The following is a 288,358-nucleotide window of genomic DNA, read 5'->3' on the forward strand; positions in this document are numbered from 1 at the left end:
AACCAAGACACTGTAGTGAAATATATTTTCTGCGGTCACAAATTTACTCACCCACTGTTATATCTACTATAATTTATATCTTCCACCATTTTAACTCTTTTAATCACTACAGTTTATGACATCAACAATTTTAAATCCTACAGTTTATGGCAACCAACTCTTTTAACTGCCACAATTTATGGCAGACAACTATTTTAATTATAACATAGCTTACTCTGGTTTGGTGGGGGAGTTGGGGGGGAGGGCGCGGCTCAGTTCACGTTTTTGTGCAAGCTTTTCCTCCTCCTTATAGTGTGGAAATGTTCAAACCCCACGTACCTTCATTTCTGTGGGGTACTGGAGAGTCCCTCCGTTCTTCCAAAGGTGATTTTTATGCTCTTTTGAGGTAGTCTATTTCCTTCGGTGTAGGGGAGGGGAAGCTAGTTGCGTCTAGATTGCAGCCATGTTTACCCGGAAGTCCATTCATTCTCATCTTCTGTCAAAAGACAAGGTTGGACTAGGAGACACCTAAATTGTATCCTTTGTCCTAAGGTGACTTTCTCCTCTAAGAGTCTATATCTGAACATCTTCTCTATCCCTTCCAAATAATGTGGATCTTTCTAAAGGCTGATCAGATCTATCAGTGACATGTTTTAAGAGACTCGGTGTTTATTTGTCAATTTGTTAACAAATCTATCAACTTGTTCAAGGATGGATTAGTTTGAGCATTCCTTCTGATCCCTTTCAATTGAGAAATTCAAGGATTCAAACCAAGAACCCTATAGAGATAAGCAAACTTCACTATAATGTAAATATGCTTTTCTCTGAGAATTTTTAATACTTGAATTTCTTTCAGGGAAAGTATTCACAGTTTGGTTTCTTTAGTTTCTAAGTGACATTAAAAACCCAGCTCTGCCAAGATTAGAAGGAAAGCAGAAAATTTAGGGGAAATTTTCATAGACAGACTCTTGGATAGAGGTCTTTTATCTAAAACATATAGAGAATTTTGTCATATTTATAGGAATAAGAGTCATCCCTCAATTAACGATTGGGCAAAAGATATGAATAGACCATTTTTAGATGAAGAAATCTAAACTACATAACAGTGTATGAAAAATGCTCTGAAACACTAATGATTACAGAAATGCGAACCAAGCTAATTCTGAGGTATCATTTCCAAACCCATCAGATTGGCTAAAATGACAAATAGTGGAGAGGAGGTGGAAAAGTTGGGACACTAAAACACTATTGGTAGAACTGTGAACTGTTCCAATCATTTTGAAGAGCAATTTGGAATTACAGAGAACTATCAAACTGGGTATATCCTTAGACTGAGCAATAAAATTGCTGATTCTATTTCCCAAGGTCATCAGGGAGAACTGAAAAGAAAGTAGGTTCCAAAATATTTATAGCAGTTCTTTTTGTGATGGCAAAAAACTGGAAATTAATGTCCATCCATTGAGGAACAGCTAAACAAATTGTAGTATATGTTTATGATGGAATACTATTGTGCTGTGAGAAACAATGAGCAGATTAATTTGTCTTTAATTTGGAAAGAACTACACGAGATCATGAAGAGTAATCCCAGTAGTAACAAGAGAATATTACATACAGCTACAGATTTAATATTTGAGGAATAACTTGTGAATGTTGATCTTCAGAGAATGAACTGAAAAGTGAAAATATTAAAGACATAATCTCTATATACATAACTGTCACATGATGCTTTCTATGGTGTAGAGAGAAGAGTGGCTGGGATACCTGTAAATAAATTCTATTAATAAAAAAATTAAAAGGTTTTGTTTAAGATTTATGTTAGTTTCAAAGCCTTAGAGATAGAAGAGACATTAGTTAAAATCTACACCACCACCCCCTCCCATTTTACAGCTGAGAAGACTGAAACCCAGAAAAGGAGAGTGATTACCTGAGGCAATATGGAAAGTAAGGAGCTGAGCCAGCACTCACAGTCAGGCCTTCATACTCCAGATGCAATGCTCTTTCCACTCCAGCACACTGAAGGCCTTGTCTATTCCCTGTCTGGAGAGTATACAGTCTGAAACATGTAAATTCAGGAGAACTGTGAATTTTCTTTAGCAATTTGGATCCCAAAGTCAATTTCTATCTACAATGTTTCCCCCTTATTCATCTCCTTCTGTCCTCTCTCACTGTCTTGACTGCACTGTCTTATACATGGGCCATTTTAGAGAGAAATCCCATTCAAAATTTAATGTACTTAAGAAAAATCTTGATGGCTTTCTAACATAAAATGGCCTGGCGCCATAGTGGGCACTGCTAGTTTTCATTAGCTCACTTGGCAGTTTCCTGTTAATTAGTAAGAGCATGACCAAAGTATTGGCGTAGTCAGCAAAGTGTCCTAAGTTATGGATAAGAAAGGCCAAGGGAACTATCTGAATTATTAATCCATAGGATCTTGGATCTGGAAGGGACTTTAGAACAATGACTATAGAATGTGAGAGATGAATGGGATCCTAAACCCTCATAGGCTCTTAGACGTGGAAGGGACCACAGAACTCATCGAGTCCAAATGAATTATTTTACAGATAAGACTTAAAGAAGGGAAGGGAATTATACAAAAGCACCCAACTGGTACTGATTTTTTTGTTGGTTGGTTGGTTGGTTTTAAATAAGATGGCACAAGACCATTTCATCTTTGAAGGGTCACCCAGCTTCAGCCACAACCATCTCTGATCAAATGATGAACAAAATCTTTTTTGCTAGGGAGTTTCTAGCATCCCACTGGTGGAGACTGGAGGAAATGAGATTGATTTTAAAAATAAGCACATAGGATCATTAGAATATTAAGGGAGGAATCCTCAAAGGATTCCTTGTCCACTGCCTACCTTGTACATCAACCAGTCTCTTCTCAAAAACTTCTGCTTTCATACAGATTGGAAAAGGAAAATAAAAACCAGGCTATTTGAAATCACTTTATTTCTGTTCTTTCCCAACATCATACCTCTATACCCAGTCTATGGCCTCTGTCTACTCATAAGATTTAGAGATGGAAGGAAGCCTAGAGCTCATTTGATTATGTCCTCTCATTTTACAGACAAGGAAATGATGTGAATGGCGTCACAAAAAGAGTCACATAAATAGAAAATAAAAGGTCTGGGTTCCAGTCCTCTGAAGGGGTCCAGTGTTCTCTCCACTGCACCATTTTACCTTGTAACCTCTTTCCCCAAATCCCCAGTTTGGCAGTAAGGACCCCCATGGTTTTTCAAGTATCTATCACTATTTTCGCTTTTCAATAATAATATTAGCCCTCTAATGCCAAATAATAACAGTTATCATTCCCCTTAATGTTTGCAAAGTGCTTTACATATGTTAACTCATTGGATTTCCTCATCACTTTTCCCAAGGAATTCAATAACTTCACATTTTTCCCAATATCCTTCTTCTTGCCAACTCTCTTCCACCCCAAATGGCTAGGAAGGTCTGATATTCCATGAAGATAACATGAGCCAAAGTGTCTGAGTGGGCCTCTATAGATGCATCTCAAGCTTGGTCTTTTGCCATATTCCCAATTCCCCTCAAAGCCTGGAGAATGGTTGAGCAAATCAATTCAGTAAATATATATTAAGTGGAAACTAGGTAATGCACTGTGCTAAACTCTAGAAGAATAGAGAATTTAAATAAGATAAAACCTTTACTGTAATGGATTATTATTATTATTAAATTATTAAGAACAATGATTTTAGGACAGCTAAGATGGAGAGCCAGGCCTAGAAATAGGAGATCCTGGGTTCAAAACTAGCCTCAGACACTTCCTAGCTGTGTGACCCTGGACAAGTCATGTAACTCCCATGCCTAACCCTAACACCTCTTCTGCTTTGGGACAATTATACAGCATTCATTCTAAGATGGAAGGTAAGGGATTTTTTTTAAAGAATAATGGTATTCATAATGATTCCTGCCTATATAGTGATTTCCAATTATATGTCATTTGATAATTATGAAGAAGGCAAATCAAAGATGGTCTTAGAATTTCAAAAAATTCTCAGAATCTTGTAACCATGGAAAAATATTCTAAATAAATTGAAAATAAAATAAAATATCCCTTATAACAGAGAAAAGTTTTCCCTAGAGGAAGGCTTCTCTTATCTATGAGATAACAAAGAAAAAAAATCTCAGAATTAGAAGGGACTTATGAAGGCTCTAGTCCAATCCACACCTGAATAGGCATCCTCCTCTCCAGTTAAAGGCTCCTAGCCAGAAAAAGTTCACTGCCTCCTAAGACATCCCACTGCACCTTGAAAGAGCTCTGTTAGACTTTTTCCATCTCTGAAATAAAATCTCTCTCTCTGCAGCTTATGATCATCATTTCTCATAGCATCATAAAATCATAGGACCAAAGGATTTAAAATTCAAAGGACACTTAAAAATTATTATTTTTTTATTTAGAATATTTTTCCATGGTTACATGATTCATTATTCTCCCACCTCCCCCTCTCCAAGAGCTGACAAGCAGTTCTACTGGGTTATACAGGTATCATTGTTCAAAATATATTTCTATGTAATTCATATTTGCAGTAAAGTAATCTTTTAACAATAAAACCCTAATCATTTTCCTACCAAACTATGTGATCAATCATATGTTTTTTCTTCTGTGTTTCTGTTCCCACAGTTCTTCCTCTGAATGTGGATAGCATTCTTTCTCCTAAATCCCTCAGAATTGTCCTGGGTCATTGCATTACTGCTAGTAAAGAAGTCCATTACATTTGATTGTGCCACAGTGTATCAGTCTCTGTGTACAATGTTCTCTTGGTTCTGCTCCTCTCGCTCTGCATCAATTCCTAGAGGTCGTTCCAGTTCACATGGAATTCCTCCACTTTATTATTCCTTTGAACACAATAGTATTCCACCACCAACATATACCACAATTTGTTCAGCCATTCCCCAACTGAAAGGCATCCCCTCATTTTCCAATTTCTTGCCACCACAAAGAGCGCAGCTATAATATTTTTTGTACAATATTTTTCCCTATTATCTCTTTAGTGAACAAACCCAGTAGTGGTATGCCTGGATCAAAGGATAGGCATTGTTTGAAAGCCCTTTGGGCATAGTTCCAAATTGTCCTCCAGAATGATTGGACCAATTCACAACTCCATCAGCGGACATGTAAAAATTATTAATATACAGATGAGTCCCACTATGGCTTGCCCAAAGATGCTCAGTGAGTAGATGAAAAAGGAAGGGTTAAAACCCAGATTTTTTTTCACTCCAAATTCAGTGCTCTTTGTTTTATTTGCTCATTTTTCAGTCCTGTTCTAATCTTCATGACCTCATTTGGGGTTGTCTTGGGTAAGATAGTAGAATGATTTGCCATTCACTTCTCTATTTTTACAGATGAGGCAAACAGGGCAAAATGACTTATCCAGGGGCACACAGCTCATAAGTGTCTGAAGCCAGATTTGAACTCAAAAAGATGAGTCTTCCTGACTTCAGGACAGGTGCTCACCTAGCTGTCCTGATGTTCTTTGCACAACATTTCAATTTTGCCTAGGTCCCAGCTGTGATGAGAAGTGAGTTAAGGGCATATTGAGCTAAATGGGCTGTTTTTGTTTTTGTTTTTTTTTAAGGAAGGATGAAATTAACCAAAGGCACTGGAGAGCATGAGGGTGCCCTAACCAAAGAGATTTTTAAGGATTTTGACATGGCATATCCCCAAGTACCCCAATATTGTCTTAAAGAAGACAATTAGTCAGGAACTTTTGGAAAACAACTGCCTAGGCCCTATCCCTCTTCATCTCCCCAGTGCCTGGGTTCTCCCTGGTGCCTAGGATGAACTCACTGGTGCCTCTTCTATGCCCTGGCTATAAGCCTGTCCTCAGAGAGAAGGAAGGGATGGAGAGAGTTACCATTGCTGCTGGACAGCATCTAACTGTGGAAAGAATACTGTACAGTCAGGAGACTTGCATACAAATCCTGAATTCATTACACACAAACTGTGACTCTGAGGCAAGTCACTTCCCCTCATTTGGCCTCAATTTTTCTACATGTAAAATAGGGATAATAATTCTCTTAATCCCTCTGGCATAGGCACTGTTGTTGTGAGGAAAGCATTTTTAAAAACAATTAAATACTGAATGTTACTCACCTTCTGACAGAGAAATGATGAATGAAATATGTAGGCTGAGACACATTTTGGGTGTATGGCCAATGTGGAAATGTATTTTGCATGACTATACATATTTGTCAAAAGGATTTTATTTCCATTTCCCCACCCCAAACCCCACTATGTCGGGGAGGGAGCAAAAAGAAAATGAATGCTTATTTATTAACTGAAAAAAATCAAAATGTTAAAAGCTACTAAATGCTTACAGGATTATATGATATTTTTCCATTTAGATCTGTACCTGGCACACAGTAGGTACTTAACTGATTTTTGCTGAATTGAAAAATGCAAGAGAAATGGGAGCTATTGTTTATCTGTAAATAGCCTCTAATAACACTTGCATTGCCCACATGCAAGGTAATTTTTAGGAAAGCATTTTAAAAAGGATTAAGTGCTTATATAAATATAAGGTTGTTTACTACCCAGAATGAGCTGGTACCAGGAGGAGGGGCAGGAGTTCCAGGGACTTTCCATTTGGCTGGGCCAAGCCCATCCCATCTCTCTGGGTTCCTGGGCATCATCAACATCCCAATGTGAAAATTCACCAGTTCTCATTTGGCAGAATCTTCTAGGCAGATCTTTGCTTCTTTAAACTAGAAGAAATACCAATAGCAAGTCTCTTTTCTATAGCTCCTTAAAGTTTACAAAGATTTCTCTGCTTTTACTTGCCCATCAATGAAGGTAAGTGGTTAAAATACCCACACTCTTTGACCCAGAGGTCCAATGGCAAGGCATATATATGTCAAGAATGTCAAAGACAGAAATAAGATTCCTATGTACACCCAAATATTTAGAGCAACATACACTTTTTATGCCAACATATAGAAGAAAAGTGGACACCTATTATCTGAGTCCTAGTTCAAATCCCAGACCTGACACTTGATCTTTGTGCGACCTTGGACAAAATCAAAACCTCTCTTGGCCTCAGTTTTGTCATTTATAAAATGGGAGATAGCCTCTGAAGTCTATTCTAATGCCAAATTGATAATTCTATGACCCTATGTTTGTTCAGTAATGTTGGACTCTTTGTGACCCCATTTGGGGCTTTCTTTGTAAAGATACTGAAATGGTTTGCCAATTTCTTCTCTAGCTTATTTCCAAGGTGAGGACCTGAAAGTCAAACAGGGTTAGGTGACTTGCCCAGGATCACATAACTAGTAAATATCTGAGGCCAGATTTGAACTTCTGAAGATGAAGTCTCCCTGATTCCAAGCTCAGTGATCTATCCACTGTACCACCTAGCTTTGGGACCCTACCATTAGGAAAAAGTTAAATGTGAATCTAACAGAATATTACTGATCCATTAGACATATTAAATATAAAGAATTCATTAAAGTATGAGAAGATTTAAATGAATTGATAAAATGTGAATTTGGCAGAATCAGGAAAACAACACACATAGCTTCAATAATGCAAATAGAAAGAAATTGTTTAAAAAAGAAAATGAATTCCATGCAACAGTGGTGAGCTGTTAATAATAATGATAAAATATATCATTTTAAGGTTTACAAAGCACTTTATAAACATTATTTCACTTTGCCTTCAGAATCCTGTGAAGTTAGAGCTATTATTTCTCCATTTTACTGACTGTACTAAGAAAACTGAGGCTGAGAGGTTAAATGACTTGGCCATAGTCATACAACTAGTAAGTATCCAAAGCAATACTCAAACTCTTGACCGCAAGTCCAGTGTCCTGTGATTGTATAGAGCACCATCTGGTTTGGGAGGTTTTTTTGTGGAAGAGGTGAGAAAAATTCCATCACTACTATCTTTTCAGAGGTAGACAGAGGGTGTGTGTGCGTGGGGGATTATGAATGGGGGGAAATGCATTTTCTGTCAAATTGGTTTGGTGTGTTGGCTAGTTTTGATGAACTAAAATTTCCTCTTTTTTTTTTTATTCTTTATTACAGGGGCTGCTTGTTGGGTAGTAAAGAAATGGGATATATTTTTAAAAGGTGCTATAAAATTGAAAGCTAAATAAAATTAACAAAAATGTAGAGAACACCAGGAATATTATTATTATAGATAAAGAACCTGAAGATCAGAGTAGGGAAGGAGATGCATTCATAATGTTTGGAGTGGAAATTGAGGGGCACTTGAAAATTTCAAAGTTCACCCTCGTTTACCACTTATTAGCAAAAATATGACAGTAGAAATCAATCACTTAAAATATAAGGCTTTATTGAGAGAGAGAGAGATGTGGGAGAGGGCACTGTCTCAGGTTGAGGACCCAAGAGAGAAGCCCCTGAGGGATTATAGAGGAAATGTGGGGCACTGTCTCAAGTTGTGACCCAAGACAAATGCCCAAAAATCCGCAGAAAAATCTCTTACTTATAGGAGAATCCCAATGTAATTAAGTCTCCCAGAAAAGAAAATAATATTTTACAATAGTTGGAGACAGAGTGTTGAATAGTTTTTACATTGACTTTACAATGGACACATTCAAGGTAATTAATATTTTCAATAAATTGGAGAATAGCTTCACAATGGATACATCCAAGCAAATCAATATTTTTAAAAAATGACTAGGAAGTAGGAGTCAGATACAAAGAGGGGAGTAGCTCACAACTGGATTATCTAGAAGGGGCTACAAAGAAAATAGGAGAGTCCTCTAGGACTAAAGGATACTCAAGATTGGTACATAAGATTTGGTCTGGAGTCCCTCAGGATCTAAGACTATCATATCAGCCTGGGACAATTCCCAGATGAGGTGGGAAGAATGCACCAACTTCCAGATATGAATAACTATTAATAACTTGAGAAAAACACACTAATTTCTCACTCCACACAGTAAGATCACACAAGTGACAAGTAGCAGGACTTGAACCCAGAAACAGGAAGGATGATAAGAAAAAGAAGCAGAAGAGAGATAAACTCAGTAAATTCTGAAATGATGGCTTTTACTATATCCACTGTTCCTGGGACAACTCACTGTTCATTTGGGCTGTGCCATCAAAGTAAGTTGCTACCTGTTATCTCTACCCTTTGAATACTCATTAACTCTTTAGACATAACCATTATTTACAGTTCTTCAAACTGTTCTTATCAAACCTTCATTCAGCCACAGCAATCTTGTAATAAAGAAAATTATTTTTCTTAGACTGCATTGCTGTATCCAGTGCAATATCACTTCATAGAATCATAGATTGTTTGAGTTTGAAGGGACTTTAGAGATCAACTAGTCTAATTTCATTTTTATACAGGAGGAAATGAGGTACAGAAGGCAAGGTGACTTGCTCAAGGTCACATGAGTATTTAGTGGAAGAAACAAGATTAAAACTACAAGATGCCAAAGAGAAGGGACTTTCAAGATTTAATGCAATGAGGGGTAGCTAGATTGCTTGGTGGATAGAGAGTTAGGCCCAGATATGGACCTAGAGGTCCTGGGTTCAGATTTGACCTCAGATATTTTCTAGCTATGTGATCTTGGACAAGTCACGTAATCCCATTTGCCTAGCCTTTACCACTCTTCTGTCTTGGAACTGATACTTGGTATTGATTTTAAGATGGAGGATAAGGGTTTAAAAAAAATTAGTGCAATGACTTCATTTTTACAAAGGAAGTCATTGTCAAAGCCAACCCTATGCCCAAGTTTCCTCTTTTAGTTCAGAGTTTTCTCCACTACCAAAAAGCTGCCTCCTTTCCTCCTAGAGTACCCACTTGCAAATTTAGCCCCACTAGCAGAAGGGGAAGAAAGAAGGAAGGAGAGAAGCCCATTACCCCTGGTTCAAAAAACTTGCTTGATTTAGAACAGGCTATTCTGAAAACTTTTTTTTTTCCTGAGTGGGAAGAAGAAGATATTTTTCCAGTTCTTCTATTCTGGGACTAGTAGACCGATGGTTGGAGGGGGGGAGGTGCAGTGGAGAGCAGATGTGGCTAGGGACAGTAGGCAAAGCTCAAGGGAAAACTTTTATAAGCAGATGTAAATAAAATCTGTGCCTAAGGGTAGGGAGCATTTGTGACCCCCAATTCCTAAGATTTCCCTGTTGTTCCACACTCCCTCCAGAATCTATGAAATAGCAGGAAAGGAGGAAAATTTGCAGGCTGCCACAGCTGCATCTTGGATTAAGGAGAGAGCTATAAGGGCACTCTCTTGATAAGAGAATTCTGCTTGGACTACAGCCATCAGAGCTCTTCATTCCTTGCCTTCAAGGCATTCCTGCCTTTCTGAGTCCCTAGAGACTGAGGATTTCAGAAATGTTCTTTAGGATCCCTATTGATTACTTTGCTAAATCCCTTAATTTACAGATAAGGAAATTGATGTCCAAAGAAATCAAAGGACTTGTCCAGGCTCACACAAGCATCAGGACCAAGACTAGCACCCATTTTTGATCTCTACAGTCTATTCCAGCTCTAAATTCTAAGGTCCAATAATAAGCATGGCGTGGGAGAATGCACAGTGAACCAAAAGTCACAAGACCTTGGTTTAAATCCCAGCTTTGCCTTTTACAACCTGTATGCCCTTGGACAAATCACTTGTCCTTTCCAGGCTTCTGAAAAACCAGGGGGATTGGACTAGAAGCCTAAAGTCCAATGCTACTAAGATTTCCAGCATAGACTACTTCCAACTACATTCTGTCCTGATTAACCCACATTTTATCGCTCCAATCGAAGGTTCTTTCCCTTACAGCTGGGAAAACCCAAGGACTACTACCTCTAGAGACTGGGGAGGGGGATCCCAGCTCTGGAGAAGGACCATGCTCAGTGGGGATCCGAGGTGAGCAGAGAATGAATGAACCATAGAGGAAGGGAGGGCTGCAGGGGGGCGGTGGGGGACGGTGAAGCAGTAGCTCACTGGGAACTGTGGGAAGGCACCTAACCAGACGGACCCGCTGTGAGCATTGGGTCCAGGGACTGGGCTGGGGAGAGGGGGATAAGGAAAAGAAGAGGGGGAGGATTTGAGGGGGGGGGGAGAGGTAAGGTGAAGGAAAGAAGGGGATGGGAGTGGGAGAGGAAGAGAGTAATGAGGGTTAAGGAGAAAGATACCCCGGGAAGGATGGAACCCTCAGAGAGTGGTCTGACCTGGACCAGAGGGAAAGGGGGAGGGAGAAGGGTGGGTTGAGGTTAAAGGTATTGTGGTATAGTGGAAAGAAGCCAGGATTTGGAATTAGGACACTTGGGCTCGATTATAGGCTCAGTCACTTACCAGCTGTGTGACCTTGGGCAAGTCCCTTTCCCTCTCGGGATCTCAGTTTCCCCGGGTGTGAAATAAGGAGATTGAATTAACGGATGTCTGAGGCCTCTTCCAGTTCTGATCTGTAAATTCTGCGCCTGGCACCCGAGGGGGCGGCGGGGGGCGGGGTGGGGGGGGGGCGCAGGCAGCTGCTGGCAGCACGGCGGCGGTAGCTGTAGCGGCAGCATCGGCTGCAGTCGCTCGGGCTCCGCTCTGGGGGGTGGGGGGGCGGTTGACACAGCTTGCCTTGGGCCCTGGCAGCCCCTGGGGGAGAGGAGGCTGTAGGGGGCGGACCCGCCGACAGCCGGTAGGTGCTCTGTCCCCGTGGGGCCGGGGCCCGGGCTGGACCTGGGACTGGACTCGGGCTGGGGTGGCTCCTGAGCGCGGGAGGGGGTGGGGGGACACGTGGGCGTCGAGGGGGAGGACACATCCTTTCCCCTCTCTGTTCTGGGCCGGGGCTGGGAATTGGGGGCGGTGGCCAGTGCGGGAACTGCTGCAGTGGCAGGGCGCAGGGGTGAAGGGGAACTGGGAGGTGGAGGACACAGAACTCACTGCCGGGAGAGAAGTCGGTGTGTGTGTGTGTGTGTGTGTGTGTGTGTGTGTGTGTGTGTGTGTGTGTGTGTGTGTGTGTGTGTGTGTGTGTGTTTTGGGAGGTCGATCTCCCTCTGAATTAGGTAATGGCTAAGCTCGGACCTCAGTTTCCCCACCTATCAAAGAAGTCCTTGGATGGTTGAGGTGGATTGGGTAGATAAGGAAGGTCCTTCTATATCTTACATGTTGTATGGTCCAAGATCTCTTCAGACTCTGATATTTTGTGTTCTGGGGTCCCTCCAGCTCTAAAATTGTGTTCTAAAGTCCGTTCTAGCTCTGTCTGATATTCTGGGTTCTTTGTATGTGGAGTGGAGGATTGAGGTGGGGGGGGGGGGGTTGGGAGGGAGGCTTGGGATCATTTCCTTCTTAGCCAGGTAATGTATTTGGTGTAGGGTGGAGCGGGGAAGGGGCAGAAACATGCCGGAATAGAGTTTGGGGAGACTGTCCCTCTGGTGTCGAGCAAGCATAGCCCTGAAAGAGACTTGAGGGATCTCCTAGCCCAATATCTCATTGGACATGTCGAGAAAATGAGGCATGGAGAAGCCAGTAGAAAGATGCAAGTGTTGGATGAGATCTGAGCCCAAGTCCAAAGCTCTTTTCACTTCACAATTATACTACATTCCTCTGCTACCTGCTTCGAGTTGTATATTTGTGCTAGGGGTTGGGAGTGGGATGGAGTTAGTCCCAATAGTACTGAAAATTGGTTGTGTGTGGTTATTTTTTGGGGGGGAGGGAGGAGTGCTTAGTTTTCTCTCCCTACATTCTCATTCTACTCCAGGGTAACAGGTTACACGTATTAGAGCCTCAGTCCCCTTGTTATTTAAATGGACTAAATAATCTCTAAAGTCCTTTCTTCCTCTAACAAACTATATATCTATGTGAATGGTGTGGGGGCTGGAGTTAGAGGGTGCATGATAGTAGACCGATAACAAACAGTCTGTATGGTGAGAACAGGGGCACATTCGTCATTGCAGAGCCTCTTCCCAGATCTCTGCACCCCGCTGCTAATGGAGTTTCCCTTAGCTTGATATACTGTGTGGGATACTGTGTTGTCATCTCCTGAGGTAGTCAGTCTCTTGTTCCATGCAGGATTAACAGCCAGGGACCTGCTAAGGGTAAGGAGAAGAGGCCATGCACAAGACTTGTCTTCCTGGATAACATGAAATGGCAGGAAAATCTGAACAATTTCTAATTCTTTGCCCCTTAAAATAAGATAGAAAGCCAGAGAATGAGCTTCAGGTGGCATGACTCCTTTGCATTCATAATGAACTTTAGCGGCTTTGGCTATTGGAATCTCCTAATATCAGGGATGGAAGAGACCATAGGGATCCTCTAATGCACTCCTTTTATTTCACTGATGGAGAAACTGGGGACCAAAGAGGGGAAATGACTTTCAGGAGATCAAATAGCACCAAAGTGGTGGAGCCCAGACTAGCCCCTCTGTCCCTAACTCCCAGCTCTTTGCCGTTTTGATATAATGGCAATTGTTTTTAAAGTTTCTCTTCACAGAATCAGTATTCCTACAGCGCCAGCACATCATACTGGAAAGCTGGCCTATCTGTGCTCCAGCTTCTCTCCTCGGTGTCCACAGTAGGAAGCCGGGCAGCCTCTGAAAGCTTTTCACTCATACAGTAGGGAATCAAGCAGAGGAAACTCCTGCCTATGGGAAAGCCCCAGGCAGAGCTAGGAAGGAGAAAACACCTGGCAAAGCAGGATCTATGAGCAGCCTTAGAAAGCAGCCTGAGAAGAGAGGAAATGAAGGAAAGCCAGTTTTGCCATAGAGCAGTGCTGTGAATAGGGAACTGAGAAGACTAGTGGAAGAAAAGCAATGGGGGCTTTTAGGAGATTCCCCCCCAAACCCCAAAGCTAATTTGTATGGTTTCAGTTCTTCTCATGAAGACTACTTGAATGTCTGGTTTAAGTCTCTCAGTATCCATATTGGTTTGTATTTCTGCTCTAATAAAGCACCTTTATTTATTCTTCATTGTCTTTTCTTTTGAGTCCTGGTTCTACCACTTAAGTGTAACCATGGGCACATCATTTCCCCTTCCTAAGTCTCAGTTTCTTCCTCTGAAAAATGGGGAGAATAATACTTGCACTGTCTGCACAGTGTTGTTTGAGGAAAGGGCTTTCAAATGAAGTAATATGACATTATTTTTATTATTTACCTGCTCAGCTCATGGTGAGAAAATTACTTATCCATTCCCCTGACATTATTGGGCCTTCTTTGCTTAATTCTTTAAAGTATAATGTTTTGCTTGTTGTTGTTGTTGTTGTTTTTCTTTCTTACCCTTACTGGCTATCCTAGTAACAATTCTAAGACAGAAGAACAGGGGCTAGACAAATGAGATTAAATGACTTGTCCAGGGTCACATAGCTAGGAAGTATCTGAAGCTAGATTTTAAGCCAAAAGTATAATGTAAGAAGGTAATTAAGATAATAGCTTATATTGGTATAATATTTCATAAGGAATTTTTTGTTGCACTAGTGACTGCATCCTTTGTGGAAATCTCCCTCCACAATTCACACTTGCATTTCATAGATGATTCTAGGACTGGTACTTTATGCATCATGCCTATTGCTTCAGAGGTTTCCAGGCTGACTATATATGGCTTAGTTAGTATATATGTACTATTGAACTGGAAAAGGGGGTCAGTCCCTTCTTGTGCCTGCTGGGCCTGTGAGGAGAGAACCAAGTATCCTTCCCCCTCCCTAGTAACTGGGCTCCCTTGCTTTTATTTTTTTCCTCCTTTAAATGCTCATTTCTGTCCTAGAATAGATACTAAATATTAGTTCCAAGGCAGAAGAGTAGTAAGGACGAGGTAAATGGGGTTAAGTGACTTGCCCAGGGTCACATATGGAGGAAGTATCTAAGGGCAGATTTGAACCTAGGACTTCTTATCTCTAGGCCTGGATATTTTATCTACTGAGCCACCTAGGTGCTCTGCCCTTGCTTAAAAGAGAGAGAGAGAGACAGACAGACAGACAGACAGGCAGACAGACAGACAGACAGACAGACAGACTTGGACTCTTTCAAAGGTTCTTTCCACCTTTAGCAAAGTAGGAATCTATCTAAATAGTATAAAGCCTGGGGGGGTGGGGTGGTCTGTGGTGATTCCTTCAAATCCTATCTCCCCAGTTGAAAATGAAAGGGAAAAAAAAGAGACCTTGAAATAAATATTTATAGCATAGCCAAAGAAAATAAATTCTCCATTGACTATATCCAAGAAATGTACTCCCTTTGTCACACTGACAATGACATTTGATACTTCAGTATTTTTATGGATCCATAGTGTTATGAATATCAGCAAGCATTTATTGAGTGCTTACTTTCTCTCCTTGTATGCTTAGCATTTCTTGGCACCATGCCTGACATATTGTAAATGCTTGCTGACCCATCTATATGGGTACTCCCTCTACCATACCTATCCATGCTTTCTCTTCTCTTGTTCATGCCCATAAGTTCTCCTTCAAAGGTCCATCCAGTCTGTAGGAGGATTTCTACTGCTCTCATCCTTTATGCTATTTTGTGTAGACTTGAATAGTGCTTGGGATTTTTGTGTTTGCTAGTCCTTACTCTCACTATGTATTGATTTTTCAGTCTTACGTATCTTTGATGTCCTCTAGGTCGCTTCTTATGATAAAGCCATTCTTGGTACAGCCTTTTTCCATCCTCCATCCTCTGTTCCTCTGCTTTTTTAGGGTTACATGCAGCTGTGATTCTTAAGGAGCTCATTGTGGTGAATGATTCACTCAGCTTTATAGCATCACTCTGAGAATACTGACATTAAAAAGATGGGCTTTTGTGTCCAGAACCATTTTGGAATCACCTTCAGTGCTGCCCCACTTCCCCAAAATGTGGTAGAGCCTCCCCTCTTTCTACTTTTCAAATCTAAATTCAACTCCCTACACACCTGCAATATCTAACAAGATGTATGTCCCATTAGTCCAATATATTTGGAAAGGAGTCTAATAAAAAGACAAAGTTACCTCTAATATTTCTTACTATTTTTAGAACTTCACATAGAGAGCAGCATGGGGTAATGGACAGAGTTTTGGATTTGGATAGAGTTAGAAGGCTTGGGTTCAAATGCTGACTCTGCCACATAATAGTATGTGGTGCCAACATAGCACTTGGATGTATTCTGACTCAATTTCCTCATCTGTAAAATTGAGGGAGCTGGATTAAATGACTACTCAGGTCCCAAATCTGCATTGTGAATTTTCTAAGTCTAAGAGAAATGAAAGAGATTTCCAAAATGAAGCCTGAATAGGAATGAATAATTTTCATGAAAGCCTTCCTTTGTGGTTGTTTTATGTGACATGACAGTAATCCTGGGTTTTTGAAGGTTATGCCAGTGAAGCCCAAGTGCCTACCAAACCAAAAAGATTTTGAATACAGAAGCAGAGATCTAGAGGCAGAAGGAAAAGACAGATGCCATCTAGTCCAAAGCCTGTATTTTACCAATGAGGAAATCAAGCTGTGAGAAGTAACCTGGCCAAGGTCATATAAGTGTTGTTCTGTCAATAACCATTTATTAGATACCATTTAGATGCCAGGCACTATGCTAGGCTCTGGGGCTACAAAGACAAAAATTGTTTCAATTCTTGTCCACGAGTCTGCTGTCCAGCTAGGGGAGACAACATGTGTCTGTTTCCTTTCATAATTTCTCCTTGTATATACCCAAATGAAAAATATATAAAGGATTTGAATCCAAGTTTTCTGAATTCAGAGTCAATGTTTTTTGTTTTTTTCCATTAAAGACCAGATGGACTAAATGGAAAGAGGTTTATCACCAGAGTACTGGACAATAGCAGTTGAAGGTTTTGGCCACAGAACTCATGAAAATATTTAATGAGGTGTGGAGGGGCTGAAATGGTGTCACTCCAAAGAGCAGTAAAACACAATATTTTTTGCAGTACTGAAACTTTGAAGTAGGAAATAGCTCAAGTGGTTCTGAAAAACCCAGAGATGCTGGGAAAAATACTTGTATAAGTTAAAAAGAGATGAAAATATAACAAGCCAGATTGCATGTGGATTTCTGAGCGAAACAGGCAGTGGCTCTCGTGTAGTAACTTGGCACTCAGGAAATTTGTAAGTTTCAACTCATGTTTTCTTCCACTAACTATCTAACTTCTGGTAAGTCCAAGCTGCAGCGTGGTCTAGTGGACAGACAGGTCACTGGACTTGGAGTCAGGAATGCCTGGGTTTAATTAAGATGCACCTCAAACCATCATTAGCTTTGTATCTGGGGGATTAACTAAACCTCTCTGGGCGATGCAGTTTTCTTTTCTGTAAAATAGGGGCAAGGTTATTGGATTTAATGTTTTCTTTTTTCCTTTATTTTCTTCTTTATTTTTTTAAATTTAGTCAATTTAGAACTTTATTCCTTGGTTACAAGAATCATATTCTTTCCCTCCCTCCCCTACATCACACTTCCCGTAGTCAACCTGCAATTTCACTGGGTATTACATGTGTCCTTGATCAGAATCTATTTCCATGTTGATGATATATGTACTAGGATGATCATCTAGGGTCTATATCCCCAATCATATCCCCCTCAACCCATGTAATCAAGCAGTTGTTTTTCTTCTGTGTTTCTACTCCCACAGTTCTTCCTCTGAATGTGGATAGTGTTCTTTCTTACCACAGATCCTTCTAAGTTCTTCAGGATGACTGCATTGCCACTAATGGAGAAGTCCATTACATTCGATTGTACCACAGTGTATCAGTCTCTGTGTACAATGTTCTCTTGCTTTTGCTCCTTTAACTCTGCATCAATTCCTGGAGGTCATTCCAGTTCCCATGGAATTCCTCCACTTTATTATTCCTTTAAGCACAATAGTATTCCATCACCACATATACCACAATTTGTTCAGCCATTCCCTAATTGAAGGGCATCTCCTCATTTTCCAATTTTTTGCCACCACAAAGAACACAGCTATGAATATTCTTGTACAAGTCTTTCCCCTTATTATCTCTTTGGGGTACAAACCCAGCAGTGCTATAGCTGGATCAAAGGGCAGACAGTCTTTTATCACCTTTTGGGCATAGTTCCAAATTGCCTTTCAGAATGGTTGGATCCATTCACAACTCCACCAGCAATGCATTAATGTCCTGACTTTGCCACATCCCCTCCAGCATTCATTACTTCCTTTTGCTGTCATGTTAGCCAATCTGGTAGGTGTGAGGTGATACCTCAGAGTTGTTTTGATTTGCATCTCTCTGATTATAAGAGATTTAGACCATTTTTTCATGTGCTTATTAATAGTTTTGATTTCTTTGATTGAAAATTGCCTATTTATGTCTCTTGCCCGTTTATCAATTGGAGAATGGCTTGATTTTTTTGTATAATTGTGAACTTTAAAAGTTACTCCACCCTACTTAAGATAAAGTTGTAATCTCCTGATTGAACAATGAAGGTACTTAGTTCACACCTTAGAGTGAAGCTAGAACTTTAAGCTAAGTCTATTTTTAGTATCTTAATACAAAAAGCTGTTAAGTACCTAAATTAATCACAAAAAGGTCAAGTAACTAACAAAAGATGAACTTAACAAAGAAGCGTGAAGTAACTCCAAAGATATAATCTAATCAAAGAAGGTGAGAACTAAAAGTATGGGCATACTAAAAGTATGTGATTGGTAGATGTGAAAATTTAGAGGAGGAGACAAAAGGGTGAAAAGATCTATGTAAGCAGCCTGGGCAACAGTTCAATCCTGGAACTTAGCCTGGAGGAACTCCCTCAGACAGCTTCCTTGAAACAGTCTCATGGTGACTTGGGTAAGACTGACTTCCTTTCCCTTGGGCTCAGGGAGGCCAATTTGGCCAAGGCCTTTAACTCCTGCCTGGCTGAGCTGGAGCAGTTTAAATTAACTCTTTCCTCTCTCTCTCTCTCTCTCTCTCTCTCTCTCTCTCTCTCTCTCTCTCTCTCTCTCTCTCTCTCTCTCTCTCTCTCTCTCTCTCTCTCTCTCTCTCTCTCTCTCTCTCTCTCTCTCTCTCTCTCTCCTCCTTAATTCCTTCTCTCTATATTAATTAAAATCACCATAGTTTCCAGCTGACTTGGGTATTTTATTATTTGGGATTTTCCCTGGCGATCAATTAATTTAGATTTTAAGTCAAAACGCTAAAATTATCCTTTATAGTTGTGGCTAACCACATTGGTTGTGATGAAATATCCTCAATCTTCTTAAACTTTCCTAAACTTTTTCCTTTACTGTGACTATCCCTAAGTTCAACTTTTAATAACTTATTTTGATCAGCTGTAAAGGCAAGTAAATTTGGATTTTTCCTCCTCTCTCCTTAAATTAGATAGAATACAGCTGTTTTTCTTTTTTTTTTTAAACCAAAAGCAGTAGGACTGGGGAAGCTGTTTAGCTACGAAACCTGGAGAAAGTTTTGGCCTTGTCCTTCTCCCCAGGTGTTTACTTTAGAAATATGTGGTTATAGCCAGTTCACAACTTACTTAACAACTGGCTTATCAGCTCCATGACCAAACTTGTAAATATATTATTCTTTGTCTCTCTGAAATGGCTCATCCCATGGAACTTATGGCAAAGTCTAATCGACACACTACTCCCCTTTGGGATTTTAATTGTTGTAGTTGTAATATTGTATATCCTTGAAAAACCCATTTTCCAGTCAAACCAACAGATTGCTCCTTCTAATATTCCACAAAATGCAGAACTAAATACTTGGCTTGAGTTTATAGAGGAAAGTTTGGGGGAGTTCATATCTTTTATGAAAATCATTAAAAGGGACTCAATAACATCCCAGAATAGGAGTGATTTATCTCTCCATACTTCCTCATTATCAGACTCTCTGTCCCACCCTGCTCTGAACAATATGGCTCCTAGTTCACAAATGTGCTCCTCCCACTTACTACTTACTTACTCCCAACTTACTATTACCCAATCCATTCCTCCCCCCACCCATACTGACCACCCTAACCCCTCCACCCTAAGTTCACACTTAAGTTCACACCCTACTCATACCTCCAACCCTAACCCCTCTGCATCCTTTCCCCCAGCCACTGACCCTTCTTCCCTTGTCCCTCCTTCCCACCCTGCCCAATTCAATTCCCATATCCTTCCTACCTCTGATCTTTCTGGCACTATGGTACAACAACAAACCCTCCCCCTCATTGTGCCCAACCCTTACCTTCCTCACACCTACCCCATTGAGAATGGAGCAAGAAGTCTAGAGACAGGAGTAACAAATAATTCAGATAGTTTATTTACTTTAAGGGAAGTACCCACTTTTAATAAAGATGGGAACTTGATATCTATAAGACACCATACACCTTTTAACCCTGAAGATTTAAATAAATTCAAGGAAGATCTTCAATCATTTGAGGAAGAATCAATGTTAATTATAAAAAGATTGGAGAACATATTCAGAACTTTTGACCCCACTTGGATGGATGTTCAAAATTTATTAGAAAAATTTCTAACAAAGAGAGAGAAAAATAATGTCATCTCTCTGGCTAATCTGAAGTGAGGTAGAGGAGCAAATTATTGGCCAAATGAAGATCCACATTGGAGCCCCAATGCTGAACTAGATCACACAAACTAAACCAGGCCAGAGAAGCATTATTGACAGCCTTCCTGGGAAGGGCCATTTCAAATGTGGTTAACTACTCCAATATCTATAAAGATTAGTGAAAAGAACTCTTGGATTCATTGCTCACATGTGAAGAGAGCATCTTCTTTTGAGACTGATTGACTGTACCCTATCACATGCATTGGAGATAATAATACATTGACAAATAAAATGGATGCTGTTTTTCGAGAAAACATTGAATTCATGATTTCCCCCCTTGTTTTTATTATTGCTTTTCTTTTATTTTGATTAAAATATTTGATTTTTCCCCTTTATTTTTCTCATTTCTTATACTAAAGGTACATACAATCAATATTTTTTCTCCAGTAATATAAGTTTAATATATATATGTATACATATTGTGACATGGAAATCACTTGGAAAAATCACATGGAAATCCAACATTCATAAGTCTAAGAAATTTTAAGGTTTACAATATATATTATACTTGCTATAATATCTATGCATACCCAAAAGCTTTAAACTATGGGAATCTGCCATTTATTGATAAAATGTTATGAGACTGTGATTAATGTTTGTGTCTGATTCCAGGAAATGGGATAAAAAACCTGAATATTGCATAAAAGAGCACACAGAAAAAACTAGTGTGTAAGGTTGTAAAGCTTGACAAATGTTAAGCTGTAGGACTTCCTTGTATCTACACTGTTTGTGAAATACTCATACAAGTACCAAAATTTGACTATCATCCTGGCTTCCCACATCCCTGAGAATGACAAAAATCAGACCAGGTAATGACACTTCCTTATCAAAATGAAATTCTAGTTCCTTTCCTTCTTATAGTATGCCAACTTCCTGTAGTCTTGGCTGCAAATGGGTAATTGAAATATTACTGCATTCTGTCCTACAGACTTGTGGGATAGAAATTACTTTAAATTAGACCTATACAAGGGCCTGTTAGAAATTTGTTAAACCCAAATAAGGGCCTATTTTGGATTTTTTTCTTTTTCCTTTCCATTTTTTCTTTTCCTTATGTTTTTGGTTGTTTTTCTCTTCTTTTGATAATTGACTCATACACCCCCATAACTCAACATTGCATCCTGAGCTGAACTGGATGTTTTTAACACCCAGTTGAGGAGGGGATTGCATTTTAATAAAAATCCAAGATTTTGAAATTTTTTGTTTGAGAAAATATCTTCAAGGAAGAAGCTTGCTAATTCCTAAATCCAGAGAATTAACTGTTGCAGAAAGATACCAGAAAACCTACACTACATCAAGAAGATCCAGAATGAACTTTGGGTGTGGTTGATTGAACTGAAGTTTGACTGAACATTTATTGTAAATGTAAACTTTTGTGTCAAAGGGGACTGCCCCTAATTTGGCTTTTTGTCAATGTGCCTAGCAAAACATTGGTTTTGCTTTCTCTCTTTTCTATTTCTCCCCAACTATTGTAATTTCCTCTTAGAAACTGAATATTGTATACATCTGTAGTTAGAAGTGTTTAGGACTACAAGATGATTATGTTAAAAGATCAATGGGGAGACTAGTCTCCAAATGATCATCAGGGGGGATTGTGAACTTAAAAAATTACTCCACCCTACTTAGATGTACTTTAGGGGAAGATAAAGTTGTAATCTCTTGATTGAACAATGAAGGTACCTAGTTTACACCTTATAGTGAAGCTGTAACTTTAAGCTAAGTCTATTTTTAGTATCAATACAAAAAACTGTTAAGTACCTATAAAGGTTAAATTAATCACGAAAAGGTCAAGTAACTAACAAAAGGGATTTTCCCTGGTGACCAATTAATTTAGATTTTAAGTCAAAACCCTAAAATTATCCTTTACATAACTGATTTAGCTCTTTAAAAATTTGAGTAATTAGACCTTTGTTAGACATTTTTGTTATGAAGATTGTTTCCCAATTTGTTACTTCCCTTCTAATTTTGGTTACATTGATTTTGTTTGTACAAAATCTTTTTAATTTGATGTAATCAAAATTACTTATTTTATATTTTGTGACTTTTTCTAACTCTTGCTTGGTCGTAAAATCTTTCCTTTCCCAAAGGTCTGACATGTATACTATTCTGTGTTCACATAATTTACTTAAAGTTTCCTTCTTTATGTTCAAGTCATTCACACATTCTGAGTTTATCTTGGTGTAGGGTGTGAGATGTTGATTCAAACATAATCTCTCCCACACTGTCTTCCAATTTTCCCAGCAGTTCTCATCAAATTTTGGTCCCCAAAGCTGGCATCTTTGGGCTTGTCATAGACTGTCTTGCTGAGGTCACTTACCCCAAGTCTATTCCACTGATCCTCCTTTCTGTCTCTTAGCCAGTACCATATTGTTTTGGAGACCACTGCTTTGTAATATAGTTTGAGATCTGGGACTGCAAGGCCACCTTCCTTCACATTTTTTCATTTTTTTCCATGGATATCCTTGATCTTTTGTTCTTCCAAATGAACGTTGTTATGTTTTTTTTTTAAATTAAATAAAAAAGTTTTTTGGAAGTTCAATGGGTATGCACTAAATAAATTAATTAATTTGGGTAGGATTGTCATTTTTATTATGTTAGCTTGTCCTACCCATGAGCAGTCAATGTTTTTCCAATTGTTTAGATATAGTTTTAATTGTGTGGAGAGTGTTTTGTAGTTGTATTCATATAGTTCCTGTGTTTGTCTCAGCAGATAGATTCCTAAGTATTTTATATTGTCTAGGGTGATTTTAAATGGAATTTCTCTTTCTACTTCTTGCTGCTGAGATGTGTTGGAGATATATAGAAATGCTGATGACTTATGTGGGTTTATTTTGTATCCTGCAACTTTGCTAAAATTGTTGGTTATTTCGAGGATTCTTTAAGTAGACCATCATACCATCTGCAAAGGGTCATAGCTTGGTCTCCTCAATGCCTATTTTGATACCTTCAATTTCTGTTTCTTCTCTAATTGCTACTGCTATAGAGGTGATAATAGGCATCCTTGTTTCACTCCTGATATTATTGGGAAGGCATCTAGTTTATCCCTATTGCAAATGATGTTTGCTGATGGTTTTAGATATATACTGTTTATTATTTTTAGGAAATGTCCTTCTATTCCTATGCTTTCTTGTGTTTTCATTAGGAATGAGTGTTGTATTTTGATAAATGCTTTTTCTGCATCTATTGAGATAATCATGCGATTTTTGTCAGTTTGATTGTTAATATGGTCAATTATGTGGATGGTTTTCCTAATATTGAACCATTCTTGCATTCCTGGTATAAATTCTACCTGGTCATAATGAATAACCCTCATGATCATTTGCTGGAGTCCTTTTGCTAGTATCCTATTTAAGATTTTTGCATCTATGTTCATTAAGTAGATTGGTCTGTAGTTTTCTTTCTCTGTTTTTGACCTGCCTGGCTTTGAAATCAGTACCATATTTGTGTTGTAAAAGGAATTTGGTAGCATTCCTTCTTTGCTTATTCTGTCAAATAGTTTGTATAATATTAGGATTAGTTGTTCTTTGAATGTTTGATAGAATTTATCTGTGAATCCATCTGGTCCTGGGGATTTTTTCTGAGGGAGTTCTTTGATGGCTTGTTCAATTTCTTTTTCTGATTTGGGATTGTTAGGTATTCTATTTCTTCCTCTGTTAGTCTAGGCAAAGTCGCATTATTTATTGCCTTATAAGTGGGCATAATAATTTTAAATGATTGCCTTAATTTCCTCTTCCTTAGAGGTGAGATCTCTCATTTCATCTTGGATACTATCAATTTGGTTTTATTCTTTCCTTTTGTTAATTAGATTGATCAGCACTTTGTCTATTTTATTTGTTTTTTCAAAGTACCAACTTCTGGTCTTATTTATTAAATCAATAGTTATTTGACTTTCAATTTTATTAATTTCTCTTTTGATTTTTAGGATCTCTAATTTAGTCTCACCTGAGGATTTTTAATTTGTTCACTTTCTAGTTTTTTAATTTGAATGCCCAATTCATTGACCTCTGATTTCCCTAATTTGTTAATATATGAACTCAAGGATATAAATTTCCCCCTGAGTACTGCTTTGTCTGCATCCCATAGGCTTTGAAAAGATGTCTCATCATTGTCATTTTCTTCAATGAAATTATTCATTGTTTCTATGATTTGTTCTTTGACTAACCAGTTTTGGAGATTTTTATTGTTTAATTTCCAATTAATTTTTGATTTACCTCTCCATGTACCCTTAATAATTATTATTTTCATTGCATTGTGGTCCAAGAAGGTTGCATTTATTATTTCTGCTCTTTCACACTCGTTTGCAATTTTTTATGCCCTAATACCTGGTCAGTTTTTGTGAATGTACCATATGCTGTTGAAAAGAAGGTGTATTCGTTTTTGTCCCTATTTATTTTTCTCCACATATCTACTAACTTTAATTTTTATAAGATTGCATTCACTTGTCTTACCGCTTTCTTACTTATTTTTTGGTTTGATTTATCTAGTTCTTATAGAGGAAGGTTCAGGTCTACCACTAGTATATTTTTCTATCTATTTCATCCTTGAGTTCCACTAGCTTCTCATTTAGAAATTTGGATGCTATGCCATTTAGTGCATACGTATTGAGTACTCATATTTCCTCGTTGTCTATACTGCCTTTTATCAGGATGTAATTACCTTCCCTATCTCTTTTGACTAGAACTATTTTTATTATAGCTTTGTTATATATCATGATTGTGACTTCTGCCTTCTTTTTATCTGTTGATGCCCAATAGATTTGGCTCCATCCTCTGAATTTTACCCTATGTGTGTCTATGTTCCTCATGTGTGTTTCTTGTAAGCAGCATATGGTAGGATTTTGGTGTCTAAACCACTCTGCTATTTGTTTGCATTTTATGGATGAGTTAATTCCATTCATATTCAGAGTTATGATTATAAGCTTTGTATTTCCCAGCATTTTTATTTCCACTCCTAGTCCACTCCTGTTTTCTTTCACTATTTCCTTCTACACCAGTGCTTTGTTTTTAATCAGTCCCTCTAATTCACGCCCTTATTTTACTTCCCTTTCTACCCCCTCCCTTCTCATTTCTCTCTTATTTTCTTTACAGTCTTTTTAAACTATCCCCCCATCCTCTCTCTCCCTTGTATTGCTTCCCTCCCCACCAGTCCATTTGTTACCATTCTACTTCCCTATATAGCACAAATCAATTCTCTGCCCCAATGTATTTGATTGTTCTTCCCTCTTTGAGTCAATTTAAATGCATGTAAGAATTGAGTATTTCCTAACGCCAACCTCTTTACCCTTCCAGTATGTTGATGTTCTCCCCCCCCACCGCCACATTTGCTTCTTTGTGACAAATAAATACATCCCATTTTGTTTCTTTTCCCATTCTCTTGGTATTAACCTCTTTTTTCAAAACTCTAGTTGTGTGTGTGTATATATTTGAAAAAATATATATATACCTATGTATTTATGCATACATATATCTATATACATATATACATATTTATGTCTTGGCATTTCATCCTATGTAGTTTGTCACTATTCCCACTAAACATAATTCTTCTAGCTACCCAGGTGATAATAATAATTTTTAAGAGTTAGCGATATCCTCTTTTCTTGTAGGGATACATACCATTTTAACTCATTGGTTCCCTTAAGAAAAGTTTGTTTGTTTATTTTTTTCCCCCTTTCTTAATTACCTTTTGATGATTCTCTTGAGTTCTGTGTTTGGGCATCAAATTTTCTGTTCAGGTCTGGCATTTTCTTGACAAATTCTTGGAATTTTTCTTCTTTATTAAATGACCATACTTTCCTCTGTAAGAATATAGTCAGTTTTCTGGGTAGTTGATTCTTGGTTGTAGACCTAGTTCCCTTGCTTTCTGGAAGATCATATTCCATGCCGTTTGGTCCTTCAGTATAGATGCAGTCAGATCCTCTATTATCATCAATGTAGTTCCATGGGATCTGAATGACTTTTTCTTAGCAGCTTGTAATATTTTTTTCCTTGGTCTGGTAGTTCTTGAATTTGGCTATAGCATTCCTGGGTGTTGTCAGTTGGGATTTAAGTACAGGAGGTGATCTCTGGATTCTTTCAATCTCTACTTTTCCCTCTTGTTCTAGAATATCAGGGCTGTTTTCTTGGATAATTTCCTGTAGGATGATGTTCAGTCTTTTTCTTTTGTCCAGGTCTTCCAGGAGACCAATAATTCTTAAGTTGTCTCTCCTGGAATGATTTTCTAGATCTTCTGTTTTGTGAATGAGATGGTTCATATTTTCCTCAATTTTTCATTCTTTTGGTTTTGTTTTATAGTTTCCTGCTGCCTTGTGAGGTAGCTTGCTTCTAATTGTTGTATTCTGCTTTTTAAAGACTGAATTTCATCCCTGGATTTTTGTTCATCCTTCTCCTTCTGTTCTCATTTTCTTTGGAGGTCATCTTTCATCTTCTTTGCCTCATTTTCAAGCTGATTAATTTTCACTTTCAAGACACTATTTTCTCATTTTAGTTCAAGTGCCTCTGTCTGCAGATGACTTATCTTGCTTTTTCAGTTCTTTTCCCAGTTGTCTTCAGCTTCTCTTAATTGTGTTTTGAATTGTATTTTGAGTTCTTCCAAAGCCTGTGTCCAATTCATTGGAGTTTCTGTGTTGCTTTTTTGTTTGTTTGTTTGTTTGTTTGTGTTCTTTGATCTTTCTCTGTTACATTTGCTCTTTGTTCATTGCCTGGATAGAAGCTGTCGATTATAATTTCTTTTTTTTTTCTGTTGTCTGCTCATATTTGGCCCCTTCTTTCCCCCCTGTAGTTGCCTGTACTCTTGTTCTTCTCATCATGTACTGGATCTGTGGATTTGGACTTTTCTGTCAGCCTTCAGCCTTGGAGCTTAGCAAAGCTCTCAGAGCATTCTGTAGGGAAGGGGTGTTGGAGATTGAGCTTCTGGACCCTCAGAAAGCTTGATGAGATTAAGCCCAGCTGAACTGAACTTGCAGAGCTGGATGTGTCCTGAGACCAAAACCTCAGGAAGGGTGGGGGGCAATATGGAGTGTCTCTGCTGCTGTGACTAGGTTGTGTCCTCTGTGCTTCTCCTTGAGCTGCCTCCCAGCTGCCTGTATTCAGAGCCGAGAGCCTGGCATAGCTTTGGCCACAAGGTACTCCCTCTAGACTAGCACCCCTGTCTTCCCAGAGATTATAGCCACTGCTGGAGGCTCAGTACTGTGGGTGGGTTGGGGTTCCTGGGACCTTCCTTCTTCCTTCTCCTTAAACCCAAGTGTTCTCAAATTCAGACTTTTTGGGGTGCATACCTTTTAAGTTGAGTCCACCAGGAGGGTTTTTTAGCTCTGTCCTGTTGTTAGATTTGGTTTTCAGTCTCCTAGGAGCATTTGTTTTTTAATCAGTGAGGAAGGGTTTTCAGAGGTCTGAACTTTTGCTGCCTCTATGCCACCATCTTGACTCTGCCTCCTGGATTTAATGTTTTCTAAGATTCTTTCCAGTTCTAAATTGATGATCTCATGCTATGGTTACCTTTGTTCCCACATCTGGGAAATAAGAAGTTGCGACTGGATGATCTCTGAAGTCCTAGAATCCAAAGATTCTATAAATTGCGTTTCCCCTCCTCAGTCCAAACTGCAGCTTCTAAAAGGTGGAAGGCAGAGGGAAAACCTTTTTGAAGTGTTTGAAAATTATTGATAAAAGACTAGGTAGTTTTTCTTTCTGCTTTGGGAGTGGGGCAATAGGGTTTAGGGACTGAGAGGAAATTAATTTGCCTGATTTTGTTGTAAACTAATTTGCTTTAAAAAAGGACAATAATAATAACCAATACCCATGGGCCAGTAAGTAAGGGCTGTGCTCTGAGAAATTTATTCCTCTGGGTTCCTTTTGTCACCACTTCTGATTTCCTTTTTAACCATTTTTTCATGTGAAACACTTTCTTCAAGCAACAAGCAATAAGGAACAAGGGATTATTACAAAGGCATAGATTTGAAGTTGGAAAGGACCTCAGAGATTACTTAATCCACTCTGTTAGTTTTTCAGATGAAGAAATTACAAATAGGAGAGGTAAAGTGATTTATCCAAGGTCACACAGGTAATATGATACAGAACTGGGATTCTAATCTAGGGAAAAAATGAATGTGAAATGGTAAAAGAAAAGTATGGGTGGATTGGGGTCAGAATGGAGGACTTTGAATGGCAGGATCAGAAGTCAGAATTTTATCTATAAACAGATATTATACAACCTTTTATTGAATCGGAGAGCACAGGACTATAGGCCAGTGGGGAATATATTCCACTGTCCCCTTTACATTTTGTCTTAGTTCTTTCCAAGCAGCCTGGAAAAGGCAGCAGCTTGATTCAATGGAAAGAGAAGTGGAGATGAGGTTGAGTCCCTGCTCTACTTATCAGAGCTGTGTGTTATGGGCAAATACTTTAGAGCTTCAGTTTTTGCATCTGTGAAAGGGGGGAACATAAAGGTTGTCCTGCCCTTCTCATAGAGCTGCTGTCAGGATTAAAAAAGACACTGAATATGAAAATACTTCACAATCATAAAGACCATGAAGTGAGGTATTATTTTTCTTCCTTCAACCAATCCTGATATAAAGTGGTATCTAGTCCATCATGCTCACCTTCCTACTCTGGTCAGGCTCCAGAGTGTCAATATCTGTCCTCAAATGTGGTGCTCAGAATTGTTTGCAATGCTTCAGCTGTCATCTACCCAAGGTCAAAGATGTCAGAACTATCCCTTCCCCGGCTCTGGACACTATGCTTCTAGAATATGATCAAAAGAGTCAGTTTGCTGTGATGAATAGGTTTGGAATTGGAGCCAAGAAAACCTGATTTTAAATCCCTTCCCCCACTCCCCCAAGATCCTTATTAAAACTATATGACTCTGGATAAATTGCTTTATCTCTGTGAGCCTCAGTTTCTCAATCTGTAAAATGGAGTTGATTTACAATACATCTCACAAGGTAGTTGTAAGCTCCTATGAAATAATGAAGTATGGTACCATGAAATGAGTTCTGGATTTGAAGATAGGAGACATGCATAAAAAATAAAATCATATATAATAATAATAGCAACAATAGCAACAACTGTCATCTATATATAGTGCATCAAGGTTTGCAAAGCACTTTTCATGTAATCTCATTTGATCCTTCTGAATTGTGCTCCTTTCTATTTGTGTGACCTTGGCCAGCTCATTTAAACTCTAGGATTTGGTTTTCTTGTCTGTAAAAGGAAGGGGTTGAACTAGGATGGCCTCTGAGATGTCTTTCACTTTGAATACTATGACCCTGTGATGCCATTAATATGTGTAGGGATCTTTGCACCCTGAAGGCACTCTCTAAGTAAAATCTATTATTAATCTAAAGCAGCATCAGATAGGGTAGTTTTGCAGGGTAACCATTTCACACTCTGGCCTAGAAGAAGTTGATCTTGGGGTCAACTTCTAGTCATTTTGCAGATGATGCCTCACCTCTTCCAGAATGAGTAAGTTTTTAATTAATTAAACTAATGCCTCAGTTTTAATAAAGTGTTGTTATAGTACCAGTTTGGAAACTTAAATCACCTATTGAGAATTGGCCTATTTTCCAAGGAATTGCTTTTATAAAAGGGACATTTGCTAAGAAGCTATAGTAAGTACAGATTTTTTCTTTTTTTAAATTATTTTTATTTATTTTAAAAAATGTTTTTCCATGTTTACATGATTCATTTTCTTTCCCTCCCTTTTCCCCTCCCCCCTCCAAGAGCCAACAAACAATTCCACTGGATTGTACAGATGTTATCACTTGATGACTATTTCCATATTATTCATTTTTGCTGTAGAGCCATCTTTTAAAGTCCAAATCCCAAATCATATACCCATATATACAAGTGGTAAGTGATAAGTCATATGTTTTTCTCTTGTGTTTCTACTCCCATGGTTCTTTCTCTCAATGTGAAGAACATTCTTTCTCATAAGTCCTTCAGGAGTGTCCGGGATTATTGTATTGCTACTGTAGTTAAGTCCATTACATTGGGTGGTTCCACAGTGTTTCACTTTCTGTGTACATTGTTCTTCTGGTTCTGCTTATTTCACTCTGCATCAGTTCATTGAGGGTCTCCCAGTTCATATAAACAGCTTCCAGATCATCATTCCTTCCAGCACAATAGTATTCCATCACTATCATAGACCACAACTTGTTCAGCCATTCTCCAATTGAGGGACATCCCATCATTTTCCAATTTTTTTGCCACTACAAAGAGAGCATGAGTGTGAATATATTTGTATAAATATTTCTCATTATTATCTCTTTGGGGTACAAAGTAAGGACAGATTTTTGAAAACATCTCCCATACCAACGGTACCCTGTCCTCTTTAAACATACCTATTCCCTGAGGAGAATGGCTTCACATTTATAGTACAAAGTTTATAAGGCACATACGGGACCTCGAGATACCTGGTTCTAGGAGTCCTTTTCTCTCTTTACAGAGTCTCTATCAAGCTGGCTTCAGAGTGGGGAATTGTTTAATACACAAGTCTTTCCTATGCTCAGCTGAATTGGCTCTTTGCAGGGTGTAATCTCAGTTCATGGGTCAGTCCTCTGCTAAGCTGAGTCCAGCAGGTTGCTTGACTGACCTAAGATCTAGAAGGAATAAACACAAGGGGAACAGCGACCACCTTGGATCTGGTTAGGGAAGGAACAGGAAGCAAGCAATTCTTCCTATCTTCCCCTCCACATCTCCTCAAGCCCAAAGCAATCCCTACTCAAAAGTTTTCAGAGAAAAGAGGGAGAAAAAGTCAGCTGAATTCTTTTCTATGCACATTTAATTCTAGCTCAGCCTCTCCTAGGGCTTCTCAGAAGGCCGTCCAGAAGATGCCACATAGTGAGAATTCTCCAGTCACTCATAGCCAGAAGTAGACTTGCCAAGCTCTTACACATGGTTGGATTGGAAGTAGGCCAGGAAATATTGTCACATGCTCTGTATAACCTACCAGCCAGGGAAAATATGAACTTGTTCTACAGCAAGCATTCTTAATCTGGGGTCTGTGGACTTTTTTTGCCCTTAAAGATTTTATATTTTAATAATGTTCTAATAGCTGTATTTCCCTATAATTAATTACTTTGCAGTCTTATCAATTTTGTTCTATGAATCTTAAAATGTGATTCTGAGGAGTCTGTAGGTTTCACTAGCCAGGACACAGAAAAAGGATAAGAACCTCTTCTCTAAGGACTTGACCTCCTTGGCCATCCCTATATCATACCTCCTTGCCCACTCCATTATATTTCTAGTTAGAGAGAAGGAATTGAGGAAAAATCCTTGACTCAAAAATGCATTTTTTCCTGAGTTTGGAAACTGCAGCCTTAAAGCTACAAGGCCATTTGAAAAGCTAATATTGAAAAGCTAATATCAATCAATCAATATTTATCAAGCCTCCACTATTTTCCAGGCATTGTGCCAAGTGCTAGGGATACAAAAATAGGCAAAAGACAGTTTGTTTCCGCAAGGGGAGACAATATGCAAAAAGAAACATACACAAATAAGTTATATACCAGATAAATAGGATATAATTAAAAGAGGGAAAGCACTAGTATTAAGAAGGGTTGATGGGATTCTAGTTGGGATTTAAAGAAAGATAGGAAAGTCAGTAAGTGGAATTGAGGAGGGGGATCTTTGGGGGGGAGGTGTCAGCCAGAGAAAATGCTGATAAACAGCATATAATAAAGTGCTTTTCACTTGTTATCTCATTTAAGTTCTATAAATAGCTCCAGGACTCAGGGTGTGAAAGCAAGGTTAGTCCCAATATGCAGATGAGAAGACTGAGACTTAGAGGAAGTGATGAATACACCATCAGTAATTGTCTAAGGCTTTCCCCCAGATCTGCTGCTCCCAAGTCTAGGATTCTTTGTAATCTTCATGCTACTGGTAAGATCTAGCTCTTCAGACACACTATTAAGCATCTCTGGTAGGATTTGAAGAGCTTTTCTTTCTCCAATCCATCTGCCTAAATCAATAGATACAGAGCCTTTTCTTGGGTCTTGATGTGTGTCTCCTAGATCAGGAGAATTTGAATGACAAAATATCAGCGCTAGAAGGAAGCTTTGAAACCACTGAGGCTATTCTCTATTTTGCAGATGTCAAACACTAAATGAGTGGAAGAACAAGGGCCCTCTGATTCCCTTGGACTGTGTCTGTCACTTACTAGCTATGGAGTCTTGGGCAGTTCACTTATCACGTCTCTGGGTCTCACTTTTCTCACCTGTAAAATGGGAGGAGACAAACCTGAAGATCATTCTAGCTTTAAATTTAGGATCCTGTTAAATAACTTTCTTAGAATAATACATGGGCGGTAAGGTGTTGCAATGGACAGAGCACCAGGCCTGGAGTCAGGAAGACTCATCTTCCTGAATTTAAATCAGGCCACAGACACGCACTAGTTGTGTGACCCTGGACAAGTCATTTAACCTTGTTTGCTTCAGTTTCCTCATCTAGAAAATGAGCTGGAGAGGGAAGTGGCAAACCATTCCAGTATCTTTGTCAAGAAAATCCCAAATGGGGTCATGAAGAATTGGGTTATGATTAAAATGACAGAACAACAACAAAGGGTAATACAAATAGTGAGTATCCAAGATGGGATTTGTCTATAGTGAAGTCAATGGATCTTTCCACTACATTTACAGAAATTCCTCCCAACTTGTTTATTTTGTTCTGTTTCAATATTTATTTATTTTGTCTATGTCTAATTTCACCATCCCATCCCCTGCCCACTCAAAACTTAATGGTTTCCCACCATCCCACCTAAAGAAGTCCTGAGGCATCAACCTGGCATAGTAGATGCAGTATTATCCAGGGAGTCAGGAAAACAAAGATTCCAATCCTCTTGCTGTGTGACTATGAGCAAGTCACTTAACCTCTCTGAGGTTCAAATTCCTAATCTATAAAATGGGGATAATAACACCAATGGTACTTATCACACAGGGTTATTGAAAAGATTTGAATGAAATAATATGGGATGTTCCAAAAGACTTAGTGGAGTTTTAAGATATTAAAATTTTTAAAAACTTACAACTTCTCTAAGACTTTTGGAGCACCTTGTATTTAGTAAGTGCTTCGGAAACTTTAAAGTATCATACATCTATTATTATTGTTGTCAGTATTATTGTTTTATTATTGTTCATCATAGCCACAGAGAGCAGAGAAACTTTGCTCATGGCCCAAGGAAGAGAAACAGCAGGGGAAGAGACTGACCTAGACTATAGACAGCTAACCAGATTCCTAAATTTAAAGGTTTGTTCCTTTACATTGTGATTAGAAAAGTAAAATATCTTTGAATTTTTAAAAGTGTACATAAAGTCAAAGGCAGGTTTTGTTTTTATTGTTCAATTATTTCAGTCTTGCCTGACTCTTCATGATCCCATTTGGGGTTTTCTCAGCAAAGATACTAGTTTGCCATTTCTTTCTCCAGCTCATTTTACAGATGAGAAAACTGAGCAAACAGGGTTAAGTGACTTACCCAGGGTCACACAGCTAGTAAATGTCTGAGAACAGATTTGAAATCAGTTCTTCCTTACTCCAGGCCTTGCATTCTATCCAAAGTCAGATTATATTACTATTACCATTGTAGTCTTCTTTGTGTTCTCCCACATCTGAGCATAGCTCTTTGTCAGTAGTAGGTGCTTAATAAATGAAAATTAATAAATATTAAATGCTTAAGAAAGCTTATAGACTTGAACATCTAACTCTTAAGCTAATTGGGGTTAAACAAGTAAACACCATAATGAAGTTTTCAGTTCAGGACTCTTTTACATTAACCTGGAATCAAAAGATGTGGGTCCAGATTCTGACTCTGCCACTTACTATTTACATGACTTTGGGCAAGTCACTTAAACACTTTGGGTTCCAGGATCCTCTGTTATAAAATGAGGGAGTTGTATTATATCAGTAATAGTGAACTTTTTAGAGACCATGTGCCATGCCCCACACAGGGGAGGGAAGAAGCACTCCCATTGGGCTGCTGGGCAGAGGGGTGGGTGATGAGAGAAATTTCCTCAAGCATTGTAGAGAGGGAGAGGGGAGCAGCTCTGCCTGAGTCCCTCTGCCTTTCTAGTAAGGAACTCTGGTGGGGAGAGGGAGTAGTGTGGCATGCATGCCCACAGAGAGCTCTGTGTGCCACCTTTGGTACCTGTGCCATAGGTTCACCATCACTGTATGAGATAGTCAGTAAGGATCCATAGGCTAAACCTATGACCTAATCTTCTGCCCCTTCTCTTGAATCCAGGGACTATTTTGGCTTTGTCTTAGAAATCTAGTGCTCAGCCTAGTACTTACCATAAAGTGAATATTGGAGCACTGACTGGAAAATGCCTAATGATAGGATTTTTTTTTTAATATCAAGGACTAAGTTTACCTTCCTCTTGCCATTTCTTTAAATGAAATTGTTATATTTTTATTTTTTTTTCTTGCCTTTTCTAATAAAAGTTACAAATAACACTTTGTACTTTACAGATTGTCTTAGTTGAGCCCTTTAACCCTCTGGTGGAGCTAGAGAAGGGATTACTGGCCTCATTTTAGATGATGGATTTGAAGTTAGGATAATAATGGTGGTAGTCATAGTAGTAATAACAACAATACACATTTCTATAGTGCCTTAATATTTACAAAATGCTTTCCATTTAACAGCCTGGAAAGGTATGGAGTGCAAAGGTTATTATGCCCATTTACAGAGGAAACTGAAGCTCAGAGGGAATTCCCAAGTTAACAAAGCTAATAAATCCTAGAAGGCCCTAGGAATATGGTACAATAAAATCTACATTAGAATAAAGTCCAATCCATCAGAGTCTCCCTCCATTTTAAAGATGAGAAAACTGAGACACAAGAAGTTTTAGTAAGTTGGCCAGGGTCATAATAAATACTGGATCAGGGACTTGACCTCAAATCTTCTAACTCCCAAATCAGTGTTCTTTCTAATTAGCGCTTTACAAATAATATCTCATTTTATCCTCGTAAAACCATGTTAGGAAGGGGCTATTATGATTCCCATTTTACAGATGAAGAAACTGAGGTTCTGGGAGGTTAATTGGCTTAAAGTAACAGTTAGTGCCTGAATATGGTTGGATTTGAACTCAGGTCTTCCTGACTCCAAGTCTGGCACTCTGTTTACTCCACCCACTATGGGCAGCAAGCACAAATGAAATATTATTACCTCTTCTACAGGACTTTTCAAACTCCAAATACTAATGTCTTCTCCCTCTAATTCTACTTTCTGTCTATTCTGTATTATTATATGTTAAATTATATGTATGTCTCTCCCATTAGGATATAGATTCTTTTAACACAGGAAGTGTTTTGTTCTTTCCTTGTATTCATAGCATTTAGCATATAATGCCTAATAACTTTTTAATATTTGTTGACAAATTGATTTTTTAAAAACTTTTCTGAGCTATTTAAAAATTATTAATAAACATTTATTGATTTTTGATTGATTGATTATATGGGAGCTTGTAGTGAAGTTAAGCTTAATTTGAATCCCTCCATTGATGTCTACTGGCTATGTGACTGTGATTCAGTCAATTAACTTCCTTGAGCCTCAACTTTGTCCTCTATAAAATGGGAATAACAGACCTTTAGCACCAATTTCACAGAGTTGTTCTGAGGATCAAATGAAATAAAATATGTAAAGTGTCTTGCAAACATTAAATTGCTGTTCAAATGTCAAGAAGAAGAAAGTAGACTAGATTGCCTTGGAGGAAACTGGAAAGTTCTTATAATATCCCCAAGCTTCTCCCTAAAACAAAGGCCCACATTGTTGTAGGGCTTCAAATCATGAAACATGTTGGCCTCTGAAGAACTGCATTTGAGAGTCCCCCCAAAATCTGTGTACTGTCAATGGGTGTGAATGCGCTGGAGCATATTATAGACCTGGGGCCGAGCAGGAGATGTATAAAATAGGTCATAAAAGAAATGCAAACTGGAAATGGACTTTAGAAATCATCCAGATAGTCTCAAACCCTGTTTTTATGATTATACACTCAAGACTTCTTCTTCTCCTGGGAGGCAGTGGTGTATAGGGGAAAGTGGATTGATCATGGAATCTAGGAATCTCCTTCCTTGGCACCAAAATCAACACTTGAACCCAAGCCCAGGAGAGCTCTTTCCAATACAGTCCACTGCCTTTCTGTCTATAGAGATTTTTAGTCTTCAAACATCATGCTTGTTTCCAATGCAGGCCCAGATATCTTCCGTGGGTACTGAAATCCAGCTTACTCATGCCTATTTCCTGTGATGGATGAATCTGACATTAATGTGAGGTAAGATGAATTGCTTTATTTGCTGTACCCTAAGTCTACATTTCCCAACCCAGACTGGACTGCGTTGCGGTGTTGTAAAATAGCTACATTTGCTACAGGGCATTATACTGCTCTAGGCAGCCTTAGTGTGGCAGCTCTCAACAACTCAAGAGTTAAGTGGTGGAGAGGAGGAGGAGTGAGTTAAGGACTGTAGGGTGGAGGGAGAAGTAGGGATAAAGGAGAAAGAGAAAAAGGAGGAAGCAGCTTCAGCTATTCCTATTTTAGACATTTAAGATGATAATACTTTGGATGGTAAAAGTTTTGCTGCAGATTACTTTTTAACTGCCTTACCAGATACAGAGGGGAATAAGACTAGGAAAACAATACACACAATGATAATGGCAATGGAAACAGAAATGGAAAGAACAAAACAGGAAACTGAGTACTCTGTAATAATGATTAAGCTTGGCTTCAAGAAGAGTTCAGAAAGTACACCTCTCTCATATCTTTTCAGCAGTTAGGGACTCTACATGTGGAATTTAAAGGTGGTGATGGACATCTGTTGATGTCTTGGTTGTCTCTGCTAAACTCGTCACTGACATGAGAAAGCCCAAAGAAATCAATTGGTGTGGTTATAAAATTTTCTCTTGATTTTTGATGTGCCTATCTAGAGTTGGTTGATTGTCCAATGTTTCTTTAAATGTTTGTTGCTTCCCCAGAGTCAACGCAGTCTTAAAAATCTTGAGCATCAGTATCCTAAAGGTTTTGTAGACTGCCTCCAAACTTTTGGTAGGAATTAAGGTATAATTATAACAAATTCCAGAAGCACTTGTTTCTTAAATAGAGTTATATTGTTTCATGGAAAAAGCATTATCAGTAAATGAGTTACAAATCTTCCTGGATGAAATTATTGAGATTACACATTTCCAGCTATAGACACAAAGTTTGGATGACTCCACATTCTCCTAAGACAACGTGGATTGAAGTTGTTCAGTTTTGTTTTCCCTTTGTTAGAGGAGGCTAAGAGCACAGTGGATAGAGTGCTGAACCTAGAGTCAGGAAGACCTGAGTTCAAATCTAGCCTCAGTCATGTACTAGCTATATGACCCTGGATAAGTCACTTAACCTTTGTATACCTCAGTTTTCTCAATCATAAAATGGAAATGACAACAGCATCTACTTTGCAGGGCTGTTGTGAGGATCGAATGATATAACCTTTGTAAAAAGTACTTAGCATAGTGTCTGGAACAGAGTAGACACTATATAAATGCTTATTTTCTTATTCTTTCCCTTCCTAAAATGTGAAATTGTGAAAAGAAATGGGTTGGGGAGATATGGTTTTCTATAGTTTGCTTTTATACTTTTCTATTATAGCAGCAATTCTCTTCATTGATACTGAAATACCTTGCATAGGTGGGATATTCTAGTCAGGCAATTCTGCATAGCTGACTTTAGCTGTGATTTATAGTTTCAAAACCTTAAGATGGTTTCTAAGCTGTTATCTTCCAAAACTCCCTGACCATCTTCTTTCTTGGTCTTCTAACCTGATTCCACCCACAATATATTCATGCCTATATGATAGCATTACTCATCCTCACAATGATATATTGTCATGCATCAGCATTGTCTTAAAACTCTCTAGATTATATCTAAGTCTTCTCTCAGACATTTCCCACAATCTACAGGATGACATTCTTAAAAAAGAAAGAAAGAAAGAAAGAAAGAAAAACCTCTAATAATTAAAAAAAATTTCATCCTGAACTCTAATATCAAAAAGAGGTCATTTTTTACATACAACAGAGTACAAAAAAAGATTTCTAATTAAATCCAAATTCTGCATTTCATACTGCTTGATTTTTTAAAAGTATAATAAATTCTGCACTTTACTTTTACAACTGTCCTGCTTGTGTGTGCTTCCTTCTGAATTTCTTTCTCTGGGCATTTCACTTTTTAAAAATAGTTTTCTTTTATTTGGTATCACTATTGCTAACTTGCCCAACCTCTCTCCACCAAATTAAAAATAAATAGGAAGAAAATACTCCCATAACAAATAGTTAATTAAAACAAATCCACATATTTTTTTTGTCATCCCTTGTGTCCATCACCTTCTTGTTCTGTGACATGCTTCATCATACAACCTCTGGAGACTCAATTGCTCATAATATGTTAATCAGTCTTTTAAGTCTTTCAGAGTTGTTTTTCTTTATAACGCTGCTGTCCTTATAGAAAATGTCTTTCTGATTCCTCTCATTTTACTCTGTTTCAGTTAATACTAACTAGGTTCTCTAAAGTTGTCTGTCATCATTTCTTTCCAATGAACAATATTTCTTACAGACTAAGAATTCTTATTCTTACAGAGTAATAATATTCTGATTACAGAATAATAATATCCCTATAACACATTTTGTTCATCCATTCCCCAGTTGTCTAAAAGGTAACCTAAGGCACCCCCTTATATAATAGCTCTTTTCTTCCCCCTCCTTTAATTTCCCCATCAGAATCAGGATCTTTATTTTACTTGTGACTATTCTTGGGAATGATCCTTCCTCTAATGTACCCTCCCATCCATCTTTGTTTCCCTTTTGAGTTTATTCTATTACTACACCAAACTGCATGTTTGTTTTTAGCCTTCCTTTGTCAATTTAATATGAGTGATGTTAATCTAATAGCCATTTCTCTCACCCTTTCCTCTGTGTTTCTATATGTTTCCAGACCCCAACTATGAGAAATAGCAAGTTCCATTTTTCTTCCATCTTTCTACATTATGATATTCCTTATCTCTTCCCTCCTTTTTCCACTTTTCAGATCCTCAAAATAGAATTCAATCTACTCCCAGGATCTCTCCACTGCACCACTCTGCCTTCCACTGTGGTTATAGTATGTGCTTATAATCATCACACACACACACACATACACACACATATGTAATACTCTAAGGTTTACAAAATACTTTCTTCACAACTACCTGTGATGAAGAAAAGGAATAAATTTGAATCTTCATTTTGCATATGAGGAAACAGACATAAAGATTTAATAACTGGCTTATGGTTACACAGCAGGTTTCAGAGAGGAAGCTCAAATTCAGATTTCTGGACTCCATAATCTGCTGTATGATGCCACCTCTTAGAACCCAGGGGCCAGGCCCAGACAGGAACCAGAGTTTCTTGAGACTAAGAGATCCAAAGCTTTGAGTCAGGAGTGAGAAGCCAAGAGTTGGAGCAGATACTTCAAATGAGCAGCAATTAGGAGGTATATTACAAGGGATGCCTTATCTCTCTGTGTACAACTATCTGAAGCAATTTGCTTTCTTGAAGCTTTGCCCTTTTAAGCTGGTGATGTATGTTCTATGTTGCATTGACATTTTCATGTTATCACAGAATAAACTGTACCCCTTTGTGACTCCATTACACTTCCAAGGCTATGGGCTCATATATATTTAAAAAAAAAAGACTTTACCTACCTCAGAAATTTGTTTACAGTTTGACTTGTTCAATAGGATAAGTGTCAGTGGAAGAAGGGGACATTCTGTTATTCCCCTCTTTTCTGTTTGCATTCAAATTTCTTGGGGACCAGCAGTTTTGGAATGTAGGCAGTAGATATATGCATGAGAGGAAAAGCTGAACCCCACAAAATTAAGGCTCAATTTTGCTCAAGGGAAAGGGAAGTTTAATGGGAATCATAAGCACGTGACAGCCAGAGGAAATGATTAATACTCTAATGAAGATATTATGAAGGTCATGGTCTTTAAGGGGAAACTATTAGCTCAGTAATAAACTCATACATCTATGAACAGCAACTCCTATGAAATGAAAGTAAATCCTTAGCAATCATACTAAAAATATGACACAATTTTTACTGGAAAGAGCATTGTGGGGTATCAATATATGCCATAGAATCAGTATAATCTGCTGGGACATAAGGCCACATGAACTTCCTAACTCCTAAAAGAGAAAGGAAAAGAGAAAGAGAAAGAGAATGAAACCAAAAGATTTGAGGTCACTCCTCCCCTTCCAAAACATTTGCCTTCCAGCATCTTCTGCCATAGCAATAGGGAAAGGCCTTCTCAGCTTCCCAATGGTCCATCTTTCAGAAAGGAGAGAGCTGGGTCAGAGAAGTACCAAAAGCCCACCAAAGGTCTTTTTTTCATGTCTGAATAGAAAGGAATAGAGAGAGAGATAAAAATCAAGTTTAAAGGTACATATATTCCACCCAATAAAAGCAAGTCCCTTAGCCTTTGTCATATGTCTCCTTGTTAGGAACAGAGGATGTTTCTCAGCTCTTTACCCTGAGGATAGGCAAAGTGACTTTATGTAATCCTAAGACCTGACTAAAAGGAATCAGTTAATAAATCAAATAGGACTTGTCATATTAATAAAAAAGAAAGCTATCCCTTTTTGATTCAGCTAATATGACTTGTTGAAGACCATAGTTTCACATCAAAAGAGAACTAGTTTATTTTGGAATGGTATAATATAGTAGAGTATAGAACAATATTGTGTACCACACTATAGTGAATCATGTTATTTTATGCCAAATTATGCTATATTATATATGTTATGTTACATTATGTGATATCATTTCATATATATCATATTATTCTATATAATATATTTTTAAAAGTTTGTTACATTTAAAATTCCCATGTATTTTTTTAAAAAGAGACCTATATAATATTTTCTATTTTCAAAATAAAAAAAATGTGACCTCAGTATTGTGGCCTGTTTGGGGACTATTATGGTAATGGACAAAGCTAGGTAGTACAGAGCCTTGAATGCCAGGTGCAGGAGATTGCAGGTTACTTGGTTGGCATCAGAAAACCACTGAAGATTTGTGAGCAGAGGAATGCCTTCATCATTGCTGAGTTCCATCTCTATACATAAGATTCTTCTGACAGTAGTGGGAAGGATGGATTGTAAGGGGGAAAGAGTGGAGGCGGAAAGAGTTGTTAGGAGACTTAATTGCAATAGTCCAGGTGGGCGGTAATGAGAGCCATATTAGGGTGGTAACAGGAGAAATAGCAAAAAGAAGTTCATAGAATCATAGATTTAGAGCAATAAGGGATCTTTGAAATCATCTGGTCTCACTCCTTTCTGCAGCTGAGGAAATGGGGGTCCAGGGTTTCCAATGTCACCGATGATGTAGCAGAACAGAGATTCAAACCCAGGTGCTCTGATTTCAAATCTAATTCTCTTTTCCACTACACCTTTTAAAATGTATACTGAAGTGTCAAGCTTTGTCAATTTATCCTCCATGACATCTGTTCATTTCCCCCTTTTCTCTGCACTCCCACAACCTCTATCTTTATTCAGACTTTCATTTCTTCTTGCCTGGACTATTGCAACAGTATCCAAATGGTCTCCTTTCCTCTAGTTAAAAGCATAGATCTGATCAAACAGTACTCCCTACTCAAAAGTCATCAATGGTTCTCTATTGCCTCCAGGATAAAATACAACCTGGCATTTAAAGCTCTCCATAATCTAGTTCTCATTTAATTTTTCTAGTCTTATTTAAACATCATCATCATTTATATTGTGCTTTAAGTTTTGCAAAGTACTTTCAAAATATTTGAAGTACTTTACAAACATTTTATGTTATTTATGGCAAGATTAGGAGGTAAAGACTATTATTTTCCCCATTTTATAAATGAGGTCACCAAGGCAGAAGAATGTAAGTGGCTCTTCCGATGTCACATAACTAGGAGGTGTCTAAGGGTGGATTTGAATTCAGTTCTTCCTCACTCCAGATCTAGGATTCTAGCCACTGTATTACCTAGCTACTTCTATTTTCTATTGCATTCTAATCTAACTGACCTGTTTAACTTTTCCTGTATGTGGTATTTCATCTCTTTATCTGATTCCATTTTTGATCATGATCTTCTCTATTTGAAATATATTCCCTCCTCAACTCCATATTGTAGAATTTCTAGCACCCCTTAGCTCAGATGCCCTCTCTTGCATGAACTTTTCCATCATCGCCCTATAGTTAGTGTTCTATCCTTCTTACTATTTTTTTTTTTTGTATATGGTACTTATTGTATACATGATGTATCTCCTAGAAAATTGTAAACTTCTGGAGACAGGAGCTGTTTTATTTTGGTTTTGTATTTTCATTAACTAGCATAAAGATGTCTAACTTAATAAATGTTTGTTAAATTGAAATGAAAGCCAGCCTGGGGAATATTTGCATTCTTTTAAAAGGATGCTAACTAACCAAACTGAATTCCTAATTAATAGAGTTTCAGAAAATGTGTCAAATGAAGAATATGTGAGCAATTTTTTGAGGATTTAGAAGAACTTTCAAATGCCTTGTAATTCATTTGTAATAGGAACTGTATTCTCTTTTTTATATTTAAAGCCATCTATCTCTGGCCCTTTTTCAGCTCCTTCTTTCCCAAGAAATCTAAGGGGGTCTTCCAGAAGAACTAATGCCTCTGCCTTGAGGGCTTGCTGAACCCTTTTCAGGGCTGTTCATCCTCCTTTGATGTCTACCTGCCACAAAACTCTCACCTGTGCCTCTAAGAAGCTTAGCATGGGCAGTGGCTACACTCTGGCAAACCATCTCAGCAGTCAGGTTAAATCAGGCTGAGAGTAATCAACAGGCCTCAAACTCATCAGTGAATTGTGGAGAGGGAAGGGGATTGTCTCTTCCAGACATGTGAAGACTTTCCCCAGCAGAATGGACAGATAAGAACAATTTGCTCCAATAGCCATGAAGGTGTCTAAAGCAGGCACTGTGGAACATTTAGAGCTTGGCAAGACATTGGAGATGACAATGAAATCCACTGAACTTTAGGCCATCGCCAGTCATCTTGACTTTTGTTTTGCCATGATACTTCATTAACTCTGGAACAGAGAGAGGGAGGCTGATAACTGACTTTGTACAACTGTGCCTCACTTAAATCCAATTCATGCACAAGGCAAGGCATCACTTTCATAATGTTGTTGGTCCTCTTTGAAAAAGGATGAACAACAACAAGGAGATATTCACTTACTGATAGTCTGCCAATACCCTTATGTAAAAAAAAAAGGGGGGGGGCTCAGAACCTTTAGTGCAACACTTTGGGAAAGGTGCCAACACCTCCTATAGATGTTGACTGCAGGTATCCATCTCTAATGTCTAAAATAATAATGAGTAAAACTTTAAAACTGAGATTATATATTTGTTGATAATCCAAGACTGATATGAAAAGATTTTCTTAGAATCAACAATATTAAATGGGATGATGCCATGGAATCAAGTGAATTTGTTAGGTAATTAGATATGAGAGGTGAGGGATAGGGAAGTAAAAAATGATAGGATCATAGACATTGAATTGGAAGGAATGTTAGAACCCCTCTATTTTATGGTCTCTAAAATCTTCACATTCATAAATCCTATAGGATCATAGATTTAGAGCTGGAAAATAGCTCAAAGTCATATGATGCTAGGATCATAGACTTGGAAGTGGAGAAAACCTTCCTTCAAGGTTCCCTTGCTTAACTCTCATTTTACATTTGAGGAAGCTGAAGTTCAGTGAGGTAACTGACTCACCAAAAATGAACAAGTGGGAGGCATCAGAGCTAAGATCTGAACCTGGGTCTTGTGACTAAGTCTGGTAGTCATTTCACTGCAATGAATTGCTGAATGATGACAATGAAGACAAATATTATGAAGCCAGAAGGAGAATCAAGAAAGTTTAGAAGGAAAATAATAAGCTCAATTCAAAACATACTAAATTTGAGGTACTAATGGGATGGATGAGCAGGTGGAGGTACTTTAAAAACCATTAAAATACAAATATGGAACACAGAGGAGAAATTGGAACTGCATTTTTAGATTTGCCAGCCAGCTTGTTGTGGTAGAGCCATGGATATGGCCAAGGAATATTTTCAAATATATATTAAGCACTTGCTATATATACCAGACACTGTATTAAGCACTGGAAATATAAAGACAAGCAAAGGACAGTCCCTGCTTTCAAGGATCTTACAGTCTAAGGGGAGGAGACAATTTGTCAGCAATTATGTGCAATTATGTACAAACAAGATATAGGCAGGATAAATGGGACAATCAACAGATGAAAGGCAGTAGTATTAAAGAGGATTAGGAAAGTCTTCTTTCAGGTGAGGTTTTAGTTGGAAATTGAAGGAAGCCAAGGAAACCAAGAGGTAAAAATGAGAGAGTATTCTTATTGTTCAGTTGTTTCAATCTTGTCTGACTCTTTGTGGCCTCATTTGGGTTTTTCTTGTTAAAGATAGTAGAGTGGTTTCGCTATTTCCTTCTCCAACTCATTTTACTTGTAAGGAAACTGAGGCAGACAAGGTTAAGTGACTTGACCAGGGTCACATGGCTAGTAAATGTCTTTGGCCAGTTTTGAATCCAGCAAGAGGAGTCTTTGTGACTCCAGGCCCAGCGCTCTACACACTGTATCGCCTGACTGCCCTATTCTTAGCATGGAGGAATGGAGGAACAGCCAGTGAAAACAGCTCTAGTTGGAAAATGGAGCATGTTGTTCCAGGAACAATAGGCTGGTTTCCCTAGATTCCAGAGTATAGGGAGAGGGGAAGGAGGTAAGTTATAAAACTGAAAAGGTAGGAGGGGGCCAAGTTACGAAGGGATTTAATGTCAAAGGATTGTATATTGACTTCTAGAAAGCTGCTGAAGTTTACTGAACAGAGAGGTGACATGGCCAGACTCATGCTTTAGGAAAGGGAAACTGATAGTGGAGTGGAAGATAAACTGGAATGAGTAGAGACTGGAGACAAAGAAAACAGCCAGAAGAAAAGGAAGATAGAAGGGAACAAATGTATATTAAAAGAAGAATCAGATTAGAGATAGATCCCCAAGGAAGATTGAAAGGCTGAGAAGAAAATGAAGAATGAGAAAAAGAAAAGAGTAATTAGAGTAGTAAAATGAGACATTAGTTTTGAAGCTCAGGAAGAAGAGAATATCCAGTTAGAAAGAGGTATCAATATTTCAAAATATGCAGTCTATTAAGGCTAATTGATTTGATGTTTGAATGCAAGTTTCTTGAAGGCAGGGACTTTCATTTATTTATGTCTCCAGTGCCTGGAACTATATCTAACACATAGTAGACACTTAACAAATGCTTGTTGATTGATTAAGTCATTATGGATCTTAGAGAAGGAAGTTACAGTGAAATGGTAGAGACAGAAAAAACCAAAGGTGGAATTTGAACTTCATGGATGATTGCTGGAAGGTACTACAGGAGGCAAGAGGAGAGAAGATCAGTGATGTAAGGAAGGAAAAACATAAGGAAGAAGAAAATAACTTTGCTGTTCTGTGCCAGGACTAGCTGTTTATTAATCATCTCGATGCTCATGGAATTTTGTAGGGAAGTGGTATATGATATTAGCATTTGTCCAGATCCAGCTTCCACTCAATCTATTTCTTTTTTCAACCTTCTATTTCTCTGTGTATATCTTCTCTTCCCCCTTCTCTTGGCTTTGATCTTCTCATCCTGACCCTCAGTCAGCACTCATCCCACATCAGATGCTTCCTTTCTCCAGCCCTTCTCCCAGGAACCCACAGATGATATTATTTCTTGCTTAGACCAGAACATAACTGAAAGTGATTGCCAAGTGCCTTCAATTCTATCTCCACAATTGCCTTTATACTCATATCCTTTCCTTTACCCTTCCACCCACTGCTCTGATCCAGGTCTTCCTCACCTTTTATCTTAATTATTATATTATTCTTTTATCCACTGTCCTAGATATTTGTTCTCCCCATTCCCTCACATCCAATCCACCTTATACCCAGTGCCAGTTTTATTTTCTTTCATTGTTTCCCCATTGCCTATAAGATAAAGTCCATACTCTCTAGACTGGTCTTTTAGGCTCTCAGTTGGGCTCCAAACCACCTTTCTAACCTTAACACTTCATGATTCCCCTCCAGTACTCTATTCCCTAGCCAAATTGGGTCCCTTACCATCCACAGCGAGAGGAAGTCCTGTCTTTGGAGTCAGAAGAACTCAGCTCAAATACTGATTCAGTCACATGCTCCCTGTGTGACATTGGATAAGTCACTTGAATTGTTAGGCCTCAGTTTGCTCATATTTATGATGAAGGTATTGGATTAGATGATCTCTAAATTCTCTTGCAGATTTAAGTCTATAAGCCTATGATCTCTCTCTCTCTCTCTCTCTCTCTCTCTCTCTCTCTCTCTCTCTCTCTCTCTCTCTCACACACACACACACACACACACACACACACACACACACACACACACATTCCCCACACACATTTGTCTCATTTCCTCATCAATCAAATGATCTGGAGAAGAAAATGGCAAACCATCCCAGCATCTACTAAGAACACCCCAATGGGGTCACAAGGAGCTAGACATGACTAAATGACAAAAAAATGATGAGAAAACACTGGTTTCAAAATCAAATCTAGTTTACTACTTTCTAGTTTTCTAACCCTGAGCTAACACTGATCTTCACTGGGTTTTCCTGAAAAACAAAAAAATGGTCATCTGTAAGCCTCCTTCCTGCCTAAGTCCTATGTTCTGCTTACCATGTTCAATTCTGTGCTGTACTTCCCCACCCCGACCCCACGTCCCATGCCAAAACATGAACTCCATAAAGGCAAATACCACAACCCTGTGGATAGAGCACTGAGCCTAGAGTTTGGAAGACCTTAGCCTAGTTCAGGATCAGACACTTACTAGATGCATGATCCTGGGCAAGTCACTTGATCTCTGAATGCCTCAATTTCCTCAACTGTAAAATGGGGATAATAATAGCTACTCTTAGGTACATTGTTATGAGGATCAAATGAGTTATTATTATTTTTTAGTGCTTAGCACAGCACCTGGCACATAGTAGAAGCTTAATAAATGCTTCTTTCTTTCTTTCTTTCTTTCTTTCTTTCTTTCTTTCTTTCTTTCTTTCTTTCTTTCTTTCTTTCTTTCTTTCTTTCTTTCTTTCTTTCTTTCTTTCTTTCTTTCTTTCTTTCTTTCTTTCTTTCTTTCTTTCTTTCTTTCTTTCTTTCTTTCTTTCTTTCTTTCTTTCTTTCTTTCTTTCTTTCTTTCTTTCTTTCTTTCTTTCTTTCTTTCTTTCTTTCTTTCTTTCTTTCTTTCTTTCTTTCTTTCTTTCTTTCTTTCTTTCTTTCTTTCTTTCTTTCTTTCTTTCTTTCTTTCTTTCTTTCTTTCTTTCTTTCTTATTTCTTTTCTAGTCCCCCATGTCACAGAACTAAGGACAATGTCCTGCACATAATGCACTCATATTTATCAACAAGTTGGTGTTCCAGTCACTGTACTAAGTCCACTTAGTGAGTGTTTATGGAAGAGAACTAAACTGGAATATAAGTACTTAATTGACTAGATATAGATAGTGAAGTAGCTTTGGGATATCCTGTCTAGCGTTAGCCTTCGCATTAGTGGCCCCTGTCACCATCAAAACCTTTCTCAATCTCTCTATTGGGGAGCTCCCTGAGCTGGTGAAGAAATTTCTCTGGCCCATTGCCAGGTATGGATGACATTTTGAGTTATTCCATATTCTTTCTATCACTATCAGAGGTCAGGATGTGTCTGCCACCCCTCCCCGCCCCCCATACGCAGATGTTCCCACCATATAAGCAGTAAGTGTAGGAAGCACTGGGGTTCCTGCTTTTATCATACCACAGAATCATAAGGTCTCAGAGCTGGAAGGAACAGCAAAAGGCATTTAGTGCCACTAGTACATGATCAAGAACTTTCCTTAATATAACCTGATATGGTGTGGTAAAATGCAAAGAGCCTTGGATTTGAGGTCAGAGGATCTGAATTCAAATCCTGATTCTATTGGTTACTTCCTATGTGACCTTGGACAAACTCCTTTACCTGTATGTACCTCAGTTTCCTCATTTATTAAAAAATGTTGACTAGAAGACTTCTGAGGCCCTTTTGAGCTCTAAAGCTATGATCTAAAGAGACCATCCAGCCTCTATTCAAACACCTTCAATGAGAAGGCACACACTACTTTCTGCAGCTGCCTATTCTAGATTGGGATAGATATAATTATCAAGACATTTTTCCTTAATATTGAACTAAAAATTGCCTATAATGGTTTCTGTCTCTTTTTCTCTATTCCATCCACTGGGGTCAAGCAGGGAAAATCTAATCCTTGTTCCAAAAAATTATCTGATAATTGAGTTATTAAAATTTCTTCTGTATTGTTAGGCAGTGCCCAAAAGGCAGCACAGTGGATATAACTGTACTAGACCTGGAATCAGAATCAGGAAGACCTGAGTACAAATCTAGCTTCAGATCTTACTAACTGTTTGACCCTGGGCAAGTCACATATCCTCTTTCTGACTCACTTTCTTCATCTTTAAACTGGGGATATGAATAACACCCACCACCAGTGTTGTCATAAGAATCAAGTGAAATAATATTTTCAAGGCAACCTACAATACTAAAAGCCCCATGTAGTTACTAATTTTTGTTGTTATCATTATTATTTTGGAAATTTCTTCCACGTGACAGCCTTGCAAATATTTGAAGAGAAAACTTATGGACCCATTAAGTCTTCTCTTCTTTAGATCTAACATCTCCAATTCCACTTGGGTGCTACCAAATCCCTGGTTACCTAATCAAAACCACCCCCTTCCCTGTCACCACTTGCCATCATTCTCTCATCCCCACTCATCTCAGCCCTCTTCTCCCATGTCCCAACCCACCTCTACCCAACTCTTCCATTGTGTCCTATTCTATTCCTAACAAATTTTCTTCATGTTAGAACTCTTCTTTCTCAGCACGTCCCATTTACTGGCACTCTAAGACCTGGCTCCACCCAGAAGACATTGGGCCTTCTTTCTAGTATGGGTTGTACCTTTTCTCATATCCTTCTGACTTGCTGGTTTTGGAGAAAGAATTCATACATACCTGACTCTACATTGCCATTTCCAGACCTTTTGACTGCCTTCCATCGCTTAGCAACCTCTTTTACTTGGAGGTTAATTTTACCTAGACATAGCACCCTGTCTAGGCCAGCAGTATCCAGGTCATTATCTCTCGTTTCTCAAGTTCAGAACTTGACTTAATGCCTCCCTCTCCACTTCAACTCCTGTCCTAATAATAGGGAATCTTGACGTTTATGTTGATGCTCCTTCATGTCAGTCACTAATCTCCAAATTCCTTCATCTCTTCATCTCCTCTGATTTGTTTATTTACTATGATACAGCCTCATGTAGGGACCATTTAACATTTAATCTTACCATCTTCCACAAATAATCCATTTCCATGTTTAATCATTCTGAGTTCATTTATCAGATTACCCTTCTATCAATCTCTATCTCCCTATCCCTCTATCCTCCTAAACCTATGTTCTTCATCCTCATTTTACCATCTAGATCCTCCACCCCCTCTGTACTCCCCCCAGATCATCATTGCTATTCTTTCCTTCCTTCACAATCCTGACCCAGTCATTGAGCTGGGCCAATGTTATATTCTCTCCTTATCTCAAGTCCTTTGTTTCTTTGTCTTTCTTTGCACATGCTTGTCAAACCCCAACTCTATAGTACTCCCACCATCTGCCTCCTTTCCTCCTCCTCACAAGATGTTGAGTGTAGTTGGAGGAAATCATGCAACTATCTGATTGAGACTTTACAAATATATGGTATCTAATTTTAATTGTGCTATATGGTCTTCCCTTCCTGATTACTTATTATCTGCCCAGATCTTATTGTAAACCTTCTCTCTCTTTTTTTTACCATTCTCCTCTACCTTTTTAGGGCTTTATAATTAACTAAGAAGGTGGAAACCATCGGCTCTCCCATCCACTACATCTTAAAACCCCTTGACATCATCCCTTGTTCTAGTCTCCGATAAAAAGTGTCCCTTCTTTTTACCAAGGCCAACCCCTTTATATGTAATATTGATACTATTCTTTCCCTCTCTCCTGAAAGAATACCCCCATGATCTAACCCTCTCTGGCCCACATTATTAATTGCTTAATTTCTCACTTTGTGTGGTTTCATTTCCTGCTGCCTACACACCTATCTACATCTTACCCATCCTCAAAAAACCTCCACTTGAGCCTACCATTCTCTCAAACTATGTATTTCTGTGATTTCTTTTCTCTTTCATAGTTACACTCCTAGAAAAGGCTGCCTACAGTCTTTGCAGGGGAGTCAGGTGATACAGTGGATAGAGTGCTGGACTTGGAGTCAGGTAGACTTATATTCTTGGGTTAAAATTCCGCCTCAGATATTTACTAACTGTGTGAACCTGGGCAGGTCACTTAACGCAGTTTGCCTCAATTTCTTCACCTGTAAAATAAGCTGAAGAAGGAAATGGCAAACTAGTATCTTTGCAAAAAAAAAAAAACATCCTAGATGGGGTCACAAGAGTCAAATATGACTAAGATGACTAAACAACACTCTTTGCTTGCACTTTCTCCCTTCTTACTCCCTTTTCAGCTCATCTTAGCCTAGCTTTTGACTTCATTTTATTTTTAGCTTTTGATTTCAATGCTCAATTGAAACTGTTCTATACAAAGGGACAAATCATCTATATACTGTCAAACTGGTGGCTCTTTTCAATACTAATTCTTCTTAATCTCTCTGCAATATCTAACATCACTAAACAGTTCTCCAGAATGCTCTTTCTACTCTGAGAATTTAACTATTAAATGACCAGGGTCAACTTGCTAGTAAATGTCTGAAGCTGGATTTGAACTCAAGTCTTAATGACTCCAAGTTCAACAATCTACCCACTGTACCATCTAGCTGCTCCATATGAAACAATGAGAAATTGCAGTAAGGGCACAGATATGGTACACAACAGTGGAGTGGAGGTGCAAGTGGAACCTTCCAGAACCATTTGTTCTGACAGAGCCTGTAGAAGGCCAAGAAAAGAGGAGTTGCCAGGTGGAAAGCCTTGCCAATATGTGTTGGTGAGTGAGCTTGGTACAGTCAAATTGAGGGAATGAATGGCTTTCATGTCAAGTGAAAAGGAAGAAGGAAGGGTATACCATTGAACCCACTAGGTGGAAGCCAATGGTAGGTTTGGGTCTTTCTTGTAAAAGGTAGGATTACTGAGAGAGGACCAGCCTAGGGAAGAGTCAAAGGAGGGATTAAGGGAAGAAAGGTCCACAGAGTATGGAAAACTTCTGAGGGGGGGAGGTCATGACAATGGGGTAAGAATGGAGTGCCCTAATGTTGTAGGGTTCTAAGATACTGGTGCAGTGGAAAGGATGTTGAATCCCATCAGAAGACATTGTCACTTCCTGCCCATGTGATCTTGAAAAAAATCACATAATATCTCTGGGCTTCAGTTTCCTCATATATATGCAGAAGAGGATTAGACCAGAACTTACTCATGGAACATACACATGTATGTATGTACACACTATCTACTTTTGGTTCTCTTTCTATCAACCCAACCAGTCATTTTCAATCTCTTTTCCTGGATCAATATATTCATGTCCTGAAACACAAGGTTCTGGACAGAGTCCTCTTCCCTTCTCTCTCTCTCTACACTCTGATCTGTAGTGAATTCATCAGTCCTGTGGGTTCCATTATCTCTATGCAGATGAATACATGATCTGTATATCTAATCAGAGTGTCTTGAGACCCAGTCCCATGTCACCAACTGCTTAGTAAATATTTCAAATATCACAATCTTCCCTCTAATACCCACACCTCTCCTAGAGTTCTCTATTTCTTTTGAGAGTACCATCATTTTCCCTATACTCATAATTGTCTTCCATTCTTCACTGTCTCATCGCACAAATCAGACAACAAATCTTGTTGACCCAATCTTCACAACATTTCTAGTATCCACTCTCTTCTCTCCATTCAACCATTCACACAATGAGTAAGGCTCTTATTCCCTCAAACTAGACTATAGTAGCAGTTGTGTTCCAGTGGATAGAGAGTCAGATCTGGGAAGGCCAGGGCTCAGATCTGACCTCAGACACTTCCTAGCAGTGTGACTCTGGGAAAGTCACTTAACTCTGTTTGCCTCAGTTTCCTCATCTATAAAATGATCCAAAGAATAAAATGGTAAACCACTCTAGTATCTTTGCCAAGGAAATCCCAAATTGAGTCAGGAAGAGTCAGATTTATACCCATTTAAACCCAATTGCCTAGCCCCTACTGCTCTTCTCCTTTGGAACTGATATTCTGCATCAAGTCTCTCTCCTCTCTATCCACTCTTCCACACAGCTGTCAAACCTTTCTGCAGCATAGGCATGACAATTTAACTTCCTTGTCCAGCTAGCTCCAATAGTTGCCTATAACCTCTCAGATCAGATATAAATGCCTTTGTTTGATATTTAAATCATTACACCACCCGGCTGCAACATATTTTTCCAGCCTCATTTATTCCTTACTCTCCTTCATACACTGTACAGTCCATCCTATCCAACCTAGCCTTCTGCTGTTCTTCATGCATGCCATTCCACCTCCTGCTCCCATTCTATCTTTGTACAACTGGTTCCACATTTTGAATGCATTTCTTCCCATCTACCCTTTGAAATGCCTAGTTCTCTTGAAAACTTAGCACAAATGCCACCACCTTTTCTAATTGTCTCAGCTCTTAGTGTCTCCCTCACAAGACTGTTTTATTTATTTTGATTATAGTTTGTGTACATTCTCATATATATATTTTCTCTCCCAACATAATGAAAAAATGCCTTGAGGACAGGGATTGTTTAAGTTTTGTCTTTGTCTCTACAGTGCCTAGCATAATATCTGGTATATAGTTGATGTTGAAGTGCTTATTTGATTAATTGATTGATCAATTAATTAACTAAAGCTTCTTCCCTCCACTCCATTAACATGCGTTGCTCCATGGGATAAGTGACATATTTAAAATACTTGGACTAGACTAGATTGGTTCTAAGGTCCCTTCTAGGGTAAGAAGTACAAATGAGTCAATACTTAAAGTAATTTATTCTACTAGTCCCTGGAAAGTCAAATGCTGAAACTGAAGCTTAAATGCTTTGGCCATATAATGAGAAAATATGACTCATTGGAAAAGACCCTGATGTTGGGAAAGATTGAAAGCAAAAAGGAGAGGGGACAGCTTAGAATGAGATGAATAGATAATGGCTTTTCAACAACAAGCATTAACTTATTAACTTGAACAGACTTTGAGAGAGATAGTGGAGGATAAAAGGACCTGGCATGATATGGACCATAGGTTCATGAAGAGTCCAACAGGACAGAATGACTGAACAAGTTCCCTTCCAGCTCTAAGAATCAAGGCATCTCTAGATTTTGTCAGTGTTCTGGTCATCTGATCAGCTCATCGACTTAGTTGGGCCCACTTGAATATAACATTTTATGCCTCTTTCCTACTTGCATCACATTATAATGTGTAGTATTAAGTTGTGTATAAGATTTGCTACCCTACAAGGCAAACCACTTCAGTATCTTTGCCAAGAAAACCCCAAATGGACTCATGAAGAGTCAGAAATGACTGAAACAACTGGCCCTCAATGAATTAGATGGTGAGCCATTTGAGGGTAATAGGTGTCTCTATCATCTTTATATTACCCTCAGCAATTAGCATAGTGAATTTCCCAAGTAAGTGCTTCATCATAAACATTCTCCATTCTAGAGCCCTTCCCAACACCAACATCATTTTATGTTCTAAGTTCTAAGGTACCCTCCAACTCTGTGTTCTAAGATCCTTTCCAGTTTAAGTCTATGTTCTGTTCTAAATCTTTGTCATTTCTTCTTTTTATTTCTCACCTAAGCCTTCCTTCTCTTCTTCCTTCTTAATTTAAAATTTTCTTTCCTGTCTTCCTTCTCCCACCTTCCCCCAAACCCCATCCCCACCCACTCTTCTCCACAGGAAGACTGGGAAGGGGTTGAGGTACATCCAAGCTTAATTGACCCCTCTCAGCCTGCTGCAAAAGGCTCTAGAACGCTCTGTAACACTGGGATAGAGAAGTATTTTACAGGATATCTTTCTGAAGAGCCTGTTTTAAGTTTAGGGGAAAGTCAGTGGGCACAGATACAAAAGGTTATTTTTATATTTCTTTAGAAATGTAAATGAGAATAATGCTTAGATCCCACTGCCTGGCTGATAAAATGATGATTATTCAGTTAGTGAAGATTAAACTCAATCAAGAGCTAATGAGGCCCTTATTTTATGGATGAGGAAATTGAAGTCCAATGTGGGGGAAGTGACTTCTTCATGGCCACCCAGCTGAGAAGAACCGGACCAAAATGTGGGGGACCCACATCTCATATCAGTTCTTTTATCTGCTGTGATATCCCTGTGTCACAAAATCAATACTTAACAAACAAGAATTTACATTCACAACGGCACTTTTAAAAAATATCTAACGTCCATTTATCTCACCTAATCATTACAAGAATATAGCAGAGATTTTGTGCAAGTATTTTCCTACTCGTTTTAGAGATGGAAAAACTGAGGCCCAGATAACCCAATTGCCTAAGGTCACATGACTACAGATGGCAAAATTGGGATTCAAACTCTGGTCTCTGGCATGATTTCCTCTAGGCCACATCTGCACAACAGAAAGAGCATAAAACTTAGGGTGAGAAGATCTTGGTTCAAGTCCTACCTTTAATGTTTACTAGCTGTGTGACACTGGGACAGGTTGCTTATGTGTCCTAGGTCTCAGTTTATTATCTATAAAATGAAGGAACTAGATTTCATAGCATCTCTCTCCTCTAATTTTAGATCTATGATCCTTTCAAGCACAAATTACCTTTATAGAAAGTAATAATAGCTAAATGTTTATATTGTATTTTAAGGTTTATAAAGTATTAAACTTACTTCATTATCATACTGACAAAGTAGATATTATTATCCTCATTTTACAGATGAGAGCCTGAGACTCAGAGAATTTAAGTACCTTGCCTGCAGTCAGCCAACTAATAAGTGTCTAAGGAAGGATACAAATCATCGTGTTTCCTGTTTCCACATCCAGGATTCTTCAGTGTACCACATATACCCCTAGCAGAAGTAAACCGAATCAAACTGGAAAATGGATTTGGACATTGGGGAAATGTTGATGAACTATGAGATGAAAATCATTTGCCATTTACTAATTAGATCACTGGGTTATTTCTGAGAGGGAAATAATTATTGCTGTTGGAGAGGGCATATAATTAGTAAACTTAGAATCAAAGAATATTAGGGTAGGAGGAGACTTCCAAGCTAAGAATGTCAAACTGGACCTTAGAACATAAAATAGAATGGCTCTTGGGATCATAGGCCTTTGAATTGAAAGAAAACTTATAGATAAAATAATTGAATACCCAAATTTTACATGTAGCACACACTCTGGGATATTCCCTATCAATTTGACACTCAAGGATTTGCAGATTGGGTCCACTGCCAGCAACAGAGTACTCCCAAGGTTATTTTCTTTGAAATCCAAAACTATAGCTCAAGATCCTTCACTACTGGGCTTCTTGTTAACAGTTAGTTAATATACACAAATAACTCAAAATAATTTACTAAAAAGGCATAGTAAAGACCAGTAGCTATAAAACATTTCTTCAGCTCTCCTTCCTCCATGAGTCTGAGTCATATTCTCCCAGAAATACACATAGGAATACACATGGGAAGAATGGGCACAAACTTAGAGCACGATGGTAGTAAAGTGTAGGAACACATGTGACCAAGGCAACACAAGCCTATAGGAATGCAAAGCATCCTCATGAAATTCTCAAGAAGCTCTTCCCAGACTTCTGGGTAAACATGGTGGCAGTCTATATGAAAGACTCATCCTCTCCTCAGCACCCACTGATATAGACTACCTCAAGAGACCAAAAAAAAACAAATACATAAGAACTAAGGGACTCTACAGTAGGGTGCAGCATTGAAGGTACATGGGATTTGGGCATTTCCACACTATAAGGGGGTAAAAAAGTTCCCACCAAAATGCAAGCTGATCTACCCTCCCCCACCCAACCTATGGAGCTAGAGTCAGAGTCAGTGTGTGCCAGAATCAGCAAGTGAATGAGGGGCACTTCTAGAGTGAGGAAGGGGCACCTCTAGGTCCTTGGGAGCTGACTAAGACCACCAAAGACCTACCCCTGAGAGCAGCTACACCTGAAACCCTAAAAGGCTGAAGAGTGCAGACCATGGGCTCTTGTGAGAAGATAGCATAGAGAAGGGGCAGCAAATAGCAGAAGCTGCGGGGATTCGAGAGCTTGCCTCAGGCAAAATTCTTGCTCTTTAACTTCATACACAGAAAGCCTGCCTATATCACTCAGATTTCTGACTAAGAAGGGAAGGAGAAACCTCCACAATGATGGCAAATTGTGCCCAGGAACAACAACCTCCCTCCAAGAAAAACAAGAAGAAGGATTGACCCTGGAAATTTTTTATGGAGGAAAAACCCAGACTACAGAGGAAATAAAGGAGGAAATTCAAATAAATGCACTAAAACCTTCCAAAAAAATGGAAATTGTCCACAAGCTCTTGAAGAATTTAAATTGGAGCTTATTAAAAAGATGGAAGCCTTCTGGCAAGAAAAGTGGGAAATAGTTTAAAGAGAAAAATAACAGTTTAAAAGACAAGAACTCCCAATTGGAGAAACAGCTGGAAGCCACAAAAAGCAGGATAGACCCAACTGAAAAGGAAAACCAGTCTTTAAAGACCAGAATTAGGCAACTGGAAGCCAATGATCTTGCAAAACAACAAGAATTAATAAAGCAAAGTCAAAAGGCTGACAAAATAGAAGAAAACATAAAATATCTCACTGAGAAAATGACATATCAGGAAAACAGAGCAAGGAGAGACAATTTGAGAATCATTTGGTCTACCCAAAAAGCCAGAAGTAAATAGAAATTTTGACATCATACTACAAGAAATCATCCAAGAAAACTGCCCTGATGTTCTTGAACAAGGGGACAAAATAGACATTGAAAGAGTTCATAGAACATCCTCTGCACTAAATCCTCAAAAGACAACTCCCAGGAATGTAATTTCCAAATTCAAGAGCTTTCAAGCTAAGGAGAAAATTCTACAAAAAGCCAAAAAGAGACAAGTCAAATACCAAGGAGCACCAATCAGGATTACATAAGACCTGGAAGCTTCCACACTAAAGGACCACAAAGCTTGGAACATGATATTCAAAAAGGCAAGAGAATTTGGTCTTCAACCAAGGATCACCTGTCCATCAAAACTGACCATATACTTCTAGGGGAAAGTATGGGCATTCAACAAAATAGAAGATTTCCAAGTATTTGTAAAGACAGGACCAGAACTAAGTGGAAAGTTTGATATCCAAACACAAAGATCAAGAGAAACATGAAAAGGTAAATAAGAAAGAGAGGGAAAAGGGAAAAATGTTTTTTATTCAAACTTTCTTCTTTAAGGGCTATAATTAGATAAAATTACATATATTAATATATGGGGAAAATGTTATTTGTAACTCTCAAAAATTATATTCACTATTATAGAACTTAAAAGAATCATTCATAGGAAGAGATTAGGATAACAAGTGCTATAAGATGGTATGCAAAAAAAGAAAAAGGGAGGGGGGAATCAAATATGGCACCAAGGGATACTTGAAGAAATAAAGTAAATAGGATAATCTTATCACACAAAGATACACATGGGAAGGGGTGGGGAAGAATACTCTTATGAGAAGGAGAGGAAGAGAGTGCTACTAGGTTATACATAAACCTTACTCTCAGTGAAATCAATTCTGAGAGGAAAGAGCATCTAGATCCATTGGTGTCTTGAATTCTATTTTATCCTACAGGAAAAGTAAGAAGGAAAAACTAAGGGGGAGTAGAGGGGAGGGAGTACAAAAAGGGAAGGAAAGAGAAGAGGGAGGGAACTTAAAAATACAAGAAGGGAACAAAAAGGGAGGGGCCAGAAAGGGAAGCATATTAAGGGAGGGGATTACAGGGATTGATTAAAAGTAAACCACTTGTTTAAAAGGATATAGCAAAATATAGCAAAAGAAGAAAGGACAGAACTAGGAGAGGATATAAAAATTCTGGGGAAAACTCAAGTGAAAATCATAACTTTTAATGTGAATGGGATGAACTCACCGATAAAATGAAAACAAACAGGAGAGTGGATTATAATACAAAATCCTACCATATGTTATCTACAAGAAACACACCTGAGGCAGGTAGACACTCACAAGATTAGACTTAAAGGTTGGAGCAAAACCTATTGGACCTCAACTGATAGAAAGAAGGCAGGAGTTGCAATCATGATATCTGACAAAACCAAAGTAAAAATAGATCTGATTAAAAGAGATACGGAAGGGAAAAACATCTTGATAAAAGTGAGTATAGACAATGAGGAAATATCAGTAATCAACATGTGTGCACCAAATGGTATAGCATGCAAATTTCTAAAGGAGAAACTAGTGGAATTGAAGGAGGAAATAGATAGTAAAACTATACCAGTGGGAGACCTGAACCTACCACTCTCAAATTTAGATAAATCAAATAAAAAAAATAAACAAGAAAGAGAGAAGAGATAGGAATTGAATCTTGGAAAAATTAGAGTTAAAAGATATATGGAGAAAAAGAAATTTGGACAAAAAAGATTACACCTTCTTTTCAGTAGCACATGGTACATTCACAAAGATTGACCATGTACTAGGTCATAAAAACATGGCAAACAACTGCAGAAAAGCAAAAATAATAAATGCAACTTTTCCAGATCATAATGCATTAAAATAATGATCAGCAAGGGTACATGGAGAGCCAAATAAAAATTTAATTGGAAATTAAATAATATGATTCTCTAGAATTGGTTAGAGAACAAATCATAGAAACAATTAATAATTTCATTGAAGAAAATGACAATGAGGAGACATCCTTGCAAAATCTATGGGATGCATCCAAAGCAGTACTCAGGAGAAAATTTATATCTTGAGTTGATATATTAACAAATTAGGGAGGGCAGAGATCAATGAATTGAACATGCAAATCAAACAACTTGAAAGGGAACAAATTAAATATCCCCAAAAGAAAACTAATTTAAAGATCTTAAAAATTAAGGGAGAAATTAATAAAAATAGATAGTGAAAGGACTATTGAACTAATAAATAAGACTAAAAGCTGGTATTTTGGGGGAAAAAAACAAACAAAATAGACAAAGTACTGGTCAATCTAAAAAAAAGAGGAAAGAAGAAAACCAAATTAACAGTATCAGAGATGAAAAGGGAGACCTCACCTCCAATGAAGAGGTAATTAAGGAAATCATTAAAAACTATTTTTCCCAATTATATGGCAATAAATATGGCAATCTAGGTGATATGGATGAATATTTACAAAAATATAAATTGCTTAGATTATCAGAAGAAGAAATAGAATTCTTAAATAATCCCATAACAGAAAAAGAAATTGAACAAGCCATCAAAGAACTCCCCAAGAAAAAATCCCCAGGGCCTGATGGATTCACAAGTGAATTCTATCAAACATTCAAAGAAGAGCTAATCCCAATACTATGCAAATTATTTGACAGAATAAGCAAAGAGGGAGTTATACCAAATTCTTTTATTAAACAAATAAGGTACTGATTCCATAGCCAGGTAGGTCAAAAACAGAGAAAGAAAACTATAGACCAATCTCCTTAATGAACATAGATGCAAAAATCTTAAATAGGATACTAGCAAAAAATTTCCAGCAAGTCATCACAAGGATTATTCACTATGATTAGGTGTGATTTATACAAGGAATGCAAAGATGGTTCAATATTAGGAAAGCCATCCACATAATTGACCATATCGACAAGCAAACCAACAAACACCACATGATTATCTCAATAGATGCAGAAAATGTCTTTGACAAAATACAACACTCATTCCTATTGAAAACACTAGCAAGTATAGGAATAGAAGGCATTTTCCTAAAAATAATCAACAGTATTTATCTAAAACAATCAGCCAACATCATCTGCAATGGGAATAAACTAGATGAATTCCTAATAAGATCAGGAGTGAAATAAGGATGCCCATTTTCACCTCTGTCATTTAACATTGTACTAGAAACACTAGCAGTAGCAATTAGAGAAGAAAAAGAAATTGAGGGCATTAAAATTGGCAATGAGGAGACCAAGCTATCACCTTTTGTGGAAGATATGATGGTTTACTTAAAGAATCCTAGAGAATCAACCAAAAAGTTACTCAAAATATTCAACAACTTTAGCAAAGTTGTAGGATACAAAATAAACCTACATAAGTCATCAGCATTTCCATATATCTCCAACGCATCTCAGCAGCAGGAATTAGAAAGAGAAATTCCGTTTTAAATCACCCTAGACAATATAAAATACTTAGGAATCTATCGGCTGAGACAAACATAGGAACTATATGAACACAACTACAAAACACTCTCCACACAATTAAAATTAGATCTAAACAATTGGAAAAACATCAATTGCTCATGAGTAGGATGAGCTAATATAATAAAAATGACCATCCTACCCAAACTTATTTATTTATTCAGTGCCATACCCATAGAACTACAAAAAAACTTTTCTACTGAATTAGGAAAAAACATAACAAAGTTCATCTGGAAAAACAAAAGATCAAGGATATCCAGGGAAATAATGAAAAAAAAATGCGAAGGAAGGTGTCCTTGCAGTCCCAGATCTCAAACTATATTACAAAGCAGTGGTCATCAAAACAATATGGTACTGGCTAAGAGACAGAAAGGAGGATCAGTAGAATAGACTTGGGGTAAGTGACCTCAGCAAGACAGTCTATGACAAGCCCAAAGATACCAGCTTTTGGAACCAAAATCCACTGTTTGATGAAAACTGCTGGGAAAATTAGAAGACAGTGTGGGAGAGATTAGGTTTGGATCAACATATTACACCCTACACCAAGATAAACTCAGAATGGGTGAATGACTTGAACATAAAGAAGGAAACTATAAGTAAATTATGTGAACACAGAATAGCATACATGTCAGACCTTTGGGAAAGGAAAGATTTTAAAACCAAGCAAGAGTTAGAAAAAGTCACAAAATGTAAAATAAATGATTTTGATTACATCAAATTAAAAAGGGTTTGTACAAACAAAACCAATGTAACCAAAATTAGAAGGGAAGTAACAAATTGGGAAACAATCTTCATTACAAAAACTTCTGACAATGGTCTAATTACTCAAATTTTCAAAGAGCTAAATCAATTGTAGAAATAAAATCAAGCCATTCTTCAATTGATAAATGGGCAAGGGATATAAATAGGCAATTTTCGGTCAAAGAAATCAAAACCATTAATAAGCACATGAAAAAAGTGTTCTAAATCTCATAATCAGAGAGGTGCAAATCAAAACAACTCTGAGGTATCACCTCATACCTAGCAGATTGGCTAACATGACAGCAAAGGCAAGTAATGAATGCTGGAGGGGATGTGGCAAAGTCGGGACATTAATGCATTGCTGGTGGAGTTGTGAATTGATCCAACCATTCTGGAGGGCAATTTGGAACTATGCCCAAATGGCACTAAAAGACTGTCTGCCCTTTGATCCAGCCATAGCACTGCTGGGTTTGAACCCCCAAAGAGATAATAAGGAAAGATCCATGTCTAAGAATATTCATAGCTATGTTCTTTGTGATGGCAAAAAATTGGAAAATGAGGGGATGCTGTTCAATTGGGGAATGGCTGAACAAATTGTGGTATATGTTGGTGATGGAATACTATTGTCCTCAAAGGAATAATAAAGTGGATGAATTCCATGTGAACTGGAACAACCTCCAGGAATTGATGCACATTGAGTGGAGCATAACCAGGAGAACACTGTACACAGAGACTGATACACTGGTTCAATCGAACATAATGCAATTCTCCGTTAGTGGCAATGCAGTGATCCCTATCAACCTGGAGGGATCTATGAGAAAGAACACTATCCACATTCAGAGGAAAAACTGTGGGAGTAAAAACACAGAAGAAAAAGAACTGCTTAATTACATGGGTCGAGGGGGATATAATTGGGGATATAGACCCTAAATGAACATCCTAGTGCAAACATCAACAGCATGGAAATAGGTTCTGATCATGGACGTATATAATTCCCAGTGGAAGTGCGCATCAGTTACAGGAAGGGTGGGGGAGGGGAGGAGAATATGATTTTTGTAACCAAGGAATAATGTTTGAAATTGACCAAAAAAAATCAAAAGAGGCTCTTCCCCAAGGCACATCTCTGCTATGTGGCTTCCTCATTTAGGCTCTCTGGTTCTATTCTACTCTGCAGCTCAACTCTCTTGTCTTATAGCCAATTCTGGCTTCAAGTGGGTTCCTCTATTTATCCATACCTACCTGAAAAGGTATTGCCTCCTCATTGCCTCCTCAACTGTGCCTCAAATTTTCTTGAATATATTGATTCTCAAACTGCTGGCGAAGTATTTCCATTTCAAAGTGTCATGGCTGATGGAGAAGTGGAAGAAGGAAATTCTTTTCTGCCCCTTGTTTTTGTTCTACAAAGCAGAAGATTTAAGGTTTAAGCAAAGGACTACATACCATGGAACCGCTCCTGTTTGTACTCCTCTGGAACCCTTGATCTACATGGACTGACTCTAGAGCTGATAATGTTTAGCTATTTAAATGCCTCCAATGGAACTTAGATGTATGTCATGAGCTTCCTTCATAGTTGTTTTCCTGGTGCCACATCTATTGCATCTCAACTTTCTAGGAATTTCTTATTAGTTATTGAACCGAGGAATGATCTAACTTGCCTTTGGCAAATGCCTATTCCATTTACCTTCTGACCAGTACACTATCCAGTAGATTCCCACCTCCATTGTGTGGAAATTGTCATTCTATGCAACAATCAAGTGCTTGTTCTGTAGATTTGATGTGTTGGATACTGGAATGTGTGTAGCACCATTCAAATCAGTTCTCTTACACAACTAGTTAGTGACTGCAAAGTTCTAGATACTAGGGACACAAAAATGAAAATGAAGCCATTCCACAAGAATCTTACATTTTGTGGTAGACATACATATCTGCAAGTAATCACAAAGTATATAAAACATAAGATTAAGTAATTTCCAAAGAAAGAGACAAAGAGGCACACAGAGAAAGAGCCCTAACAATTATGAGTATCAGGCAAGGAAAGGGCTCCAGAAATGTGCTTTGAGGGAAGGTAGGTTTGCTCCAGAGGTAGCTAGGAAAAGGCCAACCACTCCAGTTTCTTTGCTGAGAAAATTCCCTAGACAGTACAGCTATGGTCCATATGGTCACAAAGAGTTGGACATGACTGAATGACTCAATAGTACCAAGGTTTTCTATGAACAAGGATGAAGATGAAGTACATTACAGGCATGAAAATCCACCTCTATAAATGGAATATAAAATATGGAGAATAGCTAGCAGACCATGTTGACTGGAATGGATAGAGTAATATAAAATAAGAGTGGAAAAGTGAAGAGGAGTACTCTTCCATCAGTACCCATGGGTGGTCATGCCTGATCTTTACTTCCCTCAAAGTCCAGGGTATGATCTTATTCAGACACAGAATTCATCCTTCATCCTGAGGTAGCAGGTCCACAATAATAGAAATTTTATCTTTTCCCATTCATCACTCCCCTACTAATCCCAATTTAGCTTTGGCCCCTCCTGAAGACCATTCTGCAGTATCCACAGCTCAGTTCACCAAGTGGATTGAAGCTACCATAATCATCTTGGATTTTAACCCAAGTGGTCTTAATGACTGTTAAAATACACTGAAAGAAAGTAAACCTCAATTTCCTTACCTCCTCCCAAGAATCACTTGAAACACTAGTTGGTCTGCAACAAAATCATAGACTCTTAGAATTGAAATGGACCTGAAAGGTCAATTTAGTCTAATTCTTTTCCTAGTGAAGGAATATTCTCTGTAAGATTTCTCTGACAAGTAGCTATCCAGTATCTATTTGAATAAGTCTAGGAACTGGGGAGTCACGACCTCATCAGGTAGCTCTTTTCCACTGTCAGACATTTCTCTCTTTGTCAATTACTACTTCAATTAAACTAAAAACATGCTTCCCGGTGATCTTCAGTCCTTGTTCCTTGTTCTAGATTCTGGGATGATGCAGAATGATTCTCATGGCTCTTCTAAACGATGGCATTTCAAATGCTTGAGGATATTTTCTTCCCTCAACTCTCTTCCTCCTTTTCTTTAGCTGATCTTTCTATGGCAAGGTTTCTGGTCTTCTTACCAACCTAATCACACTCCTGGATGGGTTTACTGGGTTCATTTCCTTTTAGAACTAAATACAATAGACTGATCTGACCAGAGCAGAAAAAGGAAGAAAACAAGCATTTATTAAATACAGTGCCTAAAGTAAACTGGCTGAGGTAAGCTTTGAACTGTAAATTCAAAGTCAGAGGCTAACAATTTCTTTTTTTTTTTGTGCCAGGAACTGTACTAAGAATCTTTCATGAGTATCATTTGATTTTCAGAACAGTCCTGAGTGATAGTATCCCCATTTTATAGTTGAGGAAACAGGCAAATGGCAGTGATTTTCCTAGCGTCTACTAGCTAGTAAGTACCTCGGGTAGCATTTTGAACAGATCTTCCTGATTTTAGGCTCAGTACTTTATCCATCATACCTCCTAACTTTCTCATTTTTGTCACCCATCCTAAAGATGAATGCCTAAGAGAGAAATGAGATGCTCTGTGGCTAAACTTTTCCAGAAGAAGATTCTTCAGTTCCCTTTTGTTACCTTTTATAATTTTCACCATATTCAAATCCAGCAAACATTTATTAAGCAGATTCTTTGTGAGTACTCTTGTGCTCTGTGTTGTGGATGCAAAAGTCAAATAAACCGGCCCCTGCTTTTGGGGAACTGGTAGCCTAAAATAATGATGATAATAATAACAACTTGCATTTATGAAGTGCTTTAAGGTTTTCAAGGTGCATTGTATTCATTGCATTCTTGGAGCTTCAACTAAGCTTGTGAAGTGATCTTATTATTCTCATTTTACAGATGACCAATATGAGAGTCAGAAAAATAAAGAGATTTGCTCATGGGAGCTCAGCTAGTGTTAGGGGAGGAATTTGAACTTGATCCAGTTTTCCCAACTTTCAAGACCTGTACTTTATCCAGTCCTTGACACTGCCATACACACAAATAACTTGTAATACAATGTAATGCATGAAAAATCAGAAAAGTGCAAGTTGTAAATTATATACTATATGAACTCTGAGGAAAAGGTAATTATCTACTAGAGCAGCCAGGCAGAGCTTCATGGAGGAAGTGTCATTTGAGTTGGCTTTAAAGGATAGAGAGGAGAGAGGTGGGAGAGAGAATAAGAGGCAGAGGAGTACATAAGGGTTAGGGGAGCAAAAGGAGAGAGCATTTATGGATGACCCCGAGTAATACAGTTTGGCTGTCTAAGGGAATAATATGAGATAAGGGTGGATATGGAGGGTGGGGCCACACTGGAGGGGAGTAGGACCTAGAATGTAAGGCAAATATCAATAGGCATTAAACATGATAGGCAATAGGAAGCCACTGAAGTGTTTTGAGGCAGATGAATGTTAAGACTGAGTGTATACATAAGGAAATCTGGTAATATGTTCAAGAGAGATTGGAAGAGGGAAGACCAGATGATTTAAGCCTTTTCTTCTTGATTCCAGAAGCAGAACTAGGAGGAATAAGCAAGAGCTATAGGGTACCTGATTATGGTAAAATTTAAGGATGGACTTCTTAAATACTTAAAACTACCCCAAAGTAGAATGAGCAGTCTTGAAAGATAGTGAGTTTCCTTTTACTTGGGGATATACAAACAGATACCGGATGGTGTTTGAATTACTGTTCAGGTATGGGCTGCATTTCGCAACTCTGAGATTGATTCACCTTTTATCTGAAAGGGCTTCCTTTGTCACTAATTTCTCTCTGCCTCCTTTTCCTCCTCCTGATATAATATAATATCTTATTTCCTTTATTCTTTTTTAAATTGATTTTAGTCTTTATATCTTTCTCTTGCTTCTTTCCTTTCTTCTTTCCTTCTTCCTTCCCTTTCTTTATTCTTCCCTATTTCTTCCCTCTTCTCTTTCTTCTACACCCACTTTTTAAAAATCTTGCAGTCTCTCTCCAATGAACCTTCTTCCTCTGAAACAAAGAAAACTATTCAAGCAAAACCAACAGACACTGTGTCTGACAATTAAAATGCTTCACTTAAATCTGGTTTGGGTCCTTTTTCCATCAGCAATGATCACTACCCTCTCTAAGCTGTTTTAAATGGTGTCAGAGCTGCTGTGGCCAAAAGCATCCTTCCTTTGGAGGACAACTCTCTGGTAATGAGCCTCTCCATTCTTAATTAGGCTGGATCTCAGATGATAGGCACATAGTCTGTTTCTAGATCTATACTCATAGCCTTTCCAACTTAATGGGACTTGTCAGAGCTTTTTCTCTACTGATACATCCTTTGAGAACTCCATGCCAAAAGGAGGCACCAGAGGCAGCTATCAGTGGAGAAATAAAAATTATAGCAATACCAACTCAACTAGATGTTCCAGTTTGCAAAGAAGCCCTTCACAGCCTGCCTCCAACCTATATTCTCAGGCTTTTCACAAACACTACCTTCCAATAAAACTGACTTACTTGGTGTCCCTCAAAGTCCACATTATATCTCCTACTTCTGAGGCTTTGTACAAGCTGTCCCCCAGTCTAGATTATGCCCCCTCCTCATCATTGCCTCTTTGAATCCCTTCAGGTCTTATCTCATGTGACTATGAAAAGCCTTTCCTGACTCCAGTAATAATTAATGCTCTCTTTCTTTCTCTCTGTGTGTTTGCAACTCATCTCTTCTCTTTGTCTCTTTCTCCCTCCCTTCTCTCTCTCTTTCCCTATTTCTGTCTGTCTTTTCCCTGTTTAATTGTCTCTCTGTTTCTCCTTCCCTTCCTCTCTTTCCTTGCCTCTGTCTGTCTTTACCCTTGGCCTCAGTCTCCTAGTTTCACTCTCTCTGTCTCTGTCTCTTCCACTCTTCCTCTCTCTTTCCCTATTTCTGTCTTCTCTGTCTCTGCCTCGGTCTCATTGTCTCTCTGTCTTTCTCTGTGTCTGTCTCTCCTTCCCTCCCCTTCCCTCTCTTTCCCTATCTCTGTCAGTCTTTTTCCTTTGTCTCAATCTCATTGCTCCTCTGCCTCTCTCTCTCTGTGTCTCCTCAAATAATTGTGTATATAATTAACTGTTTATGTATTGTAAGATCCCAATAGAATGGGAACTTCTTGAGGACAGAGATTCACTCCCCCTTTGCCTTTGTTTCCCCAGTACCTAGCACAGTCCCTGACAGAGAGCGATATTTAATAAATTCTCCTTAGGATAGAGTGGAAGGCAAGTTCTGAGAATTCCATTGACTCCTGCTGAGCTCCACTAGGAGTTAGTGGGGGCCTTTATTAGGATTTACAACAGTTTTGTCCATATGACTTTCACTGTGGTGAGTTCCAAACAAAGGCGATTTCCTTTTTCATGATGGCCAATTACTCAGCCTTCTGCCCCGTTGTGAATGCAGATGAAGGCCTTGCTCAGCCCAAATGAGCTTGCTGGGTCAGGAGAGACATTTTCCTCCAAATTGCTATAGCACAATTTTCATCCTGGGAACATTTATGCCTGTAGTTTTTCTAAGCCTCATTAATTTGGCTGCATTTGCACATTATTATTATTTATAAGGTTACCGTTAAAATATAAACAAAATAGCCTCATAATTACCATCTAAAATATAACTACACTATAGTAATAAATAATGAAATATTTAATATTAATAGTGATAGTAGTTTATTTTTTTCTGAAGTGATTTATGGCTTCCAAATAACCTTATTGCTGTCCAAAAGTACAATAGATTACCTCAGGAAATAGAGAACTTCCTGTTATTGGAGGCCTTCCAATGGAGCCTGGATGGCCACATGTCAGGGACAATGTAGAGTAGACTTTTATCCAGGTACATTTTTAATAGATGTCATGAAGCCAGGAAAACTAAAGTTCAAATCCTGCCTTATTTATTTATTAGCTGTGTAACCCTGGGCAAGTCTTTTAACCTCTGTGTGTTTCAGTTTCATCAATGAAACAAAGTGGTTGAACTTGATGGCCTTTAAAAAGACCCTTTCAAGCTCTAAATCTATGATCATGTGATTCTTTGAGTTCCTTTCCACCTCTTAGAAGATGTGACTCTTTTATTCTTTCCTTCCTATAACCTTACTTGAGCTTCTTAACTGTAATATAGAGTACCTGAGGGGGAGTAGTGGAAGATATGAGCAGAAGGGGAGGATGACGCCAGATTGTGGAAGAGCTCAATTGCCAGGCTAAGGATGATGACTCAAAATATGGCTGTCTGTATTCTAGGCACAGTGGCAGGAACACAATGAGTCATCCAGATTGGCAGGAGCATTGAGTGCATGTGGGGGAGAAAAAGCTGGAAAGGTAAATTTGGTATACTTTATGAAGGGATTTGAATGAGAAGCTAAAAAGATTGCATTTTGCTCTACAGATAATAGGGAGCCACTGGCAGTCTTTGAGCAGGGGAGTAAAGAGGTTGTGTCAGAGCATTAGAGAGATTACTCCCACATCAGTGTGGAAGATGGATTGGATTGAGAAGAGAGAGGAGCAGGGAGACTATTTAGGGGGTTATTATAATACTCCAGGCAATGATTGATTAGATGTAAATAGGGTGATGCCTTGTGAGTGGAGGGAAGGGGACATATGTGAGAGACAGTCATGTCCCACTTTAGAAATGGTGGTCATTTTGGTCCAGTTGCTACTTTTATGTTGACAGACATCAGAGCATCCAGAGTTCCCAAGGAAGATAATTTTAAGTGTATTTTAGAGAAAAGCCACCAGTTAGATGAGATGACTGTATCTTCTAGATGTAGTACAATCAGGGACTGGTGACTCAAAACCCCTACCCCCTATGGAAGGCATCCTCTATAGTTCCTGCAGCACCATCACTCACCTGCTGCCTGGATTTCTTCATGCAATTCATTCATTCATTCAGCCACCGGTTGCCCAGCAACCGCAACAGAATTGCTATGTTTGCTTCAAGATCACAGGAAAATCTTGTTCTTTGATTATATATCAGTAAAAATAGCAAGAGAAGTAGTGGTGATTGAGACTGTTGTAAGACCTGAAGCTCTTGGTCCAAGTTTGGGGCTTTCACTTCCTAAGTGTGAAACCCTGGGTAAGGTCTTGACCACTTCCAGGTTCAGTTTTTTCACCTGTAACATGAGGGAGTTGGGCTTTGTGATTTCTAAGGTCTCTTCTGGCTATTAATGTTCTAGGTCATAAGATTCCTTCCAGCACTAATTGTTCTGTAATGCCTAAAGGGGAGGGAAAAAAAAGAGCCTGGAAAAAGGAATTGACAAGACCATTCCTTGAGGCAAGACAAAGATGTTTGCTCTGCCTTAGGGGTTGAGGAAAGATTTAGCATTTTATCTGCTTATTGGGAAGGAAGCCCCAAAAGGAAATTTACCAGTTCTTCAAGAATTGTCACACCTTATTTCCTACTAGTTCACATTTTCTATCAGTTTCCAATTTATGAAAAGGTGATAGAAGGATTATTATTATATATTACAATTAATTTATATGTTTTATATTATATTATAGAAACATTCCTTCCTATAGAATACATGTTATTTTCATAGAAGCATTATTTTCCTGATGGGGAAACTGAGGCCCAGGGCTATATAGCTAATAGGTGGCCAGGCTTAGACTTGAACACTCTCCTCTTGTCAAAAGAAAATGTAATGTGTAAGAAAATGCAAAGGTGATTGGGCAAAGTTACAAAGCAACATTTCTCCGAGATGTTTCCGTTTTGCAGGAACTATTGTAACAACTGGGGCAAAGTGAAAGATTGTTGCATTTCCCTCAGGGTTACAGCTAGCCAGATATGTGCAGAAGAGCCAGATGATTCCTGTGTACAAATGTTAGATTGACTGATCTTTGGCGCTATTACAACACTTGGGAGAGAATGGGAATGAACCTGGAGCACTGGCACTGCTCCTTCTGGGGCTTTTTGCATTTGATTGGTCCATGATGTCAAACATTATGGAAGAACCCAGGAGCAATGTCTGGTGTATTCTTCCAGCCCCCTCACTACAAGGGGAAGCTAACTACATATGAATCTTCAATTGGGGGTCTTAACACTGTTTCAACTCCTGAATGCAGACTTCTGTAAAGGAGAGCTGAACAAGGCTGAGTTCACTATGCTGGAGGCTGGGGTACTCAGAGACAGGAGAAAGCCAAGGCAATAAAGAGCCTTTGACCTGGAATCCAATGTCCTAAGCCTGAGTCCTGGATCTGGTATTTTCTGTATGACCCAAGACAAGTCATTGCAAATCCTTGAGTATTTCATTAGTAAAATGGGAATAATAGTATTTGTCCTACTGACTTTACAGTGTGACTTGAGGGAAAACTTTGTAAACTATGAAACAATATGTAAATTAGAACTACTGTTACTCTCTAGTGGAGAAAAGCTTTTGAAAGAGGTTATATAATATATGCTAGTGCTTTCACTACAGTATTTGTGGGGTGGGATCTCAGGTCAAATAAAACTAAGATGATGAAAACTGAAGACCTAAGTTCAAGTCGTATCTGATATTAGCTGTTACCTTGCCCAAGTGGATTCACACCTCTTTTCCTGAAAGTGTGTGGTGATTCTGAGTACTAATCAATGGAAGGAAGAAAGGAAGGAAGGAAGGGATGGAGGAAGGGAGAGAAAAGAAGAAACAAAGGAAATGGAAGAAAGAAGGAAGGAATAGAAGGAGAAAGGGGGAGAAGCATTTATTAAGTACTTACTATGTACCAAACACTGCTCAGTGCTTTACTAATGTCACCTCATTTAATCCTCACCACAACCCTGTGAAGAAGATAGTATTATCCTCATTTTATCACATTTAACAGTTGAGGAAAGTGAGATAGATAGAGATTAAATGGCTTACCTAGGGTCATACCACTATTATGTATCTGAGGCTATATTTGAACTCAGATCTTCCTGATCCAGGAACAGGCTTCTATCCTCTATTCCATCTTGCTGCCCTATGAAGAGGAGGAGGAGGAAGAGGAGGGAGAGAGACAGAGGCAGACACACACACACACACACACACACACACAGAAAGAGAGAGAGACAGAGAGAGACAGAGAGACAGAGAGAGACAGAGAGACAGAGAAAGTGTTTTGTTTTTTCCATGTTTGGAGCCAAAAATCTTCTCCCTGTAAGTTCTACCTATTTCTCCTCTGAAACCAAGAAAAGCACATTTGCTCCCTCTTCCATATGATAGCACTTAAAGACACTAATCATATCTTGTCTTCTTCAAGCTAACCATCCCCAATTATCTCCACTCATCTATCTATAGTACAGCATTATTTCCAATTCCCACCTCCAATGTCTTTGTGCTTTTCTGGATACTCTCCAGACTATCAATGTCTTCACTAAAATATGACACCCAGAACAGGATACAGGACTATAGATGTGGTATGTCCAGGGCAGTAGACAGCCATACTATCCTGGTGGAATCACCTCAACTCTCTGAGCCTCAATTTTACCATCAACAAAATGGGATAATAATATTTACCTTATGGGGTCAAAGGCTGATAAGAAAAACCATGAAGGGACAAGAAAATGGGACTCCAACATGAGTCATGCCAACTGTCTTTCCCCTAGCAAACTGTGCAGTTGGGCCATACAGTGGGAGATAGGTCAGAGAGGAGAACGTGGATTGCAAGAGTACCTTGATAATCCCCCAGGTGAAAAAGGCTTCAGGCTTTCAGAGAATGTTTTGCATTCCCATTTTGGGAGGCTGGAATTGTGGGTTAGTGTTCTTCTCAGATCCTTGGAGCAGAAGAGCCTCTGCACTCTGAGAGGCAGGAAGGGGAGCCTTAAGATCTCTTCTGCCCTCAATTCTACTTGTCTGTGTTGTTTCAAAGGCTTCCTTAAGAGACCATTATCCCTCTCTCACCACTAGTTCCCTATACAGGGAGCTCATGGAGCGTAAACAGTAATTAGTTACATAAAGTAGTAACAAAGAAGTTATAGACACAAATTAGCAAAGGAGGCTGAAAGCACAAGAGGACCATTACTTAGGAAGAATGAGCCACTCACCTGCCAAACCCGAACTTGGAGAGAGAAGCCAAAAGGCCCATGACTGTGAGACAGTTTCTGCTGCAGGCTGGCACAGCACTAGCCTCGGGACACAATCATGGAGTAGGCATGAAACCATCCTGCATTTTCCAGCTTGGAAAGAATATTCTGATAGTTACAAGATTCCTTGCTGAAATCTAGACATTCCATGTTCTTGGTATTTCCCTGATCCCTACTCCCCTTTCCAGTCCAATAATCATGACTGAAAATAAATAAGGTTAGTTTGACATCATTTATTTTGAGGGAGCCCATCTTGGCTCCTGGTGATCACCGCTTCCCTTTCTGTTCTGACTGTAGGGTTGCAGAAATCACCAAATTAAAGCCTTGGAAAGTACCTTGGACTATATGCAATCCCCTCATTTTCCATTGACAAAATTCAGACCCAGGAAGGCAAGTGGTTTGGCCAGGGTCACACTATGACTTAATAGCAGAGCTGATATCCTGACTACAAGGCCAGTGCTTTCCCCTTAACACCAGGACAACCCTTGGAACAAGGGAGACTCTAATGAATACAGAGTGGAGGAATAAGTTCCACCATCACAAAGGCGTTTTAACAGAGACCATATGATCACATGCGAAAGATACTGGAAGGGAGAATCCTGCCAGGCTAGATGCTGGACTACTTAGACTTGAAGGTCATTTGTCTTCGAGGTCCATGTCTCTAAGAAGGAAGGTGATAGCCTCAAAATTCTAGTCTAAATTGTGGTGCTGATAACCATAGCTGGAGGAGAATCAGGCACCTTCTTCACCCATCAGCTGCCTCCTTGGATTAATTGAGAGCTGGAAACCTTCCTGTTTTCTAGACTGTTCCTCACTCACAGAGGCAAGAGGATGATAAAGATGGTATCTGCTGAGTGGCCATTACACAGGCTCTGATTTTTTTTTTTAATAATTATATACTCAGGCCCAGGCTCTACATAAATGGAGGTTGGACAGGATCTGTATTTGACCCTAAGCATTGAGTAGGCTCAGCTGTGCAGGCAAAGGAAAAGAACTATGCCATGTTTTCACCATGGAATACAAATGATGATAATGATAACAATAATATGATATGTTATATATAACTCCTTTGTCTTTTATCAACCACACTCTATTATCTGCTGCCACTCTTCCCCTTCTCCAATCCATCCTTCAAGTCAGAATCAGCTGCTTCATGCACGAATCTGGTCATATCACTCCTTTGCTTAAAACCCTTATGTGGCTCCCTATTGCCTAAGAAATAAAATTCAAACTTTTATGCCTACTAGTCTAAGCACTTGGTATCAATCTGACTCTTCAGTCTTCTGTTCCACATCTTCCCACCTTCTATATTCCAGAAAAAGAAGATAAAGTTCCATCTTTGTCTCCCTGATCAGTTTCTTGGATTTTCTGCTTCTGTGTCTTAGGTCACATTGTTCTTTGTACCTGGAATAGCCTCCTTTACCCACATCTCCTCTGGAGTTCCCATTCATCCTTTAATATTCCATTCAAATTCCACACTTCAGGTCTTTTCCTGTCAACCTGTCTCATGGAATTTCACATGGTTTTTTACACCTGTCTAATACACCAATCATGGAATGTTGAATCTTGTGTTTGTCACATATTAGACCTAAAAAGCATGAGCACTCTGTCATCTCCACACCTACACCTCTCTCGGTCCCTATCATAGGGTTCTATTTATGGCAGGTGATTAATGAAAGTGGGCCGAATGGTTGAATAAAGGCATTTTCTATTACACAGTAGAAATACAGATTTTGAGCTTAAAGGACCTTAGAGATCATCTAGTACAGCTCCCTTCACTGTGCAGTTAAGGGTGTAAAGCCCTGAGGAACTGAGTGACTTGCCCAAGGTCACACAGGTAGTAACACTAGGAAAGAGTCACCTTCTTCCCCAATGATGAAATCGCAGGTCTCACACATATTATGCTCAGGACAGAATGATTCCCTATGTCACTGCTATAAGGACCCAGGATTCTAACCTGATCCCCTCTCTAGCTTGATTTGAGTATTTTTATTTCATTCCTCAAGTTTCTGAGTCTTTGATCAGCACATCTCTGCTCTCTTCAGCTGCTTTTAAGGCTATTATGTGGCAAGCAGGCAGAACCATTGTTTGCCTTTGAAGTCTTATTTTGAGTTTCCTTTCTCTAGTTTATGGCTTTATTTATTTCTTTGCCTTCTGTTGCTCTGTCATGTTTCTAGCAAGCAAACTCGGTGTATATTAGAGTCACCAAGCCTTTTCTTGTCTTCCAAACACTCCTGTTCATTTAGCCACACTTCTGTGGGACAGTGGAATCAAACATTTATCGAGGGTATTAGATTGGGGAGGGGAGGGAATTCCTTTCTCCCTTTGGTCCTTATCTTCCTTGTATCAGGATGAGGGGTTTGGATTCTGTAGTTCCTTTCATACCACACATTCCATATTTTGTTCATTACAGATCCTTCCAACTATGGCAGTCTCTCCCTATGAGCAGGTCATTCCCCTCTTCAGAAACTTTTCATGGCTCTCAATTCCTTAATATATCTCCTTATTCTCACCACCCTCTGGCCTCACCCAACCTTTCCAACTTGATTGTACCCCACTTCAGTATACTATAGTAGCTTCTCATTTTCTGCCAGGTACATCTCCCATTTGTATTCCTCCATAGTTTAATTTTTCATTCCTGTGATTTCTTTCTCCACATATTGAATTTCTACCTATCTTCAAAATCCAGTTCAACTGCTGCCTTCTACTGGAAGCTTATCTCGAAAAAATCTGTGATGATGAGAGCCCAAGGCATAAAGATGTGAGTTTAATCTATTTATTGGCAAAGCTAGCAGTTACCAATAAGAGAGGTCAATGGTCTCTCAGGTCCAAAAGTGGTTACATAAGGTTCAAAAATGCCTCCCAAACTAAAATTCTGATTGGTTCTTAATTACTAACCATGCATCACCCATCATGGTGACTTGGAAGCCCAAATTAGGCCAACATCCTCTTATAAGAACCAACCACACACTTCCCTCCCAGAAAAGGGATTTTCCAGATTTTATGGTGTTATAAAATGGGACATAATCCAACTTCAGTAACATTCTCCAGAAAGTTCTTTATTAACCCATTCCTTCTACCAATGGATCCCAATACTGGGAAAATGTCCTGTGATGAAATTAAATCATCCTTCATCTATCTTTCTTATCTCTTTCAACTGGCATATTTGTTTTGCTCACTAATTAAGAGATGGGCATTAGATTTACAGAGTAATATTCTAAGCCTTGAAGTCTTAAAGCCTGATTACATATAATAAATATAATGAAAAAGTTTGATATAATGGTTGATGTTATGATTAACAAAATTTAACTATAAATCAATTAACTATATATAGATATATAAAAATTAACTATAAATCAAGACAGTAATCAATAATCAATTTCACAGGCTTTCCCTAATCCCTAAGCCAGAGATGAACTCTGTTCTATAAACTCTTTAAGTATCCTGTGCATTAACCAGATAGTATTTAGTATTACAGTATTTATGTCAATGTCTTATCTTTTTTAATAGATTGTTAATTCAAAATTCCCTGAAGAGACTATGTCATTTAAAAAAAAAATTCCTATAATACTCCCCACCTCAGTGTAATACATTGGGCTTGACATAAACATCAAGACTTCTGTGTCTCTTGAATATGGGTATCTAATCCACCAATGTTGCTTTTAATATACTTCTGACTCCTCTACCTGTGAGATTGTGGTGCATGGAATTCCATGACTCCTCAAGAGCACATCAATCTAATATACCAGAAGTCTTCTTTTAGATCTTTTAAATATTTCACAGATGCCAGAGCAGCATTTGATCTGTTATCCTTTGCTCTCAATACAAGACCAGCCCACATCCTTCCCCAATCATCTGTGCTCTTAAATAATGGTTTTTGTGCCACTTCTATTATGCAAGACACTGTTCATAATTGTTGGTGATTACTTATACCCACCATGAGACTTTCCATTGTTCTCTAAGGTCATTTGCAATTTTGATTCTTCAGAAACCACACACCATGATTTTTAGCCATATAGATAGCATCACCACTAGAATATAAATGTTAAAAAGATAGATAGCTTTTTTCAGGAAGAAGAAGCTTTGGGATTGTGGGGGGAAAAATCAGGTATTGCTCAGTGTAATTTAGTTTATTCTCCTTTTTCAGTATATTTCTGGACTTTGCTCATTGTGTATTTGAAATGTTCAAACAAGTCATAGTTACTGGTAGACTAACCCATCTAAATGCTTGTCATGATGTAGACAATACTCATTCTTCATCAACTTGGATTTTCCATTGCAGATTTCTAGGCCATTCTTCTTTCAGTAGCTGTGGAACATATCAAGCACACTGATAAAAACTTTGGGATGGACATAGTTGGCAAAATTACATGCTACATGTTAACAGCAATCACCATTGGCAAGCATATGCCCCCTTCAATTGATAATGACAACCAGAAGATTACTGAACAAAGTTCTGGTTGAACTATCAAGAAACATGCATGGGAATACTTTGTTAGAGATCTTTTAAGGCTATGTTTTACTCTACCAAGTGAAATACTTTTTTGAAGTAGAGAGAGTAATCAATAGATAATAAATAAAATGAAATTTTCCATTCCCTACTCTTATCAGTCAGTTTTATGCTGTAAATAAAGATTGACAAAATCCTGATTATTCTCTTTTCATATTTTTATTGAGAATGCCCTTGGACATGTGTGAAGACCATTCTTACTAAAATTTTATAGAGATGGGAATGAGATATATGGATTGGTAGTTGTTAACATATTCATAGTTTCCCTTTTAATTTTTATTTTTAGTAATAATACCAAAAATCTGTGACCCTTTATATTCTTTTGATATCTCCCCTTTTTGATGAGAACCCATATGTACAAAAAAAATTATCAGCTCTCTTTATTTTATAGCTAAGTTCTAAAAACAAACAAGATACCCATCATTTGGTGAATGCTGAACAAATTATGGTATATTAATGTAAAATTAATTGTGTAATGCTATTATGCCATAAGAAATAATGAAATGGATGATTCCAGGAAAATCTGGGAAGATTTGCATGAGCTCATGTAGAGTGAAGGTTGAAGAACCTTCAGAGTAGAACCTTTCAAAACTAGGTGAATAATTCATATAATGGTAATATTGAAAAGAAAAACAACTTTGGAAGACTTAAGAACTCTGGTCAATGCAATTATCTAACATGACTCCAGGGGATCCATGACAGAATGTAGTACCTACCTACTGACAGAGAGATATCAAAGTGAAAAATAGATAGATATTATGTATGTAAGAAATTATATAAAATGTATAAGAATATATGATTTGTAATTTTTTCTTGACTATGCATAATATTTACAAGAATTTTATTTTTCTTTGTTACATGGGGAGGGGAGAGCTTGGGGTGGGGGAGGGGAGAGCCAATGATAGTGTTGAATCTCCAAATAGAAAAGATAGAAAAAGAGTATCACTGAAGCATTTTTGAAAAAATGAACAGAAGGAAATTCAGAAGGGAATACAGACAAACAGGGCAGTTTTGAAAGCAGCATATTGAATTCATTTTTTCTTTTTAAAAAATCAAGCCATACATAATAGTCACAGTTTTACATAAATCCTATTTTTCCATTCTACATTGTGTTTGGAAATGCTTGTGTTTGGGGCATTTGCAAAATTTCAAATAATAAATAAATAAATCTCCCATCTTTTAGATATCTTGAAAATCAATCCCTTATTGTCCTTAAAATTGGGTTGTCTCCACTATGGATTTCTTCCATGTGTATTTGATCAGATAGAACCAGCTGCTGTTCTTAACTTCATCTTCTTAAATGCCAATTCCATTTACTCACATGGCACATGGGTTACTGAGCTATTTAGAATCCAAATGTGGTAGATCCACTAGCCCAATTTATCATAAGAATACATCACTATCTAAACACTGGCCAATCTGTTTAATTTCATATATATACACTGTCCTCATCCTAGATTCATCCATAAATGATATGATTGATGTTGCTTAGCTGTCTTATATAAACTTTTACACTAATAACTCCCTTTCTGAATTTCACTGTTTTTTTTTTTTGGGGGGGGGACAGTGCATAATTGGTTGCCCTCCATTGTAATGTTTTGCAAACAAGCTTCTCATGTTCTTGTCATTAACTATCATGTCTTCCTACTTAGCAAGGAGATTAAGTGCTTGCTGGGCTCTTTTGGCCTCCTTGTTGTGACAATTGCTGATTCCATTTTCTTCTTTGTATTTCCAGCACCTAGCCCAGTGCCTTATATATAATAAGTGCTTAGTAATTTTTAGAAATTGAATTAAAATAGGTCAAGTTGTAGCTTTTGGAATTGCATGTAATGTCTCACTTTTATAATCTTTGTTTTTTCACATAAGTGTTGATTTTTATCATACTCTAAAAAAGTGGTAATCAGACTTCATATTCACAACAGATTCAGAACTGAATCTCATCTTGATAAACATTCATTTCTTATCTGTTGAAATATAATCATTTTCTCTTTCTTCGTGTGTGATGTTTTGTATTCATCACATTTATTGTCTTCCACCTCTCCTATTGAAGAAACTATTCATGACTGAGTCGTCTCCATCTAATGTACCTGTTTTTACTTCACTCTGAACCATATTTTCCAGACTAATCTCATATCTACTTTTATATTGAGGTCATTGAGGATCAAAATATATGTTGCCATGATCTGAAGTATCTCATTAGAACTTAATCTTCTGTAACAGATGTTAGTACATAAGCTGCAATTTTTTCTTCACAACAGTCTTTTTGCTTATGCTTCTCATGAGTCCTGCAAGGAAAGATGGCCAAGTGACGCATCAAATGATGTTTCTAGTTGCCATTGGACACGTGATAAAGCTGTCTCCACATACTTTATTTGCCTCTTTAAGGAAATCTAATGAGCTAGTCTTTCATTTAGATACAAGTCTTTATTTCAGCTAGTTTTATTTATGTTCAGAATGTCCATATGGATGTGTTTCAGTTCCTCCAATAATATATCAACTCATTGTTTGTTGTGCAAATATAACATATCTATAGTACTAGAATTTTAAATTATGTTTGCATATGGTTTAAAAAGCTTATTCTTACTTATCACCTTAAGTTTCCTCTTTTTCTATTCCACCACCATTGCAATGGAAATTAAAATGACTGCATAGTACCATGGGCCATTTTATATTTTAACCTATTTGAACACTAGTGATAGTGTTGAATTCCCCAAAAGAAAAGATAGAAAAGAGTATCATTGAAGCATTTTTAAAAATGAATAGAAGGAAATTCAGAAGGGAATATAAACAAGCAGGGCTGTTTTGAAAGTAGTATGTTGAATTCATTTTATCCTGTTTTTAAAAGGTCATCATCTAAAGTCATTAAAATGACTAAAGATGAATCTCTGTGAACTTAGCTAGGCTGATTCTTTGACAATAGACAGACACAGCCTTTCCCTGGGACCATAATTGAGGCATTTTCAGTGCTCTATTGGCAGGTGGTGTTGTGGATAGAGCTTTGGATTTGGAGTCAAGAAGACCCAAGTTCAAATCCAACGTCAGACAATTACTAGCTCTGTGACCCTGGGCAAGTCACTTAACCTCTGTTTGCCTCAGTTTCTTTACCTATAAAATGAAGATAATAAATATCTTTCCCTCTAGAATTGTGGTGAGGATCAAATGTGATAATATTTGTAAAATGCTCAGCTTATATAATAAATACTTATTTTCCTTCTTCTCCATCCACCCTAATTACTCCATATCTGATATCCAGAGTGTCATATTCTATTCTTAGTATTGCATTGTAAGAAGGATATTGACAAATTGTAGCATATGGAAAAGAAAGAGACCTGGATGACAAGAAGGCTAGAAACCATGACCTATAAGATTCACTTGAAGGAACTGGTCTAGATTGCTTAAAGAAAACAATATCCAAATTAGCCTTGGTTTCTGTCTTCAAGTCCCTGAAAGACTTTTGTGCTTTTACAATTTATCTCCCAGAAGGCAGAATGTGGAACAATGGCAGCAATCACCAAAAGATGGATTTTAACTTGTCATTTAAAAACACCACCACCTACCACACAGTTGTCTCAAAGTGGAATTAACCACCTTAATATATGGGGATCTCTCTCTTACTGGAAGGGTTTCAAGTCCAGCCTGGAAAGGTATTTTAGAGAAGATTTCTGCTCAGGAATAGGCTGGACTCTCAGCAGCTCATTCTAATTCTGATGTCCTCCAAGTCTACCTTTGTCTGGGATACTCTGGAAAGGGCTCTGTTTGGGGGTCAGACATCTGGGCTCCAGACCAGGCGTTTTTACTATCTGTGGAAAATTTACCTCTCCTTTTGGAATCTCATTTTCTTCTCAGTAAAAGAGTCCCTTCTACCTTTAAAATATTAGAATTCTGGCCTGGAAGTCAGAAAGACTTGGATTCAAATCCTGACTTTAACATTTACTAGCCATGCAACCTTGAACAAACTATTGAAATTCTCTGAACCTCAGTTTCCTCATCTGTAAAATGGGGGGAGGGCGAATATGATGGTCTCTAAGGTTCCCTCCAGCTTGAAGTCTATTATCCTATGACTTCTATATGATTTTAATCTGCAATTTAAGAAAAAGAAATTGCTTAAAACTAAACTAAGGAAGAAATTCCAAAGAGAGTAGAGTTCTTTAACTAAAGGAGAAGCATTCTATAGCATCTGACAATGTTTCCCAAGGGGCCAGGGGGGTTGCCAAAGGGCTTTGCTCTGTTTCTGCATGTGCACTTGCTCTTCTGCCTTAATTATCTCCGTTGCACTTGTGTTCAGTTCGATAGACAGATCTGCTTAATTAACGAGTTCTTCCTATGGGGAAATTTTACCAGTCGCTCAGGATTCCAAGTTTTGCTATTTCTAGCTCCTAATTGGCATTTCCCAAGTGAACCTTGAAATTGAACTCTGACCCCTTGTATTTGAAATTCACAAACTGTGGCACTGAAGACATTAATCCCTAACAAGGTCCAAGGCAGTTCTTTGCTTTTTATGAAGACAGAAAGGTAATGATGGGTCTGCTCATGCCTAAGGGGCTGCCAAAGATGACTGAAATTGCCACTTAGAAGTATAGGAGCTGCCTCCTCCTGGTCTGCTGGAGCATGTCAATGTGCATCTTGAAACCTTTACTGAAATCGGGGAAGAATAGTGGCAGAAATGGGGGTGTGGAGAGGGAGCAGCTGCTGCTAGTAACCCTGGTAGAGGGACTAGCCTCTCTGTGCCTGAGACCAACACATAAAACAGACAAACAGGATTTCTTAGTTGGTGTTCTAGACATTTTGTGCTCAGTGGCGATTGTAGACTTGATTGCCTTGAAAGAAGGAAGCATTAGAAGGATAGGTGAGACCTATTTCCCATGTGCCCCAGAGGTCTGTTGTTCCTGGGTTGCTTTCCCTGTGTGTATCTTTGTACAATATGAATGCTACTAGAGATAATGACACATTCATATAGTGACTTATAGTCATAAACCCCTCTCATCTCAGTTATCTTGTTTGATTCTTACCACAAATCTATCAGGATGAAAGAAATTATTGGGTCCATTTTACAGAAGATGGAATTGTAACTCAGAGGCAGTGATTTAACAATAATCACACTGCTAATGAGTAGCTCAGTTGGCACTTCCAAATAGGCCTTTTGAATTTAAATCCATTATTCTTTTTTATTACATACATCAACATAGGAACTTAGGTCAGCTTGCTTTCTGGTGACCAAATCAGGACTGAAGAATGCTGTAACCCCATCTATACCTTCATTTACCTTCCTGTTCAAGTTTAAAATCATGAAACAGAATATCAGAGCCAGATGGACCATAGAACATAGAATGTCAGAACTAGAGAGTAGACTGGAATAAAAATACACATTAGATTTAGAAGAGAATTATAGAACACAAGATATAAAATGTTAGCACTATATAAAAGGAATTCAAGAAGATAAGAAGTCTGTTAGGATTGAGAAGAACCTTAGAACATACAACATCAGAGCTGAAAGGGACCTGAGAATATGCAACATAGAATGTCACAGCTAGAAAAGTCATTAAAACCTAGAATGTAGATTCTTAGTGTTGTGTTATTGTTGTTCAGTCACATCTGACTCTTCACGACCCCATTTGGGGTTTTGGGGGCAAAGATACTAGAGTCTTCGCCATTTTCTTCTCCATATCATTTTATGGAAGAAGGAACTGAGGCAAAAAGGATTAAGTGAATTAAAACTCAAGTATTTCTGGCTCTTGGCCCAATACTTTCTTCATTGTACCACCAAGATGCTTCACTAGCTCCAGAATCCAGGTTTTCTAGTTCTAATCTAGGGTTCTTGATACAGCTGCATAACTATCCCTTGAGTCAAATCCTCCATTATCTCTTATCTAGACTACTGAAACAACTTTCTTACCTGTATCCTTGTTTCTCATTTCTTCCTTTCCATTTCTTCTTGCTTTTCCTGTTATAGTTGTATTCTTTTTATTTTAATTTATTTTAATTTTTTCCATGGTTATATAATTCTTATTGTCTCCCTCTCCTTTTTTTCCCCTCTCCCAGAACTGACAAGCAATTCCATTGGATTATACATATATTATCACTCAATACCTATTTCTATATTATTATACTTTATTTTTATAATAAAGTAATCTTTTAAAACCAACCCCCCAAATCCTATGCCCATATAAACAAGTGATAAATCATGTATTTCTTCTGAACTTTTACTCCCACAGTTCTTTCTCTGGATGTGGATAGCATTCTTTTTCATAAGTCCTTCAGAATTGTCCCGGATCATTATATTACTATTAGTAGTAAAGCCTATTACATTTGATTGTCTCACAATGTTTCGGTTACTGTGTATAATGTTCTCCTGATTCTGCTCATTTCACTCTGCATCAGTTCATGTAGGTATTTCCAGTTCTTATAGAAATCAAGCAGTTCATCATTCCTTATAGCACAATAATATTCCATCACCATCATTTACCACAATTTATTTAGCCATTTTCCAGTTAAAGGACATTCCCTTATTTTCCAATTTTTTGCCACCACTAACATTTCAGCTATGAGTATTTTTTTGTACAAACAGATCCTTTCCCATTTTTAATATTGCATTCTCGATGAGCAGCTCTGATCACACCATTTCCCTGCTCAAAAATCCTTGCCAGTTCCTATATTCTACCAGAGTATAAATTCCTTGTTTTGTTGTTCAAGGCCTTTTCACTGTGTAGTGCCAAACCTGTACCACCTTTTCTCCCATCCCACCTCTACACAAATGGCACTCTTTCAATAAAATGAGTTTGTGAATCCTCACATGCCAGAAACCTTCACACTTCCAATCCTTTATTCACATATTTCTCTTTGCCTAGAGCACCCTTACTCTTCCTCTTCCCTTAAATAACTTTATACACTAAAACAAGACTTGCCTCCCTTGGGAAGTTTTCTTGGGAACATCATTTCTGTCCAGCCCACCAAGATTGCTTTCTTCTAGGAGCTCCTACCATGATTACCAATTCACTTCTCATTTGGACCTTTGCAAGAACTTCTTCCTATGCCAAGTAACATCTTTCTCAGTGTAGCTTATGTTAAGAGAAAGGATTAAATCTCTTTTATTATCCCCAAACCATAATCTGAAGCCTGACATACTGTGGGCTTATAATAAATATATTTTGGGGATGATGATGATGAAATAATAGATCTCTAGGTATGAAGAAAACTTGATGGAGTCCATCTAATCCAGAATCTTCTCCAAATCCCTCTTATTGGGGATAGTGAGGAACTCATTACTTCCTTAGACAGCCTATTCCAATTTTGGATAGATCTAATTATTAGGATTTTTCCCTCGTGCTGAGTTGTCTTGCCTTTACTTTCCATCCATTACTCCTAGTTCTTCCTCTTACAACAGATCAGAACAAATTCAATCATTCTTCCTCCTGATAGTTCTTCAATTACTTGACCTCATTGGCCTTCTCTTCCCCAGACAAAATAGCTACAGTTCTTTTAACCATTCCTAGAGTGAAATTTTCCATGTCTAATAGGACAAAGTGGTTCTGAATTTCCTACAAGACATTATTCTTTAAAAATCTGAATGATAATATGGACTGCTCTCTATAAATAATGTCTATTGAATGTTTTTTGGTAACTAGCATGATATGACTCAGAGCATGAGTAATCAGGAAGGCTAGCTTTGACCTTTAAAATGGTGCATAACTTGAATTTTACAAAATTTATACTTTACAAATGACCATGCCTTAAACTGAAAATTAAAACTTTTGTATAGTTTGGGGGCAGCTAGGAGCCTCAGTGGATAGAGAGCCAGGCCTGGATATGGGAGGTATTGAGTTCAAATTTAGAATTAGACATTTCCTAGCTATGTGACCCTGGGCAAACCACTTAACACCATTGCCTAGCCCTTATTATTCTTCTATCTTAGAGCTAACACATAGCATTGATTCTAAAATGGAAGATAAAGTTTAAAAATTTTTAAATACAATTTAACTTTTTTTTAAAGCAGTGGAATGCACGAAACTTTGATTCGTGAGTTTTCAAGCCAATGACTTATAAACACTAGTATAAACAAGAAAAAAAGAGAAATATGCTGTAGAATATGCATGAAGGGTTTTATATAGATAAAACTGATATTTTACATTCATTAGAAATTCAAAGTGATTTTGAAATACTGTCATTGTTTTGTTTTGTTTTTTTAAATTTTGTTGTTCAGTTGTATCTGTCATGTTTGGCTCTTCAGGATGCCTTTTGGGTTTTTCTTGGCAAAGATCCTGGAATAGTTTGCCATTTTATTTTCCATCTCATTTTACACCTGAGGAAACTGAGACAAACTTGGTTAAGTGATGTGTACAGGATTACACAGCTAGTGAATGTCTGATTTCAGATTTGAATTCAGGATTTCTTGATTCTAGACCCAGTGCTCTATCCACTATCCAACCTCACTGCCCCTTTAAAAAAATAAACCAACACTTATATAAACTTTTATTTGTAAACATCTTGTAAAGAGTTTTACTAGAACAATTTTAAAGATATGATTATGATAAAGAAAATGATGATGATAGTAGTAATGATAATGATGGTGGTGACAATGATGTCAGTGATTATAGAATGCTGATAAAATTGGTGTTAATGGTCCTGATGATCAATGATGGTTTTCATGGAGGTTGTGGTGGCAATTATGATGATAATGATACAATGATCCTAGATGATTGATGATAATGATGTGATGCTGGCAGTGATGTTAGTGTAGTGTTGAGAGCAATGATGATGGCAATGGTTATGGTGGCAATGGTCCTGATGATGACAAAACTGATTTCACACAAATTGAAAATTAACGGTGTGTCTTCTTCCTTTGGATTATCTGTGTGCTCATTATTCTCTCTCTCTTTTCAGTTCCGGGGAGGGTTTCAGGTATGCAGAGAAGATTGGACTGCTCATCTTCCTCTCTGCAGTCATCCTAATGGCCATACTGGGGAACCTACTGGTGATGGTGGCTGTGTGCAGGGACAGACAACTCAGGTGAGCCTTCTTAGGCGTTCTATTTAACATAATTTCCTTTGGAAGAGATAATGATTTGGAGGTTTCGAGACCATTTTAAAAATAGATTCACCAATTCATAAGATTATTGGGATAGAATATACATTGAAATATAGGCTCTCAAAGCAAAATGCATGAAATATCAGAGCTAGAAGGAACCTTAGAACATAGAATATGGAATTTAAGAAAGAGAAGGGAATTTAGTATGCAGACTGTCAGAATATATCTTACAGAAGACTTGGTCCTTCCCCTTCATTTGAAATCAAAACTAGAGGTTGTAAAGAAAGGCTGAAATCATAAAGACAGAAAGTTTTCAAAAGTTTTAGGGAAATGCCTAGTTTAATGAGTGAAAAATTCTACAATTAATTCCACAAAATAGAATATTCTTCCTTTTGTTCATATCACAGGAAAATAAAAACAAATTATTTCATTGTCTCCTTGGCCTTTGCGGATTTGCTTGTTTCGGTGCTGGTCATGCCATTTGGTGCTATTGAACTGGTCCAAGATGTTTGGATTTATGGAGAGATGTTTTGCCTGGTCCGAACATCTCTAGATGTTCTGCTCACCACAGCCTCAATTTTCCACCTGTGCTGCATTTCTCTAGACAGGTAAGAATAGGCTCATGTACAAAGCTACCCTCTGAACCTGCCCCTGCTCTATGGAGACTTTGGATTGGAGTTCTTTATTTCCTCCAGTTTAGCTAAGTTTTAATTTTTAAGATATCAGTGTGAATACTTTTTCTCATGGTGTGGAGAGGTCCTGCAATCACAGAAGTTATATCACTGTTGTTGTTTAGTCATTCAGTTGCATCTAACTCTTTTGCAACCTTGTGGACCAAAGCATACCAATACTGTCCATTAGATTTTCTTGACAGATACTAGAGTAGTTTACCATTTCCTTCTCCAGTTATGTCACTGTACCTACCCCAATCTTGGCAAGATTTCCTGGGCTCAGAAAGCTTGGAGTTGGCACCCAGTGATCCACTATGAATCTATCCACCAAAGGCCAAACTAACTAAATTCAGAAGCTCATCACTAGTGAACTGACAGATTGATGGTGATTTTTTTTTTGGCCATAAAGAGCCCTCTACTAATATTTAGTAGGTCTATTATTTGTATGGCAAAAAATACATAATTTTACTATCTTATTAATAAAAATGAAATTTTAATATCTTGCTTCTTTGACCTACCTCAAGCATTACCTCCCTGCATAAGAAGGAGGCATCCATATATATTTTTTTATTTTATTATTTTTTTAAACCCCTACCTTCCGTCTTGGAGTCAATACTGCGTATTGGCTCCAAGGCAGAAGAGTGATAAGGGCTAGGCAATGGGGGTTAAGTGACTTGCCCAGGGTCACACAGCTGGGAAGTGTCTGAGGTCAGATTTGAACCCAGGACTGCCCATCTCTAGGCCTGGCTCTCAATCCACTGAGCTACCCAGCTGCCCCTGAGGCATCCATATGTAATGGAAATAACACTGACTGGAGTGAAGTCAAAGGAACTGTTCAAATCTTACACCTGCCATTTACTTACTGAGTAAACTAAGAAAGTAATTTCTTCCTCTCGAACCTCAATTTCCTTATCTAGAAATGTAATGGGCTAGGCTAGAACTTTAAAGTCTACTTATACAAATAAGGAATGTTTAGGATCCTAGTATGAAACATCTCTAAAGTTTATTATATTGAAAAATATTTATCATGAGCTTTTCATTGTTCAGTTGTTTTCAGGCTTGTCCAAGTCAGGGGGTTTTCTTGGCAAAGATACTGGAGTAGTTTGCCATTTCCCTCTAGTTCCTTTGGCATATGAGGAAACTGAAGCAAACAGGATTAAGTGACTTGCCCAGAATCACATATGTAGCAAGTGAGGCTGGATTTGAACTCAAAAAACATGTCAGCTTATTCACTTTAATAATGGAAGAGGAATGGCATTGTGAATCTGGATAATTCCTGTTAGGAGAAATATTGAGTAGCTTCACTGATTACTAGGATGGGAAAAAACCAAGATAGTGAAGAAACTCAAAGCCATAAAGGGAATAGACATTTTTAACTTGGAAAAAGGTAAGCATAGTGAGGACATTGTTGATGTAAGAAAACACCAATGGATCATAAATCATATTAAAGAAAGCAAAGTGTCCAGGGTTAAGGAAAGTGAAAGGTGACAAGATTATTCAAGTGGATAGAGTGCTTGACTTAGAATCAGGAAGACATGGGTTCAAAACCTTTTTCAGACACTCAGTAACGAGGTGACCTGGGATTAGTTTTTTAATCATTCTGTGCCTCCATTTCCTCATTTATAAAATGAGATTGGACAAAAATGATTTTTAATGTCACTTCTAGCCCCAAATCTATGATCCTATGAGACCTGACTTCAAACTCTGCTTCAGATACTTACAAACAGATACTGTTGACTCTAGGTAAATCTCTGAACATCTCTGAACCTCAGCTTCATGAAGAAGCTATAAGATGGAGGTAATAATAGCACCTGACTCAAAGTGTTATTGCAAAGATGAATAAAATTATAGTTCTCCATAAATACAAATTATTATTATATTCCTGTTATACTCTGCCCCTTCACAGGAAGGAAATTGAGGCACAGAAGGGGAAGAGCGTTGCCTCTAGACATGCAGTGAGAAAAGAGTTGTTTGGTTTTTTTTTGGGGGGGGTATGCTTTTTCAAGAGAAAAGGCCCAGAGGCAACTGGTATCAAAACAGATAGAGCATGAGATCTGGATACAGAAATCCTGTGTTCAAATTCAGCCTAAGCCACTTACAAGTTATGTGACTGGACAATCACTTAATTTCTGAGTGCCTCAATTTCCTCAATTATAAAATGAGTATAATAACAGCACCTACCTCACCAGGGTTATTATGAGGATCAAATGAGATACTATTTATTTTAAAAGCACTTAGCACAGTGTCTGGCACATAGAACGTGCTATATAAGTGCTTCTTCCCTTCCTTTTAAGCTTAACACCCCCCCCCCCCCGGGTGGGTTTTCTATGCAGTTCTATACCCACATTTTAAGAAGGATGTTGACAAGTTGATCAGTTTCCAGAGAGGGTGACCATAATGGAAGAGGATTCAAATCCATGCCATATAAGAATAAGTTGATGGAACAAGGGAACTCTCAGAACAAGGACATTACGACAGCCATGTATCATACTGTTTTTGTTATTTTGTTGTTTTCTTTTTACCTGTAACATCACACCGTTGACACATGTTAACTCTGTGATTGACTAAGACCCATAGGTCCTTTTCACTTGTGCTATGGTCTAGCCATGTCTCTCTTTTTGTATTTGAAAGGTTGATTTTTAAGATCTATCCTTTATTACTTCCCATACTGGAAGGGAGTCTATGGGAAATATATACTAATAATAGTTTGTGCCCATAAAATGTTTTGAAGTTATCTACTTTTTCTCCCCACAAAACCCATGTGAGAGAGAAGAAGAAGAAGCAGTATCACCCTGGGATTGTGTATAAGGAGCCTGAAACTGAGAGCCTGAAGAACTGCCCCAAGTTGGCACATTTAGTAAGCCGCAGGACCTAGGAGATTTAGGGACTGATGAGAACTGTAAGATGAGCTTCTCTAGCCCAGTCCAGTCAGGTTTTGAACCCAGGATGTCTTATTAAAACTAGTGCTTTGTCCATGATGCCATGTTGACTTTTTAGATTTAATTAAATCCAGAGCACCTTGGCTATACTAATCACTTCCTGGTCAGGACAAAGTGCACTGCAACTGCCTTATCCCAAGCAACTATTTTTCTCTGCAGCTCTGAGCATAGTGCCTGGCACAGAGTAGGCACTGATTAAAAGCTTGTTGACTGACTATCTTGGTGATTCACTTCTCTTTGGAAATGTAATGGCTAAGAAGTGAAATTGAATGGAGTTGGGACCAGATGTCCTAGACAAGCTGAGTAGTAGCTGACATTTCTCTAGCACTACTATTACAGCATCTCTGAATTCTTGTGCCTAAAAAGAACATTTAATTTAGATTCAGAATGCTATGACTGACAAAGTGCTTTCTTCTCAATGTCCTTGTGAGAAAACAAGTGCAGGCTTTATCATCCACATTTTATAGATGGGGAAGCTCAATGAGGCAGAGGGCAGGAAGTGGTCAAGTCAGTAGTTGTAGAATCACAGCATCTCTGAGCTGGAAGGGACCTCAGGGACTACCTAGTTGAAAGCGTGGTTAAGCATGAATTCTTTCTAAAGTATGCTGGACAAGTGATCAGTAAGCACCCACTGGAAGATCTTGAATGATGGAAAACTAAAAACAAAAGTTTAGATAGAAGCAGTCTTCTAACTGAATGCTAAATGGGACCAACATATATTCACCATCTCTTACTGCCTACGCCCATGACCTGATCTTCCCTTTGGAAACACATATTCAGGCCCAAAATCATTCCTTCAGGTTTGAGGCTATTCTGATCAAACTCTTATATATATATATATATATATATACATATATAAACCTTTTCCAACTCTTATTTCAAGGAGCATGAGTCCTTTCCAATTTTGGGGACTTAATTGCCTTCTCTATAAGACAAAAGGATTTAATTAATGATCTCTAAAGCTTTTTTCAACTCATTTTATTCTCTATGTGCTAAAGTTTCTTCCAGCAATATTCTGTGCATCATAATAAGAGAACAAATCTTCTGCCCTCATCATCTGTTGTTAGAAATGGACTCCTCATGGAGGCTGGATGACCACCTCTGTTGTTACCATTCAGTCATTTTAGTCACATTTGATTCTTTGTGAGACCATTAAGGTTTTCTTGGCAAAGAGACTAGAGTGGTTTGCCATTTCCTTCTCCATCTTATTTTATAAATACTGAGGCAAACACAGTTAAGTGACTTGCCCAGGGTCACATAGCTAATAAGTGTCTAGAGTCAAATTTGAACTCAGATTCCTGACCTCAAGTCCAATGTTCTATCTACTGTGCCACATAGCTGCCTACCACTTTTAGAGAACCATGTGGAAAGGATTCCTGGCCAGGCAAAGGTTGGGCTATATATTGGAGATCAATTTATATAATACATGTAAAACACTTTACAAAGAGTCATTCTTGTTATTATCTTGTTTTTTTCATCTTTGATGATAATATCCTGTAAGGTCCTTCTAAATTCTGAACATTTTATGTTTCTGTGTACACTGAAATATTATACAACACTAATTGGAAATATATAGTTGAAGGGAGGTAATAGAGCTTAGTAGAAAGAATACTGAATTTAGAGACACTGTGCTAGAGGTCTCACTTCAGATCTGCTATTTTTCCAATCCAATAATCCATTAAACATTTACTAAGCATCTACTATGTATCAGACACTGTTCTAAGTGCTAGAGATACAATTAATAAAAAGAAAGATAACCCTCTGTTCTCAAGGAACTCACAATCTAAAAGGATTAGTTAGTAGCAGTAAGACTGTGGGTGCTTTTCATGAAAATCTGCTCCCCAGGCAGCTAGCTGGCTCAGTGGATAGAGATCCAGAATGGAGACAGAAGGTCCTGGGTTCGAATGTGACCTCAGAAACTTCCTAGCTGTATAATCCTGGGAAAGTCACTTAACCCCAGTTGCTTAGCATTTACCAGTCTTCTGCCTTGGAACCAGTACTTTGTATTGATTCTAAGACTGAAGGTAAGGATTAAAAAAAAATAATAATCTGTCTCCCTTGTTCTCTTGCCAATTGCTTTTAGTTATGCTCTCTGCAGTAAGCAAAACTAGTTCAATATTTCTGCCCTATGTCATCCCTTCAAGTGCTTAAAAGGAATGATTACCAGTTTCTGTCCTTTCCTTTTTCTGACCAGACTCAAAATCTAAAGTTCATTGAACTAGTCCTTGCAGGACATGATTACAAATCCCCTTTTTGTCTTAGATGCCTTCCTTTGGACCCATGCCAGCTTGTCAAGGTTTTCCCTAAAAGATCATATAGATTCTAGATGTGACCTGACGCTGTAGGGTCAAGTTCATTGGCTATTCCAGATGTAGAAAGATGTATTGTCCTTAGTGTCCTTGTCCCTGGTTCAACTGGAGAACTGACTTCAGCTTTGGGTACCACCTTTTAGGAAGGACCAGTTGAGTGCAAAGGATTATGAATTTGGTTTTGGGTGGTCTGATTTGGAATTCTGGCTTTGCTATTACTACTTGACCTTGGATGTTATTTATCTGGGCCTTGATTTTTTCAAAATGTAAAATGAGAAGGTTGGATTTGATAAAGAATTCTTAACATTCTTTTTTGTGTGTGTGCCATGGATCCCTTTCATCAATCTGATGAAATCTATGATCTCCTCAGAATAATGTTTTAAAATGCACAAATGAAAACACATAGGATTATAAATAAACCCAATTAGATTGATATACAGTTTTCATCATATTTTTGAAGTAAATTCACAGATTCCAGATTAGGAACCTTGAACAAGATGATCTCTAAAGACTAGATCTTCTCTGATCCCAGGCTAGACTTCATTCCAGAGAATATGATCAGAAGACTTGAAATCCCAGCCTTTGAAGATCAGTTAAAGGAAATAGGAATGTTTTGCTTGGAGAATAGAAGCCACAGAGGGACACAATGACTGTCCTTTAGTATTTGAAGGGATTTTGTGTAGAAGAGGGATTGAACTTGTTTCTGCTTTACCTCAAAAACTGAACTAAGGGCAGGGGAAATGGGGAGATATCGAGAGAACATCTCAACTCAAGATAAAGAGGAATTTCCTAACAACCAGAGCTGTCCAACCATAGATTGGGTTATCCCATTAAGAGTTTTTCTTATCATTGGAGATCTTCAAGCACAAGGTGGATACCCAGTTCCTCAGGAAGTAAGTAATACAAAGAATTCCTGCTTAGGTGCTGATTGAACCAGATGCCTTTCAGTTCCTTTCCAGCTTAAATAGTTAATGAACCTTTGTGCCATGTTCCTCAGGCCCTACTTTTAATAAAATAATGGAATTAGACTCAATTATCTCTATTGCCCTTCCTTGTTTTCATGTTCTGTGTTCCAAAGTACTTTCCTGCTCTGAAATCCTGTGGTTATCCTGTGATAATCTCTGTTTCTCTTTTTTCCCTTCCTTAATCTTTTCCTCTCCCTCATTTATATTTCCCTATCCTTTCTTTCCCTTCCATTTTGCAATCTCCTTTCCTCTACCTCCATTCCCTCCATCCAGGTACTATGCCATCTGCTGCCAGCCTTTGGTCTATAGGAACAAGATGACCCCACTACGCATCACCCTGATGCTCGGAGGCTGTTGGGTAATCCCCATGTTTATTTCTTTCCTCCCCATAATGCAACGCTGGAATAACATTGGCATAATAGACTTGGTGAGTACATGTGGTCTCTAGTAACTTGATGTGCAACAAACTTTGTGCCAGACTATGATTATAAGCCAGTTAATTGAAATGATTTGTGAGACTTTCTCAGGTTTATGCTAATGTCAACTCTGAGAGTCTGCTGTGTGTTTGTGAGTAGCATTCCTAAGTGGGGTCTGATCATTACCCACAAACATTCTGTTCACTTGGAGTATTATGAAGTTAGTGCATATAGAGTTCTGTGTTATTTACCCCAAGCAGTCTTTGTCTTATCTGTCCACATTTCCTGCCATGAAGAAATCATAAGATCATGGGTTCAGAACTGGCAGGAAAGATAGAGGCTATCTGTTCAAGCCACTTCATTTGACAAATGAGGGAATAGAGACCCAGGAGGCTTAGATGATTTTTCCCAAATGACCATGAATAGCTGGTAGACATGGCAGAAGACATGAAAATCAGGAATCTTGGGTTCTAGTCCTGTTGTTACAACTAACTTTGTGTGGTTCTGAGAAAGTTATTTCCCCAATACCCATCTTTGGATGTAAAATAAGATCCGACTCTATCATCACTAAAATGCCTTTCATTTCTTGTCTACTGTGATAAATATTTTAAAACTCTTTCCAGCTCTGACATTCTCTATTTGAAAGTCTCTTCCAGTTCTGACATTCTGGGATTCTATATTCTAGGACTCTGCAGCTCTTAGGTTTTATGTATTTTAAGTTATACTTATTGTGAGGTTCAGCATCTATGGACAAAATCTCTCTGTTAATGAGAGTACTTGGTCACATATTAGTTGTGGCTTAGTAGCTTTGGGGGCCAGCTAGGTGGTACAGGGAGACAGAGTACTGAGCCTTGAATCAAGAAGACTCAATTTCCTGAGTTCAAATCTGGCCTCAGCTACTTACTAGCTGGGTGATCTCAAGCAAATCACTCAACCCTGTTTGCCTCAGTTTCCTCATCTATAAAATGACCTGGAGGAGGAAGTGATAAACCACTCTAGTATCTTCACCGAGAGAACCCAAGTGAGCTCAAAAAGAGTCTGACATGATTAAAAACAATTTGACAACAATGAGAAGTAACTTTCAAGTCAAACATTAAATCCCTTGAGTCCTTTCCAAGAATGATTTTTCAAGTCAAGTGAAAAAAGTGTTTATTTAGTGCCTACTATGTTCCAGGCACTAAGCTAAGAACTGGAGATATAAAGAAAAGAAAACAAATGAAGAAAACCCAGAAAAACAAACCCATTACCCACAAAATGGTGCTTAGATCCTTGTCCTTATATCTTCAAACACTTACCCCTTGAGGTATAGAAGAGGGAATGATCTTCAAAGAACCTGAAAATAGATCCTAGGGATTCAGAATTAGAAAGGATCTCAGAGAACATGAGCCCAACTCATCATCTTACAAAAATTCTTTGTGACATCTTTGACAAAAGGTCATCTAACCTCCACTTGAAAACTTCCAGTGAGATAGAGTTTACCACATCTGGAAGCAGTCCATTCTGACATTGGAAGGCAGCTCTAATGATAGGATTTAGTTTATATAAAATTAAAATCTATTTCTGGGCAATTTCTAATCTTTACTACTAGTTCTTCCCTCTGGGATTGACAGGGACAAGTTTAATCCCTCTTCTACATGATGATGATGATACAAATATCACCAAAACATTCCCTTCTCCAACCTAAATATCCCTGGTTCTGTCAATTGGTACACATATGAGTCAGTTGTCCAGTGTTTCTTTTCTCTCCATGAGCTCCAATTTGTTTATTCCTTCATAAAATGTGGTATCCAGAAGTGAGACCCAGTGCTCCAGCTATGTGGTCTGACTGACCTATCATTTCTCATTCTAGACACCAACTCTTTTTTATTTTAACCCTTTCCTTCCACCTTAGAATCAATATTAAGTATGAGTTCCAAGGCAGAAGAGCAATAAGAGCTAGGTAATGGAGGTTAAGTGCTTGCCCGAGACCACCCAGCTACAACATATATGAGGTCAGATTTGAAGCCAGGATCTCTCTTCTCTAGGCCTGGCTCTCAATCCATTGAGACACCTGGCTGCCCCTTGAACACCAACTCTTAATGCATATATTAGAAGCCAAAGGCTACCATGACTTGCTAGTGCCTTTTTTTTTTTAGCTTGTAGTCTAAAAAGACCTTCAGGTTCTTTCCACAGGAACTGGTACCTACCAATATTCTCCCCAATCCTGTTCTGGTAGTGATTGATGTTTTTTAAAAACCCCATAGGTATTGTTTCTCATTCATCTATATTAAATTTTATTTCATTATAATTGACTCATTATAGCTTGTCACAATCTATTTGCATTCCAATTCTTTCCTGTCTGGAGGTTCAAATGAAGAAAGAGAAAATGACTTCCCAAGGCCTGCATTTAACCCATAGTATAGGTGCATAATAGTTATTGAGAACCAATCTCCCATGAAATTACTTAATTTCACAATTTTGAAGAAAATATCACAGCTTTCAAAGAGCTATGATTTCACTAGTGTGGGCACTCCATCTACAAGCCCACATTCCAATTTCTTCCACCTTAGACATTTTTCATGAATTATTCTTGTCAAAATTATTTGTCACCAGCAGCCAACCTTTTAATCAAGGTGTCTTTAAGTACTCTGGTTGGTCTTCAAATGACCATCATCCAACCCTTAGCCAAGGAAATGCTCAAAGTCTGACTAGCTTGGCAGGACATTCTAAGGATTGTACTCTACTGACTCGGTCTTTGAGAACCTAGGATCACCTTTATAACAAATTAAGTCCTCAGAGGAAAATTGGTGGACAAGTGACAATAAAAATTTCAATAATAACAGCTCACAATTATAAAGCAGTCTATGGTTAGCTAACAGTTTACATAGATTCTCTCATTTGATCTCTACAATTCTTGAAGAGAGGGAAAAGGGAAGGGAATATGCATTTATATAATGGCTTTTATTTTCCAGGCACAATTCTAAGTGCTTTTGGCAAATATTATCTCCCTTGATCCTCACAACAACTCTATGACGTAGTATTATTTCCTCTTTTATAGTTGAGGAAACTGAGGCAAACAGCAGTTAAGTGACTTGCCCAGGATCACACAGCTAATAAGTATATGTGCTTATTTTTAACTCGGGACTTCCTAAGGCCAGGGCCAGCTGCTTTGGAAATAAAAGAATGCTAATATGTCATTATTACTATTTTATGCACTGGAAACTGAGACTTACAGAGAGGAAATCACTTGTTTGAGGTCACCAGGTGATAATGGCTATGCTGAAAGAGAACTTGGGTCTTTGGGCTCTTTTGGGGACACTTTGATGCTTTTCTTCAGTGTTGTGATCTGGATGATATATGTAGCTCTCTCAGAGGGGAGAGAAGCCACAAGGTAGGAAGATAGAGACAGGATAGAAGTTTTGGATCCCACGAGGGGGATGACGGAGTCCAATTAGAGATATGAGGTGGTCAGAATGAGTCTTTATTAATTATCAATGAGCCACAGCTAAGCTCTGATCAAAGGACCATTCCGTAGGCTTTTACCAGTCCTGAGATCCATACCACACAGGTCAGAGAGGTGAATAGAGAAAGATTAGAGATGGAGCTTGGCCAGAGGCCAAGCTCCTGCAAGGACAGCCATCAGCTAGCTTGAAAGAGAAGGAGAGAGAGGCGGAGCTTGCTGGGCTACTTATAGTTTTTGATATGCAAATATACACAATACATAGGGATGATTCTAATTGGTTAATGACAAGGCATAGGTGTGGTTTCTCTTAACCAGGGGAGAACAAAGAAACCTGTTTTCCCGCCTAACCTGGGAGAAGCTGGGGTCAAGGGTCAGAGGCCTTCCCAGCCATGAGCAATACTGAGCATGCTCAAGACCGAGCATGCTCTCTTCTAAGGCAATCTGCACATACCAACTGTTCCCCTTGCCCATAGCTAGGGGGTGGGCTGCTACAATATAGAACATGAATCTGATCCTCCAGAAAGTCTACTGGGACCTTGATTGCCTCTCCCAACATTGGAGACCAAGGAACAGAGGCATAAAGGACTTGAAAAGCATCTAGTCCAATCTGCTCACTGTATAGATGAGGAAACTGAAGCTCCTGGAAAAGAACTTCTTTCCTCTGGTCAAATAAGTGTTAAGTATTAGAGCTGGGATTTGGACCCAAACTCTTCTGACTCTAAATCCAATGTTATTCTTCTCCACAATGAATCTAATATCCAAGTACTGTGTGTTACTTTCTTCCCAAAGTTACAATGATGAATGCTTCTTTTTCTATTTTCTTCTTCCAGATAGAGAAGAGGCAATTTGATCAAGACTCAAACTCCACCTACTGTATCTTCATGGTCAACAAACCCTATGCTATCACATGCTCAGTGGTAGCCTTCTACATCCCATTTATTCTGATGGTCTTAGCCTACTACCGTATCTACATCACTGCCAAGGAGCATGCACGCCAGATTCGGATCCTGCAGAGGGCTGGCACTCCTGCGGAGGGTCGCCGAGAACCCCCCGATCAACATAGCACTCATCGCATGAAGACAGAAACCAAGGCCGCCAAGACCCTATGCATCATCATGGGCTGCTTCTGCCTCTGCTGGGCCCCATTCTTTGTCACCAACATCATTGACCCATTTGTGGGCTATAGTGTCCCTGCCCAGCTGTGGACCACTTTCCTCTGGCTTGGCTACATTAACTCAGGCCTCAACCCTTTTCTCTATGCTTTCCTGAATAAGGCATTTCGTCGAGCTTTCCTTATCATTCTGTGCTGTGATGAGGAACGTTATCGGAGGCCTTCTATCCTGGGTCAGACAGTCCCCTGTTCCACCACCACCATCAATGGGTCTACGCATGTGTTAAGGTGAGTGACGGGGCACAACTTACTCAGAAAAGCAGCATGGTGCAGTAGAGATGTCATAGATTTGGATTCAAAATATCTAGGTTTGAATCTTGGCTCTCCACTTATTACTTTTTGTGACCTTGGGTATGTCACTTCCTTTCAGTGGCTTTCAGTTTTCTCATGTATGAAGTGAGGGAATTGAATTATATGACCTCTAATGTCTCTTTCAGCTTGCAAATTTTCATAGGATCCTATATTTAGATTTGGAATTTACCTAAGAAGCCATTAAATCCAACTCGCTTTATTTTACAGTTGTGGAAACTGAGGTTTAATGAGGTTAAATGACTTGCACATGGCTATACAACTATTGACGGTAGCAAAAGGATATTGAACCCAAGTCTTCCTTACTCCAAGTCCATCACTGAATCCACTATACCACAGAATCTTATGAAAGGGGAGAATATCCCACAACTTTTTTTCACAAAGGGTATTTCTGATAACAGATATAGAATGCTAGATGAAATTGTAGTAGGAAATGGAATGTATCATCTCTTCTTTCCCAGAGATAGAGGGGACACAATTTCTTTCCAAACAAATCCATCAAATAGCCACAAAATAATGGCCATGAACCTGTAAGGTATTGCAATGAACATCTTCCTTGGCACCCTTTAGATTCTAACTAACCTCCTCCCAACTGGCATAGCCAGGTCATGTTCCTCTGACACATGTTTCTCATTCCCTTCATTAGCAACCCAGTCTCAAAGGATGGTCTCAAGGGTGAGAAGGGCAAAAAAAGAAGAGGGAGGAGAGGATAGATACTGCTCTTTAGAAGGAGTCAGGGGAACTGAGATTTAGTCTCAGCTCTATCATTAACTTGGCTTATGACCTTGGATAAGTTACTTTCCACCTGAACCCCGGTTTTTCCCATGTGTATAATGAAGGGGATTGAACTTGCTGGGTCTTAAGTGTCTCTTCAGGTCCAATAATCTGTGGTTCCATGAAACACTAGTGTTTTCTAAGAATGAGTTTAGTGGCATTTCCCAGTGTTTTGTATGACGTATCTTTTTCTAGGTCCTGATTATCTCCCAAGTTTCAGGAATGGTTTCATGAACTGAGCTTTTCTTCCTTCATTGGACTGGAGGTCAAAAGAGTTGAATTCTTGTACTAGTTCTGTGACAAATTGCAGATATGAGTAGCTTTCTTAGACACTTGACTTCCCCATCTATAAAATACAGGGACTAGACTCCATGATCTCTAAATTCATTTCTAGTTTGGCCATTCTATGATCTTTGTTATAAGAAAAACTTTTCTTATGCTAATGGTCTATCCCTCTCTGATTCTAATCAAGATTGGTTCTAGGAAAACTCATTCTATCCAGACTCAAACAAGACAAAAGAACGAAGGCAGCATAATATGGTGTAAAGTACTTTAAATCTCAGACATTGGATTTGGTGTTTAATCCTGGCTCTGCCTATGTCATTTCAGACAAGTCTTGTGGCTCTCTAAAGGGTCACAGGAAGAAGAGGGCTTCTTCCTCTGGAAAATGCTGATCATTGGACTAGATGGCTTCTTAGGTTCCTTCTTGATCTAACATGGAAGGTTTTATGAAATACTTACCTACCTCCTACTATATGCCTAAATCTAAGTTAGCCACAAAAGTTGGAGGGGCGGGGAGGAAGGAAGGAAGGAGAAAGGACACAAGAGAAGCATAAGGCTCCGGAGGGGCAGAGAGTGTAGTTAGGAAACAATGTAAGTGAAACAAATCTGTGATTCTAGAGCATACATTTGATAGGTGCCAAAGGAATTCAGAAGGGGAAGGGCTCACGGCACATTGGAGACTTCTTAGAGAAAGTAGGATTGAGTTAGTTCAGGAATTACAGAGCTGGCAGGACCTCAGAGGGCATCTTATCCAGCTTATACCTGAATAAGAATCCTCTTGACAACATTCTGGACAAGAAGTCATTCAGCCTTAAGATGGGTAGTACTTGAATGGGCAGAGAGGAGGAGGGTCTGCATCTCAGCCTGCCAGGAGTAACATGGATTGAGGCTATGAGAAAGCAATAGCAGCAAGGAAAAGCAGGAGTGAAGGGTATTAAATAGACTTTTTTCTTGGCAAAAACATTGGAATGGTTTGTCATTTCATTCTCTAGTTTATGTTACAGATGAGAAAACTGAGGTAAACAGGGTTAAGTGACTTGCTTAAGGTCTGAAACTGGATTTTAATTTAGGTCTTCCTGACTCCAGACCTGGCATACTATCCCCTGTGCCACCTACTTGCCCCTTTAGCCGGATACCAGGACAGTTTGACATATTGGCCAGATTCAGAAAGACCTGAGTTCAAATCATGCCTCCAACATTTATTCCCTAAATGACCCTAGACAAGTGACTTAAATTCTCTTAGTTCCAGGTTTCTCATCTATAAAATGAAGATAGTAATACCATCTAGCTCACAAAGGTGTTGTAAGGATCAAAAGAGATATGAGATACATATATAGGTGTTTATATATGTTTATGTATATACTTTACAAATCTTAATAATATAAATGTGAACTATTATCATTATTATGGAGGTATAGAACAGTAAGTTAGAAGTGACTGAAGTGGGGACAGCTGGGTGGCTCAGTGGGTGGATTGACAGCCAGGCCTAGGGATGGGAGGTCTGGGGTCTTAGACATTTCTTAGCTGTACAACCCTGAGCAAGTCACTTAACCTCCTTTACCTAGCTCATACAGCTCTCCTGCTTTGGAACCAATATACAGTATTAATTCTAAGATGGAAGGTGAGGGTTTAAAAAAAAAAGCAATGGAAGCCATAAGAGTGGTTCTTATTCCGTTTTAGTTGTGTCTATCTCTCTGTGACCCCATTTGGAGCTTTTTTTTAGAAATTCTGACATTCTTCAGCTTATTTCAACACCAGGAAACTGAGGCAGTCTGGGTTATGACTAGGCCAAGGTCACACAGCTAGTGCTTGAGGCTAGATTTGAACTCATGGAGATGAATCTTACTGACTTTAGGTCTGGCACTCTCTCCACCTAGCTGCCCGAGAGAGAGAGAGAGAGAGAGAGAGAGAGAGAGAGAGAGAGAGAGAGAGAGAGAGAGAGAGAGAGAGAGAGGGAGAGAGAGAGAGAGGGAGAGAGAGAGAGAGAGAGAGAGAGAGAGAGAGAGAGAGAGAGAGAGAGAGAGAGAGAGAGAGAGAGAGAGAGGGAGAGAGGATGAAATGCTAAAGGAAAGAGTGGAGGAGACAAGATGTCAGGACATAATCTTCCTCCTGTGTATTATAGAGAATTATGCTGAGTTCTGGGCACTGCATACTGGTAGAACTGTGGCAAGCTGGAATTGTCAAGACAACTAGAATGGTAGAATAAGGAATAGGCTCTTTAGCCTAGAGAAGAAAAGGCTTGAAGGGAGGGTAGCATGAGAGCAATCTCAATTCTCCCTGGGGCTTCCATGGGTCAGAGGGATTACCTTGGTTCTTTGTGATCAGAGGGCAGACCCAGGAGCAAAGGGAGGGGTTAGCAGGAAATAGATTTCTGCCTGTCTCAGGAAACTCTTCCAAATAATCCATCTGAGCTGTCCAGAAGTGGAATGGGCAGATTCAGCAGGCAGTCATGGACAAATTACTTTGCTTCTCTGATCTCAATTTACTCATCTATAAAATGGGAACAGTAGCATTTGCATTCCATACTTTGTGAGATTGTTCTAAAGGAATGCTTTGTAAAACTTAAAATACCATGGAAATGTGAATTCTTATGATATAGAAGGGATTTCTGCTTATGTACCTATTGGAATAGATGACCTCTGAGGTCCCATCTTGCTCAAAGAGTCTAGAATTCTAGGAGTACCATGAAGCTAAGACAGCTTGATGTCCTCATCTGCCTATAGAGATGACTCTGCCAAATGGAGACAATATATGCTTTGGGTGGTCTGAGGACTTTCTGCCTGGGGCAGGATTGATTCAGTACTGAATAATCAATCATTTGTCCTGAGCTCTCCTTCTTCATTATTCCTGATCTGCCATGCTCCCTTATGATGGACATGCTATAGTGTTTGAGCTTGAAACTAATTTCACCTTAATTATCCGACCTAATCCAACAAACATTTATTGGCTCTTTCTTTCAATGAGTATTTATTATAGCATTTGTTATGTGCGGGACACTGCTGGAGGGATGGGGAAGCAATGGCAAAGATAACCTATTATTCTTTATTCCTTGCCATTGTTCTTTGACATTCCTTAATATTCTTTGTTCACACCTCATTCTTCCTTTTTAAGGGGGACATAAGAAAGGGCAGACCCCGGAGCAAAGAGCAAAGTTAGGTTTAGAAGGCCCCCACATTTTACTAGGATCTGATATCCCTTGCTCTCCCAAGTAGAGAACTAGTCTCCATTATTACACGGTGGTTCTTGCTTATTTATATTTTTAGATATAACATCTGTCTGAATCCACTCCCAAATGGGCCATGGAATAAGGAAAACCTGGATTCAAATCCTAGCTGACACATACTGGCCTAGTGGTTGTCAAGTCATTTAGTTTCTCAGTGCTCTAGGCCAAACTCCAGTCAAAATAAATCATTGCTGGCCACATGTGAACTTAGAAAACAAGTTAATATTATCTCTGTTCCATTGTAGTTTATTTATTTTATCAAATTTTTACCAATTACATTTTAATCTGGTTCAGACTGCATGTAGCCCTCCACAGATTTTGACACCTCTGCCTCTTGGCAACTCTCTAAGAATATAAAATGCAGAAAAAGGCAGCAACCTCTATTGGTAGAGAGAGTTCCCTCATCTGGGAAGTTCCTGTTTCAATACAATCACAGCTCACAAAAAACCAAATCACTCTCCTACTTTGTGGCTCAATTTCCTCAGTTGAAACATTGGAAGCATAATACCTACACTACCTGTCTCATAAGGGGTAATGTCAAAATCTCATGAAGGGTTTTGTAAGAATATAGTGTCACATCCGGGCAAGGTCTCCATCATCAGAGATCTTTATGTAGAAGCTGGATGACTACTTGTTGAGAACATTTTAAAGAAATTTCCCATTTAGATATAGATGGTCAAAGGGCCACTCCCTAGTGTCACCTACCAGATTAATATATAATTGGGGGGAGAGGGGGCAGCTAGGTAGCAGCGAATACTATGCCAAACTTGGAGTCAGGAGGATCTGGATTCAAATATGACCTCAGACACTCACCAGCTGTGTGACCTCAGGCAAGTCACGTAACTCCAATTGCCTACCCCAATCTCTCTTCTACCTCAGAATATATACTTAGTATTCATTTAAAACAAGGCAAAACATGTCATTGGGAAATACTTAACAAAATAAATAAAAATATTAAAACATAGATGATGTTTGCCTCAGTTTCCTCATCTCTAAAATGAGCTGGAGAAAGATATAGCAAACCAATCTTATATTTTGGCCAAGAAATACCTAAATAAGGCTATGGAAGTCAGATATGACTAAAATATGACTAAAAAAAAATATGCTGCCTATGTGTGGACAGTTTGTCTGAGTTCTGTCTGAGTTTGACAACTCTGGTCTAAATATCCTTTGATGAATAAAATTTTATGATTATAAGATGCTTTGAAGTAAGCTGTTATATATATATATATATCAATTCAACCTTAAAAAAACAAACAAACATTAATAGTCTTTATAGGCATGTCCTAGCATGTGAGCTAAAAACCTTTCTGATCAAATTAGAGACCTAAGGTCATAAGATCTGAGTAATGAAAGACTAGAGAAAACAGCTTTGATAAGAATCATTAATTTATTCCACCACTAACCTCCCTCTCTCCCAGTCTCTTCATTAATTGTGAGCAGGTGGCCCCAGGGAAGGGCATAGGAATGGTGGATGATGTATTTAGACCTCTGCCTTTTTTCTTTCCTAGTTCAGGCCTGAGGATCTGGGACTCATGGGAAGAGAAGAAAGACATCACCAAATGGGTGGGGGTAGAGTTGGGCCCAGTGCCAAGAATGAGCTAGTAAGAGTAAACAGTTAGTGGGAAAGATCTATGAATAGTCCACTTTAGAAAGATGGACTAGGTGGCCTCTGAGGTCCCTTCCAGCTCTAATATTTATGTTCTATGTTCTAAGGTCTTTTCCAACTCTAAGATTCTATGATTCTAGGAAGTGGATACCATTCTTTGTCCTGTATGGAAAAGTCACACAACTTTTCAAAAAGCCCCAAAGGTGGGTATTCATTCCTAATTAGATTCAGTGTGGGTACATCCAAAGAATGCTGGATCTGCTATCAGAAGATTTTATTTGAGACATGACCCCACTGCTTTGAAAATGGTGCCGTGTGACCTTCAACTTGTTACTTCTCCTCCTAGAGTGTTCTCATTTGGCAAAATAGAAATAATAATCCCTGTACTACCCTCTGTACAACACTGCCAGGTTTAAAATGGATATAGAAACCATTGGTTAACTAACTATAAAGTGCTATGTGACCTAGGTCAAAACTCTCTGAGCCTTATTTTATTCTTGAAAAATGGAGATAATGCTTGTACTATCTACCTTAAAGGGCTATGAAAATGGGAGTTATTAGGGCTGGGAATGCTTGCATAATCATCATGAGGCTTTTATTATTATACAAATGGGATGGGATTGTTATTATGCTTGTAATAGCTTTTCTCTTTCTACTAAAGAGAGAGTCCTTTACTTTCCTTAAAAATTGTTTTTGACATTTTTCAAGGGAAGAGAGAGAAAGAGAACACCACTGCTCTAATGAAACTCTACATCTGGCGGCCAGTCATCCCCCAGAGTCAATCAAGGTTCCCCACTGTTCTGAGAGTCACAGCCGATGACCATGAATGAAGCAGGACTCCCTAGAACTTGTCGGGGGAATCCTGGGTACTGGACACTTACCTACTGAAGAGGCGATATGGCATGAAAGCACAGGCATCCCAGGACATCAGAATGGAGTCTAAACTCCCCGTGGTCTGGTAGACACCAGGACAGGGCTCTGCTCCTTCTTTGCTTCCAGTGGCAAGAAGCACCTGCTGACCAAACACCCCTTGGGGCCTCAGTCATTTTGGTTGTGAGCTCAGCAAAACCAAAGGACAATTGAGGTTGCTGGTTCCTTCTTCAGAGGAAGATACAATCAGATTCCATTTTGTGAGAATGGCACGCACTGGTTCAATGATTTGGGCTAGGTCCATCTTCAGAGGCCAGTGACATCTCCTGAGAAAGACAGAGGCTGGGTCCATCTTCCTGGAAAGCATTGTGATAAATAGCTCTAGCTAGAACTGTGAATAGACAAAGTGGACCCAATTTTCAGAGGCAGCCCCAGCCTTGAGAGAAGCTTCAATCCACAGCAATGCCCAGGAGAAAATAAGAGACTATCCAAATGTTATGCATGATTTTTGGCTCTGTGATGCTCTATGATGTCCATATAAACAGACCTGCTGTCTCTGTTCTCTCAGGTCTTCTGCATTAGTGTTTTCTGGTTTTTTTAAGTTGTAGATTTTGGGATTTTGTTGTTGTTGTTGTTTGCTTCTCTAGTCATTGTGGTTGTTTTCAAATGTCTCTCCTGTAGCCCCCAAAAGGCAAAATAAAGCAGCCAGCTCCCCTTTATTCTTGTTGTGGGTAGAGAACTGATCTGCCTAGGTTCTCTTTAGCCTGAGCCTTTGGGTTGTGAGGCCCAATAACTCTTCTTCTCTTTGATCTTACATTGTTCAGCATTATGGAAATAATTTCTCTTTTTGACTGAAGATATATAGTGGAAGCTGTCTACAGAATCATAGACCTAGAGCTAGAAGGATCTTCAGAGGCCAACTAATCCAGCCTCCTCAATTTAAAGAGGAGAAAAATCAAGGTCCAGTACTTCACCTAAGGTCACACAGGTAGGAAGTGTCAAAGATGGTTTCCAAACCCAGGTTCTCTGGCTCTAGTGTTAGGGGTCTTTCCACTATAGCATGATGCTTCCTTCTACTATTGCTTTCATTGCATTTGCCTGTGGAGGTGGAGGGAGAAGAGGGAGAGTGCAGGAGAGGAAGGAAATTGATTGCCAAGTCAAAGCATGGCTAGTATAAGACAACCAGCATGGCGAGATGATTGAAGAAGAGACCAAATAAAGATCAGCTGAAAAAACTGGGAACTTTTCACCTGAAAAAGAGCCAATATGAGGAAGAAACGCCTTCAAATAATTGCCGAAACTCCCTCTCTCCCTCCTTTCTCTGTCTATCTGTCTCTTCCCCTCCCCCTCTCTCCAGCTAAGTAAAAGAAAGCTTGGAAGGTTTTAAGGAACTTACCAAAAGGTCACACAGCTAGTAAATTTCATAATAATGTTTTGAATCCAGGTCATTGGACTCCAAAATCCAGATCTCTTCTCTCTACACCACACTGCCTCCATTTGAAGGATAGTCAGGTGAAAGATGTATTAGACTTAGAACTAATTAGCCCTAGAGAGCAGAAGTAGGAGTCAATTGTTTTAAGTCACTGAAAAGGCAGATTTTTGGCTTAATTCAAGGAAAAACTTCCAGAGAATAGGAGTTGTTCAGAAAATGAATGTGCTTTTTTCAGAGATGGTAAATTTCCCATCAAACAACTTAATTACATTCAAAAAGTGTTTATTATGTTCCTGTTATATAGATGATGGACCCTGAGAGAAATGAAACAGTCCTTGACTTTAAGGAGCTCACATTTAAATGAGAAGGGAAAATACTTTTGCAGAAAACTAGATAAATGCATACATATATAGATATAGTTCTCTATATATAAACGTGAGTATATACATATACACATTTATTCATTTAGATATACACAGCTATGCATATGTATATATAATACATGCTATATATGCATACACACATTTTACATATCCATATCTTTATAAGATAGATAGATATCTCAAAGGTAGAAGAGCCACATAATGGTAGATTGTGAGCTGTCCTCAGAAAAAAGGAAGACTTGCCTGGCTTCAAGCCCTTTCTTTGCTGAGTACTGGCTGTGACTCCAGGTAAATCCCTTTTCATGTTCATCCAGTAGACAAATCTATAAGTTTCGAAGATGCATAGAACATCCTAATATTCATTAGTAGGATCTCCTCACTTTCAATAAATATTAAAATCACAGGTCTGATTAATAAGCAAACACAGAGAAACACAAAGTAATTTCTTGGTGAAAAAATAATAGCTAACATTTCTATAGTACATCTATATAGGCTTACAAAGCATCTTCCAAATATCATCTCATTTGATCATCAAAACAGCCCAGAGAAGTAGGTGCCATCATTAGTCTCATTTTACAGATAACAAAACTGAGACCCAGAGAGGTTAAGAGACTTGCATAGTCACACAACTAGTAAGTATATTAACTTAGGTCTCCCCAACTCCAAAGCTAGCTCTCTATCTCTTAAGCCACCTGACTGACTCCTTGTGATAAAGTGAAGGACACTTGGAGGAAATGGTACTTGAGCTGAACTTGGAAGGAAGTTTGGAATTCTCTGAGGTGGAGGTAAAGAAGAGGATCCCTTCCAAGCATGGTGAAAAGACATGGATACAGGAGATGAAACATCATGTATGGGCAATTGCAAACAGCCTGGTGCCACTGGAACATAGAGTCCATGAAAGAGAATATATAGTAGCATTAGGAAGGTAGCCTGTTGCCATGTGGTGAAGAACTTCAAAAGCTAGAAGAGAAGTGGTTTTGTTTCCTAGAACAAAAGAGCAACTTAGTCAAATCAATGCATTAAGACTGTCAAAATGGCAGCCTAGTGATGATAGATTGGAAAAAGAAAATATAAGTTAGGAAAGGCAAATATAAGCTATCAAAATAGTCTGAGGGAGAGATAATAGAGGCTTAAACAAGGGTGTTGACCATGTGAGAAGAGAGGAAATAGATGATAGATACATAGTGAATGTAGAATTGACAAATTTTGGCAACTGACTAGATGTAGTCAGGAGCAGGGGATGGGGTGAGGGATGGAGGAGAAGAAAGCATTGAGAAAGACTCTGAGATATCCAGGTGCATATGTTCAGTAGACAATTGGTTATATAGGACTAGAGTTTATGGGAAAGATTGGTTTTGGATAGCTCTATCTGTCAGTCTTGTGTACGGGAGGGATAATTAAACCTGTATAGGCTGATGAAACTACCAATAAAGAGTATACATAGAGGGAAGCAGAGAATCCTAGAGTATACACACATAAAGGAAGTGGGACAAAGATGATGATACCAGAAAGGAGACTGAGAAGAAACATCCAGACAATTACTAAGAGAATCAAGGGTCATGAAAATCAAGGGTATCTAGGAGGAGGGGATGGGCAACAATATAAAATCCTGCAGAGGTCAAAAAGGATAAGAACTGAGAAAATGCCAGAGGACTTGACTACTAAGAGATTATTGATAACTTCTTACTTTCATTTGAATGATGAAGTCATAAGCTAGGTTTCAAAGGTTTTAGGAAGAAGCTAAGATGAGAACAGAGAGGTAACTAAAATTGAAAAATTCCAAAGGAAGAAAAGATACAGGGTGATAACTTTGGGAAGTGGTAAGATCAAGTGAAGGCATTTTTAAGGAGGGAGAACCTCTGGGCATGCCCATAAGCAGAAGGTAAGGAGCTAGTAGACAAGGAGAGGTTGAATATTAGGGAGAAAAAAGGGATGATCTCAAGGGTAGACTACCAAAGGAGGTGATAGGGAAGGTGATCAAGGACTCAGACAGAGGGATTAGTAGTTATGAAGTGGAAGACCATCTCTTCATTAGAGACAAATAGAAAAGGAGAGGTGACAAGATGATCTGGAATATGGAGTTTGGGAGAAGAGGACATTTGTAACAAATGGTCTTTTCCAGTGAAGTATTTGGTAAGGTCCCCTTCTGAGAGGGACAGGGGAGGCATCTTAAAAGAGAAAAGTAATGGAAGAGACATTAAAAGGATGGCCCAGCTTGATGCACCCCAAAAGTGATCTCTGTCCCAAACCTGGGTCTCTTGGCATGGCAGCAAGGGAGTGGAGGGAACAACAAATGTTATAATACTCAAATGCTCCTCTTTTTGAAGGTAGTTGTCAAGAACCCATGCTGGAAAGGTAATTGGCACCTCTCTAGAGGGTACATTAAGAATTGTAATAGACTCTTAAATAGTTTGGGCCCCATAGGAGTACTTACCTGACAAATGACTCAAGTAGGATGAATGAAGGAAAAAGCATTAAGCTTTTCCTATGGGCCAAGCACTGTGCAAAGCACTGGAGATATACACGGAAAATCAAAATAATTTTTTCCTCTCAAGGAGATCACACACTAATTGGGGAAGACAACACAAAGTATAAGAGAATAGCAACATGAGCTTTAGGTTTCCCTGTCCTGTGATTCCTGCATCAAGCAGTGATATTTCAGGAAACTGGCATTAATGAAGACCCTGGGCGCCACTGTGAAGGTGATCAAAAGGAAATAGAGTCATAGTCATCTTCTCCTCCAGTGGAGCACCCTGAAAAAGGGCTAATTTGGACTTTGGGGAGGAGGAGAGAGTTAATGTGTGTGCTTGCTTTCTATTTGCTTTTGATTGGAGAAGGAGGGGTGGTGTGTGTGCTAATATCTAGGCCTCTGCTTTCATCACAGTGGAGGAATCTTCCACACTGATGCACACAGAGGATAACTCTTATTTAAATTCTAGTCTCTGAGAGTTGTCTAAGAGAATTGAAAGTTTAAGTTCTCATTCTCAGTCACATAGCTAGTATATTCCAGAGGCAGGACTTGAGCCCATGTCTGTCTGATTCTAAGACTGAACATTTCTGGAGGGATAGGTCACTCAGTTAAATAGATGCCCAAGAGGTCTGAGTATGGGCTAGGTATGGCAATCATCAGAAGACCCTTGTCGTCTCAGAAAATAATAGTCACAGGTGAATAATGAAATATTGAAATCACAAAGAATCTTAGAACGAAAAAGATAAGACTGCTAGAGCTTCAAATAAGTTCTGTTAGAGCTAGAGAGGAGTTTGGAACAAAAAGTGGAAGCAACTCTAAAACATAAAATATATTCTATCAAACTTGGAAAGGACCTTAGAACTTAGAATGTCAGAGAAGGACGTAACTCTAGAACATAAAGTTTTAAAATTGGAAGGGACCTTGGGATAATCAAGTCCAATGACTTCATTTTACATAGGAAAGTGAGGATGAGAGAAAGGAAGGAACTTACCTCAGTAAATTGCTTTCTGAAATCATTAATGAAACTTTCCTAAGAAAAAAGCCAGTAGTCATCTCTTATTCATTTCTCTGGTTCCTGTTGTCCTGTCTATCAGGAATGTAGACCTCCCTCTGTTAAAAGGAACTGCTGAGATTAAATGAACTGCTCTAAATTAATTATACTGTTTATAAATAATTCTTTAATTAATATGAGCCAGTTATGTTTCTTGAGCATAACATGTTAAATAATTAGGATGAATATTTTGAATAGGGCTTCTAGTTTTATAAAAGCCCATGAGATCTCACATATGAAACCCTTCAGTCTCAGTCAATCCCAATATATTAAGAAATTTAAAGAGATTTATTATTATTATTAAAGAGATGAAATTTAAAGAGAATAATTGTAATTTCCCCTCTGACTTTTTGAGCCATTTGACTCCAGAGAGGTACCTACTCTTAGTGGTTCTTCTGTCTCTTTCAGTCAGCTTGTAGCTTTGGGTCACTGACTCACTGGGTGACCTTGGATAAATTATTGAATCTTTCTGTTTCAGCTTTCCACAACAATAAAATAACTGGGTCTCTGAAGGTCATTAAAGAAAAGATCTAGAAGGAATATGATCATTGTTTTCAAATATCTGAAGACTTGCCCTATGGATGACTAAGTAGACCTGTATCATTCCAGAGAAAACCTAGTAAGACTAGAGGGGAAAAAATTACAGATTTTTGGTTCAACATGTACAATAATAGACACAGAATTAGCACTTCATCTGAAGATCTGGGGTGGTGGTGCTCTGGCTCCAATACTTCTTTGATGGATGTAGCCAACTCCTTTCCTTTTACTGGGCCTCAAATTCCTTAACTCTGAATTTGAGAAATCATTATTTATTCTCTCCCCACATCAGGAAAATATTTTGTAAAGTATATTTAAAATACTCAAGAAATGTGACCTGTGAATTTAGGAATGTGTTGTTGAATGTTTAAGAACTGGCTCTCTGAAAACAAACAAAATAAATTGTATTCAGGACACATTTTAAAATGTAATCTGGGGGGCAACTGGGTGGCTTAGTGGATTGAGAGCCAGGCCCAGAGATGAGAGGTCCTGGGTTCAAATCTGTCCTCATATACTTCCCAGTTGTGACCCTGGGCAAGTCACTCTCTTCTGCTTTAGAACCAATACCAAGTATTGATTCTAAGATGGAAAGTAAGGGTTTATTTTGTTTTAAATGTGTAATCTGCATTTTAGTAACATTTTCTCCATTAGCTTTTTTTAAAACCCCTATCTTCTGTCTTAGAATAGATACTAAGTATCTGTTCCAAGGTGGGAGAGAGGTAAGGGCTAGGTAACTGATGTTAAGTGACCTGCTCAGGTTCACACAATCAGGAAGTATCTGAGGCCAAATTTGAACCCAGGACCAGGCTGTTTCCATGACTTTATTAAGTCCAGACAATCAATAGAAAATCAAGAATCAATTTGTAGTGCTGGCTAATTTCTGAGGTATGAGTACTCAGACTGAAATTTTAATAATTGGCTTTCTGGAGCCTGTTCAAGTTGGCATGTCCCTGGTTGTAATTCTCCTCAGAATAATTGTTAATACATTTGGCTTTCTCTTTCTGTGAGTGTGAGTGTGTGTAGAGCCTGGGTGCATGCATGTATCTTTAACTGGGTCAAGGAGTGTTTCTGACACTGATTCAAAGGAGGTGGTTCCTGGTCTTGGATCTACAAGAGAGCAAGAACTTGCAGCTGGGGCACCATTAATCTGCACTGACCTGCTGGTAGCAAGAGATTACACGAGAGACATAGCGTCATCTGACATGCTCAGTATTCGAGGAGCAGCTACTGATAAGAATTGTCTCTGAATGACCCTGCTAAGACTTATGTCTAAGAGTCCTTAGGCTCTGTGATCACATCTGGACAAATGGCCCCTTGGAAAGAATGGTCTTTCTCCATCAAGGCCATATGGCGCCCTGTCCTCTTCTGATAGTTCAGAGAAAGAACACTGGATTTGTAATCAGAAGACAGGTTCAAATCCTGATTCTGTTATGTGAGTGACTTTGGGCAAGTCATTTTTCCTTTTGGGTCCTCAGCTTCTTCATGTGTTCCATATGAGTGTTGGATTGATGATCTCCAGAGTCCCTTCCAATCCTGGTTTGATATGAGAAATCATCTCCAACTTCCAGATATTTCTCCCTAGGGACACATATTTTTAAACCCATACTTTCTGTCCTAGTAACAACCCTATGACAAAAGGGTAAGGACTAGGCAACTAGAGTTAAGTGACTTGCCCAGGGTCACACACCTAAGAAGTGTCTGCTTGGAACCCACCCAATTCCAGGTCTGTTGCTCTCTCCATTCTTCCACGTTGCTTCCCTTTTCCCTAGAGATACTGGCAGGCCTCCACTGACCACCTCATGGCAACCTGGAAGTAGCAACAACATGCTGTGCCTGTGGAGGTGGGTTTGAGCTCTTCTCAGGGGTAAGGCTTCAAACTGAGTGACAGTTTGGTATATGTGCCCAAGTACAAGTCTAAGTGTGGTGATGCTCCACGCCAGAAGGCTGGCTACTCTTTGAGGATTTTATTGGCCAAAGCGACTCCCTGAGTCAGTCCCCCAAGGCAAGCATGGGTTTGCCATAGGTCTGAGTGGAAGTATTAACAATGACAAAATCACAACTTAAAACTCTGAAATAAAACTCAGCCGTAGCAGAGGAGACAGAGCCGATGAGTACAACATGTGGAATAGAATGTTTCTAGTGAAAGATCTCACTCAGCATTATGCCTGGAATCGGGGAAAGCCATGGTTCATATCTGACCTCAGATACTTTACTGGCTTTGTGACCCAGGGCAAGCCACTTAAAAAACAAATCGGTTTGCCTGAGTTTCCTCATCTGTAAAATAAGGATAATAAAAGTACCTACCTCCTAGAATTGTTGTGACAATAAATGGAATAATATTTGTTAAGTGCTCAACAGAGTATCTGGTACCTAATAAGCTCTAGATAAATGTTTAGCCATCTTTATTATTTATTATTACTAAAACCCTCTCATTTTATATTCCTTCTTTGATGCTTTAAAGTGTTTTTTAAGAGGTCCTGAAGGAATTCTTCACTGTGATAGATTTGTTTTGGGGAAGGTTTATATCCTTTTAAGATATGGGTGATTCCACTTTGGAGTAAATAGAGTATAACAGAGAACAATGTAGGCCTCCCTTAACTTCCAATCAAAAATTCATCCCCCTTCTGGCACTTCCTGTTTTTGCCTTTGAGAAGATTAATTCCCAAGTCTGGGGCTCCATCTTTTCCACTTTATTTTTTTTAAGGTTTTCCATTTTTTTTTTAATTTTTAATTTCAAACATTGTTCCTTGGTTACAAAAATCATTTTATTGCCCCCCCTCCCCTCCCCCACCTATGCGCAGTTTGACTGGGTATCGCCTGTGTTCTTGATCAGAACCTCTTCCCATGTTGTTGGTATTTGCACATCTTTTCCACTTTAAATGAAGAGAGATTTTTAAAAATGCTTTACAACTCCAACATTTTACTTTCTAGAACCCCTTCTATCTTCTATCTATCTTCTATGTTGTATTTTAAGGTCCCTTCCAGGTCAGGCAGTCTCTATTCTGAAGAGAACATTCTTTGTTCTAAGGCCCTTTCGAGCTCTCACTCTCCTTTTGAAATCACTTCTCTATTTCTCCAATCTAAATCTCTCTTCTCTCTTAGGGATAAGATATTTCCATTTGAAGAACTAACTTCTAGATCCTATCTTCCTTCTGGAAGAAGAATCTCTGTTTAAATACTAGCATGGGTCACATGCTTTTTTTTTAAAAAGATGTCATGTTCTAGCCTCATTTATCTTCATGATGAGTGTGTGTGTGGGCGGGGGGGGGAATGCTTCTTACCTCATTTTTTTTTCATATAATTGTGAATTCTCATTTTCATGATTTATCACCAAGCCCTCTCACATTTTCTCTACTTTGGGTATATATGAACCAAGCAATTTCTTAAGAAATCAGCTTTTCAGAACTCATTAAAATACGTGAAGAGAAGCAACAGGCTATAGTAAAAAAGAACAGTGAACCAGGAACCAGAAGACTCACATGCTAGCCCCTTTTTTGCTACTCACTTGCTACGTGACCTCAAGCAGACCATTTCCCCTCTTGCCTCAGGATCCTCCCTTCTACAAAAGGAATGATCTATTCAAATAAATATATGCTTTACCTGTCAGAGGGCTGTTGGAAAGGACAAATGAGATAAATGGGAAAGCACTCTCAGATTATAAAGCATTATTGTTCTGGCTCCTGTAAAGAGAGATAACAATTAAAAAACAAAACATTGGTTTCAGAAATAGAGAATCCCACCCCACCCCTATCCCCCTTATTTTCATAGACTGAAGGAATGGGAGACCTCCTGATCCAAGCTCAGAAACTCTGGCCTAGTGATGTCACCATGATGAAGGAGGAGAGTCTAATTTCGAACCCAAATCTTCCAAACCCATTCCTCTTTCTCTAACAGCCCACTGCTTTCTAAATGCTTCTGCCCGTCAGTTCTTTAGAGTAGCTGTGCCAATATTTGTGATCAAGCATATGTTCTCGCAAAGACAGTTGTGATCTCACTGCATTTTAAGTTTTGGCATCTTCGCCCCCTGAATTCCCCACCCCCATCCCCACCCAAGTATAATTAACAGCTTTGCGAAGTGATTTCACAGATACGGAAATCCTTAAAGTTTTCTAATATGCATCTAGAATGCAAAAGTATTTCCAGCTTAAAAAAAAAAAAAACCTCTCACATTTTAGAATGGGAAGTTAATTAGACTTGCAAACAGTAGACACCCAGTTCTAGTCTGAGCTCAGGGATGACCTCTCTGTATAACTTTGAGCAAGTTGCTTCTTTGCTAAGTTCCTCAGCTTCCCTCTGTACATGGATAGGATTGGGCTAGAAAAGCTTCAGGTTCCATGTTCTCCCCTTTCTACTCTGGTATTCTTTATTCTAAGGTCTCTTCCAGTCCTGAGAGTCTTCTTCTATCTTCAACATTCTATATTACTTCAAGATTTTCTGCCCTTACATTGCTTCTAAATCCTTTGTTCTATATTCCAAGGTTCTTTGAAGCTCAAACATACTAGAGTTCTCTGATCTTCATGAAAGGTAACTTCAAAACTCCTGTATGTTGTTAGGAAACCTTTCCCTCACTGTGTGTGCTGTTTGTGTGGGCTGAGCCCCAGCTGATGAGAGAAGTAGGTCTGATGGGGGACTCTTTGCATCTATTCTAGTGGAACACTATGGCAGTGTATTCGCCTCCACACTGGCTGGAGCAGGTGCTCTCTTTTTGGCTTTCGAAAATTGCTGTCTTTGTTGAGGCAGCAGGTCCATCTGTCTCTAGATTTGGCCTGTAATGCATGGGCAACAACCAGCTCCTTTTGGTTATGAGGGAAGGAGGAGTAGCAGTGTTTGAAGGAAGTAGATTTTACACCTGTTGTTGAGATCCCTAGGAATGAATGCTGAACCAGATGATATTAGCAACACTGCTTTTGTAGGTAATAGAATCAGAGAATGTCACACAGCTGGATGGCATCTTAGAATAAAGGATATTAAAAATGGAAGGAACCTTAGCCATCATCTAATTCATCTTCTTAAAAAAAACCACCACCTTACTTTCTGTCTTAGAATCAATACTAAATATTTGTTCCAAGGCAGAAGAGAGGTAAGGGCTAGGCAACTGGGGTTAAGTGACTTGCCCAGAGTCACACAGCTAGGAGGTGTCTGAGGTCATATTTGAACCTAAAGCCTCCCATTTCTAAACCTGTCTCTCTATCCAGTGAGCCAACTACCTATTCCTGATTTATCTTTTTTTTTAAATTTACCAAAAAAAAAAAAGGGCAAAGTACCTTGCATATAAATAACTGGCACCCTTATCTCACATGAGGTGGCTTTACTCCTTACCAAGGCTAACACATCTCCTCCAACAGATTGCCCCCTCTGCCATCCTCACTTTATCACTTATTTTCAATTTCTACCCTGTTTGATAGCTCATTCCCTAGTGCTTACAAACATGTCCATGTTTGTAATATATGGACAACTCCTTTTGGCTTTTAGAGAAGAAGCAGAGATTGCTGGAGGTGGTGCATTTTATACCCATTGCTGAGCAATTCCAAGGTCCCTGGAAATGATTACTTAACTAGTAACAGATATTTCATAGGTAATAGAATTAGGGAATGCCAGAGCTGAACAGGACCTCAAAACAGAATGGAACAACTATGTTTTTCCCCTCCAGAATGAACCCTTCTGATTTGTGTAGTTAAAGCACTTGAAAAGGCCATCCACAATATTGCCTCTACATTTTTCCCTCTCTCTTCTTAAACCCTTACAATTTTCCTTCTGACCTTACCATCTCACCAAAATTGTTCTTTCCAAAGTTACCAATGATCTTAGTTGCCAGATCCAGTGGCCTGTTCTCAGTGTTCATTCTCCCTGACCTCTCTGCAGTCTCTGACACTTTTGATCCTGCTCTCCTCCTTGACATTCTCCCTAGGTTTTGGGACAACACTCTCTTCTGGTTTTTGTCCTTTATGACTGTTCTTTCTATGGCACCTTTGCTGGATCCCCATCCATATCACACTTTCCAACCACAGTGTCCCACAGAGCTCTGCCCTGGGCCCTTGATGCTGCTTCACTTGATGATCTCATCATCTCTCATGGATTTAATTATCCCTGTTCTAATGATTCTCAAATCTACCTATTCAACATTTCTGTTGACCACCAGACTCACACCTCCTACTGCCTTTCTAGAATCTCAAAATGAATGTCCAGTTGGCATCTTAAATGAAACATGCTCCAAACCAAACCCATTATCTTTCCCCCTTAACCTGCTACTTTCCCTACCTTCCCTGTTACTGTAGAGGGCAATAAAATCCTCCCAGTCCCTTAGGCCCATAACCTAAGAGTCATCCTCACTTCTCACTAGCTCTCACTCCCAGTATCCAATGTGTTGCCAAGGATTTTTGTTTTTTTGTGAGGGATTTAGATGGACCCACTTAGGGTGAAACAGATGGCTGCTGAACTAGAGGTGGATTTGATGGCCAACATGTATAACAGGATGATCAGTGCGTGCCCCTGGAAGTGTGTCCCTCACCATTACAAGGAAGCTGAACTTTGCAAGGGGGAATCTATGTATCTGGATTGATGTGTCTCCAAGTACTTGGACATCCATGAAGGAATGGGCAAAACGCAAACAGAACTGTACATGTAGGATAAAGAGCTGATGAAGAGGATGCAACGGGAATTAGGGCCAGTCTGAAGGCTCCCAGAAACAGTGAGCACTCAGCCCCAGACTGCAGCCCTGACCCTTTTGCACTTGTCAATAAAAATATTGATGACTGTGGAAAAAAAAAATCCTGTTTTTTTTTCACCTAGGTGACATCTCTCCAATATGTGCTCTTCTCTCTGACACTGCACCACCAGCGCAGTCCCTTATCCCCTCACACCTGACTACCGTAATAACCTACTGGTGGGTCTGCCTGCCTCACATCTTTCCTAAAGTCCAAGTCTGATCATATCATACTCCCCCTGCCACTTCAGTGGCTTCCTATTGCTTCCAGGATAAAATCCAAAATCCTGTTTGGCATTCAAAGCAATTTGTAATCGAACTCCTTACTAACTTTCCAATCTTTTTACACTTTGCTTCCTGCCATCTTCAATCCAGTGACACTGACCTTCTGTCTGGTTCACAGGCAAGATATTTCTTTTTCTGATGCTGGGCATTTTCTCTTTTATAGAAAGCATTTCCCAATCCCACTAAATTCTAGTGCCTTTCCTCTTTTTCATTATTTCCTTCTTCTCTGGTATTGTGAACTTTAGATTACTCCACCCTACTTAGTCTAACAAAAACAGGAATGTCTACACCCATACTTAATGATTAAGTATTTAGGAGGATAGCCCATAACAGACATGTGCTAGCAAAAATACAAATCAGAAACAACTGACAGACCCCCTGGGCTGTTCTAAGTCAAGCTTAAGCTACCATTGGTACATATGAGACACAGCAAAGTGATGTAAAAACCATCTATATATTTCACGTCATTTCCTCTCTTTGGGCTCTTTCCATGGAGATATGGCTCTGGCTGGCAGTGTGCTGAGCGTTTTGGCATCTTGGCATGGCGACAGCTATTGTCTGGTTTGATGGTGAGTTTTCCTTGATACTATTCTGGGAGAAGCTGAGTAGTTGAGTTTAGGTGAGGCATCTTAACTGAGCATCTCAGAATTTAGCCTGATTCCTTTCTCCTTTACCTTCCAAACATTATCCTCTTAGAAATCCTCTAATCTTCTTCAGAGACCTCGTGGCTGAGGTCTTTGAACTTCCCCTGGCACAGGCCAGGCAAGAGAAATCCTATACCTTCCTTCTCTCTCTTCTCTTTAATTCCTTCCCTCTATATTAATTAAAATCACCATAAATTTCCAACTGACTTGGATATTTTATTTGGGATTTCTGCTGGTGACCAAAATTAATTGAGATTTGAGTCACAACCCTAAAATTACCTTTAAGGTATATAGCTTATGTATGGGTTTTCAGGGAGGACTAGCACTTCTGGTAGAAGAGCTTGCCAGGCCCTTTTCAGGGTCACTCATTTACCTTTGGTGTCTACCTCTCACCTGTGGCTCTAAGAAGCTGTAGCATGTGCAGCCATCACATCCCCAGGAAACCATCTGGGTAAAAAGGCTAACCAGATTGAAGGGTAACTGAAAGTCTTAAAGTCCTCAATGAGTTTAGGGGGAAAGCCAATCCCAGGTTTGTGATTCCCTGGCAGAAAGGGTAGATGAGAACAATTTGTTCCAATAGTCATGAAGGCAACTAAAGCAGGTCGTATGGAGTACTTAGAGCTTCTTCAGACATAGAAGACTCCAAGTCATGTGCTATATTCTGGACCATCATCAGTCATCCCATCTTTTGTCTTTTGTATGGATTTCCATGACTGGAAGAGAAAATGAGGCTGATGACTTTGTTCAATATTGCCTCACTTAAATCCAATTCACGTTCAAGTCAAGATATCACTCTATAAAGTCATTGGTCCTCTTGAAAAACAAAGGGAAAGCCATGACAGCAGCTTCTTTATAGACATGTATTTTACTTATTGCCTCTCTCATTAGATTGTGATCTCCGTGAGGGTAGGAACTGTCTTTTGCCTCTTTTGTATCCCTAGAGAGTAACTACACAACCACAGAGTACCACACAGTAGGTGCTTAATAAATATTTCTCAGTTGGTTGTATTGAACACAGTAAATGTTTAATGAATATTTGTTGATTGGTCAAACTGGCTTGAACTATATTCCCTCCTCTTACTATTAAATCCTCCCTTGTAACAGAAAATGGTTAAAGAAAAGCAACCAACCAACCAACCACATTTGAAGGTATTTATAATACTCCATGTGTGTAATCACCCTATGGGAAGGAAGTATTTTTCTTCCACTATTCTCCAGCTTCAACTTTAACCCCTTCATTTGTAATAATGATCTAGTTGTTGTTGTTGGGCAACTAGGTGGGGAAGTGGATAATGCTGGGCCTGGAGTCAGGAAATGCATCTTCCTGAATTCAAATCTGGTCTCAGACAAGCACTAGCTGTTTGACTCTGGGCAAGTCTCTTAAACTCAGGTGCCACTGTTTCCCTACCTGTAAAATAAACTAGAGAAATAAATAGCAGCCCACATCAATATCTTTGTCAAGAAAACCCATAGTCTAATATAACTAAAAAATGACCGAACATATTTAACAGAGGAGGAAGCCAATGTCCAGAAAGAAGTGGTATTTCATGTGTCTATGTCTTTCTGGATCAGTGTCTATAATATTGAGAGGAAGGCAAGACCTGTTCTTATGTCCTGAGACAACAAGTGTATGCCACTAATCTGGGTCTGCTGGGAGCCCTCTTGTGTATGGCATAGAAAGAACTAGAGAAATGGCTTGAACAGGGGAGATATGGATGAGGGTTGGGGTCCAAACTAGACAAACTAGTCTTGTCTGAGTGTTATTCCTGAGACCACATTTATGTTTACTGTCAAGGGAAGACATCTAGGAAAGAAAACCATGCCTGCTGCTTGTGGGCCAATATTTATTCATTAAGTCCTAAAGAGAATATTATTATTATTATTATTATTAATTTATTGACCAGAAATATAATTTCATTAGTGTTTGGATGTTCTAATGAGGAATTTCCTTTCCCTCTCTAAATCTACACTTCTTGGTGACTTATGAGTCTTAATTGGCTGCCTAGTGTACCAAGGTTAAGTTACTTACACAAGGTCACACAGTCCACATGTGTCAGAGGCAAGACTTGAACTGGAGTCATCCTGACTCCACTCTCTGTTCACTATCCACCATACCACTTGATCTTGCATTATTGATAACAAGAAGAATAGCAACAACAGTATAATACTTCTTAGGATTCATAATTTCACTGGTATACTCTTTCCAGTTCTGTAGGTTATAACCCTTTCTTTCCATAGTAATTGGGTCTTTTTATTTGCTGAGATCTGTGTATGAGGCTTTCAGTACTTGCCCAGGATGGTCCTCAGTTCTCACGGATGAACTTTATGGCGGAACCTACATTCAATCTTCCCAATTTAGTAGAATGAGCTAGAGCTTGGGGTCATCTGTCTTAAATTTTAAGAACTTGGGGATGTCTAATAGTGTCTATTTATAGAGGTTTTTTGTTTGTTTTGTTTTTATTGCTCATAAAGTGCTTTTATGTTCATTATATCATTCATAGCTATAGCTTTATGAAGTGAATAATATAAATATTATTCCCATTTCATGGATAAGAAAACCAAGTCTGAAGGAAATGATTTGCCCATGATTACTTGCCTAGAGGTAAAACCAGGAGGGAAACTTGGGTTTTCTGATTCTAAAGATGGAACTTTTATTGTTCCATCTCCCTGACTCTCCCAACACAGCTTAAGCCTACCAGTCTGCAGAGATAACCCTGCTGGAAAGGAGAAGACATATCTTAACATACATGTATGTTCTGGAGGGAGAGTCTGAAAAACCTAAATGGATGATCCTTTCACTGGTCTGGAGACTGGGATGAAAAAGCAGATACTATCAGAATAGGTTGGTTGGGATCTCATAATCTATTTTGAGTGAGCCTTTGCTCAGGCTGAATGTATTAGTGGGCTGACTAATTACATTCTGGACCCTGACCCCCTGGATTAGTCTGGGATAATTAAAGCATATTGTCCCTTGTCAATAAGGCCCATCAGATACTTGCAGAAGAGGAGGCTCTCAGCCAACACTCACAAGCTCATTCAGCCTGCTCCTTGCCTCATCTCCTTCATTTCCTTGAGTGGAGCAGAACTTCAGTACTGTTGTTCCCTCACATGCTGTAGGGGGAGTTGAATCATTCCTTCCTAAGAATGTGCAAGGGCTTCCTGGTTCCCAGTGAAAGCACCACTGACTACAGGGAGACTAGAAATGTCACTCCCAGCAGTAGCCTGGGAAAATAGAATGAAAGCTAGTGGTAGGGTCTGAAGCCCTGGCTTTTAGATGTAGCTATAGCACTTGGATTGCTCTGCTATCTTGAAAAGTCATTCCATCTCTCTGAGACTCCAAACTGGATCTGTCCAATGAAGAATTCCCCTATCCAGGGAAGAATTAACCTGTCTCATCACAGAGCTATTGCAAGTATCAAATGAGGTAATATGGGCCAAGTATTTGTTCTCTGCACAAAAGTATGTGTCCCCTCACTGAAACTCAGTTTTTTCTTTGTTAAATAATGTTAAAAAGTATAAAATGTAAAGAACCAATAAAACCATGAACCAAACCATGTTTAATTATAATGACCTCAAAAAAAAGAAAAGAAAAGAGAAAATGTATTTCCTTACATTCTTTGAAGATGTGGAGGACTATGGTGACATTGCATATCAAACCAAATTGTGTTAGTATTGTGATTTTTTTTTCTTTTGTACTTTTTCTTTTTAAGGATGGATTAATGGGGAGGGGAGGAGACAGAAATACATTTAGAAATAAAGGTGATGTAAAAAATAAAAGATGCCAATAAAAATTAAATATGAGTAAATAAATGATGAACTTGGAGTAAATGATCTCAAAGGTCTCTTCCAGCTTTAGAAGTGTATGATTCTAATATTTACTTGCTAAATATTTATTGAATGAATTATATAACAACAGGATATAAGCCATAATTCAATTTAGAGGTCATTTTAAATCATTTAATAAAAACTCTTACCTTCTGTCTTTGAATCAATACTCTGTATTGGTTCCAAGGCCAAAGAGTCAGTAAGGGCAAGGCAAGTAGGTTAAGTATCTTGTCCAGGGTTACACAGGTACAAAGTATCTGAAATCAGATTTAAACCAGGACCTCCCATCTCTAGGCCTGGCTCTCATTCTGCTAAGTCACCTAGCTGCCCCAGAGATTATAAATTTTAAAGATGACCAAACTAGGGTACACAGAGGGAGAAGTAACTACCCCAAGGACATACAGAAAGTTATACAAGTCATTTCCCTCTTCTAGGTTTCTGTTAATGATATTGGACCAGATGTTTTCTAAGCTCCTCTCTAGCACTAACAGTCTGTCTTATATGTTCTGAAGAACTAGTATCATCAATATTCTATATTCTAAGATCCTCTCCAACACTAATATTCTACTTCCTATGTTCTAAAATCTTTCCTAGCTCTTAATATTCAATTTTCTGTTTTGAAGTCTCTTCCAGGTGTGATATTCTGTATTATAAGGTCCTATGTATCTCCCCTCTCTCCCTTCCACCAAGTACCTTAGACATTTGAAGATCTGCCTTGAGGCTGGCATTTTCCTTTTTTTTTTTAAAACCCTTACCTTCCATCCTAGAATCAATAATGTGTATTGGTTCTAAGGCAGAAGAGCAGTAAGGGCTAAGCAATGGGATTAAGTGATTTGCCCAGGTTCACAGGGCTAGGAAGTGTCTGAGGCCAGATTTGAACCCTGGACCTCCCATCTCTAGGCTTGGCTCTTAATATACTGCACCACCCAGTTGGCCTCCTGGTACTTTACTTCTTAAAGACAACTTTGTCTTTGGAGAATTCTTCCACCACCTGGGCCATGGAAGATTGTTAAGAAAGCAACTTGGCTGACCAGGAGATGAGTACCCCAACTAAGGACAGAGCCAGAAGTCTGAAAGGTTCATTGTGCCATTTTGGTGGAGTGCCAAGTGGCCATCTGGGCAGTGACATAGGAATACTGGATCAACAGCCACATCTGGAGAATTTGAAACAAATACAGCCATCCTCGAGACTTTTATCTTAGATCCATTCCCCCACTCTAGCTGTGACACAAATATCAAAACTTTACCATGTCAGGGTGGGACAATTTCTTGGGGCAAAGTCAATATTTATCTGGGTTGAAATTCTAAAATTCCTTTGGCCACCTTGTCTAGTGAGTGGATCAGCATTATGTAAATCATAAGTGTAGACCCAGGACCCTTCGGGAAACGGGCTAACTCATAAAAAGATAATAAAAGGTTCAAATTTCGATTGCACTTGACAATGACAAAGATATTCCCATGCATAACCTCATTTGAACCATATAACAATTCTGTGAGATAGGTATAGTACAAGTGTAATTTTTTTCAGAGAAAGAAATTGAAGATATGAGAGATAAAAAGACTTGCTCACAGTCATATAGACAGCAGATGTTAGAACTAAAAAATAAGTCCATAACTTCTGACTCTCAAGTCTAGCATTCTTTCAACTTCAACTTTCATGATCCTTTCTTCTAAATAGTCACATAGACATTAACTCAATATAGGGATCACAGTAGCTGAGATTCAGAGCTGGAAGGGACCTCAAAGGCCATCTAATCCAACCCTTCCTTATCTTACAGGTAAGAAAGGTGAGACCTCAGGAGAATAAGTGACCTAGAATCATAAAATTGTTCATTAAAAGCTGGAAGGAACTTAAAAGCTAAATAGTGCAACTTCTCACATTTGAACAGATGAGGAAATTGAGACCCAGGAACATTAAGCCAGTTGTTCAAGGTCACACAAGTAGTGGGGATAGGATTTAAACCCCATTATACACAAATAACTTAGTTAATGAATGAAATAATATTTTATAAAGGACCTACTATGTGCTAGATGATATGCATATATTTGCTTAATAACACCTTGCATTTCTTTAATATTTGATAGTGGACAAAGCATTTTCTTCATGACAGGCAGGTAATGCAAACATGATGATGGTCTCTAATTATAGGTTAGGAAACTAAAGCTCAACAAGGAAATAGACTAGTAGCAATGCAATGACCCAGGACAATTCTGAGGGACTTATGAGAAAGAACACTATCCTCATCCAGAGAAAGAACTGTGGGAGGAAAAATGCATGTGAAAGCATATGAGTTATCATTTGTTTATTTGGGTAAATGTTTTGGGGTTTGGGTTTTATAAGATTATTTTCTTACAAAAATAACATAGAAATGTGTTTAGTGTGATAATACATGCATAACCCAGAGTTAATTGCTTGTCAAATCCAGGAAAGGGGAGGGAAGAAGGGAGGGAGACAATATGAATTATATAACTTTGGAAAACTTAAGTAGAAATTTATTATTAAAATAAAAGAAAGAAAAAAAGGAAGGAGCAGAAGGAACAGAAGAATGTATCAGAAAGATCTTTGGATGGGGAGTCATAGGGCTTAGGTTTAAATTTAAATTCTGGCTTAACTACTTATTACTTTAATCTCTCTCTGACTCACTTTTATCCTCTATAAAATAGGGATTTTAATACTACCAATTCATACCTTTGGTCCTCAGAAAAACCCTGTGAATGTGTGTGTGTGCTCATTATGTATATATATATATATATATATATATATATATATATATATATATATATAAAGTACTTTGTAAACCTCAAAGTAAAAGGTATTACTTCTAATGTTGTTTTAGTAATTTTCAGTCTTGTCTGACTCTCTGTGATCCCATTTGGGGTTTTTCTTGGCAAAGATAGTGAAATGGTTTGCATTTCCCTCTCCAGATCATTTTATAGATGAGGAAACTGAAGCAAATAGGGTTTAAGTGACTTGCCCAGGGTCATACAGTTAGTAAGTATCAGAAGCTGGGCTAAAACTCAGGTCTTCCTGATTCCAAGTTCAACATTCTATTCACAATGCCACTTAGCTGTCTCAATCCTTTTTTTTTTTTTTAAACCTTTACCTTCTATCTTAGAATCAATACTGGGTATTGGTTCCAAGGCAGAAGACTGTCAAGGGCTAGGCAATGTGGGTTAAGGGACTTGCCCAGGGTCACCCAGCTAGGAAGTGTCTGAGGCCACATTTGAACCCAGGACTTCCCATCTCTAGGCCTGGCTGTCAATCCACTGAGCCACCCAGCTGCCCCTTGTCCTGTTACTTCTACTACTATTATATCACCTAGAAAAAGTTAATTCTCCTCTCTAGGTCTAAATTTCCTTTTCAGTAAAATTAGGGCTTTGAACTTACTGATTTCTAAAGTCCTTCCTGCTTCCAAGCCTATGATCCAGTAACTTACTTGAGGATGTGTATTAGGTGGCAAAGCTGAGGTTCAAACCCAATTCTTGGCCTCTTAACCACTGGTCATCCCAGTATGCTGCTGTTTAGTTCTTCAAGGTCTGTATAATCATTTGTATAATATTCAAATGCCAGACCCCAGATGGACTAATGTCTGGGTGTTTTTTCCTCCCTTTCTTTCTCCTCTCCCTTTGGGGCCACTCTTGTTCCTCTCTGGCTGGTGCCTGTCCTCCCTGATGACCTATAAGTGGCTGCCCCTCTGTCTCCACATTCTTCTTGCTCCTCTGCCACAGATCCATTCCTGTATAATTCTCAGCCTGCTCTGTAAGTCTCTTTAATTACTTGTTGCTTCCTGTGTGTGTCTGTGTGCCAACTGCTTTCTGTGTACCTTTGGCTTCTGCAGTCTGTGCTGCTCATCCTCAATGAGCTCAAGGAGACAGGGGGAAATGTCAGAAATGTTTGAGGAAGAACCTCTTACTCTTCAGAGTAAGCATAAGAACCTTAGACATCACTTAGTCCAAACTCTTTTATTTTAGAGTTGAGAGATGCAAAGTCCAGGGAAATTAAATGACTTTAGAGCAGTTGATAGAATTCGAAGCCTGGAGATGGGAAGACCTATGTTCAAGTCTGACCTCAGACACTTACTAACTGTATGGCCTTGGTGAAATCATTTAACCTGGTTTTGCCTCAATTTTCTCAACTGTAAAATGGCAATAATTATAGCACTTCCCTTCCAGGATTGTTGTGAGGATCAGAGAAGATAATATTTATTTTTTAAAAAGTCTCAGTGCCTGACACATAGTAGGTGCTCTACAGATGTTTATTCCATCTCTTCTTTTTTTTTTCTTTCCTCTCTCCATCCCCAAGATTACACAGCTAGTTAGTGGCAAGCTGGAGTTTGAATTGGATCTAGGGCTTTTATGATTTCAAATCCAACATTCTTCCCATTATAACACACTGTAAACAACCATAATCTACTCCAATGCCCTCATTTTATACTTAAAGAGATCATAACTCAAAGAGAAAGTGATTTACCCAAAGACATACAGAAAATAAATAAAAGAAGTGGAGTTGTACCCAGGTCTTCTGATTCCTAATCTATTCTTCAGAGTATAGACTACATAACATCTCCTTGAGCTTCAAGTTTTCTGCGTGAAGGGACTTAATCAATCACAAGCATTTTTAAGTGTCTACTCTATGCCAGTTACTGTGTGAGGATCAAGGGAGACAAAGACCAAAGTAAAGCAGACTCTGACCTCAAAAATCTTACATTTCATCAGAAAAGATAACATACATCTAGAGACATATAATTGATACACAGTGATTTTGATGGAGAGGGCATTAGCAGTTGGAGAATCAGAAAGAGGCTTGGTGTCGTCTGGGAGATAAATTGCTTGCCATGGGACTAGATTCAACAATTTTAGCAGTATGGCAACGTAGAAAATGCACTAAATTTAGGAGACTTGAGTTCTAATCCCAATTCTGCTATTAACCAGCTGTGTGACTTTGAAGAGTTTACTTCAACTCTCTGAGCCTCAGTTTCCTTAGTTGTAAAAAGGATAACAATGTTGTGTTACCTATGTAATAAGACTGTGGGAAGGAAAGCACTTTGCCTCTGTGGTTACATGACTTCCTTGGTACAAGTATTCCCTTCAATGACATGAATTCCAATTTTTCAGACCTTTAGTAGACATTCTTCATAACTCTAGTCATGAGCATTTCCAAACTTAACTAGACCAGAAGTCAGATGAGTTATGCACCATCCATCTACAGGTCCATTATCAAAGCCTTTTCAGCTTGGGAGGACTTGCCAAAGTCTAGAAGTATTTAGACAATGATATCCTAAAATGAGAAAATATGTGTGCAGGAAGACTTTCAAGGCTGTTGAGACCAATGTCTTCACTATTTGGAGAAAGAAACTGATATCCAAAGAGATGACTTGTCTAAGAATTGTCCACTACTACCAGAAAGTAGTATAATGGAGCTAAAAGCAAGATAATTGATCACTGCCTCTCAAAGCCTCTCTTCAATGAAGTGTTTGCTTTGAGAACTTAGGACCACATTCACACCATGCCATAATGAAACACTGGCCAGGGATTTAATAGAGATGTAATCAGTATTATAATTATTCTAGTATGGTATGGTAGAAAGAGCATTAGATGTAAGAGACCTGATTTTCTTTTAAATTCTTAATTTCCCTCTTAGATTCAGTATTGGTTCTAAGGCAAAAGAATAGTAAGGGCTAAGCAATAGGGATTAAGTGACTAGCCCAGGGTCACACATCTAGGAAGTATCTGAGGCCAGATTTGAACCCAGGACCTCCTAATCCTAAGTCTGGCTCTCTATTCACTTAGCCACCTACCTGCTCCCAAGATTTGACTTCTAACCTTGATTCTGCCACTTTATGATTGTTTGGTTTTGGATAGATCACATCAACTATCTTAGACTCATATCCTTAGCTGGGGGAAAAAAAGGATAATTACAGTTACTAGCAATGAATTATTTGAGCCAAAACAAGTTATAAAGACAATTAACTAAGACAGGGAAGATTTGTGGTCTTTTAGACTCTCATTTAGGAAATTACAGAAAGCAATGAAATATAACTATTCTCATTATTATGATTCCATATCATCTTGCCTAGTTTTTCTTTTTTAAGCTTTACAGAAAGTTTTTTTTAATCATAACCATTTCAAAACAAATCCTCTTTTCTGAACTATTGCCCAGATCCCTTCCTTATAACAAAGAAAAATAATTAAACCAAACTAATCACACAGTACTTAAATTTGCTGAGTTATGTGCCATCCATCTACAGGTCCGTTATCAAAGCCTTTTCAGCTTGGGAGGATAGTCTTCTGCCTCTGAGGGAGATATGTACCAGAATCAGTCCTCTGGGAATAAAATTGGTCTGAGTTCAGTTGCCTTTTAGTTTCATTTTCATTTACATTATTTTAGATATCATAGATAGTGTTCTCTTGCTTCTGCTTTCTATCAGTTCATATAAGTCTTCCCATTTTTCTCCAATTTCCTCATTAAAAAAAAATTTCTTATAGCTCAATAATATCTTATTACATGCATCTACTGTGATTTATACAACCATTCCCTAACTATTGGGAAATCACATTCTTTCCAATTCTTTTCCAGTCACAAAAAAGTCCAGATTTTATTAAGGAGACTTAATCAATGAAAATTTATTAAACACATGTTAATGTACCAAAGCAGTATCATGGGAACTGGGGATATAAAAACAAAAATGAAATGGTCTTTGCCCTCAAAGAACTTACATTCTATCATGAAAAATAGCATGTATCCACGTTAGCATATACAAAATAAGAACAAATTAAGTATAAGGTAATTTTGGAGTAGTTCATAGACAGCTGTCTTAAGGAAAGGAAAACAGGCTAAGCCAAGCTCTAGCTATTTCTCTCATTATTATTTCTTTAGATCTTGAAAAGTTCTTACTCCTGATCTTTGCCGCCCCTTGTCTTACCTAGTTTCTTGAAAATGGACATAATTCTAGGCTTCCTAGCCTAGATGAGAACAAAAATTTTTTCCTTTAATTTCACTGAGAAGGAATTGAATTAAAAAATTATACTATAACATTATTAGTACATTCCAGCCATGATACTAACCTGAAATCTTCTCAGTCTCTTTCTCTTTATCTCTCTCTGCTTCTTCTTCTCTGTCTATCTGTCTGTCTGTCTGTCTGTCTCTCTTGCCTCTTTCTCTTCACCTGCAATTGGGACGAACAGTCCCCTAATAAATCTGAGTCATATTCTCCCACCAATGGAAATGGTATCCATGGTAGGGAGGGTATGAATATAATTATAGAAATCTATTGATGAAACACATAGGAAGAGCAACTCATGTGGCTAGGGAAATGCATTCTCCTTTTCTCATTTCCAAAAGCTTCTAATGTTTCAAAATTGATGTCTCTTTGTAAGACAGGACCCATCTCTAACTCAGACTGAAAAATTTAAAATCCAGAATACTATCAGGTAAAGCAAAATCAAATAACCTACAATTTCCTCATAGTCTCAAAGTAGTGTTTTATTATTTGTCATAGTCTTATAAATCCTTTCTAAAAAGCATATGTTAATAAGCTGATGGACCAAAATGTCTTATAGCCTTAGAACTCTTGACTTTTAGTGGATTTCCAACAAATACTCTGATTACATTTATTTGAAGGGCAATTTTCTATCAGTCTTCAGAACTCTCTCAAACAACTCTTAATATATATATATATAATAGCCTTTTCTGTGAATTCTAGTAACTAATTATGGAAACATCATGATGGGTGGAGATTGCCAGAATCTTCCATCATATCATTTCTGTGGGTTTTTGGCTAAGTGCATGTGTGGAGGAACTGGGAACAACAAGTAAAGCAGGAGTGGCAGTAAAAATGAGACAGAAAGGTAGGAAGCAGAGCTCAAGAAAATAGAATTAGGAGTGAGGAGCCTGTTTAGTCCAACAGAGGGAATATGCTGTTCAAATCTTTGTGAAATTGGAGAGAAGGTAGGACATCGTCAGAAACAATGGAGAAGAATTACATTTGCTCACTTCTAATTGAATAGAATGAAATCTAGGTTGCAGACATGTTGCTCCTTTTGGGACCTTAAATTGTCAACATCTTTATGAGTCTAGATCCTTTATAAGCCTGAGTTGGATATTATCAGAGAGCATAGGACCTAGGAACCAGGGGAAGACTTCCTTGCAACAATAAACTACTATAAGTCTATAGTTTCCCTACCTTTCCATTAAGGCATTTTCACAAAGGAGACAGAATGGTATGATGAGCATTAATTCAAGAATCAGAGGACAATGGATTCAAATCTTGGCTCTTATACTGTTATAGGAGGGTTAAAAGGAAGGGTTAAACAAGATATATATATATATATATATATATATATATATATATATAAAATAAAAAAGTTTATTTAACTAAAAGGAAGAGGGAAGGGAAGGGAATCAGGGACTATCTTATTTCTAACCTCACCACAGATATTAAAACCCTAAACTTTCTAAAATTATCCTAAATTAACTAATTAAAAGAGTAATTATTGAAATTAGAGAGAGATTTGTAGGGGCAAAGACAACAGGGGCCCAAAGAAATCTCACAACCAAGAGTCCTTCTTTGACCCAGATAGTGTGACAAGGAAATCACTTTAAAAGACTGATATATATTAATTTAAGGTCGCCAAGGAATTCAGCTATGTAATTCTTTAATGAAAACTCAAGTCAGCAGTCAACCTTTTATGGAGTTTAATTACAAACAGGAGGAAGAAAGGTATTAGAGAGAGAGAGAGAGAGAGAGAGAGAGAGAGAGAGAGAGAGAGAGAGAGAGAAAGGAAAGAGAAGGGAATAGGGCTTAAATACCCCCTCTGTTTAGGCTGGGCCAAAAGGCCCAAGCCCTTAGATAGCTGAGGCAAAGAAAAGAGATCAGTCCCTATCACTCACGTGACCAAAATGGAGAAACAGTCTCAGGGGCCTCCACCTCCAGCTTCCTTCAGAGCAAGCTTCTCAGAGCACCACCTCTCCAACCAACCACCTCTCGTCCTCAGACCCCGCTATCTTTAAGGAAACCATCCAAGTTCCCTCTCCTCAGTTCTCACATCTACCAATCACTGTCCATGTCTTTCCTGTGCCAATGGTGGCTCTACCTTAACCCAGGACTGCCCAGAGGTCTGTGGCTTTGCACATGTCTGTTGAAGGTCATATTCTCAAATAATTAAATCTTGATCCTTTGCTGCAGCCCTTCCTAAATCCTGTTACCCTGAGCAGGGTGGAGATTGGAATAATTAAATTTTGATCTATGCTGCAGCCCTTCCTAAATCCTGTTACCCTGAGTAGGGTGGAGATTGGAATAATTAAATTTTGATCTATGCTGCAGCCCTTTCCATTGTTCAGCAAAAGGTTTCTGTCCTAAAGTAATCTTAAGAAGGGAGGAGGAGGAACCTCCCTTGCCAATGGGGTTCACATTCCAATAGAGTTCCCACTATCAGTATGAAATTCCCTACAAGCATGAAACCTTCCAATAGTGAAATTTCCAACATTCACAAGTCTAAGAAATTTTAAGGTTTACAATAGCAGTCCCAGAGAGATATCACCAGCATCAGTAGAAATCCACTTTCTCTGTAGTATCAGCAGTAGGAACAGGAATAAATATCAAGATAGCGAAAGAGAGGGATACAATGGCTTTTCTGGGTCCACCCCAGAAATATCAAACAGCTACCCTCTAGGTATCTTGACAGCTAGAGTCAAAGCAGCTTCTCTCTCCTACCCAGAGTTCACCAACTGCCAGCCTTTGTGTTCTGTTCCTCCTCTCCTGGGAGCTTTGGGATGTTGGCCCTTGTCATTGCCCTGTGAGATCTTTTGCTTCTTGATTTTTGCAACTTGCTTCTTGCTTTTTGCAAAGCTAGTCCCTTACAACAGTTCCCCTCTTTGCACAAAGCCGAAATTGTGTTGAAAACACTATTTTGGCATTTATGCACTTAATATACTTAAATTTTCTATAAAATATTTCTACCCAAAATAATAAACAATCTACACTCAACTATCTTATCCTATCTAATACTATCCTATTCTACGGATTTAATCAAGAAAAGGAAAAAGGGAAATTATACAATGCACAATTACAAAGTGAAAAATACGGATCAAACAAATTCAAAAGCAAAAAAAAGCAAATAACATCAAAATCAAAATATAAACACAAATTCATGCAAAAATTAAAATCATAAAATACTACTCTTATCAACTAATACAGAAAATTCTACTACTATTGCAATGCATAAACAGCAAACTTAGAGAAAATTTTTGAAAAAAAAATACAACAAACACAACATTGCATGTTTTACAAAAAAATTAAACCAAACCATCAAACTTACTTATGCAAAATGCATTTAACAATAGATAAAATTAAACATAAGTTATCTATTTACATAAGTTTTACATATATGCATATAAACATATAATATATACATGTATGCGATACACGTGCACTTCATATTTACACATATGTTAATAAATCTACTATAATACAATTAATTTTATAATTTTAACTATAATACACACTATTTACATATATTTACATATGTATTTACATTTTTGATTGATATGTGATGTTATGTCATATGTGCTATGTAATTTTGCTATGTATGTTGCAATGTATTGTGCGGTGTAGTTCAGTATCTTACCTTATCTTATCATCTCTCATTGTCTTATCATAATCTCTCCATTTGTAGCCTTTTCTTAATAAAATCTCCTAAAACTAATCTAACCTATCTATATTACTACTTTTCTAAACTAAGTAGCTAACTATTTTTTGTTAGTAAATAACTACTTTATAACTAACTATAACATTTAGTATCAAGTTATACGTTATTTCACTCATTCTATGTTTGTGTATATGTGTTTTTGTTGCTATTCATCCTACGTTGTGTTGTTTTGTTAGTGTTATGTCAGTGTTACTGTTGTGTTATTGTTGTGTTACTGTTGCATGCAATATACTTATCAAAATTTCAAATTATTCTTACTCTTCTCAATTTGTTTGAAGAATTCTTCCTTTCCAGAAACCATAGTAGTAAAATGTATTGATGAATGCTTATGTGAATATATGCTACGTTATGTTATGTTACAATTCCCAAATTCTTTAAAACCATTAGTCCATTAATCAACTAATCCTCTTCATTGAAAATTCCCTTCAAAGTCTTTATCTTCTTCATATTTATAAGTCTTTCAGTCTTCTTACAATGTCCATCAGTTTTCTGAATCCTCCTCTTCACCTGCAATGTCTTCTTCCTCTGGAATAGTCCTCTCCTTACTTATCTTTATGACTGTATGCTCTATTTGACTGATGATTCTCAACTTTCCATGACCTCTTCTTCATTTTCTTCCTCAATAATTTCTACACTTTCATTATCACTTCTATGAGTTAATTTAATATGTGAACAGTGATACCAAAAATCTCTTCCTAATACTTTCACTGAAGAAGGTGAAACTAATACAATTGTATAAGGACCTACCCAACTCTCTTGAGTTACTGATGTTTTTGCAAAAAAATTTACATAGGCCATATCACCTGGTTGAAAATTATGAAGAGAATAATCCAATGGACTAGATTGGATCAATACTCCCATATCATGCAGTTCTCTAAGACATTGTTGTAATTCACTTAAATATGAAGCAAGTTGACAGTCTCCTCCTAGGAAAGATATATAAACTCTCTTACAAGGTTTTGCCTGCAATGGAGCATATCCAAAGAACATTTCATAAGATGATATGTATAAATCTGCTCTTGGTCTTGTATGTAGGTAAGACAAAGCTATGGGAAGAATATCTGGTCATTTTAGATGAGTTCAGCACAAATTTTTCCCACCATAGTCTTGAGTTCCCTAGTCACACACTCCACTTGACCTGAACTTTGTGGATGATAGGGAACATGATATTTAGGTATTATTACTAGATTCTCATAGACTCTTTTCAGGATATCTTGTGTGAAATAAGATCCTTATCAGAATCTATGTAAGTGGTATACCAAACCTAGGAACAATTTCCTTAAGCAACACTTTCTCCACAAAGCTAGCTATATTAGTAGTAGATGGAAAAGTTTCAGGCCATTTTGTCAATCTATCAACAATTGCAAGACAAAACTTGTATCTTCCAGCTTTGGCATGCTTATGTAATATATTTACAAACTCTCAAATGCACAATATGCCAAAGGTCTACCACCCAAACCTTTTTTCCTGAATGCACCTTGATTGAATTTTTGGCAAACAGAACAACTTGTACAGTTCTTATGTGCAACAGTACTTATTCATAGTGCTACCCATTGTCTTTTTACAAAGTCTACTACAGCTTAAGTATTAAAATGACCTTTTGAGTGAATGGCTTGACACAAATAGGTATATAAATCTTTTGGTAATAGAGGTTTTCCAGTGTCTGCAACCCATGTTCCATGTTCTTTGCTCCAAATTTCTCCTTCCACTTCTGAATTTCTAAGTCTACATAAGTTCTTTCTAAATCATCAGACTCAATAGTTGACAAATTCATTACATACAGTGGAGTATTCTGGGCTGCAAATTTAGCAGTTATATCAGCTCTATAATTTCCTTTACTGAATTTCTGCTACAAGTATGACTTCTACAATGGATCACCACTAGCTGTTTAGGTTTTTGGATAGCATGCAAGAACTCAATTTTTATTTCTGCGTGTGCAATTGGTTTTCCAGATGCAGTAATAAAAACTTATTGTTTCCAGATCTTTCCTGTTGCATGACATACAGAAAAGGCATAATGCATAAAAATATTAGCACTTTTGCCATCAGCTAGAAGACAAGCCTGCTTCAATGCTACTAACTCTGCTCCTTGAGCACTAAGGTTACTAGATAATGAGACATACCACAGTGTCTCAAATTCTGGTACCACTGCAGCACCAGTACTTCAAATTCCATTACACACATATGAAAAACCATCTGTATATGATACCAAGTCTGGATTTTCAATAGGAGTGTCTTTTAAATCCATCCTAGGCATATCCACTAGATCTGCTACTTCCACACACTTATGTAATGGTTCACCATTCTTTGGCAAATCAGGAAGAATCATAGCTGAATTTAATACACTACACCTTCTCAACTGGATGTCCTCACTACCCAGGAGAATAATTTCATACTTAGAAATTCATTGATCTGAATAAGCTTGAGTATGAAATTTCCTCATTAGTTTTTCTATTTGATGTGAACAATACACAGTCAATGGACATCCCAAAACTAAATCTTCTGACTTCTGGACTAACACAGCTGCTACACTCCTTAGACAAGGAACTGTACTTGCAGCTATTAGATCAAGTTGACAACTATAATATCCAATTGGACAATAACTTTTTCCTAAAGTCTGTGTCAGTACCCTAGAAGCAATACCTTTAGTTTCATTAACAAACAGTTGGAATGGCTTTGTATAGTCTGGGATACCCAAAGCTGGGCCAGATAAAATGGCTTCTTTAAGCTTACTTGAGGCTTACATATGTTCAGGTTTTAGTTTCAGAGGTTCTGTTTCTGTATAGCTGGTTAAATATGTTAGACATTTTGTTAGTTCAATATAATCCAGGTATCCATTGTCTACAGAAACCCAGTTGTTCCAAGAACAGCTCTGAATTGCCGTTTGGTCTTAGGAGCACTTGGTTTCTGGATATCTACTATTATTTTCTGTGTGATACTTCTGGAACCCTCTGATAACACAAAACTAAGATATTGCACTTGAGGTAAAACACATTGTAATTTTGCCTTGGAGATTTTATGTCCATGCTTATACAGTTCTAACAAAAGAATCTTGCTATCTCTCAGACACACCTTAGCATTTGGAGATACAAGAAGAATATCATCCACAAATTGCACCAATTTACTTTCTTTGAATGTTATAGTTTTTAGATCTCTGTTTAGAATTTGTGAAAATTGGCTCAGCAAATCAGTAAAACCCTGGGGCAAATGAGTCCAGGTACACTGAGTTTTTCCCCAGGTAAAAGCAAAGATCTTTTGAGGATCCTCATGAATTGGAATTGAGAAAAAAGCTGAGCATAAATCTACCACTTTGGAATATCTTGCCTCACTTGGGATGGAAGAAATTATAGCAGCTGGACTTGGCATAGCAGGATGAGTCTTGATTATGTAATCATTGACTGCTTAAATCCTGTATGAAATGATATACAACTTTGCCATTCTGATCTAACTTTCGCTTTTTGATGGGAAGAATAGGGGTATTAAATTCTGAGAAGCAAGGTATTATGATTCCTTGTTGGATTAGGGATTCAATAATTGGTCTTATACCCTCAATTGCTTCTTTAGTCGAGGTATATTGAGGTACCCAAGGAACTGGTCCTTCCTTAGTCCTCTCCCTTACTGGAGTAGCTGATTTCAATAGACCTAGATATATGGAAGACTTTGACCAAAGATCTTCATGGATGTCCTCAGGTATTGGATAGATTGAATCTAAGTCACCCTCTGTACTGACTGATTCTAAGAACAGTAACGGAAAAGATTTCAGAGATTCTTCTGGTAGATGTAATGAGTTATCACCAGTATCAGTACATTGGATTGTTGACCTTAATTTACATAATAAGTCTCTACCTAAAATATTCATTGGACAGACTGGCATACACAGAAATGCATGTTCCACAGATAATGGACCTAAAGTAATCATTTTTGGTTGTAATTTTGTTATTCTCTGTGGTTTACCAGTAGCACCTATTACTTCCATTGTACCAACAGCTCTACAATTCTTAGGAAAACTTTGCAAAACTGATTTACTGGCTCCAGTATCAACCAGAAGATCACAAATCTGATCTCCAGTAGTTACAGACACATATGGTTCTGTACTATTAGGTGGTTGGAATGTTTCCCACATTGGTGCAAGCATAGTAACATTAGTAAAAGCTCAGTTATTTCCTGTTCATTCAAATTTATATCTACTTGAATTGCATGATGTTCCCAGGATTTCACATCTTTAACACCAATCATCAGCTTTTTTTACTTTTCTCATTGGTCTTTATAATCTCTACCTTGGTATCATTGTTCTCATTTACAATCACATTATCTTTATCAAATTTACATTCTACATTATTTTCCATTATTTCATAATCACTAGAATTCCCAACTATTTTTACATTACAATTTTATTTTTCCTTGAAATTATTAACACTAATTACATTATCCTTTTTTATAACCACATTATTTATAAATTCATTAACCTTATCTCTATTTTCCCTTGATTTTTAAAAAATTTTAGAACTCCAGGTACACCTTCATATTGAACATGCCCCTTTGTTCTGATCACCCTTATGGCCATTCACTACTTGACTGTATTTGGGTATTGCTCCTGATTTTATCCACTCTTGCATAGTGTTCAAATCAGGTGCTTGAGCTCCCTAACAGCAAGCATTTTGGCAATCATTTACATAATTTCTCCTTTGTTAATTATTACTCTAATTATTACTATTCCAATTATTATAATTATTCTGTCCATTATAGCCACCATTCCTTCTTAATTGTTTGGAAAATTGCCCTCTGAACCCACATTCCCCCAAAAAATGTTCAACACGATTACACAAGAAACATCTCTGAGGTCCAGATTTCCTTTCTCTTGGCTTATATTGGTTGCACAGATCTTAGAGCTTCCACTTCCTTTATTTCACTGTCACTTGCTTTATTTTCTGCATCTCTCAATTTCTTTTTCAAATCCTCTATGACAGTATCCCTGTTTTCATATTTATAATCATTGTCCATACCCACATATGTTGCCTTTCTCCTTAATTCTTCTAGACCCATCTCTTCCCAATCAGAGCAATTATTTCTAAAGAATAATTTAATCTTAGGGCATGCATTTTTTACAAATATCCTCTTCACATGTACAATTGTATGTTCTTCTAACACATCCAGGCTACATCATCCACTTCTGTGATTCTCTCAAAGAAATTTGTATGTGTCTCATTTAATTTCTGCTTAATATTCTCAAATTTAGACCAAGAATTAGGGCATTTAATGTGTCTCTTCATCACATCCATAACTGACCTTCTGGCTTGTTTCATAATTTCATAATCATGGAATGAATTCATATACAAACCTTGAAAATCTCATGGCCATGGGGTTAATAATGGATCAATCATTGTTTCTTCTATGAATTTGTTCCTTTCCCTTTTAGTTAATAACTACTTCATTAATAAATAAAAATCACCCCAATCAGGGTCAAAGATATCTATTGCCCTTTGAAATTCTCTTACTACCTTATTAGGTTCTTCTGAATAGGATGGGGTCCTAAGTCTAATTGTTTCCAAATCTTTAGGTGTAAACAGTTTATGAGTTTTGACCTTATATATCTCATCTTGTGTCACAACAGGGATATCTCTTAAAGGGAACAGTGATGCTTGATTTTTATTGCATTCTACCTCTTCTCATTCCAATCTAGATGATTTCTTAATTTTCCCATTATTTTCCTTGTTAATATCATTATCTTTTAAATCATTTCCAATATAATTGGTTAAAATCATCCTCTCTTTCATATATAACTCCATCGTCTCTATTTTTTCTTTTATTATCATAATCATCTGTTTCATCTCAGAATCCTTTGTTATCTATAACATGATAGCTCTCAATCTATAGCCAACACCAAAAAACACAAATTTACATTTATACAATACAAATAAACATATACAAATCAATGGTACTTAGGCTAACACAGATCTTATAGTTAATGCCATCACAGGTTCCATCCACTCATATCCTAAAACCATATAGCAACACTGTAGAAACAGGGTAAAAACTCCATCAGGAATATTTAAAACACAATCCCATAGAAAATACAGCACAAAATTTGTCAGGTCCCCTGACATGATGTTTACAGTGAACATAAAGTTATTATACAATACAAGATATGCTGTATCATTATTCATTTTGAGTATTATTTATAAACACAAAAGAACAGAATAACAAAAACATGGCTTCCTAGTACATGTGATACTGATCTTTAAACTTTTAAACTCCCTCACTGTCCATTAAGAGTCAGAGAGTTCTGTGCCAATCAGGGCAAGTACCCTGGAAGCAACCAAGTGCTGAAGTGGTTAGTGGAATGTTCCCAGATAGTTCAACTGTCAACTTAGAAATCTCCCTGTTTTATCCTGGCCAAAGTAAAATTTTTGTAGGTTAGTACCTACTGAGTCACCAACTGTTGTGGGAGGGTTAAAAGGAAGGGTTAAACAAGCTATATATGTTTATTTAACTAAAACAAGGAGGAAATCAGGGACTACCTTCCTTCTAACCTCACCACAGATATTAAAACCCCAAACTTTCTAAAATTATCCTAAACTAACTAATTAAAAGAGTAATTAGAGAGGGATTTGTAGGGGCAAAGACAACAGGGGCCCAAAGAAATCTCACAACCAAGAGTCCTTCTTTGATTCAGACAGCAGTCCCAGAGAGATGTCACCAGCATCAGTAGAAATCCACTTATAGTATCAGCAATAGGAACAGGAAGAAATATCAAAATAGCCAAAGAGATGGATCCAAAGACTTTTCTGGGTCCACCCCAGAAATATCAAACAGTTACAGCTAGAGCCAAAGCAGCTTCTCTCTCTCATCCAGAGTCCACCAATTGCTAGTCTCTGTGTTCTGTTCCTCCCCTCCTGGGAGCTTTGGAATGCTGGCCCTTGTCATTGCCCTGTGAGATCTTTTGCTTTGTAATGGAGGGTAAGAAATGGAGTCACCCTTTACTAAATTTTGGACTAGAGTGTGGTAGAGATGGAATGGAGCTAAAAGTTGGAGAGGGGGGATAGACTGTTTCTTCCCTCTCTTTCCCTAGTAAAACCCATACTAGTTGAATTCAGAGTTACAAACTATATTTCTTCAGAGGCTGGGTTGAAGTAAATTCCAGGACTGAATTGCTTCTCCCTCCCTGAGGAGAAGGTATAACTTTCCTCCCCAAGTTTCAGGTCTCTCTTCCTAGATATTATGAAGCAGGCACTTGATTTAATCAAATAACTATTTATTCTTAAGGAATACACATAAGGTAGGGCAAGTAAGATGGTGGGATAAGTGGAAAGTAGGATGTCCCTAAAGGTTAACAACTGACTCCCTTCTCCCCAAATCCTGCAGGGTCAGACTTTGCCTTCCTGACCCTTAGGGGTCAATTGTGAGGGCTGTCCTGACTTCTATCTGTCCTAGTTATGTTCAAGGGCTACTTTAGACGAATTGAGAGGAAATCTTCTACGGGTGGATAGCTTTTGACGAAGTCCTATCCACTTCTGTTGTCTTTCATTGGATTCAGGGGGTCTGGATTCACAGAAGGATGATTGAGACTAAGAGGTTCTCTCAGACCAACCTTTCTGAAGGGCTCCCCAAAGAGAAATGAGTTAACTGCTTGGATTTTCTCAGCTCTTCAGTTCCTTCTCTGAAATTCTCTGTCCTTCTTGCCCTTCCCCCACTTGATTTGTTCTGGCAGATTGAGGCTGGGTTTGTTCTCTTATAGCTTCTTGCTTTTTGCAACTTGCTCCTTGTTTTTTGCAAAGCTAATCCTTTACAACAATACTTAGCAACTCTGTGGCCATAAGCAAAACCACTTCTTTGGTTAGTGAGGCAGTGGATAGAGAACCAGCTTCTGAGTCAGGAAGAATTAGGTTCAAGATCTACCTCTGACCATGTTGGGATATATGACCATGAACAAGTAAGTCAATTAGTATCTTAGTACTCCCATGCAACTCTCTAAAGACTGTAAACTGGGGAACAGATACTGATCTGTCTAGGCAAGAGAAGTTTCCTCATAGGGACTTCCCCATCCTGATGAAACCAAAGGTCTTGGCCCTCTTACAGTTCTGGTCTCCAGTTTACTAATATGTAAAATAGAAATGATTTTCATATCACTTCCTTCTCAGGGATATTGGGGGGAAAGTGCTTAGCAAAATTTTAAGCACTCTAGAAATGGGAGCCATTGCTATTAGAAGACGGGACTGCTGTTTGCCTCAGTGGAGGGAACCCGTACATGGATGAAATCACGCATATTTTTTCAAAATTGCAGAGTAATGTTAGATAGAAAAGAATGCCAGAAACACATTCCTGTATCTCCCAGGAATGAACCAATAATAACCAATTGAAACTCCACCATCACTCAAATAGGTTTCATGTAATTTAGAGCTAAAAGAGTTCTAGAAACAATCAAGTTAAAATCCTCCATTTTATAGATGGGGAAACTAGGGAAGATTGACTACTTACAGTCACACAGGTGGTAAGTTGCAGACCTGGAATTTAACCCCACTCCTACTTCTTCTGACTCCCCATTTATTGTTCTTTTCCCTATCTCAAATTGGCTCAGTTCTTCATGGTGTTTGTGGTGTAAGGATTGGGTAACAGGGAATATGGAGGGTGGGTTTGTAACAGGGAATGGAGGAGGTGATGGGGAGGGCAGAAGGAATAAGTGAGGTAGAGGGGAGAGAGCTACTGGGCTGAGAAATGATCTGTGTAATTCTCCCTTTCCCTCACACTTCAACCCCATGAGAGAGGTACCTTTGAGCTGATGTTAAGGCAAGGATGAACAGGGGCTGTGTCTCAATAAGCAGGCTTCTGGGGAATAATGGAGTTTACTTCTCTCAAGACTTGACTGGTGCTTGAGCCCCTAGAAGTTCTATTTGTCTGGCAGGCTGACTGTCCCTATTGGCTCTTTAGTTGTTTAGCCAAAGCTAAATGGCCAGGCTAGCCAACACCCTCTCTTTTTTCTAAACTGCTATGACTTGAATCTGACTTCGAGTTTCTTTAATATAAGTTGTTTATTAGTTCAAGTAACAAAAGAGGGGGGTGATAGGTTTGTGAGAATAGGAGACCCTAATGTTGTCTTTTCCCTTCTTCAGCTGAGCCAAATAGCTCAGGCTTCAGGGTCTCTTTTCTTCTTCCTCTCTAATTATTGTCATTATCCTAATCTAAACAGTTATCAAGTGTCCTTCTTGGGTAGGTCAAAGGATGGGACGGGTCTTCAGGGTGACCCTGTGACATTCAAGGAATCAGCACCCTTCAACAGCAGCTGTTGTTCTTTCTTTAATGGATGATCTAAAGAAGTCAGGAATCTTCTTTCTTCAGGGCAAAGGAAACGGAGGCAAGGCTTTGTCACCACAGGTTGGGATCTTGAGCTTTGGACCTAGTACCTGTCTCTCCAGAGTTCACAGGGCAAAACCCTTTATTTTCAGCTCTCACTCCCACAAGCCCCTTCTGCTGCTCCAACTGCAGCTCCCTTTCCTGGCAACATTCTAAATGATGCTCAGTCTCAGTTTCCCTTTACATAGTAGGGAGTGTCAAGGTATGAGGAGGAAAAGGAGGGAGAATGGGGATGTGGTGCTCTCCCCATTCTATTTGTCACTTAGTCTGTGTGATTAATCAATAAATGCTTATTAAGTGCCCTACTATATGCCAGATGTCACTCTAAGAGCTGATCACAGAAAGTAAGGGGCAGAGAATAGAAACAGATAGTATTATTAATATACTAATGAAATACCATGATCTTTTTGTTCTTATTGAATTGGATAAGCAATTGGCCAATGGCAAAGTGAAAACTGGTCATTACACTGGAGGCTGCCAAGCCCTGAAACCAAACATTTCTAGGAATTCTAGGCAGGGACCAGAGCTGGGGATATGAGTCCTACACTTCCACCAGAAGACAGCAGAGATGGGGAAAAGATTTTCTCTCCTACCTCTGTTTGGATGGAGCTATATGTCCATCTACATTAAATCTAGCTGTCAGAGTTCAGAGCATTGAGAAGTTCAAGACAGGAAGTACAGATACACAGCCCCACTGCCCACCCCACCATGGATACAGAGAAGGAGTGTACCTCAAGGTAGGAAGTAACTTTAAGGAGCAAGATCTATGGTGGCAAAGAAGAGAGAGACATTTTTATTTAAAAGAGAACTTGTCCTGAAAGTTGAAATTGAGTTGCAGAGAGGAGCAGAACTAGGAAATCTAGTGGTTGTTCCCAGAAGAGCACAGCATGAAGATGACTTAAGATGAGAAAGGACACTGGGGTCTTGTAGTACTGAAGGTATGAATTGTCTTGGTTCCAAATGCTAGACAGTTAGGTGGCACTGTTGACAGAGCACTAAACTAAGAGTCTAGAAGATCTGAGTTCAAATCCAGACTCAATACTTACTAGCTGTGTGATCCTGAGCAAATTACTTAATCTTTCTCAACCTCAGTTTCTTCCTTTGTAAAATGGGGCTAATAATAGCACCTCCTGATTTGATGTTTGTATAATGTAAGTGAAACAATGAGATATTTATAAAGTGCTTTGCAAACCGTAAAGCCTTATATAAATATTATTAGTATCTATATGTGTATAGATACACTACCAGTGCACTGTAAGTGACCAATCTTCTTATAAATGTTAGGAGTATTTGTTGGCAAGGGTGCTCCTGTTTCATGAGAAGGAAAATTTTGTCCTTATATTGTCAGCTTAATAAAAGTCTTGGAATTTAAGGCAATCATCACTACTCAATAATTATTAAAGATATATTCACCTGGTGGCAGGGTGGTGGGGTAGTACAGAGAGAATGGTAAAGAGTTGTAGTTTTAGAAGTGCAAATCCACAGAGAACTTTTGGATCTGTAAGAGTAATTGTCTCCTGGGGCTCAAACATACAAGTCCATGAATGTCAGGTTGGAAAATTAGTCCAAAGAGGGTGCTATGATAATAACTAATTGGACCCCAAAAATTCAATTTATGTTACTACTACTACTACCATCACCACCACCACCACCACCATCACCATCACTACCCCTACCACTACTACCACCACTACTGCTACCATTACTATTGTAAACCTTAAAATTCCTTAGACTTATAAATGTTGGAAATTTCACCATTGGGAAATTTTATACTTGGAAAATTTCTTACTGATAGTCTATTGGAATGTGAACCCCATTGGCATGGGAGGTTCCTCCTCCTCCCTTCTTAAGATTACTTTAGGACAGAAACCGTTTGCTGAACAATGGAAAGGGCTTTGACCTATGCTTAAGCATAGAACAGGAATTTCTTTGAGTCATGATTGATTTTAGAATTGATACAATGGAGATACTTGGAATCAATCTCCACCCTACTCAGTTCTAACAGGATTGAGGAAGGGCTGCAGCATAGATCAAAATTTAATTATTCCAATCTCTACCCTACTCAGGTTAACAGGATTTAGAAAGGGCTGTAGCAAAGGATCAAAGATTTAATTATTTGAAAATATGACCTTCAACAGACATGTGCAAAGCCAGAGACCTCTGGGCGGTCCTGGGTTAAGCTAGAGCCTCCATTGGCACAGGGAAATTGATGGACAGTGATTGGTAGATGTGAGAACTGAGGGGAGGGAACTTGGATGGTTTCCTTAAAGAGAGAGGGTTCTGAAGACTGAGGGTGGTGGTTGAGGAGTTTGTCTGAGTTGTTGGAGTGTGCTCTGAGAAGCTTGCTCTGAAGGAAGCTGAAGGTGGGGGCCTCTGAGACTGTTTCTCCATTTTGGTCATGTGAGTAATAGGGACTGATCTCCTTTCTTTGCCCCAGCTATCTAAGGGCTTGGGCCTTTTGGCCCAGCCTAAACAGAAGGGGTATTTAAGCCCTATTCCCTTCTCTCCCCTTTCTCTCTCCCTCTCTCTCTCTCTATCTCTAATTCCTTTCTTCCTCCTGTTTGTAATTAAACTCCATAAAAGGTTGACTGCTGACTTGAGTTTTCATTTAGGAAATACATAGCTGAATTCCTTGGCGACCTTAAATTAATATATATCAGTCTTTTAAAGTGATTTCCTTGTCACACTACTACTACTACCATCACCACCAGCACTACTACTACTACTATTACAATTACCTTACATTTGCATAGGTCTACAAATAGGCTTGCCAGAGGAAGGAAAGGATCTTGTTTTATTTTCAACATTCCAAAGATCTATAATTCTATTCAAATATCATTCCTCCACCAACCCAGGCTACAATCCCTCTGCTCTTCAGTAGATATTTCCATGGAGTGCTATGGCTTCAGAAGTCCATCTCCACACTTCTTTAAGTTGGATCTTGGATAATGTGTAGATATCTTGGCTAATGTATGCCTTTATAGTATGGTAGGATCTTATGTTCTATTTGTATAACCTTTGAGAGCCCAATGTCACCCCTATAATATATGGAGAAATTGGAGGAAGACTTCACTGGAAATAAGCAGGAACCTAAGTAAAAGATGATAATACAAATGTTAACTTTCTTCTTCTGAGCTTTGGAGCCTGTCAGTGACATACATACCTATTGAGGCTTGAGATCTGGGTTAGATTTAGATGATCTTGGAGATCCCTTCCTCTTCTGAGCATCTACCATTCAGATTTCTCAGGACCTAACAATCCTGCACTCCAGGGATAAGGGATTCCAAAGGATTGTTCAAGGTATTTCGCTTCATTTTGACCTCCTTGGGCAGATGGCAAAAGCCCAGTGTAGACATGAAAGATAACTGTGTATATAGAGTCTTCCAATTCAATCATAAATAAATGCATCAATCAAATGCATCAATGTATCTTCTCTCTCAAGCATCATGGGGAGAGGTTCCATATGATTTTCTCCCCAGAAAGCTTCCACACTATTTAACTAATGAACAAGCAAATGCAGAAGAAACCTTATGCTTTGAAACAAAATTGAGTAGTGTGACAGAAGCTGGCACTAGAGAACAGATAAATATTAATAATAGTAATTGTCCCAAAGCAGGACACATTCTCTCACAAGTAAATACAAAGCCTAGGAGTAAGTGGCTTCAAGTCTAAAGAGCTCATGTGGCCAAAGGCTAAGCTCCTTATTTTAAGGTACCTCTTATTTCTAAAATTCCATGTTCTCTGTTCAGCCTTTTCTTCCAAACTTGACATTCAATCTAGTATTTATTATGGTTTCTTTTATTTATTTGGTTGGTTTTTGAAACTGGGTCTCTCTATTTCAGCCAGGCTGGAAGTACATTTGTCACTTAAAGGTCTGATTCCACAGTGCATCTGCACAGAATCTTTGACCAGCCCATTTCTAACCTGGTCCAATTCACCCTTTCTTAGGCGGCCTGGTGGCCCCTGCTCCTGGGGACTGATCATATTGTTGGACCCCAAATCAGCTTTCATCTTCTTAGTGCTTAGAATTCTCTTTCTCAAGTCATTTGCCAGTTTCATCCTTCTTGAGTTGAAGGGGTTGCAAGCATGTGCCACCATGTTCAGTTACTAAGGTCATTTTTGGTTTTAGTATTCTATGTTCAACATTCAAAGGTCCCTTTTGGCTCTAAGCTCATATATATATATATATATATAGTCCCATCTAATGCTGACATTCTAAATTCTCCAGCCTGAGATCCTTTCTAGTTCCACATTCTAATGTGGATTCTACATGGTTACTTCCATGTCTAATACTCACTGTTCTATCTTACATTCATTAGCATGAATGTTCTATTCTGTCTAGCATGAAATTTTACAAAGAAACTAGTTAGAAAGGAACAGTGAAATAATCTAATCCAATCACTTAATTTTACAATCAAGATAACTGAGATCAGAATGGGGCATGGCCTGTCCAGCATCATAACTATAATAAGTTGTTTTTTTTTTAAATCTGTATTGGAACTCAGATCTTCTGTGCTTCTTCCGCTCTCACACACAGCCTCTTTCCCTTTCAGCTTTGGCAGTCTATTCTTCATTTTCAGGTCTTTCTCAGCTCTAACATTCTATTATACTAATTGACCCAGCTTACATTTTAGTAATTAAAACATCTTATGCTAAGCATCCTATTGTGATCTCTCCTGGTGGGGGGTGACAGGAAGGGGGTAAATTTAGGAAGAGGGAATGAGGGCAGGGCCATGTGTAATAAATTCTAATTATTTCCTCCTAATAGCTATGCCATGTATTTGCACAGTAAGCTGAGCAACTCCAAGAGATTATTATAATGCATCTAATTATCAGCATCAGGCTGCTCTAAGTGCTATGCTAATGACTCAGTGAATGAATTGTAGACTCAGGTAATTACAGAACCTAATGTAACACTAAACTCCTAGTTAATGCCAGGGAAATGGAAACAGAGCCAGCTGAGGGTGAGAGGAGCTGACTGCCTTGCAGCAGGAAGACAAGGACTAGAATCTTAAAAAACCTATGATACACCTGTCTGCTCAACTGCCTACTGGTCTGTGCTCTCCTACAATCTGAAGGTGTGACCCTACAAGCGGGAAGTGGAAATAGTCTATGGGAACAAACCCTGATCTTAAAATCACCAGCTGGGGTTCTAGTCCCATTCTACCACTGACTTGCTATGTGACCCTGGGTGAGTTACTGCCCCATTCCTGAGCCTTCATTTCCCCATGTATAAAATACATGTGTTTGTTTAGATTCTTTCTAGCTTTAAGAGTCTATATTCTTGAATGGAAGGGATCTAATAATACAGAATGATGGAACCTAGATCATAGACTCCTTGAGCTAGAAGAAAGCTGAGGTATTATTATTCAGTCCTAACTGAATACCTACCTGAAGCAATAATTTACCTTTATGGTATCCTTCATAAATGCCCACAGTGCTGTGTCCCTTCAAAACAAATAGAGAACAAACTGCAGACCACAGAGGCCCTTGAACCAAACCTCAGACCTTTGTGATCATTTACTAGTAGGGATTCCTAATCTAGAGTCCATGAACTCATTTAAAAATTTTATAACTATTTTTTCAATGTAATTACTTTCCTTTGGATGCCTATATATTCTATTTTGTGCATTTAAAAACACTATTTTGAACAGACTCCATAGGCTTCACATGACTGCCAGAGGGGTATTGTTACATATAATAAAAAGGTTAAGAACTAATTATTAAATCCCACTTCCTCGCTGTTCAGAGAAAGAAACTGAGGTCCAGAGAGAGGAACTGACAGCTGCAGTTATATAGTAAGCTAGATATGAAGACAAGCCCTACTTTAACATGTAAATACAGGTACAGTATATTTCCTGAAACCAAATTTATCAGATCTTGACATTGATATTTATTTCTTGGATATACTCACTGTGAAATATGATTTTGTGATTGTTGATGGTCTATTGTTGGTTGTCTTTTACCAACTCTGTTCCTCCCAGGATGTATTTGAGTAATCAAGCCCTACATGCCAACAGTTCCTATCCCAAGTCCCACAAGGGGCCTGGACAGTCCAGCAAATGTTCAGCAAAGTCAGCTGTGATGGTTTAGAACATTCTTTCCCTCTCCTCTAGCTTCTAGATCTCCCTTATGTGTCTGTTTGTCTAACTCTCTCTCTCTCTCTCTCACCCCCCTTTTCTCTCCTCTCTCTTACATGCATACACACACACACACACACACACACACACACACACACACACACACACACATATCCTGCCCACTATTCTTCCTATTCCTTAACAGCTCACCCATTAACACATGGAATATAAACAGACATGTGGAATGAAGTGTGAACAGAGCCTTTGAAGATGGGCTCGCCACCATAGCAACGACTTTTCTAAGAGAAATCAAAACAGAACTCTTATCCTTAATGTGGATTCCTTTTTAGTGGAAGCTCAGGGCTGGTGAGTGTGGCTATCCTTAGCATGGCCAGGAAGGAAGAAAGAATAGAGGTTCATACAAGGGAGAGCCTATAAACCCTGATAACAACATCTTGCCTTTCCACAGCACAGCCTAAATTAGTAAAATTTTTCCTTTCACTTATTGTTTCTAATTCTGATATGCAGGACAAATCTGAGCCCTCTTTTCTCTGACTGTCTTCCAAATACATATATAATTTTGGTCTCAGGAGTTAAAGGCCACTTAATTTAAACCATATATGACCAAGAGATCCTTCTATGACCTCCAAACAAGTAGCTATTAGATCTTTTCTTAAATACCTTCAGGGAGTTTGTAAGTGGCTCAGTGGATTGAGAGCCAGGTCTGGAGACAGGAGGTCCCAAGTTCAAATCTGACCTCTAATACTTCCTGTGTGACCTTGGGCAAGTCACAACCCAAATTACTTAGGCCTTCCTACTCTTCTGCCTTAGAATCAATTGATTCTAAGATGGAAGATAAAGGTTGGGGGAAAAAAAAAAGAACTCCAGCTAGTGGGACATTAACACAATCCAAAGAAACCCTAACATTTTTAAGAAAGATTCAGTGGGTTAAGGAAAGGAAGAATGGTATATAATACATGTGAGCTAGTCATAAAGTCATGGAGCCCTGGGTTTGAGCTCTAACTCTGATATGTACTAGCTATGGGACCATGGGCAAGTTATTTAACTTTGAGTACATCACTCAACTCTCTAAGATTATAAGACTTCCAATTTGTCAAACTACTTCGTTTTCTTTGCTGGTTCTTCATGTCATGCCCTAAAACCATGAATATTCCCTCAAGCTCTATCCTGGACCATTTCTTTTGGCTTTATATTACACCCATAGTGATCTTTCAGTTCCCATGGTTTCAGTTATCTTTATGGGCATGATTCCTATATCTATCTATCCAGCCCAAATCTCTCTGCTGAACTATCATGATGCATCTCCAATTACCTCTTCTATATCTCAAATTGGATATCTTCTAGGTTTCTGAAACCCATCATGCCTCAGAGAGAACCCAACTCAATATTTTTTCCATTCAAAGTCTCCCACTTCTGAACTCCTTTATTACTGTCAAGAACACCACCAATTCTCCCAATACCCCAGATCAACATTGTCATGCTTGACTCCTTTCACTAATTCCATATTGCTAATATATTGCCAAATCTTTTTCTTTCTACCTTCACAACATCTCTTGTACATATATATATATATATATATTTTTTTTTTCCTTTCCACTTGGACAGCTACAATTGTAATTTAGGTTTTCATTACCCTTTGTGTAGACTATTGCTATACTTCTCACTGGTTTTGATCATGTCATCCTCTATCCCTATCCTTGTTCAGTGAACTATTCATTTCAGTTTTTTTTAGTCATGTCCAACTTTTTGTGACCCCATTTGGGGGTCAGATACAGATGAGGGAAATAAAGCAAACAGGGCTAAATGACTTGCCTAGGGTCACACAGCTAGTAAGGGTACGTGACCAGATTTGAATTCAAGATGATGAATCTTCCTGATTCTACATCCAATATTCTATCCACTGTACCACCTATCATGTTACTTTTTGTATAAGACAGAAACTCCTATGTTATTTAAAGCTCTTCATAATCTAGCCCCCTTCTCACTCTACAATTCAACAACCCAGGATGATGTGCTTGAAATTTCTTGAATAGAATTCTCCATCTTCCATCTCCTTTCCTTTGCATCAGCTGTTCTACATGGTTACAATACTTTGTTCTCTCATATCCACCATTTTGTTTCCTTGGCTTCCTGCATGACTCCGTTTATATCATCTTCTACAGGAGCTCCCTTAGCTGATAATGTCTATCCTTTATAGACTGCCTTCATCTACTCTGCATATATCTTCTAGGCACTTAGTTATTTACATGACATCTCCTCTATTAGAATGAATGCTCCTTGAGGGCAGAGGCTATTTTCTTTGGGGGTGGGGTTTATTGTTGTTGACTGATTGAATTGGTGGAAGGATTTTCCATATAGATATGTTCTCATGTGGATGAAATCACATGTCTGGAATGCCCTAAAATTTACTAGGAAGATTTATTTTCCTTTCATTGATACTAAATTTGCTTCCCTGCAACATCTACCCATTGTTATTAGCCTAAGCAGAGCAAATCTAATACTTCTACATGAAAGCTCTTTAAATACTTGATGCAGTTATCATGTCAACTCTGAGTTTTTCCTCTTTCAGGATAAATATTCCCTAGCTGCTTTAAACAATCATTCAATGGCATAATTTCAAGGCCCTCCAAAATCCTGGTTGTTCTCTGGTAGATACTATCTGTTATTATGGGATTGTTTAAGGGACTGAGACAAGAGATAACATCTAAATATTTTAAGTTTATTGATGGGGAAAGGGAGAGGAAGGAGGATAACAAGGGAAAAGGAAAAGTTCTTAATCTTCTCCCAAACCTAAATTCCCTTAATAATATCCTAATAGTTAACTTATCTAGGCTAAATAAGTTAAGTTTTCCCCAAACAGAACCTCACAAAACAGAGTCCAGTAAAAGAGCCAAGATCCCAAAGGTAAAGTTCAAAGTAAGTCCAACATGGAAGTAATGGTTCTTCTTTGGTCTTCTGTCTAGCTGCTTGCAGTCAGTTCAAGGAGGTTTTCTCCTCTCAAACTGGTATCTCCAAAAAGGACCAGAAACCTTGTAGAAAGATAGAAATCACAGCTAACTCCAAACTTCCCCTAGAAGTCAGTGTTTTTCAGTTGGGACCTTAGAATCTTGACCCAGGCTCCCATGTGATTGTCTGTCACATGTCCCTGTCAATCAAATGCAGTTCATTTTGCAGAATCATTTTTGCAATCTTCCTTTGCTTACTACATATCTCACCATCCTTTGACCCCAGATTTCTCCTGATATTTTGTCCATTGCATTTATTTTCTCTTCTTTGAGTTATGGTTATTCATACACACACACACACACACACACACACATATATATATATATATATATATATGTATATATCACTATTGCTTTCACCCCATCTAAGAGTGAGCTGCTTGAGAAGCAAGATCAATATCAAAGCTATCTTTTTATTTCTCACCTAGTACAGAGATGGGAGGGGAGAGGAAGAACAAACATGTATTTACTCTTTCCATAGCACTTTACAAATTTTAACTTATTTAATCTAACTTAATTTAAGCATAAGACCTTGAACATAAGGATACTTTATTAATGTTGAATTGAAATGAACCTCAATGTTGGAAGGGACTGGAAGCCATCTAATAAACTTTGGTGTCAGGTGTTATTCCCCACTTTAGAAGCCTGGACAAATGGTTAGCTCACCTCTGTTTGGATAACACCAAGAATTAGAAGCTTACTCTCTAACAAGAGAAAGCGTTCTCATCCTAAAATGTTCCAGTACTGGAAAATCCCTTCTTACCCTAAACTAAAATCTGACTCTGTTCAACTTCCACCCAAAGCTCCAAGTTCTATCCTTTTTCAAAAGTTCTATCTTTTTTGACTAAACAGAGTAAGTCTAATCTCTAACCCTAGTGACAGCCCTTTAAATACTTGAAGATGGCAAACACTTGCCCTTTAAACCACAAGAAGTTAGTGAAAGTCAGAACCCAGTATCTTTAGTGTCTTAATTCTGGCTCTTTCTACCACCATAGCTCAGACAAAGAACCCCTTCACCAGAGACCACCTCTACTCACTGCATAAAATAATGCAAAATAGGAATTTGTCCAACCAATTGTTTTATCGATATAGGAGGCCAAACAATAGATTTGATAATACTTTTACTGAATTCACTACAAGTTTTGGTTCCATGAAGGCATTGATTGGAGCCAAATTTGTGTGTGTGTGTGTGTGTGTGTGTGTGTGTGTGTGTGTGTGTGTGTGTGTGTAGGGGGGAGTTTAGTTTAAACTCTAAGGAAAGCTCATCAAAATGATGACTAAGATGCAGGCATAGAGTTAAGTAATAATAAAATGTGCATGAAATTGAGCTTGATTTAAATGCGATTAACATATTGAGTGCACCTGGGCTAGAAGAAGAAAAGAATCATTGGCTGTCAACATCTGATAAGAAAAATTTATACTGAAATTTCAATATGGGTTTTCAAGTCGACATAGTTATTTGATTTATCTGTGTGATTTTTAGTTGCTCATATATAGATGGTAGAAATAAGAGCAAACCCAGAACAATGAATGTCAAAACTGGAAGGAATCTCATTTATGTCATGTCCAGCCCTCTCCCCCCAAGTTTCCCCTTCTTCAAATTAAACTTTGCTATTTCCTTCCATCGATGACAAAATCTTAAGGCTCTTGACTATCTTGGTTGTTCTCTCCTTAATGTTAGAATCAGAATCACAGATTTTAAGTTAGGAGGGACCACAAGGGCTAGAAAGGCAACATGACATATAATATTAGATCAAGAACTAAACTTTGAGTCAGGAAGATTTGGTTCACATTCTACCCCAAACATTATTAGTTTTGTGACCCTGAGCAAGTGACAAGTTCTGTGATTCTCTGGACCGAAGGTACCTCATCTGTATGATGAAGGGATTGAACTCAATGACTTTACATCCCTTCTAGTTCTAAATGAATGATTTCATGATCCAGTTTAACCCATACCTGACCAAGAATCTCCTCTAAAATATCCTTGATGAGAGGTCATCCTGTTTCCAAAGAGCCTCAAGTCAGGCCAAGAATTTTAGGTGCTTGCTGCTAAGTACTAGACCTTTTGCCAAGTCCTAGAAATACAAATACTAGTAACAAGAAAGACATTCTCTTCCATCAAGGAACTTACATTATAATGAATGGAGACAATATGTAAAAAAAAAAGTTGTAAAGGAATAAGGCAGAATACAAAAGAATGAGGGATAGCTGGTATTGGAGAATTCCCTTGTCTGAAAGGGATAGGGACCTTTTGGTCCTTTCAGCAGGGGTCTGGTCTGATGACTTTGGGTCAAAGATAAGAGGCCAAAATGAGAGTGAAGAAAATTATTGGCACTCTAAGGAATGTTGTTCTTGCTGGTAGTAGTTTCATCATCTTAGGGTACAGATTTGGTTTTTATTATCTTTCAGGACAGGATTCTGTGGCAATTTAGAATAGGTTAAGTAAGAAAGAGAGGAATCCACCAAGCATGAAAAGAGGAGTATTTGGAGTGCAATGACAGAATTTACAACTGTAATGGTAATAATAATAGATAGAAGTTATATAGAGCTTTATCATTTGCAAGATACTTTATAAACATTTTATTTTCTCCTAACAAAAAATTTTAGAAATCTATTATTATTCCCATTTTAAATATAAGGAAAGCAGACAGAGGTTAAGTGACTTGCCTATGTTCAAACAGCTACTATAAGAAATCAAATTTGAACCCAGATTTTGCTGACTCAAGGTCTAGCACTCCGTCTACGTCATCACCTAGTTGCTTCTAAGCATGAGACAAAAGAAACAACTAAATATTTTATCATAATTGTGAATTCCTTATAGAAAAAAACCTGCAGAATCTCTTCCCCAAGAACAGCAAGAAATTGTTACAGAAGTATATGAGACCATCTGCTTTACAGTATCCTAATATAGTTTAATACATTGTACTTTGCCTTCAAGGAGCTGGAGACTGATTAATAGTAGGCCACCAGGTAGTTGGGGAATTAGTCCTTCAGCAAGGTAATTGTAGCTCCTTATTTTCCCCCACACTGGTCTGGAACCCTCCTCCAAATGAAGCTCACTCAAACAAGTGGTGAGTAAGAGAATATCACATCACCTGCCACACTAGCTCTTTTCACTTTGGAATCACTTTAATTGTTAGAAAGTTTTCCCTTACAATAAATTTGAAGCCACCTCACCTTTAACTCTCATCTGTTGTTTTTAGTTCAGGGCAGCATTTCAGATACTTGAAGACAGCTGTCATATTCCTCTAAGTTTCCCATCTTCCAGATGAAACTGTGTGAGTGAATCACACTCTCTTTGTCTGTCAGTCAATGACTTTTAAGTTAATCAATCAAAAACTTAAGTACTCCTACTTAGTACCTTAACAGTCACTAAGTATAGGAGTTCATAAGTCACTTGCTAGAGCAGGCTCCAGAGGTCACTGCCCTGCCCCTGAGCAATGCTAAGCAAATTGAAAGACTGTGATTGGTTCCCATAAAGTGGGGAAGGGACAAGAAAGGACAAGGAAAAAGGACTACAAAAAGTCCAGAACTTCCTGTCCAAGCGACTTCTCCTTGAAACTTCTCCTTGAGAGTTCTTCTTTGGAATCTCTGCTCCTTGGATCTTCTCCTTTGGACTTCTTTAGAGGACAGCTCTTTGGGGCTTTTGGACTTTGACTTGGAGATTTGGGCCTTTTGACTGGAGTTTTTGGCTTTGGAACTTTGACTCTGGACTTTGGAGCTTCTTGGAATCAGGGACTTTCTTGTAAGCTTCACTGTTGCTTTCCTTGGTGAGCTTAGCTCACAAGGGTTTTTCTGCATTGGGACCTTGCCTGGATCCTGCCCAGCTTGCAAATCACAACACTCCAGATCTTTTCTGAGGCAGAGGACTGAATGAAACCTCCCTCAATCTGGATATCACTCTTAAGATAACCTAAGGTCACATGGGATCTTGGGAACCTAGAACATAAAGTGTCAGAATTCAAAGAGAACTAAGAGATTGCCAAGTCTAACTCTTTACTTTAAAGAGGAAAGAAATGGAGGCATGAGAAGGGAAACAAATTATTCAAGACCATTCTGTGAGGCAGCAGTAGAATAAGAATAAAAACCAAGGTTTCTTGACCTGACCCCCTTAGCCAGACACTTCCAGTTAGAACATACACAGCATACTTTTTCAGGCTCTCCACTCTGTTTTATGTTCTCCTTGGGGCATGACTTGGGAATTATGTCTTCAAGTCGGATTTATCAATCCAACCAACTACAGAACACATTAAGTATACTATGAAGATCTTGTTTTAGGTTGATCTAAAAGCAGAAGGGATGGAAAGGGGAGAAGAGGGAAGAGTTTGGTTGAGAAATAGGACTAGTAACTACACCTATGACTTCATTAGTTTAGAAACTCCTAGTTAATTTCTTCCCATTCCTTTTCAGCCACAAACTGCTGCCATTTTATTCTTTGTAAGGCATTGCTTTGATCACATCATTGCCTTAACTCAAAAACTTACCTTTCTCATAAAATAAAATCTAAAGTCTTAAGCCTAAAATCAGTCAATTGGTTAGTCCTTGGCCTCTGGGAACCCACCCTCTGATTAGAGGATGAGGACTCCTCCTAGAACCTTTATTTAAGGAGTGTACCTCGACCAGCCAGCTCTTCATTTCCTACTAGGCTATCTTCCTCTTGACTTCTCTGTCATGCACTTCTTCCATTAGACTTTCACCATCTACCTTTTCAGTTTCCTTTTGTGAAATACCTTTCCTCATTAGAATGTAAGCTCCTAGAAGATTGATTTTTGTGCTTATATTTGTATTTCCAGGGCTTAACACTGTGCCTGGGACATAAGAGCTGCTTATTGGCCAAATGCAATTTACAGTCTTAGAAAGTTGCCTAGTATACTGAGAGATTTGAACTCAGGTGTTCCTGTCTCTGAGGCAGTTCTCCATCTACTACTCCACCATGTCTCATTGTGATTAGTTGGTCATGTCTAGATAAAGTCATTTGGATTCCTGGCTAGTTTTGGTATGAATCAGTGTGCTAGTAGTTATAACGTTGCTGTTCCCTAAGCTCTACGGAGCATCCCCTGGACAGCAGAAAGCATCTTGTTCTCCTTCCTTTGGGGAGGTGAATGAACTTTTCACTCCATGCTCTTGTGGGAAGACAGGAAGGAAAAGAGAGGCTTAGGGAATCAGGGAGGTCATGCAGAGTAGATTCACTGAAGAAAGTAATGATGTTTCCCCTGGAGAAGAGAAGTTAGAAGAAGTCTGTAATTAATTATCTTAATACCTGGGAAAGGGAGTGTCAATCATTTAACTCTGTCTCATTATCCTCTTCTGTAAAATGAATCAGAGAAATAAATGGCAAAACACTCTAGTATCTTTGCCAAGAAAACCCCAAATGGGATCACAAAGTGAAGAACCATATTGTTTCCATCTTTACAACCCCAGAGCTCAGCATAATATCCTCTGAATTCAGTTCTTAACTAGGGAGTGAATTTATGCTTCACAAACACATTCACCTATTGGCTCAAAACCAAGCCACTGGCCCCAGTGTAATCCAAGGCCCATTTAGCAAGCTTATCTGAATCCCAACAGACGAGGCTGCTATCAGATTTGTAGACAACATAACATATCTAGGAAGGATAATTAACATGATGAATGATGAGGTCAAGATCTTTAAATGGTTACAATGGCCTACAGTGATGAACTGAATCTAATAAACTTAAATGTCATAGGGGTAAATGTAAAATCTTATACTGGTGTTCAAAAACTAATTTCACAAGTGCAGGATGGGAAAGGCCATGACTAGGCAAGAAATAGTTCAAATGAAAAAAAAATGTGGAGGCTTAACTGGAATGCAAAGTCAATGAGTCATTAAAGTAACATGGCAGCCAAAAAAGCTAATTCATTCTTAAGCTGTATTAGTAGAGCTTTCAGAGAAGTGGTGACCATGGCATGAGAAGATTGCTTGTGGGGGATTAGGGATATTTGTTTTACAAAAATAATATGTAGGGGAGACATGATAGATGTCTTCAATTATCTGGTGGACTTGGACATCAAAAGGGCTTAGACTTGTTCTATTTGATTCTGTAGTAATTAAGAGCAAGGGGTAGCAGCTAGAAAGAGGCTGATTTAGGCTTGAAATAAAGAAAAATTTCCAAACAACCAGAGCTATCCAAGAGTGGAGTGACTGCATCAGGAAATAATAAATTCCTCCTTATTTGAGGTCTTCTGGAAAAGACTGGATAGTTTGTCAAGAATAAGGTAGAATGAATTGTAGTTTGGTAAAGGGCTGGATTAGAGGGATCTGTGGTCCTGTTGAGTTCTAAGAGTTTGAGTCTATGCAGAGATAAGTTTGACTGGAGGGTAGCATGAGTGAAAAGGAATAATCTGAAACAAAGCCCAATTGTAAGGGACATTGAATATATATCTAGGAAGTATGCATGTACTTTAGTAGCCAATTGGAAGCTATCAAATGTTTTCAAACATTGTGTAGGTACTACATGTTAGGGATAACTGACAACATGGATTGAGCTCAGAAGAAGGTGTGGAGGACATTGACAGAGTTAGACCCTTGACCACACCAAGACTGGTTACTGGAACTGACATTCTGTAGACTGAAGAAGAAAAAGCTTCCTAAAGCTATGATTGAATTCAAATGTAGGAATGACTAATAGACTAATGAATAATAGAGCAAAGTTAAAGTTGCAAGAAGACAGATTTTTTTCTTGATAAAATGAAAAAATTTCTAATAATTAGAGCTATTCTAAAAGGAAATTGTGTAGAAAGTAATTTGTTCCCAACAACTGCAAGTATTCCTGCTTTGTTGTTGTTCAGTCATTTATTAATTGTGTCTAACTCTTTATGAACTCTTTTGGAGTTTTTTTGGCAAAGATACATAATGGTTTGCCATTTCCTTCTGTAGCTCATTTTTTTTACAGAGGAGGAAACTAAGGTAAATAGGGTTAAGTGACTTCTCAGGATTTGAACTCAAGAAGATGAATTTTCCTTATTCTAGGCTTGGCACTCTGATCATTGTGCCACCTAGCTGCATCTACTTAAGGGAGGTTAAACTGGGCAGTAGATATTTACATAGTCAAAAGAAAAGCTATAGAATGCTTTGTGTAGATAATCTTATTTTAGCTTCACAGGTCCCATGAAGTAGTAGTAGTAGTAGTCTCTCGGTAACCAAGGATGACGATTTTCTTTGTGCATTTTGTGCACAAAGACACTTGTGCGTGAAGGAGATTTAAGTGGAAAAGTCGATGCACAGAGACAGTCCCACTCTCTTGTCATTGGAAGCCTGGGTCCAGTGGCACGAAAAGTCGTTACACCTGAAGACTTCCTCAGCTGCATTGGATGGCCGTGTTGTCTTTTGTGCTCCAACACACCCTTAGTACTCCACAGTGCTTTGCTGCATCGTCATCTCAGCCGTTGAACCTTCTTATTGGTTTCTTCCATCTGTTCAGCCAAAGCAATCTTCACATGCTGGGTGAGCAAGGCCCTGGTTCACCAGGGGTCTACGACCCAATGGCTACTCTCACAAGGTTTAGCCGGCCTGCCAAAGCCATTGCCCAGGGTGTGGCCGCTGCTGCATGCTAGCAGCTACTAGGAGCCACAAGTGAGAGCTGGGTGTCAGGTGAGGGTCAGAGGCTGGAGAGCTGCCCTAGAAGGGCACAACAAGCCCTCCATACCAGAGATACTACCCCTCCCTGAACACCCATACATCCCATGAAGTAGGCAGTAGTAATACTATAAAAGTATTGTGAGAGCCTGAGATTTCAGTAGCATATTACATGTAAGAATTGGAATAATATTTATACCCAGATATACATACATACATATATATGTATATACATAAAGTTTATTGGAAGGGTAGACAACATTCCTATAAGTAACCTAAGTGGTGCCTAGCCTGCATGTATCTTCTCTCCCCCCCCCCCTCATCTGCCTGCTCTGTCTCTTCTCCCTTCTCTCTTAATTCTCTCACAGCTTTCCTCATGGTTCTCTTGATTCTGCCCTAAACCTTAATTTTTATTGATATATCAAACCTATGCAACCCTGGCACAACTCTGGTATGTCAGGAATATTTTATAGACAGGTAAAGTTACTCAGGAGGGGACTTCCTTGACACAATCCCACCCCCTTTGATCCTTTGGGAGACCCATCTCCACATTGAATTATTTAAATATAACTATCTTATAACTCTAAATACCTTCTAGCTAAAAGTATATAACAATATTGCATTTTTCTAAGAGGGAGTTACAATAGTTAGAGATGGGAGTAAAATACAAAAACCGATTGAGAGACACATTTACAAAATGCCAATTAGGGGACAGTCCTCTTTGGCATAAATGTTTGCACTCAGAATAAGTATGTTCAATCCCATTCAATTCAGTTGTTTATATCCCAAAGTTCATTCTGGATCTTTTGATGTGTGTGTAGCTTCTTCAGGCGTCTTTAAAGCACTTTCTCCAAAAGGAGAAAAATAAAAAATCTTGTTCTTGATTTTGGGGTGTTGGTAAGTTTCTTTTCCTAAAATTTCTCCAAAAAGTTTTAAATCTTGGATTTTTAGGATAATTACACAATTCCCCCCTGAGGAAGGTGTTGACCAACACCATCATCACACTGGGATACATGATTGAGTTATGAGGTATATGAAACAATTGTCAAAAGACAAGACAAAACAAAAACAACCCCCCAAATCCCAAAGTAAAATAGTAAAAATTAAATTCTGTATAAAAATAAGAAATACTGAAATGATAAAAATAAAAATATTACATGTATAAGATTCTGAGTAAAAAATAAAAATAACCTGTAACAGGTTCTTGAATCACAGCAAGAACCAATTAAAGTGACTTATGTCCCACAAGCATGTAGGACAATAGCAGCAATATAGCACTTTACCCATTTGCAGCTAGGACTACAGAAAACTGCCAAACTATAAGAGAGAAAGGACTAAGTTTCAGCAGCAAATGGGAAAATTCATTCCTTGGTCTGATTTTACCATCACTGCCAAGAGATAAGGGGGGGGCGGAGTCAAGATGACAGCATAGTCAGATCTCTGAAAACCCTTCCTTACCAATTACAAACTAAATCCTCCCAGGGGACTGAAAATCAAACCTAACAATAAGACAGAGTCAAGGAATCCTCCCGCTGGACTCAATTTAAAAGGTACCCCCCCCCAAAAAGCTGGAATTTGAGAACACTCGGGTTTAAGGAGAAGGGAGAAAGGTCCCAGGACCCCCCCCCCCCCAGAGTGCTAACCTCTGGGTGAGCAAAGGTGCTGGTCTGGAGGGAGTACCTTGTGGGCAGGGCTGTGCCAGGCTCAGAGAGTTGAACACAGGCTGTGGGGAAGGAGCAGGAAAGGGAGTGCAGAGCGGGCAGCCTGCTTGCAGCAGTGGAGACCCTCCATATTGCTCCCCATTTCCAGGAGGTTTTGGTCTCAGGGCACATCCAGCCCAACTCAGCAGGACTTAATTCCATCAATAGACTTCAGAAGTCAGGGAAGCTCAAGCTCCAACACCCCTCCCTCACAGACTGCTGGACTTTAATCCAATCAAAGCCTCCAGAGAACAGGGAAGCAAAAGCTCCAATACCTCTCCCCCACAGACTGCACTGAGAGACTTGCTGACAAAACTCCAAGAGGGAAGACTGACAGAAAAGCCCAAACCCACAGATCCAACACATGATGAGAGGAGCAAGAGTGCAGACAACTACTACAGGGGGAAAAGAAGGGGCAAATATGAGCAAACAACAGAAAAAGAAAAAGAAATTACAATTGACTGCTTCTATACAGGCAATGAACAAAGAGCAAATGGAACAGAGGAGGAGGGAACACCAAGCAATAAAACAGAAAACCCAGCGAATTGGACACAGACTTTGGAAGAACTCAAAATACAATTCAAAATACAATTGAGAGAGGCTGAAGACAATTGATAAAAGAACTTAAAAACTAAGATAAGTCATCTGGAAACAGAGGAACTTGAACTAAAATGAGAAAATAGTGTCCTGAAAGCCAAAATCAACCAGCTTGAAAATGAAACAAAGGAGATGAAAGATGAGGCAAAGAAGATGAAAGATGAGGCAAAGGAGATGAAAGATGAGGTAAAGAGAATGAAGGAGGACTTGAAGTCCCAGATCTCAAACTATACTATAAAGCAGTGGTCATCAAAACAATTTGGTACTGGCTAAGAGACAGAAAGGAGGATCAGTGGAATAGACTTGGGGTAAATGACCTCAGCAAGCCAAAGATCCCAGCTTTGGGGACCAAAACCACTACTTGATAAAAACTGCTGGGAAAATTGGAAGACAGTATGGGAGAGATTAGGTTTGGATCAACATCTCACACCCTACACCAAGATAAACTCAGAATGGGTGAATGACCTGAATATAAAGAAGGAAACAATAATCAAATTAGGTGAACACAGAATAGTATACATGTTAGATCTTTGGGAAAGGAAAGACTTAAAAACCAAGCAAGAGCTAGGAAAAAAATTCACAAAATGTAAAATCAATAATTTTGATTACATTAAATTAAAAAGTTTTTGTACTAACAAAACGAATGCATCCAAAATTAGAAGGGAAACAACAAATTGGGAAACAATCTTCATAACAAAATCCTCTGACAAAGGTCTAATTACTCTAATTTACAAAGAGCTAAATCAATTGTACAAAAAAATCAAGCCATTCTCCAATTGATAAATGGGCAAGGGACATGAATAGGCAATTTTCAGTTAAAGAAATCAAAACTATTAATAAGCACATGAAAAAAATGTTCTAAATCTCTTATAATCAGAGAGATGCAAATCAAAACAACTCTGAGGTATCACCTCACAACTAGAAGATTGGCTAACATGACAGTAAAAGTAAGTAATGAATGTTGCAGGAGATGTGGCAACATCAGGACATTAATGCATTGCTGGTGGAGTTGTGAATTGATCCAACTATTCTGGAGGGCAATTTGGAACTATGCCCAAAGGGCCCTAAAAGACTGTCTGTCTGTTGATCCAGCCATAGCACTGCTGGGTTTATACCCCAAAGAGATAATAAGGAAAAAGACATGTACAAAAATATTCATACCTGCGCTTTTTGTGGTGGCAAAAAATTGGAAAATGAGGGGATGCCCTTCAATTGGAGAATGGCTGAACAAATTGTGGTATATGTTGGTGATGGAATACTATTGTGCTCAAAGGAATAATAAAGTAGAGGAATTCCATGGGAACTGGAACAACCTCCAGGAATTGGTGCAGAGCAAAAGGAGCCGAACCAGGAGAACATTGTACACAGAGACTAATACACTATGGTACAATCGAATGTAATGGACTTCTCCATTAGTGGAAATGCAGTGATCCTGAACAACTTGGAGAAATCTATGAGAAAAACCTCTATTCACATTCAAAGGAAAAACTGTGGGAGTAGAAACACATTAGAAAAACAACTGCTTGAATACATGGGTTGAGGGGATATGACTGGGGAGGTAGACTCTAAATGAACATCCTAATGCAAACACTAACAACATGGAAAGAGGTTCTGATCAAGGACACAAGTAATACCCAATGAAATTTGCATCGGCTGCAGGAAGGGTGGGTGGAGGGGAGGGAGGGAAATAATATGATTATTGTAACCAAAAAATAATGTTCTAAATTGACTAAATTAATTAATTTAATAAAAAAAAGAGATAAGGGGCACCAGGATGATAGCCATCCTGAGGTACTTGACTCAAAGTATGATTCAAGGAAGTCCTGCATCTTAACATATGTTAAGAGCCGCAACCTTGATTTGAACACTAGGTTCAAGTCCTTTTGTATTGGCATAGAAGTTCAACAATCCTCCCTGGATTGGATTTGGTCTGTTTTGACCTCATGCTACTTGGCACTGTATAGTGGCTCTTTTGTTTCCTTCTTTTGGAATCAAACATAATCATTAAACAAAGTCCCATAACATTTATCAATAAATGGCAGGTTTCCATAGTCAAAAGCCTTTGGGTATGCATATTACTAGGGCTACTAGATACTGTAAATATATACTGTAAACTTTATCCTTCAAGTAAAAAAAATACTGATTTTATGTACTTCAAGGTTAGGGGAAAAAGAGAAAAAAATAAAATATGGATTGGATATTTGTCACAAGTTCTCTAGACCTATTTACATAAGAACAACAAGACTGATTAATAAATGCACAAGCACCTCCCGATGAGGCAGTGAGTATGTCTAGGGCTAATTGCTTTTGTAAGACTGTTTTTGCTAAGGAGTTAATCTCCTCCTGTAGTTAAGAGATGGCTTTAGTGGTTTGAGAGATGGCTTGAGCTTTGTCTTGAACCAATCTTTCAGCCTCAGCTGAGATATTCCTAGCAGAGTCTATCACTGCCATCATTCCAAAATTTGGCAAGAGAGCCCAGAAAAACCTGTTTTGATGATGAAGAGGCTTCTGAATTTGGTCTTGACTTCTTGGATCTAGAATGCCACCCTGAGCCTAGAATTTCAGCTGTCGATTTGTCTATCCAGCCAGTATTGTGATCATGCACAGATACAGGTGGAATAACATTGGCCAAACCACAAGTACCATACCATCCTGGTGGTAGGGTAGAGTAAGCTGAGGAGTTACAAATATAGAACTGTCCAGGGGTGATCAAACCCCATGGAAAATCCTCCCTCCTCTGGGATGAGATGGTAATAGCCATAAAAGGCATGTACTTAAACGTCCCATCCATTTCATTTTTAAGCTGCACTCTAGCACAGATAAAAGTGGAGGTAGGGAATGCAATAGTGTGCTTACATTGTGCCTTGTCTCCCATGTACTTACTACTACTCAATGGACCCTTACCTCTTCTTACACACAAGTCAAAGGTGGGCATATGATCAGGCATAGGCAGTGGTGTGCCTAGATATCTGAAAATTATTTCTGAAGACCCACTAAAATCAACTGAGATTTTCAGCTCATCAAATTTTTCAAAAGTCACTGACATAGGTCATAACCATTTCAATGGGGTCCACTCAGCATCATTAATATGAAATATAACAAAAGCAAAAGGAGCAAAAGGCCATTTTGACAACATGCTATCTCCTTGTGTTGCAAACTGTGGTAATTTCTCATTACTGTGGACTGGAATTGTTGCCCGTGACAAAACAGAGCTCCGATGGATCTGGTGACACACCCAGCACCCATGAGGACCAATGGCATTTCCCCAGAAAAGAATGTTTCCAACTTGTCTATGAACTTTTATAATGGTATTATCACCAGTCCATTCATAGGGGGAGGGTGCAAATAAAGACAGTAACAGGACAAATAGCAAATAGCCAAAATACAATGTGTTCAATTTAATAGAATTATTTTAGATCACTAGTAGCAGTAGCAAAGGAATTCTTTTTATTTTCCTGCAGCTTTAATTCTTGACAGTGGGTGGTGCTATAAATGTGTGTAGAGTGGAAGGCACCTGTGGGTAGATCTATCTAAGCAAGCAGTCAGATAAAGAAAAAGCCAAAAAAAACCCTTGTCTTTTAATATGTTAAACAGGCAGTCTTCTAGGAAAGCTTTGAGTGGCTTTTAATATGCTAATGAAGGCAAGCACTCCCAAGGAAAATGTGACTTTAGATATGATAAAGAAGCTAGGCAGTTTACAAGCAAAGTTTGGGGGGGGGGGAGATAAAAATGCAGTTTCAAGAACAAATTCCAAAAGAACACTTCCTCTAAGCCCAGGTTTAAGGATTGTTTGAGGGGGTGAAGGGAAAAGGGAAAGAAAAATGGATTTAAATCCCTTCCCCTGGAACAGCCATGTATTGGGGGGGGGGGCATGGAGTTCCCAACCCTAGTGCACAGTCTTGAATGACCCCCAGGATTAATTTAACATCCCTGAAGCAGTGGCAAGTGGGGAAAGTAAGGCAGACACTGGGCTGGTAAAGATCCGTTGGGTCCTAGTGCCCCTTGGTTTAAAATGGGTCAGGTTGGGTGGGGGGGTGGCCACCTGGGGAGAGTGCAGTCCCTGGGAAGAAACAGGAGTCTGTGTTTCACACCTGCAGGATCCTGCCCTTTAATATAAAGCTCCCCTGCCTGGGCAGTTCTTTTTTGGGCAAAATCCTCCTTTCCCTTCTCTACTGCTCCAGGGAGTCCCTAAACTATACCCCAGGGTTAATTTAAGGAGGTGTTTCAACACTCAGTGTAGAACCTGACTGAGCAAAGCAGCAGTACCAGCCAGAAGTTTTGCGTGCCTGGGGAAGTCAGGGCTTCTAAAGTAAGAGAATGGGGTGGGGAAACTCAGGAGAGGGAGTTTTTCTCATGAATCCAATGTGATCCACTCAGGGAAAAACAGCAGCCTGGTCCCTCTCTCTACCAAGGTTTGTTTCACATATGAAGGCAGGCCAGCAAACTGAAGCAGCTTCTATTTTACCTAAGCTTAACTAAGCACTAACTCAAAACTTCTCTCAGAAGAAAATTAAGGTTCTTTTTCTAAACCAAAGTGGCTCGCCATACTGTAAGAATTGGAATAATATTTCTACCCAGATATATATATATATATATATATATATATATATATATATACATATATATATATATATTTTTTTTTTAAGTTTATTGGGAGGGTAGACAACATTCCTATAAGTAACCTGACCGAGTGGTGCCTAGCCTACATGTATCTTCTCTCCTTCCCCCTTACCTGCCTTCTCTGTTTCTTCTCCCTTCTCTCTTAATTCTCTTGCAGTTCTCCTCATGGTTCTCTCAATTCTGCCCCAAACATTAACTTTTATTGATATACAGAAAGTACACTGATACAACCCTGGCTCATCTGTGGTATGTCAGGAATATTTGATAGACAGGTAAAGTTACTCAGGAGGGAGAGGGGATAAACTTCCTTTACACATACCTCCACTAACACAGATTGATACCTATCTGTACCTTAGTAGATGTATCCCACAATGTTGTCCAAGACTTGGCAAAATAAAAAGAATATTTCAGCTGAGGTCTTACAATTAGCAATCTAGTACCCTCGCCACATAATACATTACCTCTTCTTGCTCTGGTTTCTTCCTATTCCTTTCTGTCTTCCTTCTCCTTCCTTCCTTCCTTCCTTCCTTCCTTCCTTCCTTCCTTCCTTCCTTCCTTCCTTCCTTCCTTCCTTCCTTCCTTCCTTCCTTCCTTCCTTCCTTCCTTTGTATATCACATTAAGGTTTAGAGAGAACTTTCCTTTTAATGCTCTGAGATAGAGAATGAATTATGAAATACTATCTCTATTTTACAGATGAGAAAACAGAGTTTCAGAGAAAAGAATATCACATAGCTGGTAAGAGGAAGTACTGGGATTTGAATACTGATCTTCCAACTTCTGTACTTTTCCAATACTGAGATTCTGTGATTCTATGACAGCTGCATGATTCCTTTCCCTACTTTCCTCCTTCCCCAGGTACACAGTTTTTCACAGTGGGCATCATCAGGAACTTGAGACACTCCCTATACACAATGACCCCGAATTCCAGGAGTCTTGTTTCTGACCAAAGACATGGATGACAGACAATAGGCAACACTATGGCAACAAGATTTCCAATCATACTCACTTCCATTGAAGGGATACCCCCCACATTTCTCTAGCTTTCCCTCCACTACTCCAGAGGACTCCAAAGGACAGAGTCTACAATAAAGTAAGGCAGCTGGGAAACAGCATAAAAAAAAAGCTGTTGCCCATGGAAAGTAAACTACAGAATTCTAGAACCTCAACATTGGAAGAAATTTCAAAAAACATCTAGTCCAACTTTCCACCAAGGGCATCCCTACCTTTCCTGACAGTTTCAATAGAGGTCCATTCAGTCTCTGTTTAAATAGCTGCAGCAAAGAGAGCTCACTGCCTCACAGTGTTGTTGGATACTTCAGCTTGTTAGGAAATTCAAATATTGATTTGAATCTACCTCCCTTTCACTTCTTCCCATTGTTCACAATTCTGTCCCTTGAAGGAGTCTAATAAATCTAATCCTTATTCCCTGTCACAGCCCTATACATAGCAGAAGATGGCAAGTATCTCTTGTCAGTTTTCTATGCCTCAGAACAGTGATGGTGAACCTATGACATGGATGTCAAAGGTGGCATGCACAGTTCTCTCTGTGTGTATGAGACTACCCTCCTCTGTTTTCCCCTCCAGACTTTGTTACTAGAAAGGTAAAGGGATTTGGTAGAACTGCTCCCTTCCCCCACCCCACCATGCCTGGCATTTTTTCACATCCCCTACCTCTCTGCCCAGCAGCCCAATGGGAGTGCACAGGGAGTAAGGTGGGCGGCTCACAGATGGCAGAATTGGAGGGGAGCAGAGCACTCAGGCCACTCACCTCCCCCTCTCTACACTTGCTGAGGACATTCTTCTCTTCACCCACCTCTCTGCCCAACAACCCAGTGGGAGTGTTTTCTCCCTCCCCTGTGTGGGAGTGGGGGTAAGGGACGTGACACTCAGTCTCAGGGAGGTGGGGCAGGCACAGCAATCAGTCTGATGGGTGGGGTGGGAGCAGGGCCTGACACTCCATCTCTAAAAGGTTCACCATCACTGCTCTAGGATTTCTCTTCCATAGTCCTTTAAGAGAATGAGAAAAATAAATTATTTAATCTAATCAATTGATGAGAAATTTCAGTGGGACTAGCGATCTTCATGGGAAACAGCTTTGAGTCCCTTAGGATCCTAAGAATTCTCCTCTAAACATTCTTCACAGAAATTCTATAAATGAAGCTTGACAAATGTCAAGGCTAAGGCTAATTTCCTTTACTACAGACAAGGGAGGTAAAAGGGGTGGATACAATTCTAAAATCTCAGAGTTGGAGGGGGTCTATAAGATTTCAATCAGGAATCCCCATTAAAATATCCCTGATGAATATTTATTCAGTCTCTGCCTGAAGACTTAGAGAAATGGGGACTTGTTACCTCCCTTATTCTATTTTGGGACAACTGATTGCTAGGATATTTTTTTTTCTACTTGCCATCTTGGTTCCTCTACCAATGAAGCATTGATTTTTAGCCATACCTTTGGGTTTTTTTTTTTCCACACAGAAAGCTAGAGATATTGAAAATCAAAATGAATTTGAGATTGGGCTGCTGAAATACATATAAGGTTTCTGAGTGGTGTCCTGAGCCATGGAGGAAGAGGCTACTTTGCTTGGTTTTGAGCCAATACATGGATGTTTTTGAAACATGAGTTCACTCTTTAGGTGAGAAGAGTTTGGAGAACCCTTGCCTGGAAATTTGCTCTTTCCAAAGAAATAGGAAGCCAACTGAATTTTTTTTTTCCTAGAGGAGATCATCCTAGGACATTCTTTGGTGATTTCTCTCCCTCCAACAGGATGGAGTGGTGTTGGAGGAGGAAGCGGTTTTTGCTCTGTCCCAAGGGGCCATGAAGCACATCCAGCTTGATTTAAGTCATTTATTAAATATCTCTGTGTAAAGTCTCATGCTCGGGACTAGTATTTTGAAGATGGACAATAACAGGGCTCCTTAAAACAAAAGGGAACTCGCAATTTGAGTTCTAGTCATTACCTCTTTGGGTCTTGGTATTCTCCTTTGTAAAATGATGCAATTAAACCAGATTATCTCTAAGCCTCTTTTAGCTCTGATATTCTGATTCTATAGAGATCTAGTATATAAAATGTCTTATGTGCATATGTATATTTTAAAGAATAAGTTATTATACAAGGCAGAATGTGATGAGGATGAAGTAGAGATCCCAGATCTAGGAAATTTTTAAGAAAAAGAAAACAATTTCAGGTGGAGGAGAGGAAAAATTCATAGAGAAGGTAGCACTTGAGATAAGCTTTGACAGGAGAGGATTTTGATAAGTTGAGATGAGGAGACAGTGCAGTCCAGGTGGGGGTGGCTTGTGTGAATGCATGGAGACTAGGGAGGAGGAAAAATTTAGAGAAGAGATATTAGTTCAGTTTTTCTGGACTGTAGAAGGAGTAAAAAGGAATAGTGTGAGATGAGACTGGAAAGGAAATTCAGTCTTGAATGCTAGGCTAAGGGGTCATGTAGTTTATTTTATATGCAACAGGAAGTGACATGGTCCATTTGTCCCATAGAAAGATTACTTGGGCAGCTGTATAAAAGACAGATTGGAAATATGGGAGAATAGTCACAAAGAGACTAGTTAGGAGGTAAGAAAAATATTTGGGAAAGGGAGTATCAAAAGAGAAGCCAATATTCTGGGTCCCGAATTCTCTCAAAGCCAGGGCTATGCTTCCTGAATAAAAAGCCTCTGCTTTGGCCAGGAAGATGAGTAAACTCTGAATGTTGGTATCACAAGGATAGAAAGCATATTATGATGAAAAGAAACAGGAGACCTGAAATAGGAGAAATGGCTATGCCACTTACTATTAACTTTAAAGGCAAGTATCTATTAAAAACATACAGGCACTTTGCTAGGCATGGAGGACACAAAGAAAGACATAGAGTCCCATCCCTCAAGGTATGTCTGACCTTGGGCAAGTTATCTGATTTCTCTGTATTTCAATTTCCTCATCTATCATATTCTCCAAGCCAGCCATTCTCAAAGTGTGGTCTGGGGACCCATGGGATCTCTGAGATATTTTCAGGGAGTCCAAGAGGTCAAAACTATTTTCATAATAATACTAAGGAGTTTTAATTTATACTCTGGTAAGTACACATACATACACACACACACACATATATATATATACTATATACACACATTATATTTATATGTGTGTGTTTGTGTATATAAGTATAAAGTATAAAGGAGTCCTGATATCAAAATGTTTAAGAACTACTGCTCCAAAAGGTCCCTTCCTCCAAACATTATATTTTAAAGTTCCTTTCAAATTCTAGCATTCTACATTTTAAGGTCTATCCCAACTCTCAAGCAGTGAGTTTTGTGGTTCCTTATAGCAGACAAACCATTTTCTAAAAGTTTTCAAAAATCAAGTCAGGATTTGACTATCCCTGGGACAATGGTTACTTGCCATAACCTATCATCATCAGTAAGATTGAGATTTGCCTTTTTTTTTTCTTTCACTCATGGAAGGATTACACTTAGCAGAAATGTGTACTTCTGCAAAAAAGAGTCCATTTTGCATTGCTATGTGACAGGTCTCCCTTGTTTAAAAAAAATCTTGGATTGAGCAGTGATGCAGATTCCAGCGTGGGTGGGAGAGAGCCAAGCCCCCACCATTGCTCATGACAAATACTTATGGCCACCAACCTAAGTCCTTGTCATTTTGAAAGGTCATGGCAATCCAGGCCAGTAGTAATGCCAATAATTAGATGAAATGGCAGAGGAAGAGAGCTGGGTGTAGATGTTGTTTCATTCTGAATAGCTAACTGTTTTTGCCACAGACAAGTAAGGAAAACAGGAGGCTTTAGAGGGAGGTACCAACAGGCTGCCTGGGGGAAGGTTCTGAGGTGCAGGGTTTTTCATATTAGACTCAATGCTCTGGATCTGGACTAGTAACCAATCAGTGGTCTCCCTTTCCCTCCCCACCACACACATCTTCCAATGAACTGCCAGATGAACCTGTCAGAGACGTTGATATGAATAGATGTGGTATCTACAGGCTGACAAGAAAATTGGTTTTGGACATGGACTTGTCTTAGTTGTGATGTTCACTGGCTGAGTGACCTTGGGCCAATGACTTTCTGATTCATTTTCCCTTTTTATAATATGAGATTGGACCCTCTCAGTTCTGACCCACTGTGCTTGAAACTGTATTAGTATTAAAAGGTATAATGTGTTGGGAAGGTGAAGGCTGAAGTGGGTACAGCTGCTCAAAAAAAATTATGTTGGGCAGCAGGCTCCGTGGACAGAGATCCAGATCTAGAGATAGGAGGTCCTGGGTTCAATTTTGGTCTCAGATACTTCCCAGCTGTGTGACCTTGGGCAAATCACTTAACTCCAATTGCTTACTTTTGCCACTCTTCAGCTTTAGAATTGATACTATTAAGATAAAAGGTAAGAATTCTAAAAAATGAGAAACAGTATTGAGACTATAAGAAATGACTGAAACGAGTGGAAGACAATGTACCAACAATTTCACTAGATTATATGAACAGATTAATAGGAGTGGGGCAGGTATGTCTGGGATCAAACTGGTCTTCATTTATTAGTAAGAGAGTGGAGGGAAGGGAGCAATCAGGTCTGGAAGGCACAGTGGAGTACCCCCAATTGGGGCCTCAGTGTCTCACCACTACCCCAGTGCCACCTTGTGGTGTTGTGACTTGTAAAAATATTCTCTGGGCATCTGTGCTGAGTGGATGAGCCATTTGCTGCAATAGTCTCCAATGCAATAATTTCCAGAGTTGGAGGTCAATTGCCAAAAACCATGGTCTGATCTAGTCTGGAACTATCTGAATAGGACCAGCTGGGTTCTTACCTGGCTTCCTATCCCTAGGGAAGGGGCACAGATTGAGGACACTTGACAAACCTGCCTTATTTGTCTCCACACTTAACCTATGGACTTGTCCAAGTTAAAGCTTCTCAGTTTTAGGTATTTCTACTTCCTTTTCCATCCTGTTTCCATGTGCTCTGGTGCTCACATATCCATTCTGCTCCATCAAATTGCTTTAACTTTTTAGGAATTGGGGGAGGGGGAAGGGAACTGTATTCTTTCTGTTGATGTGATAAAACTAGTTTTCATAATTTTGTCAGATAAAAAAAGGTCATTGTCCTGTTGGACAGTGGACAGGGTCAAGTAGACTGTCTGGGACAGGATCTGTGGCTCTCTTCTCTAGACATGGCCTTAAAGACTGGAATGTTGAGTTTCCTGTTTATTTCTTTTTTCCCCCTGTTTATTTTTTATTCCTCCTTCATTTGTGACTGAATAAAATTCTCACATTAATGTGATGTATCCATAAAGAGATGAGCCTGTGCTTTTCTCAGAAGCCTGTGAGACACACAAGGTATTATCACTTTGGAGGTAAAGTGATTTGCTCAAGCTCATCCAGTTAGCAGAGTCTGAGGCAGAACTGGAGCTCCCACGTTGTGATGCAAAGAAAGCCATTGTACCTTTCTATTTTGGCATGGCAGCTCTCATTCCCATTGGAATTCCATGTCTCAGCTCCTTCCCATCTAGAAGGCTGAATACTCAGTCTGTACTTTGAAGTAAAAACAAGTTTTGTGGAAATTCTGGGTAAACTAAGTTTTGATTTATCGAACTATATCCCTCCCTTTTTGCCCCTCTCCCCAACCCCATTCCACATGAGAACAGTGAGGAGCTCATCCCGCTCCTATTATTCCTTTGTATTTATGATACTTGCATTCTGGCTCTGAGTTTTTCCTACTGATATACTCTGTGACCTTTGGTAAAACTCTTCCCATCTCTAGACTTTTCTCATCTTTAAACCGAATATGGGGTTGGGGGGAGGGGGAAGAGAATACATAGCAGTTCATATATATCTAGGGCTTTCACATTTACAAAGCACTTGATACACTTACTTGATTGTCACAACCCCATAAAGTAGATCTTATCATGACTATTTTTACAGAGTATAAAAACAAGGTCCAGATTTCCCAGTGTCATACCAAGATGCAAAAAGGAATTGAATCTACATCCTCCTCTTGATCTCAAACATGATACTCCATGCATTACCCCCAGGCTGTCACTGAGGTACTTTCCTGCTCTCACATTGTATTCTAAGTTCTAAGGTTCTAGCTCTACCATTATGTGAGTTTGGTGGCATAATAGCAGGAGCCTTCTGAATCTCCTTCCAAGTGATCATTACAAAGCATCTCAAAAGGACAGAAATCAAAACTGGACAAGTAAAGGGGCTTTCTTACTGGATACAGAGGTAAAGGTAGGCAATGAGTGGGGATTCCCATACTATAAGGGGGGAAATTGCACTAATCAAAAGCATAAGCTGGTCACCCCTCCCCCACCCCTCCTATCACACCAGATTCAGGGTGAGGGCCAGGGCAATCTCTGGGAGCTGGTTGAAAGCAACACAGACTTACCCCTGAAGTCAGTGCAAGGTGTGGCAGCGAGACTTGAGACTGAAGAGCTTGGAGCTTGGGTAGCCGAATACAGAGCTTCAGCAGAAACATGGCTGGCTACAGCCAAGGTGGCGGGGGATGGAAAGATAGTCTGGGGCAAAACACATAGTGAAGTTGGAAATCCAAGCTGTGGAAGCTAGGAAGATAGCCTCAGGGCAAAATGCTTTAAAGCATATTCTATACAAAGAACATCACAGATCTACCTGCCCTCACTCAGGCTTCTAACAGAGAAGATACATTACCATGGCAAAGCCCTGTGAGACAGAAGCTAAGAAAGCAATGACCACCAACATGCAGGAACCCCAATCCACTAGTGGCAAAAGGAATAAGCAACAGCAAAAAAAAGCTCTTGACCCTAGATAATTTCAATGGAGAAAAAGAGCAAAATACTGAAGCAACAGCGTAGAATTAAAAACAAGCAAACACATACAAACTCCCGCCCCCCACAAGTGGAAATTGGTTGCAAGCTCTGGAGGAACTCAAAAAGGACTTCAAGAACCAAGTAAGAAAGCTAGAAGAAAAGAAGGGAAAAGAAATGAAAAGTAATACGAAAATAACAGCTTAAAAGACAATTACCCATATGGAAAAAGAGGTACAGAAATAAAATGAAGTAATGAGCAAATTGGAGAACAGACTTGACCTGCTGGAAGCCATGAAAAGCTGGATAGAATAAACCAAAAAGGAAAATCAAAAGATTATAGCTGAAAACCAGTCTTTAAAGACTAGAATTGTTCAAGTAAAAGCTAATGATCTCATGGGACAGCAAGAATTGATAAAGCAAAATCAAAAGAATGACAAAATAGAAGGAACCATGAAATATCTCATTGAAAGACAACTGACCTGGAAAAATAGATCCAGGAGAGACAATTTGAGAAATATTAGTCTACCTGAAAGCCTAGAACAACAACAAAAAGCCTTGACATTATATTGACATATATTACAAGACATTATTCAAGAAAACTGCCGATATTCTTGAATCAGAGAGCAAAATAGACATTAAAAGAATCATAGATCACTTCTTACATTAAATTGCCAAAAGTAATTATGTGAGTTTTCTATCAATAGGCTACTGCAAGAGCAGACTATTCAGGTTTGTAAACATCACATGGAATCAGAAAAGAGGCACCCTCCAGTGACTAAGCTGAGCACTGCTCAGAAAATTCATTTGTCTCTCAAATAGGGAAGTTTGTTGATCTGGTGCTCAATAACTCAACATGAGATAGTGACACAGCACATCATATTTCTTCCTTTAAGTAAGAGTGTAATGGTGTTAACCACAGTCACTGATTTGGGAGACTTTAGACCTGAATTTAAAACCCCACTTCCAACTCTTGATTTGTGACAAGGGGCAAATATTCCACCTACAAAAGGGATGGTTCATTCCTATTTACCTCATGGGTTGTTAGATAACTTGGCAAACTCTCAAGAACTACTGACAAGTCATTTCAGAGTTTTTTTCTCAGGTCCTCTATGCTCCAACCAGATTTAACTGCAAGTAGTTTGCCATTCTCTTAGTGCTTTCGAGGGTTCTTCCTTATACTTGGAAGAGGCTATTCTGCCATCTCCTCTATTGAAATTGTCCCCCTTCTGAAAGCCTTCCTTCCAAGCCATCTCTTCTCAGGGACCTTCTATGAGCCCTCTCACATAGAATTGATCTCTCCTTCCTGAAATGCCTATGGTGACACTTTTTACCTTTTAAAGCACCACTTAATGAAATCACTTCATATTTTTTATTCCCGTCCCCTATCCTTCAAGACTGAATTCATGGGAGTAAGAACTTCATCAGAATATTTTATCTGTTGCTCTCCCCAACATCACTGTCAAAGAACTCTGTTAATATAACTCCCATCATTTCAGAGCTCCAAATGCCTAAATATTTTCCAAACAACCTGAGGTGGTATGGAGTACTGGCCATCCTCATTTTTCAAGTGGAGAAACTAAAGCTTAGGACGTACTTATACCACTAGTCTAGGTCTCTTAACTCCAGATTCAGCACTACTCCTTCCTAGCACATTACCGCTTTCATTATAAAGTTATTAAAATAAGCCAAAAATCTGTTGCCTTATCATTCTTCCAGATTCTCTTACTTCTTAGTCTGATCCCTTCCCCTTAGAAGATAATCATATTCCTCTCCCATAGGCATAATTTGTAGTCAGTCCCCTCACTTGCCACACTCATGGACAACTCCAGGTTTGGTAGCTCTATAGTTTTCAAAGCACTTCTCTAACAAAAAGCTTCTAGGAGCAAATAGTACAAATCTCACCCCTCATTTTTATACACAATTAGATTCTGAGATTAAGCACTTTGTGTGTGACTTTTACTAGGCCTCACTAAGTTTCCTTACCTATGAAACTGGATTAAATGATATCCAAGTCCTTTTCAGTTTTAAATCCTATATGCCTGGAGGCAGCTGGGTGGCTCAGTGGATTGAGAGCCAGACCTAGAGACAGGACATCCTAGGTTCCAATCTGGCCTCAGACACTTTCTAGCTGTGTGAGCCTGGGCAAGTCACTTAATCCCTATAGCCTAGCCCTTACTGCTCTTCTGCCTTAGAACCAATAAATATACTATATTGATTCTAAGATAGAAGGTAAGGGTTTAAAAAAAAATCGTATGTCCCAAAGTAACTGTAGAGATAAGTTTTTGTATGGTGGAAAGAGCACTAGTGCTAGTGTCTTTCCTAGTCTTGGCTGCCAAATCACCTTATTTTTCTTAACATGTTTCCTCACCTGCAAATTGGAAATAATATCCCTCACATGCTCCTACAGGATTGCTATGGAGAAAGTGCTCTGTAACACTTGAAGTGGTAGACTAAGGGGAATTCTTGTTAGTGGAAATCCCACATGGGTCATAGCTTATCCTCATCATTGTTCAGTAATTCCTTTGATAGCTGCCCCAAGTAGCTTTCTTGTTCTTCCTACTCAAAGACTTTCAATGACTAGAACCCTTTTATCTCCTAAGGTATATAATTCCCCTTTGAAACAGTTCTAATTGTTAACAAGCTTTCCCTTAGAACAGGTCAAAATCAGTATCTCTGTCCCTGCAACTCATTGATCTCTGGAGTCAGGTATCAAGTCCAATCCCTCTTCTACCTGAAAGCCATTTGAGTATGTGAAGACAGCTAGCATGTGTCATCCTGTTTTCTCTTCTCCACACTAAAATATCCAGCTCCTTCAACCAATTTCCTTTGGCATGCCACAAACCTGATGAGCAAAACTTTTTTTTTTCCTTTCTCCAGATTTTGCAGGGAGTTAAATATCCAACTAAACAAAAGTGGAGAAATTATACCAGTCTTCATATAGTTATTCTGTCTCCATGTAATGTCACCTTTGGAAATAAGGTTCAAGGTAAAAAACAAAAGCAAACCAAAAAACCCAGTTTGTAATAAAGTTTTATTTTCATATTCCAAGATAAAACAAATACACAATTGAATGTGGAAATAAATAACTAGAAAATGCTTTGGAATTCAGGTTTTCAAACTCAGGGAATTTCAGTCCATAAGCCTTTTTTATTCACTTGATTTTAAGAAATGTGGAAACTGTAATGTTTTTAAAAAAAATAGAAAGTACAGTCTCGTACAGAAAATCTTATTCCACCCTCTCCAATCGTGTTCTCCTATGTATGCTACAGCACTCAGATTTTTTTTTTTAATGCACTCGAGACACACAAACTGCTCAACAGATTTACTCAAACAGACTCGCTCAGGAAGAAAAAGGCACAGATTTAAGGAGACGCCAATGATTTTTCTGAATGTAGCAACTGAGGTCTTGGCTTGGCAAATGAAGAGACACTTAGGAACTGAAAGAGCCAAGAAAAAACAAACAACTGTGTCAATTCTTCTGTATTACCTGCCTTCATTTAAATGGATTTTTAAATTAAATTGTATAAACATATGATATAAAGTCTGAGCTTCAAGAAGCTCCCCCCCACCCATATTTCCGCTATGTACAAATCTTTGTACACACTGTTAATGTTCCTTATACATTTACTACATACTCTACACCAAATCAAGCCAGGATCCCCCACCCCCTTAGAGGACCTGGCCCTGAGACATTGCAGTGCACTAAGGCAGCCCAACATATCCTCTTGTTTTCCAGAGGAATAGCTGGAGAGTGGGAGTGACCAGTGGCTGGTGGGGCACACTCAACCCAATCATATGTAGTCGTCCTCTACTGGCTCTCCATTGACATCACAATAATGGATGAAAATGGCAACCACTCGCTGAAAAACTCCCTTCTTCATCTGACGCAACTCTGAGATTTCCTCTCCTATTGTTTCCATACATATATCGGCAGACAGCTGCCCTTTCCTCCGGGGAGCGTAAATGGTGGCTAGGAAGAGAGAGAAGGGAGGGAGAGTGACATGATTATTGAGATCATTTTGAAATCTGGTTTCTGCATAAGGTTTCTTGGAGGTACCCTTATTACATAGACAGATAATCTTGTTGAAAATAGCAAAGGTTTAAACAAACAAAGAAACAAAAAAACCCAGTCTCTAAGACCAGTATGCCTCAGACAATGTCACTAACCAGTTCTATGAAAATATAATGTTAGGCTCAATAATGGAAAGCAGCATCATATAGTGGAAAGAGAAATGTATTTAGAATTAGAAGATTCAAGTACTAGCTAAATTTGAATCCTGGATTTGCTATTTTTGACCTGCCCTTATAAAAGTCTCTTACAAACCTATATTGTGGGCCTTAGCTTCATCAGCTAAAAACTGAAGGAACTGGATTAGATGCCTAACCTCAGAAGTCCCTTCTGGATCTGAGTCTATAATTCTATGATCCTTTGACTAGATGGCTTCTGAAGAATGTTTATTATGATTTGGCTTGATATAAATTAATATAAAGGAAATTGTCCAGCAATCTATCCAATCAAGAGATGTTTGATTCAACTGAAGTCCATCAGTACTTCTCAAAAATTCCTAATTTCAATGAAATAAATTCTTCTCTAAACTTAAGAACAAATATTAAGGAAAAACTTTAAATATTGGTATAATAAATATTCTTTATAAATTATATGTTTTACATTTAGTACCTAAAACCACTAGTGACAACAGATAAGTGAACAATAGTTAATATGAAGTTGTCAGAAAACTCAAAAGAAATCAAAATCACAATACTTTAGAACTAGAAGTCTGAGCTCAAAAAATTCAAGCCCCACCTAACCAGAAATTCTCTCTACAACATAGCCTCCACAAGAACATATGACCTTTGTTCAAAGTCCTCTAGAGGTGGGGAACCCACTGCCTCCTGAGGCCATACATTCCATTCCTGAATGTCCTGTGTGTGAGGATGTTCCCCTTGGAATGAGCCAAGATCTGTCTCCCTGAAACTTTGTCCTACAGCTTTTGGTCCCTGCCTTTTGGTCCAAAGAGAATAAACCCATTCCCCCTTGCAGTTGCATTTCAGCTACTATTAATTCTTTATGTTAATTGTTTCCTCTTTTGTATATAAATTAGGGCCATTTTTGAAAGTGAGGGAAAGGAGGGGAACTTCAATATCTGAGATTTCAAAAGGTTACATTCCTGAAAAACATTGTTAAAATATCAGAGGTCTCTAAGTAATCAAATATAACAAAACCAGAGAGTACAGCAAGAAGTAATTACTTCTTTCATCATCTTCAAAGTCGTATCTTGCATAGCTATTAGGCTCTGCTGTCCGTAGTGACCTCAGCCACGGGAAGTCTGTAATCATGGAATATGGTGCTCCATCCACAACACCTAAAACAAAGATACAGGAGGTCAATTTTTCCAAAGACAATGACAAGAATATCAGTTAATGGGAATCTGAGGTATGCTCTCTCTGCTAAAGGATTACTGATCTTGATAACCAGGTCTAGGTTCTACTCCTGCTCTTGGTACAGGCTAAATTTGGAGAATTTTTTAAGTTTTCATTTGGACCTCCATTTCTTCCTTTACAAAATGAATGGATTTAACTGTCCTCTTAACATTCTGTTCTTTATTCTAGCATTCCTTGTTTTGTTCTTTTCTTAAACCTTTTGATCTATGCTATGCACGGCTATTGTGAAAGCCCTTCCTGGAAATGTACACGAGTAGACCAACAGTCATCAATCTTCATGTCCTGCTACTGGCAGTGATATGGATTTCATCTAAATTCCTGGTTTATGCCAAACTTACCTTCATTGCTGGCCTAATGCCTATGGATCTTATAGAAGCATCTACAATTGCTTAGTCTTTTAAAAAAACGTATCTTTCTTTTGTGTGTGTGTGCAAACAACTCTTCAGATCTCCAACATTTCACATTTACCTTCTAAAGTATAAATCTCTCTTCCCCAAGGGTACTTGGAATACTTCTTCAGGTCTCCTTCACTTCGTGTGGCTTCAGGAAAAAACTCATACTTAATGAGTTCTCTGCAGGTAAAAGGGAAAACAATATAAATTACAGAAACAGGAATATTTCAGAAGAAAACTGTCAAAATACTGTCTATGACTGAGGGTTGATTCTATTGTACACAGACATAGCAAGTACTTTCTGGGCCTAGTAAAGTAACAAAAAAGAAGATTGTTAGGCTTCAAGTTGTGAAATGGGGTCAAATTCTGGATGCCCCTGACCCACAGACATACTATTATGATTTTGGCCGAGTCACTTCACTACTTCTGAGACTCAGTTTTTTCCTCCTTTTTTAACCCTTACTTTGTCTTAGTAACAAAAGAATTACTCAACCAACCAAAAGGCAAGGACTATGCAAACAGGTAAGTGACTTGTCCATGGACAAATAGCTAGGAAGTGTCTGAGGCCAAATTTGATCTCAGGTCCTCCTGACTCCAGATCAACTGCTCTATCTGCTGTGCCACTTAGGTATAACAACACCAGGAAGGCATTGCTATATTATAATAAAAGTGCTTAATAGGCCTAAAAGCACATTAGAAATGGGAGCTGTTATTAAGGGTTCAGAAGAAGAGAAATTATCAAGATCATTCCATATCCTGCATCTTTGTAAGAATCATTATATTAGTTTCTAAACTAAATGAGTTCTCTTCTGTATGCAATTATCGTAGAAGATACATAAAGACAAAAATGCAGAGAAGCTGTCTTTATGTTTTTCAAGATAAGAGTTCTCCTGAAGAGTGAGAGCTATTTTGAAAGGAATTAAATGTGGTAGTCATGGCATGAGGCCCTTCCTTAGGCAGGGGGTGCATCAGGATCATATAGATATCAGTGCCTACTGCAGACTGACTAAGGAATATCATACTATTTGCTGTAGCCAATGATGTAAGTCAGACAAATTAGAGGTTAGGTGGGAGCAGGAGTCCTTGGAGAAAGACCTCATTCCAGGTTTAGGTGGGAGTACTTATTTGGTTTTTGGTCAGGGGTACTATGAGGTTCAAATGAGATAATAGGTGTAAAGCATTTTGCAAACTTTAAAACACTACATAAATGCCAGTTATTATTCTTATACTTAGAGCTTAGTTATTAAATCTTTGGCTTAATGCTAACTTCTGAGCCTTCTGCTACACTGTTGTTGAGCTCAAGCAAACTTTATAGAGCAATATAGGGGTATGCTGGTAAATGTTTTAACAACTGGAGAAAAAAAATTATGTACGTACAATTTTAAGTTTTAATCTGTATTACAAATTTTTTCTCAAATCTAGATAATAAATAAAAATAGATCAAGTCCTGATTTGTAATGGTTGCTGATTTCCATGGTGTAAATGTTCACAATTAAAATTTAACAATCAGCTTGTTGTTTATCCCTGCTTATGGTGGTTCTTGATTTCAACAAAGTGGAAGGCCTGGGCCCAGAAGGGACATATTTGGATCCGTGATGGGGAGAAGGGGTAGGAAACTAGTTTAAATTGAGAAGCTTAACATTATTCAGTTGCCACTGGTCAAATACCTGTGGAATGCTCTGATCCTCATATCTATCTCATGAATATTAGAAATTATGCTTTCCCTGAAAGTAAACACTTCTCTTGAAAACCTCAATGTGAAAGAAGAATGGGGTACCTAAAGTACAGGGGGACTAGAGTGGTAGTGAAGATCTATGGTCACATGAGAAACGCTGAGGTTTCAAGCAAGTCTCTCAGCCTCTCTCAGAGGCAAAATGAAGTTGGACTAGATGATCTATAAGGATTTCTTAATCCTAAAATCCTATGATCCTAAGAATATATCTTTGGCTATCAAGCAGCGGTCTGTTAGACTCAGGCAGAATTCAAGAGACAATGTAGTGTCATAGAAAGAGAATTGATTTTCTAGTCAAAAGACCTGGTTCAAGTCCTGGTCCTGACAGTTATTAGGTATAGGTGACTTATGACAATAAGTTATTACTTCATGGGGATATTAATTAATAACTGCAAAACCTATCTCACAGAGTTATCATAAAGAAGTGTTCTGTGAATCTTAAAAGTACTACAGAAATGTGAATTATTAATTCAAGAAAAAGAAAGTAGGATAGAATTCCTTAAGTACAGATTAAGTCCTGTTAATGACTGGCTCAGGGGCAGCTATGAAAATAAGATGGTTGCCTGTGGGTTTCATTACTTTTCATTCTAAGTTGAAAAAAAAAATTCCCTACCATTTCTCTTAAGAGGTTTCAGGTGAGCATCCTCCCACAGACACACAAAGGGAAAAGAAGGCCAGTTTTTGATTCATTGGGCCTGGGTTTAAATCCTGGCTTTGACCTTAATTACGTGTGTGATTTTGGACAACCTCTCTGGGTTTCAGTTTCCTCATCTATAAAACAAGGGGGTTGGATTAAGTGACTACTGAGGGTCCTTTCTGCTTAAATGGACCATCTCATTGGAGTATGACTGTCTAAGTATCTGAGATTCACCTGTGGGCACTGCTTCTCAAAAGCAGGATGACCTTCAGGCCTCTCCAGGCCTCTGTGCAGATGGATACTTACTGATTGATGTTTGCTATTGTGTCCATCCAACTGCGAATGCGAACTTTGTTCCGCACATTGGGAGGGTTACTGAATTCATGAATGATACAGATGTGATAGGGATAAGGGCCGCTGAATATCTTCTGTTCCAAAGTCAGTGTGTCGACCTAAGGGGAAGGATACAGATGGAGGGCTCAGAGCCAAGATGGGTCAGGAAGGGAGATTCAGCGAACAGCAGAACTACCACTCAGAGATGGGTTATGACTATAGGTCAGCACCTAGATTCTAGCCTGGGCAATGACTTAGCTAGCTATATGAGTGCGGAGATACCACTTGTATTCTCTGAGCCTTCCAGCTTACTCAGCTGTAAAATGGGAATTATACCACTTACCATCTGTAATTCTTAGGGTTGCTGTGAGGAAGGTACTTTGTTCAACTAGAGAAATTCAGCCTCTTTTAAGGAGGCAATACAGTAGAGTGGAAAGAGCCTTGGACTAGAAGAGAAGGTCAGTTAGAATCTCAACCCTGACAGTTATACCTACCCTTGTGACTCGATGCAAAGGGCATCTCTCTTAGCCTCAGTATGTTAATTTGTAAAATTAAAGGACTAGATTAGATGAATTCTAAGGTCTCTTTCAGTCCTAAATTCATATCATCTCACCTTTAGATTGTAAGCTTGTTAAAAGCAGAGATGTCTTTTAATTTATTTCCCCTTAGTATCAAGTGCAAAATTTGGCACATAATGTATATAAATAGTAAACATATATTACTTATTCATTCACATAAATAACTTTATATTAGATCTACTATGTGCAAATGCATTGAATTAAAGGATAGGGGATATAAAAAGAAAAAGTAAGATAATCTCAGCCTTTTAAGAAGGTACAAAATATAGCAGGGAGAGTATGTAACTAATACTCTCAAGAATGCTAAGATATATCACAAGCACAAATAAGCTGCATCTCATTACCAAAAGAATTGTGTAGAGACAAAGAACTGTAAAAAGAGGTGGGCTAGTCATATGGTGAGAGTGTGGGAGAAAAGAAAGAAAGCCCACATACACTTTGAGTATCCATGAAATGTCATGAAATTTAGGGGAAAGTTTCCAATATAAAGCAGGTAAGGCATTCATGATGGGATGACATAGATAAGAATCAGATATAATGAGAAGGTATGGATGGATTGTAATTTGCACCATGGGAGGCAATACTTGCATCAGTGAAATCACAGATCCACTGAAGTATGGTAAGAGTACAAGAGAAGTAAAAATTCTATGAGATGGAGAAATCACTTTCAGATGAAGGAGTTCAGGAAAGGCTTTCTGGAAGAGGTAGCATAAGCTGAACCTTGAAATATGGGTAGAAAGTCTACAGGCTAAGACTTAAAGGGTGAATGTATGAGGATGAAATGATCAAAAAGCAACACCATTAATCAAAAACAGAGCTAACTACCAGCTGCACTGGGTGTTAGATGAAGAAGACATTAGAGGTATAGGACAGTATGAGTAAAGGTACTGAGATGAGAAATTATGGAATGGGTACAAGAATGGCAAGTAGTTCAGTTTGGCTAGGATGCAGAATAGGTGAATAGGAATAGATGAGGAGGAATAGCAGGAGACAAGGTTGGAAAGGTATGTTAAGGCCAGATACTAAAGGATTTATGTGTTCAAATCTGACAGCTAAAACTTACTATTCTGGGTGGCCTCAGGAAAGTCACTTAATCTTTCTGGGGTCTGGTGTCCTCCTGAAAAATGAAGGGATTGGCCTAGATGGCCTCTAAGATTCATTACAGTTCTAAATCTATGACCTCATTTCCTTTCTCTCTCTCTCTGTCTGTCTCTCTCTCTCTGTCTGTCTCTCTCTCTCTGTCTGTCTCTCTCTCTCTCTCTCTCTCTCTCTCTCTCTCTCTCTCTCTCTCTCTCTCTCTCTCTCTGTCTCTATACCATCAAGACCATCAAGGATTAGAGGGAAGAGAATGAAGAAAAGAGGACAAGACAACTGCAACAGTCTAGGTGTCAGGGAAAGTTGATGTACGACACTGTTCCATCAGCCCGGTTGAACACATAAATGTTTACAAAAAACTACTATAGCAGCTTTAATGAAGGACTATAAGATTCTTTATTAACAAAAACATGTAGGGGGAACATGAAAATGCAAATATCTAAAAAGTGAACATACAGGAATGGGGTGATCAGAAAGCAACCCCATTAATCAAAAGCAGAGTTGGCTCTACCTGCTGCATTGGGCGAAGGTATATGATCCGATTTCTCTCTGCAGGCATCCTTAGGATTTGATCTAGTACCTGATCCATGTTCAGTTTCTTGCACTGAGCATAGTCAAATCGATTTACAATTGGTGCATTCTCAACTTTCAAGTGCTTCAAAACTCTACATCTTGTAGCTACAAAAGAAAACACAAAGTTTCTCAAGCACCAGCAATATAGTGAAAGTAACATATTATCCACAATATTTCTAGACTAAAATAATATTGAACTCAGAGGCAGTAGTAGTACAGTGCAATGGAAAGAGTATTTGATTTGGAGTTGGAGAATTCAAAATTGAGTAGGCTCAAATCCTGGCTTTGCTACTAACATGACCTTTTGACCTTATATGTCCTATGTGACCTAGAGCAAATCAATTAACCTCTGAACTTCAGTTGCTTTATCTGTAATATGACTGATAGGACTGAGTGGCCTTTAACGTACCTTCTAGCACTGTTTCTAAAATTTATGATTACCTTGTTCATTTGTGGGATAATTTATGGCTATTAAATACTTAAATATCTCAACTTCATCCCACAACACTATGAAATAGAAGGCATATATGTATATGTACATTTATATGTATATATATTTCACAGTTGAGAAAACTAAGGTTATGCAGGATAATGACTTGTCAAAAGTCATAATAATTAGTGTGTGGCAGAGTTCAGGCCAAAGCAGTTTTGTTTTGTCTTTTTTGACTTCAGTGTTGAAGTCTTTTCATCATACCCAAACTCTTGGGATTTCTATAAAAAACTTCACAGAAGTGGTTCAAAAACAATGCAATCTAGTCCTGAAAAGGAATGTCAAAAGGAAAAGTACAGAAAAGAATGTGTGTCAACCATTGCCCCAGAAGGGCTGAGCAATGCCATGAGATTCTCCTTAGTCAATGAGTCTCAGAGTTGGAAGGGACCTAAGAGGCCATCAAGTCTAATCTGAGCAAGAATCTCCTCAACAACATCTTCAAAGATAATCAGTCTCAGCTAGAAGACCTCCAATGATAGAGAAACTCCCTCTGCAATTTACTTTTTCTTAAAAACCCTTACATTCCATCTTAGAATCAGTACTGTGCATTGGATCCAAAGCAAAAGAGTGGTAAGGGCTAGGCAATAGGGGGTTGATTGAGTGACTTGCCCAGGGTCACATAATTAGGAAGTATCCGAGGTATCTGAGGACGTTTCTGAAGCTAGGACCCCCTGTGTCCATGCCTGGCTCTCTATCCACTCAGTCACGTAGCTGCCTGTGGTTTAGTTTTTAAAAGAAGAATGTCATGGCAAAACTCAATTGCATTGTTCCATTCTTCACCCATGAGCTCTGGTCTTTTGTAAATTTAGTACCACACTGAGCATGGTTGATGCTCAATAAATATTTGTTGAATGAACAAATACATGAAAGTATTGGTACTCAAAGTTTTAATTTGTTCTATTTCATGGGCAAGAACTAGATTAACAAAAAGTCAGTTTCCATGAAATAGTTTTTATACAGGTCCACAGAAACTAATAATATAGTTACAGAGAAAGACGGGGAAAGCTAGTATGTTACCACCATTCTAAAAGGATGTTGTCTTGGGGAGAAAGATGTGTGAGATAAATGGCATCTTGTCATTTGTTTTGCATTTTCTCTTAGATTTAGTCTACAATGAGATAATATTGGAGCATTCCCATATTATCATGATTACCTTTCAATAAGATGCACTATTATATTATGTTTATTACAAGTACAAACAACTTAATTTGGGGACAGTGATTTCATTCATATGTGCTGCTGAGTTATAAGTCTGAGTTAATAAGTAGTCATTGCAATTCCTCATAGGCATGATGAAAATTTCTGCAGAAGCTCTAACATAATAACAACCATTTTAGGCACAAAAATATAATTAGGAATGATAAGAAGCCATGATTACTTTTTGGTTGAGTTTGTAAAGACATTCCTCAGATACTGAGTCCTCTACATCCAAAGGAAATACTAATGGTTTTTGAGTGACAAAATCTAGAATCTAATCAAAAAGCGATGGCAAGAATTGTCTACTCCCTCTGTTTTGTGTTGTAATATTGTGTGATGATGACTTAGGCATTTATTTAATTTATTTTTTTTAGGCCCTTACCTTCCATCTTAGAATCAATACTGGGTATTGGTTCTAAGGCAGAAGAATGGCAAGGGCTAGGCAATGGGGGTTAAGTGACTTGCCCAGGGTCACACAGCTAGGAAGTGTCTGAGGCCATATTTGAACCCAGGACCTCCCATCTCTGGGCCTGACTCTCAATCCACTGAGCCACCTAGCTGCCCCCTGAGAATTTATTTTTTAAAGATGCCCACAATTATGACACAATGTTAGCTTCTGGCACTAATTAAGCAGACCTTGGAAATAAACACCTACCATGAATAAACATCATCTTAGGACAATCTTTAAGTACTAGATCTGTGATTCCACAGTTGGTCAATGTGATTCCAACAAGATTCTTTGATTTCAATACAAGAACCTGTTGAAAAATAAAGTTAACACAAAGCATAAATCTCTGCTTATTATTATTATTGTTATTATTTTTTAAATGTTATACTATTTCCTTACAACCCAAGAATCAGCTTTGCCTCTTCTTCCCTTTCCCACCACATCCCAAAGAGTAGCTTAGTCTTTCTGGTTCCACAACCAAAATATCTACCCTGTGTTCTCCTTTCCAACATCACTGTCAAAACTCTAATCCAGACCCTTATCTCTTATCAACTGGACTGTCCTTAGTAGTCTTCCTATAACCAAACTCTCTCATTTCTAATCATATTTTTGGGGAAAGCTTTCATAGTAATTATTTCTAATGGACTTTATAATTATTATTACTATTACTCTATCTGAAAACCTAAAGCTCACCACTGCCTACCAAATAAAGAATGAACTGATACTAGTGTTCAATCAGTCTCCTACTACCTATTTACAAGACTTCTTACAAGTTTTGCCTCTTATACTAGTCTCCTTTTTTCTGTTTAAAGTTCCAACCTAAAGAGACTTTTCTTCATCCCCCACCCTTTTTTTACCTTGCATCCTCTTGTTTATGTACCTTATTCATAATATTTATCCTCCATTCCTGCAATGGAGCTCTTAGTACCCATCTTCAGAAACTGAAGTTCTTCCTTTCCTTCCTCAGGCCTACTACAAATCCTTACCTTAACTCCCTTTCACTAATTATATTTTTGTACCTAAGACTCATTAACCATGCAGTAGAACTTAAGCTGTTTGTGAGAGTTTAACTACCCCCATGCTTTGGTATATGGTCTTTGTGAGTTGCTATGCCAGAAAAAAAAATCACCACCCAGTTGTCACCTTTCTAGCAGTGAACCTCTTTGAACTGAGGTAAGCTAGTTTTAAGGCAACAGGTATACAATCTATCACTGTGCCTGTATGTTCAGCACCTTCCAGCTTGTTAGGTAGGGGCTGCCAGATTTTTTTTTTTTTTTGCTGACAGAAAGCTCTAATAATGCAGGGTCACCTCCAAGACAAGAGATCCTAGAGGAAAAGTTACTTATAGGACAAATTATACGTAAAGAGCATTCAAGGTCCTCTATAATTTCTGGTACTCGTGATTACAAATCTAGTTTCCTGTCTACTATATTACACTTAACATTTTTCTGAAAGACAAAGAAATGATATATTTAAAAGTTTATTCTCATTAATGTGAAATATAACTAAGCCTGTATTGTATATGAAAACAAAAACATCTGATTGCTTTAATCCTAAAAAGAAAGGGATGTCACCTGCACGTGATCATCCTCAATAACAGGATCGCTGGTGCTTGTGGACTTATCAGCTGTCCTTTTCCTCTTCATTGCATGACGTGGCTTTGGTTTGGCAACCTCTGGAAGGAGAGGGAAAAAAAAAACCCATACATTTCAATGTCTTTTCTTTTTCTACATTTTATCCCTTGTTGACCTCATCTACTCTGATGTCTTCAATGATCATATCCCAGAGGATAATTCTCCACTAGATAGATCCAATAAGTGACCAGACTTCTGGATCTTCATTTCTACCTATATAAGCTGCTGATACCTTAAATTCAACTTTTCTAAAACTGAACTCATTCATTGTCTTTCTTCCCACTAGTATATTTTCTCTTCCTGATGAATACCATCACCATTCTTCTGGCTATTTTGTATTATATATCATATCTATATTATTTGTTAGAATCTATGATATTGTATACAATTATTATATACTATAATTTATATTAAAGTAATATATTTGTATAATTATAGGTACATTATTATATTTAAGACTTTGGGGCCATCGCAATCCTCCCTTTCCCAATTTTCATACTTTTCAAGAACCTTCCAGCTAATGGACTTCAAAGATCACATAATCCAAACATTCACACTCACAAAATGCAAGAAATATCTTTTGTAAGATGAGGGACACAGAATGGGAGAGAAGACAGAGGGATGAGATGTAACACTCAGACAGACAAAAATTGATGGTCGTATTCAAAAGAAAGAGAAAATAATCTTTTATATGACAAATACAGTGGTCTCTTCTCAATCCTCATTCTTCTTGACCTTTCTGCAACATTTGACACTTGACAGCTCTATCCTCCATGGGTTTTGGTATAACAATTCTCATGGTTCTCTTGCTATCTGTCCAACAGCTTCTTTGCAGTCTATTTTGCTGAATTATCACCCATGTCTTGCCCCCTAACAGTAGGGATAAGTTCTGTACATAAGAGTTATTATATAAGAATTCAAGTGCCTTGAAGATAGGAACTGTTTTTCTTTCTTAAATCTCTAGTGTTTAGCATAGTGCCTGGTAAATGGAGTGTTTAATAATTGCTTTTTGTTAGTGACCTTATTTGAGCCCATAGATCCAATGATCTCAAATCATTATGCAAATGAGCCTCAGATTTATTCATATTTAATCCTGGTTTCTCTTCTGAAAATCACCTCACAGGTTTCTCTTCTCACAACACTAACTGGCCTTTTAGACTCTTCTGATATTCCATAGTATTTCAAACCTTAGCATCTCTAAAACACATCATTTCCCCCCAAAAAGTTGCCCCTCTTCTAAACTCTTTTTTCTGTCAAGGACACCAACATTCTTCTAGTTACCCAAATTGGTGACAGTTGAGTCAGTTTCTCCATTTCCAATCAGTGTTTAAATCTATCTATTTTTAAAGCCTTAATATTCACATACATTTCCTTTTCTCTACCCACCTCCATCACCACTCTAATTTAGACCTTCATCAACTCTGACCTGGGCCATCACATTTATGCTCTCCTTGTCACAAAGCTTCTTTGTTCTCTCCCCAATCCATCCCATATACATCTGTCAAAATGATACTCCTAAAAAACAGAACTATGTCACTTCCAGTGGCTCCCTACCTGTAGGATCAATTTCCAATTCTTCTATTTGTCATTTAAAATCCTTCCCAATGTGATTCCAACCTACATTTCCAGAGTTAATATCGACTGCTTCCCTTCACAAAACTTATGGCCTGGTTATAATGGAGAAAAGGAATACACTACGATTCACAAGGAACACAAGGAAGACATGAAGCATAAGTTTTAAAGAACCACTTATTTTTATGTAAGGAGCTTCTATATAACTAGAGTTCACAGAATCTGAGAGTTGGAATTAAGAGTTCTTTGAGGTTACCTAGTCCTACTTCTTTTACATACAAAACTGCAGTTCTATATATGGTTTAGAATTGGATGGTATCCAAGAGATGAACAAAATATCATTCCTTGACCACTGAGAACACAGTCCTAGGAGAATGATTAAGAACAACCAGAAAGGATAATAACTTCTATGATGTTATAAATACTCAGGGTTTTTCAGGTTGGCTTAAATGTAGCAACCTTCAAGTAGAACTGACCATAAAGTTCACACACGGGTTACTTATGATACTGAGGGGGAAAAAATAGATGATTGCCCATATTTCACCAAGTGACTGAGACTCAATATAAAAAAGTCATGACAAAAAACGGGAAAATCCCAAACTCCGTTTGTTTTTCTTATCAAAGCAATAACTTCCTGAAGTGGGAGGGAGAATCCTATCTTTTTTTACAAGCCCTGTAGTACCTCCAAATACTTTCTCATGCCCATCCAGTCCAGTTTATCTTATACTAATCTCCTTCACTAATTCAGCAGATTACTTTCCATTTTCCCATTCTGTCCTCTTCCCTAATGTTCTCCAGGTTAAAGCTACTTTTCTCTCTTCCAAAATTCTGTCTAGTCCTCTTGTATCTTTCCTTTGCATTGGCTATGTGTGTATGCTTTTCCTCTGCTATCAAATTTAAACTCCTTAAAAGCATGGCCTATTTCATATTTATTTTTGTATCTCCAATAGCAACAACAATAATTATAGGAGGCAGCTAGGTGGTTCAGTGGATAGAGCCAGACCTAGAGACAGGAAGTGCTGGGTTCAAATGTGGCCTCAGTCACTTCCTAGCTATGTGACCCTGGGCAAGTCATTTAATCCTCATTGCGTAGCCTTTACTGCTCCTCTGTCTTGGAACCAATATACAGCATTGATTCTAAGGAGAGGGGTAAAAACAAAACAAAACAATTATAAATACTATTTCATAGTGATTTAAAGACTACAAGGCATTCATACATTACTCATACATACATTCCAAGGCATACAAACATTATTTCATAGAGGCATCCTAGTATAGTAGATAAGTGTGCTGGAGTTAAAGAAAATCTGGGTTCAAAATCCTATCTGACATCAGCCCCTGAGGGTCACAACCTCTCAGAGCCTCAGTTTTCTCATCTTTAAAAGGTCAGACTAGATGACTTCTTAAGATCCTTTTACATCTCTGATCCCATGACACAACAAACCTATGAAATGAATTCTATACATATTATCCCCATCTGACACATGAAGAAACAGGTTTAGAGTGGTTGTGACTTGCCCATAGTCATATAGCTCAAGTGTCAAAGAGGTAGGATTTAAGCTCAAGTCTGTAGACCCAGCAATGTTTCCACTTCACAATGCTGCCTTCACATCTGAGAACACTGTCTTGCACTATAGCTAACTTTTTGTAAATGAATGAAATGTTCTTGTAGGGAACACATGAATGATTCTCTTCTTTGGCATTCAGGGAATCCAAGTCAAAAAGACCTGTACTCAGTCCTGGTCTGAAATATCCTGGGATTTGGTGACCTTCAGCAAGTGAGTGAAGCTCCAAGTGGCTCCCTTCTAAGTTGCAGAGAAGGTACCAAACTGTGGAAAGAGGAATTTTCTCACTGAAAATGGATAAAATCACAGGTCTGGTGGGGGGAAAAAAAGAGGGATTCTATTTAAGTGAGTATCTACTGTGAGAAATTCTATAATTTAAGTTGAAGCTAATTAATTCTATCTAAAAATCTAATTTCTATAATAAATGAAAAATGTGTCAAAATATATATATAGAAGTATTTTTGAAATATTTCATTTTTCTTATTTAAAAATTTTAATCTTTCATTCTAAAAACTGGATACTAGCACATATTTCAAACTAAATGGGTTTACTAGGGTGGAATGAGAGACCCATCTTGTGGCTGTTTAAGATATCACTTTTGAAGACCAAGAAATTCATCTGACTTGGTTCCCCTAACATCACTGGTATAAATGTGGTTCAGGGACAAGAAGAATTGAAGAGAAATGAGGAACTGTTCATTTTAAGACAATGATTTAGATGGGACATTAAGGTGAAGGCCTCCAGCTTCCTATCCATCATAGACAGTGTCTCTACAATATCCATTAAAGAGACACAAGACAGAAGAGCTCATGAACCCTTCTGGAGTCTGGTAAAGTTCATGGGCCTCTTCTTTGAATAATATTTTTAAATGCATAAAATAAGATACAAAGGAAGCCAATTAAATAGAAAACATGGATATCAAACTAGTTAAAAATTAAAAATAAATTCAAACATTTCAGGCTAAGAACTTCTGGCCTGGATCTACATCAGATGAGTTGAGTCAAAGTCCTAGCTCTGCCCCTTCCTGTTTGTATGACACTGGCACAAGTCACTTCTCTGAATCTCAGAATCCTCACAGAGACAAAAATAACCATAATACCTCCCTTCAGAGCTGATGAGGGAAAATTGTGTTGTAAAGGGCTATACACATAGGAATTATTTTATTAGGTGTTACTCAATTTTTAGCTGAAAAGGAAACACAATCCTTCTCAAGGTCTATCATCCGAATGTTATTGCTTTAGTTGTTAAAGACAATCTTTTCTTACATCCAAAGACAGGCTTGCATATCCTTTTAGAATTCACATCTTTAGACTAAATATCCCTAGCTTCTCCAGATGTTTTTTCTTTGACTTAGTTTCTAGATGTCTCATTCTTATTACCACTCTATCTTTCTCTATTTATCTCTTTAACCTTAAAAAGAATATTTTGAATCTATAGTATAGCCAACTTTAAAAAAGAACTGAAGTGACTGAAAAATTATTCTTTGTTCTTAATTTTTCACGTTTCTTTTAATATTTTACATTTCATTAAAGAATATAAATTAGATTGCTAAATATATGTGTACACGTACACACACACACACACACACACACACACACACACACACACACACACACACCTCTTCAATTGAAGTATTAGGAGTGGTTTGGTGCCTAGACATAGGAGGTCCTGAGTTGGAATACTTCTAACTGTATGACTGTGTGAAATCATTTAACCTCAGTTGCTTAGCCCTTAATGCTCTGCTGCCTTGGAATTCATACTTAGTATTGATTCTAAGACAGAAAGTAAAAAAAAAAATTTAAGAAGTATTGTTCCCCCATTCCCACTTTAAGGGGAAAACATAACATATTAGAATCTTAGCACTGGAAGAGTCCTTAGAAGTGATTACAACACTTTTAGCCAAGACTGGCACAAAAACTTTCAAATACTAATTCCCCAGCTATACGAACAAAATCAATGAGCTTGAATACCTGGAGGCCAAAGATAAAACCAATTTCTACTAGAACTAAGGCTTCTCACAAGAGAATCACCTATATTAGTTCTAAGTTAGGAATTTTAAATAAATGGTAAAGTGTACATGGAGTAGGATTCTCCCCACCTCCCAAATACAGAAAACAGATGCTTTTATTATATAAAGGATGGGGAGTCTGGGGTATTCTTGGCTTTTACAAAGTAGCTAAGTCATTGATGAGCATTGCCAGATGATTTTGTTTTTATTCCAGAATTTAAGTGGCCCTCATTTCTTCGTGCAACCTGGTCAAGCTCTACTTGAAAGGAATAAAAAAGTCACATTCATTAGTCCAAGTTGCAATCTGAAACAATGGTAATATCTCAATACAAGATGAAAGTAAGCAAAGTTATTAATCCTTACTTTTTTCTTCCTTTAAGTTCTTGAACTAATCTTCTATGAGGGTAATTTTGGGGAGTTTTATGCACTCTACTTATGTTCTCTCTTATGATTCTCACAATAACTTTGTGAGACACTAACAGATTAGAAAGGAAATGAGGGCTGACAGGGGTTAGGTGACTTGCTTAGGAACAATACATAGCCTGTAAGTGTCTGAGACAGGAACTGAATGCAAATATTCTTGGCTTCAAGTCCAACACTATATGCATGCTACCTAGCTGTCTCTAAGGCCATTGTGATTTCCCACTAGACTCTGAAACCCTCTAATATTAAGCTTCTCAAATCTCAATGGCATGTCTTTGCCAATCGTCCAGTTTCAAAGAGACTGTATTTAGAAAACATGATGCAGTGGAACCAATGACTCTATCATGAGTACTAATTCTTCACAAAGCAAAACCACCACAAGATCTAAATAAATAAATTTAACATTTCAGAAGACATAATGCAACTAAAAAGATTTCTGCTTTTCACTGGGGGATCAAGTACAGAGTACAAAAGCCCACACTATAGCAAGAGAAAGTTCATTCCTTTAATAACTTAGATTTCTTTTCTTAAAAGCCTTGAAAAACTGATCAGCAAATAAGGTCCTAATTTATTTTAAATGTTATGTGGCTAATATTGTCGAACCACATTGTGTTAGAACTAGAAGACAGCTTATCAGTCATCTAGTGCAACCCTCTTGATTAGCAGAAGAAAAAGGATTTATTTGCCCAAGGTCATTATGCCAGTGTAACAGTTAAAATTATGAGGCTGATAGTAGCTTAAATAACTAAATAGCATTAATAGGATTCCAATCAAGTCTCCTGATTCCAATCCAGAACTTTTCCCACTACACCAGGTGGCTTCTCCTAAATAACAAAAAATTAATCACCTCTAATTTAAAGATGAAGAAACAGGTTCATAAGTTTAAATGTCTTGGCCAGTATTATAAAACTCCTAAATGGTAAAGACCGAAAGCCATATCTTCTGATCAAATCCAATGATCTTTCCTTTATACCAAGAGTTACACATAAATTTAGCGTCTTGTTGCTTGTGAATTCATGGGTGCAAATGGTCATGTGGACAGTATTTTAAAATAGTAAGAATGTTTTAGGAGTTCTTTCTCCTTTAAAACCCAAGCTAATACCTAGAAACCCTTGTCATTGTGGAAAACTATTAACCTCTGCAAACTTGAAAGTGTTATGCAAACAAGACTATAATGTTTCTTTAGGCCAGTTAAGAATTCCATTGGATCCCAGAAAGTAGTTTAACCTTTACTGTGACTAATGAAAAAGGAGACATGGGCAGGTTGAAACACGGAAGTAGAGTTATCTTTTTCCATTAATTATTTACTCGAAAATGCAGGCAATCATGGGAAGGAGGGAAGATGAAGTTTTATTAACATCATTACATATCACATAAAATCTATATCAGAATGCTTACTGTCTTGGGAAGGGGTGACAGAAAAGAGAGAATTTGGAATTCAAGAATTTAAGTAACAATTTAAAAATAAAAAATAATACATATCAGAACAAACTTGAAAATACAATTTGTTGTCATGGCATAGTAGAGTTCTGGATTTACAACTGAGGCTCAAGGTCTGTCATTTGTTAGCTGTGTGACTATGGGCAAACTATTTAACCTCTCAACTTCAGTTTCCTCTCTTGTAAAATGTGTCTAGTACAGCAGTATCTATATTATATAGGTCTTCTGTAATAAAAATACTTTGTAAACCTTAAAATATTTTAAATATGTGAAAAATTATTAATAACAATACTAATACTATAAAAGAAATAATCTATTCTCAAAGACATGGGATATCATGATTTGATATTTGTTGGACATTTCAAAGATCCTATATGAAAGGCAATATATTTTAACATTCACATAAAGTACACACACACACACACACACACACACACACACACACACACACACACACACACACACAGAGAAAACCTACACTACAGTAAAAAATAATTAGCATGCTCATTATTCAATTAGAGATCTGTTTATAGTCCCACTGTGAACAGTCATGAATTGTGAGGTGACCTGATTAGAACCAAATACAAAAAATTACTGACAAGGTGGTTACTGGTGCTGAACATAAAACTGACTTTTCCCCGCACTTGTTGAGTTTCAAATATGCTTTCATTAGTGACAGGAATTACTGGTTCTTAAGGTCATGGCTCATTCTAAATTAATATTGACAACAGAAGTATAAATAGGGCTCTGAATTATCCACAGATTAGTAGTTTCCCTTTTGGCTGACATAGTCCATCAGGGAAACAGTACAATGGGAAAAGCTCTAGATTTTAGAACTTGATTCCAGTCCTACCTTTGCAATTTACTCATTTAAAGTACTCTGAGCCAATATTTCCTCTTCTGCAAAATATGGATAAATTTCTTAACCTGCCTTCTTTAAGTTTTTATTTTTAATGATAATTAAATGAGAAAATATATTTAAAAAAACACACTTCAGAGCTGTAAAGAGTTAAAGTGAGCCCTTGTAGGAAATAAAATTTAACCACTAATCCAATTAGTTCATCACCTGTCTTAGCCTCCCTAACTTAGCAAATCGGAAGATATAGCATCAGGAAACATACAACATGCATGGATGGTACACAGATGGTGTACAGATACCCTAATCTTTTTTAGACTCAAAGAAGGGGAACACGGGCTATAGGGGATAGAGAAAGAACACCACCACATCTAAGTATTCATAGGGGTGAATGAAGGGAAGGGTCATAAATATTTTTCCTTTTTCAACAGATCCTGAATACCACTACAAAAAATAATTTCTTGAATTATGAATAGACTTGATCCTGTCCAACATCTACTCACAACCCTTTACTGCTTCACCAGTTGGAACTATGTAATGCTTCATCTCCTTAGCCTGTTATTCAGTCTTCTGTGACCTGACACTACTCCTTCTTCATATTATATTATTTTATTCCATATATCCTATGCTCCTGACTAACAGAGGACTATACCCCTTTCCTCTGACTATGACCTTGTTAAAGTCTGAAACACCTTTCTCTTCCCTTCATCTGAATTTCTATCAAGCCTTTAAAGCTGCTTCATGAAACCCTCTATGTGGATAATGACTTTTCCCAGCTTCCTTCCTCTCTTCCTCTTATCACAACTACCAGATTTCCAATATCCCAGCCCTCTCCACAGTACCTGAACATCATATGGCACTTTCAGTTTCTCTTAAAACATTTATGATTGACTAATAAGCATTATAGTTATCTATATATTTTGTATACTCTCCTTATAAGACAATGATCTTAATGAAGTCAGAGACTTATGCCATAGTTAAACTTTGTACCTTCACTGGCATTTAGGAACAGTATGGACTTGCTAATAAAGCCCAGTACCTGTCCTCATGTGATGAGCTTGACTGAAATCTTTCTAAGTTAAACTTAATTCTTTGAGTTCTTTAATTCAACAAAGTTGCTATTTCTCTAATACCAATACCTACTTTGTCATGGGATCCAAAAGGCATCTTGAATTAGAAAAAATGCTCAGAAATCATCTCCAAACCACTCATTTAAAGGAGAAGAAAACTGAGATCTGGAGAAGAGAAGGAACTTATCAAGGTTCCAGAGATAGCAACAAGGCTGGGATTTGAACCCAGGCTCTCTGACTACACCACAGTCTTTATACAATCCCAGATCTTTACACTTCAAAAATATGAAAGAATCAAGCTTAATTTGCCAAAATGGCTTGTGCCAGATATCAGAAAACTTATGAAACTAATGAATGAAATGATAACCTTTACCAAGTCTGCAGCAGAGGCTGGGAACAGAACCATACCTGACTCAGATACCAGTGGTACATGGGAAAGTTTGCTCCTGGCTCTTGTTAGAGGTCTTCGAGGGTAGTCTTCATTATACTCCATTTCAAAACTCTCAGATTGGGAGCTTCCTCTCCTGTCATCCCCTGTGGCCCCATAGACATTCCCATTAGTCCTCTCGTCATTGGCTGGGCTTCGAGACCCACCATGTGGGAGAGTCCTAAAGGAGAATTCTGATCCTATGCCATTGGGACCATTAACAACACAGGCTCTGCTGGTAGAAGGCCGTTCCTCATCAGAACATCTGCTAGTTCTGCTTTGTGGTTCCTGAGACCTACTGCAGGAGCACCTGGAGGAAACTGAGTTTTCTCTATCAACGGCCCCTGAACCCTCAGTCTTACAAGAGCAGACACATGGCTGGGATGGGTCTGGGGCTGGGGTGCTGGGCTCACCAGAGTTGCCAGTCACGGTCCTTACAAAGTCAGGGCTTTGAGAAGCAGCATTGCATGAGGGGGAGTTGCCCACAGAGCCTGGGCTATTGCCACAACTGGGATAAACATCTTTGCTTTTCTTCTTCTCGGGCATGTCACTGGCTGCTTTCATATCGGCTTTGATCTGTTCACTTGTGACCTGGCAGCCTTTCTCACAGCTATTTTCCTCAATGGAGGATGACTTCAACTGGCCCATTTGATGGGAGGAGCTGCATCTCTTTCGAAGTGGCGTCTTGCCTTTTCCACTCACTGCTTACAGAAAAAGAAGAAATTTTCAGTTAGGATTCTGAACACCTCTCATTATCAACAAGGGATTCCTCTTTCATCTTTATTTTACCTGTTTTGGTTCCCTCCTCTGTAATCACACAGATACAATGCTATTTCCATCTCTCAATAGGAGGCAGCTAGGTGGCGACATAGTGCAAAGAACACACCACACAAGCCTGGACTGGAGAAGACCCTGTTCAAATTTCATGTCAGACACTTAATTTTTCTGTTTGCCTCAGTTTTCCCAATTGAAAAGGAAGGAAAGGTTGCTCTGAGGCTCAGATTAGATAATATTTATAAAATGTTTGGTTTGGTGCCTGGCACAGAGACTCTAGATAAATGCCTATTTACTTCCCCTTCCCTTCATTGGTACTATAGATGCTCCCAAACAGGTCTTTCACTTCCCTTACACAGAAATTTTGCCACATAAAAATCTTCAGTGCACATTTCTCTATATGGCATCAGCACAGCCCTCCACAGTCTGGGCCTGGTCTATCTTTCCAGACCTATCTCAGGTCAGATTTAGTCCTCTCCAAACTACCCAAGCTGATGGTACTTGATTTCCTCTCTGACACCCTGTTCCCTAAATGTGCCAGGCCCTCTTCTGCCTCCATGTCTTTGCTTACACATTACTATTCCTGCAATATAACCCCTCCCCTTCACCATCTGCTGAGGGCCTTGTCTATCTTTAAAAGGTCAACTCAAAAAAAAAAACACCAAAAAAAAAACCTCCCAAAACAAAAACACCTTTCCCTAGAAAGTCAATTGATTTCTTTGGTCAGCAATGAGTTTAGTCCTCCAATCTGATTCAGGCCTTCATTATCTACCACTGTGTCTGATCTTCCTATTATTTGAAGATCCATGAAAATTATGTTTTATTTAAACTTGGTATATCTACCAGTGCCTTTCACATATCAGTCACTTAATAAATATTTGCTGAATGAATAAGGGAGAAACAGCATCTGGGTCCAATGGGTATGAAAGGGTTAATTTGAGGGGAGGGGTGGGATGTCAGGCAAATTTTTTTTTCTTTTTAAATCCTTACTTTCCATCTTTGAATCAATACTGTGCATTGGTTCCAAGGCAGAAGAGTGGTAAGGGCTAGGCAATGGGGCTTAAGTGACTTGACCAGGGTCCCACAGCTGGGAAGGGTATGAGGCCACATTTGAACCTAGGACCTTCAGTCTCTAGGCCTGACCCTCAATCTACTGAGCCACCCAGCTGCCCCCAATTTGGTTTTTAATCTCAACTTCACCTTCTTGACTGGAGGAAAGTGTTGCAGTCACCTAAATTTTATAAACGACAATTTCCATGTGTCCAGAGAATGACACTGAAGGCCCTTTTCTGCCAAATGGGAATATTGCAGGTGTTGAAGAAAATGAGATATAAGTCTTATAAACTTAAGACTTCTGGAGATCATCTAGTCAACCCTGAGGAAATGAAGAACAAGTCTAAATGACTTTCTCAAGATAATTTTAGCTAGCTAGTGTCTAGGCCTGAACTAGAACTAGCCAGGTTTTCTGACTCCTATTCAAGTACTCTTTCATATGACAACAATAAACTTCTGGAATAAAAGGAATGCTATCAACATAAAGCAAGATGTAAAACACAAAAAATTATAATTCTATTAAACACACATTTAAGGGTCTGTGGTGTACAGAGCACATGGAATTATTGCATTCTGCAGAATTAAAAAAAAAACCCCCAAAACATTAAAACTTAAGAATGGAAATTCTTAGAAACATGTGTATTTATGGTATAGGGACAAATGGAGCCCTGACCAACCGTGAAGCTGCAAAATTCTGCCCTAAATACATTTAATACTTATTTGTTTTCTTATATACTCAACCCTGTAATGTTTTTGCTCAGTGTTCCATTTTCACAGAATCTGTTTATTGTTGCACGGATATGCCTATATATGCTAAACACTCAACAAGACAGTTAAAGAGATTTAAGGTCCTGCTGCTGCACCTACTTGCTATGCAGTCTCAGGCAATTTGCTTAACTTCTCTGAGTTTCAGTTTCTTCATTTATAAATTGAGGCAGTAAAATTAGATAATCCCTAAAGTCCCTTCCAATTTTAAATACTATGCTGAAATTGTTCTAGATAATCTCTCAAGCCTTTTAAAGGTTTAAGAGGCTACTGAGCAAGAGGAGCAAGGAAAATAAATGAACATATCAAGTAATCATTCAATAGAAAATACAGTATGCACCAGACAGTGAGTAGTTCAGGGGAAAGGAAAGAACCAAGTTAGAGATATGGACTCATGAATTAAGACAAATTAGAGGGTTGAATACTAAGAAAAATGATAGAAAATGATTGACTACATTTAAGTACAGAGAAGCTGAAACAATAGGTTCTGTCAGCTTTCTTCTAGAATTACTAAACTGTTACTAAGTATAAACTGATGAACCAAGAACACTGGTACCACCAGCTCTGAAGAATCCAGTTCTTGGATCTTCACAATCCAGTAACTCTTTAAGAAATGCTCTCTTTTCCCTAGGTGTTTCTCTAAGAATCCTCATTCTAGAATGTCTATTGGGACATGCTCTCCTCCAAAGTACACTCTCCTGACTGAATCAGAGGATAAATCAGACCTTTGAAAACATGACCCCCTTATGCTTTAGATAAGGAAAAGGAGACCGTATCTTCCTCACAGGGTTATTGTGAGCAAAGTGCTAAAAAGTCCAAGAGAAATGAGTTAGTATGATTATAGACCTAAAACTGAAAAGGGTTTTATACAAATCAGAGTCCAACCCCCTCATTTTATAGATGAGGAAACAGAGGCACAGAGTGAACTGACTTGCCTAAGGTTATACAGGCAGTAAACAGCAAAACTGGGCCTGGAACTCAAGACACCTAACTGGAAACATATCATTTGTTGCAGTACAATAAATTGCCACTAATTACCCTTATGTATATTCAATACTTCCAGACATCTATTCTCCATCATTGTGAGGACTCCCTCTCTGACAAAGCCTACAGCTCCTGCACACCTTCCCAAACACGACAAGTATCTTTATGATATAAACGGTCCACATGTGTAAGATCTAGGCCTATTTGCAACAGTGCTTCCAACTGAAAGAGATTTCAACTTCTCCATGCTTTCACAAAAGATGTTAATGAATTGTGGCAAAACTCTAATGGCTCGCCTTCTAGTAATGAGTTTCTACATACTTGGCCAGGCTGGTCCTTAGACAACACACAATTAGTTACCAGATCCATGCTTACATCCTTTTTAGCTTAATAAGGACTGCCAGAGCTTATGATCTCCTAGTACAACTTTAAGCATAAAGTGTTAGGAGGAGATTTTAGTGGGAAAATTACAAATATTAGCTAGAGATTAAGTTGAATCAAATTTCTTAAGGACAATGATACAAATGTCAGCTGGCCATATACCTGGGAGTTGCCTAGATTCTGCTGGCTCTCTGATTTTGTCTTCTTTGTCAGAGTAATTCTGAGAATTGTTCTTAGCAATGCAGTTTCCAGGAGATCCCACACTCTCTTCCTCATCTTCACTATCTGAATCGTGAACGGTAATTGGTGTTGCTTTTGCAACAGGCTGAAGACCACTTGGTCCTAAAAGAAAAAAGTAAAGGTCAAGTATTTAACTAGGGTTCAAAGAAGCTAGTCTAAGAAAGATTTCTTTCTAGTTAACAGTTTAATGTCATGAATTAGGGAACTGGATGGTATCTGATTACCAGTCTTTAACCCAAAACATTTAACAAGCAACATAGTGTAATGGAAAGGCTGCTAAACTTGTACAAGCTCCAACATTTGGTAGGCATGTTGAAGAACAGAACAATACCTATATATTATTATTAAAATTATTATCATTATCAGTAATAGCACATTTATATAGAACTTTATGGTTCACAAAAAAACAACTCTTCTCGTAAAAATTCTGTGAGGCAATTAGGACAAGATTTTCCCATTTCACAAATGAGAAGGCTAAGGCCCAGAGATTAAGATATTTGCCCAAGGTACCATAGTATATAGTAAATAGCAAAACGATGATTTGAATTCAAGTCTCCCAATTATAAATCAAATGTTCTTTTGACTATACCATAGTCTCCCAATTTCAACAAGACATTCTAAACATTTAGTCAAATTAAGCAATATATCTGAAAGCTCATTATGGCTAACAAGGAAAGGGAAGAGAAATGGAGGACATTTATTTTAATGCAGATATATAAACTAGGATGTATCCAAAAAGGAATAGGTTTCAGTTTGAAGAGACTATGATAATTACATATTTATCGGCTATCGGCCAACAAAGTGAGTGTTCACTCAGCAACATTTCACTGTCATCAATTGTAATTAAAATCTATTTGTCAGGAACTAGGAATAAGAGAAGGATACACTTGGGATTACCTGCCTGTTCTTCATCAACCTCCATGGGAAAAACAGCATGGCTATGAGTTGGGCCTTCATTTCTACTTTCTCCATCTTCCTGAGGCACTTCTTCCATTTCATTCAATGCTAAGAAAAGGGACAAAATTAAAGTGCGATCAAGGGAACACGAAAAGATGAAGGGTGGGTAAATACTGAAATACCACATCAAATCACACTACAAATTTTGAAAAGTTCTCCAAACGGTTCCACAACTACAGGAAGAGGTATTAGTTTGTTTGGCTTATCATTCAGAAAAATGAAGAACAAAGGAAGAAAAGTGGTAGAGGGGCAGATTTTTGGTTTGCTATATATAAAGGAAAAACTTTCTAATAATTAAAGCTTTTCTAAAGTGGAATGGAATGCCTTTAGGTCATGATGAGATAACTATCCTTTTAGGACTTCTAAGGTCACTTCCAATGCAAATTCTGTGATCCTAGGAGGAAATATAGTTTCTATCATATGTGATATGGGCAATAGAAACCAGACTATTTCTTGAAGGTGGGAGGTTTGGGACAAAGATGACTTTACTTTTCCAATGAATGATCTCACCAAAGGTAGATGGGTGAAAGAACACTTGGTAGCAAAGTCAGGAAATTGTGTCTAAAGAAAGCTGGCTCACTGTGGAAGGGGAAGAAATACCTGTGGCACAAGTCACATTCCCTTGCAGACTTGACCCACTACTACTCATCAGATCATGTATAGACAATACCGTGGAATGAGTCTAGTATTTTATGATAGGATATAATTTATAGGTGAAGGAGAGCTTAGGAATATTCAAGCCCAATATCTTCATTTTAAAGATCAAAAGAGACTACAAGAAAAATAGCATAACTGAGGCTCAGTGAGTAGTAACTAAGTCTGGATTTGAACAGAAGATTTATGACTGTTCAGAAATCAAGCCTCTATTCCAGAATGGCTCTTAGTAACCATGATCTCAGTGGCGACTAGAGGTATTCAGCACAGATGGGAATGAGGGTGTACTTTGTGCTTTATATAAGCTCAACCAGAAAAGAGTATATATTAACTGGGGCCACTATACTTTAACCATTACTATCGTCTGGAGTTAGGAATTGAAAATAGCATAATATAATATGTTCCAAAAGTCTTAAGAACAGTTTTAGGGGTATCCTATGTAGGGTTGACAAAACTAACAAATTAATGTAAATCATGTTTACAGTTCTAATATCAATTCAAATCATCTATCTGAAATTAAATTTACATTATAAATCATTAGTGTCTGTCAAAGAATAATAACCTATAATTTCAGTCTTACATTTCTGGAAAAGATAGGCTGTTGGGAATTTCATTTATTGCTAACATGAAATCAAAAGTGGAGGAGCTTGGTTAAGCTATCAAATCCTAATCTTTCCAAAACATAGATTCTCAGGTCATTTAGGCCAGTCTTATAACTTTCAATGACTCTAATCATTTTTTATTCATTCACACATCTTTAGCACAGAAGGTTTTCTACTGATGCTAAGTTCTGTTGATCATGAAATGCTATGGTCTCAGAATAGCAAAATCAGAGGTAAGATAAAGGGAACCTGAGGATACTTCAGGTATGAGAAGTGGCATAAATGAAATCAAGGATGTGTATAACTAGAAAAGGAGTCAAGTCAATAAATTTGTGGGAAATGGTAATCCAAAATGCTAATTGATGTATCTGAAATTTTTAAAAAAGAATTTTTAAAAAATTCTGAATTTAAATAACAAAAGAGAACATCTCCACCAAATATGTATAAAAAAAGGAAATCTACATAAAAGCATGAATCCCCATTTCCTATGGCTTGCTTTTTAAAAAAAAGTATATAATAAATTCTACAGGTTACTTTTAAAACTGTTCTGCTCATCTGTGCTTTCATTTGAACTTTTGCTCTCTTCTGTTCATTTTTCAAAAATTTTACAATGGCTGAAAGAAAAAAAAATAATAAAAAAAAATTCCCTACTCAAAGATTTGACTTGATTTTGCAGGCATAAAATACAGAAGTCAGAGGTCTGCAGCCATGCCTAAGCTTTGGACAATTACTCAACAAAGTGTTATGAACAGGTGTTCAGAACAGGAGTCTTGAACGGGTTGATGAAATGGTCTTCTTTGCTAACATATTCCAATAATAGTGTCCAAGGCACCCCACTTTTCTCTTTTCCCTTCTTGGGTGACTTGGTTATGACACTACAGGACCAGGGGCCCAGTTCCTCACGTTATATCCTCTAGAGTATATGGCAAGGAGAGGGGAAGTATACAGGTACTTTCATCATTGAAGAGGCTCTTAATACTATTCCTATTCTACCTTATTTAAATCTCACTGTTATAGCTTTTCAAATGATCATAGAGGAATAATTATGTGATGAAAAACTACTTGAATTTCTTCTTACAAAGGCAAACAAAGAATGCTCATTCCCCCTCTGTCAGCTCAACCAGTCAACCTAGAAACATAACCTGATGATTTCACAAATAAGAAAGGAGATGGTACTTTTGGGAAAAAGAGAGTGAATACAAAGTAAAAACCATTTCTGTCTGGAGCTCACAAAAGGTCAGGGTTACCCTCAGCTGCAATCTGCTGTTCTTCGGCCTGTCCATCTTGGCGCATCTCATTCTCTTCATTCTGGTCATTGGCTTGCTGGGGATTATTGTTGGGTCCATTGGGATTGTTGTTTTGATGATTGTCATTTTCATTGTTGGAATTCTGGTTGCTCACAAGGGCTGATGAAACACCAATTCCTGTACCTGCACTCAGACCAACACGTGCACAACCCTAAGGAAAAAGAAAGTTGACAGTGACAAGGGAATGATTACTCCAAATGCCTAGTTGAGTGAAATTTCAAAAATTTTACTTTCTAATTTTTGCCCAAGAATGATCTATTCTAAATGCTACATGCTGAAGAGGAGTTTAATAATTTGAAGATGAAAGGTAATTTATGAGCTGTTAAGTTCATTATTCTTTATGTTGAATTCATATACTATTCTATTTGTGTTAAGCCCTTGTATACATTTTGTATGACTCCTTTGATTTTTCTAGGACAGAGAATATGGCATTATGGTATAGTGGAAAAAATAGTAGACATTGAGCAGAAGATCTGACTTCAATTTAAGCTCCACTGCCTAGCCTTTACCACTCTTCTGCCTTGGAAACAATACACAGTATTAATTCTAAGGTGGAAGGTAAGGGTTTTAAAAAATATATATCTGCTTAGAGTAGAAAAATAATTTTACACATGAAGAAACTGAGGACAAGAAAGGGAAAGGGGCTTATAGTCAAACAGCACGCTACTGGCAGAACCCAAAGTAAGTTTATTGATTTCCAGTTTATAGTTTTTCCCACTACATTTTGCTGCCTATACTATTTTCAGTATAATTTTCAGAGTTTTGAGTTCATTCAAAAATAAATTCCTTTATTACAACTTTCAAAAAGTAGAGCTATTTTTAGAATACCTGTTTCAGATCATATTTTCTTGTTTTTGTTTTTTTCCCCCCTAAGCTTCAAAAAATGCCAAACAAACACTCCCATTGTGAACTACCTTGGGTGGTTCTCGAAACATCTGGTCCAGAGAGATAAATTCCAGGCTTGGCAACAACTCAATGAACTGACTGAAAGATTCGAGTTTAACTGCATGACATCTCACCAAAGTGAGGTCAACCAGCCGTGTCCATCTTGAATGGTCTGAAAAGGAAAAGCGAATAATTTCAAGCCTTAAACTTATTTTAGGCTGCTAAACTGTTCCATTATCATCAGAGCATAGCATAGTCATAAAAGGTTATAAATCCAGACGTATTTTAGAGCTATTAGGAACCACAGAGGTCATCTATTCCAACCTCTTCATTTAGCAGATGAAGAAACTGTGGACAAGAGATGTTAAGTGATTTACCTAGTTTATAATCTGGAGATTATAAAATTGTATTTGGCAGTACTGGGATTTATATTTAGGCCATTAGATTCTAAATCTGGTGCTCTTTTCACTAAAATAGAAACTCTCATTCCTAATATTCTCCCATCATGGAACCCTCCCCACAAAATCCTCCCTGTCTACTTATGTAAAAAGAGCCACAAATCTGAGGTCTCTTTATTCTAAATATAGCTTATATCTTTCAACCATACAATAATGCCTCTTCAGTTCTAACTTATGAAACTTCCTTATAAGACCACTGTTAAAAAAAGATTGGTGAAAGCTAGTTCTTTTAAAAACGTTTTTCTAGCAATATCATTTTAAACATGTTCCATTTCTAGAAAAACCAAATGTCAATGTGACCCAAAAGTTTCTTGATGATTCATCTAGGGATATGTAATTTATGTAACTCATAGAATCCGATTCTAATAGGTCTGTCTGTGAATTTTAGTCACAGTGTCCCCGAAACCAAATAAGAGTTGGAGCCTCAGCCCCATATGGGGGAAAATACTTATTGGTTAGTGTTCTGAATTTTAGACACAAGAAAAAAAATCTTCCAATCCTGTAATGGTTTAAAATAAGCATGACTATATTAAATGAATTAACCTAAAATAGTATTAGTTATAGGATTTTATGTGGAAATGAAAACCTTGGCTATCATTCGTTTCAATTCCCTTTCTTTCTTGGTAAATGAAAAAATGGAGAACCATAAAATAATACAGTATGGTGGGAAAAGCACTGAATTTGAAGTCAGAAGACATGTATTTGAGTACTGAGTGGCTTTGGGCATATCACTTAACCTCACTGGTACTCAGGTTCCTCATCTGTAAAATAGAGGGTTTGGAAAGATCACCTTTCAGGTCTCTTCTTGCTCTAAATTTTATGAAGTAATTTTCCCTAAATAACACAGGTAGTGGGTAGCAAAGCTGATATTTAGCCACAGATGTCATCGGTCATAATATCTGTAGGCTTTAAAACACTACCTAAATGTCAACTTTGCTACCTACCTCATGAGATTATTGAAAGGAAAGTGCTCCATCAAATTCATGTGATGAAAATGTGAGGAGTTATATTTGTATTATCTCAGAGGACTAGTGTGAAGAAAGCATGACAGAAATATAAGAAATTAAGAGCAAAGCAAGATGAATATGGGTCATGCTGTGGAACCCGTAGGGAGTGCCTTCTAGTAGCTCTAGATACAAGATAGTGTCATTTTATTTTGACATATAGTTTTAATTTTATTTTTAAGTTTAGAGTACCTGTGATCCAATTATTTGGGTTATGCAGATGAGGACAATTATAAATAAGCAGGTATTTGATACAGGAAAAAACCTCATTGACAGCCTTCATCCCAATATCTGTGATGATGCCAGGATTTTCCACAACATCAGCTAAGCCATACTTCACCAAATCGGCATTAGTCATTTTACCTGAAACAAAAAACAATGTCAGAAAGTGAAACTCCTAGGAATCACATAGTTCAACTCATTTCCTACCTCCAGTCCACCCTGAATGAAAAAACAATATAATATAAATATATAAATATAATATAAAACCTAATTTTGATAATAATACTCCAAGGATACCTGACTGTATAGCTAAACATGGTACCAATATTTCATCTATATTCGAAAGCCCTCCACCACCCATGTATACCAGTTTTTCTAAGTTGCAATGGCCAAATAAAATTATCATTTAGTAGTCAATGCCCAATGACAAACCTCTCCATACTTAGCTAAGCTAATCCTCACATAAGAGGCATATTTTCACACCATAAAAAGGAATGGGACAGAAATCCTTAATATTGAGAAATATGAATAAGAAAAATTTCATTTCATCTCCAGTCATGAAAACAATAAATTGAAGACCAAAAATGAATGTGACATCTGATAGCCCCCAAAGAATAGATAAAAAATATATCGTACTGGCCAAAATATAAGGTGAGGTTCTCAGTTCCAGGCTAAAAAAATGAAAGTAAAATAAAATTCTAATAATATTACTAAGTTCACCTTTAAGAGTTATACTTTTGGGAATCTAGTATTTGAAAAATCATATATACCTGGCCACCACCACAGGGATAAGGGATCATGTTTGGTTACATTAAATAAAGTAAGCATAGCATACAAGTGGGATGGAGACCACCTCCCTCTATCTCTAAGGAATGCTTTTTATGGGTCCCATCTTTATTCTGAGGTCACTGATAGAGACCCAGGTATGTAGACAAACTGGCACTTGAGGGACTGGATAAAACCATGATTTTAAAAGATATGACAAAGTCAGTTCAGCTTCTCAAGAATACAAATCTTGCAAAAAATATTGAGTTAATGTTTTATGAGAGTATTGAGAATAGATATTTTAGTTTTTGTTTTTTTTTTAAACTAACAGTGACTGTGGGAAAAACTTAAGTTTTTGGTATCTAACCTCACAGAGAGAGGAAACTGAACTTTTGCACACATGAGCTTCTTCTCTCAGAAACAGAGAAGAGGCTTTAGGTTGGTTACATAGAATATAGAATGTGGTTATAGAATAAAATCACTTACAAAGTAAAATCTATAATCAAGAATTAATTATCACAAGGGCCGCCCCACCAGCTAGTAGTTTCATTGTTTGGGGGTTCCACTTCCTCAAATATAAAATGAGGGGGGCTGGACAATTCTGTAATCCTTTTCAATTCTAACAATGTGAGAAACCATGTGACATATGAAGAAGGGCACTGAATGCAGTTAGAGGACCTGGTTAGAATCCTAGCCTTGGATAAGTCACTCTACTCCCTAAACCTCAGTTCCCTTATCTGTAAAATAAAGAGATATGATTAGACTCAGAAATTATGATCTTTTCCCTTATTTAATCCACAAACCCTCTAAAAATCCAAGAATCATTTTACTCCAGAGAAAGATAATTCCTAGCCCTCTTCTTTAAGTCTTCTCTTTTTCAAATCACATCAATTAAACAAGTATTTATTATACATCAACTATGTGTACAATATAATGACAAAAATGAAAGTAGTCCTTGATCTTAAGGAAGCTTACATTCTATTATGGGAAATAACCAGTTTGCAGGTAAGTAAATACAAAGTAATTTTAGGAGAGGGAACACTGGTAACTAGTGAAATCAGGAAAATCTTCCTGTAGGAAGTAGTACCTGAGTGGAAAATTGAGGGCATCAAAAGATTCTAAAGGATGGAGATGAGGAAATACATTCTAGGAATGAGGGCCAGCCTATGTTAAAGGCATGGAAGTGAGAGATCAAATTCTTGGGCATTAAATCCTTTACATTCTACTTCACAGAATATAGACTACCACATTCAGCCTTTCCAGGTAATTTTTCCCCTATTAAGACACTGATGAGTTAAGAATATACTTTGTCACTCATTTCCAGGACTTTTTAATAAATCTTTTCCTCCTGAAAAGGGGAGATAAAGTAGAATATTAAGAAGGGAAGATTAGATGGAGAATCTATAGGGGGCGGCAGCGAGAGCAACAATATGATATAAGAGAAAACACTGGACCTAGTGTCAAAAAACATGGATTCAAACCCAAGATTTGACTCTAATTAGTTGTGTAAACTTAGGTCAAGTATTTCCAACTCTCTGAGGCCCAATTCGCTCATCTATAAAATATAAATGAATAATTCTTACAAGTCTGTTATAAGAAAGGCATTTTGTAAAACTTAGAACTCCACAGAGTTATTTTAAGATTTAGAGCCAGAAAGGACCTCAGAGATCATCTTGAATAAGTTCCTCCATCAGTAGAGAATTAAACCAAGGCTTCCTGATGTTAAATGACTTGTCTGTGAAGGTTGTTCTTGAGCCCAGTAAACAAGGGATCTGTGATCCAAACCCAATTTTGAGTCCAAATATATTTTCCACCATTCTTTCCACTATGTCATACATATTCTGGAAGAGTGGGCTTGGATGTCCTTTTCAAGACATATAATTTCAAGGGCTGCCCTACCATCTATCTTGGGAGGTAGACCTTTGAGAAGATTAGGAATGGGGAAGGTGAGGAAATGAGAGATGAGAGTTCAAAGTTTGGAAGTCCAGCTTCCCAAAATGGATACATCTGTCTGTAGTGATTAATGGAGAAAAGAAGAAATTATAAAGAAGTCAAAATATCCAGGAAATTAAAATTTTGATTTTAAGATCAAGAGTGCTGAAGAATCAAACACATGTCTAGCTAGTTTAAAAATGTTTTTGAGTTATAAAAAGGCACAAAGCTCCTAAAGAGATCAATACAGAGGTATGGCCTAAATCCCAATTCAGAACCAGTCCAAGATGGTGTAAAAGGATGAAAGAGTTAAGTGGATTTGTCTGTAAAAGACTAGCTGTGAGCAACATTTTCCAGAATATATAAAAAGAGATCAGTTTTTTCCACCTAATGCTATATTTTCACTTTATATAAACAATATAATTATACTGTGAATGCTGACAAGATGTTAATAGTTTTAAAATTTTGAATACAAAAAACGGCAAGGAAAAACTGTAAAATCTACTGGAAATTAAGGACTACAACAGAGTTATGTTAACTTTTGACCTAAGGAACTAAATTCTTTCTTTTCTACTACAAGCATAAATCTCATCATATTACTTCATCTGCTCAAAACCATAAAATCTATCACTGACTTCCTATAAGGAAAAGTTTAATCTCCTTAACTTGGCATTTAAAGCCCTTGATATAGTATTACTGTAATTTTCCAGGCTTACCATACCCATGTACTCTACTCTATAACATAATACACAATTGACTCTCCCTACCACATGTTCTATGCTTTTCCTGATTCTGTTCATGTTTTTCCCAATACCTTGGATGTCCTCTACTCTATTGGTTGAATTCTCACCATCTTTTAAAATCATGACTCCTCTCCTTTAATAAATAATGATCTTTTGAATCTTCAGAACTTATACAGAATTTTGCTTGCACTTCTTTTCTATACTCATCATGCAATTTGAGGGATGAGTTGTTTTTGTGTAATTTACCCCCACATACACACATACTTAATTATACTGAGGCAGGGATGGCACCTGATCTCAATTTTATTATCCTCAATACTCAAGTGGTGTTTTGCACATAGTAAGCATGTAATCAATCAATGGAATTAACAGAATTTGGGAGTTGGAAGATACTTCAAAAGCCATCTTTGTCCAATTTGTAAGAGTAATACACTCTACTGGATTAAGTAATCTGGTACAGGTATTCATCCAGTTTCCACAGAGAGACCTCTAGTAGGCACTGATTTTGCTTCCCAAATTGGTTCATTTCAATTTTAGTCAGCAGAATTGTTACAAAGTTTCCCCTTAAATCAAGCTTAACTGCCACTTTGCAGTTACAACTCTAGTTCTACCTGGGCTATAATTCCTTCCCACCATCATCCCCCTCATTCTCTTAGACTTTTCTTCTCAATTCAAATCTAACAAACTTTTACTAGGTTTCAACTATGCCCATGAAAGAGGGATTATGAGTACAAAACAACTGTTGAGGGAATTTAAATAACCAAGGCTAGCTTCCCTAATTCCTTCTAGAAATCCTCACAAGGCTGATTGCACTTGAAGGCAAAGTCACCAATCTTCTCATTAAGCTGATCAACCTCCTCAGGATCCATGAGTTTATCCAAGACCTTTTGACCTTAAAATATGAGTTGAATTGCCTCACTTTAAAAATGCTGCAAGACAATATCCAAAGAGAATTCTAAGTGTGAATTTCAAGAAAAACAATGAATTTAAACCTGGATCTTTTTTGAGGTTGGTTAAAAATAGGGGCAAGAAGATAAGGAGTTTTTAAAAAAATAAAATATAAGCTTTTCCTGAGGATTTAACCAATGTGGTGAGAAAATAAGTTCGTGCAATGTATAATGATTTTGATGAGTATACCTGAAGGGATGACTTCCCAATTGCAGGTTCTAGGTTGTTGCTGTGAACAAGCCTTTCAAAGACAACCTGCAGAAAGAGCGTATGGACTGGTTGCTCACTGAAGATCATACTCTAACACCATCTGGAAAAGTCAAGAAACCCTCAGTGGGCTTACTGTGTGAATGGCTACTGCAGGCATGGAATGGATGCTTATTTGAGAGTACTATTAAAAGCTTCAAGAAATGCAGCATAATAAACACAAATGAAGGACAAACTGGGGAAAGGATGCTGCAGGGGAAAAGAGCTTTAGGTAGTAGAAGAAAATAAGAAAACTGTGCAGGCAACATTTGCAAACAATTCTCTGCTATTTATCTGATGTTTGTTGGTGATGTTTCACTGATTAATACTTTGATATTTGGTACGATAGGTCCAAAACCCACCAAATACTCTAATTTTACAATGTTTTCCTGGGATAAGAGTTTGAGCCAGAAGAGACCTTAAAGATCATTTAGTCCAACTCTTTCATTTTACAGATAAGGAAACCTCTTCTTTAAAAAACAAAATTATCTAAGGTTTGAAGTCACCTTATATGTGGGACAACACGGTATATCAAAATTTGGGTTTCAAACTGGTCATGTTAAAAGAGAAGCATTTTGGGGGTTGAAATAAAAGTAGGATAGTCTTACACTGCAGTAAAAACTCATCTACATATCCCAGGTGGAGGGTTTCAAACTGTGGGAACTCCAATTCTGCCATCTTGAGTGCAGAAAAGACGCCATCTTTGGTTAGAGAAGGCTGGATTCTAACTTCATGTAACCTAAAAACAAAGAAATACAGAGATGAAATCAAAGAAAGTCAAGCAAAGTTTCACTATACTCAATGACTTCTTAATAGATCGGTTATAAAAATAGTTCTTTCCAAGGAACAATACTGTATCATAGAAGTCAACCAAAATAACCAATCTGATTTAGTGGATACCAAAGAGAAAAATCCTGTTATAAATAAAAATTAATCTGGTGGCTTATTACTAGATTTATAAGCATTTATTAGTAAAGAGGAAGAAAAAGAGAAATAGGGTTCTCAGTCCTAACTTCTAGTAAACTTCAATCCTCCATTGTAGTCAGCTGAGGCTATGGGGTTTATCAGAGATTACCAGATAAGAAAAGAGTCCAAAGAAAAATACCAGCCCAGAGACAGGTATGGGCAAATAGACACATTATACTCCCAGTGCTGGCTTTTCAAAACCTTTCGCTCCTTCTCCCTTTTCTTGGCCAATGGCTTTCAAACATCATGCCATCTGCTCTTCCATGGCAATATCATGCCAGGCCATCAGAACATTAGACATAACACATGATTCTATGACCCCTATGTCCCACCACTGGGGTGCCACGGGATGGAGGTATTTTACTTTACACAAGTGATCACTAGACTTCTCACACATAGCTTATAAGTGTTGGGAATTTCTGTTGGTCTGGTATCTTATGGGAAAGCTGTCCATATTTTACCCTGAGAAACCATGAAAAGAACCATCGTATTTGGTGGTGCTCCTGGAAAAATCCAGTAAAACATTTCCCCTTCCTTCTAACACAGGAAATCACTGCTTTAGTAAGAAAGAACTGGAATAGTCTAAGCTAATCACCCTTCTTAACTGTTACAAAGCAGCTAAGTCACTGTAGGCTATGATTTATATTTTTTCCTCAGTAGCTTAAACAGTACTTATCAGAACCTTGTGGTCAGGATGTACTTGAAAAGTTATTCCATCAGTAGCCTTAGAGCCAAAATAGAAAAATTTCTGAAAGGAGAAGGCCTACCTTCGAGCAGCGGTGATGATGAGGTAGCCAAGATCTACTTCAAGAGCATTCTTGCAAGCTCCCAAAACAATAGTGTGCAAATTTCTAAAACCACCTGGACAAAGCAAGGGAAGGAAGGAAAAAATTAGAAATGTGTTTTTCAATAAAAATAGTTACAGGCTCTCCCCATTCCTTTGCTTTACATTGATTTCATTCATTCAAGACATTTATTAAGCTTTATGCTCAAAACAAGACAAAAAAGATAAGTAAATTCTTGCCCTCAAGGAATTCACACATGATTGCCATTCTTTCATTTCAATTCTTTAAGGACAATATTACTGACATTGATGACAACTTTTTCCTATATTCCTAGTTAAGCTGGTCTTTATAGTGGCTGTCTAATATAACTGTGCTATGGCATTTCAGAATGTTTAATTCTCATTATACAGCTTTGAAGGATATGAGCAGTTTTAATTGTAATGACTAGGGTTCTTATGAGCTCCACATGTGTAATCTCAGTTCTCTGGGCTTACTACCTAGAAATCAACCTGTTTCAGTCACAACACTGTAGAAAGAGTCCGAGACTTGGCAGACCTGGGCAGACATTATTAGCCATGTGAGCAAGGTCAAGTCACTTAACTTTAGTTTCATCTGTAAATGTGGAAAACAATACTTGCATCAACTACAGGACACAGTTGTGAGGAAAGTTTGTAAAATTTAAAATGCTAAAATAACAAATGTGAACTGTTATTTTCAATTTCATAGTCTTGGTTTGAATAGATACTAATCTCTAAACACCTCATACAGAGACTGTAGAACATTTCCTTCTCCTTAACCACTGAAATCAATCTTTCCTTTTTTTTTTTGAGGGGGGGTGTGGGGGGATGGTCCCAGAACCTGTGATTTCTTCAGAGTACACTTTCGTGAGAAAATTATTTTCCCCAATGCAGACTGTCAATTTCTATACAACTTACAATATTAGAAATTTGCCTAGTTCACAGAGAGGTTTAAGTGTCTTTCCCAGAACCACATAGTCACCATAAGTCAGAGTTAAGTATAAAACCCAAGGCTTTCTGATTTGAAAAGAAGCTCTAGTATTTTAATGAAAATTATTGTGAATTTTCTTTTACATTTTAGTACTATTGTTCATGCTATGATACCTATCTTTTTTCTCATCTGAATCCCAAATACTTGAACTCTGATTTCTAGTTTTATGCATAAAACTTTAAATTAAGTACAATATCACAACTTCTCTCTGCAAAGCTAAACTTGCTTGCCCTTTAGTATATATATTATCAATAAGGAGGACATTTTAAAGTCTATTCTACATTGGCTGGTCATTGGAAATTTGGTAGGTAGGATTTCCTAATTTTTGGAAGTTGCTTATCTGGTTGATTGTACAAAAACACAGAACAAAGTTCTGCTCTTGCCATGTTCTAAGGAAAAAAAAGGAAAAAAAAGAAAAAAAAAGAACTAGAAGAAAATAAATTTCAATCTATATTCTGAGTACATCAGTTCTTTATCTGGGAGTAGATAACATATTTCATAATGTGTCCTTTGTAATTGTGGTTGGTCCCTACACTGATCAGTTACTAATCTTTCAAAAGTTGATTTTAAACAAATTGCTAGGATTGTATAAATTCTTCTTCTTCTGGTTCTGCTCACTTCATGTTGCATCAATTCATACAAGTCTTCTCAGATTTTTTTGAAACCATCTCATCATTTCTTTAATTTTTAATTTTATTTTTATTATCATGCAAAATACACTTCCATACCGCTCACTGTAGGAAGAGCACACTAGAACAAAACCCAAACCCTAAAATAAAACTGCAAATACTTTTATATAAAAGATAGTATGCTTTGATCTATATCTATCTGACTACAATGGTTCTTTATCTGGTGGTGGATAGAATTCCAAATAATAAGTATTTCGCGATTGTCCCAGATCATTGCATTGCTGAGAGTAGCCAAGTGTTCAGGTGATCACCGTACAATATTGCTGTTATTGTGAGTGATGTTCTCCTGCTTCTGATTATTTCGTTCTGCATCAGTTCATGCAGATCTTTCCAGCTTTTTCTGAAATCATCCATCACCAACACGAACCATGATTTGTTCAGCCATTCCCCAAATGAGGGACAACCCTTCAATTTCAAATACTTTGCCACCCAAAAAAGAGCTGCAGTAAATATTTTTGTACAAGTCGGGCTTTTCCCCCTTTTCATTGTCTATTTGGGATAAAGACCCCTCAATAATGGTATTACTGGATCAAAGTGTATACCCAGTTTTATAGTCCTTTGGGCATGGTTCCAAATTGCCCTCCAAAATGGTTAGATCAATTCATAACTCCACCAGCAGTGCATTAATGTCCCAATTTTTGCCACATCCCCTCCAACATTTATCACTTTGATAGGTGTGTGGTGGTATTTCAGTGTTGCTTTAATTTGCATTTCTCTAATCAAGAGTGATTTAGAACATTTTTTCTTATGATTATTGATGGCTTTGATTTTTTCACTTGAAAACTGTTCAAACTCTGACCATTTCTCAATTGGGGAATAGCTTATATTCTTATGAATTTGACTTAGTTCTTTATAAAATGAGAAATTAGACCTTTATCAGAGAGATGCGAAAAATTTTCTCCCCAGTTTATTGTTTCCCTTATAATTTAATTTTGGTGAGATTAGTTTTGTTTATATAAAAGCTTTTTAATTTAATATAATTAAAAGTATTCATCTTATATCATCTCTTGTTTGATCATAAATTCTTCCCTTCCCCAGAGATCTGCAGGTAAACTATTCTATATTCCCCTAATTTAGTTATGGTATCACTCTTTATCAAAATCATATATCCATTTTGACCGTATCTTGGTATAGTATGAAAGACTGGTCTAGATTGCTATACTGTTTCTGCTATACTGTTTTCTAATTTTCCTTAGAAAATTAGCAGTTTTTGTTAAACAGTGAGTTCTTATTCCAAAAGCTGGGATCTTTCAGTTTATCAAACACTAGATTGCAAATGGCATTATGTATCTAATCTACTCCATTGATTTACCATTCCATTTCTTAGCCAGTAACAGGCTGTTTTGATGATTACTCCTTTATAGTATACCTTGATATATGGGGTTGATGAGCCACCTCCCTTCACATTTCATTCCTTTGATATCTTTTGTTCTTTCACATGAATTTTATTATTTTTTATTTTTATAAAATAACTCGTAGTTTCATTGGTACAGTACTGTATAAGCAAATTAAGTAGAATTGTCATTTTTCTTATAATAGTTCTGTCTACTCATGAGCAATTAATATTTTCCCAATTGTTTAGATCTGACTTTATTTGTATGAAAAGTGTTTTGTAATAGCGTAAATATAATTCCTAGGTTTGTCTTGGCAAGTAGATTTCCGGATATTTTACGTGGTCTAATTATTTTAAATGGAATTTTTCTATCTCTTGATGCTGAACTTTGTTGGTATTATATGTTGATAAAATATATGTGAATATATTTTGTATTCTGCCATTGTACCTACATTATGAATGATTTCAACTAGTTTTTTAGTTGATTCTTTAAGGATACCATCATATCATCTACAAAGAGTTATAGTTTAGTTTTCTCACTCACTACTTTAAATCCTACTTTTCCTTATTGCTAAAGCTAGAATTTTTAATATAATATTAGATGTTTGTTCAATTTCTTTTTTTGAAAAGGGATTATTTTTAAATATTCTAATTGCCCTTTTGTCAATCTGGGCAATTTACATTTTTGTATATATTCATCCATTTCATTTACAATGTTGGATTTGTTGGCATATAATTGGGCAAAATAGCTGATTCCTTTAATTTCCTCTTCTTTGGTGGTAAATTAATCCTTTTCCTTTTTATCTGATAGTTCCTTTTTTAAATCAAATTCACCAGTGTCCTATCTATTTAATTTTTTTCATGAAACCAACTCCTAGTGTTCAATGATTCTCTTACTTTCAATTTTATTAAGTTCTCCTTTTATTTTTAGGATTTCAAATTTAGTCTTTAATTGGAGATTTTTAATTTGTTCTTTTTTCTGGTTCTTGTGTTACATGCCCAATTCAATGATCTCTATTTTCTCTATTTTATCGATATAAGTAAGCATTTAGAGATATAATTTCCCACCAAGTAATTCTTTGGCTATATCCAATAAGTTTTGATATGTTGTATCCTCATTGTCATCCTCATTATTGAAATTTCACTATTGAATTATTGGTTGTTTCTATAACTTGTTCTTTGACCCACTCCTTTTTTAGCATTAAATTATTTAGTTTATTTAATTTATTAAATTATTTAGTCTTTCCTTGGACCCTTATGGATTATGATTTTTATTGTGTTATGATCTGAAAAGGATGTATTTATTATTTCTGCTTTTCTGTATTTGGTTGTTAAGTTTGTAGATCCTAATACATGATCAATTTTTATGCAGGGATATTCCTTTCTATCCTGATCAATTTTCCCCAGAAGCTTATTAGTTCTAATGAGTCCTAACTTCTAAAATTTCAATTCACTTCATTAACTGCTTTCTTATTTTTTGGCTTGATTTATCAAGTTCTAAAAGGGGGGGCAATTAAGCTCCCCCACTAGTATGGTTTTATGTTCTATTTCCTTCAGAAGCTCATTTAATTTCTTCTTTAAAAATATGGAGGCTATACTATTTATGATATATGTTTAATATTAACATTACTCCATTGTCTATAGTACCTTTTAGTAAAATGTAACTTCCTTCCTTTTCTCTTTTAATCATATCTATTTTTGCTTGGAGATCATGATTACTACAGTTTTGTTTGTTTGTTTGTTTTTACTTCAGATGATGCACAATAAATTCTGCTCCAACTCCTTATCTTTACTCTGTGGGTGTCTCCCTGACTCAAATGTGTTTCTTATAAAGAATATATCGTAGGAGTCTAGTTTTTAATCCAGATTTTTTAAATTGCTATCTCTTTCCAATTTACAGGTGAATTCACATTCATAGTATGATTACCAACTATGAATTCCCTCCATCTTATTTTCCACTTTTGATCCTGCTCTTTCTTCTTTCACTCTGTCCTTGCTCACAGGTGTGTCTCTCTCTCTCTCCCTCCATTTCTCTCTGTTCCCCCTCTCAAATTCCTCTATTACGTAATTACCACCCCCTACTTCCCTTTCCTTTTTATTACTCTCAGTCCCCTTGTCTTATTCCCCTTCTACTTCTCTATAGGATAAGATAGGATTTTATACTTATAGTTGTTATCCCCTCTCTAAGCTAGATTTGATGAAAGTAAGGTTTAACCATTGCCCACCACCACCCTCCTTCTCCTCCTCCTCCACTGTAATAGTTTTTCTTGCCTTTTTATGTGAGATAATTTACCCCATTCCACTTCTCTTCCCTTTCAATCTTTTTTTTTTCACCCTTTGATTTTTTTCACACATCATATTCTAATTAGCTTAGCTCCAAACCCTCTGCCTATATATACTCCTTTTAACTGCTCTAATACTGATTTTAAAAAATTCCATAAATTAAAAATATCATCTTTCCACATAGGAATACATGCAGTTTGACATACTGAAACCCTTCAATTTTCTCTTTCTTATTTACATTTTTCTGCTTCTCTTCAATTTTATGTTGGGACATCAAATTTTCTGTTTAGGTCTTATTTTTATTAAAAGCCCCCCCCCCCCCCCCTCCGAATAGACTCAGTTTAGTTGGATAGATGATTCTGGGTTATAAAACTAGATGTTCTGCTGTCTGGAATAGTAAATTCCAAGCCTTCAGATTCTTTAATGTGGAGGCTTCTAAGTCTCATGTAATCTTGACTGTAGCTCCATGTTATTTGAATTGTTTCTTGAATTTAGCTATAATATTTCTGGGGGTTGTTTTTTTGAGATTTATTCCTGGAGGTGATCTTTGGATTCTTTAAATATCTATTTTAATATCTAGTTCAAGAATATCAGGGTAGTTTTCTTTGATTTCTTATACCATGATGTCCAGGCCTTTTTTTTTGCATCATGGTTTTCAGGTAGTCCAATGATTCTTTTTTTAAATTCTTACCTTCCAGCTTAGAATCACTACTCTGTATTGGTTCCAAGGTAGAAGAGTGGTAAGAGCTAGGCAATGGGGGTTAAGCAACTTGCCCAGGGTAACAGCCAAGAAGTATCTAAGGCCAGATGTGAACCTAGGACCTTCCATCTCTAGGCCTGGCTCTCAATCCACTGAGCACCCAGCTGCCCACCTTCCAAGAATTCTTAAATTGTCTCTCCTAGATCTATTTGCCAGGTCAAGCTAGTTTTTCAACGAGGTATTACTTCACGTTTTCTTTTGGTTTGTTTTTCATTCTTTTGATTTTGTTTCATTGTTTCTTGATGTTTCATGAAGTCATTAATTTCTAATTGTCCAATTCTAGTTTTTAAGGAACTCATCTTACATGAGCTTTTGAACCTCCTTTTTAACTTGGTCAATTCTGCTGTTATTTTCTTCTTATATTGCCTTCATTTCTCTTCCTCATTTTTCCTCTACCTCTCTTAATTGATTTTTGAAATCCTTTTTGAGCACTTCCATAATCTGAGACCAATTTATATTTTTCTTTGAAGCTTAGTGTGTTTTACTTTTACTATCCCTATCTGTCTTGCTCTTCTTTGTCTCTATAAAAACTTTCTATGGTTAGGCATTTTTTTTTTGATGTTTGCTTATTTTGCCAGCCTTTTCTTTGACTTTCACTTTTATCTTAAAAGTGGGCTCTATTCTCAGGATAAAAACTTCTGGTCTTCCTTGATGCTACTTATAGCTTTATATCTGGGTTTCTGTAAGTTTCAATTCTTCCAAGGTGGAATGATAGCCTGTGGACTAAGACCTCTGAAAGCCACCTCACTCTGCTGATTCAATCACCCCTTTAGATTGCTAAGGATTTGCAGACCTTAGAGCACTGTGAGCTACCCTATGGTAGAGTTCAAACTATAGCCTCAGGCTTCAGAGGGGGCTTTTGGTTTAACTCTGGGCTTGTTCAGGTCAGGAACACCATGGACTGCCTTGTCCTAGAACTGGTAACTTCGCCTTGAGCTTTGGTAAGGGCTAGCTCTTCACCTGGGCTCAAACAGGCCAGCACACTAGGGGCTATCTTAGGCTGGGACTCGGGGCCTTTCTCTGGGCTTACACATAGGATTGCTTCCACAGACTGCCTTGCACTAGGATTCTGGACCTTACTGCAGGTTTGGGCTGGGGCGTAGAATTTTACAGGGTATGTATAGGGTTGCAGTGCTGTTGGCTTAGGCGGTTTTTCAGGGTGTGAATATTGGCTTGGGCCCAGATTCACAGTGGAATAGTAGATGTCGGTTGGGGGAGGGGGGAATAGAGGGGCTTGCTGATGGCTTATGTTGGTACTCCTTGGTGTAGCCTCCTATAGGCTGTGCTCCTCTTTCAAGCTGTTCTCTGCATGAAAGTTGCTTCACTTCATCTCCTTGTTGGTTCTTTCAGTCTAATATTCATTTTGAGGAGTTATTTTAAGTGGGTTGGAAAGGATTCTTATGGTAGTTTAAACTTTTCCTCCTTCTACTCTGTCATCTTGGCTCTGCCTCTCCTCATTATTTCTTCTAGCACAATAGCATTCCATCACATTTAAATACTGATTTAGATATTTCCCAATTAATGGACATACCCAATTTCCAATTCTTTGAAAACACACAGCTACTGTAAATACTTTTCTTCTTTGATCTCTAGGAAGTAAAGACCTACTGGCATACATACCCTAGGTCAAAAGGTATGTACAGTTTAATAGCTTGTTGTAATCTCTAGCCTTATTAATAACTATCTCTTATTATTGCCTTTATGCAAAATATTTAATCAAAAATATTATAATAAATGAAAAGAGATATGATAGTACTAAACTTGGAGTTGGTAGGATTGAGATTTAAATCCTATTGACCCCTGACATTTATTAGCTTTGTGATTATGGACAAGTCACCTAATCTCTCAGAACTTAGAGCAATTTTCCAAAAGTATAAATTACAGATGAGAAGCAATTTGCATCTGTGAAGGAGTCTGAAATTGATGAAATCTTATATAGTTACAACCAATGTGATTTTATAATAATTTGTTATGAAATTCATTATTTTGCTACATATACTTACTAAATGGGTCAGAATGTTAATACCATAACCATTTCCAACAATTTTTAAATCTTCAACACATTTTAATAATAATTACTACACTTTTTATAACATTAATCAAATTAATAAAAACTTTGTAATCCTATAAACAATTATTTTACTATATTGTTATCCTCCTGAACATATTTGATGTAATTCATGAGAGAATGATATCTTGAGTTGTGAAACCGAAATAATGAACTCTGAAGTCTTATTCAACCAAGCTCTAGATAGCACAAAAATATCTCAAAAAGAATTTCTAATACATATTCCCAAGACATGATCTGATGTAGCAGTAACTAAACAAGTCAGAAGAAAAAGTCTCTTGTTAAAATTCCTGTCAAATGACATAAGAGGGCTGTGATTACTAATAATTGATTTGTATCACATTTATAATGAATGGCCTTTAAAACAGATGCAACTACACTTCCTCAGAAGGAAATTAATTTTCTAAAGACTGCATGATAATACAGGACAAATGAAAGAACTATACCTGATCGCCAACTGTCTTCAACTACGTGTTGGATGAGACCTCCTAGGAAAGGAACTCGAACTAATTCTAATTGTTCCAAGTTTCGGGCAGAAGCTAATCCAGTTACCAATGGGACATACTTCAAAGAGTTTGTAGGCCCTGAGAAACCAAAAACGTAATGATATGACAGATGGTGGTACTGGCGATAGTCAGCATTCATATAGAGATTTATAGTCAGCAAAGCACTTTACAAGTTTTTATCCTCACAACAACCCTGGGAAGTAGGTACTATTATAATCTCAACTGTACAGCTGAGGAAACTATAAAGGTTAAAATTATGGTTGACACTGAAGGTATAATGTATAATAATTATTTTGGTCACCAAGTATTTTACTTATAAAATCCCAATGAAACATCCAAGTCAGCTGGAAATTTTATGGTGATTTAATTGAAAGTGGAGGAGATTAAGGAGAAGGGAGAAGGAAAGGAGTAAGTCCCCCCCCACACCCCCCACCCCTTGCCAGCTAGTACCAAGCAGGGAGATTAGGAGATATGGTTTTGGAGTATGAAGGAGGAAGGAGTCAGCTTGAACTCCAAAAGGGAAAGGGCTAAGCCAAGATGCCCGAACCTGAAATCAGCTCCAGGGCAAACTCACTGCCAAACCCAGACAAAATAACTGCCACCACACCAAGATTGTTGGAACGCCTAGCACACTGCCAGCCAGAGTAGCCTCTCCAGGGAAAGAGGAAGAGAGAAGAAGTGACGTGCCTTATATAGACGGTTTTATGTCACTTTCCTGCGTCTCATCTGTACCAATGATAGCTTAGCTTGACTTAGGACAACCCAGGGGTCTGTCTGCTTTTTCTGCACATGTCTGTTGAAAGCCATTTCCTCAGATAATTAAATCTTGAGTTTGGTGCAAACCTTCATAATCTTGCTATACTAAGGAGGGTGGAGAAATGCATGGTTCCCAAGACCTGATTCTGTTAGTTCAAGTATCTCTATTGTTATTGATCAGGAAATAGCTAAATCAGATCTTCTAAAGTATGGTGTGATTAGGGTGGAATAGTTTTAAAATTCACAAAACTGAGGCAGACAGCAGTTAAGTGACATGCCCAGAGTTAGTATCTATGTAGGTATCTAAAGCCAGATTTGTACTCAGGTTTCTCAAAAACTAAGTCTCCATCCACTGATCCAGTTACCTCCTTTCAGATAATCTTAAGATGAACAATGGAAGCTCCCTTTTTTCAAAACTGTTTCTGTAAAATATGACCACAGAAATTTTAGAGATCTTAAGTCCCAACTTCTCATTTTGAAGATTTTGGAACTAAAGATTAAGTGATTTGCTCTAGGTAATGTTTCCATCTTTGTTTTGCTGACCAAAGCTTAGGCCTCTTTTAAAATAAATTTTTTTTCCCAAATAAATTCTATGTGTATTTCAAAATGACACAAAAGTGGCTGAACCTCCAGAATGAGATTTCTGCTAGCAGTAAATAACTGAAAGACAATGGACTAGAAGCCAGAAGGATTTGGATGTTAATCCTGGCTCTGCTATTTATTCACTAAGTGACCTTGAACCAGGTATTTTTCTTGGGCCCCAATTTCATCCGCTCTTCTATAAAATCACAATTTAGACTAGACTATTATTCCTTCCTGCTGTAAAATTCCATACTTTTATTAAACCAGCCAAAGGCAGTTCTCAATATGCAAAAGTAACTCAGTGAAATCTGAAGTTGTGAATTTTAGATTTACTCCACCCTGCTTAGTCTAACAAACAGGAATGTCTACACCCCTACTTAAGGATTAAGTGTTGAGAAGGATGGCTATGACAGACATATGCTAGCAAATGACAAATCAGGAACAACTGACAGACCCCTCTGGGCTGTCTTAAGTCAAGTTTAAGCTACAATTGGTACATGTGAGACGCAGGAAGTGATGTAAAAAAACGGTCTATATATTTCGTGTCACTTCCTCTCTCTTGGGCTTTTTCGCGGAGGTGGCTCTGGCTCTCCTTGGTGCCTGCAGTTTTTATTCAGGTCTGGTGGTGAGCGTACTTGATGAGGTAACTGGGAGAAGCTTAGTAGCATGGTTCAGGTGAGGTGTCTTCCCTGAACTCTCTCAGAGTTTAGGCTGATTCCTTTTTTTCCCTTTACCTTTCCTAAAAATGCCATCCTCCTAGGAGGCCCCTCATCTTGGAGGAGGCCTCGTTGCTGGAAAGTCTCTGAACTTCCCTTGGCTCAGGCTAGGCCAGAGAAATCTTAAACCCTTTTCCCTCTCTCTTCCTCTTAATTCCTTCCCTCTATATTAATTAAACCACCATAAAATTCCCAAACTGACATGAGTATTTTTATTGGGATTGAATTAATCCCCAGTGACCATAAGTATAATATACTAGTCAAAAAACTCCTAAATTTACACCTTACAAAGGTATAGTATTCTTTCTGTATTCCTTTAGCACAGTTGGAACTGTGATACTATACTCCTCACCACCAAGACAATGAACTAACCAAATAAGCATTTATTGAACAATTAGGTATCAGACATTGTGCTAGCAGGGTATGAGAAGTTTAAAAATTTATAGCTTAATATTCTGAAACAATTATCAAGTGAAACAAAGAACATCAATAATCCAGTGCCAAAACATAATAGGCAGACACATTTTGAACTAGATGAGCTATGTGATCCCTTCTAAGAATGATATGCCATGGCTATGACTAAAGTACTAGGGTTCAGGATTCAGAGAAGGGGCATAGTCATAGAAAACTTTGTGGAAGAGGCACTATAATTGCTCAAGGTGGAGAGGAACTTAGAAGTTATCAAGTTTAACATTTGCATTATACAGGTAAGAAAACTGAGGACATGTAATTAAGTAATTAGGAGCACCAAGGATTTTACCATGAATAATTGGCAAAATGAAAAAAGTCCAGTATGATTCTAAGTAGGTAAAATCAGAACCAACAGGGCTGGTGCAGGGTATAGTAAGGAGGCAGAAGGTAAGACACAGATAGAGGCACCTAGGTGGCTCAGTGGATAGCACATTAGGCCTATCTGACCTCATTCACTTATTAGCTGTGACCATGGGCAAGTCACTTAATCTTTGAAAATGGGGAGAAAAAGGTGAATGTTAGGTAGCAGGAAATAAGTATAGATGAGTATGACCTAGCAAGATAGGGAGAGGTATTTCACTCTGATGCCACAGCTAAGGGAGTCAGTGGAGATTTGTAGGCAGAGAGGTAACATGAGAAAAGTATTGCTTAAAGAAGATTAATTAAAAAAAAATATATATATATATATATAATATATGATGGACTGGATAGAAGCAGAACAGAGTCATAAAATTTAAGTACAAAGCTGTTTCAGGAAGAAATGATGAAAGTTTAATTCAGGATGTTGCAGATTGGAATGAAGTGTAAAGGACAGACATGAGAGATGTGTATGAGTATATGACAATACATTTTGCTTTAGAATTTTTAATATGTGCAACTTATTACAATTCTGTCACTCAGCCATATAATCACCTGCACAGTTCCTCATGACGAAAGTGCGTAAGCTGATGCAAAGGAAATCTTTAAAAGGCTGGGGCTTGGTGAGTCTCACCCACTTCAAATAAAGGTGCCTTAGCATTGGGATACAAGGAATTTCAGGAACATTTACCCCTAGAAGAAAAAACAGTTAAGAATTAATTAAAATAAAATGCTTTGTTCTATAAGCAAACTCAAGAATGCATTTGCTAAGTCTCCTAGGAGACTGAAACATCTGCAATTCATCTAACCAATGAATATCAAATATAGTCTATTTTAAATAATCCTCAAACACATGTATATACTTATTGTATAACAGACCTTTGTGAATATATTATTCTTTTTGATTCTTTCTAAAACTGATATGTATATTATGATTAAATAAAGTAGAAGGCACTGAAGATGTAGATGAAAAGTACCCAAGATCCTTGCTCACAAAGACCTCAAAGCCTCATATGGCATAGAGACAAAGACATATAATATACATACAAGTAAGTATGAGACAGGGTAGAATGTTATAGGAGCAAAGAACTATTAGATATCTGGGGAGGAGGCATCATTTCATCAGTTGAAAGGAAGGAATGTTTAAGGAAGGCTTCATCTGTCCCCCATATATCCCCATCTTGAAGGAATCAAGATAGAAATAAAAGCAGATTATTGAGTTTAAGGGCAAGAGGAGAAAGTGAAAGAAGGCTACTATAATGGTAAAAGGTTTAAATTGGTGTGGGTAAGGGGGAGTGTGGATCAGGGAGAAATGACTTGCCTGCACAAAGACAATGAGTTAACAACCAGATTTGAGCAAAAACTAGCTCAAGTCTAATTGTTTCTTTAGCCAATCTACCATTTCTAAATTAGGGAAAATATCATTAAAGCTGCCCTTTCGAACTGACACTGAGAATAATTACCATTTAGTTGTCAGTAATACCTTTTAACATTAGGCAGGAGCAGATATGACTGAGAAGTATTTTGTAAATATATCAGTGTGTTTCCATCAGTGTCTGGTTTAAGATAAAATAATTTAAAGTAAAAATATCATCAGATTGAAGGTCAGTTCATGAAGCTACCCTAGCTTGATGAAAATGTCCCAGAAGAACTTCTCTTTTTGTTCCATGTGAAGCAATAGGGGGAAAAAACCACTAGTCATAAGAGCAAGACATGTATTTGGGTCCCAGTTCCAAGTTATTTAATTTCTAAGTTCCAGTGCTCTTATTTGTAAAACAATGATATAATCTGTGGTTGCTAAGGCTCAGAGACTTGCTAAGGAATATCAAATGAAAAAATGTATGAAACCATAAGTACTATATAAATATTAGATGTTCTCAGTATGTAAAATGGATATAATACACTCAGTATCTTGCATGGTGGAGAGAAAAGTGTTTTCTAACCGCAGGATGTTACACTATTACTATTAATTTCATATATTCACTAAGCTACTTTCTGACTATGCACAATATAGTTTCCTCTTAGAAGAGTACCCTCTGAAGAGGTCACTTATACCAGCTATCTGGTCAAAATAAACCTCTCGTTGTCAATGAATAACTTGTCATTCTGGCTTACAAAAGGGTTTTAAGTTTTTGTTTTCTTAAAAAATTTTTAAATTTTATTTTTTTCCTGATAGTAGGTCAATACAATTTCTTAATATTTGTTTTCTTATATTTTACAATCTGGGTTCTCTCTCTCTCTCTCTCTCCCTCCTATTCCACCCCTCTCTAAGAAGGCAGGTAATATTATAGGTTGTACATTTTTATATACTATATATTGCCATGATCATCATGTTGTGAAAGAAGTCACATACTGCTTATAGTAGAGAAAAATTCATGGAGGAAATAAAGAATGGCATCTTTTAGTATACATTTGGACTTTGTCTATTCCTTCTTTTGCAATGAGTATACTTTTTTTGTCATGAGTCTCTCCAGGCTGTCTTGGATCCTTACCTTGAGCTGTAATTCACAGTTGATCATCATACATTATCATTGTTACTATGTACAATATTCTCCTGGGTCTCTCCACTTCACTTTGCATCTCTTCATTTATATCTTTTTAGGTTTTTTTTGTGATCATCTTGTTTAATCATTTTCTTATGATATAATAATATTACAAGTATATAACAACTTTTCCAGCTATTTTCCAATTAATAGACATCCCTTCAGTTTCTAGTTGTTTGCCACCACAAAAAGCTGCTATAAATATTTTTTGTACAGTTGGTTCTTTTCCCTTATCTTTAATCTCTTTGGGATACAGACCTAGTAGTGATATTACTGGGTCAAAGAATATGCACAGTTTTTTGGCCCGTTGAGCATAATTCCAGATTGTTCTCCAGAATGGTGGTATCCATTTGTAGCTCCACTAGTCTTTTAAGATTCTATAGTGTGAATCCTTAGAGCTTCAGCAACTCGGGGTAAATTACAGAAAATAAAATTTCTGAGTCTGCAAAGCTCAAACCTCTGGGAGCTTGAACCACAATACTACCAATATGACACTAATGCATTGCTTGTGGAACTGTGAAATGACCCAGCCATTCTGGAAGGTAATTTGAAATTATGCCCAAAGGATTATGAAACAATGAATACCTTTTGATCCAGTAAAACAGCAACTTGGTTTATTCAAAAAAACGGGAAAGGATTTACTTGTAAAAAATATTTATAGGGGGCAGCTAGGTGGTTTAGTGGATTGAGAGCCATGCCCACAGTCAGGAGGTCCTGGACTTAATCCCCATTGTCTAGTCTTTACAACTCTTCTGCCTTAGAACCAATACACAGCATTGTTATCACAGCATTACATTCTAAGATGGAATTTAAGGGTTTAAAAAAAATTATAGCTGCTCTTTTTGTAGTGGCAAAGAATTTGAAATTAAATGTTTGTGTAATACTATATGTATAACCCAGATCAAATCACCTGCAAGCACCAGGAGGAAGAAGTGAAGAGAGGGAGGGAGAGAGATAAGTTCAATAATATAACTTCACAAAATTTATGAGATCAAAATGGATATGTGATTTAGATATAAAGAGAGATACCATAACTAAATTAAGGGAACACAGAATTGTTTACTTGGAAGATCTCAGAAGAAGGGAAGAATTTATGACCAAACAAGAGATAGAGAGTATTATAAAAGATGTAAAATGAATAATTTTGATATTAAATTAAAAAGCTTTCACATAAAAAAAATTAATCTAACCAAGATTAGAAGGGAAACAACAAACTGGAAAAATTTTTTTATAACAAATGTCTCTGATAAAGGTCTAATTTCTCAAATTTATAAAGAATTAAGTCAAATTCACAAGAATACAAGCTATTCCCCTATTGACAAATGGTCAAAGAATATGAACAGGCAGTTTTTAGATGAAAAAATCAAAGCCACTGATAATCATATGAAAAAATGTCCTAAATCACTCTTAAAGAAATGCAAATTAAAACAATGCTGAGGTACCACCACATACCTATCAGATTGGCCAATATGACAGTAACAGAAAGTAATAAATGTTGAAGGGGATGAAGCAAAAATTAATGCATTGTTGGTGGAGTTGTGAACTGATCTGACCATTCTGGAAGGCAATTTGGAATTATGCCCAAAGAGCTATAAAGCTATGCATACACTTTGATTCTGTAATACCACTTCTGGGTGTCTTTGCCCCAAATGGATAATGAAATAGGGGAAAGGCCCTACTTGCACAAAAATATTTACTGCAGCTCCCTTTTTTTTTTGGTGGCAAAGAATTAGAAATAGAAGGGATGCCCATCAACTGGGGAACGTCTGAACAAATTGTGATACATGTTAATAATGGAATATTACTATGATATAAGAAATGATAATCAAGGTGATTGCAGAAAAAGCTGGAAAGATCTGTGAGAACTGATGCAGAGTGAAATATGCAGAATTGGGAGAACATTGTACACAATAACAGCAATACTGGATGATAATTATCTGTGAAAACTTGGCTACTCTCAGCAGTACAATGATCTGGGACAATCCTGAAAGACTTATACAAAATGCTATCCACTTCCAGAGAAAGAACTGTTGGAGTTGTCTTTCACACGAGTGTTTTGTTTTATTTTGGGGTTTGGGTTATATACAACTTCACTCTTACAACAATGACCATTATAGAAGTGTTATGCATGATAAGAAAAAAAAATGAAAAAAGAAAAGTTAAGAAAACTAATAAAGAAATTTGTTATTGCATGTAATTGGTAATAAACAAATGAATGAATGAATAAACTACCAACATGAAAGGCCCAACCAAGAACCAGTTGGCTTTTCTTATATATAAGCATTAAAAACTTTCTGAATTTTGTAGGCCGTAACCTTTTGAATACAACTATTTCCAGTCCAGTTACTAGTTATTAGTGTTCTCTATACCAGAATATTAATTCCACTTCAAAGGCCCACAATTTTATCAGTGAGATTAACACAGATCACAACTCTTCTCCTACACTGTATTATATGGTCTTCAAGAATTGCTACAGACAAAACCATTCATAACCTTAAGTCCAACTTTCTGGTGATGTCAGTTCTCTACACTTAGGCAGATCTTAAATGACCTATTTCTTGGACTATACTTAAAGACTTTTTAGTTTGGTAGAATCTGCCAGAGCTTGCCTCTGGCTGGCTCCACTTTTGAGAAATTGGGCTCAGTTCCTTATCTTGAAACAATAGAGGAGAACTTTAGGGGAATAGAATACTACTAGTTCACATTTATATGATATTTAGAATTTAAAAAGAGATCTCTTCACAGTAGAGTTGTAAAGGCTACATGCATGTCTGTAACTATAGTTATTGGGCAAAACTGAGGGAAAAAATGATACTGGCCACTATGAAAAACAAGGATAAAATAAGCTTTTATTGAGTCTTGAGAAGTTGTTTGAAAGCTCCAATGACAATGCCAAGGTTTCTAATTTCATTTTTACCCATAAAATTGTCATGTTTAAAGTAAAATCTGGAGTGAGAGTCTCAAAGTAATTCATGGAAGCTTCTCCCAAAAATGACATACCCTAAAGAGAACATTTCATTAATTTTAATTACAGCTGTCCTTAGGTTCTCAAGAAAACAAAGACAGTACACACATAACACTAAAGTGCACAGATAACACTAAGGTACTCAAATAACTTCGGAAGCACACATTTATAGGGGAAAAAAAGACTTGACTATAAAGCTGAGAAGTGAGAATGAAAAGTGTTACTATTTGAGGTTGAAAAGGTACCAAAGGAAGGAGTATACTTAGAAAGCTAGCCAATAAAAAAAAAACCTAAATTTCTACCCAAGTTCCTTAAGAAGTTTTGAAATCTTTAGGAGCCAGCAGGTACTTCCTTCTTATGGAATGCTCATTTTTTGGTACTGGCAAAGGAGGATTCCAAGTGACAGCAGAAGTAACCACTCACCCACTAGATGCAAGATTTGGATTTTGGCTCCTATGGGAATTTTCAGTTTGTTTTCAGGAGGGATGGGAAAAGCTCCATTACGATTACGAAACTTCCCCAAAATATGAACTTGAGGCATGTAAGTCCAGATGGCTTCCACCAACTCCAAATGTGATGTCTCCACACCCTATATTATAGCACAGATAATTAGGAGAGGAACTTGGGGTTAGCATCTGAAGGTACACATTCTCTCTTCATGGTAAAACATTAAAGCAAGTGAATTCAGAGCATTTTCCTACCTCCTTCCTTGAAATCTGTGGCTGAAATATAACTCTGATTTTTATAGTACTTTGAATTACAAAATACTTTAAGTTCCAGTCAAGATTATGCCACTAGGTGGATAAATGAAATGAGAAACCTCCCTAATCTCAGTTATCTGAAATTTTTTAAAAGAAAAGTCAACTTATCTGCGGTCAAAAAAATTAGTAAGCATCAGAGCCAGGTCTTTTGAGTTGTAAAGATTAAAATTTAGGGGAGATGAAACTAATTTCTGCCTCAGATGCCTCAGTCTCCCCATCTCCCCTAAATTTTAATCTTTACAGTGTCCAAGACAAACACTAAAATATAGGGCTTAATGAGATCCACATTCCCTAATCTAAATTCATCAGAGAACATTTCTGATCTTGAAATATGAAAGATTACATATGCATGGGCCAAGGAGGACAAATGTATAAACGCTTCCAGAAGTAAGATGGCTTGCCAATATGTATCAGAAGGGAACCTGCAGTCTACCTGACTCTGAGAATAGCTTTCCCTTCATTATGCTATGATGCTTTCCTGTAATACTATGAAGAGTAGCAAAAGTTTTGACCACTTATAAAGCTAGTCACCCCTCAATGAGTCAGGAAGACTTGGATTCAACTTCTGATACATATTATTAGCAAGTTATCTTACTTCTCAGAGGCTGCTCAGTCAACTAAGACTCTTACATTTCAAAACGCTGCTTATCTGCTTTTGCAGAAAGCCTGCTATACATTACTAAGTATTTTTGATAAATATATGTAAGAACCAGAGGAAGGCCTCTATTACATCATTTGGAGACTTTAAAGAGGATCTGAAAAAAGAATCACATGGGAGAAAGGGGCAAGGTAGGACTGTAGACTGGACCAATGGAGAGTATACCATCACTGACTAGATCATGGAAGTAAACTACAAATGTATAGGGACTATTTCATATCTGAATATTCATTATACAAGTCCTCTTCAGTTATAGGCTGAACTCTGGTTTGGTTTGGACTGGGCTTGAAGATCTTCTAGGGAGGAAATTCCTACCAAAGAAGATTAAGTAGCTATTAAGTGTTGGTTGACTAGGCCTCTGAGAAGTAATATATATCTGAAAGAAACTTTAATATAGGTCTTCTTGTCTCTGAGGATAGCTTTCTATTAATTATGCCAAGATACTTCCCTATGATATTTAATGCAAAAATGTTTATTAATGAACTTACTACTTATAAAACTAGTCACCACTCAATATTTCTCCATTTTGTGCTTGTGAGTATCCCTGACCATGCATGAACATCTCTGCTGTGGAATATCAAAAGATTAAGAGAAGCCCATGGGAAAATAGACAAAGCCCTTTAATATTTTCACAAAAATAACCCTCTTTATGCTCTTACTTTGAAAAATAATGTGTAAAAATATGAAAAAATATGTGAAAATTGGAGGCAGCTAGGTGGCATTGAGAGTCAAGCCCAAAGATGGAAAGTCATATCTGACTTTCCTAACTGTGCAAGTTACTTAACTCTCATTGCTTAGCCCTTACCACTCTTCTGCCTTAGAACCAATACACAGTATCGATTCTAAGATGGAAAGTAAGGGTTAAAAAAATGTGAAAATTGAAAAATGTGAAGTGAAAGATGTCATATTGTGTGGCCATATCTAAAAATTAAACACCTACATCCTCACTTGACTTTGTTGATTCTAACAATTGGTGTATAGTTGAAATTATGAACATAAATTTTTTAATATGAAAAAATCTTAATAATTCCATTTTCCAAGATAATATTTAAATCCACATTCAAACTCCATTATTTACTATGATATATTCCCCATTTTAAGTGGATCTGCCTATTATTTAAATGGCCTTTTTCCTGATGCCTATTATTGAACCTAATTTCATGCTCTAAGACTGACTTTGGGAGATAGTGGAGGATAAATGTGCCTGACTTTCTATGATACATCAGGTCACAGAGTCAGATACAATCCAATGACTGAATAACAAAATCTCATATTTATATTTCTATAGAGAAAAATATGACTAAGTCTAAGGGCAGCTATATCTACTATTTTATGAGATTCTCCCAACAACATTGTAGGGTAGTAAGTAGTGTAGGTATTATCCCCACATATAACAAAGCTTGTTAGTCCTATTTATTTCAAAGATACTCATAAATATATTAGGTATGATAGACTCACCAGCAAGTTTGGGCAAGCCTGCAAGGCTTCTAACACACCGGGAATACTAAAGGCCTCATGCCCACGGACCCGTCGCCTCTCAAGGTATCTTGGGTGAAGCCCATAGAGCTGTTCAATGTCTGGCATCTTTTTTAGTAGTGTTAGAAAACTGGAATCAGTGAAACCTAAGAAGCATATGAGAAGTTAGAAACAAGCCATTAATGTTGTTATCTCCTAATATTTACTTCTTGACTAAATGGAAGATAAGAAGATTATATGGAAAAAAGAAATATATATAAAAATAGGTATATCCATCCACCTCTATGTAGGTCTCTAATACATTCAGACCATTTTATGTCCATATCCTTTATCCTAAAATAGATTCTATTTTCTGATATGTATTATTCTCACTGAAGTCATTTTTTGTCTTCTCATTGGGATATTTTCTAAAATTAATGGAAACTACCTTTCACCAGGAAAAGCCTACTCTAAGCAAGTCCCCTTCCCAATCTGACCTCCATTTCTAACTCTAAAATAAGGCATTTGAATCAAACAATATCTTAGGTCCTGCCCCAGTCTGAATACTTGAAGTTTCTGTAGGATATCTAATACTATATTCATATTTAAGGGAACTTAATGAAGTGGAAATTCTTTAAAGGAGCTTAACTTTAGGGTTGGAGGGTAATTTAAGAAATCATATGGGAAGCCAGGTGGTTCAGTGGATAGAGAACTGTGGAGTCGGGAGGACCTGGGTTCAAATCAGACCTCAGACACTTCCTAGCTATTTCACTGGGCAAGTCACTTAATACCAGTTGTGTAGTCCTTGCTGTTCTTTTGTCGTAAAATTGATAGTAAAATGAAAAGGGTTTAAAAAAAAATCATGAAGTCCAGATTTTATAGATGAGAATAAGGCCAAGTGAAATTAAGACTCATGTAAAATCATATGGTTAGCCGGAAGAAGAGTTAAATTTAAACCAGGGTTCTCTGGCTTCAAATCCAGTGTTCTTCCCATGCCCTACCACTCTGCATTTTAACTATAATCAAAAGAATTAACTGTTCAAAGTGATTAGAAATAGAAGGCATAGATCCCATCTTTGTGGAATATAGTAATTTTCACACAGCAGGAACTGAATGTTTGTTGAATGAACATAAGTGAATAAAAGTCAAATAACATTAAAAAAGAATGTATATCCATTTCTTCTTCCAGTCATCATAAAGTTAATTACCAGGTAGTATTTTTTTTTTGGCTCGAGTACCTTGTAAAACTGCCTAAATAGCAGATCTTGATCTGCCCTTGGGGAGGAAGTACCTAATGACATCAGTAAAATCACTGCTTAGAAGCTAAAGCAATACATGGATAAACACATTGAAGGGACACATACAAACACATACTGAAAAATATTTTAGAGATAAATTTCATTTATCTTTATAGTGGTATAATGATTATTATTATCATTCCTTTAATTACATTCATATGCTTACTACATTAGGTTTTTGTGAGAAAAGTACGCTGGAATCTAAAATTGTGACTTAATATATTGCTTAAGAGTTTTCAAATCAGATTCATATCAATTTTCTTATCGGACCCTCACAACAATCCTGTGTCATTGGCAGGGTGGGGATTATCATCTATATAATGAAGCAAGTGAACTCTAGAGAAGAGATGTAATTTACACAATATTATGTGATTAATTAAAGGCATGGCAGGGACATTCTGAACTGTAAGCGACTTCTCTTCTTATACTATGCTACCTTTGAAGTATTACATTCTAAAGTGAGTTTAAAGGAAGTGAAAGATATGAAGTGAATAATGAGAAGGACCAACCTTGGAGAATTTCTCTAACTACCCAAGCTCTTCTTGAGCATTCTACCACCTTTCTTAACTCTCTATTCTAAGTCATTAAAAAAAAAATGAGCCCTTATTTTCTGTCTTAGAATCAATATTAAATACCAATTCTAAAGCGGAAGATTGGTAAGGGACAGGCAATTGGGATTAAGTGACTTGCTCAGGGTCGCACAGCTGGAAAAGATCTGAGGCCAAATTTGAACCCAGGACCTCCAGGCTCCAAACCTGGCTGAGCTACTCAGCTGCCCCGTTAAGTCATTCTCTACTCTTTAGTGTTTCACTTTAGACAATTTGTTTTGATAATAGTAAGAGACAATTCATATTTATACAGACATTGAAAGTTCACAAAGTGCTTTCCTCAAAGCAACTTTTGCGAAGCAAAAAGTCCAAATATTACTTTCTCTATTTGGCAGATGAAGTAACTAATGTTCAGAGGGCCATATAGCTGACTGGAATGGGAAATGAAAATCAATTTCTACTGACTCTCAGACCAGTAATGACTTCCACAAAATAGGTGAATTAAATGGATAGGAAGATATTATCTACTCCAAGTTAGTGATAAGTCTGGTGAGAGGCTTTTTATCTGGCAAGAAGCCAGTTATTTATGAGCTTAGTACTATCAAAAGGTTTCTTTCTAGGTTCCCTCAACAAATACAAGAAAGGCAATGACAAAGCTAGTCTAGTTCTATGGCAAAGGTTTTTAGGATGACCCTGAGTCTTTATCGAAAGCTGTAGCTTTCACCAAGATTGGCAAAAAGCCATCTGCTTACTCACCAAGTGAAAAATTAGCTTCCATGAATTTAAAATAAGTTAATAGATGACTAAATCTTAGAGTACCATGATCTATGTCCAAGGAAAAGAAAACTGAGACCAAATAATCTTGTTAGTGTAAATAGGCCTGGTAATACATTTAAAGAAAGGTTAGACCTGGATTCTGATTCTACTTCTGACACTAACTCAGGCATTGTGATATGGTGGAGAAAAAAATGAGATACTGGATTTTAAGCAAGAGACCTATGGATCAAATTTGGGATTTGCCAGAACTATTACCTACATGGCCTTGAACTAGTCTTTTTCCCTCTCTGAATCTGTTTCCTCATTTAATAAATGGAGAAATTGGACTAGATGATATCTACAGCTTCCTCCAATTCCAAATCCACTATCATCAGTATTTCATAGCTGCCAGACCAATCCCACATTTGCTTAGGTCAGATCAAGCCTAGCATGGCCTGAGAATTTCCTTAGATAATAGTCAACAAGGATCTATTAAAGGCTCCTACTATGTGAAAGGCATTGCTTTTTTGTTTGTTTGTTTGTTTTTCAGTTTTCTTGGGAGAGAAATGAATAGGTAAGGTGGGTCAGGATCTGTGATTCCAGCATTGTGAGGAACTCTGGCATAGAAATTATCTCTACCATGACAGTTATAGAAGTTATCTAGAACACTCAGAGGGTAATGACTTGGTCATGGTCTCATGGACAATGTTTCAAAAGCCAGGTCTTCCTGAATCCAAGTCTAGTATTCTACTAACACCATATTTCCTCTTACAGATAGTGGGCATGCAAAGTCAAAAATGAAACAGTTCTTTCCCTCAAATGGTTTACAATTCTGCTGAGGGAGATGGTTGTGTACAACACTTGTGGCGATAAGTAAAGTCAGTTCTACCATAAAGCATATTTCAAAAAATGGGAATCTGTACCAATATGACTAATATATTAATGAACACTTTGAGAAGTACTCAAATTTAAGTTTGCTTCTATGCAATTTGTTCCATGAGAAACTCTGGGAATGCAAAAAACTGTACTCATGCCAACCCTTCTGACAGCCACAAATTTCAGATGTCTATCAAGTTGAAGTGCCATGTTTATTAAAAGTCTGAATAAGTGAAAATTTCAGAGGGCCTAATGAAGAAACTTTTCCCCAAGCACTTAAAATCGATGTGGAATAAAATTTATAGTGAGTGAATAAAGAAGAGTTGGAGAAGTACACAAGTGAGGCAAATAATAGCAACTTACTTTTATGAATAAAGTTGATAAAGCAGAAAAGGTCACCCTGAACTTGTACTCATTAATACAGTCTGTATTTGATGATTTCTAAGATACATTCCAATTGTTTTACATTAAGAAAGGATTTCTGTGAAATACTGTTTCACTGTATACAAAACATTTCACATCACAACAAATCTATAGGACAGTTTAATGATCTTATTTTCCTCATTTTGTAGATGAAAAGCTGAAAATAGAGAGAAAAGTCACCTATACTATATTGCCTCCATAGTAATGAGGAACCAGAAAAAAAAAAAGACTTATAGTTTGTTCAAGTAAAGAGCACAAAAAATTTTCTAATATTTGAAGCTAAAAAGTTAATGTTGAGGAACTAGAAAAACAACAGGTTATAGAAATCTAAACATGAAGAAATTTGTAGACATATGTAGATATGCACACATACACACACATGCAGGCACATAAGCTACAAACATGTATGTTAACAGAAGGCAGTGCAAATGTGATGATAAAAAAATAAAACATGTTAAAACTGAGAGCGTGATTTTCATTTTTGTTTTAGCTCCATCTAACATGACATGTGGCCAAAGTCTATCTTTCTGAACCTTGATTTTCTCACTTGTTCAATGTGTCTCATTTTAATCCCTTCTCTTTTAGCCCTGCAAGGTTATTGTAAGAATTCAATGGAAAAATGTGAAAATCCTTTTAAAACTATAAAGTATGATACAAATTAAAGGTATCTGTAATATGGGTTAAGTAATGACAACCTATAGGTATAGGGAGATCATCATGAGAAAGGTAGAGGTAGTATATTATCATTGACCCTAATTGGAAAAAAAAATTCTGATATAGCAGCATCAAAAGTAAGGGAGGGAAACTGGAGGAAAGTGGAGGGAATGAGCATTTATACAGTACCCACTGCATGCCAGGCACTGCTAAGTGTTTCATAAATATTATCTCATTTGATTCTCACAACAATTCTGGTAAATGGGTGCTGTTATTATCCTCATTTTAGAGATAAAGAAATGAATGAAGCGAATGGAGGTTAAGCAGTTTGCCAAGGGTCACATAGAAAATAAATATCTGAAGCAGGATCTGAAATCAGGTCTTCTTCCTGACTACAGGTCCAGTGCTTTTTATCTTCTGTGCTACTCAATTACCTCAAAAATAAGGATTAATATCAAGGCTGAGATTAGAGTCTAGGCATTTGGATCTGAAGATCACAGCTGGAATATAAGATAATTTTAGTAATCAAAGATAAAATCTTCCTTTGTTTCTTATAATTTGTAAAATTTGGAGTAACTTCCTTTCTCTGGACTCAGTTTTCTTTGTACCCTCCCATATATATATTTTTTACATATCATCTTAAAAAACTTAATACCACAATCTCTGCCTACAAATAATACTTCTATCTACTATGATAATAAAAACAATTTTTAAGAGTTACAGATATCATTTTTCCATATAGGAATACAATCAATTTCACCTTATTGAAGCCCTTAAAAATCCCCCCACCCCCTTGCTTGCTGTTTACCTTTTTATGGTTCTCTTGAATTTTTTATTTGGACATCAAATTTTCCTTTTAGTTCTGGTATTTTCTTTAGGAATGCTTGGAAATCTTCTATTTTGTTAAATGCCCATACTTTCCCCTGAAAGTATATAGTCAGTTTTAATGGGTAGATCATTCTTGGTTCTAGACCCAATTCTCTTGCCTTCCTGAATATCATATTCCAAAGCTTGAGGTCCTTTAGTGTGAAGGCTGATAGATCCTGTGTAATCCTGACTGGGGCTCCTTGATATATGAAATTGTCTTTTTCTGGCTGCTTGAAATATTTTCTCCTTGACCTGGAAGCACTTGAATTTGGCTATAACATTCCTAGGGGTTGTCTTTTAGGGATTTATATATGGATTCTTTCAGCATCTATTTTTGCTTTCTTGTTCAAGAATATCAAGGCAGTTTTCTTGGATAATTTCTTGTAATATGAAGTCAAGGCTTTTATTTTGTTCCAGGCTTTCAGACCAATAATTCTCAAATTGTCTCTCCTCGATCTGTTTTCCAGGTCAGCTGTCTTTTCAAGGAGATATTTCATGTTTCCTTCTATTTTTTTTCATTCATTTGATTTTGCTTTATTAATTCTTTTTTCTTTTCTTCTTTTTTTAAATTACCTTCCATCTTGGAATCAATACTGTGTATTGGTTCCAAGGCAGAAGAGTGGTGAGGACTAGGCAATGGGGGTGAAGTAACTTGCCCAGGGTCACACAGCTGGGAAGTGTCTAAGGCCAGATTTGAATCTAGGACCTCCCGTCTCTAGGCCTGGCTCTCAATCCACTGAGCAACCCAGCTGCCCCTGCTTTATTAATTCTTGCTACCTTGTGAGATCATTAGCTTCTATATGCCCAATTCTAGCATTTAAAGACTAATTTTCAGCTATGATCTTTTGATTTTCCATTTTGGTTTGGTCTATCCAATTTTTCATGGCTTCCAAAAGATCAATTCTGGTCTCCAGTTTGCTTATTACTTCATTTGATTTCTGTGTCTCTTTTTCCACTTGGGCAATTTTGTCTTTTAAGCTATTATTTTCCTTTTGTATTATTGTCATTCCTTTTCCCATTTTTCTTCTAGCTTTCTTACTTGATTCTGTCAGGAAGATAGACTAGACTCCTACTCCCTTATACTTGATTGGATTTTAGTGATAGGTTTAAGATGACCAATATTGTGATTCTAAAGTGATTAGTAGTATAAATTCCATTATAATCTTAATACAATCAGGAAAATATATGATTTTTATAAGGATTCTAACTTAAGCATAAAACCTGTTTCTAAGGGGTTTTCCATCTCCTCCCTCAGTCTGTACTTTCTTTTATCATAAGGTGCTGGCCATCTGAGTCTCATGTCCCGATATGGTGCAAACAACGTGCACCCTTCCCTGTTTGGAAATAACCATCCCCTCCCCCCCCCCCCAGATCAGACGAGTCTCGGGTAATAGTCATCATTATCTGCCTAAAAAAGGGTATTATCTTGTGATTTAACCTTGAGACTAATATGTGCTTTCCTAAATGAACTAACCAAATTGTTTTGTAACTGGGTAACTGTTTCTGAATAAGGTTTATATGATATTATGTCTTGTGATAAAAGTCATTAACCTTTTATGGAAATATCCATTTTGTTACTGTCCTGGTATATAAACCAGGTCTCTGCCGCCAGACGTGGTCTCTTGCTGGGGTCCAACAATATAATACATGCAAGAGAATGCTTTTATTGGAGGACTTGGCCCTATTCCAATAAACTCTAATTTTCTACCTTGACTTGGAGAAATATGGCTTTTTTATTTTATTTTCCTAAATTGTTTATATTGAGTGGGTGGGTTTCTATTATGCAACCATTCTTGAACTCCTTTCTGAGTTCCTCCAGAGCTTGTGACCAATTTCTATTTTTTTTTTTAATTTTGTATGTGTTTTCTTGTTTATCACTCTGCTGTTGCTTCAGTACTTTGCTCTTTTTCTCCATAGAAATTATCCAGGGTCAAATTGTTTTTTGTTGCTGCTTATTTCTTTTGCCACTAGTGGACTGGGGTTCCCGCATGTTGGTGGTCATTGTCAGAAGTCTGAATTACGGCAGGTAAATCTGTGATGTTCTTTATATAGTGCATGAGTTAAAGTGTTTTGCTCTAAGGATATCTTTCCATCCCCTGTTGCCTTGGCTAAGGCCAGCCTCACTTCTGCACAAGCTCTGTGCTCTGCTGCCCTGGCTCAGCACTCTTCAGGCTTGGGTATCAAGTCTCACCGCCAAGGCCTTGAACTGCCCTAGGTAAGTCTTTGGTACTCTCAGTCAACCCCTGAGAATTTAGAGATTGACCCTGGCCTTAGATCTGACCTTGGCATGGTAAGTGGTGTGGGAGAGAGGTGATCATCTTGAGCTTTAATAAGTGTATTTTTTACCTCTTGTAGCTTGGGAATCCCCAAACACTGCCTACCTTTAAGGCTGTATCCAGTGGGAGAGTCCCTTTACTCATCTGATTTTGATTTCAGTCCTTTTGGGACATTTTGTAATGACCAGTTGGAAGGAGATTCAGAAGGCTCCTGCTACTAGCTCTGCCCCTGGACTCCGTTTTCTTATCAGTAAAATGAGGGGGATGGATGACTTCCAAAGTCCATTCCTGATCTGAATCCTAGATCATGATTCCATGACAACTGCTACTTCAAAATGGAGAATGACTCAAAGGGTGAAATGTCTAAGAGAATTTATAAGTCAAGGAATAAATTCTATGCACATTTTCTAAAGAATTACTGCATAAAGTGATACTTGATTATATGTTTCCATTAGTGAGTCCACTATCTCCCCAATATATTTCATTTACTATCATGCCCGATTTTAGTGTTTATGCTCTTGCATGGGTTACATGTTATTTTATTTGAAATTGCTCCTTCTACAGTCTTTCTAAGTTTCCTTCTTTTAGTCCTGTCCAATTTAATATATCCTGAAAGCCATAAGCTTCTACAGGATTACAACTAGCACACCAATGTTTTATCCTACTCTGGGGATAGAAATTAAGGGATTTCTCTCAGGATGCTCTGTTAAGATTTTAGAAACACACAGGATTATGAACTTAGTGATCATGTTGTCCACAACCCTGACTTTAAAGATGAGGAATCTGGATCAGATGCAGAGAGATTAGGAGACATAACTAGGGTGAAATAAATATTAAGAAGGAAAGACAAGATTTATAATCAAATACCAGTGGTACCTGGACACATGAGTTAAATTCATTCCATGGCCAAGCTTGTAAATCAATTTGCTCATCTGTCAGATCAATTCCCATTTAAATGAATGGAAATGCAATTAATCTGTTTCAGCTCAAAAAAATCTTTCCATGGAAGTTTGTTCCTTCCTCCCTTTCAGAACGTTTCAATAATGTGTGAAACAAGTGTTGTTACACAACTCCCCGTGACTTCATCCACATTGGGCTCCTCCCCACTAATTTCCTATAAAATCTCCATATGCTGCTGCTGTAACTCCTTCAATTTCTCCATCATCAGTTCCTCACTGTGCTTCTCAATAAGATCATCAGTGTTAAGTAAATGCAATTCAATACTGATGCTCACATGGCCAGATAAATATTGAACTAAATGAGACAGCCTCGTATAACTTGTGAAATTGAACATTTGGCAGGCTACCTTGTGGAGGGCAGCAAAAGCTCCTAATTCAAATATCTGCTTGTGACTTAAAGCAAAAATCCTGATCGTGACTGCTTGTGCCTTGAATTGTTTGTGACTTAAGGTGCTCATGTACCACTATATATTGGTTCCAAATCTAATGCTGGCTTCCCATTAAAATTAAGAAAGGGAAAAATCTTATTATCTTCCACATGAGCTATCACTCCTATTCACTTCATAGGTCTTATCATCTTTAGATGTAGCCAGTTCCTTTGTTACCATGGCCAATTTTCTCTGTATGGATGCTCTCTGGATTATCTATCACCTTTTTAAAATATGGCACTCAGGTCTAAATACAATATTACAGATACAATTTGCCAGAATAGAGCACAACAGACAAGACCCATCACCTCCCTAGTCTAGAACAGTATGCCCTTCTTCACATAGCTTCAAAATATTATTAGTTTCATTGTCTGCTATAGCACATTGTTGACTCACATTGAGTTTAGTCCATTAAAACATTCAGATTTTTCTAAAACTGTTTAGTCACACACCTGATAACTTAAATTTATCTCTAATAAAATTTGTTAAATTCTTATTTGACCTTGGGCAAGTCATTTCCCTTACTCTTGACCTGTGTTTCCCCCATAGCTAGATAGTATATCATTATTATGAATATTAGTAGAAAAGTAGGAAAGAACTCTGTAAATGACCCTTAAAGGGATCTAGCAATGTGGGAAATCAGCTGTTATTTCAGAATGACAAATCTGGCTGGCATAAAAGGATAAAAGGATGTATATAGAAAGTAAAGTTTGTATAACTGCATGAGTGAAATTGTTTCTCAGTCATTTTTTTAGCTGTTTGATCCTTTGTAATCCCGTTTGAGGTATTCTTCACAGAGTCTTACTGACTCCGGGTTTGGCATTCTATCCACCATGCCATATACCTTCTATAAGTAAATTAAGAGTACTAAAAAGATCTGATGAGATAAACATTACTACTGAGAGGAAGTGGAAAGTCTTTACTGAGGAAGGAATATTTTATAAGGACTTAAAAAGGTCTGACAGGATTCTAAAAAGCGTCAGATTTTTAAAATGAATGAGTAAGAAAATACATTCAGAGCAACACTAAAATGGGAAAGGACAGGATAAAAGAGAAGAATAGGGAATTTCTGACAATAACAGTAATAATGCAAAGAACAATAATAACTCCTTTTTTATATAGTATTTTATAATTTGCTAAATGCTTATCCTTATAATAATCATATAATTTATTTAACAGAGGAGAAAAGAGAGGCTTAGAGATGTGAAGTATAACAATCCTGACAAGTGGTCATTCAAGACTTTGTCTAAAGATCTCTAGTGAAGATGAACTCATAACATTCCAAAGGAATTCTATTCATTTTGGGGGCAGGTAACTGTCAGGAAGCTTTTTCTAACATCAAGCCTAACTCTGACTTTACAATTTTCATTCACTGCTGCGAATTCTTAGTTTATCTATAAAGTTATCTACTTTTGGGACAGTGAGATGTAGCTGCTGACTTGGGAGTAAAATTTAAACTATAAGACTTGATTTATTTCAAACATCTCATCATACTATTGATTTAATTATATAGTAAGTCAAATCATGCCCCAGTATAGTTCTCCTACCAAAACAGTAAAGTTTTTCTAACCAATATATTATTCTGCATCCCAACACATAAAAGAGATTCAACCATATTTTAGTTAATTTTAGTTAACTCACCAGTTGGCATATATTCCCACCAGCGGCCCGCACAGAGATCTACAATCTTCACCACTCTCAGATACAGAGTCACTGCCTCCTTCAGCTTCCGGGAGAGACATTCCATACACATGATATCCTGCAGGGGGAGGTACCTTTGTGAGAGAAAGAAACTCACATTTATCAAGTGAATAAGTATTTCCCCATCATTAATGGGTTATATTTTTATTTTATCCCTTCTTCCCTACTTTAATTTAAAAAATCCAAAAATGCACAGTCCCAGTACTAAATAGATGCCTCATGCTTGTCACATTCTGGATTTGGATTTATAAGCCTAATACAAAGGTTTTGCACATTTCTTCCAAGTTACTATGTATATAATTTGAAGGGCTGCCACCTAGTGATTAGTGAACCCTAGATTATTGCTTTGTAGTCAAAAGTTAGATCTCCCCAAAAATGTGGTTTTAAATTATAGCACATACTTTATTTTCCTATCATAACATAACTTTGTAAAAGAACAAAAAACTTTAATCTTTAATTAGTTTTTGATAGTTTTATTAGAATTTAGATTGAGGTTTAAATTAAAACTTTAGAAACAGATTTATAACTTCCAATCAGAAACTATTTAATCTTTTTCTTGCCTGTGTTCTCAGTCACTATTTCTCTTTAAATATGATTCAATGACATACAAATCTTTCACACTTTAAACTTTATCTCTTCAAAGGGTTTTTGTGATTATAATAGTGGTGGTTTTACATAAAAGCATTTTAATAACAAAATTTGAAACTAATTTTAAAATCAATTTAACAAATATTTAATAAACATTTATTATGTCAAAAGTATTGTGCTAGTTACTAGGGATCCATAGATGGATTATGACAGTTGCCCTATTCTCAAGAAATTTACAATAATTAGTGGGAATGACATACAATTACCCATAAAGCAAGGGTTAATATAATTAAAAAGAAAAGGTTCAAGCAAAGTGCCTTGAGATGAGTGAGAAAGGAAAGAGAGCTTTTACTTAGTCAAGTATGCTTATGTCAAGGAAGATTCTATAAAAGAATGGGCTTTATTGAACTTTGGAGGGGTGTAAGGAAGGAAGGATTCTAAAAGATGTAGGCAGAATGAAGAATCTTAATTTCAGGAATAGGGGAGAACATTTTGGGAAAATGAAAGCAAAAAAATATTTAGAGACAGGATAAATTAAAGGACTAAAGAAGTCCTTTTTAAAAAAAAATTAAAAAAAATTTTTAAATCAAATTTGGGAGAAGTCAAATTGATTTTTGTCTATTATATGGCTAGAAATAATATTCAGCTCCCTGGTATTTCATACTAGACCAGTGCCATAAAAGTAAAGTATCTTTATATTTACTAACAAAAACCAATCTTTTTTTTCCTCTTCAAAGACACAATTTGAAGGAATCAGAATCAAGCCTATCAGCTGAAAAGGAAGATCAAACACATTAAATGCAATTAGCAAAAGTGATCCTGTATATATTTAGTTTCTTCAAGACAAAGCATAGGTTTTAATAAAGTTTAATGAAAGGAAGCCAATAGCTCCCATTTGATAAAAGTATAAGACTTGAGCTCCAAGCATATGTGGGTATGATTTTGATGAAGATTCAGCAAAAGATAAGAGAAATACTAATTGAGTGATTCTCAAAGTAGGAGAGTTAATTTAATGACAGTGATAAAGGGAGAATCTGGAAATGGAAGCAGAAAGCAAAGAGTATCTCAATTCTCCAATCTGGGCCAGTGAGGGAAAATAGAACTGTACTGGAAAGAGTGGGCAAGGGTGGCTGTTTCATCAAGAGGGAGTCAGGTCTCAATAATAGCCAGATGGTGGAAGCAGTGAAAAAGGAAACAATTTAAAATGAAAGCAAGTTTGTTGCCTATGGAGCAAGAATTCCAGATGACATAGTGAAAGTGAAAGGGTTGGGTAGTTTTGGAGTTGAAAGAGTTGGGGCATTAATAGGGGAAAGGGTTGAGGAGAAGAAGAGTAAGGAATCAGATAGTATAGAATAAGGAATAGGATTTGATTGATGGCTTGTGTGATTTTAAATTATTGTGGTAGTGAAGGCATGATTAGTAAGAAGTTTATTAATCATTAAAGGACAATTTTAGAAAAAAATATCATTGTCAATAGTATTTTGATCTCACAATAAAGTTCATTCAGAGCTTTGGGCAATTCAAACAGGAGAGCAAGAACTTGGAGAAAAAGGAATGGTGATATTCTTACCCCAAGAGAAGAGAGGCTGGGAACTTAATGGAATAGTGGTGCCCTCTTCCCTCATTCATCAGTTATGACAGCACTTTATGTATTGCATAGGAAATGCTCATTAAATATTTGATTGACTTTGTTTTCTGAATTATGGGTCTGAAACCTCTGAAGCAGAGCAGAGAAAGCAAGAAGTTCTCATTACCAACTTGAAACACATAGTATAAAACTGAGTTTGTAGCCATTTATTTTGTCATTGTTTGGTTTCCTCTGGTGAGTTTGCTTGCCAACTATGCTCTTTTTTTTTGGCTACTTCACATAGATAAGGGGTTCTGCTACAACCACTGATCATAGAACTTACTAGAAAAAATAAACCTTGGACATTCTGGTGAGCTGGTAACGTAAAGTATTCAAAGGATGGTAACTCGGAGCCACTATTGGCCAATGTGCCTCTTTCCTCCATTCTCTCATAATTGCAGTATTTTTCATCCTGCTGCTGCAGAAGTATATTTTCCATTCTGGATAGCAGCAACAGGTTACTGTTTCTGGAGTCTCACAAGCCTGTCCTTAAATTCCCTGGGGATCAGCATTTCCTAGAAACTACATTTGTGTACTTAACATTACCTTGTCTCCAAGGTACCAGAGTACCTACTGTTGAAAATAGAGCAATACTTGAAAAGTTTAACAAATTAGAAACCAAAAAAAAGTATAAATTAGACATAAAGGACTTTGAAGGAATTACTTCCCCTGAGGAGAAGAGTAGTTAGAGGAGGAAACAGACTAAGTCGATGTATATTTGAAAGTAGTGGGGAAGGAATATGAAAAAGAAAGAATGAAAATACAAAGGTTATATTGAGGTTGATGAAGGCAAGATGGATGTTTTATAGGGAGCAAGAACACTGAAGGGATGAAATCTTCCATATGGTAGAAAAGAGAAACTGAAGGGGAGGAGGATGGTAAGAGAATAAATATTAAGGTAGGTGAAGTACTACTTTTAAGTGCCTATTATGTGTAAGACATTATTCAAGAGATATAAAGATACATGTAGCACTAGTCCTGCTTCAGCAGGACACAAATCATAGTATATTACTTTTAGATGTGAGCTCTAGGCAAATTGGAAGGCAAGAGGGAGAGCTCACAATCAGCTTGTGTATGTGCGCTCATGTCTATATGTGTACATGCACTTGCATGCATTTATGTATTCTGTGTTTGCATGGTGTGTGATTGACTGGGGAGGGAACAACTAGGTCAGCATGGAATAATTAGGCCTTGAAGAAAAAGGGAGGGATTTGAGCAAAAAGAATCTGGATGGGAAGGTGTCATTTCCATCATCCCTTTTATTCATTGGGCATATTAGCGAAAGCATAGAGATTGAGTAAGGTAAGATACAAATGGAAATTAGAAAGTGCAGTCATCCCTTGACATTCACAGGTTTCACATTAGTGGTTTTAATTATTTACAGGCTGGCCATCGATAATTAATTGGGAATTTTTTGAGATTTGCAACATACTGTCAAAAATCACAGATAGCTGTACACAGAGACTGATACACTGTGGTACAATCGAAGGTAATGGACTTCTCCATTAGTGTCAATGCAATGTCCCTGAACAATCTGCAGGGATCTAAAAAATACTATCCACAAGCAGAGGATAAACTGTGGGAGTAAAAACACCGATGAAAAGCAACTGCTTGACTACAGGGGTTGAGGGGATATGACTGAGGAGAGACTCTAAATGAACACTCTAATGCAAATACCAACAACAGGGAAATGGGTTCGAGTCAAGAACACATGTGATAACCAGTGGAATCGTGTGTCGGCTATGGGAGAGGGAAAGGTGGTGGGAGGAGGGGCAGGGAGGAAAAGAAAATGATCTTTGTTTCCAGTGAATAATGTTTGGAAATGACCAAATAAAATAATGTTTAAAATTAAAAAAAAAAAACTTGTGAAACAAAAAAAAATAAAATTAAAAAAAATCACAGATAGCACTCATATGTAAAGAAAACAAATTAGTCCCAAGCATTTTTTCAGATGTTTAAAAGTCAAAGAATGAAATGCTTCCTACTCTCAAATAGCTTATATTCTACCTGTAAGAAATAACATCTAGTTAGTTAAATAAATATTGAATAAGCACAAAGTAATTAGAACCTGTGTACTGGGAAAGAATGTTTCTAAGACATCTGAGAAAGGAAAGAGGTAATAAAAATGATGGTAAAGCTGGTGAAGGTGAGCTAGGACCCAAATTCTGGTGCAAAAGATCTTGTCAGGCTAAAATGTTCATTTTAATATAAGGTGGAATTTAATAGGGATCAATAAAAATTTTTCACAGGTTCATAGTGTCATTTTGACAATTATAAGAGTAGTTCACCTGATACAGATATGGGGATGCCACCACCCTTTGTTTCTTTGTACTTAGCATTTATGTGACCTTATGCTGCATTTGGAGAGGTATATCATCTTGTATTAGGAAAGTCCATTCTATTCTGCATTCATCAAATGAGAAATGATTTGTTAACTGTTTAGCATAGTAACCTGGCACATAGTAGAAGCTTATTCCCTTCTCTTTCCTTCCCTCCCTTCATTCTCTATTTGTGAGATCATGTTAGTTCTGGGTGCCACCTTTTAAGAAGGGTATTGATAAACTAGACAATGTCCTCATGAGGACCACCAAGATGGAAAAGGCTCTTCAGATAGTGTCATGAGGCTTGGTTGAAAGTGGTAATGTTTAGTTTGAGGAGGGGAACACTTCGTCAAGATGGGGGCACAGTAACTGTATTCAAGAATTTGAAGTCTTGTCATGTGGAAAAGAGATTAAACTTACTCTGTCCTGAAAGGCAGAACTTGGAGCTCTAAGTAGAAATTGCAAAAAGGCAGATTTAGGCTTGAGGCAGAATTAGAACTACTAAAAGTAAAATTGACTGCTTCTCTGGGTGACCAATTTCCACTCATTGGAGACATTATAAACAAAGGCTAAGTGGCTCAGTACATAGAGAGCCAGGTCTGGGGTTGGAAGGATCTCGGTTCAAGTCTCCCTAGCTATGTGACCTAGGCAAGTCACTTAACCCCACTTGTCTAGCCCTTACTGTTGTTCTGCATTAGAACTAATACTTAGAATCAATTCTAAGACAGAAGGTAATGGTTTTTAAAAATAAGTAATTAGAAAACAAAAAAAGAATATTGGAATATTGTGGAGATTCTTTTCCAGATAAAAATGGTACTAGAAGCTTCTAAGGTCTCTTCTAAGTACACAGGCACAGGGACAGGAGATGGAATCTTACAGCATTTAATAGTTGATAATGGACCCTGAGATCATTTAATAAAGTGTGGTTCAGTAACGAAGAAATGCCTAAAGACAGAAGTAACAGGATACAACTAAGGCCATTCTGTAAATCACAAATTTACATCTTTACTCAGGGCTTGACCCAAGGTCCATCTTGGAGCCCTCCCTGCACCATGTTGCTTTTATTCACTTCACCTTTCTATCTCTTTGAATGAGGGGTTGTACTAAATTACCTAAAATCTGATGCTGATTCACCAGAAAGTAATAACGGACAGGATCTCTCTTCTTCTAATAAGAGGGTGAGATATATTGGTAGAAGAAATGAGGACCCATGAACTAGACAGTGATATTGAACCCAACATGCTCAACTGCTTAAATACACTTTTATTTCTCTGTTCTCAAAGCTTGGAGCTCAAGTCTTATACTTTTATCAAATGGGAGCTATTGGCTTCCTTTCATTAAACTTTATTAAAACCTATGCTTTGTCTTGAAGAAACTAAATATATACAGGATCACTTTTGCTAATTGCATTTAATGTGTTTGATCTTCCTTTTCAGCTGATAGGCTTGATTCTGATTCCTTCAAATTGTGTCTTTGAAGAGGAAAAAAAAGATTGCTTTTTCTTAGAGTTTTTGTTAGTAAATATAAAGATACTTTACTTTTATGGCACTGGTCTAGTATGAAATACCAGGGAGCTGAATATTATTTCTAGCCATATAATAGACAAAAATCAATTTGACTTCTCCCAAATTTGATTTAAAAATTTTTTTTAATTTTTTTTTAAAAAGGACTTCTTTAGTCCTTTAATTTATCCTGTCTCTAAATATTTTTTTGCTTTCATTTTCCCAAAATGTTCTCCCCTATTCCTGAAATTAAGATTCTTCATTCTGCCTACATCTTTTAGAATCCTTCCTTCCTTACACCCCTCCAAAGTTCAATAAAGTCCATTCTTTTATAGAATCTTCCTTGACATAAGCATACTTGACTAAGTAAAAGCTCTCTTTCCTTTCTCACTCATCTCAAGGCACTTTGCTTGAACCTTTTCTTTTTAATTATATTAACCCTTGCTTTATGGGTAATTGTATGTCATTCCCACTAATTATTGTAAATTTCTTGAGAATAGGGCAACTGTCATAATCCATCTATGGATCCCTAGTAACTAGCACAATACTTTTGACATAATAAATGTTTATTAAATATTTGTTAAATTGATTTTAAAATTAGTTTCAAATTTTGTTATTAAAATGCTTTTATGTAAAACCACCACTATTATAATCACAAAAACCCTTTGAAGAGATAAAGTTTAAAGTGTGAAAGATTTGTATGTCATTGAATCATATTTAAAGAGAAATAGTGACTGAGAACACAGGCAAGAAAAAGATTAAATAGTTTCTGATTGGAAGTTATAAATCTGTTTCTAAAGTTTTAATTTAAACCTCATTAAGAAGAAACCTTCTTAACTCTGGTCATTTTCTCTGGCTATCTCTAATGCCTAAAATGCTCCTAGTCCTCATTTTTACCTTCTGGGTTCTTTCAAATCCCAGCTAAAATCCCATTTCTTCAGGAAGTCTTCCTTAATCCTTCTTATTATACATAAAATGACATACCTTCTCTCTCAGTTTATTTTTTATACAAATGGTTTATACATAGTAATTTACATGTCTCCCCTATTAAGATTTTTTTTCTCAAATCCTTACCTTCAGCCTTAGATTCAATACTGTATATTGGTTCCAAGGCAGAAGAGCAATGAGGGCTAGGCAATGGGGCTTAAGGACTAGCCCAGGGTTACACAGCTAGGAAGTATATGAAGCCAGATTTGAACCTAGAATCTTCTGCTTCAGGGCCTGGCTTTCTATCCACTGAGCCATCTTGCTGTCCCCTCCACCATTAGATTTTGAGCTCCTTAAAGATGGAACTATATTTTATATTTCTTTGTATCTCCATGATTTAGCAAATTGTCTAGAACATATTAGGTGCTTAATAAATGTTCATTAACTAACTGATGTCAATAAATACATCTTGAGAATCAACAACAATCTTCATGAGACTATAAGATTTAAAAATATATTTTTAATGATGAATCTACATTCTACACATTGACAATGTGACTTTTGGGGGAAGTTTTTAAAAATCTCTTTGGAATCTGTTCACATTTACATATAGCCAAGGTAAAGAAATAGAAAAAAACAGAATCTCTTACCTAAAGATATGGCAGAGTACTTCATGTGAGAGTTGGTTCATGTAATCTTTTGTTTCATCTGATTTTGTCACCTCAGGGCTTTCCTTATTTGGGAGACACGGTTTCACAGTTTTCCTTCGTGGGCCCATCCTTATGGTGACTCCAGGAGAAAACAAGCAATTGTACCTTGGTTACTTGAGTTCAAAGTTGCTAAAAATAAGCAGAGGTGAAAGAATTTAAGAGTAGGATCTAGCTTTGTAAAAGAATGCTTTTCATGAGAAAATTCAAATAAATTGACCAATTAACTAGTAAAATAACAGGGCATTTTCAGGAGCAGAAACCATGGAATGACTTTTGGAAAACTTGTTTGGCTAAGTATAGAAAAAAGCAATATCAATTCAAAGGCTAGGCTGGAAGTCAAAAAGATCTTTTCTCATCTCTAACATCTTGTTAATTAACCATACAACCTTAGATAAGTCATGAGACTTCTAAGAGTCTGAGTTTTCTCATCAATAAAATGAGGGCAGTAGAATAGATGGGTTTCTTTCTAGTTCTACCATTTGATGATTTGAAATCCTTTTAATTGAGGGCTATAAAAGTAGAAACAGCAGCTGCCATTTGTAAACCAATGATTTTAGTTATTCTCATGTAGAATGCATATTACTAAAGAAGCAGAATGAACTTGTATGACATATCTGGAACTGAATTCTGATTCTACAATTTAATAGTTTGGTGACTTGAGACAAACCATTTAAACTCCCTAGAACCTCACTTTGGCTATCTAAAACAAGGATAGTAATACTGGAATACATTTAACTCACAGATTTGTGAGAAAAACACTATAGAAAAAGGTACAATTACTCTAATTTGCAAAATCCTTGGCTAAGAATAGTGAAGAAACAGAAAGAAGTGTAAAGCATTGGTTCAAAGACCTTAAAATCTAAAATAAGAGCCCAGACAAAAAAAAACGTAAAAGTTAAAAACAAGAGATTTTACTAGCAGTTCAAGAAAATAAAAGCAGAGATTGTCATCAGTATTAGATGAATTGCCTAGACAATGACAGTAAGTTCTTTAGCATACCATCACTACTTTTCTTTAAAAAAAAAAAAAAACTTATTTCAATTAACAAAAAAAAGTTTCCTCTTTCTTTTGTTCATCAATAAAAAAGGAAAAAAAGAAAAAAAATTAATTCCTACTTCAGCTAAGCCCCCAAATATAGATTTTGTTCAGTACCCCAAGCCTATTGCCTCTCTATCAGGAGATAGGCAGCAGACTTCATCATCGTCCTCTGGAATTGTGGTTGTTCACTGTGTTGATAAGAGTTACTAACTCTTCACCACCTTTCACTTGAATAATCTAACTGGTTTCTCATCTCACATCTAATTTTACAAAATATGGTCAGATTCATTTCCCTAATAAAATGATCTGATCATTCTATTTCCATAAATTTCCCTAAGTTCCCTATTATCTACTATATAACATCTAAACTAATTAGCCTAGAATTCCAGGCTCTCCAGGGAACCAGCCTCCCTTGACAAATTTATTTATATTAACTATTTTCTTTCACATATCTCTTTGAACTGAAATCCTAATCATCCTTCAAGGCCAGTTCCCCCTTGCCCTCAGAAAATGTGGCCTTGAATGGGGAGAAACTTGAAGCAGTGAGACCAATTAGTAGATTATTACAATAATCCAAATATGATATGATAATATCATAATATGGCAAGAAAATTCAGGAAGTTTATTGAGGAAACTCGTTCGACTTTCGTAGTCGCTACACTGTGATATTGAAATCACTTTAAAAGACTGATATATATTAATTTAAGGTCGCCAAGGAATTCAGCTATGTAATTCCTAAATGAAACACTCAAGTCAGCTGCCAATTTTTTTTTATGGTGTTTTAATTACAAACAGGAGGAAGAAAGTATTAGAGGGGGAGAGAGAGAGAGAGAGAGAGAGAGAGAGAGAGAGAGAGAGAGAGAGAGAGAGAGAGAGAGAAGGAAAAAGGTTTTAAATACCCACTCTGAGCCACAGCGGGCTTTAAGGCCCTGGATAGCCAAGGCAAGGGAAGATATCAGTCCCTATCACTCACGTGACCAGGAGAAAAACAGTCCGCGGGCTCCTCCAACTCCAAGCACCAGCCTCCAACTGCCTCTAGCCCTCCTCACAGGAAGTCACGAGAACTCCAGAGGCTGTTCTCTACCTCACTTCCTGCATCTCATATGTGCCAATGGTGGCTCTAGCTTGACCTAGGACTGCCCAGAGGTCTGTCCTTTTTTGCACATGTCAGTTGAAGGCCATATTCTCAAAATAATTAAATCTTTAGTTTTGCTGCAGCCCTTCCTGATCTTGTTACCCTGCGTAGGGTGGAGATTGTAGTTTCCAAGACCTGATTTTGTTATTCAAGTATCTTTATTGTTATTGATCAGGAAATAGCAAAATCTGGTCTTCTAAAGAATGGTCTGAATAAGGTGGAGTAGTTTTGAAATTCACAATGATAAAAGCCTATATTACTATGGTGACTGTGTTAAGTAGAGAGAAGGGACCTATATCAGAAATTTTACGGTCGAAATAACAGGATTTATTAAATGATTGGACATGTAGGGTAAATGCAATTGAGGAGTCAAAGATGACACTATGGTTCCATGTCTGGGTGAGTAGGAGGATGGTGGTATCTTCAATGAAATAGGGAAGTTCAGAAGAGGTGAGGATTTGGGGAAAAGATAGTGAGTTCTATTTTGAACACAATCAATTTAATTTGTCTTAGAACTTTCAATTTCAGGCTTTGAATAGGTATCATTTGGTGATATAAAAGTGGAAGGGAAGGATGCAATAAATATATAGTATATACATATAAATATATAAATTACATATGGATAAATATATCTGAGAATGCTTACTATAGAGATGAAAATGGAATCCATGGGAGTTAATAAGATCACTAAGCAAGAGTACAGAGAGACAAGAGAAGACAGAAGACAGGCTGCTGGGCAACATTCATTGTTAATGGAATGATACTGATGAAGATTCAAAAAAGTTTCAAATACAAAAGAGAACTAGGAGAGAGCAGTACCATATGAGAGAGAGAGAGAGAGAGAGAGAGAGAGAGAGAGAGAGAGAGAGAGAGAGAGAGAGAGAGAGAGAGAGAGAGAGCAGATCTGCATAGGGGCTGAACTTTTGAAGAATCCAAAGAAAAAAATGTCAAAATGAAGTAGCCATATTTGCAAGTTAAACAGCAGCCCCGAACTAGTCAAATAGATTCTCCTCAGGAAACTCAATTCCCTGAAGCCAAAAAAAAAAAGGAAAAAGACTCGGGATGTAAAGGAAAGAAAAGAGGAGACTGGAGCCAAGAGACAGCAATATGAAATTGGGAATTGTTGGCCACCTATGTTATCTGGGGGTATCACTCCTTGCATTATTATTGAAACCCCACACAAAGAAACTGTCACCAGTGACTTTTCCATGTTTACTAACTACAGGTTTAAAAACCTTTTCATAAATTCTTCACCTCTGCCTGACCTAAGGATATTCTAAGGATGTCTGGTTTAATATGTTAAAAAAGGAGACCAAATATGTTCATGATAAACATTTTGAAATGCTACATTCTGACTTAGAACCACAGAGGGGATCAATACTTCTAGACTGGCTTTTAGAGGTATGGGAAGTGTACATACTACACAGGGAAACATTTTATCTTACTCAAGATTTTTTTGGTAGATTTATGTTGACACAAAAGGATATAAACAAAAATATGCTTCAGCTTATTGGTATTACTTCATTATTCATTGCTGCAAAACTTGGGGAAATCTATGCTCCTAAATTATAAGAATTTGCTTATGTTACTGATGGTGCTTTCAGTGAAGATGATATCCTAGGGATTGAACTCATTATATTAAAGGCTTTAAAGTGGGAGCTCTGTCCAGTAACAATTATTGCCTGGTTGAATGTCTTTCTCCAAATCGATGCTCTAAAAGATGTTCCTAAAGTACTTCTACCTCAGTATTCCCAGGAAAAGTTTGCTCAAATAGCCCAGCTCCTAGATCTGTGTATTCTCTCTACTGACTCATTAGAATTCCAGTATAGAACATTGGCAGCAGCTTTATGTCATTTTATTTCCATTGAAGTTGTTAATAAAGAGTCAGGTTTAAACTGGGACAATATTTCAGAATGTGTAGAATGGATGGTTCCTTTTGCCAGAGTAGTGAAGAGTGAACCTCCGGTGAAACTGAAGATTTTTAAGAAGATTTCTGAAGAAGTCAGATATAATATCCAGACACACACAAATTATCTGGCTATGCTGGAAGTCAATTATGTGCCAGCTTTCACAAAGGTGGGACAATTGTCACCAATGTGCAACAGAGGCACCACGACAGCACAGAAAAATCCCCAGGAAAACACTAAAGGCAAAGTTGAACGGAGAGCTTGCTCAGTGGATTTGTTCTGATTTGGCAGTAGAATATTACATTCCTTTTGGACTACTAAAAAAGCTAATACAACTTTTGTAATATTCCTAACCAATTCAGAAATTACACTGACATGAACGAGTTAAAAGCCTCTACCCATTCAGAATTGGATAACCATAGTTCAGATCTTACCTGTCAAAAACAAAAACAAAAAAAAAAACGAACAAAAACAAACAGCTGAACTAGTTTTCAAATATTAGTATTTCATTCCCAGGGTGAGTACAGATCCAGGAACTATGTAGTCAGTCTAATTTTTACCTTAGCTACATTTCTGGGACTCATGCAACAAAGTTCATTCTAATAAATTAGGAATGTTACTGTTTGAGATGTTTTGCACTAGATGAGTGCCACTTTAAATTGTACTCTGGAAGTTCAAGAACTCATTTGATTAGAGCTATTCAGTTAATTCTTGAAAAAATTCTTGACTGTTTACAGCGGTTTAAGTTATTGAATAAGATGACGACATTTTCATTACAGCTCTCATAGCATTCTGCTCCAAAATACATGAACTTTTGTGAATTTCAGAAAGATGAGTATAATCCTTGGGTAAGAACAAAGAAGATAAAACAAGGAAAAGGCTGGCTTTTCTAAGTTCCAGATTCAGCAAATAGCTGTGCACATCTTAATCAGAGTTTTGTTTAATATACAGATTGTTTTAATAGAAAACCATTGTATGTTAATGATTTCAGTAGGGAAAATTTTTATATGAAAAATAGCTTTACATCAAAGAAAATATCCCCTTCAAGGTACTTTTTAAAAACTGTAGACTGAAGTCATTTATGTTCAGAAAATTTAGGGTTCCCTTTAAAAAGTACATTATGAAAAAAATGACAATATGAAATGATTTAAAGTAGAAAAGACTAAAGCAGAATAAAGATATATGTACAGTGAAAAAAAAGAGATAATATCAATGAAAAGGGGGTGATCAAAGACTGAAGGCAGGCAGGTGGTACAGTAGATAGAATGTATTTGTTAGCTATGGGACCCTGGGCAAAAGTCGCTTAGTCCAGTTTGCCTTTGTTTCCTCATCTGTACATCAGGAGGAGGAAATAGTAAATTACTTCAGTATCTTTGCCAAGAAAACCTCAAATGGAGTTAGAGTCAGACATGACTGAAAAATGATTGAACAGCAAATAATAGCAAATGTTCCAGGCACGGGGGATACAAAGGAAGGCTAAAAATAAAAGTAATTCAAAGGCTAAGGTTCTAGAATGCTGAAAACTGAGAAAATGAGATATAGCAACTAAGAGATCGCTAGTAATTTTGGACAGAGCAGTTTCAAGTTGAATAATTAAATTAGTCAAGAATAAGGATAGTAGCTCATTTATCTTTTTATTTCCTCCAACAACTCACAGTACATGTTTCAAATACAACCCCAAGTCTTCAAATTTTACTTTAAGCACTTCTACCTTGTATATACAGTAAATCATATTCCTTTTCTGTCACTGTTATATGTAAACTGAAGGGTAGAATAAAATGATCTCCCTACACCTTCCAGCTTCCAGAGCTAATATATACAATTTTATAATCTATTTCATTACCGTATGTCCTTTACCATAGAACAACCCCCAACTCAGTTTATTAGATTAATTCCTTCATAAAATGCTAGCCTGCTCCTCTCCCCCCCCCCCCATCCCACCACGGCCAATCAATCTGATAACCAGCCTGGCCACTGCTGCCAGACTCACTAGCCTCTCTGCATTTTGCCAGGAGGATAGGTACAAGATCCATTGCTAGGCATATAACAAAAGCTGCTTCAGCTCAGAAGGACCTGTCAGAATTTGGGTTTCACCTGCCTATCCTTTAAGATCCCAGCTTTACTTCTTATGGCAAGTACAATACACATGAGAGTCTCCTAATGTTTTTTACGAGTTTACATTAACTTTGGAGTTGGGAGACAGAAAAATAGTAATCAAATTGTTTAAAAGAATTCAGTATAAACCAAATGAAGCAGCTAGAAATGAGTCTTCTTATTAATTAGTCTACCAATAAAAATGTGTTGCTAGGGTCCTCTTTTGACTGTTTTAATGGCCAAAACAAAATGATACTTCTTGCACAAAGAGAGCCAAGCAATATAAAATCTGAACTAGAAGCTATAGCTTCCTGACAAATAAACTCATTTCCATAATATGCTGTTATTCTCGTCAGACCATCTTATTAATTTTGTTGTTGCAATAAAGTCAAATGGTAATACAAGCTAATATATAGGCTAGTTAAAGTTCATGACCATAAGGGATTTTGTAATGTATGTCCACAGCCATTTTCTAATCTGGTGATGTAAACAAAATACTTGGTCATTTCATTTCCATCAAGGTCATTCAGAGTCAGAAACTGTGACAAATCTAAGTGATAACTTTTAATCAATGAAAAATATTTCTTGAATATGCAAAAATTTTTTTGAGTTCTTATTAAATGTTAGCATATCAACTTAATAACATTTCTATAGTGTTTGGCTGTTTACAAAATACTTTTTTCAACAGTATATAAGTATTATTATCTTCATTTTACAGATGAATAAACTAATGTTCACTGAAGTGAAGCGATCAGTTCAAGGTCATATGAATTGATTTAAAACCCAGGTCTTCTGTCTCTATACAGAGCTCTTTTCACTTCATATAAAATATAGAAAAAAACTTTTTAGCTTAGCATTCCAAGTTCTCTAACCAGTTTGCATTACCTAACCACTCTAGCTCAATTTCACAATATTTCTACATATACATTCTAAAACAAATTTCCTTGTCTTTTCCTGCCTTTACACTTTTGCTCATTCTATTTTCTATATCTAGAATATCCATCTTTCCCTGTTAAAACACTATTCATTCTTTAAACTAAGGCTTTTCCAGTCATTCTTTGGCAAATTTATAGCAATCTGCAAAATTTTTAATCTCCAAAGCTTTGAATTGAATTCCTAAGGCCTACAAACTTTAAAAATATACTTATTAGATCTAAACTTGAGACAATCTGGTCAAACTCCCTGTTGAGTCAAACTTAATCTGACATTTCAGCACAGATTTCAGTGCAGCTCCAGATTCCAGGCCTGCCACTTTATCCATTGTGCCACCTAGCTACCCATTCAATGTTTTTTCTACCAACGCCTGCTTCTTACTTTTCTTCTCTGCTCCACCTTCTACCTGCATTTTTTTTTTCATTTTCAACCCCAGGGGCCAGTCTTCAATTCTAGATCCAGAAAGTCATTGTGCTGAAACTAGTCTTCAGTATGGCATTCAGAGCCCTTTATAACCTGCCCCTTTCAGTCTTCTTACATCTTATGTTCTTCCCTTAGCCCAAGTACTCCACAATTCAGAAGCACTGACCTGTTGATATTCCTCAAACAAGACTCTCCATTTCCCAATTTCAGGTATTTTCTGACTGTCCCTCAGGAACAGAATGTTATCCCTCATTTCCTACCCATTTAATTTCCTTTAAGCCCAGCTAAGAATCTATCTTCTAGACCAGTGATGGCAAACCTATGGCATGGATGCCAAAGATGGCACACAGAACACTCTCTGTAGCACTTGATCACCCCCACCCCCCATTTGTTACTAGAAAGACAGAGGGACTTGGGCAGAGCTTCTCCCTCTCCCTCATGCCTGATGACATTTTTTTCACATCTCCCACCCTTTTGCCCAGCAGTCCAATGGGAGCACACAGGGGGTAAGGTGGGCAGGCAGCTCACAGGTGGCAGAGCTGGAGGGGAATAGAGCACTTGGGCCACTTCCTTTCCCCTCTTCACCTATGCTGAGGATATTTCTCACATGATCCACCCCTCTGCCCAGCAGCACAATGGAAGCACTTCCTCCCTCCCCTGTGTTGGGGAAAGGGGGTGGAGGGGCATGGCATGTGGTCTGGAGGGGGTGGTGGTGGGTAGAGCACTCAGTCTGGGGGGGGGGGCAGCACTCCATCACTGCCATCACTAGGGGAAGCCTTTTCTGATGTTCATTAATTCTAGTACCTTTCCTATTATTATTTCCATTTTATCCTGTATGTATCTTGTTTGAATATAGTTGTTTGCATGTTGCTGTCTAGCCTATGAGAAGAGTAGATCATTCAAATTGATGAAATTCATTTTATTCTTCTGCAAAATGGAGACTTAGAAGGAACTGTCTTTTACCTTTCTTTGGTATCCTCAATGCTTAGCACAATGTCTGGCATTTTTTTTTCTTTTAAAATGTATCACTATAATAACTATAGTAAAGCCAATAACAATTATCCCATTGAGCACAGGATGCAGTCTGATTTCTGTCTAACATACTGGAATTATACTTTCAAGATACATGCAGATTTTAAAAAATGTTTTCAGTAATCTTACAATGAAAAGTTTAGGTAATATAAAATATTGAAGTTTGTCCCAGTTTTCCTATTAAATATAATCTATTGTTAAGTCTCCTTCTAACTGTAATGACTGACAGAGGGTGATTACTCTCTTGTGGTAGCTTGTAAACCAGTAGACTGGCATCCAAAATATCTTAAATTGTCACTTCTTGGTTGATCTCTCATAAAATCAACTGTAAGTCAGATAGTTATGTTGTTCACAAAATGCCACATAGCCAAAGGTCCAGAAAGCTCACATAAATGTAAATAAAAGCCAGAGGAAGAACTCCAGAATATATTTTGTAAAGGGCGTTCAATAAATTTTTATTGATTGGCTTGGTTGACAATTCAATTTTTAATCCAATTGAATAAGAGTTGAGAATGGGAAATGTTGTTTTAAAGATAAGTTCAAATGTCATCACTTCCCCCCAGTCAGTAATGAAATGCTTAAGCATTATTTTATATTAACATCTCTCAAGTAGACTATTTTAATAGCTTCCAAATAGGTATGCCTGCTTTTAGTAAACTCTCTTCCCTCTCCAAACTATTCTTTATAAAGAAATCAAATGGATACTTCTAAAATAGAGATATATCTAGACATATAATTTCCCTACTAAAATAAAATTTCAATAGTTCCAAATTTCTTTTAAGAGAAAATATAAAATTCCCAGTCTGGCATTTAAAGGCCTTCATAATCTTTTCATACTATCTTCCCAAACTTCTTTCATATTACTTCCCTTCATACAACTATGCCCTAAACATGTCATTTCATGGCTCTCAACAGATGTACTCTTCCTTAGCACCTTTACTTTTCAGAACTTAAAACTTCTTTCTAAGTTCCCTACTACATGAAATCTTTCCTGGACTTTGCTGTTCTTAACACACCTTTCTAATTACTTCGTATACTTGTATTTTTGTCTTAATGTATTGTATTCTGCAATAGAATATGAGCTTCTTTAGAGCAGAAATTGTTTAATTTTGGTTTTTTACCATTAGCACAAAATAAGCACTAAAAAAAGATTGAGGAATATAAGTTATTTCTCTAATAGGTATTCCATTAAAAGACTATTAGATCTATGAAAGCAATATGTCTAATCTAATCTTTGTTTCTCCCTCTAATCTTACCAGAATTCTGCACAAAGTAGGGAGTTAATGTCTGTTTAAGTCAAATCCACTATTGCTTTCCTAAAAGGAATATTCTGTAAAACTAAGACATAGTTTCCTTGTGGATTAAAAAAAGGCTTAAAAATGCAGTCCTTTAATTTAGTTGATAGACAGGTAAAGCTATCTATTTCCAGCTTGAGATCTTATAGGTTGAGTGAAGGATGGATAAGTAGATAGGAATTCCAGGACTCCAATATTCATGTGCTTCTTTGTGGACAAGTCATTTACTTTCTTTGAGCCTCATGTTTTCTTGTCCATAAAATGAGGGAGGTTGAACCAAAAAGACTATAAAGTCCTTTCAGCTCACTCTACTCTTCTAAGATCCATTGTGTAATGATTTTCAGAGCTATGGAATAGCTATAGTGAATCCTGTTACAGTAAATACAAAATTGGTAAAGTCTAAGATATAAATAAAACAAAGCAAATCTCCCCTAACAAAGCACACTGAAATCACACCTAGACTATACAACTGGCATTATTATTCTCTACTGAAAAGCCAACAGATTAATATAGAATTGATGATTTATCCTTCCTCTCTTCCTTCCACTATTCACTTGTTAATCATTTCACCAAAGAGTAAAATTACAAATGATGATACAAAGTAGAAAAAGCAATGCCCTTGGAAAGCAGGAAATAATTCTGACAAGGACAAGCCATGTAACCCTAAGCAAGTCATTTAAAATCTTAAAGTCTCAATTTCCTCATCTATAAAATGGGGTAAATAAAAGTATAGTTCCAGTAACCTGGTGGGTCTATTTCTGAGGACAAGCCTACACAATTATGGAGAAGCTCATCACAAATAAGCTGAACATATGGCAACCTACTAAATTATGAAAAATTCAAAGGGGGGAAAAAACCAATAGCCTTCAGTCTTGTGTGGCTCCTTTCTGTTTTGGCAATAACATTGGCAATTGAAAAGTGGGCCACATGTATTGAAAAAGTTTTTAGACTATCTAAATCTTAATTTAGCTTTTAATAATGTAAATACAAAATCCTTCTCTAATTACCACTGAATTAACATAAAGCAGTAGTAGCAAATAATTATCTTATACTGAATTGCTCATGAGACATATTTGCAAAAAGATCTTCAAGAAAATAACTGTAGCTTATGTACCAACATCAAATGCAGAAGAGAAAAATCTCAGAAGCAGGAAATTCTATGAATATCCTCTAAGTTATAATATAAGATCTTCTAAATTAAATCAACATACACTTTGTGAAATCAGATGATGATGATGGCAAAAAATATAGCAGAAAGTATAGGTCAGAAGTAAGGAATTAGAGAAGCCAATGATTTGATTGTGGAAGATTCATACATTTATATCATGAATACTTTTTTTCAAAAAACCATCAGTGGATACTAGATATGATAGGCTCTAATTAACATAATAGAAAATGAAAGTGATTATATTTTGACAGGAAGAGTCTTATTACTGATGTGTCATCTCTGACTGATTTAAATAGAACACCGAATTTTGGCAAATATCATAATTAGCATAAAGTTAGATGAAAAAATAATGAGATGACGTAACATGTAAGTGAAACTCAATCCTGATTGATTTGTTACTCATAATAAAAAATTGGTAATTCACAGCAGAAATAACATCAACACCAATTATAATCATCTTAAAGAATTGCAACTATTGTAAATCAATTTCCTTAACAAGGAGACCAAACAAATCTAAGAAGCACATCAGTCAGCAAATGCTTGACTTGTTTGCCAAGTAGCAATAGCATCTACAGGCAATACTAATTTAAGCTCATATAAAATCTTAAGGAAGAGGATAAAAGATTATGAGCAATATTCCCTCAAGAAGCAGAGAAGCGACAGAAGCAAAACTAATTTAATCCAAGCTTGGCAAAAGACCCATGAAAGGTGATCCCAAACGTTTATGCAGATGAAAAGGGATAATGAAGAAAAAATTGAAGAGATCTGCAAAGATTTTTATACAAGTCTTCACCATTAAAGACTGCAGTCACCTTATATGGATTAAAAAATCACAATCACAGATGTGTTTATAGAGGAAACCAAAATAGTACAACAAATATGAAATAGTATCCATATTAGATCAAGTGTAGTAAGAGGAGATCCATGCTAGAGGCAACATTAAATGTGAGGGTTTTGAGGAACTGACTTAAGAGGTATATGAAAGAAGAGAAGATTCCAAAGATGTGACATAAATCTACAACTTTGCCAAAAAAAAAAAGACTACTGAGAGATTATGAACAACCAATGACCTGTATACCTACTTTTCCATCCTACAAAATTTTTTATGAGAATCATCTCCTACATATGTATCAAGATATCATTAAGTAACAGGAAGGCTTTCATAAGTGATATTGCATAGTATACCAAAATTAATTCCATCATGCAATTTCCTGAAAGATGTAGAGAATTCAAGATGCCATTGTTTACTATTTACAGATAATGAAAAAGCATCTGACTCAACAGAGAAAAACAATGCCTAAAGGCTCACTTCCAACAATGTCTCCCTTTCATACATCAAAATTTTTGTTTAAGATTCCTTGAAAGATAGAAAAGAAATAATAAGGTTCAACAAGCTTCAGACCACAAACATCAGGCAAAGCATAAAACCAAGTGCCAAAAGCTGTGTTGGGAGCAAAGTCCATATAAAAAAGAGATTCCTTGTTAACAATCAGGTCTTACTGATACAGTCTGCAACTGCCATTGCTCCATTTGTATCAAATACTGAAAAAGTACTTTCTCCTAGAAATAATCTGTAACCACCAAAAAAGTTAGTCTGACTATTCAAATGGTAAAAGCCAAGTGGATGAAGTTCATCTGTTTATTAGAATATGGCATGCAATTAGATAGGCAACCTACTGCTCTTCTCTAATGAATGAATATATATATGAATATATATGAATATATATATATATTCATCATACAGTGTCATATATATATATGACACTGTAAAATGGATGAGTTTAACAGAATTTAACAGCAAGAAGAAAGTACCTGAAATGCCTTTAGCAAATGACAAAGATCCTTTAAACTTCTTAAACTTCTCTAAGTTAAATTTAACCTTATTTTTAATAACAATATTCTAGTAGTGTGGTTGAGTCATGAGGCATCAAACATAAAACTCTTAAGAACTGAAAATAAGTATCACAAAAAGGGCAATGAAAACAAACATGGTAGATGTAAGCAAAATATATCCAAAGCAAGGAAGTTCAAAGGAATGTATTATAAATATATGCATACACATTCATTACATGTGTAAGTACAGACTATGAGTTATCATTTGGACAACTATATTGTGCTTTCATTACTTTCAAGACAACTGCTGCTACAAAAGCCTCTCTCTAAAAGCATTATATCCTCTCTGATACAAACTAACTACATTAGACTTCAAGCTGCTCAACTGAAAATGAAATTAATAAGATGCATCTAAAGTATCTTTCCATTATTATGAGATATATTCCAAAGGAATCAAAACTGTAACTGACCCAAATGGTACTTTAATAACTCATGATGCCTATAAAAATATTGAAGATAACATCAAGATGATCAAGAAATAGCATAAAAAGTCAACTTTGAGATGTTTATAACTAGAATAAGATCAGCTAGACTGAAGACTGGAATATTCTTGGTAGATGATCATCTATCTAACTCTTGAGCTATAAAAATAATAAAAAAAAAAACAGAAAAAATCTACTAAGTATCTAAAATAAGTATGTTGCAGATTTAAATGTGACTTATTAGCATCTTCTACAGAAGGTTTGAAGAAATAGATAATCTAAAAAAATAGCTAAAATTATGGTTAGAGGATCACATGTATATTTATATTATCCAAAGACCAACACTTGCTAAAAGATTTCAAAGTTAGCTGCAAGTCACTAATGGAAAAACATAGTCAGAATTTTAGTCAGAAATACTTCTGAGATGAGCCCAATATATAGAGGCCAATATATAGGTCTCCTCAAACAAAAGCCATTGCTCTTTCACAACTCCAAATGCCAGTTATATTTTATGGGGCACTGGAACATAATTTGTATGTGTATCTAAAATTACTACCATAGGCATAACATTTTGACAATTTCTACAGTGGGAATAGTATCATGGAAAAGATGGAAACTCATGTTATAGTAAATTCACGCAACTCAAATAGTCCATTAAAAACTGTCAAAGTAGGCAAACTAATTAAATGAACCAAGATTTCCTAAAACAAATTAAAAATTAAAAAAAAAAAAAGTATAACATACCTTTAGCCTCAATGCATGAGATATCTTCAAATGATTGACTAACTTGGACAAACATTTATCAATTGCTTATAATGTACAGATTATATTTTTTCTATTCTCTGAAACTTTTGATGACCAAACCTTCCTGGAAGGAGTCTAAAATAAGCCTAGGTATTACAAAATAGTGTAGAGGGTGCAATATAAGGAAGTGAGGCTAGATGGCCATTTGTCAGGCCATCTGACAAGTATAGACAGAATTCAAGCTTCAGATTGGCACAGAGTAAAATGACCCCTAAAGTCTCTTGACTCTTTAAAGTTTTTCAATTTTAAGGTCATTCTCATGGTTTCATCTATTCTTTCCCTAACTATGGCTCTTTAATGCTATATCTCCAGCCCTAATGTATTCCCTTAGTGCCAGATTCCCATTTCCAACTGAATTTAATAAATACAAACAGACATCTGATCAGGCTCAACTTGAATCTCAAACTAAAACTAAACTCATAATCACTCCTTCCTCTATCCCCTAACATTTACCTAATATTTCTTATACCAGATGTGAAACACAAAGCCTACAATATTCCTAAAGAGGCCCACGCTAGATTAAAATGTAATGTAACAAAATAAAAAATACAGAACAAAACAATGATAATATTAATATGTGGTTCTCTGAGTCAGTGTCCTTTCAGGGGTCCTTATGCAGGGGTCAGCAGCCAGTTCTATTTGAGTTTGACCCCAGTCTTAAAGCTTATAATTCTCACAACTACCATTTCACCCAAACTATCACAAGAATTTACTTGTCTTCTCACATGCAATACCTTTTCCCATCAATACAAAAAAAGATTTGTATTCAAACTGTGCATATCTAAGTATGACAATTTGTGATCTTTTAACTTTTACATATGATATTAAAGTTATAATGTTAATACTCTAAAATGGAGACAAATTAAATGATCTTGATGCCCATAAATCATACAGGCAATGACAGAGTTTTGTACTTTCCACTTTTCTAATCTATTTTAACTATGTCAAGCAATTAATGCTCATAGATTATACTGGTATAATATAATATGGTAGAATCTGGGACCTGGGCTTGAATTCCAGTCATTCTACTTATACTACTTTTGTGACTCTAAAATAGCCACCTAATCTCTCTAGGCCTCAGTTTCCTCATCTATAAAATGAGATTGAAAATCATTTCCAAGGCTTATCAGCTCTAAATGTATGACATGAAGAGACATTTACCATTCTGATTGCCTTCCTCTGGATGTTTTCCAACCTTTCAATGTCATCTCGTAAACACAGAACTCAGAACTGAACAGAATACTATAGATGATGGTTTGACCAGGCCAGATTGTTATTAAACTAATCAACTAAGTAAAAATATATTGGTATTATAACACTGAATCTACAATCCATTATCACCTCCCTGCTAAAGTTTCATTCAAATAACCTGCCATACATGAGTCTCCTCTTAGAAAACTGTTTTCTTTAAATACCTAGAAGAATTTGCCTTTATTTATACTGAATTTGATCTTACTAAATTTGGGTCAGTGATTTGGTCTGTCATTGTGTATAGATCTAAAGCCATGTTGGTGAAGCTGAGGCAGCATGGAGGGGGCTTCTCCATAGCACCCAAGGTTGCATGCCCCTCTGTCCCGCTTCCCATTGCAAGTACTTCCCTCCCTCTGCTGTCTGGGGTAATGGGGGGGAGGGGGGAGGGGGAGGTGTCACAGGCAGCCAGAAAGTGCAGTTTGGGCATGTGATCTCAAAAACATTCACCAATGCTGATATAAGTTCTTCCACTCAATGTGTTTGCAACAGTGCCATTAGAAAACTCCATGGGCTTGTCATTTATGCCTTTATCCACTGTACGAGAGATATCCATTCAAGATGATATTGAACCATTAAGAACTGCTTTAATCCAAAGACTCAACCAGTTTCAAATCCACCTAAAATGTACTATTATTTAGTTCACATTTTTCCATGCTATTAACAAGAAGAGTATTAAGTCTTTTCTAGGTGATTTTGTGGGAAAAATCAAATTTTGTGGATAAACCTATTAAGTTTTGGTTTTTTTTTAAGGCAATGGGGGTCAAGTGACTTGCCCAGGGTCACACAGCTGGGAAGTGTCTGAGGCCAGATTTGAACCTAGGACCTTCCATCTCCAGGCCTGGCTCTCAATCCACTGAACTACCCAGCTGCCCCCACCTATTAAGTTTTAACAAGGATGTAAGTGTAATTTTTTAAGAGTTAAAAAGGTCAATTCAACTGCAAAACAAGGTGTTTTGAAGTGAGGCAACAATCCATGTGAAAAAAAGATCTGTAAATTTTAGATTGGAGAGCTTATTGAATGATCCTAAAATTGTACCATAATCTTAAGCAATGTTGATACAAGTATAGTGTAAAATCTTGAAGACTGTGAACAGGTTTCTTTCAAAGGAAAAAAAAAAGCTCAGCAACAAACAGTAGAAGGAAAACAAAATTTAGAAGACCTGATTCAACAAAATCAGTTATAGCATTTACAAAATGAAACTAGATAGAAAAATAGACATAATGTGGGGAAAAAGAATTTGCCAGTATTTCTAGTGATCTATTCTTATCATTAGTCACAACATAAGCAACAAAGTCATCACAGTTAATACTCAATGTTTTACATGACAGAAAAGATGTCACTTTAGAAGATGAAATTATGAACAGCAGCTGGATCTAACCAAACAAAAAGAGAAGAAATATATGTTGCTATATAAACTGAAAGGAAGGCAGGGATTAATTTTCAAAATACTAAATAGGAAAGTTTCAAAAAGAAAAAAGAAGTTGGGATTTGGAGGAATTTTGGGACAGAAAGATATACAAAAGCTCTAAACCACTTGCTCACTGCATCAATATTCCTATATTAAAGACTCTTGATGAAAACATGAAACAGATACAATTAAGTTTCACAGATAATTATTTACAACAGACCACATCTTTATACACAACTGCTTTTGGAACAGATTACTGCTTAATGATTACAAACAGATCTAAAAGGTTCTTTGCTAACACCTTTGCATATAGTCAGTTCTGCAATAATGCTTGTTTTGAAGATGCAAATTTGATCTGAGCTGATTGATATATTAGGAAAAAATTTGAGAACTTAAGTTATGAGTTTACTTACATAAGTACAGTGAGAACACATTATACTGTACAGTTCATAACTCAAACTACAACCCTTCAAAAGCTTAGTTCCAAACAAAAAGATCTTTTTTCATGACAAAGTGCCATATTTATAGTGTATCTTCTGGTGCAATAGAGGCTGTGGGTAGAGGAGATTATGCTGCTCTCTCTCAGCTCAGGGAAACTCAGCCAAGCCCAAGACTTCACAAATCACTACAATTTCTATAATATTTATATTACTTCTTACTCATTTAATATGTATAACACTGTCCTATCATTTTGATTAGGTTTCCATCTTTTTCTTTTCTTAATATGTCACCAATGAAGTTTTTGAATGTTGTTCCCCCATTTTCCCACAAGCCTGGTTTATTGTATGATTTAGCATATTACAGTAATTTTTTTTTAGGAATATATGTTGTTACAGCAGAACTGAATATATTAAAATGACTGAACACTACTCAGCAAAGTCAACTAGAAAAATAACTTCTATGATTTCTGATTATTAACACAAAATAAAAATAAGAGATAGTACTCAGTATCACAGAAGATTCCCTAGACAAAGTCAGAATCGAAGTGGATTCTCTAGGTTTCTGTCTATAGATGATACTATACAGATTGCATCAAGTTTGGAAATCCTAATGAAGCTTCTTCAATGTGATAGGGAACTACTACCAAAAAGAAAAAAAGGCTAAATAATATACACAGGAAAAATCAAACTTGTGCATATTGCCTAGATCATGACATCCACATGGCTATTCATCTTTGTAAGTTAGTCCATCAGTGCGTATATCTTGAAAGGCTCCAAAGATAAACAGAATGGAATTGGAAGAGAGCAAGCTAAACTGGATTCTAAACAGTATGGGAGAGCTAGGTATCTAAGTAGATAGAATCAGATCTAAAGATGAGTGGTTCTGAGTTAAAATATGACCTCAGGTACTTCTGTGACCCTGGACAGGTCAATTAACCCCAATTGTCTATCCCTTAAAATACTCTTCTGCCTTGGAACCAATACCTGGAACCAAGTCTAACAACTACCATGAGGTGGAGTCTACAAATTCATTATCCCATTTTGCAGATGAATAAAGAGATTCAGAAGTGATTTGTCCAGGATTATATAATTACTAAGGGACAGGAGGGGATTTTAGCACAGGCCCAGACTCCCAGGGCAGCTTTATAGCTCCTATACCCTGCTGTTTCTCTGAAAAACCATTGGTGTATATAAGGAGGTGGCAAAATTACTAAGGATTTGCAGATGTTGTAAATGACATTAAGGACAGATATGACAGGAAAACAATCTTTATGAAAAGACTCAACAAACTAGACTATGGAAAATGGGATCAATTCTGGTAGAGGTAATACCCACCCTGATTGGTTGATACCTCAGATCCATTAAAGAAGGGTTCAGAAGGAGGGAGGTACTATTCGGAACATAAGTCTGCTCTGCTCAGACCCTCTTTTAGGACATCTGAACATTTATAGGTACTATATTTCAGAAGTGATATTGAGAAACTGACATGCATCCATATCATGTACAAGGATGCTACAGGAACTAGAAAGTGTACTACATGAGGATCAGCTGGATGAACTGGGGAGATTCAGAAAGAGATAAGTAGCTGTCCTGTGAAAAGGAATATTAGATTTATTCTGTTTGGCCTCAAGAGGCATAACTAGAAGCAAAGGATACAAGTTAAGAGGGATACAGATAGACCTGACCAAAAATGGAATGTGCTGCCCCCAGGAAGCAATGATTTCCATAAAACAAGATATCTTCAAGGTAGTAGTAGATGGATAGACACCTCTAAAGGATATTGTAAAGGGTCTCAAGTTCTGACACAGGTGAAACTAGATTATATGGGAGATTCCTTCTAGTTGAGAATCTACAGTCCCTACTATGTTACAATACATTGGATATCTCTCTCAATCCCTTTTTTAGGTATCTCTGTCCTTAAAATAAACATCCCTATACCGTTACATCTTTAGTTTGTACACTTATCTGTTATGGTCTGCTGGCATCCTACATTTGGTATTTTCAGGCATTAATCATTGCCCATAGCATGTCTACTCCTAGAAGCACCCTTCATTCTCCCCTTTAATCTTTACCCCTCTCTTTCAATTCCCCTTCTTTCTTCTAATTTTTTTTGCTTCTAATCTACTACATCCTATGAAGGCACATAAATGGGTTTATGAGAAATATACCTATAATAATAGTATTACTTAGATCCTAAGGAAGGAGACTAAAGTGATCTCAGAGAAAAGTACTTGCATTGTAAGTTTGGGGTCCTTTCCTACTCCTTCTCTTGTATTTAGCCAGATCCCACACACGTGGTATATTGCTAGGCTTAGCTTTGATTAAAATAATTTTATTATTTAAAACAAAGATTGTAATGTCTTGGCACAAGTCATTTGGTCACCCACCTCTCAATATGATCTAATTAATATCCTTTGTCTTGATAGTGTCCTCTTTTCACCTACCCTCATCTGACTATATAGGAAGTCACCTGTTCTCTAGCTACTGTTCTAAGTATAAAGACAATCTATTGCCTTTTTTTGCCTAAGGTTTTTCTCATTATGTAACCATAGCACAAGTCTGGCAGTTGAAAGGGCACAACCTGAATTCAGTTAGGTCCTGTAACTTTACCAGAATGCTGTAAAGAATGTCAACTGCCTTATCTGTGCCTCAGTTGCGTCTTCTGTTAAAATTTAAATTGGGCTAAAAGATATCTATTATTTCTTCAAGCTTTCACATGGAATGATTAGACCCCTAGGAACAACAATGGAGCAAGGGTTTCACCAAAAGAATCATCAATACAAAGCAATCTGCTCATGTATGGCAACAAAAGCAAAAACCCCATCAGTCCAAATCCAACCTGTACTTTCTCCCCAAGTTGGACTCCTATCAAACTTAAATGTTCTACCCTGTCCCACTCCGGCTGTGTTTGTTTTTTCATGTAAAGATATATTACGTTAGGGACTTGATCCATAGTCAAAGAAAGACTATATTAAACCAAAACCAAATTTATAATTTGTCTAGATACTTGTGACAGTAAATCCTCAAGACACTGTCTAAACTTCCTCAAGGACTCAGGTATAGAGATAATATTCTTCTCTAACCCAAACTCTGCCATTAAAAAAATCAGAATCAAAATAAGTAGGTCAGATAGTTGACAGACTAAACATAAATCTCCTCTACAAAATCTCTAATAATCTCCTGAAGATCTCCATCATTTGTATAGATAATATTTCTAATATTCTGATTGATGTTATTCATCCATACAATTTCTCCCTGAACTAATGAGTCTGCCCTTTGATCAGAATCTCCTATTCTTCCAATTTGCCCATCCCTTCACTAATTCTGAACCTTTCTCTTCATGACCTCTACATCTTCCTTCCAGTCCACCAAACCCTTTAGAAAAGGAATCAAGCCCCACATGAGATGCTAAGCTAGCATTTAGGTTTCCTCAACATGTTCAAGTCATCAGGCCTAAAAAAATTCTAGACCTATGTATTCAAAGAAATCAGGATGGAATGGAGAGGTACCCCATAGGTCTGGAGTTGGACAAGTATTGTGTCTAAATTCTCAAAAAGAGTAAGATTTGTTTCCTAAGAAAACTGGGCTTTATAAGTACTACTTCTGTGACAGTGGAATGACCAAATTTTAGATCTCTTCTAACAGTAACTTGTCTTGCTCCCCACTTATTTCTAAAACAGGACTCTTCCAAAACAAAATTTCTCTTCCTACTGTCTTTGAACATTGAAATTATCCCCCTATCGTGCTTGGGGGAGTGGGGGAGGGTCACTTTCCCACTCTGCTAGTTCAAGGTTTTTTAAATTTAATTCTTTAAAGGTCTACATAAACTATATTGTTTAGTGATTAACAGTCCAGATTATCTGTCTCCCTTACCATTGATTCACATCTTCCTATTATATCCTGTTAATAATAATGATAATAAGGGTTCATGTCCATATAGCTTACAACTACACCTGACATTTCTCCTAATTCTCTCACTTTGGAATTAGATCATAAAGTAATAGGTCTTAGAGGCAAAAAATTAACTAGTATAATCTCCTCATGTTACAAATGAGGAAGATGAAGCCCAGAGAAGACACGTGACTTACACAAGCTTATGGTAGCAGAGATAGGTCCTCTGACTTAAAAATGTATTCTATTATTTTACTACACCAGTTCAATTCTGAACTTCTGTGGTGCCAACACCTTCTCCTTAATATTTTCTGCATCTTGAGATCTGATTTCCCCAATTCAGTTACAGGCAGAATCTTACCTTAAGATATTCCATTCTCAACTTCCTCAATTAAGTACCCTTTTTCTCACATGACAATTCCTCAGGCTTGATTGCCTTTTATCAATATAAATACATCAAAATTTAGAAGCAAACAAATGGTTCAACTAATGAACTTGGAAACTGGCTACCTGATGCCTAATTCTTTCTTTTCCCACACCAATAAGCATATTTCTATATCCTTCCAGAGTTCCTAAACTGGAAAATGTATTAGAAAAATATTTCCTGTAAGAATTGGAACCAGTGAACATAAATTACATAAAGGTGGGTTAGAGCTCAATTTAATAAATTTCTAGCAATTAGGATAATACAAAAGTGAAATGAACTGTCTTTGAAGAGTGGGCTCACCATCTCTGGAGGTTTTCAAGAAGAGAGTAGATGATCAACCATTTCTCAGCGAGGTTGTTGTTTGGATTCATAAAGGGTTTTACTTATGATTTTATGATTCTCCATTTAGTTCCCTGATCTCTTCAGTAAATTCTCTAAAAGAAAAGACCCAATTAAATCATCTTGTTTACTAGCTACTTAAATGTTGTCTCTTTTCATCTAGCTTATTAAATGTCAATCAATCTGAAATCAGTGCCACTAGAATCATTCTTTACCACCCACCAAAACACACAAATACACACAGGCACTCTCTCTCTCTTTTTATAATTTAAAAGAAATGAGGGCAGCTTAGTTTAAGTTTTTGAAATGGAAAGGGATAACAGAGTCCCTTGGAACTGTAAAGCTTCTGGAGCTCATAGCTTAAGAGTTGTAGACAGTCAATTGTTACAAAAATAGTAAAGTGACTATTAGTATTAATAAAAGGCTCTTTAGAAGACAAAGATAAAAAACATGAAGTCCTTGCCCTATGGAGTTCATTATCTGGTAGGAGAGATATGGACAGAAATAAATAAAAATGATGTAGAATATAGTGAGTGGGAGAATGATATATTCAATTATCATAGGAGTTTAAAGAATGAATATATGCTTTCTGCCTCATGATGAAAACTCATGAAAGATTACCAGGAGGTAGCATTTGAACATGGATCTTGAAGAAGGTTAAAATTTCGACTAGTGGAATCGTCAGGGTTAATACAGAAACCCATAGAACTTCAATTCTAGAAGAGATCTTTAGATCATCTAGTCTACCATTTCCCAAATTCCGTTCCATGAAAGGTAATGGAAAGTTCTTCGAAGAAGTCTCAAAGCTTGTGATATTTTTCATAAAGATGAAATGATGTATTCCAAAAATCTCACGGTGTAATACATTTCCATGATTTTGCACCAAGATTTCCTCCACCCACTGATGCATGGGATCACATTTTTACTCTGCTTGATCCTAGTGCTTATTCTCCCTTTCTGCTATTCCTGCATCTCCCAGCCACAGTGTAATCCCTGAGTGTCCACCTGCCTTGACTCTGCGTCCTTTTTTCCTTTCGACTTTTCGCTGCTTCCCATCCCCCTCTTCTCCATTCAGGTGTCCAGATCCCACTGTCTACTGTCCCCTATCTCCGCCCGTTTTTGCCCTTCTCCCACCCAGGTTCTCAAAGTTGTCTTCTGCCTCCTATCCCCCAACTATAGCGAGTCCCGGATTATCTCCGTAAAACGGAGATAACGGCGTGTCTCCTCCCCACCTCCTCTGCGTCTCCAGCCTTGACAGCAAGGCTACCCCCCTCCCCCATTACCGGGCGCTCGGAGGCCGAGGCGGCGGTGGAGGCTGCGCGGGCCTGGGCCCACGGGAGGACCATGTTCCGGCTCCGAGGCTGCAGCTGCGTCTGTGAGGAAGAACAAGAGGAGACAAGAGCTCAGCAGGGGACAAGCTACCCCGCCACGCCCGGAACCGAAGCCCAAGGCAGCGTTGCTAGTGCCTCACCTGTCCAGCGGCCTCCTGTCTGTTATTGTGGCTCGGGAAGGGGGAGGGAGTGAGAACCCCGGCAAACACTTCCGGCTCCCTCGCCACACCGCTTCCTTTTCCGGCGCGGTGAACCACCACTTCCGGGGCGGAGTAGCCTGAGTTGCCATATTAGGAGTAGCTCCTGAGAACGCGATAAGGGCGCCATGTTGAATGTGGCGGAAATTGATGTTAAGTTGTTCCGGAAAGGAGGTTGGTACCCTGGGATTTCCTATTGATCTTGTTATCGGGGCACAGAGACACCTTGGGAGGGTCACTTTCCCTCTCTGGACCTCAGTTTTCACAATCTGTAAACTGGGGAGGTCTTGACTGCTTGAGGTGGTGAAAAGATCCCTGGCAGAGAATCAGGAGATGTGAATATTTGTCCTGTTGTGGGAGAAACACACCCAAGTTTGTATCAGGGTTCCAACCCAAGAATGGGAAACGCAAACTCAGTTTCATCCAGAAGTAAGAAAAGAATTTTATTTGAAGAAGTGGTTTATGGTGGTATAATAGCCTAATTGCTGGTAGAATACTCTGGGTGCTAATCAGATAGCCTTAGGGCTGATGGATAAACCAAGATGCTAGTAGAATAGGCTTTTTTGGAGCTGATAGTATGGAGTTCTCACCTCTCCCTTCTATGGACTATATTTCTCTATTTCTTTAACCAATCTTTGCAAGTAATAATAATTTAAAGCCCTTTCACCATCCTCCTTGTGATCTAAAGCTTGTCTTTATACTTTCTAAAAGAATGCAACCTAATTTTTTCTCCCAATTGTATGAATTTTTCATAAAATGTATACCTAGAAGAAACCTTACATTTCACATAGAGTAAATTTATGAGTAGAGATTGTTTCAGTCTCAGTTTGTATGCCTCATATGCTCTATAAATACTTACTGGTTGATTTAAAAAAAAAAAACCCTCTTATCTTTCATCTTAGAATTAATACTGTGTATTGGTTCTAAAGCGGAAGAGTGGTAAGAGATAGGCAATGGGGGTTAAGTGACTTGCCCAGGGTTACAGAGCTAGGAAATGTCTGAGGCCAAATTTGAACCCAGGACCCTTTAGATCTGGCTGTCAGTCCACTGAAGCATCAAGCTGCCTGCTTGGCTGATTTATTAGACCTTGCCTAAGCTCACACTAAACAGAACTAGGATTTGAACTCACATCTACTGATTTTAATTCTACTGCTTCTTCCTGCAATACAAATGCTAATCGATTTATTGGCCACACTGCTTTTATTTCTCTGAATTACTTCAGTACAAAATACTAACTCCATTCTCTGAATTCATAAATGAATTTGAGTTTGTGTCCCAGGCTTTTATGCAGAAGATTGCCCTTCTGATTTGTTAAATCTATATTTTGGAAAGGGGGAAGGAAGGTAATACAAAGGGGAAACAGCACAATACAAATAATATTGAATTTATTAACAGAGAAGGGATGAGGGGAAATGGGTGAAGGGAAATCTGACAGCTTTACGCTCTAATTAAGGTATTTAACTACCTTAACTAATTACATAAATTCCTAAAGGCAAGTCCAACAGGTAACCAGATTTCTCACACTCAGAGAGTCCTTTGATGGGTCAGGTACAGGAATCCAGCTGAAGTCTTCAGATGTCCAAGAGACTGATTTCCTCCAATTTTCCGCTCTGTCCACCAGAGGGTGTTGGGGAAACTCCTGCTCACTCTTGCTTGGTGGTATTCAAAGAGGCTGCTTCCAAATGTCCAAGGGAGTCCCGGAGAGATCAGATCTACATCCTTCAGGCTTCACTTTGCAGCTCCAGACAGCTGTTGAAAAAACTGTCTCTTCAACAGTTTGGAACTTTTCCTGTCAGCCCTCAGAATTCTGAGTCTTGAGGGCTTGTCAGTCAAACTCTTTGCACCCTGTAATTTCCCTCACTACAGTCCCCCCTTTGTGCAAAGCCTAAATTGTGTTGAAAATACTATTTTGGCATTTGTGCACTGCTAACTTACATGTTACTTAAACTAAAATATCTACCCAAAATAACAAACAACCTACACTCAACTATCTTAACCTATCTAATACTATGCTATTCTAAGGATTTTACCAAGGAAAGTAAAAAAGGGATTAAATAATGAACAAGTACAAATTTCAAAATGCAGCTCAAACATATGCAAAAACAAGCAAATAAAATCAGAAGCAAAAGATAAATACAACTTCCATGCAAACATTAAACTCTTAAATACTACTCATCTACTAATACAAAACATTCTACTACTATTGTAATGCATAAGAGCAAACTCAGAGAAAATTTTTTGAAAATTACAATAAATACAACATTGAATAAGTTTTACAAAGAAAATTAATCAAAACATGAAACTCACTTATGCAAACTACATGTAACAATAGATAAAATTTACACAAGTGGTATATTCACATAATTTTACATATATACACATATAATACAATATATCTGTATGCTATACACACATGTGTAGTTCATATTTACACACAGGTTACATATATGTTACATATATACATATGCGCTATAATACGATTTACAATACTATTATACACACTATTTACATATATTTACATATATATTTACAATTTTATGATAGTGATGTTATATGTTATTTGTGTTATGTAATGTATATTGTTATGTATATTGTAATATAAATCAGTACATTATCTTATTTATCTTTAATTTTAATCTTTAACTAAAGCCCAATCTTAATAAAATTCTCCTGTCTACTTATGTTTCTATACTAAACTGGGTATCTAACTAATTTTTGTTAGTACTTAACTAATTTATAACTACTTATAACATTGTAAATACCCTAACTACATATTGTTACACTCATTCACATAGTGAATCAATGTAACCTAACTATGTTTATGTATTTGTGTTTGTTTTATGTTATTTTTGTTATGTTTTGTTGTTTTGCTAGTGTTATATTAGTGTTACTGTTATGTTAGTGTTATGTTACTGTTGCATGTAATATATTTACCACTGCTTCAGATTTTTCCTCCTGTAAATTTCTTCTTCTCCAACTCCATTGTAGTAAATATATTTATGAATGTTTGTGAATATGTGTTATGTTGTTTTGTGTTATATAATACATTACCCAAAATTATTCATTAGTCCATTAATCCTCTGATTCTTTTCATTGCAAATTTCTCAAAATCTTTAAATTTATAAGTTTTCAGTCTTTTAACAATGTCCATTAATTTCCTGTATCCTCCTCTTCATCTGCATTGTCCTCTTCCAAATGTCCTCTTCCACTGGAATGGTCTTCTCTTTAATGATCTTTCTGACTCAATTTGACTGTTGATTCTCAGCTTCCACAATTTATTCTTCTTCAATTTTTTCTTCAATGATTTCTACATTTTCATTATTAATACCATGTGCTAATTTTATATGTGAACAATGATACCATGAATCTCTACCCAAAACTTTTACTGAAGATGGAGATACTAACACAGTGATGTGAGGACCTAACCAACTCTCTTGTGTTGCTCATGTTTTAGCAAAATTTTTTACATACACCATATCTCCTGGTTTAGAATAATCCAATGGACCAGCTTGGATCAATACTCCCATATCATGTAATTCTTTGAGTCATTGTTTTAAAGCACTTAAGTAAGAAGCAAGTTGACAATCTCCTCCTAAGAGAGATGTATAGACTACCTTACAAGTCTTTGCCTGTAGTGGAGCATGTCCAAAGAGCATTTCATAGGACGAGACATGTAAATATGCTCTTGGTCTCGTACATAGGTAAAACAAAGCTATGGGAAGAATATCTGGCCATTTTAGATGAGTTTCAGCACAGATCTTCCCCATCATAGTCTTAGGTTCCCTATTTACACATTCCACTTGACCTGAACTTTGTGGGTGATAAGGAACATGATATTTGGGTGTTATTCCTAGATTCTCATAGACTCCTTTCAGAATATCCTGGGGGTGAAATGAGATCCTTTATCAGAGTATTTGGTAAGTGGTACTCCAAATCTAGGAATAATTTTCCTAATCAACACTTTTACCACAAAGCTAGCTGTATTTGTATTTGATGAAAATGCTTCAGGCCACTGAGTTAATCTGTCTACAATTACTAGACAAAACTCGTATCTTCCAGCTTTTGGCATGCTGATGTAATCAATTTGCAGACTCTTGAATGGACAATATGCTAAAGGTCTACCACCTAAACCTTTCTGTCTGAATGCCCCTTGATTGAATTTTTGTAAAACAGAACAGCATGTACAGATCTTATTAGCTACAGTACTTATTCCAAGAGCTACCCATTGCCTCTTTACAGAATCAGTTATAGCTTGAATACCAAAATGACCTTTTGTGTGGATGGCTTAACACAAATAGGTATACAAATCTTTTGGTAACAGTGATTTTTCAGTGTATGCAACCTATATTTCATGTTCTTTCCTTACTCCAAATTTCTCCTTCCACTTTTGAATTTCTGAGTCACATACGCTTTTTCTAGATCATCAGATTCAATAGTTGACAAATTCATTGCATACACCGGAGCATTTCTGGCAGCAAATTTTTCAGTTATATCAGCTCTATGGTTTCCTTTAGAGACTGAATCTCTGCCATAAGAATAACTTCTACAATGGATCACCACTAACTATTTAGATTTTTGGATAGCATTCAACAACTCAGTTATCATTTCTGCAACTCTGCCCCTTGAGCACTAAGGTTACTAGGTAATGAGCTATATCATAGTGTCTCAAATTCTGTAACCACTGCAGCACCAGTACATCGAATTCCATTAACAAATATGAAGAACCATCTGTGAATGATACCAAGTCTGGATTTTTAATAGGAGTGTCTTTTAAATCCATCCTAGGCGAATCCATTAGATCTACTACTTCTGTACACTCACAATGGTTCACCATTCTTTGCAAATCAGGAAGAACTGTAGCTGGATTTAATATACTACACTTCCTCACCTGGATGTTTTCACTACCTAGGAGTATAATTTCTTATTTAGATACTCATTGGTTGGAATGTGCTTCAGTACAAAATTTCCTCATGAGTGCTTCTCTTTGATGTGAACAATATACAGTCAACAAAAATCCCAAAACTAAATCTGCTGTCTTCTGGACTAACACAGCTGCAGCTGCTACTCTCCTTACACAAGGAATTGAACCAGCAATTATTGGATCAAGCTGACAACTATAATATCCAATTGGACAATAACTTTGTCCTAACGTCTGTATCAGTACATCAGAAGCAATACCTTTTATTTCATTGACAAATAGTTGAAATGCTTTTTTATAGTCTAGGATACCCAAAACTGGGGAGAAAATGAATGACTTCTTTAAACTTACTTAAGACTTGCAGATGTTCAGGTTTTCGTTTCAGAGGTTCTGCTTCTATATTCCTGGTTAAGTCTGTTAAACACTTTGTTAATTCACTATGCCCAGGTGTCTATTGCCTACAGAAACCAGTTGTTCCAAGAACAGCTCTGAGTTTCTTTTTGGTCTTAGGAGCACTCAGTTTCTGGATGTCTACTATTCTTTTCTGGGAGGGAAAATAGAAATTAGGAAGCAGGGAAGGTACTCTGTTCTCATAGAGTTGGAGTATTAGGATAAAATTACATCTAGATTTTGTTAAATAGATAAATGATCCTTTAAATATTTTTTCTAGGGTATATAAATTTTAGTTTCAAAAATCTGATTGCTGTTTCTTAAGGGGGTCAGGAGGACACCAAGCTTTATAGCCAATGATGAAACCCCTTCCCACCACATAACAATATCACAGTGAACACACATAGGAAATAGCTAAGAAACCCATTTATCCAAATTAATAGCAAAATAGAAATCTGAAAAAGTATACATATCAGGATATACATTTACTAGATAATACAGATTGAAAGAGCTCTTTCTTGCTTTCCTTCTCTCTGAGCATGAGATTACTCAGTTCAACCAAGGGAAAGCTCCAAAGCTTACCCAAAGAGAAATTTCCTGATATTCTAATGTAGCAAGATGGGGAAAGGATATGATAGAGACTGTGAGCTCCTCTGAGGTCAACTTCTTCCTTGTCCTTAAAATTTGGAAGCAAGAAGACCCCAAAGAGCCTGAAGAGACTAGATTTCTCTTCTCTCCTGTTTTATAAAACTCCATCTCAACCTTCCTATGTGTGCAGTGTATTGATCTCCACCAGTAAGGAGAGAGGCCCATACTAATGAGACTTGGGGTTCAGGTTACACATAGACTAGGTTTGGGTAGACTCTTAGTATAGGAAAGGGAAACTGAGGCTCATTAATCAAATCAATACTACCATTAATTCTTGAAAGACCATTAGAACTCATTACCTGATGAGCATGAGGCCCAACTCATTCCCTGTGAGTCCTCAGATCAAAACTCCTTTCCTTAACCACCACTCCTGAATAGATATGGGGGTGGATGGGTGGGTAGGTTGAGGGGCACTGTGGGAAGAGGGCAGAAAGAAAACTTATCTGAATATAAACTCAAGGCAAGGAAATTCTCATTTCAAACAATAAATTTGGCAAGTGATCAGAAGAAAGATCTTCACTTATAAAGGAAAGGAAATTCCAATAAGACCAATCTATTTTGCACCTACCAGAAACTGAAGAAGGAAATGGTATTATGTGTTCCCAAGAGCAAAGGAGCTCAAAATTCAATCCACGGAGATGTATCCTGCAAACAGCTGAACATTCAACAAAAGAAAGGTATTTGAAGCATCCTACAGAAAAAAAAGAAATTAAAAGATTATTTTCTTTGTATACAAAATAATTGAAGGTCACATAGTCTAACATCACCCTTACACACACAAACCTATCCTCCCCCAGAACCCTCGTCCCCATACACTTTATAGATGATGACTTTGAAATACAAAAGTATGGTGCCTAATCCAGAGCCAGAATTTGAAGCTAGACCTCTATTTCAAAACCGAGTCCTTTTTCTGTTATATTTAGAAAGCCACATATATTTCTTGAATTAACAAATGAACTTCCAACTTTGCTACTTGCTATTCATAAGTCTTTGGACAAATCATTTCAACTTTATTGGCCTTAGTTTTCATCTGTAAAATGCTTCCTCTATGGTCTCTTCTGTATTGAAGTCATGTAGAAACAAATTTCCCTTAATTCTGCATCTATTATCCTCATTTCTTCTCACTGATCTGGCTTCCCTCAGATATCACTGTATCTTCTATTATCCTTCCTGTTATAGCTCTACTGAAGCTACAATCGCTTAGCAACTTCTCTTTTGAAGTTTGCTCTATTAAAAACTTTCATGTTATACAAAGCAAGGTCGTTGTTTTCTACTAGCCACCTGTTTATTTTCCTTCTCTTCCCAAGGAATTATACATTTGAAACACTAGCTTCCTCACTTCTCCAATTCCTGTCTATAGTATGAGCCTTTAACATTTGTGTTGATATTCCTTCTCACAGATTAATCTTTCGAATTCTTTAATCTTCTCAAAATCCACAGCTGTCCATGTTTAAGAAATGATTTTATGACTTCCGGTCAAGATGGTGGCTTAGAGAAAGCTAAAGTTCAGACCTCCGGAAACCCTTCCTTACTAGTCTCAAATTGAATGCTCCTAAGGCACCGAAATTCAAAACAAACAACAGAATAGACCCCGGGAACCCTCCTCCTCCTGGACCTGGACCTGGATCAAAAGGTACGGCCTCCCAAAAGCCAGAACCTGAGATCACTCGGATCTAAGGGGTAGGCAGAAGGAAGGTCCCAGGACTCATCCCCCCCAACCCAGAGAGCTGAATCTGAGGCAGCAGCGGGAACCTCAGAGCCAGCAAAAGGGCCCCAGGGCCTGCTATTCTGAAGGCCGCACCCTGAAAACAACCTGACCCAGATGCGGGGGCACCCAACACAGACAGCAGGGAAACAGAGAGAGACAGGGGGGAGCCTGTAGCCCATCTGAGTCTCACCTCACGGAAGGTCCCTGCCTCAGGGCACATTCAATCCAACCCAGTTGAAGTTAATCCTATCACCAGCCCTCGAGAGCTCTGGGAAGCCACAGCCCCTCTCCCTCAGAGTGCAGCCTCGGCTGGCTGGCAAAGGCAGTGAAACACCTCTCGGAGAGTGCCAAGCCAAGCTCAGAGTGTAGAATTAAGGCAACAGAGAAGCATCAGGAGGGAATTGAGGAGGGCAGTAACACCAAAACACCTAAACACCAGCAATTCCTGGCTTCCTGGGGAAGACAGACAATTTGCCTGGGGCTAAAGCCACTGAACACCAGACAGATCAAAGAAGAGCCAGCCCCTCTTCACTCAGATAGAGATGGCAAACAGCACAGAAAAGCCTCAAAACAACAAGAAAAACAAGAAGAAGGGGGCCACTTTGGACACATTTTATGGAGCAAAAATACAAAATACAGAGTAGATAGAAGAGGAAACACAAGCAAATCCTCTGAAACCTTCCAAAGGAAATGGAAACTCTCCACAAAATCAGGAAGAATTTGAATCGGGAATGATCAAAAAGATGGAAGCCTTCTGGCAGGAAAAGTGGGAATTAATGCAAAAGAATTTCATGCAACTACAAAACTGGTTAAGGTCAGAATTAGGCAACTCGAAGACAACGAGCAGGGAAAAGAGCAAGAATCAATAAAGCAAAGCCAAAAGATCAAAAAATTAGAAGAGAACATAAAATATCTCACTGACAAGGTGACAGACTTGGAAAATAGAGGAAGAAGAGATAATTTAAGAATAATTGGACTTCCAGAAAAGCCAGAAATAAACAGCAAACTCGACATCATAATACAAGATATAATCAAAGAAAATTGCCCAGAGATTCTAGAACAAGGGGGCAATACAGCCACTGACAGAGCTCACAGAACAAACACCCTCTACACTAAATCCCCAAAAGACAACTCCCAGGAGTGTAATTGCCAAATTCCAAAGCTTTCAAACAAAAGGAAAAAATCCTACAAGAAGCCAGAAAAAGACAATTTAGATATAAAGGAATGCCAATCAGGGTCACAGAAGACCTTGCAAGTTCCACTCTGAATGATCATAAGGCATGGAACATGATTTTCAGAAAGGCAAGTGTGAGATTTAAAATGGTTGAGGTCTTAAACTGTAGTGAGTTAAAATGGTGGAAGATATAAATTGTGATAGATATAAGAGAGGGTGAGTAAATTTGACCGCAGAAAATATGTTTCACTACAGTGTCTTGGTTTTTAAATCAAATATAAGGTGGTCGCCAGGGAAATATTCCCAATTATTCAAATACCCAAGTCAACTGGGTTTTATAGAGATTTTAAATTAATAATATAATGAGGAATTAGAGAAAGAGTAGGAAAGGAATAATTATGAAGGGCCTCAAGCCAATATGGCCTAGACCTGAGTCTTAAGAGAGAGAATCAGTCAGTCAGTCTTTTAACACTCACCACAAGGTCTGCCTAAACAAGGATTCTAGTGATACCAGGCCAGCTCCATCTCAGCTGACTTCACCAGAGAGCCTTCCAGCCAGAGACTGTTCCAAAGGGCCTCTCTCCAGAGCCTCCAGAGGGACAGAGTCCCCTTAGAGGAGCTCCAGCGAGACCTCCTTAGAGATTGTCCTCCAAGAACTTCCCTTCTCCAGAGCCTCTATCAAGAGATTCTTCCCAAGCAATCCTCATCAGAGATCTTCCAAAAGGATTTCTCCAAAAGGATATCTCCAAAAGGATATATCTCAAGAGATTCTGCTTTTTCTTATATAGGGGTTTTTCTCCCATGTCACCTCCCCTAAGTCCCTACATCTACCAATCACTGTAGACGCTTTCCAAAGGACTGCCCATCTAAATTCCTGCTAAGTCGACCAATCTCCTCAGTAAGTCTGAATCAGAAAAAATGCTGCTGTGTTGACCAAGATCCTCAGTAAGTCTGAAAGAGAGAAGACACAGCTGAGTTAACTAATCTCATCAAGAGAAAACTTGCCCAACCCTTTTAGGTACCTAGCATCCCATTGTATGAATTCTAAAAACAGGTCTGGCTCAAAGAACTCCTTGCCCCACCATAAGCATGGATCCAAGTACTTTCTTTGTTTAGCAAGTAGTTTTCTACCCTAAAACAGCAGTCTTATGTACGGGTGGAATAGAGGTCCTCCCATTTCTGATCCTGGCAAGTTCTCACATCAAAATGGGGAATGTTTCGCAGTAGGGAATTTGTTCCAATTAAGAATTCCCCGATGGGAAAAATTTTAACATTCAGAAGTCTGAGAGATTTCAAGATTTACACAAGAGAGCTGGGTCTTCAACCAAGAATCAGCTATCCAGAAAAACTGACTATATACTTCCAAGGGAAAGTATGGGCATTCAACAAAATAGAAGACTTCCAAGTTTTTGCAAAGAAAAGACCAGAGCTCTGTGGAAAGTTCGATATCAAAAAACAAAGAGCATGGAATACCTGAAAAGGCTCCAAAAGGAAAAGAATGGTGTCATATACAAACCTATTTCCCCCAGGACTTAGCACAGTGCATTGCACATGTCAAGGAAACTCCCATCCTTCCAGTCACTTAAGTTTGCAGCCTCTTGCAATATCCCCTACGACAGTCATCTCATTCTGAGGGATGATGCTCCCTGTCAATGACTAAACATGCCTTTTGGATGGATGAATTGAGAGACCTGGGAACAGAGATTCAAACCCCCCTCTGTTCTCCTCCAGGGGGAGAAGCTACAACACAGCCAGCTAGAGCACTGAGGAATCATGGAGCAACTTGTCTTTCCCAAGGACCTTATAAATCACCCTCCCATAGAGAAGATGCTCAGGAACTGAACAGATCTTTATCATTGCCTAATTCAGAATGAACTTGTTAAAGCATTTTTAGTGTAATGAAAACATTAGATCAATTCCTAGCAGTGATAGTTGTCATTAAATCAATAGTGTGTGTAGTCCATTATGCTGATGGCTGACACAAATGCTTGAAGGTCTGCTAACAATGAGACCTCACAGAAGTGCCCTCTACAAATCCAATGGGGGTGCAGGGGAAAAAGAAGGAGGTGGGGTGAGATAAGAATCTGCTCCACAGAACAATCTGGTTCATACTGAAGGGGAAAAAAGAATGCCAGGGCTTTAATGCTATAGATGCCTTTCCAAAGGAGCAGATCAACATTAGATACAACTCATAAAAGATGCGCTTGCCTTAAAGATCATTTTTTTAGCTATACAAAAGCATGTTTATAATTCACTACATGCTGGTCAGCCCAAATAAAACCACTCAACAGAACTACCCCACCTTTGCCCCATTTCCAAATAATGAGCCAAGCAAAAGGACAGTGGGGGTGGGGGCCAGAAAGGAATCCAATAAAAGTAGCCCAAGGTTACCACAGTAAGTGCTCACTGACATGAAGCCAAGACCAGGAGTTTATGTGGCCTGGTGATTAGTGGCCCTGCCTCACACAGGCAGGCACCCCTCCGATTATAGGAATAAGTGAATGAACTGCCCACTTGGTCCACAACATACCTTGGGTTATGGATGCTTGAGTTTAGAGATCATCCTTAAGTTAACTAAGTGACCCAGCAGCCTATAGAGTATTACCCTCAGTCGGGAAGATCTTGATTTCAAATTCTCTTAGGAACCTTTCCCCACTAACTATGCCCAAAAGGCTATGAACTATAATCCTGTAACACCTCTACTAAGTTTGTATCCCAAAGAGATGAAAAAAAAAACGAGGAGGACCTACTTGTGCAAAAATATTTATAACTACTTTTATGTGACAAAGAAGTGGAAATTGAGGGGATATCCATCAACTAGGAAATGGCTGAACAAACTGTGAGATATAATTGTGATGGAATACTGTTGTGCTATAAGAAAAATGATGAATAGGATGACTTCAGAAAAAGGTGGAAAGACCTAAATGAACTGATGCAGAGTGAAATAAGAAGAACCAGGAAAATATACATAGTAACTGCAATATTGTATAATGATCAACTGTGAAAGACTTATTCTCAGCAATACAATGATCCAGGACAATTCTGAAGGATTTACACCAAAGAATGCTATCTATCTCCAGAGAAAGAATGATTTAAGCAATCAGAATCAGATCAAAGTATACTTTTTCTCACTTTAGTCTATTTGTGACTTTCTTTTGGGGTTTAGGTTTTATA

At 37.6% G+C, this 288,358-nt stretch overlaps 2 protein-coding genes and 2 pseudogenes across 12 annotated transcripts; 3 read left to right on the top strand and 1 right to left on the bottom strand.

Moving 5' to 3' along the window:
* Window positions 1-10,716: 10,716 nt before the first annotated feature.
* On the top strand, window positions 10,717-105,892 carry HTR4 (5-hydroxytryptamine receptor 4). Of its 3 annotated transcripts, none has more exons than XM_056811611.1 (7): window positions 10,717-10,832; window positions 36,592-36,673; window positions 86,050-86,175; window positions 86,601-86,801; window positions 93,351-93,504; window positions 97,766-98,334; window positions 105,012-105,892. In XM_056811611.1, exons 2-7 carry the CDS (start codon window positions 36,648-36,650, stop codon window positions 105,121-105,123), a joined length of 1,188 nt encoding a protein of 395 aa, XP_056667589.1. In that variant the 5' UTR covers window positions 10,717-10,832; window positions 36,592-36,647; the 3' UTR covers window positions 105,124-105,892. The 3 variants fall into 3 exon arrangements, with proteins under 3 accessions (XP_056667589.1, XP_056667588.1, XP_056667587.1); XM_056811610.1 differs by lacking the exon at window positions 10,717-10,832 and adding an exon at window positions 10,912-10,949; XM_056811609.1 differs by lacking the exon at window positions 10,717-10,832 and adding an exon at window positions 11,442-11,595.
* Window positions 105,893-116,725: 10,833 nt separating this feature from the next.
* On the top strand, window positions 116,726-117,719 carry LOC103098255 (mitochondrial import inner membrane translocase subunit Tim10-like; annotated as a pseudogene).
* A 59,256-nt stretch (window positions 117,720-176,975) lies between these two features.
* On the bottom strand, window positions 176,976-276,414 carry FBXO38 (F-box protein 38). Of its 9 annotated transcripts, XM_056811612.1 has the most exons (25): window positions 276,290-276,414; window positions 276,102-276,191; window positions 274,780-274,913; window positions 252,858-253,046; window positions 245,183-245,316; window positions 234,460-234,623; window positions 232,006-232,171; window positions 226,630-226,767; window positions 223,133-223,270; window positions 214,528-214,621; window positions 213,403-213,533; window positions 208,131-208,301; window positions 206,506-206,648; window positions 205,532-205,742; window positions 202,969-203,076; window positions 201,994-202,173; window positions 197,856-198,578; window positions 188,454-188,554; window positions 187,087-187,189; window positions 184,683-184,849; window positions 182,472-182,617; window positions 179,873-179,976; window positions 179,212-179,325; window positions 177,750-177,932; window positions 176,976-177,399 (listed from the first exon to the last, which is right to left on the bottom strand). In XM_056811612.1, exons 4-24 carry the CDS (start codon window positions 252,983-252,985, stop codon window positions 177,754-177,756), a joined length of 3,543 nt encoding a protein of 1,180 aa, XP_056667590.1. In that variant the 5' UTR covers window positions 252,986-253,046; window positions 274,780-274,913; window positions 276,102-276,191; window positions 276,290-276,414; the 3' UTR covers window positions 176,976-177,399; window positions 177,750-177,753. The 9 variants fall into 9 exon arrangements, with proteins under 9 accessions (XP_056667590.1, XP_056667593.1, XP_001370775.1 ...); XM_056811615.1 differs by having other exon boundaries at window positions 176,976-177,932; window positions 198,288-198,575; XM_001370738.5 differs by having other exon boundaries at window positions 176,976-177,932; window positions 197,856-198,575.
* Window positions 255,466-257,280, top strand: LOC100031569 (G1/S-specific cyclin-E2-like; annotated as a pseudogene).
* Window positions 276,415-288,358: the final 11,944 nt, after the last annotated feature.

Source organism: Monodelphis domestica, chromosome 1, assembly GCF_027887165.1.
Source record: "Monodelphis domestica isolate mMonDom1 chromosome 1, mMonDom1.pri, whole genome shotgun sequence".
In the NCBI taxonomy this organism is placed as follows: Eukaryota; Metazoa; Chordata; class Mammalia; order Didelphimorphia; family Didelphidae; genus Monodelphis; species Monodelphis domestica.

What these genes read in the sequence shown, in the direction of transcription:
- HTR4 (XM_056811611.1), top strand. Translation starts at nt 36,648, where the DNA reads ATGGATGAATCTGACATTAATGTGAG. An exon ending in GAATCTGACATTAATGTGAG is followed by an intron (nt 36,674 to 86,049) that starts GTAAGATGAATT and finishes CTCTCTTTTCAG; the next exon opens with TTCCGGGGAGGGTTTCAGGT. An exon ending in TGCTGCATTTCTCTAGACAG is followed by an intron (nt 86,802 to 93,350) that starts GTAAGAATAGGC and finishes CCCTCCATCCAG; the next exon opens with GTACTATGCCATCTGCTGCC.
- FBXO38 (XM_007474053.3), bottom strand. Translation starts at nt 252,985, where the DNA reads ATGGGCCCACGAAGGAAAACTGTGAAACCGTGTCTCCCAAATAAGGAA. An exon ending in CCCAAATAATTGGATCACAG is followed by an intron (nt 206,649 to 208,130) that starts GTACTCTAAACT and finishes TTTCCTTTTCAG; the next exon opens with ACCATTCAAGATGGACACGG. An exon ending in TTGAGGATGATCACGTGCAG is followed by an intron (nt 187,190 to 188,453) that starts GTGACATCCCTT and finishes ATTTTTCAACAG; the next exon opens with GTTCTTGTATTGAAATCAAA.